General features: G+C 40.6%; 1 protein-coding gene across 2 annotated transcripts; it reads right to left on the reverse strand.

Annotated features, from left to right (window-relative positions):
- Nucleotides 1–22,047: 22,047 nt before the first annotated feature.
- On the reverse strand, nucleotides 22,048–227,042 carry GRM1 (glutamate metabotropic receptor 1). 2 transcript variants are annotated; one of them, XM_052784795.1, is made up of 10 exons: nucleotides 226,415–227,042; nucleotides 223,991–224,888; nucleotides 184,279–184,528; nucleotides 98,013–98,248; nucleotides 69,078–69,324; nucleotides 62,920–63,088; nucleotides 60,921–61,047; nucleotides 54,457–55,387; nucleotides 36,532–36,616; nucleotides 25,723–25,834 (listed from the first exon to the last, which is right to left on the reverse strand). In XM_052784795.1, the coding sequence occupies exons 2-9, from the start codon at nucleotides 224,751–224,753 to the stop codon at nucleotides 36,556–36,558; spliced, it is 2,784 nt and encodes a 927-aa protein (XP_052640755.1). In that variant the 5' UTR covers nucleotides 224,754–224,888; nucleotides 226,415–227,042; the 3' UTR covers nucleotides 25,723–25,834; nucleotides 36,532–36,555. The 2 variants fall into 2 exon arrangements, with proteins under 2 accessions (XP_052640754.1, XP_052640755.1); XM_052784794.1 differs by lacking the exon at nucleotides 36,532–36,616 and having other exon boundaries at nucleotides 22,048–25,834; nucleotides 226,415–227,041.
- Nucleotides 227,043–245,972: the final 18,930 nt, after the last annotated feature.

Here is a 245,972-nt window from a genome sequence, read left to right on the forward strand (position 1 = left end):
ATGGGACAAGGATTTGCTGCTGATGTGAGGTCAGCCATTGCTGTACTAAACAGCTCTCCATGCAGAAGTATTTGAACAGAGCATTTGACTTAATGGGATAAGTTCTAGTTTCACAGCAGTCAGGTCAAATGCTTGACAATTATTCTGAGAATGACTAATCAATTACGGTTGCTGTTTTTACAGGCTGACTTAACTCTTTTACTGCGAACTACCAAGGTTAAAGATGGATCTGGATCCTGTAGATACGTCCAGACTGAATGCTGCTCCTTTGGAGGGTAGGTCTAGCGTGAGCTACACAGTGTAGCAGTGTCAGCTGGTGCTGCAAAGAGTTATGTCACCTTACTGGATGACACTATACAACCAGACCCCCTTGGCAGATGTAACTGTGCAGAAGGAGGACAACTTTTGTCAACTCCACTTATGCTGTCTGTGTAGCTGAGGTAACCAGATCAGCAGGGAAGCTATTCTTATATGCTAAGTTTCCACTCAGGGGCTTTGCAGAAAAAGCTTTGTTCACAATTCAAAAATTTTTGGTATTGCTTCTCCCATCAAAATCTGGGTACGTGAAGCAATAAGGACTATCATGTCTAATCACATATTCACAAAGTATTGTTTGTATACATCAAGCCATCTGCTCTGATAAGCTTGTTCTGCCTATATGTCAATTCAGTGCAGCTGCCTCTGCCCTGCACATCTGGAGGGGAGCTTTGAGGAGCCAAGGCAGCAGCCCCTAGGCAGTCTGTGGGAATGGGACAGGAGTGGACTCAGTGCAGCGAGGAACTCTGAGCCTCAAGAAGGCATTTCTCAAGTGAGGCTGAGCTATACAAAGATGAGAATCAGTGATCTAGTTCAGGTCATTGCTTTTGTTCTTGGCTCTATTATTACTTAAACTTTGTGAATAAAATTGCATACGGCTTACTGTGAGAATAAATATTTGATTTTTTTTATTTTAAAATTTCTCCTGTATTCAGAGAATACAACAAAAGTATTTTGTGAAAAGAATAAGGAGACAACGTGCCACAGGCACTTGAAAGCAAAAGGGGAAGCTAAGACATGACAAGAAACAGGTACTGGATAAACAAACCTGAGATCGTCTGAAAGAGGGGAGTGGTTGAGAGGATTCAATGGAGATGCAGAGTATAATCTAAACCCTATGTACTCAGTCTTTGCACAGAGCACTGAGCTAAATAAGCTTTGGGTCATGCCCAAAGAGACAAACTGTGTACCAAGTCACCCTCATCAAAAGTTTTTGCACAGGCATTTTGATCCACTTAGTGAATAAGGTCACCCAGCAACGTCCTTTCCATTTCTGGAGTTTATTTTGCAACATACTGTGCATATCTTACTGAGAATTCACATTTTAGTCCAGAGACACTCAGGAAATTGCAGTGGACACCTTGAAGAGCTGGATCTCAGATACAGTCAACAAATACATCACTTCACAACCAAGATGTTATCAGTCTTATCCTTTCATGTATGAATAGATTAGTGTTCAAAAAGCTGTGATGGCATAGCAGAGATTGCAGAGCAGGTCCAAAGAAAATTTAGGAGCAGGACACAGCCTGTTGTTGTAACCACTGGATGATCACAAGAGTATTCAAGGCCAGGCAGCACTCATGTATCTTTAGGTAAGTATCATGTGTATATACCTTCTGGTGCTTTTTGATGTTGCTGCTCTTTGTAACATGTTTACTGCTAAATCTTGTAGGCATGAATGACACTAAGAAACTGGATTTCTTATCACTGGAAAGAATCTTAAAATGATTAAATAATAAAATATTGCTCCGAGCACAAAGAAGTCAGTTTAACATGGAAACATTCACATGCCATTGTGATTCCTGTATCTCTTAACCTAAGGGAATCACAGTTTAATAAAGTGAAGACTCTATGCAGTTTAATGAAAACCAATATGACAAAATGTTAACTGCATTAGGAAAATAAGGTCAATATAAAATAGTTTTAATCTGGAATGGCTACCTCAGAAGAGTAAAATGAAAGCTTTACTCAGTTTTAAACATACTGAGAACCTCTCTGAAAATACTTGCTCTGGAGATCAAGTTTTAGGTTCTCATCATTCATGTAATTATTACACAAGAGAGAGGCTGTTTGGTTCCACTTCAGTGATACTAAGTTTAAAGTCCAACAGCGCTTGGAGGATGGGCATTCCACTGTGCCAAGTGTGATCCCTGAGCATAGCAAGGGGGTGTCTCTCCACCAAAGAAAGAAAAAGGATTACAAAGGGTTGTAGTTCTCATTTGATAGAAGTTAAACTGAACACCAGATGATATGACTTGCAGAAAGTCAGCTATCAACAGAACAGAGTGGTAAACTGGATTTTCAATTCACTTGCAGGTTGGATGAATTGAAAAAAGTTTTCCAGAAAAACAACAACTTAAGATTAAAAAAAACCATTTTGAGTATTTTGAACATTTAGAATATTAAGTGGAAGGAAATTTAGGTAAAAGACCTTTACATCAGAAAGCCAAACCATGTAACTATCAGAATATTAAGAAAAGTGCTAACACTTACAGAATTAAGAGTTTCTTGAAAAAGATGTAAAATGCTTTGGGTTTGGGCTTGAGGTTTTTTTTTCTAATTATTTCTACTTGCTTTTTTTCTTGGAACAAGTAGCAAAATAGTTGAACCTATATGTGTTTATAACATCGATATATACTGAAATCAAATATTTTTGAAGAAAAGGCATGCTTATTTGTGAACAGGAGGTAAACTTCAGAGCTAAGAGCTGAATGTGGCACTGGTGCCGTACTGACCCCGGGGTCCAAGGCTGTCTTACAACCCTGGTCTTTCTGCAAATTCTAAGGCTTATATATGTATTACCTGATACTTGATAATATTAATTTTTAGATAGCACTGACTGAGAAGGTATTTAAGAAAAGAGTTTTAGTTGGAAACTAATTAGGTGAAACTGTAAGAAATCAAAGAAATATGTCAGTTTTGATGAAATTTTCATGAGAAAATAGTTAAGCCTATAGTAGTTTTTCTGTTCAAAATCAGGATATCCCTGATGCATAATTGTCAGGGAGCAAGTATATAGCATAATGTAATAGAATGGAGAACCTCTTGATTCAGAACAGGGCCTTAAATGAAGGTTTCTTGCATTGCTTCTTATCACAAGGTGAGTCATAGCCAAGGACTCATCTGGAAATTGATGCATGTTGTATGAAAAAAAATCAAATATTCAGTTGCTAAGTAACTAGAGATAAGAATGACAGAGGTTTCTCCTACCCATTGGTATTCGTTTTATGTGTCTTGCAGTTGTCCTGTACCAAGTCATATAGCCCATTGCATGCTATGGCTCAGAAGGAAGGAGATGGCATACATTATGTAATGAATTTCAGCATGATAGTCCTGCATGCTGAGTTTTTCAGCCAAATATCTTGTGGCGTTCATTTAACATGAGAAACATCGCTGGAGATGCTTTCTCTGAGCAGCTCCTAACACCCATTCAAGGTGAGAGCCTTGAACACACTGCAGCATCCATGTGTCTTTGGCCTTAACCTCTTGGAAAAGCAGGAGAAGCTAGAGTTACACCATAGAAACTAAAATTATCACTGGCACTGCTCCTTCTAGCTGAAAATTCCCACCTATTTAGGCAGAAGGGTATAAAAGTCTCCATGTCTTCCCTCTGGTCTTGCCTGCTTGGGTGCTCATGTGAACAGGACAGGGTGCAGATGGCTGTGCTCCCCAGGAGGACAAAGCATGGCCTAGCCTGGCCACTTGTAAATAATGCTGCCACGTACCTGCCTCCAAGTGCAATCACATTTACAGGCTTAAATTCACACCATCACACCTGGCACAGAAGCTGACTGCAATTTAGCGTTCAGGTTGAAAACTACATCATGCTGAAAAGAACCATGCTGAGTTAAAGGGCAGGGTAAAAACAGATAGAAAGGAATTGTTTTCTGCAAAATCCCCAATGAGGACTGTGGTGAGAATTTCGTCCATGCACAAGGGAAAGCAGGAGGATCTGAGAGCTGTTCTTCCTCAACAGCAGGTTGATGTAGGCTGGCAACTGCAGTCACGCCAGGCCCATGCATAGCCCATCCACCGCTGCTGGATGTTGCTGCTCTCTTGGCTGTGCCATCTCCTGTCCCTGCCACATCTGATGGATAATCTGTCACTTATGCCAGGTTTTGTTTCCTGCACCTGCCTCCCTCTTTTATCTACAATATCTCCTGAGTCCAGGAGCTTTGTATCAAGCTGGTCACAATATTTTTCCAGGACTTCAACCTCTTGGCAAACTTTGGAATCCTGTAGTGTCAACAAAAATAAATCAAAGTAACAGTCTCCATAAATTAAAAGACTTACAGACTTCTAGGACAGTAGAGAGTACCTGATCAACTAGTCTGGTCCCTACGTAGCACAGGTCATAGCACCCATTCAGTACTGAGACGAGTAACCAGTTTTGACTGACTCAGAAAGTAATCTGCTTTGCTCTTGGCATCAATTGATTCAGCAGCGTGGAAGAGCGCTGAAGTAGATACCTCCAGTAAGGAGAGAAGAAAGTTTTAAACCAGAGGACTGGAAATCTCAGAGCTTGAGTAAGCATAATCTATAGCACTTCCAGCCTTCTGTCTGTCTTTTTCCTCCAGATATCTGCCACTATCTTGGTTGTTTTGGCACCCTTGAGCTTGAAAATGTTGTGAAATTTAAAGACTATTATTCTGAATGAAAATGATGGAAATAAGATAAGGCATAGATAGTGCCTGAAACTAGGCCCGTGCCTGAAAAGAGCAGGCACTAAGCAAGCCACCATCTGCACAGCCTGAAGAATAATAACACTGAAATGCTAATCTATGGATTGGTGTTGCTATCTGCTGTGATTTCCAGCAAGCTTTCATTGAATTTTTCAATGCAGCTGATACCTATTGTCATTTATCTTCTAAAAAAGGCCGATGACTGAACAGAATTAAATTTCGGTTTTGTGCATGGCACTAAAATACACAACAAACTCGAGAGCATCATGTTCCCACCACTATTCAAGTACAGTCCTGTGCTCAGTCTAACATAGAAATTTTTGCATTTCTTTAGTTTGCCAATCTCAAACCAACCAATTTCAAGCAATAAGGAACTCCATCAGCTGGCCTCGTCAGTTTTTTTCTTATGAAAAAGAAATAAGAAGATGGCATTTCAATAATGTTTAATATGAGAACTTTTGGTGATTTTAAGAAAATAATCTTTTTCAAACACTAGACACTGCAAATAAAATATTTGCACATTGCTTTTCTTCTTTTCCTCTGCAAAGCAGTTTTCAACCAGGTCAGATTTTCTTGCCAGATCTTGCATGATCTGGCAAGGCTACTATTTGTTCCATCTACTGTAGAAGTTTTGGAAAGTAATCTGTAATGTATTTTACTCTGCACACTTTGAAATACTAGCTGCTGTGGCTTGCTTGGCATTTTTAAAACAGAGGGATAACATCCTATGTCTGGAATTACTTCTTGACATTACTGAGCAGCAGCTGATCCTTCAGTAACTTTTTTTAGCAGGACATTGATTTCCATAGGATCTGACTGGGGCTGAGTTTGTGCACCTTGTTAAGCTTCCTTTTGTGCTGCCTGTGCTGAGAGGCCTTAAGGAGAAAAACTGGTGAGACCCTCCTGCACAAGGGGAAAAGGAGGAGGGGGCCTAGAAAGGGAAAAGTGGGGAGCAACCTGGGTCAGAGCAGGTGAGGGAGCACCAGGTTGTGGCAGATGAATGAGACTGTCCAGTATGGCAGACATCATGCTGCCCTCGTTCACTGCCCAAGCATGGATGATCTGCCTGTTACCTGCCCTGGAATACTAAGAGCTAATACAGTCTGTACCAATAAATCGTTTGCACAGTCCTTTCTTGGCATGTTTTTTGGTGCATGCCTATGAGGAGTCTCCCAAGCAATTCCTGGGTGTTGGTCAAGGGCCAGCATGGGCTGGGAGCCATCCCCAAAGGCAATCCAAGTATGACTACTCTGTGTTGGAGGGTAAGGGATTTTAGCTGCAGGGGTTCAAGCTGTGCCATGCCAGTATGCTTCAGGGCCAAAGATTAGGTCTGATTCATTTTGTTTAGCATCCCTGTAGCCACTGGGGCTGCAGTGTACAGTAGCAAACATTAAGCTGCTGTGCAGAAAGCGCTCATGCACTGTGTGCTGCTGCCTGACATTTGGAACTAAGAACGGTTCTTGTCGCATATGCTGCACCTTGCAGACAGTCTGACTGCAGCCACCGTGCTCCAAACACTGCTGACCTGCTCCACGCAATGGCTGCGGTGAATATGAAGTGAATTCGAAAGGTCGTACGGTACCACATACTCTGATAGCAAATTAGCTGGAATCGGTCAAACTTGTGCACTTGGGAAGAAGCAAGATCTAACTCACATCATCTCCACAACCTTCCCGTCGTAGAGGCTTGTCGGCGAGGAGCGCTCCATAACACTGAGCCTTCTTCTCACCTGCAACGGGCTTTATCCTCACCCAAAATTTGGTGCGAACCTGAAAACTCAGCTTCCAAACTCAAGAAGAAATTGTGCTTTTGGATAACATAGGCGGAAGAAACATGATTAAGAACATTAGCATGGGCAAACTCAGACTGTGTGCTCCTCTAATAGGCTTATGAAAGCAGTTTGTGTGCAAAAGCTAATGGCCTTGTTTCTATAAAGGAAGATTGGTTTGTTATTCACCACTCTGTGCTCTTTAAATCATATTTTAAGCTATTTCTGTGCCTATGTTTGGAACTGGCTTTCAAAGAATACTGATACCATTAATAAAAATGGTAGTTCAAATGTCACTGTTAATTGTGTACTTTGATCTGTGACATTTGCATATTAATATTGCAATCTGTTGAACTGACATCAGGACAAAAGGTTTTGGCAGTTGATTTTGTTCATCTTAGATTCAAATGATTCTGTGTTTTACTAACAAACTAATGAGATCTGTGCCTTTTTCAATCCTCCTCTGAAATTAATTGTATTTTAGGTAGCAGAAGCTGATTTCTGTCTTCTTCCTCTTTTTTTTTTTTTTTTTTTAAATATCTGAACACCAAAATAGTGGAGTGGCTGAATTAAAAATTGAATGCTTGAACTGTGGTCCAAATTACAGCACAGAATTAAAGCACACTCACCTTTATGAGTCTAGCATTTAAAAGTAGAATGGTAAGAATTTTTTTTCTTTTACTGAATGAGTTTTTGAATTATTTAATATAAATGATATCAATATTTTGATAGTTCATTATTTTTAGACTAAAAAGAGAATGTAGAATGTATTTCTCTCTACTCATTATGCAGTCTGTAGACAGATCATGTGATATATGCCTCAATACCTTACCATCAGGTTCACGTGGCAATTTGGAAATACAACGAACAGTAGTTGAGGGTTCCAGCAGTTCCAAGCTAATGTGAAAGCAATAAGATCATCCATCATTTTTGTAATAGCTTCATGTTCAGTCTAGACTGACCATTTATCTTGCTCTCAATGGGTGTTCTAGCTAATACACTGTCAATAGTGTCATTATCAATCCCAATTTCCAAGTGTTTACACAAAGATCATAAACATCTTACAGTTTCTTATGTCTCATAGATTTTATCTGAATTTTACCTTCTGCTAAATCCATACAGCCTCCCTGACCCGAGCAGCAGCAGTGCAGCAATGTATATTCCAACTTGGGCTGCTGTAAAACAGCATACTGCTGCGGCAAATGGTGAAAGAGAGATGTCAGATGCCTCCTTTACTCTACAGAAAATGCGGAGAATGGAAATCATGACATCGCAGGAAGATGCAGGTCTAGCTATGAGGCTTTGCCTGCAGAGGATAAAGTAAACTCAAAGCATTGAAACTACAGCTTTCATCGGGCAGAGACAGATGCAAATTAATAGCTAAGCCACTCTAAAAAGAAACACTCCCATAGTTTCTTCATAGAAAGCGATGATAGCTCCTCAGTACTGAGCAATATTCCATGTGGACAATTTTAATTGTGCTAAAAATTCATTTTCCTCAAATTAGTCAAGATGCACAGATCTGAGCAGCTCTACTGAGAGCTATTCCCCTATGCACATTCAAATTCTGGAGAAATGTATGAAGTTTTACAATTACAGATTTTAATGGAGCAGTCAGTGGTCTACTTGGCCTGGAGGCATGGAGCATTCTCTGGCTTACTTCTCCTTTCATTTAATTTTTTAAGTTACGATGTGTCCTGTGATATAACAAAGTGGTCAAGCATCACCATGGTATTGCCAAGTGTCACCATTTCACAGACTGCTCTTAAGCTTCCCTTGAATGCGTTCTTTCACCACTCAAGGTTACAAAATCATCAAAACAGGAAGCCCCATTTTCTATTTGTATCTATTTTAATCACAGACTTTGATCCAACCTTCACCAAAAGAAACCCTGTGAGCCGTGCTAAGCTTGTATTTTAGTTTTTGTCTTCGGTCACTTGTCCAACCCTGACAGAATTCCTCCAATAATCTTCCTATGATGCTTTGCATAGAAAAACTACACCACTTAAGTATTTAGAATAATTTTGAGTACTGGGGAAAAAAAACAGTTTAAAACCCCTAGAAAATATTCTCTTTCCTTCAGCTGTCATTCCACATGCAGCTGTTGAAGTGTCCATTGTGTTCTGACAAAACGTGCCTGCCAACGCAATGATCTAGCTGGGCTAGTTTTAACAGCAACCTCCTTCACATTAGTGACTGTGCTTAACAGCAGAGGAGAGCTTAAACCTCGAGGCTCCAGTCAGAATGCTGAACTGAATATTTGTTGAATAGTCACTGAATATTCAGAATATTGTTGGCTACTAATAATGTTCAACTGCAGGAAGAATTATTCTTATATTAATCTTAAATAGCACATGCTGAAATTCAACTCTTAATCTTAAATATCATGTGCTGAAATTAAACTCTTTCTTATTTTTTCTTGGGCATTCTGTGCAAGATATTTAGCTAGATAGTGCAGACTTCCTCCCTGCCTCGCCACAACTTATGAGTGACTGAATGGCACAGACCTTTTAATGAAATATTTAATCAGGAGGAAAAGATATTGCCGCCTCAGTTCCAGGTCCTTCCCTCCTTCACTAAATCTATATTCTCTCTCCCAGGTGTAGAAGACAGCCATTTAATACATAATAAGGTGGTGTGAAGTTAATGGGCATGACCACCTGGCCACTTGCCAAGCTGCTGGGCAGTTGCATGTTCCAGCCAAAGACTGATTTTGATTAGTTACCACAATTACAGTTATACTTGCTATTTAGCTTCATGTTTACCAAGAGAAGAGCCATCCGTGCCTTTAGACAGTATCCCCTTGCCAGGTATTTATGGTATTCATTCCCTTTTTGGGGAAAAAAAAAAATGACACTGGAAACTGGGTAGTAGTAAAAGCAACAGTTGACTTCAGAACAAACTTAGCAAATAAATATTAATTAATAAATAAACTCAGAGCAAGTTTCCAGCATTATTAAAAACTAATAGCTGAAAAATAGGCTTACCTGTGTTTGCCGTCCCCCTATTAATGTGGGAGATAAGGTGTTGCAGGGTACATGGTGTCCTAATTCCAGAAAGCAGCTGGAAGAGATGTCTGCTGTGGAAGTAAGGCAGAAGACGTGCTTGGATTTGTACAGTCTTACTCTGGAAAAGTTTCTGTGGACCTCAGATACAAGGGCAAAGCAACAGTTACTGAGGGATTGCAGTCTTGTCTGTAGTCTTCATGGTTGTGCCAGTTTGAATCATTTAATATTATTTGAATAGGTTTTTAGAAATATATTGAATGTGTTTGTGTGTGTGTACACAGATAGTTTTATCTTATTGGAGACTTAATCTTTTGGCAGTCAACTCTAAAGTGCTTTGGAGTACAGCTAAGATATTACTTTCTGAAATCTTTTTGAAGTTCTTTTCTGAACTGTGAAAATACTTCTTTTTTTTCACCTAAGACTATCTTTTCTTCTTCTTCTTTTTTTTTTTTTTTTAAAGGATACTGCCAGCTTTGTCAGCCTTGCATTATATATCACCAAACTTTGTGAACAACCCCAGATGAAAAGAGGTCTGGCGTTCAATTGCATGTGTGCATTGGCATCCTATGGAGAGGACATGCTCAAGGACTCCTTGTGGATGACTGGGGTCTCTGTGTATCTCTGTGGGATAATAAAAGACTAGCTGCTTAGTGATGTTATGAGACCACAGCATCTGATAAATGACCTTTTTACAAAGGCTACTGAATGAAAGTGATTTACCTGTATCTCCCACTGACCCTGTAGACCCAATGGTAATTAATGCACTGGTCAAAATGGATTCATGCAAGAGACTGTTTTCTATCTTTCAACAACAGAAAGCTCACTTATTTGTGCAGGAATAATGAGTTCTGGATTAATGGAATCCAAAAAAAGTGCCAGGTGCCCTGTCTATAGGATAAAAGTTTGTATTTCAGGGAGGAGAAAAGAAAGGAGCAGCATCAAAGCAGGAGATACAAGCACACATTCTGTTTCTTCCTGATTACCCCCAGTACCGCTCTCTGTGCTCTTGCTAATTACATAAAATGCCTTTTTCTTTTTTTTTTTTTTGCTATTTAATTCTTTCCTATTGGTTGATATATACATATTTTTTAAGTTCAGATGTGTAAAAGAGGGGAGAGTTGGACCATTTCTAAGCTGATGAAAGGTTTAATTAAAATATTTAAAAATCCTGACCTTTTTGTCCCTTAATTTAGATAGGTTGCTAAAGCTATAAGAAAATGGCCTAAGATAACCAGATTTTACAGCATTTTCTTCTCCCTTTTTTCTTCAGTGAGATGCTTGGCTGTCTTAACAAACACAGGATAACTTTTATCCCATTTTTGAACCATAAGAATATTCGAATTTTCTTTCTTTTCAGATTGCAGATGGGAAGGCATTTTGCTTGCCATGGAGAAGTTCACTGAATTTTATTTTGGATGTGAGGAAAGAACAAGTTGGCAATACCAGTTATTTGTCATTTGTAAATGATTCATTAGGGACTATTATATCATGTTACATCTACCTGCATTAGGTAAGTAGCGCATCCTCACAAATAATGTGAATTATGAGTTAAAATATTACAGCTTTTTGGTGTCCTCATAAATCTGTCCTTTACTTTACACAAACAGGGACACCAGAGACCTGACAACCCCCCTGTGCCTTCTGGCCCCCCACCACCCACAGCAGCTCACACTCCCTTCCCCAGAAAACGGCTCATGAAACACCAGGGCCCCACTGCACACGCACAAAGTTAAACCAAAGAGAAATGGACATGGCATCACGTGAAGCAGGGCTGGATGTGCGCGGCTGCCAGTTTGTGTATATGTGAGGAGCTATGGGAAAGAAGGAGCTTTCTCAGTCTTGGCTGCATATTTTACATCCTTTGTTTTGTGTCTTGCATATTATGTCTGAGCACGCGACACTATAAAAAGCTACTGCAGAATCCTCTTTGCTAAACTGATGAAAACTGGCCTTCTAATGGGACAGAATATCAAAATTGGCACTGCCTAGCAAAGCAAGTTGCCAGATTTCTTAGATGAACTATAGCATAAGCAAAAAAATGTGATTGCCTCTCCTTTGATTAATTGTAGTGGCAACAAAAGCCCAAAATAACACCATTTATATTGTCAAGTGATTCCCAGATGAATAAGTTTTCTTTCATTTAAATAGCACACAGTCACAATAAATGTCAGGGGATAATGGATGCATCTAGATTTTCAACCATACAGACTGCTTGACAGTGGTTTAGAACTGCAAGAAATATCCTACTGAACAGAAAGAAGAACAGCAAAGGTGCTTTCCTGTACTTCTGAATTTGGCTGACAGTCTACCCCAACATGTGTAGCTGAAGACTGCAACTCTGGCAGTGCCTTAAAGCTTTACAGCATCTCCTGCTGTAAGACTGCTTGCAGCTGCTTGAGATTTTGTTGTTTGGGATGTGATTTTCCAACAGTTAACCAACCTCAAGTTTTAAAAGGTAAAATAAAGTATTTCCTTTTGTCAGTTAAAAAAAAAAAATCCAACAGTTTCTTTAACAAGCACTGAAATTCAGTCGGACTTTACTATGGGGATCAGGCCTGCAACGTGTCTACCAACAGGGTACGAGGTACTGGGCATGGAGACCGGGACCCTCTCCCCTGAGCAGGGAAGATGTAGGAGGTCAGTGGGGAAGCTGACACATCTGACACAGATCACTCCTTCCAGAGTGAGCCAGTGGCCCCAACATATGCTGCAAACTCACTGGCAAAGCGTCCCACCACCCTGTAGCACTGGACTATTGAGGGGGTGAGAACCCCTTGTTACCACTCAGTTACTGCAAGGACTATGCAGTGACTCAACACAGCCCAAGCCACGAGCAGTCACCACAAGGCTATCACTGCTCTGCTGCTGGGCACAAACCCCGGTCTGTGTTGCAGCTTGAAAAAGATGCTAAATTCTGCCTGCGGGAACACTATTAACATGCACCATCTGCAAACTTAAACTCTTAAAAAGCATAACCTTGTTTTGTTCCCTTTGTATAGACATGTGAAGACAGCTTTTAAAGATGGAAGCAAACACTGTTTTCCCATGGGCTACTTTTCTATTTAATAACAGGATGAACTTGTTTTAGGAATGAATCAGGTTCATGTGGTAAATGAAAATCATGTAGTAAATGAAGAATGGGATTGAGAGAAGGCAGAAGACTGTCTTTCATCAGCTTAAAATATTAGGCATGATTTCCAGCTTTGGGCAGTCACATGTGGTACCAAAGCTGTGATTTTATGTATGACTTCTATATAATATTATAATGTTGTGTAAATTGTGGTAGCTTGGCCAAACTGAGGACCCAGAGCTAATGGTTTGGCCCTTCTCTCTCTGAGTTTGATATACAGCTCTGTGGGACTAAGAGTGTCCTCATGTCTCATAGGAGAGTTATAAAATAAAATTAATTTGAATGATGCTTTGTAAAGAAAGCTTGCTCACCTTCCTATCAGGGAAGAACAACAAAATATTGAGAAGCTACTCCTTATCTGAGCACAGTTCATCCCCTGCACTGAAAGAGAGGGAGAGCTCCTGCAAAAGGCAGATGGTTATGTGGTGACTTAATTAAAGGCTTTGCCCTAAGGAATGTCTAACAAGAAATCAGAACTACAGATGAATAAGCAGTCTTACTTTGGGCATGTCCTATTTCAGGATGCTAGATTTGGGGCTAGATGGTACCGAGCGACATTAGTGTAGCTATTAATATTCAAGATGAGTATCAATAAATAATCATAAGGTAGAAAGAGGAGAATCACTTCTCGTTCTCCTCAGTGCCACAGATACCCACTCGTGCTACAGGATTCTTCCCTTGGAGCAACAGTTTGAAACATTTCTTCAGAAAAGCACCTAAATCCATTAGAAGTTAGATCAACAACCCAAATTTTATATATATGCTTAATGTCTGTAGCTGCCATTAATTTCAGGAGAAGATGAGAACTGAAACAGGCTATTTTTTTTTTCTTTAAATGTCAAAATAAGAACTTAGTACTTAGCTTTAGGAAAATATTTGCAAATGTTGGTGTTAGTATACGATGTGTCAGCCTCCTCACCTGCCAAATGGGGAGGACAGTGCTACATCCCACACAAACGCGCTACATTGCAGACAGACTGAATCCACAACTATTTTATGCTCTGTAAAGCTCTAGGAGAGGAGCACTCACAGCCTTCCAGAAGCCAGCCTTCGAAGAGCCCAAGGGTCTTGTACCAGGCTGAATAATGACATAAATATCAGAGGCAGAAAGGACTTGGGACTAAGCTGTTTAAGTGTGAACACAGTATTTTGTAAGGTGGCATGTCATCGGTTTAAAAAATCTTGGAGGTACTTGTGAGAGAGAATGCAGATATTCATGAGGCTTAAATCTGTCTTGAGTAACTTCACTGTTTCAGTAAACACGAGAAGGTAAGTTTCTTACTCCCTCTTATATTTTCCAATAAAAGTGCTGCTTATTGACAATAAAAAGGTGCACTCATGCTTCTTAGTTATTGGATTAAGACCGGTAACTACTTTTCCTGGATAGCTTGAGTTGATGTCGATCCATGACAATCATTAGCGACTGGATACTGTCTTATAAATATCAGGCTTCCTGCCAAGTGCAAAATTTCTCTTTTCCCCCAAGGAACCAGCTTTACACTATTTCTTTCTTTAGGGCAAACATGTTTTGCTCTTTTGTTGACAAACATTGAGCAACATATTTCTAGGAAAAGATGCAGTAGAAAGTGTAACTGCTCTACGGTTTACGCAGGGCTTCCTTCTCAAAATAAAGGAAATAGATCAAACCCAATCTTCTGTTAAAGACTATTGTTCTTTGTCTGAACCTGTTTAAATGCATATTAGCCCCTCGTGACAGTTATGAGTTGCCTGTAAGAGAGCTACCTTTTGGAAAAGTTAACAAAACTGGCCTGACTGGATGATTAGCATCAGGCATTAGCTCACTACATCAGGTGTTCAGCCTTAGGCAACACCGAAAGCCTGCATACTGCATCTTTCAATGTAGTTGCTTTAGTAGAGAAGGAAACATGACTAAGGGCCTTAGGAAAAATGCTCATTATTGGAGAATCCTCTCCCTTTTCTTCTTTAGGTCAAGCAGTACCTACCATGTGCCCAACAGCTGATCTGAGAGCGGTGACACAATTTCTATATATACCTGGCAGTCTGCAAGAGGCTTATTTTTTGCAATAGGGTAAACAAAATAATAAAATCAATATTTCAATACTTGAGTGGACCTTTCCTGGTAGGGAGTAATACAAGTTTCCTTTGAAGTATTCTACAGATGCAGTGATACTTTCAAACCTGGGTTAAAGAAGAAAAAGACTTTTTGCCACTATATCCTGTAACTTTTATATTAGAAACTGGACCCTGATTCCTCAGTCCTAGTCACTTCACATTAACCACCCTTGTGAAATTTGGGTGTTTGGGCACCACTTAGAAATTTAAAAAGAGAGTTCAGATTTCCTCAAAAGAGCAGAAGGTGGAGAAATCCTTGGCACAGGATTGGCACGCTATAAGGCTTCTCATGTCTTGATACCCTGCTAAGCATTACTCTTACCCTTTGGCTGGGCTGAGCCTAAAGCATTAAGAGGAGAATCCTGAAATAACTCGTAACATCTCAGCCATTAAGTTCAGTAGCTGATACATCTCTTAAGAATTAGTTTTTCTTGCTGAGAGATGCACTTCTTACCTGATGGGGCTTCTTTTCTTCTGTGTTTTGCTTCTGTTGTCCTTTCCAATGTGATGCACTGTGGCAGTGGGTAGAAACTCAAAGAAAATCCTCAGCTGACAAGGAAGTTGGAGCTTGGCCCATCAGGGACAAGAGATAAGGGTCTGATGGACAAAGTGCACCACTTCTGCCATCCAGCCCAGCCAGAACTCTGGATTTTCATGACTTAGCCAGGATTTCAGAGATGTCAGAGTGAAACAACTCACAGGGGCCATTCGTGCATCCTCTCTCCCTCTGTTTCTATCACTGTGCGCTGTATGTGCAACACCCACACTGTTGGGTATTGGCACTGTTGCTCTTCCTTCCCACCAGGACAGTGCCAGCAGAACAGCCGCTGCCTCCTGTGCCCTCAGGGCCAGCCATTGGTTCCAATTTCAGATTGCATTTTGCTTAGAGGCCAGATGAAGATGCATCAGCAGAGACACCTGGAGCAAGCAAACAAAACAACCGGAGTCCCGCAAACCCCTGCAGGCATCTTCCCCCGGGGAAGGAGAGAAACCACTGGGAAGAGCCAGGGCTGGAGCTCAGAAGCACCCAGAGGCGAAGACAGGCTAAGGCCGGGTGAGCTGCAGGCTGTCCCCAGCATGGCAGCAAGTCCTACGCTCACAGAGACACCCTGACTTGAGTCCCTCAGAGGATGGTGAGGGGGAACTGCCCATTCTTGCCTTTTTCAAAGCTCTCTCTCCCAAACTGGTTCCACATGCATCTTGGTTGTGTTGGTGAACAGCACCTGTGAAATCACCTGTGGTCTCAAAGAGCCTGAGAGGGCTCCGTCCGCCCCGTCTGACACCCCTGGGCTGTGTGCCCGTGCGGGGGCCTTGTCTCCTGTGCACACGGGGGACCCTCCTGAGGGATGTGCCTGGCCTCTGTAAAACAGTGTTCCCAGGGGCGCCCATCTTAACACCAAGAAGCCTTTGCACAGAAAAGTGTCTTTCTTCCCCATTTCTTCATTCAGCCTTGCTTCTTTGTGTCACAGGTGAAAAGTTATTTGTGACAAGAAGATGAGACACGTGGGTAAGGGAAAGTCCTAGCAATTGAGCTGGGGAATTGAGGTCAAAAGGTAAATATTGCTTGCTGCAGCATTTTCTGCCAACTGCGTGTTGTTCATGCTGCTGTGAAGAGAAGTGCTGGGGCTCCTGGCAGCCAGCAGAGCTCAAAGAGCTCTAAATGCAGAAGGAAAACATGTACGACGCAAATGTCTCAAAACAGTGTGCTCTGCAAGGAAGCTCGCTCGCTCCCTGGGTCCTGATCTTGCTCCTGCGCTGCACAGTGCCCAGTCTGTCATTGAAAGGGTGTGCTTCGCATTGAAGATGATGATACCTGTCTCAAAAAACCAGCAAGAAGAAGAAAAAGGCTTTGAGTGTTTTGCAAGTGGTGGTATTGCAGCTGACAACACAGCATTATGCTGGAGCTGGAACTTAAAGCCTGGGTCTTGCTGGTAAAATTAGCTCTCCTTAGACCTGCTGGCATTTCTGTCCTCCTGGGGGTTAACTGTTCTGTGGATCGTGGCCTTATTTGATGATTTATATGGGTGCAGCACCTGAGCTAGCCCCAGCTGAGGTGTCTGTTGTGCCTCCTCTTTGTGTGGTCTTTTTATTCTATGAGATTTCACAGCCTTCCAAAATCTTCCTCTAGAAAGAGATGAATTACCTCATGATCCTAAGGGATCCAGATGGTGCCACTTCCACAGCTATGCCATATATGCTGCAGAAAGAGTCTGGACAAGAATAAGCAACAGTGAAACAGCATTGAGATGGAGCTGGAAAAGAGAATAAAAGGGCTATGGAAACCCTCATGGCTTTATACAGCCCTCTCTCGTGTCCAGACCCGAAACAGAGGGAAAGACAGGCTGAGTTTTCAAAGGTGTCTAAAGGATTTCCATGCCCAGTTTTTACTTGTGTTAATTGTAAACTGGCACCCGGCTCCCCTTATGCAGATTTGAAATACCCCTGTGTAGATGAATGTCCCAAAGTCACTAAATGAATCAACAGATGAACTGGGGACAGAGCTTAGGGCCAGGCTGTGATGCACTGAGTTCATCCCCAACAGCGTGACTCCTGCCAGACTTCCATGTATGAGCACCAGCTCCATGGGTCTGTGCAAATCCTGCTGCCAGGGACAACAGGAGGGCAAAACTTTCTTATTCTGTGTTTTTTAAAGTGAACAACCATACTACCCACAGGCAAAGAGCAGGATGGAGGGGAGGACAGGCAGCATAACCACCTCTCAAAAAGGGAAATAGTACTCAGAATGAAAATCTTTCAGCACTGCTGGGGAATTACAGCCCAACAGGTGCTTCCACCCTGCAATTGTCCCAAGGTTGGTGCAAAGGCACCGCACAAAATGATTAAAATAATGAGCAGCAGCAGCAGCAAAACCAGAGATAAGCCAAAGTTCCTCCCAACAGCAAGATGGAGCTTGGAGTGGGAAATGAATCTTTAGGAAACTCAAAAGTTAATAGCACAGGTACTACACCAGCTTCTCAGAGAAAATGGCATAATTCAGGATTTAACGCTGATTCATACACATTGAGGATCTCAGCGCTTAAAGGCTTCAGTTTCTAAATTAGCATTGCACAGAGATGCACACGAAAATCCTGCCACAGTTAATAATGTTGCTAGGTATTCCAGGCATTATTTTTAAGCGCAGGCGGTGGGGGGAAACAAACCCCAAACGAAAAGAAAACCCAACCAAAATTACCAAGGTACCTGCCAAATTAAAATACAATTGAATTGTTTTGCTTAAGTGTTCAAGCAACACATATATAATACATCCCAGGAAAACACATCAGTTCTTGCCTCCATCACCAAATGAAAAGACATCTATTTGACAGTGCATTTTTAAGTTTAAAAGGCACATCAAAAAATGCCTATACCGTAAGTTTCTGAAAACATTGTTTAGATTTAGCTTCCACAAGAGCCATCACTCCCAATGGTGCTATTTAAGCATTTTGCTTTGATAATTTTGTCTGTCTATTTTCGTGTTAACTAACAAGAGTAGCTAAAGAACAAAGGGCCAACTCTTCAGGCCTGGAGCTGACGGGACTTTGTCAGAAGGGAGGTTCTAGCTGGAGTCTTTAGGGATACACTGCTGGCTCTGCAGCATAGTCCTGCCTGCCTTTCTTACAAGAGAGATAAAAGCAAGTTGTTCTCTCTCTTTTGCTCTTTCTCTTTCCCGGTGTCATTAAGGACAGGGAAGGCTACAGCAAGCCCTCTGTACTCCTCAGACCTTCCAGCGCCAGCAGCCCAGGGAGCAGCAGGCAAGATGTTCCCACCAAGCACATGTGCAGGGGCTGCATGCACACTGCAGACATTTGGCAGCATGTCTGCTGGGCATTCAGGAAAGCAATGGTTCATGACCACCCGGATTTGGGCCATAGGATTGACAGGTCTGCTTAGCTGTAGTGGGGAAGACTGGTCTCACTTCAGCCTTCATGCAGGCTGTTGGAGGGGAGCTGGGGAAACAGCTCTTGTTAAAATATTGGCTTCTTTTGAGGCTGCCCACGGCACTGCAATCCCACATCTCTAGGGGGTGCCTGCAAGGAAAATAAGCTCTCGGTGCCTTGCAAAGACACCCTGTGTAAGGAAAACAAGGAGTCAGAGGGAGCCGACCAGAGACCCATCTACCCTGAGGCAGTCCCCCAGGCACAGCACCTTTCCAGCAAGGAGGTCTCGTGGATCCCTGTTCCTGATACAGACTCAGAGCAGCACAAAGAGGTAGGAGTCCCACACACCATACCGTGGCGTGGGTGGGGGGATGGAGCTCATGCCACCTACATATTGCATGGTGTGCAATAAATAAGTGGGTGGATTGAATGTCATAGATACATACCACTCCTAAACTCTTATCTGTCTGCACTGGTATCTGTGCCAGCTGCTTCTCCACCTACCTAGAGGCCTTTTGGTTATGGAAACCCACAACTCACAATGATATTTTACTTCTCCAGAGATATACTGCTTACACCCACCTTTGAGAAGATAACAGATGCTCTTTCTTGGTATCAAACAGTGACCTCCTCTCTCAGGTGGGAAGCAGTCCTCTTTTGTGTGATTTACTGAGAACTGGAAGTTGAATTAGCAAAGGCAAAGATACTTTTCTTGTTTTCTGAGTTGCATAGGATTTACCTGTAGCACTGGAAATGGCAACCAGTCACTCCTGCTCTCATCTACCATCTCTGTTTGGGAGCTTGGAGGGTTCGCCAAAATGTGGGCCCAGGTCCAAATATGGGGCCTGTGGTAGCACCACGCACTTGGCTGCATGACATTCCTTATCTCCCCTTTTTGCTAATATCCATGTTGGAATTCTTACACAGATAAAAATAGGCCTTGATATTCGCTAGAGTCTGCTTCTCCTTCCCAGTGATTTGCAGACAGGTACTTGCCAAGTGTCTAGTGACTCATTTATTTGGGAAAAAAAACCACCACAACAATACAATCTGCAAAACCACACTTTTCCCACTCCCATGTAAGAAACATTTTTAACAGCCGCTCAGACCTTGCGTAGAACAGCTATCAGCAACCCGCTTCTCTGTTCTTCCCTAAAGAGTGATGAATACAACTCCAGGGGCACAATTTCCATTGCCTTTTGCTTCTGGTAGCCCCTTACTCTGTGCAAAGTGGATGTGACACACTAGACTAGGTCCAGAGACCCGGCTTACTGAGCAGAGCTTGGGCAGATAGGCATGGACCAGGCTGGTGGAGTTGCCAACACTCTGTCCTTGGCAGGAAGCTGGAGACTAAAGCTCAAGTATACTAAGCTGCTTTGCTGCTCTGTGGTCCTGGACCAGTCATCCATTTACTCAGTGTAAAGCTATTTTAGACGGGCCTCTTTGGCAGCTTGTGAATATTATGATCATTTAATCTGACCCCCTGCAAAGCAGAAGCCTAAGAATTCTACCCTGTGAATTCCTCACTGGTTTGAAGACTTAAAGAAAATTTGCTTAAATCTCCCAACCATCTGCTGCAGTACTCAATTATCTTGACAATTGAGATTTGCTTATTTCTAATTTAATGCTTTCATACTTGTGTCTCCCCAGCCTTGGATTTTGTTATGCCTTTTCCTAAATTAGATTGAGAGAGTGAAGCTGAAGGCATATAACTCCATTCCCTTTCCACCTGTCACATTATCTGCCCTTGAGGCTGGGGCTAAAGGACTCTAAAAAGACTCTACAGCACCATAGACTAAAACACTTTAAGAACTGCTCTGGAAATCTAGACACTAATAAAGCAGCTTTAACAGGCTGGAGCATCTGGCCTTCTACACATTTTCCTTTAGCACTTCCACCAACTGTTGTTTGCTCATATCTACTGGAGTCTGTTTATATAGATTTTGCCCAATCTGCTCTTTCTGGTAATGTTCATATTGTTCTATGTTTATGTGGAGAAATTAGAAAAAACAAAAAGAATATGAACTGAAATATTTATGTGGTCTAGCATGACTTAAACTGAAATGATCCTCACCCATGTTGGAATCTCAAAGCACAGCAATACAAAAACCGAAACTGCATCAAAAAGAAAGCAAGACTTGCTGGGCTCGTTATGCTAGTCAGACTGTTTGGAAAGTCATGCATAAAACAATTAGTACTAACCTCTTATGCGAATACTGCAATTTGAAAAAGAATTCATTTGCACAGCATATGGGTAGCTAGTTAGAGACCAGATACCAATTGTTATAATATTTCTTAGATGATTCTCAGATGTTACCATCATCCTTATTCCCACGTTCACTGTACAATGTATCCCCAAATGCCACGAGCGATGCTGGGATGTGCCGCGGGCTCAGGATAAGATGTTGCAGGCTAGGTCCCACAAACAGTAACTGGTTGCAAGAACGGTGCTGGCAGCAATGCTGCACTGGGTGCTCTGCAGGGGAGTAACTGCTGTGTTACTCCGGGGGTGTTTTTATAACTGAGTCCACTCGATCAGCAGAACCTTTACTAAGACATAGGTTACCTAGACTTTAACTGAAAAATAAAAAAAAAGAAAAAAAAAAACCCAAACCCAAAACCTCTACAAGTAAAGAGACTAACTTTTGGCACTTACCGCTGAACGTAGTGTCATTCACTGTACTCCAGCAGTGCAGTAGTTGTAGGTGGACTGACACCCCAGACATGGGCTCTTGCAAGGCCAGATCCAAACCAAGGAGCCACTAGAAACAAGCCTATTCGCAAGTGTAATGAGAAAAAGAGCTAGATTTTGTATGTTTAGTGCCACTTGGCTCTGAAAATCTCAGCAGCGCTCCAGAAAAAGCATTTACGCTCCCATCTTACTGAGCCCCGAACTGAGGCATGCACCAGTTTAGGAGTCACCCAAAAGCCCCAGTGTGTGGTGAATTGCAGAGCAGGAGTCGAGAGTCCCAGTACTTTGCTCTATACAGAGGCTGTAAAGGAAGGAGGCACAAGATGTCTGGGATGGATCAATGCCTATTGCTTATAGCTGTCAAGAAAGCATATTTGAGTTTCCCTGACGGAAGAAGCTGACATCTCACAGAGTCAAACACATGGAATACTTCCAGTAGAGGGCTGGTGTTTCCCCATGTCCTTGGGGAGCAAAATTTCCTGTCATTTCCCATTGAATTCTCGTCTACAAGATGTCAGCCCAAAGGCATACCTACAGTGCTCCTGATTTTTGTTAGGAAGCCAAAAAAATGGGGTTTGTTTTCTAAACAAAAATCTTCCAACCCTCCACCATCTCACCTACGTGCCACAATCTAATCAATACCTACCTCCATTTGAGGATCCCACCATCTCTCTCACACGATCCTGAAAAGCCCTGGAACAATTAATTACTAGACATGGCTATTTTCTATTTAGGAAGCAAAAATTAACAATCTTGGCATTCTATTTTTAAATAATAAATAGAAAATATTTATTTTACAGCATTTTCAAGATCATTTTGACAAAAAGGCAGTTTTCATCAAGCATTTGACAGACCAAAAGAAAGAACTTTTACAGGAAGCTTCATAGCTCATACAACTACATACACAAGGTGAGTTCTTGCTCTTTAGATATATTTACGTATGTGTATGTTTCCAGTTTTAACAATTACAAACTAAAAGCTAATAAATATACTGAATTTCAAGAAAACTCCTACTCATGATATAATTACACCACAGTAATAAAATCAGTGCTTAATGTGTTCAAAACAGAAAAATATGAAAACAATAGTACCTTGCCACATTGCTGTCTCCCATGTATACAAGCCTGTTAACTTTCTTTTTCTTATCTATCTCATTTCTTCAAAGACCAGCTTCCGCACACTGTCTCTGTGCTACTGACAATGTATGTTTTTGGAAACAGCACAACAAATCTTATACTAAGATTATAAGAAGATAGAATTCATTGCCAGTGTGGTGATCAGCAAAGAAAATACAGCATTTTTCTCATTGCTTTAATGAGTAAACAGCATTAAAAAAAAAGAAACAACAACCACCAAAAAATCCCCCTAAAAGCCCCAAGCAGACAAAAATCAACCAACTGACCCTCAGGTGTCTTTAGTTCGTTATAGAGACATCAATTTACTGACAAAGACATAACTGGGTCTTTGGGCAAAGTCATTTCATGCTTTCCACATCGGGACGATGATAGCAATTGGCCACTAGTCATATTGAAAGGAGCAAACTTCATGAACAGAGGATGAGGAAAAAAGGCTCTATCTGGTTTTGAGCACCAGCCAAGCCTTCCAATACCACTACTATATAATTAGAGCAAAACATTGAGATATTAATAGAAGAATTGATGATTGGCAGCAGAACTTCTTAAAATTCACATGATAAGAAAGAAAGTACAAATACGGTGATTTCAGAAAAACCCTGATAGAATATTCACAAGAAGCATGGTTAAAATCAGGTTTTGCAACTATATTAACATTAAGAGATTCCTTAAAAATATCTTTGGAAATAAAGTGTAGAACTGTGGGACACATCCTCAGCTAAATTCAACAGCACAACAAAAGTTCATAGCAGCTAAAATCCTGTCCTGTATAATACGCACATTTATAAATAGGGTAATAATAAGTATAATAAAGTTCAAGCCACAGCAATCAGACCTGGACTTTGGACATGCCAGCCATTAGGGAGCTTTGGATTAGGCCCATCTCTAGGAAACGCATGAAATATAGAGAAGGAATGAATGACAGAACTACAGCTGCCTAGAAGTGATCTTTAAGATACAATATTGTATATTAAATAGAAGTGAAAGCATATGAAAAGAACACACAACTAAACATCATAAAGAGATTAAAAGAACTGTTTGTAACAAACCCTGGGAATTTATGCACACATTAAGCACTGATGAAATTTCCTGTCTGGACATGATTTTATTTTAAATTATCTGAAGCAACAAAATAGTTTAATTACTTTTTCTGTCTCGCCTTTACACTGGCATGTGCAAGATTTCTAAACCAGACTTTTTCTTTTTGTGTTTTCTTTTTTTTTGTTAACAATGCTTGCTGCAAACATGTAAAATAACAAGTTTTCAATGCACTGGTTATTAATACCGTATGTCTACTTCATAAAATATCTGCAAAATAAAGCACCCTATTATAAGGGTAACAACTGTTTCAGCTTGTATATGAAAAAAAAAATGTGTTAGCACAGCATACAAACCTCCGAAGATCTATTGAATATTTGTAACAATGCGATATAAAACATGATTTAAACATAAAAATATTCATAGTATATACGACAATCTTCCAGTGGTAGTTATTGGACATTACGCTTCACACATACCGTACACACGCATACAGAAACACAAACGTACGCTCACTCTCTTGCTTTGCGACTGATTCTATAACCCCCAGTATAGAATTGCCTTTCTTTCAGAGTAATATTTGTTGCTCTAAGTATACAGCTATTTTCCAATGTATTTGATTCCAAAGTAACACAAAGGAATGATGTAATCACATGGTAAATATGCTGTATTATGAAAAGTTAGTCAATAAATATTGTTCTGCTACAGGAAATGTTGTGTAACAGTTTAGCCACATGGTTTGCAATGTTATACAAAAGGGCAGTTTTTCTAAGTCCTTATCGTATTACAAGTACTACAGCAAGGGCTTTCTTCAGAAACCTCTCAAGTCTTGACTTGATGATAATTCTCGCTCTGTTCACAATCAGTGTTAAAAAAAGCCCAGATCCCCCAAAAAGCAGCCTAGTATGAAGACCAAATTGTTCAGACAAAAGTCAGTGAGAGCCACGTGCTTTCACATTATCTCAGCTCCTCTCCCCCAAACATATTATGCAGTTATACCACCTATAGAAACCAGGAAAAAAATATTTATGCATATATGTCTCATATACAAGTAGCTTTGTTCCTCCGCACCAAACTCCACCCTTCCAGCTCCTCGGTGTTTTGCTTCCGTAGCAGACAGACAGCAGTCATGAGATGTGCTAATGACTTCTCCAGGTCACACTTCCCAGAGTCCTTTTCAAGCATTGCCAAGAGAGGGTGTGACTAAGTGTGATTAATTTTTTTTTCCCGTGTGTTTATTCACTTTTTTGCTATAGAAGTTGTCTCTTGGGTTTGTGCTTTGTTATGGTTTCCTATCATTTTCTCAAAGTACAATATTTTTATTTTTAACAGCTAGAGAATTTTGAGCCCTCAGAATGGATTTTTTTTTCTTTTTGTTTCCTTTTACTTATTTAAGTGCAGGATGAAGTTTTTGCCCTGTCATATGTGACTTTGTTCTCTGCTCTCTCTCCCCCCCAGCCCTGGGAGACTTGTCTCCCCAGGACCTCCTAGCGAGAAGCTGCCAAAGTCCTTCTCGTCTTGTCTCTTGCAGCATCTACAGGGTGGACGAGCTTTGCTTATAATCCCTCAGGATGACAGAGGCATAGGTCACATCTGGGGGGGTGCAGAGCACCGACTCCGAGACGGGGGAGCTGGGCACAGAGCTGCCCGAAGCCACCGAATCCCGGAAAGGGGACGGGGGCGTCAACGCCGGAGAGTCTTCCAGAGTCAGTTTGCTGGTCGCCGGCTCCTCGTCCTCCTCCTCCTCTGGGTTCTTCTCGTAGACATATCCCTGAATGAGCTTCAGCTTCTCGCTCTCCGCTTCCTCGGCGGGGGGAGAGAGGGGCTCCTCGCTGAAGGCAGCCACCTGGAGAGGCGGCAGGGGCAGCTGCTGCGGCAGGGGGGGCTGGTAGGGAGGCCGCACGCCATTCCCCGAGCCAGGCGCGGGGAGGACGGCACTGAAGTCGGGGATGCCGGTGGCAAACTTGTTGACCACTCCTTGCAGCTGGTCCATGAGAGCCTGTGGCTGCAGGGGCAGGGTCTTGGGGGGCTGCTCGGGCAAGAAGAGATGGGTCTCCTCCACCGTGGCCTGCAGAGGGGGAGTCGTCACCACCCGCCTGTGCACCACCATGGAGGGGCTGCTGGGCTGGTTGAGGCGAACGGGCTCTCTATCTTCTTCCTCCACCACATTGTACAGAGTCTTACTGCTGATGTCGGTAAAAGTCAGGCTCTTGCTTTGGCCATGGTAGCTTTTAGTGAGGGGTTTGATCACTGCTGTCTGATTGCACCCTGTCTCCTGGCTCTTCACATGCACTGAGAGTCTGTGCCACATGTGTTCCCCCTTGGGAGCTTGTCTTCCACCTGGTTCAGACCATGACACAGACTTTCCATTAGAACTATGAATAAAATAAAGATGGGTTTATTTGCATTTACATTACGCAGACATGGGCAGTATAACAAACAAGCCTACAAAAATACTGATTGCTTTGCCTCATTAATAAGCCTCCCCCCTCCAAGTTCTTCGTCTCCTCCCAGAAATATTTCAGAAGGAAACAACACTGTCTTTTAACAGCAGCAATTACTGTGATTTTCATCGAAAGGCAATTACTCCCTGCTGGTAACCCACCTTACAGCCAGCCTGGAAAGCCTAGCCTGTGGGAAAGGCTCTTGGAGGGCTGGCTGGGTTTCGAGGACTCTAGCTATGTCATTTTGTACCTAGGTTTGCTCACCCAACCTTGCTGGGGGGGGGGGGGCATAAAAAAACAAGGGGAAAAAAGTCACAGGAAGAGCTGTAATTAAGCTTGATTTACAGCTTATAGGAAATATTTCTCAACTGTTGGAAGTAAAACAACCCACAGCCTTAGCCTTTGCCACTCTGGGTAGAGAGGAATTGTTACTAACCCGTCCTTTCCTTTTTATACCCTGCCCCCCCTTTGCACTTAGGAAGAGATTAGCTATTACAGAAATGAAGGACTCCCAGGGCCTCCACCAGGTAGGAGGCAAACACACTTCTTCCCAAGCAACTATTATTTACAAACCAGGATAAAATGCTGGGATTGAAAACAGTTGGTTTGTGTGGGTGGAGGAACAAGCAGCAACATGATCATGGCAAGTCGAACCCTGCGACTCCGCATGCGGGCTGGATCCCATCAAAATGCTGGGCTGTTTGGCTGAGTGAGGACCTGAGAGTCAGGTCTGTCCCTGAGGAACCATAGTTTTTTTGCATTTCCCTGTACCTTTGCAGCAAGCAGCACTCAAAGCAGAGTGATACCTCATTAGCAGCTGGTGGGATAGGGAGCTGAGCAGTGCTTAAGAGGACCAAGGAATTGTCTAATTGCAGGTCAGGCAGTAGAGATCATTTGCAAATTATAATTCTGAGATGATTTATGTGAAGCAGCCTTATCTCAGGGTTTCATCCCTCAGGGAGCAGAAGTAAACAAAGGATTAAATTTCCGACCCTGTGATTGCAGTGCAGGTGGGAGGCAATCTGGGTGGGAGGCTGGCACAGCAGTGTTGCCTCCTGCTACTGCACACACCAGGGGAGATCGCTTCCCTTGCATACAGCCTGCAATATTGTTTGAAGTATTTTGCTTTTCTTTGCTCAGACTCCTGCGCTTTTCTTTTTGGGTGAGTAAATGATTGCCAGTTCAATTTTGTAAAAAAAAAAAATTTACTGACTTTGTCATAGCTGGAAGAAACTGGTACAACACAGACAATGTAAATCTGGCAAAATGGAAAAGAAATGTACGTGACAATGTGGTACTTTTCTGCTGAGCAGTAAATATTCCTGGAGAAAAAAAGAATTTGTGATGGATCCAAGCTGGGAAGTTCATCTCCAACTCCAGACTCCAAACGCTGGACCTGTGACTCACCACCTCTGTGGGAACTGGCTCACAAGAAAGGGCTGATCTAAAAAATTCATAACTCCCCAAAGCATGTAGCTGGCAGGACCTGGAGCTGTTTGGATGTAGAGCTTTAACCTAAAGGGAAAAAAAGCCAAGTTCCCAGCTGAAGAATGTATTATAGTGATGAATGAAAAGATAAGAATGAAGGTTTAGAAACATTCCCGTTTTGATCAAAATAAGCTGTGGTATGACATTTTTTTGAAGTGCTACAGAGATAAGCAAATGAATGTAACTGTTGGGCATGAAAGATTTTTAAAGTAATATTTTAACATACCAAGATCTACGAACTCTTCACACAGAAACACATTTCGTCTGTTTTAACTTCAAAACAAGTCTCTTCTTGTAAAGAAGAAAATGTCAAGTGCTCTCATATTATATTTTGCTGATGCTATAGCTTACAAATACTGCAAAGGTCTTTTATGAAAAAACCATTATGATTATCTGCTGTCTCTTATGCTAAGTCCACTTCTGCATCATTTACTTCTTCATATCTAGCTCTGGTGCGTCATCTCACTTTTGAATCCCTCCTCACACCATCTGTTTAGTCTCTATCTCATTTTGTTCCGAAGATTTTGTATTTTACATCAAAGGCAAGCACTGCTATTTTAAGGAACTCACTACCTCTGTCTTCAGATCTTCCTCCTATTCAGTTCATTTTCCTCCCCCTCACTCTCAAATTCTGCTCTTCTGACTTCTTTCTTCTGTAGCACCATAACGTACTTAACTGAGCCCAAGTCAATGGCTGTACTTAAATCAAACTGCACTGGGCCTGCACTACCCAAACATGAACAAATGGTTTAATCAGGAATTGTCTGTTACCGACTTGCTCTATAGGGAAAGCTGGTGCCACTGAAGCGCCTTGCCTCCGCTTGCCAAACCTTACCGCACATGACTCCGATGGCCTTGTGACAAACAGCTTTAGAGCCGCAGTGGCTCTCCGTGGGGTCAATCTGGTGATTTCCACCAGAAAATCTCTCTTTTCTATTGCTTTTCTCCTTGGTCTTTTGTTCCAGCTCTTTCCCTCAACTTGCTCTTCTTGCTGTGTCTGTGCACCATTAGCCTGTTAATGAATCACGTTTGAGACGGAGTCACAAGGCTGTCATAGAAATACCTGGGCTCTGTCTTGCTGGACAGCTGGTAGGGAGTCACACCGAGATTGACACATTCAGGCAGAACAAACAATTAACATGCAAGAAAACTGCTTGTTATCCTGGAACAAAGACCAGCCATCTTGAATAGCATTAATCAACATTTAGACAAAAAGTGAAGATGAGGCTGGAAAAGCTCAGACCTGAACTGGGTCTTAGCGAGTCAACTCACTTGTGCAAAGCAATGATGACAATCCTGACTGCATGTGCGATACATGGTCACCATTTACTAAGTGACTGACACCTTTTTTGAAGGAAGGATCCATGGGAGAAGGTGAAGATCAAAATAATCTGCCTCGTATAATGGGAGAAGGGATGATTTTTCCACACAAAGGCAGGAGAGAGCACCAAGCCAGATCACAGTTGGGGTATTGAAAACGTGATGTTCAATTGCGCAGTGCCAAGGTGGGACCAACTGGTGTTTTCTTGCTTCTATCAATAGGATGGTTACCCATTTCATGTCCATCGTGTATTTATTTCCCTTTCCTAACTTTCTTTCTCCTTTATACAATTTTCCATAGGATTTAGACTTCACGCTTACTGCCTAGAAGTGAACTTCTTGGAGTCTCAAGAGATTGTAAGGTTTGTAGTTGTGTATACCCAGTCTAACACTCCAAGTACTATTTCTTCAAAACCTTGCATCTAGCCTAAATGTTCAGACAGGTTCTTGGATATCCTATCAACACATAAGATGGGCTTGCTTTTGCTTTATAGGCAAGAACATACATTGAATTTAGCTGCTCTTTCTCAATTTTCACCACAGCTTTGTCTGGGGTTTTTGTATTTTGGGGGAGTAGACATAAGTATATTTTTTGTGTGAATTTTTATTAGTTCCACGAGCAGATCTGTCACTATTTTTGGTAATTCAAAGTGTTTTTAATACACGCATTGATCTTTACAATGTACTCTCTGCATGACTCTGGGGCAGTCATTTTCAGATACTGTCAGATTAGAGACACTTGTAAACAAGCCAGAAAACAACTTCAGACCTTAATAGTTACTTGCAGAAAGTCTTTAAAAGAACTGATTTACTCAAATCTGAGGGGTACATGTAGGACAGCTACATGTTAGATGCCATCTATAGCTTGTTAGATGGCTCACTGTTTGTTGTTAAGTATCTCCAGCTGCCCAAAATCCTGCTCCTGCTTGTGACCAGAAGTGCCCCAGACTCAAGTACAATCACAGGCCATGAACAGAGTCCTGCTTCTGCCAGTGCCTGGAGGATCTGACCTTGTTGGCTTCCTTGGAGCAATGTTGAGCCTGAGCACCCCACAACAGGTTGTTCCTCCCCACACTGCAGGGTCCTGAAGATGCCTTACTTCAGACATTGGATAGCACAGGTTTCTTTACATCTTAGAGGCTGAATGCTCCTGAGGTGGAAGATGATTGCCGCAGTGGTCTAAGGTAGTCTCGTCTGTGCAACGCTCTGATCCTTTCACAAGCAAAGTTATAGCCTGAGATCCAGAGCATAGAGAATTAGATGAACTTTCAGTCCTGTGTGCCTGAACCTCTGTCTTTTTTTGCCTTGAACATTTTATGTATCACAATCCCTGATTGATACCACATGAAATGGTTAAACAGAGTCATGTGTGCTCTGATGAAGTTAACTTTAGGAACTGACATGTTGGGAAATGGCTCCTCATCTGATGTAGTGCTTGTCACTGCCAGAGTGAAACAGCTGGAGATGCAGTCAGGTAAAGTGCTTGAGAAAGAGCCCTTCCAGTTAAAAAGGAAGGGACACTCCTTGAACTGTTAGAGTTCATGCCCTGTTCCATCCCTTTAGGGTGCCAGAGTTGCGGTGTGTTATCTTCTCCAAGTGGCCATGAGCTGAGGGAGCATCTTAAGCTTGCTGAGATGAGGAATACAGTCATTTGGGCCAGGCCTGGTGGTGTTAGACAAGATTCAGAGCACAGATTTATGATATAAGGCTGGTTTTGTTAAAGCAGCAACGGCAATTAACCAGTGGAAGAGGTTATAGGAGAAGCGATGTATGTTTCCTTTCTTTCATTGTCAGACTGATGCTTTGGCCAAACCTACCTCCTTGTAGTCACTATAGTAACCGAAATGCCACAGCTAGTAGGAAGCATTGGAATAACCTAGCAGTCCCTTCTATGCAGATAAAATCTTAGGAATGAACATTAAATGCAACCCGAGAAAGGCCTATCAACTTTGTCAGCAAAAATTAGGTCCATACCCTGAACTATCTTATCAGCAACCAGATGAGGTCAGTGCCGGGTACTGCCCAGTCAACAAATGATGCTCCCACCTTCACAGAGCAGGGCACAGTTACCAGCCCCCTGACAACTGTGCTCCAGAAAGCAGCACATGCAGGGCTGTCCCTGTGCACTTACACAGAGATGGCCAGCTTTTGGAGACAGCAGGGAAGCAGAGCAAAGGAAAGGCCCCATCCAAAAGCTGTGCATTGGACAAAACCTTTCTCAGCCCAACCAGTAGTTGCTGATGGATGCCCTCCTAGGGAAGGCAGCAGAGGAATTTCTGCTGGGCCCACAGAAAGGCAGTTAACCATCCACAAGTTTTCTACAACCCAGCAGTCACATAAGAAGTGGTAATGAGCCTGAGCAAAGCTCTGTCCCGCTGCGGTCTCACCATTCCCAGGCCCCAAGCTAACAAGCTTAAAATTTAAGGTTAGTACCTGTACTGCAGCACACTGCAGGTGCTTTGCTGGTATCCCCAAGGTCTCTTCCATCACTGTCTCCATTTCAGTAAGGCCACTGGGGCCTGAAATTTGATTAAGGGAGTGAACTGGTTTTAATCAAGGGTAGTGATAGCTCCCTGTGCTAAACATGGCCCTCTTCTTGGAGGTGCAGTGGTCAGCCCTGCCACTCATTAGCAGAGCAAGCCACGCTGGTCAGCATGTTCCTGCAAGCTTAATTTTTGTAGCATTGCTTCTAGGGACTCATCTCTTTTACTAACCCAGGTTTAACTTCTCTGTGGCTCCCCAAGAGTGAGGGAACCATCATCGGCCACAGTCCCTATCTGGTGTATGCTCAGTTTTTTGCCTGATATTATCACCTAAAAGAAAAAAAGAATCATGAACCAATTTCAGCCTCAGTCCATTTACATTATAATCTCTATCTCGGTGATAAGAGGACCTTACAACAGTTCTCACAGTGTGACTCTAATGCTTTCTCTGGTGCTGTGTAATTAGAGCAAAGTTTAACCTCCCACTTGTGTTGCTGGAAATTTAAATTACTGAACTAACTTTTCCTTGTCGCTCCCCTCCCTTTTTTTTAAGGACAAAATTGCCTTGGGCATGGGACACAATGTTCCATGTAAATTAGAGAGCTGCTTTAAATGTATGCTGGAAACTGCTACACAAAATACAGGAAAGCATAAAGCTGTCAGGCTGTCTTTCAAAGGCAGAACCTGATGAGACTTAGGGCTGTTGTGAGTGAGCACAAGCTCAAAGGTGCCTTTCCAACCCTCCATCTTGCCACTAGTTTGTCAAGTAAATCTAACCTATTCATTTCCTTCATGAGTTACTCTGCTGCAAGAGCTAAATATTACTTTGACCTGAGCTACATATAGGCTTTCTAATGGACACTGACCCTATCAATTACTGATTTTTTCTGATTTTTTTTCTTTTTTAAATTGAAATTTTAGTATTATACAGTCTGTAACAGGGATGCAGTATCTATATCTAGCCTGAGTACCCTGTGACGTGATTCTGGTTTCTATCCACAGGGTCCCCAGGTTGGGTTCAGACCCTCAGGGCAGGATGAGAAGGTGCCAGCCCCGCCGCCTCTACGCCTTGGTCACCCAGATGGGGAAAGCAGGAGCCAGGAGTGGGGTCGCACGCTTTACACTTGTGCTACTGTGGAACTGGGCTGCTGCTAGGCTCACACCTGGTCCCAGGGGCAGGGAAGTACTCCCAAATCCAACAGCTCAGATATAGCCAAATATCCCTAAATAGATAGAGTTATTCACTTTGGGACTTAACAATTACAATTATGTACCTAGGCACTTTTATACAACTGTAAATTTGGGGGGGGGGGGGTGAGAGAGATGCTCACTGCAATGCTTCAGCGTAGCTAAAGTCCTACAACTTTAGCATGTATCACAGATCATACTTACCTAGCTTAACAAAGGTGTGAGAGTATTACACTGATAATGTGTATTAAGGGTTGACTACTAGTTATAATTACTACTATAAATTTTTGGTCTCATCTGAAATATAGAAGCTATATCACAATTCAGTCATCCATCTAACTATTGTGAGAAAACTTCGGTTCACCACTGTGTTCGTTAAGAATTTTGAAAAATTATCAAATAGCTACTAATGTGTTTCTTGGAGAAAACAACTTATTCTAATAGATAATACAAAGTTCAGGATAATAAACATTTTGTCCCAAACAGCGAGCAAATTCTTCCAGTGTTCAAGAAATGAAGATCAGAAACCTGCAAATCAACGTGAAATTAAAAAGTGCTCTTACTAGTGAATAATTTTTTAATCTGTTTGTTTTGTTGTTATCAACAAGTAAACCCCACCAAATATTCAGAATTAAATCATCCTACTGGATTACCTTTGTAATTTCTTTTAAGGATTTTAAAGTTAGTGCACAGAAAAGGCATGGTGTAATTCATCATGGATCCTCTGATATCAATGGAGAAGCACATTTGTGTTATTTGAAGATGTGTCTCATGCTGCACATTTGAATAAATGTATATGACAGTACAGCCAATGACAATACCTGAACTGAAGCATTTATTCAGGCAGGCTCAAAAAGGAGCACAGCTAATAAAACCTAAAACCTGAAAATTACAAAGTTTTGAGCAAAAAGACCTGGAAAGCTTAGGAACATGGGAAGAAAATGATAGAATGAAATTAATTTAGGAAAAGTGTAGGTGGGTGCAACTAAGACAAAATAGTCTGTAGGGCTGGAAGGCTGTGAAGATCAACAATCTTCAAAAAATACTGCATCAAAAGAAATACCATGGAAAGAGATCTAGAGCTGCTGTTGAATAAGAAACACTAATTAGTGAACTTGGAATATAATAAAACATCAAAAATAGCCCAATAATTCTGTGTTCCCCACTCAAAAGCATCACACCATGGTACAGAGATTAGGAGGTCTTTCCTATGAATGCAGTTTAATAGTAATTAGGACAGTTGGAGGTTTTTCCTTGCTTTCTGTAATCCTCTGTGGTTCTGATGGAAAATGATTTGGGGCACCATGTTTTTTACCAGAAAGATATTGACAAACTGGAAGCTGTATACAGAACAGCAACAAAAAAACCCAGCAGGAACAGAGAAGAGAGTGCGTGAGAAAGCTAAAATAGCTGAATAGATTCAATTTGATTTCAAACATCTGAAAGGCATTAGCACCAATGCTGGAATGTATTTCATATAGCGTATAGATGCACAACTGAGAGCCCTAGATGAAATTACAAAAGGGACAAATTATACTGAAAATCCAGAATATTTCCTTGTCAATAACTGTATCAGAGCAGGAATAAATTCCTAATGAACTGGTAATAGCCCGTTGCTCTGGGTATCTGCTGCCAAAAAGTGTGCAGCCCTTGCAGAGGTAAAGGTCAATGAGGTCTTTCTCCCACTATAATTTGTCGGATTCTCTGGTACACTTGAGAATAAAATAAACTCCCAACAATTTAAACAGTGCTCAAAGAGCCATCAGACTTGCCTTAACATGCCAGCATTTTGAGTGCAAACTTAACCCAGTTGCCACAGGAAGCTTAGTCATGAGGCCCCTTGTTTGTAATACACAGCTCTCCCTAATATGCTGCAGTAGATAAAGCAGCTAGTAAAGCCTGTGGGTTTTCTGGGTGTATCTGAAAGTTTCCATGGTAACGAATGTGCAGCTTCAGAAGAAAAGAGCCCTGAAACTCAAAGCTGATGTTTCTGAGTTTTTTAATACGGTGATAAATTTTTATGGTTCTGTATTTTCACGATTCTGCATTTCTGACCATCTCCAGGATCATACGGAGAGTGGAGATCAACGTTAGCACAATAACCGATGCTAACTATTGTGTACATCAAAACACAGGAGAGTTTCAAGTCCCTACATCTAATTGCTTGTAACTGGAAGGTGAGGGAAACCATGGCACCCGTGGTGATTTCTAGCATTTGGGGTAGCGAAGCAGGGCTTCCTCGGGAAAATCCAGACTCACAAACTGCTGCAGTTCTGGTGACTGAGACTTAGGCATGAGGCGAGGCAGAGATGATGGGAATCTGGTGATGTGACGGACACATGCCTACTGCTCAGCCTGGGCTGCGTGGCTACAGGTAACTCAGGCTGTCGGTCGCTGATGGAGGACGTGCCCTTCCCCTGGCCATAGTGCAGCACTGCCAGGCCTCTGAAAGCATCAGCCCTGGCTGGAGGGAGAGGGAAGCCTGAGGGGCAGAGATGGGCAGAGAAGCCAAAATAGCAAGCTTCATGCTCAGCAGGTCTGAAAAGCTCCACTGCTTTTTAAAGCCTTTTTTATCTGTGCAGCTGCCACAAGCATTTGGTGTCCCATTGACCGGTTGGGGTCCCACCAGAGGTATTTCTCAGAAGCTCATGTGGATGAGGATTTTTTTTTTCCAAACTGAAAAAAAAATCCCAAGGGTTGTCATGCAAAAAGCAGGAGGTTCAGCCTTCCCTGTTCTCAGGAGTTTTGCAGCTTGTCCCTATGCTTTTTGAATATAATCTGTTGTTGCATTCGCCCTTGCCTCCTAATGGTACGCCTGTGTTGGATTCCCATTCCATCATCAGTCTTTCCAGACAGACAATTGGCCATCTGTGCCCTGGGAATCTGCAGCACTTGTTCCAGATCAGAAAAGAAGGACATATTGTTGTCAGACTGGAAGCTAACAACAAAATGTTTGTACTGTTCCTTACACTGGCTTTGTAAACTTTGCCTTTCAGGGCGGCAAATCTGGTTGCTGCACAGGCCCTGTAAAACCATCACTACTGCTCCAAATATACAATGCATTGTATGTATTTCTTCTGATCTGCAAATGAGAGGGGCAGATTTGATCAAATTAGCATCATTGCTACCTGTCCACGAATAGCATAGACTGTCAGAGACATATACAGAGCTAGAATGCTTTGTCATTGATGAGAGGAACTGAAGAGCATCTCTGGCCGTAGACAGACAGCGCTGCTTAAAATGCTGCGTCAGTGGGTCACAGGCAGCTTTCCACTCAGCCACTGCACAACCTTCCCTGGGGCAGGGAGCAGGACTGTTTCACATCTGCAGTTTATCAGATGGAAAGGAGCATAAATCTGTCCCAGGAGAAATGAGGCAAGGCCTTTCTGTTTCTGCAACAGCTAGCACGTTTTCTCCACTGGATTTGTGTTTGCTCAGGGAGGGCAGCATTTGCACTTCTTGTTTCTGAAGAGCTGAACTTTGCTATTGTTCACTGAATAGAGAATATGCAGAAACAGAACATCTTCCAGAAACTATGACAGGAAAAATTTCTCTGCTACCGTTTAAAAATACTTTAGGTCGACTGTTTGTTTCTAGCCCAGATTATGCTGGTTTTATTTACATGCGCCTGCTCATGATTTCCCTGTTCTGTAAATCCCACCAAACCAATGTTTTCTGTGTTCCCTCTACTGGCTCTGCAGCAGACGTTCACTAAAAAGGACAGTTAGCAAGAGCTGTGCACAGCAAAGGCATCTTGCTGTGAGACAGCCACTAGATTGTTGTTTAAAGCACGCAGGATAATGTCATCTCCATGCAAAACTGTAAAAAAGAAAAAAAAAATGTTGGCTAAATGGAAAAAGAAGATAAAATTAGTACCAAAAAAAGCTGTTTTTGTAAAGTTGTAGGCATTTACAAATAAAAGTGAAGGCTTTAAAAAAAAAAAAATGTAAAAGCTGCAAAAAAATTATTCAGTGTCCTCTTCATCACATCTGGGCAATCAGATTAAGGCATTGTGTGAAACAGGGGACATAAGCAAATTTCCCATCTTTAATGGCATGCACCACATTTGTCCCATCATTAGACATGATAAACCAATGAGACAGAGAAAGCAAGGGGTAAAACCACTCTTTGTCATGCAGCTTCTCTTACACATTCACTGCAGTGTGGGATTTTTCAAAGCTGCACATGTGCCGACGGACACTGGCTGGTGGGCGAGAACTCTGGCTGCCTCTTCCTGAAGATTGAAAAGAAAAAGACACCCAGTGAGTGGTTATACACATGTGCACACATGGTGGCTATACCACTCAATAGGGTGCCTGTACCTGACGTATGCCTAAGGATCACTGTGGGCTTTCCCATCTTTTCTCCTCATCACCTTGACTTCCACATAGATTTCTCCTTGGCTCCAGCAAGGTGCTGTTTAAAACAGTTTCTCATGGTGTTCATTCCTGCTTCCTCTGCTGAGCCCTGATGCACTTTGCATACCAGATGGCAAGGGCTGCTGTGCATCTAGTTGTCAGAGGGACTTCTCCCCTGGTATTCTCAACACAGGGTGAAATGATGAAAAAGGAGCATCTGCCTTTCACATCTTATTTACAAAAGCATCACCAAAAGTTTTTGTCGGTGAAGTTTTTATTATATACTCAGCTCCTGCTTTTTCCTGTGTCTCTTATTGCCCTAATCTGCTTTTCTAAATGTTTTCTTTCTTTTACTTTTGAACTCTAGCTGAGTAGTCACTAGCTTTCATTACATGTAATTTCACTGTTTGTGCTGCTTTTTTTTCCAAGAAAACATTGGCCTTATTGAGGTAGACACAAAATGAATAGTCTCCTGGATGCTCTATCTGCAATGGTAATTCAAAAAGGGATTGCAGATTGCAGTTTGGGCCATTAATATAAGACAATTTCCACTTCATTTTTCTCTTCTTCCTTACTCTATCAAGTGGATGCAAATTCTCATTTGTTTTCCCCAGTATCAATAAAAATATATACACACACGCGCGTGCTTTGACAAAAATCTCAGGTATTTTTGCACATGGAATGTATCAATGAATTTCTGCAAAAAAAATTGTCATTGTATTGCAAATAAAATGCAAATCAAAATTCAGCATTTCTTCCCATCAAACAATCATAGTGCATGCTTGCCAGACTTCTATTTACCTCAAAACAACAGATTCATGGATGGTATGTGCATGTACTACATACTCAGTACAGCTGCTCATGAGCCAAACAAAGCCATTCTTCTCACCACATACTAAAGCACTGGAGCACAGCGTGATGTACACAGAATACATGCATACCCATTTTGGAGAGGTAGATGCCTTGAGATGACTTCTGAACTATTATGAATAAAACACAAATAAGACATACTGCTGAGCAATTTTGTAAACCTAGTCACTTTGAAGTCTCTAGAATAATTAAATTCCTTACCAGGTGTAACGAGATCTCTGAGATTTGACAATTTAAAGGTGATCATAATTAGGAACTTAGCTACCATGCTCTCTCCTACACCCTGTTACAGAGATTATTAAGCTTCCGATTAAACAGAACACCCAACATTTCTACAGACCTCCAGTTTTCTTCATCTATTGAGAGAATAAAAAAGGTTTCTACTTTCTGTGCTTGCTTTGTTAAAAGTCAGAAATTAGTAGTTTATTCAGTCACAGAAGCTAATTTCACAAAACAAGTAGCAACATGCAGTTGATTATCTGAGAGAAAAATCCAGTTCTAAATGTATGTCACTCGTGCGCAGTGCTGTATGCACAATAGAGGGCACACAGCCACGGAGAACCTTGCTCAGGGACCCTGGAAAAGGTGGAAGAAGTTTTTGTTTCAGAGCACTACTTGGGACCTCAGTCTTTCTGAGTCAACAGGCTTTGCCAGCTATCATCCTTCAGCTACTGCAGTTTGCTGTCTTTTCTGGCTTGCTTGCTTAGTTGCAGCCCTTGTTTCCCCCCCAGTATTTCTTCTTATTCAGATATATCCCTGGAGTGAGTTCAGAGCATTTTGCTCTCCAACCTTTGGGCAACTGTAGGTCTTGTTATGAAATCCTTCTATGTGAAAGGAAGAAAGAAGCCCACTTCCTCAGGCAGTCCAAAATACTTACTAACATATTCAAAATACAGTGAACTCTTTTCTTACTACGGCTGCAGTTGTGCTCCTCAGCCAGAATCAAACACAGATATTACATGTAATAGAGTATGTAACCCCCAAATGCCTCTCCAGGTTTGCATTCTGTAGGATGTTGTTAAAATGCTGCCAAGCTCCATCAAAGCAGTGGTCTGCCTTTTGGTCTAGGTCAAGGGTGATCCCCATACAGTGATATACAGCATATACACTACAGAAATCAGCTCTAAATCTCAAGGTTCATGCTTCAGTAGAATTTGGGTGTGGATTTATAGTGAAATTTAGATTTATAGTGTTATGGGAAATGTAGTGCATGTGTTGATTATTCTTCAGTGAATTATTTTGCAATTATCAAATCATTGCCAACTGCATAAATAATAATAAATGATTTTGAAGCATTCAGTCTGAAGTATCTTTGTAGGCTTGCTTTGTCTTACTAGTAGTGTGTGCTAATACTGCAGAGCCCTGATTCAGAATTAGCGCCCAGATCTCTGTACCTCTCTTTTTTTCTTTTATTTTTAAGTATGACAATGTATCCTCTCTTCTTCCTCTCAGCCTTGCAGGCTGTGATGGCACTTCATGTACATTTCTCTGGCTACCAAAAAAATTAGGTAGCCTTCCCATGTTTACAACACAAGGATTAATGGGTCATTTTTGGGGCAGTCTTCTCAAGGGTAATTCCTGCTGAGTGGTTATTTGTACCCTGAGCCCAGAGGCAGGATGGATCTTTTGTGCATTCAAACAAGGAGTTGGCATACCATCATGAAAGTGTCTGAACTTCTTTCTAACGAACGCCTGGGTGCAGTAACAGGGAGTCTGGCAGAGGAAGCAGGGTGGCAGTGCAGAGGGTTCCTGAAAGAAGTGAATTAATTGCTTTACTTTATGTTCTTTGAAGCAGAAAAATGCTTCTAGCCAGTTGTTCAGAACAGGGTAGGAAACAGGTCTGTTGAAATCTGCAGTGAGGAACACAAAGGATGTGAGGGAAGAGTCACCCTTTCCCTATTTTTTCTCTTAAGTGTAAATGAATCATCCCACAAGGCAAACAGCTGTGTCAGGATTGTAGGAAAGTGTAAATTGCTATCTGTAACATTTTATATCTGAACAGCTGTGAAACTAGAAACATTCACCTTCTGCTCTGGAATTACTCTCTCTGCTCAACGAGACTCCCCAAACAGACACAAATCAAGTGAATCTGTCTGGCGTCCAAGATAACTGACACACAGGGCACTGTGTTACCTATCATCTAAAGGCACAGTCAGAGATCCTCCACTCTAGGTGTTGTCCGAGCTGTGAGAAAAGCTTTCACATTCCCCTCAGTCAAAAACATACAGAAAAGCACAGCCCCAGATTTTATACAATCTAATCTGAAGCAACTGACCGTCAATAACATTAGGAAGAAGGCAAGGCGGGGAGGAAATTCAAGAGAAGTGATGATGACATTGTGCTGATACTTACAGTGATAGCCCAGAATCATCCCCTAGTTTTTAAGAACTTATGTATAATGCCTAGCTTTAATACGAGAAAGGAGAAGCCTTGTGCCATGTGTCCTGTGGCACACTGCCATCACATCCTAGAGCAGTTCCTGCTCCAGCATTCAGACCGACGGCCCTCCGTACTCCCAAGGGATAGCTCAACAACACCACAAACTTTCTAGCCTGCTTTTCACCTCCTTGACCCTCTAGCAGTCTGTAAGGTGACTGGGGAGGTAAGCACACTTCGTACGTAGAGCCAGATCAGTAAAGTGCTCAACTAAACACTCATCCCAAATTCTCTTGCCTCTCTAAATCTAGCATCTTCCTAGGCAGAAACATGTTCATCTTCTGACGTTTGTGTCCTTGAAAGGTCAGGTTTTATGTCTAGTTGTCACAGCTGGATCAAAAGATTTCTACATAAAAAGAAGCAAGGCCATGTCCTTTTCCTGTAGGAAGAGGAGCTGAATTTTCAATACCTTTTATATGAGCCAGGATCTGATAGAAGATTTCTGTAATATATTTCATTAAGCCAAGAGATGAAGTTGGGAAGATGGACAGGTTTTCAGTACAAATTCATTTTTAAAACACAAGTCCTGAATTCCAAGCTAAGTGCGAGTTGGAAACAATGTCTCTGAGTTTTAACTTAATTATGCCAATCAACGGCGCAGTGGCAGTTTTTGGAGAGAAAGAAATCGTTAAGAGTTGTGGAGCAAAGAGCACTGCAAGTAGGAGGGAGGCTATAGGGTCATTGACCCTTGCCAGGCAGAGCAAGACATGCAGATAATTATCACCCGCGGAGGACTGAGGAGCTGGAGGGATTTCACAGCACACCCTCTCTGTCGAGGTGTGAGCATCTGCCGAAGAGGACAGAAGGGTCACGGTCACCAAGGAGAGCACAGTCCCAGTAGGATGCCTGGGAAGACTCAGCGCTGAGCTGCATGGTGGAGACAGAGCTAAGGCTGCGCTTCGGGTCACCCGGGGCCAGCAGCAGCCAGCTGTGTGCCCAGGGGAGCGCTCCAGCCCTCCCTCCGTGCCAGCACAACCCTTGCTGCAATTGCTCAATCAACTGGCAGGGAATGACAGGGACAACTAAGCTGGGTCACAGCTAAGACAGAAAAAGAAAGGGGAAAAAAAGTATTATCAGTTCCCGGCTCCAGTTCACAGCACGGCCATCCAGGCTCTTGTCCCTGCACAAGTGAAGGGACAGCGTGGGGTAAAGGAAGGCTTTGGGTGTAATTTCTGGCTTAGGGCAGCTTAAAGCATTTGTGGATTTACAGGCTATGATAGCCCAAAGTAGCCGCAGGCAAATGTCTTGGCTGTCCGGGATGGCGGCAGGAGAGATTTTTGAGATAACTTATGTAACCCTAAGGACTGAGAAACGTGTATAGCCTTACATTTCAGAGGATATGAGAAAGTAAAGGAGGAAGGACCACTAACTGACTAGGGTCACAGAGATGCCCGGGGCCACACTTTGTACCCCACGGGACCCTGCACTGCCCACACACGCGAGCTCCCAAGGACCCTCGCAGAGCTGCGGGGTTGTCCCTGCGTGCTCACACCATTAACCTGCCACCTGGGGCATGAGAGCCGGTGACACGGTGGCTGGCCCAGCCCTTGCAGCCCACGGCTGGGCTCGGCCGGGTTAATGTCACCCACACGCTTAATCTGCTCCCCGGGCATTTTTTGTAGTCGTCTGTGCTGCTGTAGCTATGCTTTCAAGCGTAGCCCCTTGTCAGTCTGCTCAAGGTAAATAATCCCTCTGTGGGGGCTTACGCAGACTTTGGGATTTGCTTTTTTATTGGTTGGTTGGTTGTTTTGGGGGTATTTTGCTGCTGGCTGTGTGGTTAGTTGGCTGGTTTGGGGGGCTTTGGGATGCAAAAAAATAAGTAATGTGGAATAAGTCCCAATTTCCAGACAATCCTTGATCTAGAAATGCAATGCTTGCAAACCAGCCAAAACAGGCCGAGCTGAACCATCTGAAATGATCTGGCTTGTGCCCTGAAAAGAAATGGCCAGAAGAGAACATAAAACAAACATTTTCCATGGAAATAGAGGAGAAGACTAACAAGAGCTTTAAGTAAGAAAACAAGAGCAGACATTCCTGGCTTTAACACACTAAGGATGAGGAAAGATTAATAGTGCTGGGCAAAGAGAAGGAGGTTATGCTAACTAGAAGGCGGCTTGCAGACGGACATTTAAACTGAGCCTGTGATTCTCTGTGGGTACCTGGGACTGATCAGACTGAAACTGCAAACACCAGCAAACCATCTACTAGTGAGGAGCTGCTAGAATCAGATCAGGGGGCACTTGTTTTGCTACAGTTTAAGATCGGCTTTGACATCTCTGGCTGTGATGCTGCAACACAGCTAAGCTAATCTAATGATTTGCTGCTGAAAGGGACAACTTTCACCCCCGTTCCCCAAACCAGGGGCAGCAGGGACATTTTCTCTGGTGCTGACATTAATGTTTATCTGACTTTGAGATCTGGCTCAAGGACAATCCAGCAGAAAATAATTCACTTTTTTCCTTTTTTTTTTTTTCTCTCTGTACAGTTAATTTTACAGGGTGGAAGAAAACCACATCCTGCATGCCACAAAAGAAGAACCACAGAGCAAAGAAGGGGAAACAGCCTAAGAAGAGATAACTGAAGCCATAAGCTACAAACGGTAAATTGTTTATAATGCAATAATAAGAAACCTGCAGCTTTTATTTTTCAAGGGGGCTTTAAAGTGACAAATTGTGTGATTACTTCTAGCCTGCACAATTGTTTACTGTTTACAGTGATGATGCCTTTTAACCCATGCTTGCCAGGTGTGGGAGGCTGAATGCCAGAGCACATATATGCTCTGAAGAATTAGCTGACTTGTTATTTCAAAAATTAAATAGTCTTTAACAACTTTAATGTGGAGGCAGGTGTTCTATTGATACAATATACTTTCCTTTTCAACCCACACTTAAAGTGGTTTCTTAGAGTCCTTTGGCATAGCAGAGAACATAACTTCTGTCGTGGGCCATGAATATTAGTGACTCTTTGACAGTGAATGTCTTCTGTGTGGACATTAAATCTGTCATAGTCTGTTCTGCAGACTTCCAGACCTGGGTCTGGAAACCCCAAACAAAGACCTGGCAATGCTGATTTTGCTCATTCAGAGTCCTTGGGCCACAGAGCTAAGAACTGGGAGAAGAGGGGAAAATGTGGTCAGATCTCTGCTCTGGGTGTGAATGGTTCTCATAGCATCTGGGACAGATGGAAAACAGTATCAGAAGACAGGTGAAAAAAGCATCAAACCATACTAGTTAAAAAAAAAAATCAAATTCAAACAGGAAGCAAAGAGGGAGATTTTAAAATTCCTCTCTTCCCTTTACAAACTCTTAAATCACCATAGACAAAAGTAAAGAGAAGAAAGTAAGTTGCTCCATTACAAACAGCTGTGGGACAGGCATCCAGACTTTGGACTGAAGAAGTTAGCCTCTGCTTTGCCACACATCATATCCAGCACCAGTCTCTGCATCTTCTTCTGTGTTCTATGAAAGTAATGTGAAGAATGGAAAAATTAGGATGGTATTAAATGTTGTAGGAGGTAGTACAGGTGTTTGTAAATGAATGTGTCTGAATTTGGGGGTATTTTAAGAAAAATGGGCTTCTGCAGGTGCCTGGCTAGTGTGCTGTGTCCTGTCCCTGTAATAACTGGAACTCAGCTGCTGCTGATTGATGGTAAGGCACAAAGGTGTGCAGGTTGTGGTCTCACAAAGGCTAGTGCAATTGGCAGTAGTTCATGCTGTTGAGGCATGTGTAAGATGAAACTGCCTGACTTCTGTTTCCAAAGTTTAGTAAAACCCCCATTGTCAAAAGTACTCCCAGCTCTGGAAGCACAAATAGTGGGCGAGCTAAACTGAGCTACTGCTAGTGAGAAATTTTTTCAAATCCTTCCTTAGGATAGGGAAGAGGTTTGGAGAACATTTCCTAATTACAGTGATGATGTAAGTCAGGATAGTCAGGTCTTTTTGCCTTGGTGACAGCTGGCATCATCCTGGCAAATTTGTTTGGAAACAAATTGCTGATCAACTGACAGAGCAATGTGCGGGCCTCTTCCCACAGAAAAAAAAAAAAAAATGTATGTACTAGTGCCATCCACCAAGGGCTTCGAAGATATTTCTCTAATGAAACATAGAGCAATAGTGGACTGAGACTACCACTGTATTATCAGGATAAAACCCTGCTCAGACAGTTTAATTGCCAACAGGGTGGAAAACCATACACGCCTACAGTCTACCTAGAGAGGTAGACCTACCAAGAGAGGTGGACCATCTTCTCTCTCTGGGAGTGTGATTCGCCTATGAGTTAAAGCTAAAAATCAGGTGGTCTGTCAGCATGTGTTTGCAGCATCTGCAGTTTGTCTTGCAGTGTTTTGTTTTGTGGGGCATCCCTGAGCAAAGGGGAGCACTCGTTGCAGGCAGGAATAAGCTCAGTGAACAAGCCAGAACGTGAGATGCCTTTCACATCGGTGAAACAAGTGACATCCAAGAGTGCTGTCCTCTTCTTGGTTTCTTATGTGCTTGTGTGTCCCTAAGCATGAAAAAGGATTGAATAAATTAGCAGTAGTTCTGCATTTCACATTAGTAACTTTGCACTGAATTGCTGGGATGAATCAAGAATATTTTTCAGACTACATCTTAATTTGAGGAAAAAAACCAAACACCTGTATTAACTGTATATAGTTCTTGTGGTGTTTTATAGCCTTATCCTTACATAGAGAATATCAGAGATCCACATGATATTCGTCAGTACCCAGACTCTTGTTCACCTCTAAATTAGCTCAAAGATGTATGAAATCACAAGGCAGCTGAGAGATCCCTGCAGAATAAACACTTGCAGAATATCCTGTGTGTTTATTCTAGCAAGTATTTGTACATGAATTATCATGTGATCATGAAATGTCACAGCTGTTTGCTTCTGCTGAGGGGACGTGAATAACTGAGGCACAGGGCTGAAACATCACACCTTTGAGGACTGGAAGGAAGTAAAATGCATTCTTGACTTAAAAAATCTTGAAGTCGCCTCTAGGACACTTGTATTTTAGTTCTTATTTCCATTTTAAAATGCTAAATTAGACAAATAAATAGCTGTAATGCATTTTAAAATGATATTTCAGACCACCCCCCTCTTAAACATGGGTCGGTGGTGTTTTTTTCCCTAAGTATGTGCTTATGAGAGTTGGAGCCTGACTTCTATATGTAATATAGGGAAATACCCAGGTTTTTAGCTCCTTATCTGGATGCAACCCTCAGCACCTATTTATTTACATGACACTCTTAAAAGGAGAAGATTTCTTCCTTATTTTTCTCACAGAGAGAATTCTGACCAAAACAACATGAGATTACAGTGCTAGGCAGATAAACTTCACTTGCTTATACCTACATGCGAAAGCAATTGTTTGTATCACTCACTGTTGAGTTGGTGTATATCTGTAGCATTCTAACTGGATCGTTATAACTACATTTCAGAATAAAAATGCAATAAATAATATATACAAATACAAAAATACAAGGAAATGTAATAAGTGATCCAGTCAAGCACGAAATTAAATTACAAGTGGTGTCCTTATTCCTGTGTTTTTATGCCAAGAAAGATATTAGCCTTTCCCAGGATTTCTGTAGTACTGCCTTTGCTTCCCTTCAGTCAGGAAGCAGAGATTGTGATACATAACTGTAAAGCACCCCTCTGATGTGATTGTGTATCTATGCATCATTGTGTTTAAGTATTGAAATTCATTATACAAAGCTGCCTGGTGCTACAGCAGTGCCTGTAAGTAAAACAATATTTTGTGATTCAGCATCTTGAGAGCAGCAAAACAAGAGAAGGAGCTGTAAAGTGAAGTTCTCTGGGAGTCCTTTGGTAAGAACCAGGCTGTATTCAGAGACCTTTCCTTGGGTTTATGTCCTGTCAAAATCCCCTGGGAGAACAGAGTTGTCAATATCCATGAAAAGAAAGTGGCAAAACTGCCCTGGACTGGGAACTTCTGAGGAAGGGAGGAAATTACATAAAACCTTACACAACAGCCCTTTCACCTAAAGGGACCATCCAAATAAAATGTGGCTCTGACTGGTGACAAAGCAGCAGAAGTCTGGATGGGAGCCCAGGGTGCAGGTACCGTGCCCTGTAAACTAATTCAGTATAAACTGGGGGTTTGTCTGAGGGGAGTTTATCCCCACTGCTCTTACTGGGAGGCCACTGCAGAAATTCATTGCTTTTCTAATTTATTTCTCTTAAATGTAGCCTCGGGCAGCCTCTGTTTGGTCACAGAAGGAAACCCGGAGGAATAAGCCTAAACTGCCAGACCTCTTGGCTTGTACTTGATGACAATCGACCCAAACATATTGTGTATCTGTCCCCGCTCCTTCTCCTCAGCTTGCCTTAGGAGTGACATGTGATTAGTTATGCATGTGCTGAGACTCCCTTTAGCTGGGATAATTTGAAAGGAAAACTTTCAGTGCCTTATGCAACCTTGCCCCTTATTTCTCATTAGAAGGAAGAAGTAAATTCTCTACCTCCAGACTGGTTATCTTGCACATATATACACAGATAGATAATTTGGTATGTACATTTGCTATGCCTGTTTTTTACATAAATATGATTTTCAGTATTCATTGAAATAACTAGAAAGAATGTAAGTGTGGAAGTGACATCTTGGAATTATTTATCACCTATTCTGTGCTATTTTGGTGCATGGGCCAGAACTACCTCATGTCTATTAAAGCAAATGCAAATTCAAGGCTATGGAGGACAATATTAGATGTAATTACATATCTCAAATTTAATGGACAACCCTGCAGCAGGGCTAGAAGAGATTGCTATTGGATTATGAAGTTTCAGACTCCCTTATTTTGTGTTTCTTTCCAATTCTTTAACACCAATTGTAAGAGTCCCTTTGGAAACATGTAACTGTCTTCTGGGAGTTTTAAATATTCACTTAAATCAATACACTGACAAGGACTGAGCAGCTTGACTGAGTTTGTTGAATTTTCTTATTTGAAATTCACATCATGTGCACGAGAGAACTGGGTAAGAGCTGTTACCTGTCACAGTGCTATGTGTCCACAAAATCATTAACGGTTTAAGCCCAATAAATAGCCCAGCAAAGCCAGCAAACGTACCAACTGCTGAGAGAGATGTTTGGCATTAAACCCGTCAACTATCCTTGTGAGCGTACAAGATGCTTTCCCCAAAATGCACTGCAACCTCAGAAAAGGGATGAGGGACTACACTGCATACAGAAGCTAGGCAAATGTGGGGAGGGCTGCGATGGGGAGATGAGTAGGGCCAGACCAGGGTGCCACCTGCCTTCCCTGTGACAGCAGTGGCACCAGGGAGCCACGCCACAGCTGCCACATCTTCATCTGCACTGCAAAGGAAGCAGACTCCTCCACGATATGCCCTGGGTGGGACGCAAGGGTGAACCGAGTGCCCTGTGGTTGTGGAGCCCCATGCTGTGACCAGCACCGTGCCTTGCAGCCCACGGTGCCGCCTCTCTACAGAGTCAGGACTGAAAACAGGGCCTGGACATCAACATTTTATTGCTAGGTTAATGGAGAGATCAGATATACAACAACAAAGAAATTATTTAAATAAACAACCTAACCTGTCCTGTATCATTGCTCCTACTAGCTTTTTTGTTTCTTTTTCATCTTTGTATTATTTCCCACTTGCAGGACCGTACAACCTTTCTGCTGTTTCAAAACCCTCTTCCATAATATGCCTTTCCGCTCTGGGATGAGCCTTGGCACAATGGCTGTGCAGGCCTAGCAGGTTTAAGGACCTTCTTGAAAGTGCCTTGGAATTTGGTATTTTCCAAGGTCCGTAATGGTAAAAATAAAGGGCTGTCTTATTGTGTATGCAATACTACCACAGGACATGAGCAATTTAACCACTGCATCAGTTTTCCAAATTGCAAAGCAAGCTAGCCCACCATTTCCTATTAGATTCAGTAATTGTCTCTATACTGGTTTGGCAATGCTGTAAGAAGATAAAACTACGCTAGACAGTAATCTGTACAACAAGCATTTAAAGATAATTCTTACGTCCTGCAGGCTAGGTGATGCAATTTAAGATCAAAGAAAATAAAATATATTGTAGGCTTCTCAGATTGGGCTCGTGTCATGAAGTGCAGGCGTTTAACAATATATTCTCTTTTATAGGAGAAGGTACAATAGTGACCAGTTATTACTAATCCTCCTTGCACTTTGCACTAAATCTTCTTATTTCAGATCTTTTGATGCGTTTCAACCAGCCAGAGTGAAATATTCCCTGTGTGGCAGTGCCAGGTTGAGATTGATTTTGTTCGATTTCACACGCTTTAGCCTGCAGAGGTGAGGACAAAAGCCATTGTTTCACTTACATTAAAAGTGTTTTCATGACTTCTGTTCGCACTTCTCTGCCCTCCCCCCTTGCCTCCATAACCCCCTGATTAAAGATAGCATATTGACTGCATGGGGTAGTAACATGAGAGCAAGAAGTGGGAATACTCCTGAGCATCTCTTCCTATGACGAGGCACTCGGGTTGGAGGCTGTAAAAGATCTGCATTTGTATCACTGCAACTGAACATGCTGAACATTTACTCTGTTTCTGGAAGCTCCAACTCTTGCCATGCTGCACTGTGCATTTGCCTCCTCCCACCACCACAAAAAACAGTGAAACAAAATGTCCTGCCTTCTGGACGTACTTATGCTAAGATTCCCCTCACTGTGTGGCTGTGGGAGGCTTTGAAAATGAATGAGCTGAGAAACCCAAAAGCCTTTTTGGACTGTGAGTCGCCAAGTGAAATGAGTCCCAGAAAAACACGGCATGTCATCACGGCTTGCTCAAGATGAAATGGTGACTCAGCAAGTCAGTTTGAAGAGAAACAGTAACTTAAGAATACCTGGAGATAATTTTTTAACTGGCAAGACAAAAAAGCAGATGGTTCCCTAAGCCTTGGTAAGGGAACAGACACGTGTTACTAGAGAGAACTGAGAAACCCGATTCCCAGTTAAAAAACTGTATGTAGGGACCCAGTACAGAGGGAGAGAGGACAAAGAACAGGAACATGCTCCTGTAAAGGAAGCAGGGAGAAGGTACTAGGGGACACAAAGTAGACACTTTTTATTGGAATAAAATAAAGCCATTTTGAGAGATCCTTGGCCCAGATGTCTGCCTGGACACTGCTTAGACCAGATGCCTGTGAGAGCAGCCGAGAGGTATGGACTGCCAAAACATATTATAAAGATAAATAAAAAGTACATGTTTGGAAATATTTAAAAACAGCCATTCATTTCTGAGGGCAGACAGCTGGAGGAAAAATAATTGAATGCAAATATATTAAAATTACAAGGGGGAAAGCAGGTGGCTTACACATTAACGTGAAGTCCTGGCCACTCAGTAGGTCTTGCTAGTTGGCCTTCCTATCAACACAGATTTTGCTACACAACTTATGTTGACAACTTAATCCTTACTTACTCTGATTCAAAATGCACTAAAATGGTGTCCAGACCTGGAGTCTCAACCATCAATTTAAAATCATTTATATGTGAAGACCGAGGCAGCCACTAAGCATCACTGCCAAACCTGGAGCTAATTACGAACTTATCCCCTGTGGTTGCCTCTGCAACACTGCTCCTTCTCATGCCACTGCAGCTCACAAGCAGCATGGGAAAAGAGGTGAGCCTTGCTGTGTGGCTCAAACTCTATTTGAAATGTGTGTGTGGACTATAGGAAAACAACACAACAGACCTGCAGGCTGCAGGGCTAGCTTCAGGCTCTTGCACATTGAGTAGGGTCCACTTGAAGCAGTGGCTGGAGAAGGTGTTTCCTGAACCCTCCTCAAGATCAGCATCTTCAATGACACTGGTTATTTTTTCTGCACATGGTACAGAAAGGAGCATTGCTTCCTCAGGGAAGCAATCGTATAGGCACGGTACAGGAGTGCTACTCTTCAAGCTGATTGACCCTCGTAGACCAAAGTAACATTTGTGGTCGAGAACAAGGCTAATGGTCACAGCAAGATCCGTATCCAAAAGTTACAATCTCACAGCTAAAAAAACACCAACAAAAAAATTAAAAAGGCTCTCCTAAAAAGTGCTGCTATGTCATCATCCTGTAACAGCCAGGATCTCATAATGTCATCAAGCAGCAAACTCTAACAATAAATGTCCCCACAAAGCTTCAATAAAAGCAGCAGATATCATTCTCTCTACATCTGTCCTGATGGAGATGTTCCATTTTTTATACATATTTAAATATTCATTTGACAAGAGGGAGAGACTGACAGTAGCTCGGTACTGAAGATACTCGCAAGGGATCTCTCAGACCCAGATTCAAGCTCTCTCACAGAATAATGCAAAGTATTTCTCAAGGGTTTGCATCAGGATTTTCTTCTCTATTCCAGGACACAATGCTGGTCAAGAACAGAGAGAAAAGAGAAGAGTTGCCCTGGGACAGTGCACAGTCCAGTTATAGGGCGTTCACCTGGGAAGTGAAGGAGGTGCTCTTAAGATAAGTGAGTGCCTTAACTAATGGCTGTTGGGGTAAAGTTTCCTCACACTTTCCCAATGTCTTCATCCTTCCATGGGAAAAAAAGAAAGTCACCCTAGCCCAGAGAGGTTCCCTACCAGCAAAGCCCAATTCTATGAAATATTTTGAGGCGCCACAATTTTCTGATGGAAAACATATTCCACTGGAAAGTTCCCAACCGGCTCTATTTAAAACAGTGCTGGCTGTAATTGCTCATAGTCTAATTCAACCAAGTAAGACGGAGTTCAAACCCTCAGGACTGCACATAACATCTTTAGAGTGCAACAGATCAGTAAAGGCAGCATGCTTTGTTATTTAAGTGAAGACCAGTGTTACTAAACAATTTATTTTCATTGAAACTCTGTTGGTAATGCAATTGGGACAGACATTTTCAAGAGGACTTTCTGACCTCTGTGTCAGCACCAGATGTAGCTGAAGGTTTTGAATTGACTAATAGATCCTGTGTTAATAGACTTCCCTGGTTAATTCTTTTGCTCTACTTTAGGAAGGAGAAAGAAAGAGTGTCTTGGTTTGCTTTAGTCCCCAAGCTATACTAGTTAAACTAACAGCACAACATTGCATGTGAGTACTTTATCAAGGCTTATATAAGTTTGACTTGCCCTTGTAAATGTAAACTAGTTTCCATTTTTAAAACTAAGTCAATTTAACTCTATATCTGCACACCAATTTAATTTAGAGGGATGCCACTTTGCTGTTTAGGAATTGGAATTCACTGGATTAGCAGAGGAGACGTTTGATACAGACAGGGAAACAGATGAAAACTGAAAAGTAGATAAAGAAAAGCAAGCTAGGAAGAGAGAGAAGAGAGAACAAGAAAATGGATGGGAAGTTGTTGTAAGACAGCTGGAAAAGAACAATTTTCAGTGAAGCACTGCTGGCCACTTACAGACAGAAAAATGTGACCATAGGGAGGGACAATCACAGAATCAAGAAGAGCAGCAACATCCTCTGGGATCTGAATTACTGAAAAACTGGCAAGTAAATCTCAGATTTTGATAGGAAATGAAAAAAACTTTGAAAATCAGCCTGGAGGCCATTCCTGCAGGCATTAAGCATGTTCCAATAGTTTCAAGTCCTGTTTCAGGAAGGACCTGACTACACATTTGAGTTATCTAGGTGCTTCAAAGGCTCCAGCAAATTCTACTTTTTCCTTCTTGGTTTCCTCAGTGACTCACACTTTTTCATCTGTGTCAGCACAATGTCCTCACAAGCTTTGCAATAGACTCTGCTAGGAGCTAAAATACCCTCCAAAGCCCTGAAATGACTTTTTGTGCTGTCTTGTGACTTTATTTCCAAAGCTGCATGTCTGTATACTATACTGCTTTCAGTTCTTCATGCCCGTGTACAGAGAGCATGCTGTCAAACCTAGCATGCCTCCACATCTGTGCTCGTTTAGGTGAAGAACATAGCAGCAACTGCACAAGAGGTTTAGGTCAGAGGTTGGGATTATGCTGTGTAAAAGATCTGGAGGCTTGACCTGAGACAAAAAAGCATATTAACTAGGTGTTGAGCTTTCGGTTAAGAAGAACACCTTAAAACTCTTTAGGGCTTTTTTGCTTCATACGACTCGCACAGGCTTAACAGAGAGGTCAAGAAAATCTTACTAAAATGATGCAACAAACAAATGGCTAAAAAGCTCAGGTAAGCCCTCTTGGTTTTTTTAAGGTGACAGTGCTGAGGGGGAAGCTCGGTTTTTGAAGAGGATGAAATATTTTCTCATATTATGAACTGTATTCTAAATATATTGCATTTGGCTCTTTTAAAGTACAATTTTTTTGGTGAAAGTAGAAGAACAGTAAGCACAACAAAGAATTAGTTACTAAGTTTCTCATGATCTAAAATCCTCAATAGTCCTTTTTTTCATGAGACATCGTCTTAAGATACCAACAGCATCAGCCAGAGACTACGCTGCACAGACACCACTCTAGTTTCTTACAGACATGTAAGACCCCATCTGACTTCCACAGAGTCAGAGGAAGGTGGATCAGGCTCCATCTTTTTATTTGCATGGAATTCAAGCTCTTGAGCTACAGAGATTTTTGGCCATTTCCCTGCATGGGGGGCTCCCAGGGCTGCCTGCCTCTCCCAGCTCCCTCTCTGTCTAGCTCAGGAGCTGGCAGTCTTATCATGGCCTCCATGGCACACTGAGATGTATATTTGGGTTACTTATGTCTCCATTCCCTTCTCTTCTGACCCACTGTCTGACAACAAAATAAAAAGTATTGAAGTAGCATAAAGGCAAAATTGAGCACAGCATGGGGTTTCTACAGTATTACCTCCATCCTTATCCCTTCCATCTCCAGGACATACGAAAACATTTCTTATGCAAACTGAATCAAAACCAACTTGAGTGACTCAGAGAAACCTACAAATCTCAAAGAGCTGGAAATGAGCTAATTTTAATTCTAGCAGGAAGCTCAGAAATATAGACTTCCCTGGTTCTTTTTTATTTTGATTTTTTTTTTAATTGGGACAAAAATAATCTAAGCTCATGTCTAGCCCTATGGTGCTTCTTTAAAGATTAAAAAGCAATAAGATAATAAAGAATGCAAATGTTCAGACAGCTGCTCACAGGGAGATGCTGTTTGAAGTAACAGTTCTCTCTTCACCTCTTGTCCTGGTTTCAGCTGGGATAGAGTTAACTGTCTTCCTAGTAGCTGGTACAGTGCTATGTTTTGAGTTCAGAGCGAAGAATGTTGATAACACTGATGTTTTCAGTTGTTGCTCAGTAGCGTTTAGACTAATGTCAAGGATTTTTCAGCTTCTCATGCCCAGCCAGTGAGAAAGCTGGAGGGGGACAAGAAGTTGGCACAGGACACAGCCAGGGCACCTGACCCAAACTGGCCAACGGTGTATTCCATACCATGGGACGTCCCATCCAGTATAGGAACGGGGAAATGGGGGGGCAGGGATTCGCCGCTCGGGGACTGGCTGGGTGTCAGTCGGCGGGTGGTGAGCAATTGCACTGCGCATCATTTGTACATTCCAATCCTTTCATTATTGCTGTTGTCATTTTATTAGTGTTATCATTATTAGTTTCTTCTTTTCTGTTCTATTAAACCGTTCTTATCTCAACCCACGGGTTTTGCTTCTTTTCCCGATTTTCTCCCCCATCCCACTGGGTGGGGGGGAGTGAGTGAGCGGCTGCGTGGTGTTTAGTTGCTGGCTGGGGTTAAACCACGACACCTCTGCTGCAGCTGGGTTGCTTTTAATTATTAGCAAGGAAAATAACAGGTTCGATATACGTGGATGCAAGTACATTTTCACCATCAGTTGACTTCTGCAACTTTCACACCAACACTGTTTTTGAGAACATGGACAAGTTTACACTAATGATGATTAAGAGTATTGCTCATAATTCTGAATATTAAATAGAGCATAGGGATAGTACAAAGGGTGCTTTTGGATCACAATCATGAGGACTGTCACAAAACACTACTTTAAAAACTAATGTTCAATCCCCAGCTTTCACACACACATCCCAGTGGCCTTAGACAAGTACATGTGATTTACAACCACTCAGACATAGATTTCTGGTCCCCTTTCCCAAAAGGCTACAATAACACCTCAGTCTGAACAAAATGCAGAGCAACTGCACGTAGGGGTGTGAGATCCCCATCACATGCACGGAGAGATGGGAGAAGCTGCAAATGGAACTTGGTTACTCTGCCACTGTCTGACCTGACCCAGAGGTACAGGGCTGCCTTTAGAGCAGGAGAGAAAATAAGAAGCAACATGTCAAAATCCACCTGAGGCTTAGATCTAAAGGATCATTTCCACCTTTTCGGCTACACATGAGATGAAAAACTGTTACATACCTTACTATTCAGCAGACTACAGTCAACCAAGAGAGGATGGCAAAGAGAGGGACATACACAGATAGATGTGTACCTGCAGTCAATCACTTACTTTGGATTTCCAGCCCCTGGCTTCTTTCTCCGGAATATGTTGAGGAAAGTGTTGGACTTGCAAGGTGCCTTGCCATCCCCGACATGCATACGCACCACATCTGAGGTGGTGAAGGCACTGCGGACGTTCCTCTCGGGCTTGGCTATGATGATGTACATCTTAGGAGTGAACATGCACCCCAGCGCCACTGTCACGCTCAGGCTCACTGCAAAACAGGTAGTGATGATCTTGTAGTTGCTCCCGAAATAGATAGGCACAAAGGCCAGCCAGATGATACAAGTGGTGTACATGGTGAATGCAATGTACTTGGCCTCATTGAAATTGGCAGGCACATTGCGAGTCTTGAAGGCATAGTACGTGCAGCTCATGATGAGGAGTCCATTGTAGCCCACAGGAGCCACGACGCCTAAGTTGCTGGTGTTGCAGATAAGGTAAACTTCCTTAATGCTAGGGTAGGAAAGGATGGGCATCGGGGGCTCCAGGATGATCAGCGTGATCACCAGTGTCAGCTGCACGCTGATCAAAATGGAGGCAATGACCACTTGGGCCCAGGCGCTCATGAAACGTGGCTTGCGGGTACAGATCTTCTTTTTGCTGCCTGCCAGGATGCGGGCAATGCGGTTGGTTTTGGTCACAAGGGCAGAATAGCACATGGCAGAGGAGAGACCCACCAGAAGGCGCTGGAGGTAGCAGGATGTCGTGGTGGGTTTAGCTATAAGGGTGAAAGGGCAGACGTAACCCAGAAAGATGCCAGCAAGGATAATGTAGCAGAGCTCCCGGCTGGAGGATTTGACAACAGGGGTGTCCCTGTAGAGCACAAAGATAAGGGTGACAAACATGGTGACCAGGATCCCCAGGCAGGAAAAGACCACAGCCACAATAGACTCTATATTGCTCCACTGGAGGTACTTTACAGGGATGGGTTCACAGCCTGCAGTGTACAGAAAAGAAACAGAGTGTTAGAAAGGTAGCTGCCTGAAGAAAGAACTTTTTTTTTTCTGGCTCCAACTATAATCCAAACATTAGTTATGCCTATGTGCCATGGATTATTAAAACATTTTACAAAGGAGCGAACTACAGCATGGAAAAGTTTGGATGAAATATGTTCAAAAAACAGCCATCAGTTTTGGGTGTCCCAAACAATTGCTCATGATGCTACAAAGGGAAATGAGATTTGGAAATTTTTGGTAATTTTTCGTGAGATACCTGCTGACAAGCCCAGCATATCAAAGGCAGAGCTGGGAACAGAACCCAGACAAACTCAGCACCCTCCCTTCATTTCAGCAGGGAAAGGACTGTTACAAATCAGAATGGGTAGCTTTTTGACTTCCACAGACTAACTTGCTTTAATCATTATCAAAATCACTATAACTTGACCCACTACATTTTTGTGAGGCTGATTTTATAAATCATAGAAATTAATTTGAGATCTATGGGCAGAAAAATGGTAATAAATCCAAAGTTGTAATGGAACTGTACCAGAGATACTGTACCTTCTTAGTATATTTTTGCATTTTTTAATCTTAACATTAGCTTATTCTCATTTTGTCAAACCCTCTGCTCATTGTTTTTCCACTAAATAATGTAATCTAATTCTTATGGAAACGTCAAACCCACAAAATACGCATACCTTCAAAAAATAACTGGAAAGGCTCTCTATAACTAGCACAGATGTGCAAACATAGGTATCAGTTAAGATGGTACTTAACTGCTCTCTTTCTACACTCGTTAAAGGAGTCTCTGGCTACCTTCCTCACTATGCTGAAGATGTAATACCAGCAATAAACTTTACAGAGAAAATAAAATCCTCTGTGTTAATAGGATGTTACGGTTGGGAAGCTGCGTTACTGAAAACCTTCATTCTGGCATTTCCTCATTTCTGTTCTTGACTTAATAGCGCCAAAATGCTTTTAACATGTTCCTGTATCCCAAGGTAAGTATCCCTGGCCTCTTCTACTTCTTGTTTCTGTCCTCCTCCAGCTTTCCTTGGACCCAGCTCACCTTTTGTGCCTTTCCCCCACCTCTCAAGTATCTTTCCTCCCAGTCCGTCACCGTCCCCATCTCAGTTTCCCTTCCAGTTCAGTTTTTCCTAGCCAGTCACCTCTCCACCCAGATGCCTCCATTACGAACACTGCTGATCCAGCTTTTCACATCCTGCACTGACTGCTCATCACCTCTGCCTGGGTTGTTGCACGTGGCTGAGAGGAGCAGGGAAAAGGTGGAGGTGTCAGCGAGCTTCTAAGAGAGGCATTTTATTCCTTTCAGTTTTGCTGCTACATCGAAGCAAGGGCCCTGATATTGTGATGAGAAAAAGTCAAGCTCAGCCCCTTCCTCCTCAGTATGGAGTATATCTGCAGAAACCAACCTCTATGAACTAAAAGCTTCTGAGGCCCATAGTTTTGCTCAATTTATATGCATCTTCCACAGGGTGACACAAATTACCAGCTGACACCTCTACCAAAATGCAAAGTCCTTCCTTCCAAATATAGGAGAAGTAAGCAGAGGTATGAATCAGGGTAGACCACTTTTACTGTAACCTCATTTTGAGAAACAGAAGAAGAAAAAATGTTTTTTGTTGAAATTAAAAAGAATCAGCCTGGGGGAAAGTCCTGACATGGAAAATTTCTGCTCAAATTTTTAATGTCTGCCAATGTCATATGAACAGAAAGAATGTCTTATAATTCTGTACTCATTGCCTCTAAGAGTACTGGGCTGACTTAACTACAGGTAATGATGTTACAGATACCAGTAACATCAAAACCAATAGAAATGATAGTATGTGCAACTGGAAGTCTTATTTTATAAAGAAAAGGAATTCTGGTTTGCTCCAAGTGGTCTGTTCAAGAGTCAGATAAGTGAGGAAACTTGTTCTCCCAACCGGTATTTTTATGGTGAAATATGAAGGAAAAGCTTTTTATTGTAAGTGGGAGCCTCTGGCCATTGGCCACGGCAGCCCTGAGTGGAAGCTGGCTCCTTCTTTGATTTAATAAAAGACTAACAATCAGAAGCTCCTGCTCATTGATGAATACATGCAAAGCTTTTCTTAAACAAGAAGCCAGTCTGTGGTTGATGGAAGGGTTAAGTTTCAGTGCGCGCTTTAAGCTTAGCAACATAAAGCCATATTCATATTATTCCATCTTAAATGATATTTTCAGAGCCTTAGCCCTGATTCAGCATGGTAGTTAAGCCTATCGGTTCCTTTAAGCTTACCCTGTGTAAGGTCTTAGAAATCTGTTTCGTTAAATCAGTGTAATTCCTGTGCACCAGCAAGACCTAAGAGCCACATATGCTACAAACATTGCAAAAAGCTGCCTGCACTGCTTATATCAGCAAACAGTTGTTGGTTGTCAGCTCCTGTGAAGGTGGGTCATTTCCCAGCTGGGAGAAAGTGGGCTAGGGAACCTTGTTGAGACTAGGGGAGGATACCCAGGAAATGGTGCACTTACAGGTTTAAAAAAACATCGCCACAAAAATCCCCATAAAACCCCACAACTACTAACCCAAACCTCAAAAAATCAGAGAACTAGTGGCCAAAGCTTTACAGTTAAAAGTTTCTAGTAAAAAGCTGTTTCGTAGCTTTCATCTACTATTTTCCCTGCACTTTAACCATGAATCATTTCCTAGAGCAGAAGTCTAATAGATTTTTTAATTATTATTTTTTTAAATTATATTCATACTGCAAGGCCAATAAGACAATTCAGGATGTTTTCTGAAGTCATTAACACATCCCAAGTAACTGATGGCCCCAAACCTTTATGATTAATTTCATAATAACTCTATAAAACTTCCTGTCCTATCTTGTTTTATAGCTTATTTAAGATGATTTATGTAAACTGGGTTTACTAGCTTGACATTCATTCTTCTTGTATTAGATTCTGATACTATAAAAGGTACCTCTTCTTGGCACAAGGCCTTAAGATACTAGGGTTTAGTGACTATTTGTCAGGTCAGGTTTTTATCATCTTTAATGAGAAATCCTTTTTGCCTGCTGACTCCACTTGACTGAACACATGTTTAGGGGAAGCAATCTAAAAAAAATTTGTACATTTAAAAATAAAATTAAAATGTCAGGAAAGGATTGCTGAGCAACAGAGACTGATTTCAAATGGAGACAATGAGCACCTTGAAAAGCATGTCTTAGGAAATGGGTTAGTATGTGCTTCACGTTTCTTAAAGGGACTAAGGATTTCAGAGCCTCCATCTGTGATGGAAAATGGGACTAAAACTGCATACATGTTTAGCATTTAAGATGTAAGGCAAAAGGAAAAACAATCTGAAATGTGAGATGTTAAAGTCTGTATCTAGATGCTATGGTGACTGGCAGGGTATGAATATAACACAAAAGCAAGCTATAAAAACACATTTGATGGGAGAAATCCTGGCAAAAAAAGAGAATTCCAAATTAACGGTACCAATGGTGACTCCTACAAAGTTCAAGAGCTAGAGTTTATCTAGCTCAATCTCCCTTTTCTAAAGGTTAGGATGGCATCAGCTTTTCTCCACAACTTTGTACTTTGTACTGCAATTCAAGTAAATGAATTGCAGCGGTTAAAAAAAGAAGTGTTTTGCTTGATAAGACAGAATGAAGAAGCTGTGCAGGAGCAGACTGCCATTTTGATGTTCTCTAGGAAATCAGTCGATGGCTATGCTGTCATTTGGCTGATGCTACTGTGATTTTAGAACAGCAGCAGTCCAGTCTCCTTGCTGAGAAGAAACACAAATCAGCAGGTCATCTACTGATTTCATTAAAAGTTAATAGATTGCAACATGCCCCTGAGATTTTTTCCAGCACTGATGCTTTTCTCAACTCTTTTCAGCAGCGCCTGTCATTTTGACATGCCCCCTTTTGAGCTATTTTGGACAGCTGGTAGCACTGAACCATATTCGCTCAAGCGCACATTGATCTCTCACTATGTTCTTGTTCTGCCTTACTGATTAAAAAGAAGTCCCTGTTTTCTTCCCTGAATAATAGATACATAGAATTCTGCGAACCTCCAAGACTAACAGAACCCAGTTTTCTATGGATATCTGCTTTAAAATTAGCAGACACTGGTGTCCTAGGAGGTGGGAGTTGAATATGAACTTTTCCAATGGTCAGAACATTTATGAAGGGTGCTGTGGATTTTCTGGTGTCTAGTAATACAAGACATTTTTCCACACTTGGGGCCGTTACAGAAGGTATTTTTCAAGAACTCCTCTTCCTACAACCCACTTACATGAAACTTGAAGGAACTGAATGATCACTGAGATTTCTGTACCCTGACAAATCTGTTTGAAGTAGGTTCAGTTGCACACCAGAGCCGGGGTGGGGTGTTGGGGTGAGAGGTATGAGATATAGACAGATACACACACATCCGACCATAGCTTATTTTCCATAAAAAACCAAGATAGACAATGGGTCAAGTTTCCCAGTTTACTGTGATTAATAATATATTTTTAGCTGGAGAAGTGGCCAGCTTTCCCTCTCAAAATAAATCTGCTGAAAGCTCATTTGGCTTCAGTGACTAGCTTAACAGTATCTCTTGGAACTATTTAATCAAGGTTTGAGTGCTTTGTCCATGTGTTAAATACTGCAGGAACTTCTAGTTGCCAGCCAGTCATATTAAAGGACAAAGATGTGATAAGTTGCACATTTGATCTTTAGCTAGGTAGTCAGATTGTTTCGTTGACTAGGAATGATGCCCTGCTGAATACTGACAGCCAAGATTTGCAGTTGCAGCCTGGGGCAGAGGTGTCGGTAGCCTTTTACAGTGATACAAAGCAAACCCCAAGGTCAAGGTGGTGCTTCTCAGTGCATTAAATCTGTTTTCTTTGGGTAATGGTTATTGCAAAGCCCAGAGCAGGTGTGGAAGTTGACCTTGATAGGTACAAAATAACAGAAAGGTGACATAGCATACAGCTCATCCAAAACATATACACAGGAGAGACCAATTCTAGCCGTTTCCCTTTCTTCTGCCAGTTTTTCTTAGGATTTTGTTGATGTTCCTCTTGGTGGCGAGTGCAGTGAGAATGATCTTTATACCAAACAAAAGTCTGGTAGTCAGTTCCTGAATGCCCTGAAATCCCAGATAAAGTATTACTAATTGCATAGTAGAATGATCAGAAAGAGTATCAAGTCAATCTGACAAGGATGCACTCAGCTCTTGTGATAATCACTGCTAAAATTGCAGGAAATGCTGCTAAATTCATTAGTAGTCTTAACAGCTTTATCAATGCTTATGTTAACTGAATGGGAGGAACAGACAGAATATGTCATTTCTTCTTGGTACAAATTTTGCCATTTTTATTGTCACTGCTGTTGAACTGAGCCAAAAGATACTTTTCACTCACCCTAAACTGCATTGGGATGTGTGTTTAAGTGTGTACCTTTAATATCTCTACATGCTGCCACCTTAATCTCCACCCCACACCGTTCTCCTTGGGCCCTGTCAAATGGGAATGCATTTGGAGGGACACGTCCCTACCTGTCAGGTCAGCATTCGGCCACCAGCCAAGCTCACAGGCTTTACACGTGAATTCATCCTGAACAAATTCATTCTCTTTGCAAGCAGTGCAAATCCAGCAGCAACTCACTTCTCCTTTCCTGATCACCTGTAAGGCAAAATACATCCTCAGCCATGATCCTCTATAAAACAATACAGAAGCCTCCCCAGCAAACAGGTACCACCTGCACTGTTTAAAATATGACAGCATTCCTGTGTACGGCACATTTCAAACAACTAGAAAACACGAATCCTGATTCTGTATCTACCCCTGCATATTAAAATTTGTGCTTAGGAGTTCAGAGATAATCTCTGGGGACAATTTTATTTTGTTTTGGGGGCAGCAGTTCTAAGTTGAAAGTACAAAACCATTTTCCCTTTGGTACAGAGGCATGGTAAGTGTTATATTTTCAATCAAACTTGAGAAGAGGTTTAATGTGAGAAATGGTTCAGGTCAGGACAAGTAGCTCAACCCACGCTTATTAACTATTGCACAGTAAAAAGCAGTAAACAAAGTCAAAGGTTCAAACAGAGTGATTCATGCACATACGTATATATAATATACAAAAGCATATGCACACACGCATAAATTCTGATTTACATTGAAGTCTCTTTGGGGCTTATTATACTAGTGTAAATAGAAATTCAAATAAGAGCAAATTAAAAAATCTACTTCTAAAAGGATGTAATGGGTCCTAGTAGAAAATAAAACCAATATGCAGTGACCAAGAGCATACTTCGGAACAGCTCTTTTGGAGACAACTGTCGCTGAAAGCTGTATCTTTCTCTGCTGTGAAGGCTGCTAAGTATAATGATCCAATGTGGAAAAGATGTTTCCCTTGTCTTGACTGCTAGTTTCATGACGTTTAGTCTGAAAGAAAGATTAAGAATAACTCCAAGCTCGTGGGGCTCCAACAAAGACTCTGTCTCTCTTTGCCAGGAAGGAGGAATCCAGCCTTGTCTCTAGGATCTGCCTATCCATCTATATGCAGAGCTAAGTGCAGTAGTGAAATACAAAATGTTTGTTTTATTGAATGCTGGCTTTGTGGGCTTTTTTGTTAACATTTCCTCCTGCAGTCTGTGGAGAGAGTCCAATAGACTTCAATGGGAGCTGAAGCTGGCATTTTGTATGCATGGTGTTTACATATACACACATACACAAACTGCACAATCTCAAAAACAGGGAAAAGACGGTTTGGAGGGTAGTAAATACCGATAATGTTTCCCCTCCAAGACTGTTGCAGTATGTCACTATGCCTTTGCCAAATCATCAATCACTTATTGCTTAGAGTAGCAATATAGAATTAAAAAGCTGCAAGTGTGCTTATTAAATGAAATTAGAAAGGGAAGTTCTGCTCTAAGGTGATTTCCCTGAGTGGGCTTCTTGCCACTTCAAACTTACTGCGTCCATACCATTTTGATAGCGGTGGAACATGTCTTTATGTCATCCAGACATGGCAGGTGGCAAATTATTTGTAACTTGATACAAGCGCTACTGTTTGGTAAACACAGAGTGATTTCACTTGTGTTTCCATACCTCCTGTTGTGAACATGAGATACAAATAGGCTTTTTGTTTGGGTTTTTTTTTCCTTTTTCTTGCAGGTGTTATTGCTGGAACAAAATACTGGATTCCCATGGGTCACGTTATTTTCAGGATCAGCCCCCAAGCGAATCACAGCCACTGAATGTTGTAGGCAATGACTAAGTGAAAATCTTGTTCTTTCTTGCATAAGGTAAAATTCAAATTCTGTCACACTAGAAGATTCTACATCACTACAAAGGACAATTTTAGAAACCATAGGCCTGTACATGGGATTGTAAGAGTAAAATGTTAATCTAGGAGTCTTTCTATACTTTTGGCTTTCCTGAAGAAAAGGAAGTCCTATACCTTGGCTTGAAAGAAGCTTGCCTGTGTTTAGGGATAAAACACTGACTGGTTATTCACATTTCTATAGCAGAAAGTAAGTGTCTGAGGCACACCTTAATCTGGCCCTTCAAGCAAGGCTCGCTGCACACTGATCGGACCATTCCACTCTTGTTCATCTGAATCCTGTAGTCGTCAATGTTCAGCACACCCTCATGCCAGGTCCCAATGAGGACATAGTCGTAGCGGTTGGGCTCTATGTACTGCAGGTTCATGATGTCATACCTGCAAGGGAAAAAAGAGAGAGTCACTCTCCTGCAACACAAAGGATGAAAGTTTACCTTGCCCTTCTCCTTCTGCCTCCATAAATATTGAAGTCATCCTTTAACACCAGGGACTAGTGTTTCATGGAAACTCCAAATACTGTAGGATTTGCAGCAGAATCATGGGAAATGACAGCTCTGATTGCCACACAATTACCGATTGCCTGCCCTGCTTACATAAAACTGTGGGTAAAACGTTGTGTGTCCAGGAAGAACTGCATGTCAAAGACAGCATGCTCTGCTAAATATGCACATGTAGGCACTGTCTGGATAGTGTGTTTTTCAGCCATTTTTCAAGATGTCTAACATTTGCTTGGTGCCTACATACAGGTTGGCTGCAGTTTAGCCCCTGCAGGGAGCTCTAAAGTAACCAGTAGAAATGCTCAAACTAACTAAACCGGTATGCCATAAGTTAACTGTAAGCACTAGTTCAACTATTTGTATTACCCAACCCAGTGAAACTGTCTGGAAAATTAACAGCTCAGGCACAAAATTTACTTCCTCGCCCTAAGCAAGTAAGAGAGATCTTCCCAAGGCTAATGTAAAGGAAGCATAAAACGCTGCTACAATAAACATTCAGCTTCCCTGCCTCCATCATTGCCTTCCATGTGCTGGGCCTGGTGTGTGCTAATTATTCTGCTCTTTCTTTAACCCACAGAACGTGGTTAGTGCAAAGCAGTGATTAAGTGTGGTGATTTCTTAGTAGGAAATAAGCAAGAATAGGAGAATGAATATTAGAGAGTGCACAGAGAGGAAGAACCACAAAAGAAGCTGGACCTACAGGCTGGCCTCTTAAGATGAGAAGGGGGAGAGCTTTGTTTAAAAAAGGACCAGAAAAAGAGGGCTGTGAACCAGAAATCAGCACTGGAGCTGAAAATCACAAAGCATCCTGTTTTCCAATCCTGGGAGTTACTGCCTTGTTTTACTCTAGTGGATTGTCTCAGTCTCCGGGGAAAAAATCTTTTGTTTATAATGAGTGTTGCTAATCTGTATGTGCATTAGGAATGAAAGGTAAGCAAAGTATGAGCCACAAATAAAACTGGGATGCTCGGTTGTGGGCAAAGAGATATATCCATTTCTTTCTTTTCCGTGGTGAGGTTCAAACATGCAAAATTTCAACTCTCTCTGCACTTCATAGAGGAAAGAGGTGCTAGAATTACTCTCTAGCCTGTTTTTTCTTAATTGAATCTTTGGGATCTCTCTAGTTAAAGATGATTTAAAGAAATGCATATTTACACCTGTATTTAGACCTCAGTCTTGCAAATATTGCATGCTCAGACAATGTTAGTGCGACTGCAGAACTTCACTGAATCACATGGGAAAAGGTACTCTTGCCACTGAGTTCAGTGGAGCTCCAAGCAGCAGGCTGCTCCATTGGTTGGCAATCGGCTACTAATTAAGGAGTTGCTTAGAAAAGGGGTAAATCTCAAATTCACTAGGAAACAATTCATTCTCATATCCCAGTTCTTGCAAAAAAAAAAAAAAAAGAACATAAAAAATGGAATACTGTTTTCAGGATTGTGAAGAATCCAGATAGCAAGAAGCAATAAGAGCTGGGCACTTTATAATGTAGACTCGACAGACAGGAATAAAATTGAGCAGGAATGTACGTGCCTCTTCCTAGCAAGAAGAACCTACTTGGATTTTAGTGTGACCTTGTATTAGACTGATAAAAAACCAGTTCCTCTGGGCTGGAAAATGAATTCAGGAAGGGGAATAAAAAATTACTAAAACCTCACATTCCCTTAATGGAATTTTTGAGCCTGCACAGATTGTTTTCATTTTTGCAAAAATATATTACAAGGCACAGAGTGGCATTAATGCAATATCAATCAAGAGTTGGCAATTTCAGGGATATGATTTTAGGTTGAAAGCCATTCTTACACTTTCTTCTAATACTGTTACCTTTTCTATCTGTTATCTGTCAAAGAATAAAGTATGCAGACTAAAAGCTCTTACACAGTCTTGCATATGACAAGTTGTAGTACAATGTTTGCAGCTTTAATATGTGGCTTGAATTTTAAGTGGAAAAACGTGGTCTAACAAATACACTTGCTATATGGAGACGTGCTTAAGTTCTTTATCCTTTCCTTCTTTTCCTTAATGAAAAATTTCTGCTTTGAGTAAGGACAAGTTCAGCACTAGAATACTTCCCCCCATGCCCTTACTCACATATGTACAACTTTAACAGTTTTGGGATGTGTCCAAACTAAAAATTATTATCCAAAAAGAAGTGGGTTTGACAAGAGTTGTGAAACTCTAAGAGAGTGAGGACCATGGACGCAGCTGGATTTCACACACACATGGCAGCATTTACAGAAGCCATGAAAACATTCTGCAGATAAGAAAATGAACCCTTCTTTTAATATAAGAGCAAGCTTCCTGATATATTGGGAAATGATGTAACCAAATAGGTGGTGTCATATGAAGAAGTTACTTCTGAGGTGAGCCAGATCATTAGCCAGCTGGTCACAGGCACATTCTTACTCTGGTTAGTCTGAGATTGCTGAAGTTACCTTCTTCCACAGCCATAATACCAGACTGGCAGTGAGGTTTGCTATCCTGGAGGGCAGAATGGAAAACAGCAATGCTGAGCAATGCTGGGATGTAACTGGCCAAAACAGCCACCCATGAAGCCAAACTCCAAACCAACCACATGTATTTAACAAAAAAATTGCTTTGTATGCAAGTTTGAAGTCTTAGCTTTATACATTTGATAATTTACTCAAAGCATTGGAGTTGATGGAGTTGCCATGTCTGAAGCTGCTGGGAATTTTGAACTAGAGAGTCTTACATGGGTCTATGTCCACGTCTAGTTAGGGTAAACCAAACTGTTAGCTTGTGGACCTCAGCATTTGTCCATACATCAGAGGGCCATTGTAGGGGCTGAAAGTTCTCCTGCCCATTGTCACATAGCGTTTTATGGTCAGGGGCCTACACAAATTGTTTGTCCTAGAGAGATAAGTTTCTTCATACCTGCCATAAACTAAAAGCAGGCAGTTACCCTAGAATAGACAAGAGGTCAAAATGGATCTGTCCCCCGTCCCTTGCACAGGCCCAGAGAAGGATGTCATGTTGACTACTGCATCCTTCACACTTTCTCCAGCCATTTCTAGGAATTCGAGTGATATGATTAATACTAAGAAAGGAAATGGGAGGTACACAATGAAAGTAAAAATTTCAGCAATTTTAACAGCATGGTCTTAATGACAGTATAGTGAGCACATACTGCTGATTTTCCAGAGCTACATCCACGTCATTTTTCCCAGAGGCAGTACAGTCAGTTAAGTGACTGCATTTGTGCCCTTCTGATAAATGCCTGCTTCACCTTTCTGGATAAAAGCTCTTCAAAGAAAAGATTCTGCACAGAAGACATAAACCTTCGAAAATGTGCTTCATGTTATCTAATCTCATTTTGATAAAAGCTTGAAACCATGAATTGAGCCTGAAATAGAAAAAGGGTTATATCTAAACAAATGGTTAAGGTTTGATGAAGCTGTAAAGGGTTTGAAATAGGAAATTATGTGTTAGGCAAACATAACTACAGGCATCTCTATCTGCTCTGCCCACCATGATTGTAACTAGGTACTTGTGAGAGTCAATTGCTCAAAGAACCTCACAGATTTTGAAAATAAAGTATGAGGAATGTTGCTGCCTTCTAAGAAGGAATATTGATTTATTGCCTCTTGTGAAGCTGATTTGTTCCCATAATATAGTAACATAATACCAAAAAACTTCTTACATATTTGCGTGACATTCTTGCACTGGCATAGAAAAGCTAAAAAACTAGGAAATTTCAGATCTGGCTCTCTTTGCTGTATTTAGGTGGTGTATGTGGTGGTTATCTTTTCATTTTGCTGCGGTACAAAAGGTCTTTTGGGTATTCATACAGTGGTACGGTCCGTTCACTCATCCACAAAGAGCTTTTCCATGTGGAGGGCTAATCTGGAGCTAAATACAATTCTGCATGGGCATAAACTACTGCTGGCATACAAAGATCTGACAGACTGTACAGATCACATTTCATATACACACCACTATTCTCTGATATGATATTGCCCATGTCATAAATGCCACAGACTGATCCAAGGATTACAGCATGAATAACAAAAAGGTTAACTGAACTTCCTTGCCCAAACTTGCTAACTCCAGCTGTGAAAATATAAATGAGGAACAACAACAAAAAAACCCTACCTAAAATAACTCATCAAATTCTAAATAGGCCAGGGAATCAAGAGAAATGAAGCTTGCTATAGACCAAAATGATGGATGGAATAAATTCTATTGTTCTGACCTACTCAGAGAAATATCCTGATGTAACCTCTCCTATATTTTGAATTCAGGAACTGTTCATTCTAATTCTATGCTTGGTACTGATAAGAGTTCTGGAAATGCTCTCAGGTGACAAGATAATAAATAAGATTTGGGCTAAAATTAGAAAATTACACCTAAACATCAAACCAAATAACTAACAGGCAGACAATGCAGCATATGCAAAGCTGGAGTAATGCTTTCACGGGGATAAACAGTGTGTAATAAACTTAAAGCTACACTAAGCAGTAATTTCTCTGTATTGTCTAAATTATATGTGCAAAGACTTGATTTATGCATTTGTGTCAATAAGTATGTATCTGACTGTAAGGGAATTGCTTCCCTCTACTTTCAAAGTCTGACCTAGCTCATCTATATCTTTGACTAAAATAATCTGAAGTATGCAACAATCAACAAGAAGACCAAACTGACTAGCTTTTTATTACCATTTAAACTTAACAAGCAGTTTAAATGTATATACCGTTTAAACATAACAAGCAATGCAAATAGCAAATGGTAAAAAACTTGGTCAGTTTTGCTAAAAAAGGCTAGTAATAGAGATGCAAGTTGCTTTAAGGCCACTTTGAAGGCATATGCCAGACTGCAAACTTTTGTTTGTTCCAGAGTACTCTCTTCGTGCAGTGTTGGCACTCAGATGCATTTATGCAATAAGCCCAAAGATGGTGTGAGAGAGTCTTTTATAATACTTTAATAACTCAGTAGGAAAACTAACTTCAGTGAAGAAACCCCTGAGTAGGTTTTGGTTAATAATGTATTGTGTACTTCAGCAGCTGAATTCAACTTATTTATAAAAAAACTAAAAAAAATAAAAAATAAATCCATCTGGAGGTGTCACACTTAAAATAGTTGCACAGAGACCACAGAACTAAGTGAAGAGGAAAAGATTTCTGTCAGCTGGCTCCCATAAGACAAACAAAGGTAACATCCAAGTCCACAAAGTTGCTGTCTCACCCATGGCTTGGGTACGCGCTGTGTCTGCTGGGGAGGGGTAGGCAGTAGCAGCTACCACAGTTGGAATTTACCAGACCACAAATGAGTGAAACACAGTACCTTCCGGCAAAAAAAAATTTAAATATTATTTGTCCTTCTCTACTCAGACCTATCTTTAAACTTTGGGACAGCCGATCTTATTTGGAGTGAAGCAAGTTGAGGAGAGCACACAGGAGTTCACCAAGCAGAACTAAATAGTCTCTGGCAAGGATGCAGCAGAGCTGCAGCTGGAAAAGGATGTGCTCTACAGCCCTACCTTTAAACACTTAACAAGCAAATGCTTCATTAAATTCCAATCACTTGTATTAGGCTCTATACATATTAAAACCCTGGTGCTGAACCCCAGTGATACCTCAGGTTTGTCCTCTCCTGAAACTCTAGAAATTTTACAGGCTGTACTGTAGTTCCTGTCTCAATACACACCGTAGCTACCAATATATCACGTGTTACCAGTGTTATTCCTGGCTATTGGTAAGACTAATCCAGATAACTCCATTCATGTCTCACAGTAGGCAAGCTATATGCTATATGTTTCAGCAAAACAGCCAAAGAAATCTCCATCACCAAATCCAGCAACATTCCCCCTTCCAACATCTGGTTTAATTAATTGAGATGAAACATCTCTTTACCTTCCAGGGGCATCTCCCTTTTCATCAAACCAAACTTCTTCTCCAGAAACACCAATGAACGAGGATTTGAGAAGGAACTCCAAGAGCTTGCTGCCATCAATTGGCTTCATAGCATCACACAGCCCAACATGTCCAGGGCAAAGGGAATGATGCATATTTTGTAGCCCATAAGCCATAGCATATATAGCATTAATGACAAATCCCATTTTACTGTCCTGCACGTAATTTTCTTCTAGGCTCTCATTGCCTACAACAGGAAGAAAAAAGCGTTGTTATATACAAAGGTGAAATAACATGAAAATACGAAAAAACAATGAGATATAAAAAAGGGATGTTATTATTTCTCTTATAAAGCTTTAGAAGCATAAACAAGGTACCAGCCAGGGATTTTAATTAAAAAAAAAAGCAAAAAAACCACCAAACCAAACCACTTGTTTTTTTCCCCAGAAATCTTTAATTCATTGAAAGTGAAATGCCTTGTGAGAAAGCACCAGTTTAATCAAATTGTCAGCTTTAATTTGTTCTTTTTGGAATTTTTACTTGTCATTCCACAACGTTATTTATGCTAAGAAGGGTTAAACAGCCCAGCATCAGAATGATACATTTCAGCTAGAACAATTTTTAAAAGCAATTTGCTTGTAAATTTGACTTTTTGTCACATTTGAAGATCTTTTTTTTTTTGAAATCTCATGTTTTTGAGGGCTAAGATAGCAATGTCCCTTTCAGTGTTAATAAGCAAACAACCTAAATCAGCACCGCTTCTCAAGTTATCAGAAATAATCATTTTAACTAAAAGTAGTAGTAGATATGCCAATTTGGGATTGCTACAGAAAGCCAAACAAAGTTTGTAAAACTAAAAGACTTTTTATGTAACTGCAGCATGAGCAGACACCGAAATCTTTGTCCATTGATTAGAAACAATGGGGCAGCGGAGGTTTTCCCCACACGTAGGTTTTAGCTCCCATCTGACATGCAGGCACTACCAGAGGGTGCCATTTGCGGTTGCATTTCACATCAGACCCCACCGGGTCCTGGGCCGTTCCCCCGCTCCCCGTCATGAGCTGCTGAACACTGTCAGCGCCGACCCCGAGTCACAGCAGACCTGTGCTGCCAGGGTCCCGAGGGAGCTGGAGGTAAGAAACCTCCCCGTTTTGTTTCTTTCCCCCTGAGTCATTCTATCGCAATATGCTCCAAACCGCAAGATGCTTTTATCTGTAAACCTCCCACGTTACTCGGTGTTTAACAGGCATTTGCAATCCCGTCTCTGTTACTTTCTCTAAGTAACACCTTGTCTACGCTAGAGAAGTAGGATGTGTGAGAGACTAGGTGTTAACTGACACTTCTCAAATCCAGGTTGGAGAAGATAGTTGTCATTTTAATATGAAGAAAAGAGGAGAATCTACAACTTCACTGAAACTTTCAAGTAAAAAAATAGTTCCTTACCCTAATATAGATATCGTATGGCTTTCAAATCAAATCAAATCATGAAGACTATCCTTATATTTATCTTTAGAAAAGGCTCTCATTTGGCCAGTCTTCTCAGCTTGTTTGCCCTACAACTCAGAAAGGTCAACTAGGGATTCATTAGGATAGCGGAGATCTCAAAGGCAGGTATGTCTACGTTTCTTTCTCTGGGTCTTCCTCGCACAGGACACTCACTGCAACTGGGCAAGAAAGTCTTGCTTCAGCAACTGTTTTCCAGATGAGCTGAACATAGCTAGCAGTTGTGACGGTAAGTTAAAAAAGCATTGTGAAAATAGCATAATCTGACTGAATGAGTTCATGTGCTCCTCTCACTGCCACACATTCAGCACCAGCACCACCAAGCAAGGAGCAGCTAGAGAAATATTTCCCAGAGGCAACATATCTGCTACTTGCTTTGCAGGAGAAAGTTCATAGCTCCCATTCAAATCACGTGAAGCCAATGCTATTTAGATCCATGTTCAGAAACACAGAAAGAATAGAAACCTCATATGTAAGCTGACAGAATATTTACCCAGGGAAGCAAGGAGTACACCACTATACGTACCCTTGCTTATGTACTGCTTATAGTACGTACAGCATGGTCTAGACATTTGTTGCCTAAACATGTTAATGTGTGGTCTGTATATGCTATCTCTAGGTGTGTTTTATCTGCTGATTAGTCCCTTAGGATTAACACACTGTGAATTTATCACTGATTCTGCTTTCTTGTAGATAGAAAATGAATGTGTTCTCCATCCCTATGTGAAAGAGAGGCGGAAAGCCCCTGAGCTCAGCACAGCAGTCCCCTCTTTCTTGTGAAGCTTCTAGGCAGCAAGTCATGGAATAGATCATAAAATGACTGATAGTGCACAGCACTCACTATCAACTGTTTTCTACCTGAGAGTTTATCTCAGATACCTCCTTAATATCTCAATTAGTTAAAAAAAAAAAGGAACGTAAACATCAGTGACACTTGCAGGAGATAATGATAGCATCCATATGCATTTCCTGAGGCAAGCATTCATGTGGCTGCCGGAGGTAGAAAACTAAATGTAACAGAACTTGCAAATGTCTAAAAAGAGGCCATTTCCCTCAAGTATGTATTAAGTCAGCAAAGCATGCATTTGGTTTCTCATATTTCAATGTAATATACATACCTCCAAAGATAATAAATATTTGATGGTGGGAGGATTTGCTTTTGACTAATTAGGAGTGAACATCTAGCTTACATTAAGGCTCCAAGCATATAGTTCCACACTGCAGAGGTGACGGCCTTAACGTCACCTATAGAAATAATTGTAGTGGAAAGCAACATGTGAAGCATCATATGGTGATGAATTATCTACAGATCAGTAATATAAACATCCCTATATGTATATTTTCCAGTAAATCCAGTGTGAGAAGTCATGCTTTACCTAAACTTAACTTCCTGCAGTCAAAATCCATTTTATTTCATTTTCATCATTATAACTTATCGATATACTTATGCATTTAAGCTTGTAAAAATTCACTTACGACAATCAGTAAGAAATGTGTGCTGCTTTTAAAATAAATGAAATCATGTTCAGCCAGAGACAAAACAGAGGCAATCAATGTTCAGATAAGTTTTCATAGGACAGCTTTTCAATAAATGTAAGAACTATATTATGTTGTTATGGGGCTTCTCTGTAAAGTTGTATTTTTCCTCAGTAGGTCTTTGAAACGTAAAAAAGAACAAAGCAAAACTCTGGACTGTGAAACTTTTATTCTTGCTTCCTCTCTCACCCTTTGGAAAAAATACCTTTGATCTACAATGAGTAATTTGAACATTAGGGTTTATTAACATTAAAAATAGAAAAGTATTTTGTTAGCTTTCTTACTTTTTTTTTTTTTATTTTAGGGACCTTAGCTTTCACTAAGCAAAGGAAAATTGTAAGTCATGTGAGCACTGGATTAATTGCAGTCACTCAAATTAGGCCATTACTTTTTTGAATGACCTTGAAGATTTCAGGTGTCCTAAATTTCATACTTACTTATTTTTGTGTTGGATGCAATGCAAATCTTCCTTTAATAATTTTGTTTTAACAGTTCCTCAATAGTCTGGGTCATTTTTCTCTTATCACAGTTTTGGTTTTAGTCTTTGCTCCTGTCAGTCAATCTTAAAGCTTAAAACAAAAAACTGAACAAAAAAAACCCAGACACCACACCCTGGCTGAGACACACAACTGAGAAATGCTCCCAACACTGCTAAAAGTAATACCTAAGTGGAAGGGGAAGGAAGAGAAGACAAACCAAAATTTCATGAAACTCACTGTAAGTTTTTCCTTTTACTGTAAAGTGCCTCACATCTAACTAATATGAGCTTCAGCTCAGTACTGAGAAGGACCTGAATGTAAAGCAACCATGAATTTAGTCTAGTGCCTTTGCTGTGACATTGGTGTGGGGCTAACAGTGCTCTCGAGAGCAGAGTGGGTACTTGTGCAAATCCCACTTAACAAACTGAAATTAAGAAAAACTATACTATCAGACTTATGGCTAAAAATGAGTTAACTTTCATGTATAAAGATAGGAAAAGTCTATGTTAATATTCAAGAAGAAATTACGCACAAAGGATTACTCATTTGCAGTCCTTAGGCTAGGGCAGGAAGGAATTTGGGATGGAAAGAAATATAAAAACATTTTGGTTGAGGAATCTGATCAATACCTAGCCAGTTGGTAAATTTTGAACAAACACACACATTTGATAAAGAACACAGTCTGTTCACAGATGACTCTTGATTAGAATAAAAAGCCAAAATCTGTTGAATAAAATTGTTATAAATGATAATATTTCACCTCGAATAGGCAGATAGTTTTATGGTTTGTTACTAACTGTCATCTGCTGAATATTCAAGGTCACATAAAAAGAGACGTTGTTGTCTTGGTCCAGTTAGCAACTATTATGAGAGCTATCATCTTTTCTGGTGGTCCTGACAGAGGTCTGAAGGTCTTAGAAATTGTATATGCTGCCGCCTTTAGTTGTAGCAGTTAGAAATTGTATATACTGCCTTCTTTAGTTGTAGCAGTCCTTCCCAGGATTGATATGCTTTGCGGGTAGGCCATATGAGATTTTAGCTGTTGCGAGTTACAACATGGTGATGGTTACATTCAATATGAGTGTTCATTTAAGCAAAAAAAATTATTTTGGAACCACAATCGGGGCTAAATTTTGCTGGGAAGATGAAATAAAAGAAATCTCCCATACTTGGGCTGTGTGTGTAACAACTTGGCACAAAGTCGTGCCAAGATGTAAAGAGGGCTCCCCCAACAAAACGCCAGGTGGCAGAACATGGGTTACGCCATGAACTGGTAGAGCAGTACCCAGGCTTGCAGCAAATGCCCATATGCATTGGAGAAATCATGGAGGCAGATTTCTTATGCTCTCCTTCAGTCCCAACGTGCACTGCCTTAACCACAGGGTGGTCAAACACTGGAACAGGCTTCCTAGAGCGGTGGTTGATGCTCCAAGCTTGTTATGTTTAAGAGGCATTTAGACAATGACCTTAATAACATGTTTTAACTTTTGGTCAGCCCTGAAGCGGTCAGGCAGTTGGACTAGATAGTCATTGTAGGTCCCTTCCAACTGAACTGAATTTAAAAAAACCCCAACAAAACAAAAGAACCCCCAATGACTCTGAGCAAACGTGCCCATCTTGTTCTGTACAAGTTTGTGTAGAGATGTGCTAGTGATGTAGCATGTCCTTGGAAAACAACGGAAGTCACAATATCTTGCAGCGTCTCACATTAGAGAAGACCTGACAAACTTTGACCACAACAAATTTGTGTCATAGGATCTTGCAAGGAGCAGGGCAGGCGGCCAACAAGATGAACTGATCAGTCATTTAAAATCTGGGTCCCTAAAGGTAAGAGCTAAAGATTATATTGGCAACTAAATGACACAGGAAATGTGATGAACAGACTTGTGATTTTAGTGGAATTGTAGGATATTTGGCTTCTTCGAAAAATTATAGTACTTTTATTTGGATGCTTAACTATCTAATTATGGTTTTATCTTTGGACACATAGGAAAGAAAATGCAATCAATGCTACATTTCTCTTGTCACCAATTCCTTGAAATAATTTTTTTTCTATTTAGTAATGGGTAATCCTCTGACTAACCATGCCAAACTAAGATGTTGTGAAATTATTTTTGCAAAGGATTTCATTTGGTTAAACTCATTTGCCGTTATTGGTTCAGATATTTTACAAATACTGCCAGTTCACTCCCTCTTAAGTTCTATTTATAACATCTCTTACATTATCTAACAATAAAGATAACAGCAAAATTATTTAACAAATTTCACTTTAAGGCACTGCAAAATGAATAACACAGATTATAATGTCTCTAAATGTAATTATTATAATAATGGTGTGTTCAAAACTTGCACACTAACTAGCTTTTTCTCTTCATATTACCTTCTTAATAACAAATGCATTCTGTTCATTAATATTGTATGGCTGAATGAAATCCTCACCTCTTGATGGTATAAAGAGGACTTCTGTTCATGCCACTGCGCCCATTATGTCCAAATGTAAGTCACAGGCAACAAGTCAGATTAGTAAAAGTCAGTTATTCTATATGAAAACATCCAAACACCCATCTTTTGCAGCCCACAATCAAATATACAGCTACAAGAATTTCTCAAGTTGTGTTCTGAAGTGAAGTTCCAGAAGTAACTGCCTGTTTTCCAGGCAATTCCAGCTGTAGCTGACTGCCTATGAGGGAAAGGCCAGAAAATGCTACCTGCTGACCAGAACAAGCAATTGTGGATCAGGGCTGCAGGCTTCACTTCTCGTGGGCTGTCTCAATGACCTTGCTGTCTCTATGTGCAAGCTAATGTGACCACAAACAATTTGTGGAAAAATGGTTTAATTTTTGTGCATTTTACCGAGCCAAAAGAGGGTCAGAAAAAAGAGGCGTTGTTTCAATCTCAATTAAAAAATGATTTGTAATTGTCATGAGACAGAATGATAGGCTGAAAAATTTGTCACAGACCATGATAAATGCTTCATTCAACCTACAACAAATAACCCCATCATGGTAAATTATTGTTTCTTGTATGGCTTCTGCTCCCAGGAAACCAGTTATTATACTGTTTTCAAACAAAAGCGGACCATATGTGTAATGGTTACCCCTTCACTTCCTACTTTGACGTCTGCATCTTTGCAGCAGGGAGGCGAGCTCAAGAGGCACCTAATACAGGGAAAGAGAGGATAGTAGAAGAGTTATCAAAAAGACACAGGGTAACTCAATTCCCATTGTATGTGAACTATTTGACCGGATGAAGCTCCACTACTTGTCAGGTAAGGGTGAGGAAGGATGTATTATTTAAGAAACGGGATCTTCCCTTGAACATCATGTCACCAGTCTATAGAAAATAATACAGCACTCTATACAATTGCAAGTGGCTCTGCCCTTTGGCAAGAAGAGAGGAAGCAGAGCTTTCACTGGAGCAGCTAAAAGGAAGGAATATCTTACAATATGCAGGTTCTACACCAGATTTCAAAACATGCTGATAAACATTTGACATCTTACAGTACTCATGAAGCAATAAATGGAGTTCACAGGGTTGCAGACTTCATTTTCAGGATGTCATTAAATCAGAAAGGTTTCGCTTCCATTCTTCAAATGGTTTTTATTTCCCCAAGCAAAGAGATTCAATTCCTGCAATTATATTTGATGTATTTTTCCCTGAAAAGCTAGGATACAATTACAGTTACCAGTTGAGATACCCTGCTATTTTCTTTCTGAGCATGGGGAAATCTATGGGTCTCCCAGATACTACTGCTTTGTTACATCTAGTGAAAGCTGCTTTTTAATTAGGATTAGTGTACTTCTATTCTTGTATAAAACTACAGAGAGAAGTGAAAGCCATTCAAAAGGTGGTCATTCAGCAGAAGCTCCTCAAAAATTTGCACTAGAATTCTCTAAGGCACTGACAGGATGCTGACTGCAACAATATTTGTATGCAATGGGTTATTTATTTTCACTAGCAAAGTTGGTGAAATAACTAATGAACTTCCTTCTCCTGGAATAAAGTTGATGTTGAATTTAAAAGGGGTTGGGGTTTTTTTTACTTACTTTTACCACCATATCTTTCACAGATGTCAACTCAATGGCTCAAGGAAACCAAAACATGAATTCAGCCATCAAGGCACAGGTTCTCCTTCATTTCAGATGTCTAATACCTAAACTTTAGAAGATTAGTCCCCTTTTTAGATACACCACCAGTGTCTTCAGTTTCATTGTCTGTTTTTGTGAGGATGCCACAGTACTCTTCAGTGTTTGAAAAGAAGTGTCTTCCTTTTGTCTCTCCCTGTGTGTCAGAAGCAGTCGGCAAAGATTTTAATTAAATTTACTTTCCTGGTTCTCCATACCATGTTATGTAAGCACATTAGGGCTTTAAGAGCTTAGTGTCAAAGACTCTAGAATGAGGCTGGCATATACAAATATAACAGTGCCACAGTGAAGCTGAAATATTATGAGGAGAAATGACTGCACAAGCTGCTGACTCACTCATTAATCAGATGCAGGGGCAGTCTCAGACTCCCTAAGCGCTGGGCAGGAGAAAGGGGACTGAGCAGTGCTGCCAGCCCTGCGCCAAGTCTGAACTCGCAGGTTCAGCCCATCCACCACACGACTTGGGAGCAAACCAAAAGGAAACTGATCTCTCTACCTGCTCCTCTATTTCCCAGTCTGCAAGCTTTGCTTAGCAGACACAAGAGTTTGAAGTTCGCTTCCCCTCCTTGCCCTTTCTGCCTCTCCCCATGGACATTCAGACTCTCGCAAAACTATATGACTCCAGGAAAAGCAGATTTAAGATGTAAGCACCAAGTGACAATGCACATAACTCATGCTCACGCTGCGTGAGATGACAAAGCTGTGTGCGAATGTGCCTGTGCCCAAGAGAGCAGAGAGAGCTTTCCCCTTACATCTCCTTTCCAGTGACGCGAGGGAGCTAAGCAGGGGATGAGAAGACTGTCATTTCCCAAAGGCTGGCTGCAGCTTCAAGTGAATGCAAAGATGGGGCATGCCTGATGTCTGTACGTGACAGTGCTGGGGCAAGCAGGCAGCGCACGCCTGGGTGAGATATTACATATTCACAAACACTCCCAGCTGATGTGCAATGCTGCAGCCCCTCTCTACCTTTGGAAGAGGCTAGAGGGAAGCTGGAGGCCTTTGCAGCAGCTGGCAGCGTGGCTTTGCCAGCACTGCGTCACCGGAGTGGGAGGCAGGTGAGCACAAAACAGGCCTGCGGTGGAGAAAGAGGTCCTTTTCCCCTTCTCCATACATCTGCATCGCTTGCTCCCTCTCTTGTGTTGGCTAGCAGTAAAAGAAAGGACTCGAAGGGAAATACAATGCACCATTTAAGGGCCATGCTAACAGCACAGCTGGCTGCATGCCAGCCACCCCAGGAGAGGGCTGTGTCTTCCTTCACTAGGCTGCTCCTGGCAAGGTGTAGCTCTGTACCATCACAGGTTTGCAATCTACACAGTTGTTCCTATGCAATTATAATTCCTATCAGTGAGAACTGAAAGAAACCGGTCACAGAGTTGAAAAGTTGCAAGAATACGTGTCCACAGAAAGTAGTTATAGCAATAGGAAAAAGAGCAGGAAACTGGATAACAAGCACAGAACTTCCTCTACAAGTTAGTGTATACGGCACATGGTGTTAAATGCAGGTCTGGAGAGATCCACTTATAGCAGATGGCTTGACAGAAGCTCACCAGCCTAATAAAGCTCCTGTACAGAATGACAGTATGGCCTGAAGCCTTTGTGTTTCTTTCCAATGGGCTAAAATTCTTCATAAGGAATTTTACTTAGGAAAAAACCTAGGGTTTGTGGCCGTATAAGGATGATTTGCTGAGATACCTTCTCCTCTAAACAAGTCTGCAAGCTGGTATTTGAAACCTCTGCTGCACATATCCACTGCTATAAGCTGTTAAAAGCTTGGCAGGAAATTTTAGCATTGCTTCTTTTTGTTCCTAGCTTTTAGTGGAATGTTCATGATAAAATAGTTCTGAAGTGGAGACTGTTTTTTAATGAAATAGAAACTGAAGGATATACAGATTATAGCTCAGCATAGGGTAAAAAGCCCAGCCCCCTTCAAAACAAAAAGAAAGATCCACACTCGTGATATTTGTATGTGTTCCTGCGATGCAATCAGCTTGAGAAATACAATTCACAGAATGTCCAACAGTGAAGGAACATAACCAAAAATTGACAAGAAGGTTAAGTTTTAGGGTTATTGATTACCTCATTTTGGCTATTATCTTAATTCTTGTCCTTTGGAATTAATAGACTGGAAAACAACAGAAGAAAATAACTGTCCCTATTTGAGATAAATCAATTTCTGTATCTTGGACTCCCAGGCAAACACAGTTCAGTATCAGTTCAAATGGTTTGAAATGAAACGTGACTTTGTATTTATCTGCCATCCTTTTCGTGGCTGCATTCATGCACCAAACTGGGACTATACTTACAACTACCATAATGCACATAAAATTAGGAACATTCATTATTATGCACATTCTAATGAAGTTGTTTGGAATTAACTCCCTCATGAAGCAAGTAAGCTGTAAAGATATTTAACCTACTTGATGATCATAAAAGAAATCAATAATTAGCCCTTCTAGCTTATGGAAATTCATCCCCAAATAAAATACTGTGATCACCTCTTGGAAGACTCATGGAACTGACTGCGAATCTGGCACAGAATGACAGTGGCTTGTTAGTACCTACAGTCAAATATCCAAATGTAATAATCAAGGCTAGAAATCTATAAACTTTGCCTGTGATTCTGAACTTGAGGAATCCATCAAGTCGGAAGCAGCTTAGGCTTAAAAAAATCTACTCTAATTGAGATGGTTAGGACATAACATTAAATGACATGTTCATTCTCGAAACAGGCAACAAAGAAGATAATCTGAAGTGATTCCAATGCCTTTCTCAGAGACAGAGAGTAATTATTGAGAGCTTGACAAATAATTATTATGATTAATTTGTTTTTCTTAAAAGCTGGACTGTGTACAAACTGCCTGCAAAATGACCACAACATGTTCTATTATTTATTTGAAATTATTATTTAACTTCTGCAGCAAGACATTATTTCTTAGCTCCTATTTTAATTAGAAATGAATATTTCATCTTATAAACAGGAATAAAATGTCAGCTGTTTTTTCTGTTCCTTGATTGAATGGTTTGTACATGTAATTAGCAGACACTGATTTCAAATCCTAATACAGCATTCAAAATCCATCTTATTATTTCATTAGCTGACTAAAATTTAATGCTGACAAAGACATTTGAACGGTCAATCTCAGCATTTGCATTTAAAGGACATAGGCAATAACAGTTATTTTAATGGAAGATTCACAAACAGGATGAATGGAATGGAGGGCTTTTGCCCTGACTGATCCTGGTCAGAGGCCACACTCTGATCTGGCTTCATGATCCCCCAGTCCCAATTTATTCTTAGACTTTAATTCTTTCTTTTTTTTTTAAATTATTTTCTCTTTTTTTCTTCTGTCCCCTTTCCTGGGAATGACAACAGGGAATTCAATTTATTACTCTTACTGTGTGTCCTGTAGCTTCTTCTGTCACTCCCAGTCCAACAATAAACTATCTCTGAGCCTGTCTCTCAGACTCTGCAGGGTCCTACAAGTGCCCGTGCTCCCAAAGCCTCAGTCACCGTTTTAATGCAATTGGTTATTATCGCAGAGATCTTGGATGTGCCTGCTTGTCTTGCTTTCTTTACAGCCTTCCTCCAGTGCCATCCTGGATCCTGACCCAGTCTCTCTAAGGACAGGATTCCACAGAGCCCATTTTCTACATGACCTGAACTCCTGTGGAGAAACAATTAAAAAGAAAGAAAACCCAATCTTCAGTCTTCCCCACTCCCTCAGGTAACTACATAACCTTGCTGCCTTATTCACACACTCCATTAAAGACAGATTTAGAATGACTATTCTTAACAGATCTGTTATTTGGAACAAGTCTAGCAGATAATACGTTGCTGCTACTCTTACGTGAGACAGGAACGAATACACTTTAAATCAAATTCATTTATGAATGTAAAGAAATATTTGCAGAGTTTTATGTTATTTGGTTTGCTTTAATTGTGCTTTTCACTCTTAATAAAAAAAAAAAAAAAAAGCTGAGTCAGATACCCTTACAGATATCCTATTATAACACACAATGATGGAAAAATGAAAAGTACAGGAAATAGGACTGATTAAATTTCAAGTGTCATGCTTTTCATATGAAGCCTAAGACTTTATCTGAAAGAAAGAGACAGAACTCAGTAATTGCACTGCAGCTTTCAGAACATTAACCACCTTAGATACTTAAATTAGGAACCTGAATACATATTCAGGCACCTAATTAACTGACTTGATTAATACCTGAACTTCTCTAGTTGCTGTTGACTTCCATGGGAATTATGGGAGATCAGTACCCTTAAAAATGAGGCCAGTTTATCTAGGTCTCACAGCATGCACTTCAGGAGCCTAATTTTGGGTATCTTCATCAGGCAATGCTGGTTCAGAGTTGAAAATAAACAACCTTCATATTAACCACAGAATGCATTGCCACTGAATGGGGCAAAGAAGTTTACAGAAATCTAGTCCCAGTGCATGTTAAATATTCGGCACCAGTACAACACCCAAAACTATTAGTCAGGGTCTTTAGATCAGAGTGGAAAAATAGGATGAAAAGAACAAAATACACATATTCATTAGCCTATCTTCTCTGGACATCTGTGCTCTTATCTGGCATGGGGACAGCAAATGGAATGAATCACATAAGCTCTTTTCCATCCATTGATCTACACCTGTAAACATTTAAGTACTAGCTCATGGTTGTCAGTATACAGGCATGAGATCTTGAGGACTTCAAAGATATGACTCAATATCCATGTTAACATCAGACCAAGTACTCCCCTCGTGGTAAGATACGAGCCCATAGCTGGCAGGCACAGACTAGCTGGCCTAACTGGTCTTTTTCTATTTTAAATTCCAGTGGTTCTGTACAAGTCTGAAGAATAGCCAGGAAGGATATCTAATATTTAACATGCTTTAAAACACTATTGATTTAAAATGGGTTTCAGAATTCTTGCATGACAGCATACCACCCATCAGACAGTACTATAGGTTTTCTTTTTCTTTTATTGTTATTCTAAAAGAACAAACCACTTTTCTCAACTTCTGTTCTTACTGTTAAGGTGGTGTTAAGAACACCAGCATTAGTTGCCCAAGTATAACTCAATATGAACACCAATGTGTCTCATTTCTACAGAATATAGCTCCCTCCAAATTTCTCCTTTTCCAAGTTTACTGTTGGTTTTGCATTGGGTTTTGTTGGTTTGTTTTTTTTTTAAATAGACCATATCGTCACACAAGAAACCTTCTGTCTGAAGGGATAGCCTCCTAGAAGCACACAGCTGCATGCCGATGGGGTGGATTTCACGTGCAACATGAGTAATCCCTGCGCGCCCAGACTACACAGCAACCCTGCAGCCATGCAGTTGCTCTCTGAGACTCCCCTTGCTTCCCGGGATCAAAGGAAGCTTCTCTGGAGCTGAGGAGCAAAGCAGCCTCTGCCACCCTAACTAGTGCCTAGTTGGACCATGTTATAATTTAACAGAGCACACTCACGGGTTTTGGTTTAAATTAAGCGTAGTTTTCAAATGATTGTTAGGAGGATCCAAATGTTCTCTTGTAACCCTTGCAATGTGCAATACTTTAATCGCAAATACACAGATCACAAAGATCTACTTCATTTTCCCCTTAACTGGACATATGCCCAGAGCCGTGTTCAAGTACAGTATCGCAAAAAAGATTCATTCTAAAGCTAAGCTAAGATTAGAAGCTTCTAAGTGATGTCTGCATGAGAACAATGCATTGCTGATTAGCAGCAAACTAGAGCTAAGCAAATCAGAAGATAAAATAAGTAGCCCTAATCTTTATTCACACATTCAATTCAATAGAAAAACAGAAGCAGGATTCTTTCAGATCTGAAAGAATTTCAAAAGCATTCATTTTAGCACACCTCCTTTTTTCCTGGGTGTAGCCAAATGTGGCAATGTAGAAAAAAAAGGCTATCCAGCCCAGCCAAACCCAAATTACTGAAGTACTTGCCATCTCACAAGTAAATGGGCCCTTGTGATGTGAATTTTTAGGCAAAATAAACCTGGAAAAACAGGCAGAGTAAACTGGCCTTTGCAGAAAGTAGACAGGACGCTGCATAGCATGATGTGTAGAGTGCTATTGCTTTGAAGTGAACAGCCCTGATCTTCCACCTCTATAGAGCTGAGCCTGAATCCAGAGCTAAATTAAAGGTTCAAACTTGCAAGTTCCTCCAAAACTGCTTTCTATTATATGACTCTCAAAAATCTGAGCTGAAGAAAACCTTTGGAAATCATCTTGTCTCACACCTTGCTGTGCTGCAGTGGCCCTCTCTGGCTCAGCCAGCAGCCCAGCCTAGCTGCAGTAGCTGCTTTCATTATTTTTCCTTATTTCCCTCCACACTAGCAGACTCCTGTGCTCCCCCAGACCTCCCAGTATGAGCGGGAAAACAGAAGTTTATTCTGGCAGCGCTACTCTTTGGAGCACACACCTTCCATCAGATTATTCTCCTTATGGATACCAATGCAGCTTATTCTGAGTAGGAAAGTTTGTGATTTGTACGGTTCAATTTTACTACTCAGGCTACTAATTTATTGTTCTTTACGCCACTGCTTGCCCAAGCTCTATTAAGAGGAACCTATTTATTTTAAGAACTCTATTGGCTATTTTTCAGAAAATATCCTTGTGCACAAAGCATATCTTTGGGCTGCAGCTAGACTTGTGTGAGTGTATGGGTTTGCGCCTACACACGTTAGCCTCTACTGTATCTCCTTTTCACTTGTATTTATTGGGTAATGCTGCCAGTAACGACAACCAGTAAAATTGCAAGCTGAGTTTAAAAACTTTCCACCTACAGGTAAATGAGGAAAGGGAAGTGTCCTGGTTTCAGCTGGGATAGAGTTAACTGTCTTCCTAGTAGCTGGTACAGTGCTATGTTTTGAGTTCAGTATGTGAAGAATGTTGATAACACTGATGTTTTCAGTTGTTGCTCAGTAGTGTTTAGACTAATGTCAAGGATTTTTCAGCTTCTCATGCCCAGCCAGTGAGAAAGCTGGAGGGGCACAAGAAGTTGGCACAGGACACAGCCAGGGCACCTGACCCAAACTGGCCAACGGTGTATTCCATACCATGGGACGTCCCATCCAGTTTAGGAACGGGGAAGTGGGGGGGGGCAGGGATTCACCGCTCGGGGACTGGCTGGGTGTCGGTCAGCGGGTGGTGAGCAATTGCACTGCGCATCATTTGTACATTCCAATCCTTTGATTATTGCTGTTGTCATTTTATTAGTGTTATCATTATCATTATTAGTTTCTTCTTTTCTGTTCTATTAAACCGTTCTTATCTCAACCCACGGGTTTTGCTTCTTTTCCCGATTTTCTCCCCCATCCCACTGAGTGGGGGGGAGTGAGTGAGCGGCTGCGTGGTGTTTAGTTGCTGGCTGGGGTTAAACCACGACAGGAAGATATGAGCTAATAAAAGACCAGAAGGGCTGACAGAAGGCAGTTGGCCCTGTTTTCAGATCAGTTACTTGTGTCATTTCATCTGGTTTACTCACTGATTTGGTTAAATACTTATATGTAGGCTAATTGTTCTGATGCGTGACTTGCACAAACAATTCATTTCTAGGAACAAGTAAATTAATTTTAATTGTGTGCTTTTGTCCTCGCCACACTCCTGACACAAGTTGAAAGCACCTGTGACAGTCTCAGCAGTCGTTCTGCAGGCACAGGAGACAGGAGCCCCGAGGAGGTACAAGTGAGCATGATTCACGTGTCCTGTTCCTTTGCAGCACCATCAGTTTACTTGTGTAATGGAGAAGGCTGAATGTCACACGACCCATGTGGCGGAAGTTTGTACGGAGCGCACCATCGTCCTATGCCAACTCACTGGCAATAATGACCTGGAAAGACGAAGAGGCACCGACAGTGGATGAAGTGGCTCGCCAACTCCGTCAATACGAAGAGAATCTCTCCTCCTCCCTACAAGCCTGCATTTCGGCTGTGGAGAAGCTGTCCGAGGATTTCCAGCAATTCAAAGAGGAGATGTCCTGTTGCCCACCTGTAAGGACCAATGTCTCAGCTATTAGGAGTGAGCGCTCCTCTGCCCAAGAGAAAGAATATAGAAGGTACACACCGCGAGGTGCCCTGTGGTTTTACTTATGTGATCATGGAGAGGACATGAGGAAATGGGATGGAAAACCTACCTCGGTCCTAAATGCACGGGTACGTGAGCTGCGAGGAAAAAACACCACAAAAGGGGATTCTACCAGGAAAAATGCCGCTCCGGTTTCCAAACAGAGTAGAAGGGCTGATCTTATTTCTGATCCTCTTGAAGGGACTTCTGAGCCAATTTTACGAGAAGTGAATACTGGATACTCTGACCAGAATTAGAGGGGCCCTGCCTCCAGCCAGGTGGAGGAAAGGGATAACCGGGTCTATTGGACTGTGTGGATTCGATGGCCTGGCACGTTAGACCCACAGGAGTATAAGGCTCTAGTAGACACCGGCGCACAGTGTACTTTAATGCCATCAAGTTATGAAGGGGCAGAACCCATTTCTATTTCTGGTGTGACAGGGGGATCCCAAGAGTTAACTGTATTGGAAGCTGAAGTAAGCCTAACTGGGAATGAATGGCAGAAACACCCCATTGTGACTGGTCCAGAGGCTCCGTGCATCCTTGGCATAGACTATCTCAGGAGAGGGTATTTTAAGGACCCAAAGGGGTATCGATGGGCTTTTGGTATAGCTGCCTTGGAGACGGAGGGCACGGAACAGCTGTCTACCCTGCCTGGTCTCTCTCAAGACCCTTCGATTGTGGGGTTGCTGAGGGTTGAAGAACAACAAGTACCAATTGCTACCACGACGGTGCACCGGCGGCAATATCGCACCAACCGAGACTCTCTGATTCCCATCCACAAGTTGATTCGCCAACTGGAGAGCCAAGGAGTGATCAGCAAAACTCGCTCACCTTTTAATAGTCCCATATGGCCCGTGCGAAAGTCTAATGGGGAGTGGAGACTAACAGTTGACTATCGCGGCCTGAATGAAGTTACGCCACCGCTGAGTGCTGCCGTTCCAGATATGCTAGAACTTCAATACGAACTAGAGTCAAAGGCAGCCAAGTCGTATGCTACAATTGACATTGCTAATGCGTTTTTCTCAATCCCTCTGGCAGCAGAGTGTCGTCCACAATTTGCCTTTACTTGGAGGGGTGTCCAGTACACTTGGAATCGACTGCCCCAGGGGTGGAAACACAGCCCCACCATTTGCCATGGACTAATCCAGACTGCACTGGAAAAAGGTGAAGCTCCGGAACACCTGCAATACATTGATGACATCATCGTATGGGGCAACACGGCAGAAGAAGTCTTTGAGAAAGGGAAGAAAATAATCCAAATCCTTCTGAAAGCCGGTTTTGCCATAAAAGAAGGTAAGGTCAAGGGACCTGCACGGGAGATCCAGTTTTTAGGAATAAAATGGCAAGATGGGCGTCGTCAGATCCCAATGGATGTGATTAACAAAATAGCAGCTATGTCTCCACCAACTAATAAAAAGGAAACACAGGCCTTCTTAGGTGTCATGGGGTTTTGGAGAATGCATATTCCAAATTACAGTCTGATTGTAAGCCCTCTCTATCAAGTGACCCGAAAGAAGAATGATTTTCAATGGGGCCCTGAGCAACAACAAGCCTTTGAACAAATTAAACGGGAGATTGTTCACGCAGTAGCCCTTGGACCAGTCCGGACAGGACAAGATGTTAAAAATGTGCTCTATACTGCAGCTGGGGAGAATGGCCCTACCTGGAGCCTCTGGCAGAAAGCACCTGGGGAGACCCGAGGCCGACCCCTGGGGTTTTGGAGTCGGGGATACAGAGGATCCGAGGCTCGCTATACTCCAACTGAAAAGGAGATATTGGCAGCATATGAAGGAGTTCAAGCTGCCTCAGAAGTTGTTGGTACTGAAACACAGCTCCTCTTAGCACCCCGACTGCCAGTGCTGGGCTGGATGTTCAAAGGGAGGGTCTCCTCTACACATCACGCGACTGATGCCACGTGGAGTAAGTGGATTGCACTGATCACACAACGGGCTCGCATAGGAAACCCCAGTCGCCCAGGAATTTTGGAAGTGATCACGGACTGGCCAGAAGGCAAAGATTTTGGAATGTCGCCAGAGGAGGAGGTGGCACGTGCTGAAGAGGCCCCGCTGTATAATAAACTGCCAGAAAATGAGAGGCAATATGCCCTGTTCACTGACGGATCCTGTCGCATCGTGGGAAAGCATCGGAGGTGGAAAGCTGCCGTATGGAGTCCTACACGACAAGTTGCAGAAACTGCTGAAGGAGAAGGTGAATCGAGTCAGTTTGCAGAGGTGAAAGCCATCCAGCTAGCATTAGATATTGCTGAAAGAGAAAAGTGGCCAGTGCTCTATCTCTATACTGACTCATGGATGGTGGCAAATGCCCTGTGGGGCTGGCTACAGCAATGGAAGCAGAGCAACTGGCAGCGCAGAGGTAAACCCATCTGGGCTGCCGCACTGTGGCAAGATATTGCATCCCGGCTAGAGAATCTGGTTGTAAAAGTACGTCACGTAGATGCTCACATACCCAAGAGTCGGGCCACTGAAGAACATCAAAACAACCAACAGGTGGATCAGGCTGCCAAGATTGAAGTGGCTCAGGTGGACCTGGACTGGCAACATAAGGGTGAGCTATTTATGGCTCGGTGGGCCCATGATGCTTCAGGCCATCAGGGAAGAGATGCAACATATAGATGGGCTCGTGACCGAGGGGTGGACTTGACCATGGACACTATTGCACAGGTTATCCATGAATGTGAAACATGTGCTGCAATTAAGCAAGCAAAGCGGTTAAAGCCCCTGTGGTATGGAGGGCGATGGCTGAAATATAAATATGGAGAAGCCTGGCAGATTGACTATATCACACTCCCACAAACTCGCCAAGGCAAGCGCTATGTGCGCACGATGGTGGAAGCAACCACTGGATGGCTGGAAACATATTCTGTGCCCCATGCCACCGCCCGGAACACTATCCTGGGCCTAGAAAAGCAAGTCTTGTGGCGACATGGCACCCCAGAACGAATTGAGTCAGACAACGGGACTCATTTCCGAAACAACCTCATAGACACCTGGGCCAAAGAGCATGGCATTGAGTGGGTGTATCATATCCCCTATCATGCACCAGCCTCTGGGAAAATTGAGCGATACAATGGACTGTTAAAGACTACATTGAGAGCAATGGGGGGTGGAACTTTCAAACATTGGGATACACATTTAGCAAAAGCCACCTGGTTAGTCAACACCAGAGGATCTGCCAATCGGGGTGGCCCTGCCCAGTCGGAATTTTTACATACTGTAGAAGGGGATAAAGTCCCTGTAGTGCACATAAAAAATATGTTAGGGAAGACAGTCTGGGTTACTCCTGCCTCAGGCAAAGGTAAACCCATTCGTGGGATTGCTTTTGCTCAAGGGCCTGGGTGCACTTGGTGGGTGATGCGAAAAGATGGGGAAGTCCGATGTGTGCCTCAAGGGGATTTAATTTTAGGTGAGAACAGCCAGAATTAAACTGTATATTAGTTGCTATATAACCCTGCTACTGTATATTATCCTTACTATAATTATGTGCTATATCCATAGTACTATAGTAAGAATCACTTAGATCAAGCAAGAAAAGAACTGTGATAAAACTGAGCAAAGCGCAGTAGTGATGGAACCAGAACTGACTCCAGCATGCAATAATCCAACGGTGCACACCATCCTCCTGCTGCGCCAAATGTCACCTGCTTGTCACACTGCACTGAAGCCCAATTCTGCTCTACCGACTGAGAGGACTTTGCACCATCCCTCCTGCCCAGAAAGACTGGTATGACAGATGGAGCCCAGAGTCGGAAACTAAATGAACTCAATGAACATTTTATGAACATGACCCATGAACTAAAGGAATGATATCTCTGTGTGTGTATACATATATATATATATCATTGCTCATATGTCTTAAAGGGATGGAAAAGTGATGATTGATCAGGATGTAACTAAAGGTATGGGAACTGTGCATGACGTCAATGGTATAGAATAAGGGGTGGATACTGTCCTGGTTTCAGCTGGGATAGAGTTAACTGTCTTCCTAGTAGCTGGTACAGTGCTATGTTTTGAGTTCAGAGCGAAGAATGTTGATAACACTGATGTTTTCAGTTGTTGCTCAGTAGTGTTTAGACTAATGTCAAGGATTTCTCAGCTTCTCATGCCCAGCCAGTGAGAAAGCTGGAGGGGCACAAGAAGTTGGCACAGGACACAGCCAGGGCACCTGACCCAAACTGGCCAACGGTGTATTCCATACCATGTGACGTCCCATCCAGTACAGAAACGGGGAAGTGGGGGGGCAGGGATTCGCCGCTCGGGGGACTGGCTGGGTGTCGGTCGGCGGGTGGTGAGCAATTGCACTGCGTATCATTTGTACATTCCAATCCTTTCATTATTGCTGTTGTCATTTTATTAGTGTTATCATTATCATTATTAGTTTCTTCTTTTCTGTTCTATTAAACCGTTCTTATCTCAACCCACGGGTTTTGCTTCTTCTCCCGATTTTCTCCCCCATCCCACTGGGTGGGGGGGAGTGAGTGAGCGGCTGTGTGGTGTTTAGTTGCTGGCTGGGGTTAAACCACGACACTACCCAAGGATTGTTTTAATCCCAGAAGTGGAAACTTTGACTGTTAAAACCCACAGTGGAAAAATGTAGGTGTAAATATTAGATTCAGAAAACTTTTTTCATATCCTGCTGTAAGATGTATATGTTCTGCAAATTGTCTTCTATGCTGTTTACAAAGGTATACGTATACTGCTTCTTTCCTTTATTTGATGATGATCTCATCTTTTCATGGATCCCAAAAGAAGAAAAATATTTATTGTTATTGTATTTTGATTGACAGCCTGGTTTAAAAGTATTTTTGGAAATATAAAATATTAGATAAATGTAGCTGTTTTCTTCCAAACACAGAAATAAGAAGCTAGAAGCAAATGAACAAAAAACCCCTGGCCATAGATAATGTCTTATCTGAATAATTCATGTGGTTTATCACAGACAAGCACATTATTAATCTTCCTCTTCTTTAAGCCTTAAAAGCTGTCTGTAACCTTGCCTGGGAAATAAAATGAGACTACAGCTCTCTTATCTGCTGCAAAAAACCTTGACTAAAAAGTGTAGCAACTAGAGTTCTTTCAGACAAGTTGTCCCTAATAGGCTTCATTCTAGGTGCCCACGAAATTGAGATCAGTTTTGATCACTACTGTGGGATGAATCCTAGGGTATCCTGCCTCATACTGAAGACAAAGAGAGTGACACAGGACTCGGCTCCTTCCCTACCGCAGGTACCTTGTGTATATAATGGCAGGGTTAGGGAGGGTGAGTCACAGGATACATAAGGTACAATAACTTGATTCTTCCTTCAAAAGCTTATGAATGTGTCTCCTACATACCACACAGGTGATTTATAAGCAGTGACTGACCTGGCAGAGTGTGCGCTCAGGCTATTTTCTTATAATTAACTTTTCTGACCTATTGTAGTGAAAGTAGTTCCTACTATAGGAGCTTCTGCTGATGCAAAGTCTCATGGGACAGGTGGTCCATGGGGGAACTTTGCAGATGTTGAGATTAAAGGAACATTCTCAGAGAAGCACCTATGAGCACCTCTGACACAGCAGAATGATCCCTAATAATGTCTGCTGGATCTAATTTGTCCAACTCGCAACATAACCTGAAACACTCTGAAAACCACTGAGATCAACTTTCACTGGAAATACATTCACCCTTTCAGCAAACTGTAGAAAAAAACAAGTACATGTCCTGGAGTACTTTGTCCACTGATAGGAGAAAATGAGGGCCCCATGTTATCTCATATAAATTCCTCAAAACTAAGGTGGGTCTTGAGAAAAAATCCTTGATTAAGAGAAGCTCTGAACTACATTACTGGTGGACTGGATGTAGTCTGAAAGATGCATTAGCCAAGTACAAAACTGTCTGAGGATGGCAACAGGTCAGCCATCAGTCTTCTATCTTCCTATCTGGTGCAATAAGTGCAATCAAGGAGAACTTCACAGACAAATACAGGAAAACAAACATCATGACAGGCATGAGTAGAGGCTCTGTAGATCTTCTAAAAAGACGGTATTATCCTATGTGAGAAAAAAAACCCCAACCTTACTAAAACTATAAGGACTCTGTCTATGTCTGGATGAGATAAAACCAGTTACTTTTTAATGAGTGGGTGATAATAGTGGCAAACACTTAGGGATGCTTTTCAGAGAAATCTTAACTAGAGGCAATCAAGTCAAGCTGGCTCCAGAAGCACTTGTTGAAATGATTGGATTTAGTAGCTTGGGTATAAAGTCCCATAGACATAACTATACTACTCTTGTACTTCAACTGTTATGCTCGTGTAACACTGCACCGCTCTTTGCATGTGTTGCTGTGTGGGTCTCCAATATCTAAAACATCTCTACACCATGCTCCACTTCTCTTTCAGATTATGACTATACAAGCAAAGTGGATGATTCAAGATCTTTACAGTGACAAAATAATCTATGTTCCCTGCAGGCTTTTTTCTCAAGAAGTATGACTCTGCATTATTCATACCAAAGCATAAATGCCTTTTCTGCAGTATTTAGTCTTCCTCACAAGCTCTTTTCTGCTATCATTATTATGTTCTGCCCATGATTTGACATGCTATGAAGATTTATGGTGGACATCCAGAACTACTTAGGTGTGATAAAAGCTTATATCCTCTTTCTGAGCAAGTCTGCTGATGCAGAAAGAAGATGGGAAAAGATACAACTTCTCAGGACCAAATTTGATGCAAGAATATGGTGGCCGTACAGATCCTTGGCAGGAACGAAGGCAAGTAGCATCCTGGGTTGTATTGATAGCACAGCCGGTGACTGTGGCATATGATTACCTCCCCACTACCACCACCCTTTAATTTGCACTCATCAGGCTGCATCTAGAATATTGCATACAGTTTGTGAACCCCCAATACAGAAAGACACTGATAACCTGGAGCACATTCAGCAGAGGGCCATCAAGATGATCCGGAGCTGCAGTCTTTGCCCCTTGAGGACAGGCTGAAGGACTTGGACTTGTTCAGCCTGGAGAAGAGATGGCTGCAGGGGAACCTTACAACAGGCCCTCATACCTACGGAGTGGTTATCAAAAAGAGACAAGCAGGTTCTCCATGGTGAAGCATGGTGGGAGGATAAGAGACGATGGGCATAACTTGAAACAAAAGAAATTCAGACTGGATATGAGGCAAAACTTTTTCACATTCAAGCAGTGGAACAGGTTGCCCAGAGACACTGTACGACCTTCATCCTTGGAGGTTTTCAAGGCCCCAGTGAATAAAGCCCTGAGCAACCTGGTCTGAACTCATAGCTTACCCTGCTTTGAGCAGGGGGTTGGACTACAGTCCTCCTGAGCTGCCTTCCAGACTGAGTGAATCTGTGATTCTGTGACTCTGGCTGCACTCAGACTGATTGTAGTTCTCTTGGACCGAGACAGGAATTAGCAGATAAAGCAATCCTTATGGCATGACCATGGTATGAGTAAGCATCCTACAGGGAACTTGGACTGTGACCTCCTTTGGAACAACAAAAAAATATCTACATTTCTTGTTCTTGTCTGCCACAAATACGTTCACTGACAAATAATCCTTCTCCTCAAAGACCAATTGAATCGATGAATGAATCATGAATTGCCCACTTTGTTCCACTTCACTCTGTTGAAAAATGTCTGTGCTGATTGCCTGCCAATGTATTTTGTTGTCCCAGCAGATGAACTGCTGTGAGCATAATGTGATGTTTGCATCAGTTCCATAACCAATTTCATAACTGTCTCTTGGGTAGTACTAGGGGAGTAGTCATCCCACCCAGTTTACATAAACTACAGCCATTGTATTATCTGCCAGGAAGTGAATAAGGCATTCTGTAAAAGAGCAGTTAGACCTCCGTACAAGTATTTGCACTACACTGAGTTCCTCACCATTTCTGTGTGAGTGACTTGCATTTAATTCTGGCCTATGTGGGCTCACCAAGTCCAACAGAGAAATATTTGTCACTGTAGTTTTGTGAGGAAAAAAAAACAACCAACACTTCCATTTGGGCTATTTCTATCAGATCAGGGAGGAGAAAACATCCTACAGAACTGTTGGAAGGGTATCTGAACTCTGTTGCCTGACATACACAGTCTATCACCTAACCTTGCTGTCATTGTGTAATCTTCGTACAATCTCCAAAATGTGAAAAAGGCTGAGTTGTCTGATGAACTGAGACAAGTTATGACTGTTGCTTGGGGCAATGCCTGAGGTTGTGTGCTAAGGGAACTTAGTGTCAGGTCCATCCTGAGTTAGATAGCCTCTTAGTACCTCAAATTCAGAAACAAACAGCTTTTTTCTGTTAGTGTTAAAATGGTCTGCTCTGTTCTGACTTTTCATCTGAAGGGCATGAAGAATGGCGTGAAGTTCTGAACCTCATGAGGAGTCAGGGGTCCATGCAGAGTTGCAGGACACGCTTTGTTTCCTAAAGAATGTAGCTACTACATGGAAAACATTGGAAGTACCTTAGTGGCACGGACAGTTTAAGAACTCTGTACTGGAAGTGGTTTTGGCCTGCTAGATATCAAGGAAACTACAGGAGAATGGTCATATACAAATACCTCTTTTCTACTGTGGTGCGTTGACCTTGGCGGGCTGGCAGGTGCCCACCAAGCTGCTCTCTCACTCCGCCTCCTCAGCAGGACAGGGGACGGAAAATAAAATTAAAACTCATGGGTCAAGATAAAGGGAGACTAATATGGAAAAGCAAAGGCCATGCATGGAAGCACAGGAGAACAAAAAGATTTATTCTCTACCCCCATCAGCAGGCAATGTCCAGCCACTTCCTGGGAAGTAGGGCCTCAGTATGTAGTGGTTGCTTTGAAAGACAAACGCCTTAATAACAAACACCCTCCCTCCTCCTCCTTTCTCTTAGCTTTTCTTACTGAGCACGACATCATACGGTATGGAAACTTTGGTCAGTTTGGGTCAGCTATGTCCCCTCCCAGCTTCTTGCCCACTCCCAGCCTACTGGCATTTGGGGGGGCAGGGGTGGTGGTGGTTGTGGAGAGAGCCTCAGTGCTGTGCAAGCGCTGCTCAGCAGTGGCCAAAACACTGGTGTGTTATCAACACCTTTCTAGCCACAAATACAAAGCACAGCACTACGAGGGCTGCTATGAAAAAAGTTAACTTCATCCCAGCCAGATCCAATATATCTGCATATAAGAAAACTTCTAGATTTGAATCCTATTGTGTTGAGGAAGAATATCTCCTATAGCAGAGAGAGAGAGAAAGGGGGAGGGGGGAGAGAGAGGGATAGGGAGAGAGGCATTCCCTTATGAGAGGCATTTGGCTACATTAGCAAAGAATGAGTCAAAAATAGCTCCCACTCATTTGGCTACCACCCAAGTGGGAAAAGTTGTTTAATTTTTGCAAGAAGGGATGATCCAAAAGAGCAGTCCCTGGAAAACTCTCAATGATTGTCTTCTCTTCCCAAGAATTTGTGCTACTACCATATAGCCCTAGTACCTCCAGATAAGCTATTCTGAAAATGCAGACAATTGTTATGCATCCCACAGACTTCACAGAGTAGAACGCACCTGGACTTGCTTCCTTCCAGTAGTGCCTAGACCAGATAGACTTTTTTCCCCAAAAATATGCACATACATTCAGAGCTCAGTGTAACATGAGAATTCCTGAAGGACAGCATCAGTCTTCTCAGGGACTGAATGAGGGAATTCAAGCAGTAATTCCTGTCATCAGAGAAGGGGGATTTCTAGGAACTGGTTTTCCCTTGCTTCATAGAGAGCCTGCAATCCTAAGCAAGTGCTGACTCAACAGTAGCAGGGTGTGAGAAATTGCAGCTGTAATTGCTTGAGGAGAAGTCCTTGCCTATCCATGAATGCTGAAAATTGAACTTCACATTCCAGTGGCAATTCTGAATAAATCACTCAGTAAAGTGATTAGGTTGCATATGAGAAAATTATACTGGGCAGGCAGTAATTGAAGATTTTCAAATACAAACTTTGTAATTAGATTCCTTTTCAAAATGGATAGGTCCAAGTATTCCAAATCTTTTTTAGTAAGGTAGTCAGAGAACAACACTGCCTTCTCTTTTTTTGTTTCTGGCTGCTCCTAGGCAACCCACTGCTGGGTAAATACAAATACACTAGGCTCCCCTAAATATCACAAGTATTTTTGTCCTGGGCTTTCTTTTTTATTAGTTTCCTGAGATGTTAATGCTCCACGCACGGAAGATGAACATGAGCAGTCTACTGACTTTGAATCAATTTCTGTCTATGCAAAAGTACGGGTGTACTTTGTTGTCAGTAAGGACTACCAGTGCACTTCTGGAACACAGAACAGATCAGGACCCAGAGATAGTCACAATGCACGCTAATAATGTGCATGGACTCCTGGAACCACAGGGGACTCTGTTTTTTCCATAATGCAGGACCCCACGTACCTTGTTACAGGAATATAGATGGAATACTGTGAGGTAAGAGTGAAAGCTCTTAGATATAATGGAGTTAAGGCGCTTGATACAAGTATTGAATACTGAAAATTTTCCTGGGGTGATGCAGTAGTAGCAGCAGTACTTAAATTTGTAGCACCACAAAGAAGTCAGAACTTCGTCTATTGGCACTTTTAGTGGATTTCAAATATTAATGCTTATTATTTATTGAGCAGCATGGATTCTCTCCTTCAAATTGGTGCATGGACATACTTTGTGGAGGAGGGAAGAGGCAATTCAGACTCCTTTTTTTACAGAGAGTTTGTGAAAAGGGCTGTCTCCAAACCTGTGAGAAGTAAAGGCGGCGGTTTCTTGGCACTGTCAGACTAGACCTGCTTGGAGAGAAAGGCTCCACTAGCAAGTTTTGAAGCTACTAGTATTTGAAGTGACATTCTTAACCCTGCAGAAAGGTCAGATAAAGATATGTGTGCAGAAAGCTTGGTGGTGCCAGATAGTCACCAGTCAGCTCTGCACAGTTTTAAAGAAAAATAAATACAGTATTTTATTGCCCCTAGACTCACTGGGGACATGTAGGTCTCTTGATTCTGTAGGTATGCCATTATTGGGAATAGATACCTTGTGATACTTCCCTTTGGTGATCTGAGACATTTGGGAACTTCTTAGTTGTGTATGATAAGCCTGAGGGTTATCAGTGGTTCACCACCGAATTTAAGAGCTGATTGCTTTTCAGCAAAGCTTAAAAAGTATCGCACATTTTGAGGCTTCATGCAAAAAAACCTTACAGCTTTTTACAGGAGGGAAAGATGTTTGAGTGCCTGAATTGTGACTATTAAGTGTCAGAGTCTACCAATGTAGAGAAATATTTTTGTGTTTCACTAGCATTATCAGAATGTAGTAGTTCCTGTCTCTGATACCTGACACCTTGAGAAGCACAGAACACCAGGGCAGGCATGTAACAGTACCTCTGCGGCACCCTCTCCAATGTCCAGTGGCTTCAACCCTGGGATGTCCTGAGCCAGTTTGGGGTGGTTTGGTTTGGTTTTTTTCCCACAAGACAGCCTTTATTGTTTTTCTTCCATTAATTTGTTTAACAGCTTTTTGGCTCAAGTACAATTTTAGAGTCTACAGCAACCACTGTCTCAAAACGCATCTACACATTCTGTGCAGAAGTAGCCCATCTTGGCTGTTTTGAACTCGCCACCTGGTATTTGCCTTTGATCCAGCAGATGAAGAATGACTATGCTGGTTCAGACTAAAGTTTTTAGTTTCATAACCAAACAGAGGCTGGATAACAAGCTACCCATGTTTACAACAGCTGCTGAGATTCCTCAGAAATGAGACCTTTTTATAGAGTATGAGCAAGAAATGTATTCATGTGAACGGAATGAAGAAAACAATGCAATTTTAAGCTTCTTTTCTTAAGAAAGCAAGCTATGCATTTGCACTGTGCATCCATCATTCAACTTCTCCTTAGTAATATCTGCCCTTGTTGACCTATATTAACTCCTTTGTCTGAGCTGAAGCACTCGCAAAACCAATTAAATATAGATACCATAAATCAACATTTTGGTAGAGTCCAAAGTTAATGACTCCTTTAAGGAAAAAATGTCAGTATAACCTCAACATTTATTTAGCCCATCTGGCTTGTCATTAGCCCCTCAGCACCCAGATGGGCCACCTGTCCCAGTCAGCACATCAGGCCAGCTGTGAGTCAGTGACAGTATCTGGCGATGTGTCTCAGCTGTTAATAAGAGAACTGCAGGAGGAAACAACAGGTAACGTGGAAACTGTTTTTAAGAAGGGTTACTGATGGAGAAGGGACGAACTGGAAACGCTACGGGAATTCAGTTCAGGGAGCACATGCAGACCAACTGAGGTTACTGCTACAGGTTGGAGGAGGTAGAGATGTAAAGAACAGGACAGAAATCCATAGGAAGCCAGGCTTCATTAGTTTTGTTTCTAATGGAGTAACTTCCTTACTATCAGAGTATACCTTTTTGACTAGAAATGAAATATTTACAAACTACAAAAAAAAATTTGCAAAAGTTATTCAGCAAGTATTTTACAGAAAAGTGATCACCTCTTACTCAATTTACTAATAAATTTAATTTTACTAAAACATTTTAGTTTATTTTCTCAGATTCTGCCATGGAAGAGAAAACCTGTTTATGTACAGATACACTTCTCTTGCTATGAGTTGAGAGTTACTTCTATCTGTAGGACAGCATGTTTTTTGTACAAGTACTACATAGAGGAAACAAATTATTAAAGTTTTAATGGGTGAAGAAAAGAAAGGGTGAAGGAGATGACCGGTCAATTTTAAGACTCATAAATTTTCTTTAAAATTTGGTTTTTGCCATAATATTTTCTGTGAATTTCCTGATTACTCAGCTGATCAGAAAAGCTGACTTTGAGAAAAGAAGTTTAAATTTGTTCCTATTTTTGTTAAAATGTAATGGTTACTTATTTTTCACAAGCCATATTACAAATTTGGACACAATTGTCAACCTCAGCATAGCCCTAAAACATGAAAAGGCAACAAGTCACTCTATAACAGAACAGAACTAAATTGAGAGGAGACTGTGCAACCAGTGCCAGACATACTCCTGCCAGAGCTAGGATTTATATCTGTACAATTTGGGGTTGGCACTTTTCACCAGTGATTTATAGATTTAAAAAAAAAAAAAAAAAAGACCAAAAACCCCAAAGACAAATTTTTGCCAGAGCACAGATTCAAACAGGAAAATAGTTAACAGGTTACCAGTGCAGTTCTTCTGGAAGCTGGGATTCTCTAGTGGATGCCCCGGGATGCGGCACTGAAATCTGTGCTGCCAGAACTCAGGAAACCAGGGGTTGCGGGTGTTGGTGTCCAGACGCAGCTTCAGATAGTAGTCATCAAATGACAAGACCTCTGGAGACTGCAGTTTGATAGTGATGCCTCCGTTTGCTTCAGGCTCATAACCTTCAATGACTTCATCTCTGTCTGCCCAACCATCACTGAAAAGAGGCAGAAAAGCACTTATTACACAAAGACAGGAAGCTTGTTTTGAAAAATCAACCAGCCAAAGGCAGGCCAACACCCTTGGAAGCAAGTGATTAAGGGGGAATCTAAAGGTACATCTAAAATTCAGGCAAAGAGGGAAAGAAGAAAGCACAGTGATGGAGACTTGTAATGAGCAGTCTGACTGATTTCAGGCAGAGTCCTCATTAACTCATTTGGAATGATGAGGATTTATCCTTGTCCCTCTGGAAAGGGTTTTTGGGCATAGCTTCTGGTGTGATGCCTTTACGACTGAAGAGATTCTGCCTTATTTAGGCTGTCCTGTAAGGGATGGAAACTGAAAGAATCAATATCGATGCAAAGGAAACTGAGCCAGGATCCTGGGTGTTTTGCAGAAGAGATCTCAGCATGCATGGATCTTACAGCTAGAAGAGTAATTCACATCAAACAAAGTGAGAAATGCATTGTGTTGGAAGAGAATGGAATAAGAATACTCAATAAAGTTGACCAAACTAAAAAGAAAACCACATGCTATTCTTGCACTGCATGGGATTTGTGATAACATGCTTTTTTTTTTCCCTCCTCCTCCTTTTTTTTTTTTTTTTAAGCAAACGATGGCTTTCTATTTTATTCCTCTGCTTATTCATGTAAGAGATACTTTTAAAAACCTGAAGATAAAACCCTTTCTTGACAACATTATTTCATGGAAAGTTTATTTTAACAGGTTTGAACAAAGTCCATTGGGCTTAGCATCTGAGTTTTAGTTTATTTCTTTTAACAAGAAGTCCATCGATTTAGTGTCATTCTCCAGTTCTTATTAGGGTCCCCTAAGAACAGTGCTATTACAGTCTAATTTAAGTGCAAATGTAAGTCGGAGCCATTGCATAATTTTAATATGCTGGGCATGTCATGAGAGAAATAGATTATTCTGGCACCTCAGATCTAGCTCTATCCACTCACAATCAAATCAGCGGCACTGCTGCTGTGAAAAGCAGACAGATGAAGCACTTCCAGTGGCAAAGAGCTCAAGAGGAAAAATGTGATTGACCACTAAGAGAGAAGTCTGTTTCACACAAAAGAGGCTTGCATCCTGCGCTCCAGACAGACTGAAAGACAATCCTTGTTAGGAGCCTCTTACACACAGCCTTCAGAAGAGCTCTGGGGTGCAGACCATACCAGCTGAGGGCATAGATGTGAGACGGCAGAGATGTGCCTGGGACTCCACAATGGAAAATAGACCAGATATGAAGTAGCAAGCTCTGCCACAGTTCTAGTCAAACAGGTGTAAAGCAACTATGCATTGGGCACATGTGAGTCTTTGGTCCCCAGCCACCAGGCTGAACAGCTGCATGGTTCAGCTGACATTCATGTTAACTGCTGCATCTGTGCTGTAGGCACCCGGAAAAAAATGGCAGGTCTCCATGGAAATACAGAAAAGTCTATGTACTGAATATTTTCTCTATGGGACACACAACCCAAGCCTCCATTACAGGAAGTTATATAAGACATGGGATATCTGGCAGCCCACTGAGTGAGCGATCAACAGTTTCCTTTCAACCTGGGCCTGGGGACTTAAAAAGTTATACTTCAAGATGGCACTACATGGCACCGTCAAGCCAGGATTTCTTCTCTGTTTCCCCCTTTGCCAATGCCTTGCAGTAGAACTGCCCAAAATTTCTGAGCCCACAAACCACTGACCCGTATCTTCATACGGCCAAGCAGCATGAGATACGCGTGTGTGCGTGCTGCACCTCACGTGCGGTACGAGAGCAGAGAGCAGGGGGAGGCACAGGGAGCAGGTCACGAGAGGGAGACAGTGATGGCTGAAGAGTCCCCACTGTGGAACAGGGCTGGGCACCATGTGGTATCCCAAAGTTGCTCTCTCTGCCAGGCTGAACCCAGCAGCATCTGCTGGGTCACTTCTTCCTACAGCCAGCGATGCGGGTTACCCAGCTCCTGCCCTTGTACCAATCTAGCCCGAATGATAAGCACGTGGCACAGCCTTGGCCTGACAGCTGCACTTGAATTGCCACAGGAGCACACAGCTTTCAAAAGCCACAATTTGTCCATCCCTGCTCCCTGCCCCACTAGACTGCCTTGAGTTTTGGAGAGCAAAAGAAGCCACAGCTCATCCCCTCTGCATCCCCCCCTCCTCACTTGTCCGTACGCTGAGGGCAACTAGGAAAACATACCATGCACCCCGACTGCCTCACAACAGACCATGGTCTAGATAACCCTACAGAGGTAAAACCAGGAGAACAAACTTTCTGGATTTCAGATGGTTCAAGCTGTAAACTAGCACCAGAGGGGAGAAGACGACACAATATTTATTTCTTCTTATGTGGGAGAAAAACAAGCAAGAGGTCACTCTTACAGCATAAGTAATTGAGTCCTAATTGCATGATTACTTCATTATTTGTCACAATGTTTATGGCTTGCAAACTGTAGACTCAAGCAGAAACATTAGTGAGTCGAAAAGATTAAGTAAATCTGGCCATTTTTTACAAGACTTTCTAGAAAGGAGGTAGTTCCTCTACTGCTTGGATTCCTACCAGCCAAACACTAGAGTGATTTATTTCCCCTCCCCTGTAAGTTTAGCTTGGAAAATTGCCACATTCACTCTGAAGGCAAAGCAGAGCAACTCTGCAAAGGCAAGAGAAAGTGTATTTCAAGTTCTCTGAGGGCAGCTGACGGAAAAGTTCCCCTAAAGTGGAACCCAGATTGTCACACCTAAAGTTTCTTTGTCTTTTTCTGGCCCCAAATGTTTTTTTGTTCTCTCTTCAACTCCTCAAATTGTTAAATCTGTCTGATAAGTTTAGTGTGCAGCAAAACGTGAAGAAAAGGCACTGGAATCAGAGAAAAAATTCATATGTGTTGAAGTTCATATAGGAGCTTTGCTCTACTTTCAGTAAAGTCAAGGAAGCAAACCAGAGTCTTAGGGGACCCCTGCCATCCTGGCGGCTGCAGGCTGGCTGTGATGGAAGGTGCCCTAAGGGGGCCAGGCAGCCCTACCGGCATCCATGGGAGGATTATCAGAGACCTAAGATCTTGTTATAATCTCTGCCTATATTCCTTTTTACTGCATGTATGTGTGTGTGTATATATATATATTAAAAAAAAAAAAAAAAAAAAAAAGGATTGTTTAGGAACTGTGCATCCTTAGTGCCGTATGAATAAATGGATAGTGTTCCAAAAGACAATGCTAAAAAAATTTGCATTTCTAATGCTGGGCAACAGCATGATACTGAAGTCCAGATGACTGTGCATGTCAGTGACAATCACAAGACCAATAGCTGATTCAACCGAAAAATGAAATCTCATTAAAAAAAGGCAGCGCATACTATTCTTTTGTTGTCAGAATCGAGTACTTTCCACCTACTTTCCTTCTTTTAATCCTGCTGAGTAGCAAGTAGCACCACACGTAGCACTTTTTGCAAAACCATCTTTCTGTGTGCCTTTACTGAAGATTTCAGGAGGTGGCCCAATATCCATCACCCAAACTGCCTTCCCTGATGAGTGTCCATTGTAAGCTTTGTGTGACTCTGGCCTTGAAACATGCCAGGTATCTTGTGCAACAATTGATCTGAAGCTCTGTGAGGGGGGTTAAAGCATGAAGACAGAAACAGTAAGGGACAAGGGTGCGGGTGTCAAACCAGCAACCACTCTGTTCGCTCTTAGGAGAGAAAGAACCAACTGCTTTTGTTATGGGTTTGTGGTGGTTATCACAATCAAAATGGTCACTGATATTCTGCAAGCTACTCTTGGTCTAAGTCCCAGTCTGATGGCTGACATTCATGATGCCAAATCCAAATTTCAGCTTTCAGTCACAAACAAAAATCAAGCAGAAAGGGAAAAAGCCCAGAGCTACCCCACCTAGCTTCAGAATTCCTATTTCCCATTATCACAGGCTGAGTTTGAAGAAACAAAGCTATTTTTTCTTAACCAGTTTATTATTATGCTAATGTGTCACAATGGACATTTCTGAGTTGTGGCCTCAGCATCTTAGCCTCTCTGTATTTTCTGAATTGCAGACACATATAATGCCGGTGACTGAAATACCAGGAGAAATGTAATAGATTTCCAATTTCCTCTCCTCTTCCAAACATGAACACTGTCAGCTGCTTTTCACAAGGGCTGATGAGACAACCAGCAATCAGGCTTTCTATTTTCATCTCCTCAGGACTTAACTCTTAAACTATGCAGCAGCAGCTCTGCTTCCCCACACCGCACTCAGAGCATTACTATTCCAGATGCTTTTTCCAAATAAGCAAACATGCAAAAAGAAAACATGCTGTTGTTCATGAAGACTACTTGCCCTGTGATTACTGTAGGAGAAAGTATCCTTTCACAGGTAAACAAAACGAAACATGCTTGGCAGTCATGGACACTGACTGACAATTTGATTCCTGCACCCTTACAAGGCTTGGTCTGATGGCCCAAAGCTGTAGGGGGCAACTGATTTAGACTCCTCTGTCTGAAGGGCTGCATCATTAGCAGCTTTGTCAACTCCCTTTGCATTAGCTAAGGTAATGTTTTCTTAAGAAGTTTGCATTCATGATAAGGTGGGGGGGCGGTTTATGCTGTATTGGCCAAGTCATAAAATAGATAAAAGAAATTAAGAGCAAAAAGCCCTTTAAAATGCTAAGTGAATTATTTTTGCAATAATCCTTCTGTCTATGGCAGGCATTCTCATCATTATAAAACCAAATAAATCAATCATATTAAAATAATTTCCATCTCTCTTTTTTGTTTGTACAGGTTCTTTTCCTGTGCTAGTGGATATTTTTATCCACTTTGAAAACAATGTTATATGTAGCTATACCAATGTAAATTGGAAACACTAGTTTCAAACTTTCAAGCTTCACAGACACTTTCTGCAGATATCCCGCTCAGGTAGGGTAGCAGGGCCCCAGGTGACCATAACTGTCACGCAAAAGGATCAGAGTCTACATTCTTGCCTTTCTCTCCTTTCAACAAAACTAAAGCACATGTCAATATAATTTCCTTGTCACATCAATATACATTCCCACAGAGCACGTTCCTGAATGCCTTTTTATCATTGCTCTCAAGGCTGTCAGCTGGCCTGCTGTTACGATAAAGTTCTAATAGATTTAAATATGAGGACAGCACCACGAAAAGAATTCAACATTCAGTAAAGTGCCGTGCCATTTTGTTGTATATGTCAATATCTTTATTTTTAAGGACAATTATTATATGCTGGATTATATAAATAAAAAGCTGGACATTTTACTTGGAAAGTGCTTTTTACAAAATCATCTTTCTGTGTGGTGGTCAGACACTGCTTTAGAGGCATTTCAAAATGCTGTAAACCCCTAAATAGAGATAAGTGGAGTTTAAATAATTTGTTATTTCATTCTGATAAATGCCAATGCCCTGGATTTCCAGAGCTGGTCAGACCCGGAAGCCTGCAAATTCAATTTTCTCTTTTTATGAAAGTCTTCTCTTACAGAGCCCCACCAGAAAATCCAGCACAGATTCTCCTGCCTGCATGCTGGAGTTGTACAACTTAGCTTATTGTGAAGGAGGATGACCTATTCTCTGGCAATAGGGAACTCTACCAAAGATATTCAGTGTCTGTGTAACACATGCCTCAAAAAGAAGATGCCACGTAAAGAAAATTGAAACTGTCCAATATTCACAAGTCAGCAACTGGCAAAGTGACTTTCCTCCTTAGGCTTATGCATTAGCAGTCAATCCCAGTGATCACCAATGTCAGCTGAAAGGTGCTGATTGTTACTGTTAATGAGCATTATTTCAAACATGAGAAAAAAAGGCCATTTTTGCACTCATTTGTTCTGCAAGTGCTACATACTTGCATTGAAAGGTGGGAGAGCTTTCCTCAGTTGCCAAACCAGGAATTCTGAAAAAGCATAGTTTTACTTTTACATGCGTGGCAAGTCCTGGCAATCTTCAGAGATTAGTCCCATGGCTACAGAGAAGCCTGTATCTCACTGCTGGCAAGACCAAGCTGAAAGGCTGTATACTGTCACACTAAAACCTGAAGCTTGCTGACTACTGACCTCCTTAAAACCAGAAGAATCAAATTGACTAAATTTTGGCAGCTGAAAGAAAAAAAAGGAGGTTTCTAGGCCAGCAGTTTTGCTCCTGCAGGCATAGATGGAGGTAGGCAGGAGTCATCACCTTCCCAAGCTGCCTGTCTTTTGCAGCAGGCATCACAAGGTACTATGAGATTTGTACCTGTTCCCTTTCCCCACAAACTGTGTGGGGCTCAAATGTACCTTGAATTCCAGCCTTTAGATTTCTCCTAGATGTTGACCTTCACAGGTCAGTCCTGACTCAAATCAGCTGAAAGCATCATGGGAATATCAGCTGTGCAAAATGGAAGCAGGAGAAGAAAACCACAGAAACTCCGCCCAGGAGGGCAATGGAAAATAAGAGGGAGAGAAAAGATTGCTGCCTTGACAGTTGTCCCTGTCCTGTGCATGACGTCAATGGTATAGAATAAGGGGTGGATACTGTCCTGGTTTCAGCTGGGATAGAGTTAACTGTCTTCCTAGTAGCTGGTACAGTGCTATGTTTTGAGTTCAGTATGCGAAGAATGTTGATAACACTGATGTTTTCAGTTTTTGCTCAGTAGTGTTTAGACTAAAGTCAAGGATTTTTCAGCTTCTCATGCCCAGCCAGTGAGAAAGCTGGAGGGGCACAAGAAGTTGGCACAGGACACAGCCAGGGCACCTGACCCAAACTGGCCAACGGGGTATTCCATACCATGGGACATCCCATCTAGTATAGGAACTGGGAAGTGGGGGGGGAATCACCGCTCGGGGACTGGCTGGGTGTCGGTCGGCGGGTGGTGAGCAATTGCACTGCGCATCATTTGTACGTTCCAATCCTTTAATTATTACTGTTGTCATTTTATTAGTGTTATCATTATCATTATTAGTTTCTTCTTTTCTGTTCTCTTAAACCGTTCTTATCTCAACCCACGGGTTTTGCTTCTTTTCCTGATTTTCTCCCCCATTCCACTGGGTGGGGGGGAGTGAGTGAGCAGCTGCGTGGTGTTTAGTTGCTGGCTGGGGTTAAACCACAACAGTCCTGTCCCCTCATCCTCAAAAAGGAGGTACAAGAGGAGCATTTGGTGCCAGACCATGCAGTTACTGACTTTAGACTCGTAACTCACACAGCGCTACTATGCCACTGTGGGTTGTAATGCTGTCATGCACTACAGATTGTCAGACCTGGTCCGGACTTGGGCTGGACATCTCTACAGACCACCAGCATAACTCAGAAAGAGACCGGTATGATTTATCAGTCAACCCTGCTCCCTTCGAGACAGCTACATGTACCTGTCATGGTTTGAACATTAACGTCCTACAGAAGGTGCTATTTTCTGAGAGAAATTGAAAGGCAAAGTTTAAAAATAATTCCCAAAGCCACTTTCTGCAAGCGCTTTGTCATATTTCTTAGTAAATTTTCTGGTCTTGACAGGTCCTGTTTCACAACATTGCATATGCAATTTTTCATTTCCCATCCACATTTACTGAAGGTGCACAGTCACAGTAGCACATCAGCTGTTGCATTTTATGCAAGCACAAATTGTTGGTAAGGGCTTCCAATTTTTATTTAGTGAATCAGTGGATTTTTTTGAATGAGTGACACTCTGCGAACCTAAGTTGATAAATAATAGGTCGTTATGTTTCAAATCATTATCATTCACTTTTGTGTGAATTTTCAGAGTTTTTGCACCATTCATTTAAAAAATGTAGATTATAACCTCATGGACCATGATGGATTGTATTTTGCAAATACGTATTTAGGAAAGTTTTAATTATCGTATGTGGTGCATATATTTGCATGCAATTTACATAATGTAATTTAACTGCCTATCATGCAGGCGTGATCTTGGGGAGTCTTTACTGTGAAGATTCTTGACACGGTTGGCATGTGCAGCTTTTTGTAAATGTAGTTGCTGCTTTCACACAGGAAAGATTTTACCGTTCTCAAGGGTGCACAATGGTGCATATCTTGGAAAATCAGCAACCATACATTCTCTAAGGCAATAGCTGAATTTTTCAAAAGCTGTAAACATGCCTTCACCCCAGACTGTCAAGAGGATTGAAGCCTTGCTCTGCTTATTTGAAATTTACAACATGAGGCATCATGAAACTGCAATATCTTTTTCAAATGAAAGCACATGTGTAGGGAGGAGGAGACTACCAAATTTTAAACACCACCCACAAATAGGAAGCCTTAATCTTAACATTGTGCCTCATATAAGGTGCTCCTGTGCTCCAATACGTGTGGCCAAATCCAAGATTTTTAACATCTTACTAATACACCCAAATCTGAAAATAGAGAGGTTTATCTTTGCTTCTCTGTACCAGTTCCTGGGGATTTTTTTTTATCCCCTTGCTGCTGCTGTGCTGCAAATTACGTGCACAAAGACTCCACTGAAGAATGAACATGGACAGTAAGAGGTAGCTCTTGCCACAGAGAACTCAACTGTAGTCCCTTTTCAGGGAGGATAGTTAGAAAGAAATGTTCTTGTTAAGACTTCCACCCTCTCTGGAAGTCTTAGAGTCTGAGGTCTTTTCTGTGCAACCATGCAAAGGCAGAAAGGGGAATAGAGTGCTTCCTATCTCTGCTCCAGCCAACTACAAACTGCTCAAGTCTCAGGGCCCGATCTGAAGGACTGGAAAGAGAGATATCATATGGAGGGGAGACAGGCTAGAAATACAGAAAGGTACATACAGGAAAGAGAACAGGTAAAGACACAGCTCTCTGCTCCCTGCCACTCCAGCAGAGCTTGCTGGATGCTTGCATGTGAATTTGTGGTGCTTCCTAAAAGATTCATTCATAGGTGTCTTCCTTAACCAGAAGCAGAAAACAGAGAAGCACATTTCCTTTCTTCTCTCCTTGCATTGTTTGTTGAGGTGCTGAGGAACAGGAAAAGAGAGAAATGTCTTAGAATCACGTTTCCATCTCCGTTTTCATGCAAACTGTGCTGAGCTCAAAAATACCTTGAGTACCAGCCTTTAGATTTCTCCAAGATGTTGACTTTCATAGGATAGTCCAGAATTTTCCTTCAGTGGATATATTCTTATATGATTCCTTCAAGCCATCCCTTACTGTAGCCATCTCATATGATAATGCTTAAGACCTATTTGCACCAAGCTTATAGGCCTTTTTTCAAAGGAAATCAAATTTCAAATATGCAGATCTAAAGAGGACATCCTACATCTTGCATCAAGATGCTATTACTGGTTTGCATATATCCTATTTCCATACCTGTACAAGGTTTCTGGAATGCTATTTCCACACTCATGCTTGAAAACTGAACCTTTACACACATATTTATGCAGGAAATGCTTATTGCTTTGATAGCCCTTCAGTGAAACCGTGTCTGCAGAGGAACTGGTAGCCATAGATAAGAGCCCTCTATCCATTCCATACCAAAGCATGCTAACATGGGCTTCAAAACATCAGATTGAATAAAATGGAAGACAAAAGGTGAAATATGATTAAACCCACGATAAAAATCACAAAACTTGTGAAGCTATCAAAGTTAACATATATTAGATGAATATTTCCATAAACAGCTGTTTCTGCCAAAGCTATTTTAAATTTGGCCATATCTGCCATTCTTTCTTTTTCACTTTCTGTGGATACTTGAACATTCAGATTACTATGAATGTTTATAAGATAATTTCCACTCAAATATTCATAAATTGTTCATTTGAAATTAGGTATTGACATGGAAAATACCCAATTCATACTATGCTAGTGAGTCACCTAAGCACCTAAACCTTTCCAGTGAGAGAATCAAGTAATATTTTAAGGCTTTCATAGAATAAATAAAATCATTAGACTTCAGTAACCGACTAACACAGCATTTCATTGTGTCTGCAATGAACAGGTCCTGAACCACTTTCAAACCAAGAAATCAATGAAGAATTTGAATAATGAATTCACCTGAAAATTAAGCAATCTTTTCACAAACAGTTGCTGAACATTAAAGTAGGCGTAATGCCTTGAATATTTTTTTAATCCACTTTGTTCAAGCAGGACTGTTACACTTGACAAAAGCAACTGTTATAGAGCAATTTAAAAAGATATAAAAGTATTATTGATTTACTCTTCTGCACTTATGGCTCTCAAAGTCATAAATGTTTATTCATGTAGCTACACAGATATGAAATAAGAAATCTAAGTACAATCATCTGCCTGCCTAAACCAAACTGTTCAACATCACCCAACTAACCTCTATGCCTTAAGAAAATCTGATCAGGTATCTTGCTCAGAGGAACCACTGAAATGCACCATCTTGTTTAAATGCCACTGATTAAAGACTAGATTATAAGTTTATCATTCAGATTATTCAAGTGTTACTCCTTCTAGGTATCGTGCTGGCATCACCGAGAGCGCTAGGATGGCAGGTACTCACTGATGTAAGGAAAATGTCCACACAGGCTCCTGCTAGCATGCAGCAGCTGAATGGTATTACACTGCATCCCATAGTAACCTCATTTTGTGGCATCTGAGGCATGGAATAGCCGTAGTGAGCTGCATACTTAAATACAGAGTTTGCATGCAGCAATACCTGCCTACTAGCCTATCTAGGAATTAGAAAAAACACCTATTGAATCTTTTTTTTCTATTAAAAAATTGACTAATATGCAGACTTATCCAAGTGTTTGAGAGAACAACGTAAGTGAAGATTTTCTAGAAGCGATAGGTTTCATTCTAAATTATGCTAATCAGAAAGGTATGTTGAAGATATGAAAAAAGGATAAAACTCACTAATCTGTTATAAACATTAATAAAAATTGTGAACAGATGTACATTTAGAAAAAGAGTGAGTTGCCAAAATCTTGCTCAGACTACATTTATTTTTATAGGTACTTGAAACATGCTTAAAATTGCAGGAGTAAAATAGTTCCATATACTTTTTATATGGTCAGGCCAACCTATAACTAAGTAAACGTACCATTGAATAAACTACGGACATTTCCTTAGACTAAATAAGAATACAAAAATGCAACAAAGTCACAACTGAGAAGGCCTCCATTCTTCAAAGTGTCTAAATTACCAAACCACCAAATTAATGCACAACATAATTAGATTAATTTCAAAATGGATGAAACACAGGATTATTCTTTGTTCATTCTGTACTGAAAATTGAGGGGGCAGCTGTTTTCTTTCTAGATCCCAAGTTGTACTTGAACTGGAAGACTTCTTCCAGGCAATAGGTATAGATATCATTTCTGGTACCAGATGTTTTCCTGATGGAAACTCCTCTTAATGCTTATCTTTCCCAAGAAAGGATGGAGGCTTTGCTTCTGATGTAGAGGCTATGCTTTTACCCTTTATTTATGTAGTCATGGAATAATTTCGGTTGGAAGGGAGCCCTGGAGATCTTATAGCTCAGCAAGCTATATGGTCCATGCAATCTCTCCTCAAGTAATTTGGCTCATTCCTGTCATCTTCTTCGGGTCATTAGAGAAAGTACAAGTCATGTAACTAGTGAGACAACAAATCTGCTATTGTAACTTAAGCTTTATGCTCTTATTTAGGAAGCCAAAACTTCTTTTATATTTTATTAATCTATTGTCCCCAGAACAATCAAAGTGTTCCTAGGATGGAATTTTATTAATTAGTGATGATGTCACAACTAACTAATGGAAAACTGAAGTAAGCTTTTTAAAAATAGAACCTGATTTTGTCCAGCTCTTGCACAAGGGCACAATCGTGAAAGAGTGTGTAAGCTGCCTTTCCTCTTACATGACACAGTGAGAAAGAAATATTTTTCCTTTTCCATTCATGAATCCAGCCAGAGAAGAATGGGTATGGACTCACATAAAATAGATAATTGTTACTTTGCTTCATGCAGTAGCAGGAGACATGCAAAGAAAATCCAAAAGGCACTGTGCAGAAACTTCCCTTGAGTAAAACTGCTGCATTTCTGGGCAAGGAAATGCAGAAGAGTAAAAACCATATAGCACTAACTAAAGCCCGCTGTCAGGGTGCTGCAAGAGCCAGCTGCTCCCTGAGGGCTGGGGAGCCGGGAGCCAAAGGGGACCCCAGAGCAGGGCAGGGCAGAACCTTGCCAGCTGGGGCTCAGTCTGACTGTGCCCGAGCCAGGCGAGCTGGGGAGAGTCAGAGGTCGTGGCCACGTTCAGCCAAGAGTTGAGGTCACTGGGCAGAGCATCTGATGGCATTCATCAAAGAGCTGACTGACGCCACAGCAGAAGCATCCCTTCTGTTCTCAGCTTTTTTTTTTTTTTTGAGTGATTTTAAAAATCTCTTAAATAGAGACAGGAAACATTGCTTTCTTAATGTTTCTGTTCCACAAATACAATTGCTATAGTCACCTCAAGCATGTAACACATGTGCAGACAGAAGAGAGAATGAACCTCATGACAAGAAACTGGACCAATCGCCATTTCCTGATGATCAGAAAGAAAAGGAAATGCAAAGCCATGGAGAAGTTGACAAGTTCCCAGCATTGTTATTTCCTTTTATTCTATGGCTGAATGATATGTGAAAGGTTAAGAATCCATCTCAAAGAAACTAAATCTAGTCTACCTCTATCGACAAAATCTGAATGCAAATTTTTAAATCCATGTTTATACATAAGAACCGGAAAAAACAGTTCTTTCTGGAGAAGCATTCAAAATAAAAAATACTTTCTTGTATTCATCCATTGAAATACCAACAAAACCTACAGACCTCAAGGTAAGTCACATGCACATTTATAAAAAAAAAACAAACAAAAAGCAGAACAGTGGAAAAAATAAAGGAAAATAGCTTTTCAATAAAAATACTGTTGGGGGACAAATGTAAGAACAGCAGTCTGAATCTTCGAATAATTTGGATACAACGACTGTTAATCACAAAAGGATAGAAGAGATGAGGGAAGAAAAATGGGAAAGGACAGAGCCAGATAAAGAGCTCTATAGATTTAGTGTATTCTGATCTGCAAGCTGTAAATAAAAGAAGATTGCACAGTTGGTACTACCTGAGGAGAAACCTGAAATGTGATTAAAAGTCAAACAGGCACAGTGCTTTCAGCTGCTTCCTGCTGTCTTAGAACAGAAAATTGTTTGAGTTTTCCAGGGTGCCTTTTACCTTCCACTGATGGCCACCTGTGCTTAGTCCTCCACCTTCCTCTACTTGATTCCTGGTGCATTAAATCTCCTTATTTCCTGCCCCACTGAGAACTAATACCTGAGTAGGCTTAATGTACCCATGCAAAAGGAGCGGACACAGAGGACAGTCTTACAGTAGCCTGAGCTTTGAGGGAGCAGCTATTCTACGTGGAGCAAATCACTTATCTTTAGTGAATACCATAGGATTGATTCTGAATCCTCTAACTGTGTTCTGGTAACACTTACTTGTCCAAGGGATACAACAAAAAAAATAAATGAGATTGCTCAGCATTAGTAAATATTGGTCAGTTAGAGAAAGGAAGGAATATAAGGACAATATTAAGGTCACTTTCATCATGGGTCATCACCTTTTTGGAAGGTCCATGGCAGGCAGAGCACACAACTGTTGGGAAAGAATGTGGATGTGAAGATATTTTGAGAGTTTTTAAGTAAGAAGAGTGTATAAATATATAAATGCAGATATATAAATACACTGGAGATACCATAATTTCCCAAGTAACGTTATAACTAATGGAGAAGGGGGAGAAGGGAGGTGAAGTAGTAAATTACTACAGGACAGTCAATGCTATTTGAAATATAAATAGTTCATAATCTATCCAACATGTATTAATCCTATTTCCAGTTGTAAGAGAGGGAAAAATATTTAACCCAACGCCCCATTTGACAACATTTAGGAAACAATGCTGATGGAAAGAACAGGAAAAAAAATTTTTTTTTTACATTATCTTTATGAAATGCAGCATTATGTCTTTACTTAAAATGGAGCAAAAATATAGCTTTTCAGCAAATTAACCCTTAGTTAAAAATCAGACTTTGTTTACTAATTAATTAGAAATCATCATGCATTTTTAAAATTTGTGCAGTGAACTTCACTCTGCAGTTGTTATTGGGGGAAGAGGTAGGAGGTAGCAGAGCGGTGCAGGTATGAAACCTGTGTATCATCTATGTAGTAACCACAGATAGAATCCAATGGGGAATTCACATGAACGGGAATGAACTCTATTTGCCAATCAGTTTTCATCCTGTGACACTTGCCATCTAAGTCTCCTATGCTGTGAAATAGGGCCGCTTACTGTCTCCTGTAAAGTGACTCCGACTATGGCTAAGCAACCCCTTGTCACCCCACCCTTTTCTCCTTCCCATCTGCTTGTCTGTTATTTCCCCAATTATTCTTCCTTTCTACACTGCATGACCTCCACCATTTCACCCTGTCTAGCTAATGGGACTTCATTTGATGAAAGCCTCTAGATATTGCCATGATTTAAATGATAGAGAAACATAAAACTCCTTGCCAATTACATGAAGAAAAGGACATTTTTTATCAGCTACTATTTTTTGTACGAGAGACAGTATCTCCACATCCACAGCCAGCGATTGCACATTGGAAATTACATTTTAATCCCTTCTGAAATACAATAAAGTAGAAGGATGCCACATCAGTTAAAAAGAATTAGCTGTGAAAGACCGGCATTGTATTAATGGGAACTACATAGTTTTGGCAGAGGAAGAACAGAACTGTCCCTGGAAGACTGATCCAGTACAAAGAATGAGATCACTACAACAAAGTTATTTATTACCTTTGCTGCATTAACATCAAGTTTAATTGTACTACAAGACACATGAAATCCAATATGGTATAAATGCATGACTGTGTTCTGAATAATAATTTTAAAAAAGTAAATACATCTGTTTAACAAAATTAGAACTTGATCCAGTATTGGTCAAGGAGATGCTTGAAATGCCTAAAATGTAAGTGCTAAAACATCATAACACTTTCACCAGGAACTCAATTATGACTTGGAAACTGTATTTTTGTACAGACAATAGAAGGGAAACTGGAACTATGTCATGATGATGGAACTAAAATATCACTCCCAAAAAAGACAGCCTTCTGTCATATTATAGTCATGTATATAAATTATATATGTGTGCCATGTAATTCTGCCAGCCAAGAAAACGGGAAGGAAGGATAGGATTTTGGGGACAAAAAGTAATGCAATTAGCAGACAATGAAAGTAATATTTGCTAGCTCAGTTTTTATTACCTTTGTGGGGAAGTCTTTACCTCAGGACTCAAAATCCACAGACATCAATGAATTCCAGCTTAGGACCATGTTTTCTAATATCCAAAGAGAGGAGAGGCATGCCTTTGTTATGTGCCTGTCTAATCAATGGCCAGAAATAGCAAGGATTATTTTTCAGGGAAGGTTTGACAGAGAAGTGTCTGATGGGAATTGGTTTAATAAGATAACCTTTTAAAATGGTATATTCAAGAAATCCTTAGAGAAGCACATACCAGTGTTAAATTGACAGCCTTCTCTGTAGAAATCTTTTGTCTCTTAAAAGAAAATAAAAATAAAAGTAATGAAGTTCAGTAGGGACAGATTCATTTTTCTCTTTTTAGAGTCTAATTAACCAGGCTTGGTTTTTTTGTTGTATTGAAACATAAGCTCATTTAAAGCCAATGAGCCCATTCAACAATAATGGAAAGAGATACTGCTGCTCCTTTCTCCTGTCCAACACCACCATTACCACGCACTATCTCATCAACATTAGCCAACCAATATTAGTCCACACTGGTCATCAGCCTCTTTGCAAAGAACTTTCTATTTTCTCATTTATTAAAAGTAAAAACAAGTTCAGGAAAAATTACTCCTTTTTACTGCCTCAGAAACTGAGGTGAGGAAAGCTACCCATCGTACAACAGTAACTTCTTCTGTGTCTATCCTAACGCATAGTACTGAAAGACATGATTCTTCAACCTCATAAGTCTTGCAGTGTTGAAGTGTGTATTGTCGGCTCTTCACATCTTATTCAAGTAGATTGTCCCTGTGATTTTTACATTACCAATAACCGAAATATTTGATGAGCACAAACTATAAAATTGCAAGACGTTTGCAAAGTAAGAGATATTACAATATACAATATTTTCAGAGACTTTTTAGAGTCTTCATGGCTTACATATTTCATTCTTTGAAGCTTTCTTTGGAATTGTAAGAGCTAAACAATTATTTTATATTAAATGGAAATGAAGATTCTTATACTGATGCATGCCTTCAGGAACTGGAACTGAATAGAAATACAAAATAATCCACAAATCACCAAAAAAAAAGCCGCTCTGCTCCTCTCACCAAGGACAGAGAAGCATACTTAAGCTAAGTGCAGACACAACACTAGGGCTACGAGAAACCACAGTGTTTCATTCCACAGTTTGCTCAAGTTAATTTCCCGGAAAATCTATTCACAAATAGCAGAAAATATTCATGCTGCTCTGTACCGCACTGACAATATAAAGTCATTTGAAATTCGTTTTAGCTGTGCATCTTCATAGTATAAAGTGCCGTGAGTTCTTAGACTGGTCCTACAGACTCATCACAGTTTTGCAGCCCAGAAAGACAGGACACCAGCGTCTCCTTAGCGTGTTACTAAAGCCCTAATTATTCAATTTTTTAAAGAACACTCCTTTGGGGCACGCATCTGAAACAACCACTTCTGTCCTGGCATTACAGAAAGATAACAGCTTCCAATATCCCAAGAATGTCTGGGACAAAGAGTAACCTTTTTTATTTTCTGAAGCTGAAAAGAAAGAAAAATACTTTATTTTTCTTGGGTTAAAAAAAAAACAACATCTTTGGAGCCAAGAGTGCATCTGAGACCTGACATCTAAAAATTATGGAGGAAAATAAAAGGAGATGGAAATACTATTAGTGATTGTTTTTACTCTTCAAAACACTGGGACTCACTCAGTGCTTCATGATGGAAAGTTTATGCTGAAAAATTGTTAACTTTGAATGTCACATTTACATAGAAATACACCCAGGATTCTTCTCATCCCCCCGTCTTTTCGTGGACTTGTCAGAATCTTATACTCAATCTTCTACTCCCCTTAATGGTCTCCCTCAGTATATTTTTAAATTGTAATTTATTTACATGCAAACATAAATTTGAATCTTTCTTTTTGCTGCCTAACAGTTTACATCTTTGACATTATTTGTCTAGCTGTTCATTTCTACATTGGATTTCTTTCTCTTATATCAGCAGCTACATTTGCAATGTCCTTCAATACTTTTTAAATGTCTGTGTGCCTCATCTTTATTTCTTGAGACAGATTTAAACAGCAGCTAGTGTAGTCATTTTAAACTTCTTATTTTCTATCTTTATTCATGAGTTTACTTCCTTCCTGCTATTTATTTTTTTTTCATTGTATTTGTGCAAGCTTCTCCAATTTCTCTTAACACACCAGCTATTGCCTTCTATATGTGCTCTAATTTCCTTTCTTTGCACATTGTTCTTGTTTGGCTTACTGTCATACCCTTCCATTTGGCAGAAAACAAGAATGCTCAAATAGCCAGGCTGAACAAATCATATTCTTCATTATGCACAGCATCTTATTGATATGCATCTCTTATATACATTTTGAAATAATTGCTCTTGTAATTTATACTGTGAGTTCCTAGGAGGAAAAAACCTCTCTTTGGAATTTCAGTATTTAATTTGAAATAATGCAAATCAGAAGCAGCACTTCTAATACGCATTTGATTTAATCTTCAGGCATATGTATATTACTTAGTACTTGAGGGGATGGGAATCCTGAGCATACAACAGTGTAGGAGCATTGTATGCTTTAAGTAAATAATTCTGTAAATACCTCCTTGGCCTTGAGAAGACCTAACAATTTTTGTACTGCTATTTCTGTAAATGTTTTTGTATGTGTTTGAATACATATTTCTATGCAGCTGTACTCAATTAAAAAAACCTGAAAACTGGTTACCTCCTTACTGTAGTCATTTCTTTCAGAACAGCCCCTATGTTCCCCAGCTACACAGAGATCCAACCGCTCAGCCCAGCTCTGCTCCTGTTAGCTCACCCAGTACCTGCCTTGGACTTGGAAGGAAAAGTCACCAAGCCTCCATGAGTGCCAGCACACATGCTGCCGTGCCTCCTCTGTGTTCAAATGGATTTGCTCTTGCATGGGCAATGGAAAGAGGAACTACAGGACATTACTGCTGGCAGTGTATCTCCAACACACAACATGCCCCAGCCAAAGCTGCAGACATTAACCCGGCTCATTTCTCGTCCCTGTCAACTCAAAATGTACATTAAACTCTTACCATGCATGCGGAGAGGTCTGGGTTTATAGGGAAAGGGGTAGTGGAAGATGAAAAAGGTCTGAACTGAACTTCCCTGTCTGGGCATTTTGGCATCCCTGGTTGCACAGGGAAACTGGGAGATCACTGCTTTCAATGCTTGGGGTTTGTGAATCCAGGTCTTTGCTAGTGTTAAATGGCCTCGAAAAATGAAACAGCTGGCTTTGAAGATTTCCTCTTCAGAACTTTGATCACAGAGCTAAAAAAAATCCATTAGGACAGTGCTGTGCTCAGGAGGAAACCCAGACCCTCTCACTCACAGCCCATTTCTCTTTCCTGAGAGAGACAGAAAGTAAGCTGTGGGGTTTTGTGGGGCTGTAGATCACCTGGCCTGTCTACAGCATTTAGGCAGTGAAGCTCAGAGATGAAGAGAAAGGGAGAGAAGGTCAGTGGGTAGTGGCAGGGGAGACAGTCTTGGGCAAAGAGATTACCCAAATAAAGTCCATTCCTGTTTACCTTATCTCTAGCTAAGAGTTTGTGCCCTTGTGCATGCCTGGCTGTGGACAGCACAGTTCCTTTACAAACGACAACAAAAAAAAGAGTACATCTGGCTGTTCTGCCCTCTTTTGTGAGGCTGGCAAGGCATGTCAGACCCAAGTAAGCAGCAGCCATGTGGTAGCTACTGAAAGGTCTTTTAGGACATGCAGGCCCAAGGCACTGGTTATATCGGCATCCTGGGACTGACCCATGCCATCTCCAGCTCTGATGACGTTGGCTGCTAGGCAGATGTGCGTGTAGCAGGAGGCTAAATCAGTGGAACTCCAATATATTATAGGCTTGGTCTACAGTGTCTTGTCAGTGAGTCTTTTGGCACATATGCTGGTTATCTGGTATGGCTTTTGTCTGGGTTGTCCTTAAGTGTGTGGTCACAAGGCTTCCCTGTGACATTCCTGTTACTTCTCAAATTTGCACTTGCTCCCAAGATCTGAGTAAGTAACCTTGAAGTTGCTTGTAAGGACTTTGTAACGGGACAGCATCTGTGGGCCAGTTTGTAACAGCAGAATATGAGGGGGACTCCAAACTACTGAATCAGCAACCAAAATACATAGTGGAAAGTCCAGTAGAATTGAGACCTTATATCAGGAAGCTAAAGTAAGGGACTGTGTGGTCTTGAATTAAAAGTAAAAATGAAACTGATTCAATTGTTAAAATCAGTGGGAACAAATATTTTGGCCCAAACTCAATTTTTAATTTAAAACATGCTGCAGCCAAGCATGAGATGCAGAGGCTGTATGTTGTGAAAGAGCCCTGAAAGGGTAATGCAGAACACCAGCTGTCCTTAACGGTACGTGTACATTGGCCATAGATCCTGTTCATTTAGAAATCTCTAAGCCAGAAATAGAGACAGAAACTCCAAGAGAAACCTGACCCTTTAGTTAATAAGTGATGAGAAAGATTAGAAAAGGCCACTGAGTATGTACTACTAACATTGAAAGAAAATCTGCATTACTGTTGGTGTTTAGATCTAAGAAAACTGAACAGATTGTTAAAAAAAATATTTCCTCCATGAAGTGACACATGTTAATCTTTCAACTAATTTAAATGTATCTGCCTTGCTCTTAGAAATCTTTCCAGATAAGAGAAGTTCAAGGCAAGCCACTGTCAATGCACTATGCAGGATGTAGTATTTTCACAGGCTTCCTTTGGCTTAAAATATACTCCTGAGAATTTCCATTACTTGGAGGAACTGAATCTATTGAAATGTATATTGATGATGTTCTGGCTTATAAGAAAACAGCAACAAAACATCACAGAAGACTAAAAAGTGCATTTAACAGGACTATGAAATAAGACCTAAATTATACAACAAATGTGAAGCTTGAGGTTCCAGAAAATGTTTGAAAGAACAGCTAAAGAAGATGGTACAAACAAGGCAGTCAACTCCAAGCTATTGCAGACTTCAAAGATCAAAAGACAAAGGGGTGTGCAAAGTGGGATAGATGGTAAAATCTGTGGGAAAATTCGTGCTGAAGTTTACAGTCTTTATTAGTAGCTATCAAGTACTTATAAAGAAGAGCACACAAGGGTACTCAAGCTCGGACAGAGACTTTCAAAGCTTACAGGATTAATAAAGTTCCTCCCTTCAAGTGTTTTGATACCAGTACACAGACCTAGGCATTTTCAGATGCTTTGGAAAACAGCTGAAGGATGGGATGCTTGCAGAATAGGCTGAATAGTGGGCACTTAGCAAATCAGAATGTCCCTGCACATTAGCGGAGAAGAAGAGAGTAGGTGAATGTAGTTTAACATATTCAGTTATAGAAAATGGACGACAGCAGGAAGTAGTCACATAATATTTATGCCCACAAGCAAAGGTGGCACTGGTTAAATATAACTGCAAAATAAAGCGGTTTTTTTCAGTTGCAATTACAATATTTGAGAATATAGCATAAACTAGGAAACATAGTGATAGAGACACTCTCAAGATGAATTTTCAAAAATAATAGAGTATTGCACATGGGAATAGTAACAAAAAGTCCATCTCGGAAACTATACTTTTGGATTATTATTTGTGTTACCACAAGGCTACATAAAGAAATGTGTATCAAAATTTTTCATAGGAAGAATTAAATCTGTATTTGCCAGACATGCCCTAGAAATTGTTATGTCTGATCATGGTCTACCACCTGACAGGCAGAACATTTGCAGAGGATTATGGATTTCAACATGTAACGTATCACGTTCCATACATCCTAAACTGAATGGTCTGGTGGAAAATGACATTGAGACAGATAAAATGTTATTCACAAGAAACTCTAGAACAGATGTATGCTTACGGCTGATGAATGTGTGAGCACCATCTCTAGAATGGTCTATCACTAGCTGAAATTCTGTTTAACACAAAAATCAAGATCAGACTTCCTAGGTTAGTCAAAAATACAATGGAAGACAAACCTGATTCTGAATGTAAAATGATACAGTCATAGTATGACATGAGTTCTAGGCTATTAAAGTTATATCTGGAGGTGCAGACTATATGCATAATGGCATTTGGTGGATGCAAAGGGGCAGTGACTTGGGAAACTGTGCTTTGTTCATCTTATACAAACTTGGGAACATATTCTTATGGGAAGCTTGAAACCATTACAATGCTTTTCTGAAAAAAAAAAAAAAAAAAAAAAGAAAAAAAAAGGCGGGGGGGAGGTGGGCAGCAGGGAGAGGAGACAGAAACTACTTTTCCCTGAAAGCAAACTGGAAGCAGGGTTGTACACAGACCTGCTAGAGGATTGCAGAATGGTGGAAAATGGGTCAATGTCTGAAGTGCTCTTAAAAGACCAACAAGAATATGTAGAGCAGTACTAAAATAGTTTAGTGTTTTTCTTATGACTCCGGTAAAACAAACTTTAGGGTGAGATCAGTTTCTGTTTCTAAAAAAAAAGGGAAACATGAGGAATTTATATACTGGCCCTTTGAGAGTAAAATAACAAAGAACAAACTGTACGGCCTGAGACTGTTAAATCGAAACCGTGAGTTCTGAGCAGAAAGCATATTAGAGTTGGAAGAGAGCAAATCTGGATCCCCCTCTTTTTATACTATGTATAGTAAAATTTCATAGGAAAGAATAACTCTGATAATGGAGAGGTGACAAAGACAAGTTTCATCAATTATGAGCTGGCTTTTAGTTGCCAACTGCCAGCTGATCCCAATTTATCCCTGTAAGTGCCTCTTTTCTTCTCTGGTCCAGCACAAGGAGAAAGTTTAAACACTCCCATATGACTTTTCTTTGGGATGAAGCACACATCTGGGATGTTCACACAAAATTGAAAATGGGAGAGATATTTAAGAACTCATTTCTTGCTGCTTCCCAGTGATTAGTCACTCCTTGCCTGCTAAGCAGTGTGCTTGGCTTCGTCTTATGAATATAGCACATCCAAACACCAACAGTGAAGATGCTTGCCAGCATGGGCCAAATACGTAGTATAAGCATATAATTTTGCATACAGCTATAGCTGCAGAGCCACTTGGACCTTGGTTGCAAGTAGATGCCTTGCTCCCCAACAGCTAGAATGATTGTATCCACACTGGTAATCTCCCCAGCACCAGTGTACAGCAAAGTTTCATTGGGCACCTCAACCAAGCTACACTGATGTGACATTATTGGCAGGGATCAAGTAGCTGTGGAAGTGCAAAACTGGTTGGATTCAAACAATTCTGCAATAATTATACAGTTGGTTCTCATTCAAAAATGCTGGGAGATGAAAAATTCCCATGATCTGTGCAACTATTTTAACTCCGTATCCAACATGTAAGCTGAATCCTCACCTCACTGAGACTAGAGTCACTCAGGAGCAGCTGAAACTAATGGAGTTACAGAACAATGTATTAAAAGAAATTGTATCAGGGCCTCACCTACAAAATTGGGTTTGTTTTAAATTTCGACTTTCCAAAGTTCCTTGAGATGAAGATGAAACAATATACCAGGATGGCATTAGCCCCTAGCATTCATTTGCACTTGGCATTAACCTGCTGTCTAGTCTGTCTCTGCTCAGGACAGCCAAGAGGTAGCACGGTACAGCAAGTTGGTATTCAAAGACACTAAACAGACTACAGGGCCGGATTATGATGGCAACTGCTAGTGTGCTCTTTGGGCTTTATCAGGCATTTAAAACTCCTTTCCCATAAGCATGACATCTCCTTTGTGGAGAATATATGCTTAGGTTATCTAGGGGATACTGTGTTAACGCAAACAAGTGTAGAAGAGCAGAGACACAACCATACTCTCTTGAGAAAATGACTATCCCCATCCTGAAGAACTACATCAGTTCTTGAAATAGAAAAGAGAAAAAACAAGATGATAAAACCAGCAAGGCCTCACAATATGGAAGTGTGTGTAATCTTAAAAAGCCAAAAGAAGAATCCAGGCCAGTGTTACTTGTGGCATCATGAAAAATAGCAGCCAGGCATACAAAAAGGGAGAGAGGGAAAAAAAGCTTTATTGGGCAGTGTCAGGATGAGTAAATGTCAAAAAAACACCCAGTCTTCATAAAAGATCAGTGATAAAAATACCATCTCATGAAGGTTGAAAATAGCAGAATAACCTTACAGGAATAAGTGTCCCACTTTTCTGAATGTGACCTGTAGGATGACTTACTAAAATCTTAGCATAGGAAGCTGAAGATTAGAAAGACAGCATTTAGTTATAAGTGAGTATGTACCAGACTAAGGATCTTAAAATACATGACTGAAGAAAGTCACAGAATAAGTCATAATCCACTTAAGCTTCAGATGTGAAAGGACAGCAGCAACAGGTAGAATATCTATAATGTAATGCTCTATTTAAAGATAGATGACATATATAGTTGTCGTGGTTTAACCCCAGCCAGCAACTAAACACCACGCAGCCGCTCACTCACTCCCCCCCCACCCAGCGGGATGGGGGAGAAAATCGGGAAAAGAAGCAAAACCCAGCTGAAACCAGGACAATAGTAAATTAAGAGAAAGTAACTCTCTTCCAGCATTTTTGTTCCCTTATGAAATAGAATTCAATGGTAGTTTGGCCCACTTAAAAAGATCCAGTAAAGGTTGTAGCAGCATATGAAAGGGAGCAAATAAAAAAAGACAAGCCTACTAGTGGATTAAAACCAAATTAATATCATTTCATGAATTCCATAGCTGTAGTTCTAGCCCGTTCATAGATGTACATATTTCTTCTACTCCTAGTTTTTTATTTTCCTCTAGAGTGAGCCAACCTAGTCAGCTAATACTCAGCCCTGTTCCCTCCTTCCACTGGATATTCCAAAGCCTGTGGAGTTTCTATCTGAAAGAGCTGGCCTAATCCACTTCTGCTGCTTTTCAAGGGACAGTGCTGACTTCACTGTCTCAGAGGTGTCTATGTTCCTATCAGAAAACCCAAATTGCTTCCTGGAGGCTGGCAGAAGTTTGAAAAGACTCACCAAATTCCTAATTATTGTGTTACGGAAGCAGAGCCTCGCATTTTTAACCTGAAGATGACCACAGATTATAACCAACTGATGACTAAATCTGGAATTAAGGAATTTAAGCCACAGTTACATTATGTCTTCTCAGCAGGAATTCTAGGGGAAGGAATGTAAAACACATCTTATGAGAGGAAAGAAAATTACAATGTGTAATGATCTACTGTGCCCTGCCCAGACCCAGGAAGCATTACATCAGATTATGAAGTACTGCATATGTACTTAATCTAGCCACTGAAATGTGAAATTGAATATAAAGCATGCTTGAGAAGAACTTCCTAACAGAAACATTAAAACAGTCTGGAGTAAGTACCGAATGTGTGCATGTTACTGGTTATATATGTTTAGCTAAATGAATTTAACACACATGAGCACCCACACAATTTTTTCCAAGATGCTGGGGCACCATATGATTATTCATTTATTCATCTTTAAATGGAACTAAATTCCCAGAAAGCAAATATATGAGATCTTGCTAGAGACAGCTTTAGTGTTCCTTCTACTCTCTCACTTCATTTCTTCCAGGATACACTCTCACACTGGACCCTTTTCTGAAAAGCTGTAGTAACCACTTTGCTGAGTGATGTTGGGAATCACTGTGAGTTTCAAGACTGCACTAATTTATAGTCAAGGATAAAGCCCTGTCTGACAGCCCAAAGGACCAAGCAGAATGCAGCTGATATGCATAACAGTTCACTAAAATCTCTGGTAGCTATACAATAAAAACCAACCACTGTGAAAGACAGTAAGAACAGAGTTTGAAAGTTCAGTTATACGAGTATTTCCTTGGGTTAAAGTCTATTGAAAGAATGCAAACCTTGTAATCTGGGTCTCAAAATCTTATCAGAGGAAACTGAACTTTCCAGAACCTATTCCTCTAAGTTTGATTGCAAATACAGCAAAATGAGCGCTCTTTTCTGACATGTTCAGATTATAAACAGAATTGCAGAGACATGCAAATAATGCATCAGTTAAACTTACTAACCATTTCCAACTTGAGAAGGACAAAGGTGTGTAACAGGTATTTAAGCTGAACTATTTTACCAATCCCTACTCAAAAATCAATAGCAAAATATATTCTAAATTGCTTTTTTAGAAAAAACAGCTCTCCAGATCCAATATGCTATCACAGCACAGCTGAGAAACAGTTACTTCTGCAAAAAACAACACAGAGCAAGCATGTACAGGTCTAAGGTGATGAAATCCAGTCAGCTATTTGGAGCACAACTACTAGAGGCCTGTTTCTAGTATTAGTAAGCTTTTACAGTCAATACAAGTTTCCATAAGAAGCCAAGGTAAAGATTTTAAAACCCTGCTAATGTGTTAAGACAGCCAAGTACCACTAAGATTTTCAGACACTGTCATTTTGTATAAACGGAGTTTTGTAAACAACATGATCACAAAGACCCTGTACAGACCTTTAAAAAAACAGAGGTGTTAACTAACTCACAGCATCATTTTTAACAACCAGGGATCTCACTTTGCAACTCTTGGTATCACAGAGAATAGTAAAACAGAACTAGTAGATCCAAGGTTAGCAAAATATGATTAGTTCAGTAACATGTGAAGAGGAAATCATGCATAGAGGGAAATGCCAGAGGAAATGCCTCACATATATTCAGAGACGAGTAACGTTATTTCTGTTTTAATGTTATAAAAATATGGGACACCCATAGCTTAACACAATGAAAGCTTGCCATTCAAATCCATCATAATAAAACCTTGATGTGACAGAGCTAGAGACATTGTGACACTAATGTTATTTTTAATGTTGCATAGCTGAATCTTCTGATAGCATCACACAGAAGTAAAGGAGAAGAAGGACGTACCAATATTCAACCTTCTTGGCAAGTTGCAAAGTAGAGCAGGGATCTCAGAACTTGAGATGCATCCAACCTATTTCAAGCCCATGAAACACAAAGGATGTAAATACACCATAATAACACTGGATTATAAAAATAATAGTCTACAGCCATATAAAGAAATATCACAAGCAATGGAAAACAAGTAATTTTCCATCATGTTAAGTACTGAGGGAAAGAAGAATCCAAGGAAAAACAATCTTGTCCTTTTCATACCATAACAATGTATTTTCAATTTACAGAAAAAAATCCCACACCTTTTATGCTTCAGGTCATTTGATGCTCTTTTTTGTCTTTGATGGTCATTTCAATAAGGGTTTGTGAAAAAAGTCTTCCCTGTTCAGTATGCTTGCCTGGGTATGTGTGCCTGGGGATTTCATGCAATGTGGTGTGTGTGTAGATACGCAGTAGCCAGTATGTATAAAGATAGCTAACGAGTGAAATATAAAAGTATAACAACATTTGCTGAATTTATCAAGCTGTAATCACAGCAAAGTTCTTGTGATTACACACTTCAAAGGGCTTCCTGTCTGCACCTCCTAACAGGTTCACCAGATCACATGCGCATCACTACTGGGATTAGGAACCAAGCTTTATTTAACCCTTACTTTTTATTCACACTCTCATTTCTGACACTTCTCTCCTAAAGGAGTTCATTTTCTCTCTGAATCAGTCACCAGTAATCTTTCCCAGTCAGCGAGGTCTCATTTTGAGCAGCCTTAAATGAAAAATCTGGCAAACTCTCCAGATAAGGAAATTGAATAGAAATTAGTAAATAAACCAACCAACCCATCCAGACTTACCATGAGAAAACCCTACTGAACCACCCACCATTGAAGAATACAGATTGCTTGAATTATTTCACACTTGTTAATCCCACTAGTAACAGCTTCCAGAAAATCCTTTCGCCCAGCTAGCACATCCCAAACATTTACTATGTCTTGGGCTGATGTCTCTGCTTATTACTAAAATTGCATGTTAGTTCCTAAGGTAAGATTTTGTTTACAGTAATTTGTAACTTGGAAAAATACCTGTGTGGATGGAAATTCTCTTTGCCTGCTGTTTACCTCAGGCTCTCCTTTTTATTTATATTTTTTCAAAAGTCATCCAGAACAGTTTTGTAATTTCTACTATAATGGCTGCAGAAGAAGATAGTTTCACCTTTGCAAAAATTCTCTGATGACCTTCTTCTGAAAAGCTCTTGCAAACTCCACCTTGAAATTTGTGAGGGGGTACAATATTTTTGTTAGACAGTTGCCTGAAATCCACCTACAGTCAATGCTCATGAAGTCTCTCTGTTGGGCAGGGGCCAGGGGAGGGCTCTTGTCCAATCCCCTGCTCAAAACAGGGTCAGCTCTGAGGTCAGACCAGGCTGAACTGAGACATAAGAGAAAGACAGTAAAGTACAGACTAATTTAGGTGTCCAACTGGGACACCTAAGACCCAATCTTTCAGACTACCTAGATTTTTTTTTTTTTTTTAAATCTGTTCTGTATGTGTTTTCCATCGATTTTTATTACAATTGAATGCATTCAGCACTTTTGCAAATCACATTCCAAGGCTTCAAAGCCTGGCCACCTGCTAAAATCTTATTCTAAATGACTCGGTCAGCATCACACAGAAATGTGATGGAAGTGTGATGCTGTGGCAGAGATAGGGATTTTTAAAAAAAATTTATCGTAAATGGTGGCATTGAACTGTCTTAAGCAACAGACTCTCCCTTCTTGTCCTACTGTCCTCTGTTTTGTTTACTACATCTGTGATATTTCAGCATGCCCCCAAGCAGAGTTATTCCAAACAGCAGTTGCCTTTTGACACAGCCTTGCCCATACCCAGGGGAGGTCTGGAGCACGTACTGAATAAGGCAGTGTCTTACACAAAAAGAACCTTGTGGTTAAGTAATTAAATAGTGCTTCACTGCATTCTTAACTTCTAAGCGATTTACTTCATAACTTTAGGAATAAACTTTTGAAGTAGTTCTCTGTGTGTGCATCTGTGTGCATGCGCACATGCGCATCATGGATGTCCTCTTCTTCCTGTTATTTCCATTTTCTTAAAGAAAGTATTTCCCAGCAACCCCTTGTAATAGAGTATAATAAGGTGTATGTTATCTCCTCTTGTGAAACCATATCAGGCAAGAAATAAATTAAGGATTTGAACACAGCTTTGATGATTCATGCATCTTTCTATTCCTGCACGGTTACTTTCCAGATCCTTTTTGTGCTTTCATTATTTTTACATTGATAAGTAAGGATCCTCATAACAAGAAATCAGGCCAAGTATATGCAGGCCAGCATAAATAAGTATATGACATTGAATATGTAGATTTTGTCCCATATTCCATGGGGAATCCATTTGATCTGTAAATATAATCATTTGGTGAACAACATGAGTTTTGACAGTTCAGAAAATTAAAATAGAAAGCCCATATACTATGAAAATGTCTATCAGGATAAAATAATAATCTCTTTTCTTTGCTCAAGTTTTTGCATGAATGAAATGCCTCCAGAGGTGCTGACAGGTACTGATATGCTTGGGGGAAGGTGTAGGTGGTAGTTAATCCCTACCTTGATGGATAGCATCTGCCCGCTGGCCAGCAAGGAGCATGCGTTGGGTTTGGTTTTGCTTTGTTTTTATTATTCACTGGGCAGACAGATTGCTCCATGCTAGCATTATTAACTAAGTATTCTTATGTGTAAGTACATTAATTTGGTCTTATGTAACATGTTGTCATATATTGCCTCCTAAGGATTCTTTCCAGCCTTGAATACACTGCCTGCCTAACACCCACGCATGGTCCTCTAGAAAGACAAGTCCTACCTAAATGGAGGTTTTCTTGGTGTCTAGTAGTGCCCTCTATGCATCACGTCACTGAAACAAAATCCCTTATCTGCCATTATGAGGTGAATATTTATTGCTCCTTGTTATCTAAGGGCACCTACTATTCTCAGCTCTAATCATCTTTTTCATTTCGTTGCTCATACCATGAGACGCCTTCAAAACTCTCAACACTACAGTGTGGAAGAAAAGTTCAGTGCTGACTGCCATGGATGACGAGAAAGAGTAAGCTTGGAAAACATAAGTGAAATGAAATGGGAAGACAGTGCTATGCAGAAGTAAAATGCAGGACTTAAGCTCAGGAGATTTAGTTTCATGTTCCAAGTTAGACATCAAAATTCTCAAGAAAGCATAATTTTTTTTTTTCCTGAAAATCTACTCAGTTTAGGAAAACATTGGTTCTAATTATCCATGTGAATAATACAGTGGAAAGAAAGTATTGTTTGGGGTATAGCAATTAGGAAAAGAATAGTGTCAGGTTTTATTTGTTTTCTTCTTTTGACTTGCTTTTCATTGTTGAATTTCGATTCTCATTAATAAGTTAAACAACCATTTTCTTCAAAGTGCAGTAAGAGAGAAAAAAGAAACACCATTTCAATCTCTTATGTAGGTTACAGTCTTTTTTATCAGCTTAAGAGTGGATAATGCAATAGGGGCCTATCTCATTCAGATCAAATCTGACTACCACGGATGGTAATGAGCAGATTCTTTTCAATAGCATGTATACATTGGAACAGTCCATGAGATTAGGAAGTTTGCTTTCAGATTTTTCTATACAGCATCTGCTGATGCCTTACCACCATTTTCTGCTGCTTTATTTGTCCTTAATGAGTAATATTTTTTATGAGTAAAATGTTTGCTTTAGTAAATGACTGCAAAATAGATATTATACTTAGGCTGATAAATTTGCATTATAATTTTGCAAACTCATACCAAATAATTAATAAGTAGCAATGTCCAGAAATATATTTCCATTTCTCTGTATTGACTACTTCAGGCTGTTTGCCTGACTTTGTTGCTATGTAATTCCACCTCCTCAGCACAAATTTAAAGCTGCTGGTCTTGACTCATAGTGATATTGTGAGAAGAAAATCAAATTCCAGCTGCTTTCATCAATACAGGGGTATTTAAGGAAGGGATCCAACAGGAAATTACAGCTGATAAATAAACACCTTTGGCATACTGTTTATGGCTATGATAAAGAAACTGATTCCCAGGTGAGATGTGTAAGTGAAGTCATTAAAAAAACCACAGAATTTATTGCTTTTTTTCTTGTTTGTTATCAAAGTTAAAAAAATCCAAGCACTTTCTGCCTGCTCAATGGTGACTATATCAGCTTCCAGGCATGATAATCAGCTTCAGAATGTCTTTAACTTTTTCTCAAGCAAAAATATTGACACTATCTGACAGTACATTTAATACCTAACAGTGACAACATGCTTTTTTTAATTTATTTTATTTTAGGAAATATTTGAAGCAGATAAAAGTCAGGACGGATATGATTATCAGGCTGAAATGCTTACATACCACTCAGAACAGAGCTTATGATCTTTTTTTCTCACACTGACCTTTCCTTTTTCTTACGGTAACAGCCACAAACCAGCTCTTGCTAACAAGAGTAACAAAATCCATTAATTTGAATAGCCTATCATCTAGCAAATAGGATTCCTCCTATGTTTATCATTTAGTCTGTAGGGATGGATTTTCAAAATAACACATGGAAAGCAAAGAGAAATTAAGCTATTGTACCACCATTAAAATCAGCAGGAGTCAAAGAGCTAATACCTTGAGCACTGCTTTGAAAACATCAGGCTGAGAATCAATTGACTGGGCAGTACTGGTATCTGGCAAAGGATCTAGATTTCAAGGTTATTGAGACAGCATGAGTTCTCGCAACAGTAAGTTACAATGGGTAAAAATCAGAGATCATCCAGTGCAATAGCCATCCCACAAAACTAGCTTTCAGGACAATCCCCAATATATGAACTCTTTCCTTTGTGAACTGCCCTCGCCACTCAGCAATCAAACAGCTAAAACACATAGCACTGTTATAGTCTCTGCAGTGGTCTTTGTGAGCCAGAATCAATTTATCAAATGGGATAAGTGTACAAAATTGTCTAGCTGATGAAAATGATTTCTGGATAATACCAGTACAGAGAGATATTTATTGCTAGTTATTCCTTTCTTTATCCAGGGAAAGAATAAATTGAAAATGAAGTCCCAGGAACCATTACAGAGTGATTTCCAAGGAGGACTTACCCTTGCAAACTTTCATTATGTGAAAAACTGCACGTTACTTTTTGTGCATGAGAGAGAGAAGCCTGCAGCAATCTGCATGTGGTTGAATTTGGACACGTTGAAAACTGAGATGGTCCTACAGTTGTAAGGAGATTGCTTCTCCCTTGGAATACTCTCATTGTATATGCTGGCAAACACTATAATGCGTGAGGAATATACAACAGTGAGCAATAATGAAGCTCTAAAGCACCTACAAAATACACCTTGCACAAGGCTTGAAAGTGCTATATACCAAAAAATAAATGATGCATCTGGGTGAAGTTCTGCAATATAAGGAGAATAGTTATGCCCGGTCTGCCTGCCCCACAGAGAACTTAGTCTTTCCATTAGCTGTTTTAACACATTCATCATAGAAATGCTGGAATCTATAAAATATGTGGCTTAAACAGCCATTTTCTAGACTTTTCTCACAGACAGATAATTAGATATCTCTCTTGGACAGATGTTCTCCCCTAATTTATACAAGTCATGAATTTTTTAAATTGACTAGCAACAACCCATATTTGAGGAAATCTCAAGTGGACAGTAGCATCTAATCAGTAGAAAATGCTAAAGAGTATGAAGATATGGGACTGGATTCAAAATCCACATAGTTTTTCTATTGATTTGAGAGAGGTCTGGATAAGCCTGAGAAACCAGAAGCAACCTAGGACTCATGAATAGAAAGTGACATTCAGATTACACAGCTGCTGGTAAAGTGCATGGAATGAAGTAAAAGAAATCAACAGCAAGGAAAGTTGGAAAGAAAGGTAGAAAAAACAATCTACCAAAACTATAGTTTAAAAAGTAGATGTATTTATATCACGTTCCCTCTTCTAACAACCATTGAATGCAAAAACGAAAACTGAATACTAAAACCAAAAAGATACCTCTGCTGAATCATGGTATGCCACAACTGCGACTGGTATCCTACCCTACACCAACAAGTTTAAAAGTTGGAAAATATTAGTATATCTATATTTTTCTAAGGAATTCTGTTGCAGAATTGGCTCCAAGTATAGTTATTTATTACTACAGGAAATTTTGAACACATTTCCAACCATGAATATTAAGACACCTTTGCATTTAATTGAGGAGTTTTGAAGATGAATACTTGTTACTTCTGATGTTGGTCTAATCCTGCAAAAAACCTCCAGATAGACCTTTATGGCCCTGCAGAGACTCGCTGATTTCAGTGGTTTCTCTACAGACCTATTCAATAGATCACTATTACATAACAAGTTCAGGCCTGTGCTCAGCACAATGTTTAAGAGCACACCTAAATCCATACTTACTCATCAGAGCACTCAACTTCAGGCATGTACTCAAGCCCCTCCAGAATCAATATGACTTAAATACTTTACTGACTATGGGTAGATATTTCAGTCGGGACATTGGCTATATATGCCAGCACATCTCATTTCTCTTCTGTAGCTAGGAATATGGAATATTTATTGTGACTCATACTACTATTAAACTGTTGGATTTGGTTAAAAAATTGTCAGGTTATATTTGGCCTAATACATTTATATTTTTACCTTCCAAAAAGTTTGTCAGAAACATAAGTCTAATACAGCATTTCTGTGATGTTTTTCACAGGACTTCAGTATGACAAAGTTTGCTATTGCATTGCTGTGTTGGACAGATTTGCTAGAAACAAATGAAAAGATGACCCATCTGTTTTCACTGTCTGCTTTAAAAGAAACACCAGCTCTCAAAATTAATTCAGACAAATGTACATGGAAATAATTTTAAAAATTGAATAAATTTAAAAGAGGATTTTTTAAGCTGATTCAATAGTGACTTTCTCTGGTTTTAAGCTAGAATAACTGTTCTGAGAACAACAGAATACCTGGGGCTGAAAATAGAATACAATTAGGACTATTAATTTGAAAGCATTTCCTATGACTAACTAAATACTGAATTTAAAAAGGTGATACCTCTTATTTTAATTTTTCATATAAGCACTTTTGAAAAGGTTGCTAGAAAAAAGTTACCCACAGAATATCTTTAAAATAAGATATATGCCTCCAAATCTAGAGGTTGAAAGAAGATGATATTATTTCTATTGGTAAGGGAAGTGGAAGATACATAAAATACCACAAAATTTATTTTGTGGTTTATAATATTTTTAATGCAATTGGTTTGCAGCCAGAGGATAACGATGCTGCATCAGTTTGCAAAATAGAAAGACCTTCGAAAAGACAGATCAAGAAATTCAAGAACGTCTCAAAACAAATAATCCACAAACCACTAAAAATGAAGGAGTCTGAGTTTAATATGATTCTGTTACAAATGGAATAAAACTGCAGTGCAAAGTAAAACAACCGTCCTTTCTTCAGAATAAATGTCAAAAGCAGTTATATTCCTTTATGTAATCAGATAGCTGAAGTCTCTACAAAGATCAGTTGCATCAGTCACAGCACAAACCAAAAAACCAGTTTCATCTCTTTTCACACTACAAACTTTCCAGTGAAACAGTTGCCAGACTCCTAAAATCCATGTCAGCATTACAAAATCTCCTTTTAGTTCTGTAACACTTCATTTAGAATTGTTAGCTTTTTGATAGTGTTTTGATGGTGTGTCAGGTGTAGGAATAGTTGCAGTAGTAAATAATACACAGAACTAGAAGTTCCCTGATACTGCTACAACACCCTAACATAGTATTTGGAACAGTTGAAATAGCTGGGAAAAAAACCATTTCAAAGTGGCTAAGGCCCATAACTAGTTAAAGCAGATTGAAGGTTCTCATCTTCTGGTGTCTCCTGCTTGTGGTGTAACAAACCGGCATCACAGTCACACCTGAGCAAGACAAGGGCTCTGTACAATAAGCGCTTGCCAGCAGCCAGAAGGAAACCCCAGCCGCGTCACATCATACATTGCTGTGTGGATATCTGCAATTGCTGTTTCCCCTTCCACAGAACAGATGGGTAACTTTGCATGAAATGCGTACAAAATATTGTTGTAATGTTGACAAAACTTTTTTTTTAGGTTAATAGTTTGCATGTGCACATCAGGACAGTGAGCTTCAATGTTTGCAAAACAAGGAACAGCATGCAGACTTTGCAAAAGACACAGTCCCTATGATTACCCTCTTACCCCTGCAAGCTTGAACAGAGTTAATTATCAGCTTTGCAGTTTGCAGGTACAGCTAAAAAGTCATTAAGAAACCAGATTTTCTAGCCAATATTATACTCACAGCAGAAGGGAAATCCTTAGTTTATCTTAAATAACATTAATAGCAAAAGTGAAGCAGTTCAAAGTTCAGGCTCTGTTCTCCAAAGCAGTATGTAGGTGTTTACAAGCACCACTGAGGGCAGCAGGAATCCTCCAGTGCTTATGGCAGCCTTACCAGGATTGTAGAAAATGTAACTGGGATAAAATCAGTCTCAATGGCTGAAAAATTAGATAATTACATTTGATTTAATCTGTGGATATGGAGCTTTGTCTTTTTGAGGGTTATTTTAAACATAAAACAGGCAACACTGAAAGTCTTAAAAAAAAAAACAAACCCAAACTACATACTTTATTCTGAGCTTTCTGTGAATGCATCACTATAGAACACTTAGTGCTATAGACACAGAAGAAATATGTTTTTTAAAAGTAATAATAATTTGTCTTAACACTATGTGACAACTTCTCAGAAGACTTTTTTTTTTTAACTGTTGACATAACACATAGGAAGAAACTAAACAATTGATAGAAGAAATTGAGAGGCTGTCCATACTTCCAAACATTTGCATTAGCAAGACTGTATAGTTGTTAAAGGTGCCGTTCAACGGTTTTTGACAAACTAATCACTGAGTTGTCCTCTCTACCGCCCAGTTGTGCTATATAAGGTTAACCAAGCACTGGCACAGGTTGCCCAGGGAGGTTCTGGAGCCTCCATCCTTGGAAATACTCAAAAGCTGTCTGGACCTGGTCCTGGTCAACCAGCTCTAGGTGGCCTTACTTGAGCAGGGGGGTTGGACCAGATGACCTCCAGAGGTCCCTTTCAACCTCACCCACTCTGTGATTCTGTGCTAACTCTGAATTTGTCTTTTCTATTCCCTTTTTTATCTATGAATATTCCACTAAACTTTTCAGAAAAGTTCTTGGACAAAGAAACCTATTGAAGCAATACAAATTTGGGTTTTGGTTACTATTTCATGTTCTCCTTTTTCCACTGAGCAGAAAGCAGCCTAAGCCTACAGATACTATGAAGAATGTGGGACTCTCAGTCTCTTAAATTGCTTTTGCACTGCTGACACCAGGAGGCATGCTAGCACAGTGCTTTCTGGGTGCTCCAAGGGAGCTTGCCAACAGATTGCAGTGTGAGCTCAAATATTTTATCAGGCTCACATCTGGATCCATCTCCATTGTTATTTGTCATGTGTAGGAGAAGTAATTTGGAGAAGGCATCAATGACAGGCTTAAGGGCTTTGTGCGAAATGCAGCTCACCTTGAAGTGACTGCAAAAACAATAGTCTTCATACCCCTTGACAGAAACACAAGTAGGCACCAAGACAGCAATGTGCTTTTGCTTCTTGTATTTTACAGATAAAAACCTGTCTTAAAAGAAGGGTAATGAGCTACATCCATCTGGTCCCTCTGGCCCAAGGTATTGTTAATCTTAAAATATGGCAAATGGAGTCCGTGAGCCCCTCAGCTTCAGTACTGACCCATGTGGCAAAAGCAATCCAACAAAGAACTAAAATCTGTGCAGTTCTGTGTGCCTTCCTCTTGTGGAAAAAGAGAGCAGGGGGGACGGATGATAAAACGAAATTAAGAAAGGATATGTTCAGCAAAGAATATTGCTGACATCAATAGAGAACACTCAGCAGCCAAAGGAAACAAGACCCTTTTAGTCCTCTACAATCTTTGTATTTCATTGTCTTCTTTCTGGTAGTCTGAAGACTCAAGGCCTTGAAAACCATCATCTTTGAATAGCTCACTGCTAAGTCAGTCCAGAATGGCTAAGAACTTGCCAGGAACTGTAATAAACTCCCTCCAACTGAAATGTATTTCTAGGATGCAATAGCCAGTTTTAGTCGTACACAGAAGCCCTATACAGCATTTTAAAAGAGAAAACAAAGAAGGGAAATTACACTCAATAACAAAATTTCAAAGGCATGCTATATAGTTACACAAAATGTCACAATTCATGTAGAGGGTTCAAAGGACACTCTATGGGCTCTGTACAGGCTTATTTTACTCTGCATGGAATAGCAGAGAAATGGTAGATCAGAGCATAAATCGGGACACTTAAAGCTCCATGTGAACTACAGGATCCTAGAGTGCCTTCACGCTCCAGGGCTCAGGTGAATGTCGTGCTCGTGTCCAGCTCTGTAGTAAAGACAAGGCCTAGAATGGTCCTTAACAGCTATCCTTAGTCCTTCTGCTCTGCCGTTTGGAAAAGCAAAACCACATATACTAACATTTGTTGCTCATATTCTGGTGTCTCCATGATGCACAGAGTTGAATCACCACAATTACAAGACTGGATACAGGAATTTTGCATGTACACGCACATCTATTTCACAACAGTTTCTGTGTTGGAGTACACGAGTTCCCTTGGCAATGCCATAGTTGGACACTTCTCTCACATTATTCACATCTCATCTATTCATATTTCCATCTAGAGCTCTGCTAAAAAACTTCACATGCCAAAAACCATGCAAAACAGTGGGAGCAGCAGTTCCCTCCCACAGATGGCTCCCAGCCAGCTCCCTTGTAGCACCCTAGAGCATGCAAGGTGCTCAGATTGGCTGTTGGGGAAAAATGTGTGACCCAGAGATACAAGCTGAAACGCTGTGAGCTGCTTGCAGTCTACAAGCACTTACACCTCCCAGGAAAAGTCATGATTCACAGTGTTTCTTGGGGATTGGTATGCAATTTTTATCTTCTGTGCATTTGACTGGCAAAATATCAACAGTTTTACTGCTTCCACTCTCAAACTTGTGGTAAGCAAGTGAATTTAGGGTGAAAAAATAATCCTCCTTCGTTGACCTGAATGCGTTGTTCCACAACATTAACAGGTTGCTCCACTCCAAATATCACTGTAAAAGAGACACTCTGTGGTACCAGCAATGTGTTGAGCCCTAGAACGGCTGGTCTTCTGTATCTCTGTTATTTCAACTTTATTTTATTTGGGGGGCTGGAATGGGAGGGTTCATTGCTGTTCAGAGCTTAGTGCACATGCGGCAGCCCACCAAACCTGTCAATGTAGGTTGCTTGGCAACTGCTTTTAAAGAGTGTTATTTGCTCTCAGAGAGACAAGCTGTTATTTCTTTCCTTTTAAAACAAAAACATAAAAGAAGAAAAAAATTGGACCAAAAAAAGGAAAAAGGTAATTACTTCACCAGCTAATAGTGTAAATGGCTCCATCATACACACACAGTGGTGATGTGCAAGGTCTTCCTTGTTACCACCATATGATTTCCAACAGAGAACCTGCAGCAAAGAAGTTGTTTTCTACCAGAAGTGCAGTCAAGTGGAACTGACATCTCATACCAACTCAGAAAAATAAATTACATGCAAGACAATGTATCTCACAGTGGGGGGGGGGGGGGGGGGGAGGAAGAGCTGTTAGAGACCAAGGTCAAACCAGCTGAAGATTTTCTTTAAAAGAGCTTGCCAGCAGCCGCTGCGGGAAAAGCTGTAACTCCCCCCCACGTACCCCTGCCCAGCTGTTTAATCCCCAGTTTAGAAAAGACTGGGAAGGGGTGGTGTGCCCAGCACCGCTCTAACACCCGGCCCACAGAGCTCACAGCGCAGCCACAGAGCAGAAGTTGGCCATTCCATCCCCAAGTGCCTGCCCCCAGCCGCCCCCCCCCGTGGCCTGGGCAGGCCCAGCACGGGTGCTCTCTACAGCAGCATTGCAAGGGACAGGATCACTGAGCTCCCAGAAGAGCATATCCCCCCCATCTGGAAAGTTTTCACACCTTCTCACACATTCTTTGTATCCACTTCTTATTTACACATCTGTTTCTACACAGTAAAAATATCTCAAGTGTAAGCAGAGTATAAAGCATTTTTTCTCCTTCCCTCCTCCAAGCATCACTGAGGAGATAGCACTAGCCCTGCCACAGCAGACACAGACAGTATACAAGTAATGCATTTAAAGGAGTGGCAGCTACCAGTTGTACATCAAATCCCAGTATCCACCTATGTTGTCTGCCTCAAGCCATAGCCTGACAGCAGTAGCAGTTCCTGGCTTGATTTAAAGTGTACTAGATGAATAACTCTGTTTTCTGGTTTCTCATTAAAATAACCCAAAGACTATACATGGGGTTTGGCATATGCAGTATTCTAGAAATAGAGGAAAGATACTAAAACGCAAGCATACTTTAAAATACTTCTATTAAAATGATCTTTCATCTCTATTCATTTTTAGTCATCTTTGGCCTTTTCTATAAAAATTAATTCCTTGGAGGTCACATAGCTTCTTACTTTTGCGAGCAATAACTGACAAGGATGTGTCCTAATTGTACTCAACATCAAGAAGAAAAATTTTAAAGCAAAAAAATATTTTTAGAAATATCATAAAACTTAAGATGATTTTTTGAGTAAAACATTACTTGTTTCTGGATCTCCTTACCAAAAGCTAAATGTTGGATGCAGAAGAGGACTTGGGTAACATTACAAAGATGCCTGTATATGATTAGGACACCTACTTGGTATAGGAAGACTTATATTTGGAACATCACCCCTCCCAGTTCAGAGCAGGAATCTGAAGTGATGTTTAGGATGCTGCCATGTACCAAAGGAAATTTCATTACCATGCTATTTGGGATTCTTTTTCTTTTTTTAACTCACACTGTTTATAATGTTCAGCTGAACATTACAAGTAAATGCTCACTGAATAAACGAGATTTGCTGTAAAGCCTGGTAATCATGGCTGGACACCAGGCTCCCTTGCAATGACTTTTTTTTTAGGTGTTTATACAAAGTGGAACAATCTCAGCAGGAGAAGGTGAAAGGCTGGGCCATTCCATTGCCTGTAAGATACAACGTCTAGGTTCTTCCATTGCCAAATTTCATCCCCAGCAGGAGCAAAATGTCCTAGTACAAGAGCAGTGGAAAACTTCTGTTCACATCCTTCCTCTAACATGTGTAGAAGTACTCTGGTTAACCCTAGATGACTGAGTTGATGACTGGATTATAAGCAGTCTTATCAGTTCATCCTAACAAGCTTTGTTAATGGTATCTAACTCCCCAAACACTTTATTCAACCTGAAATTATCAATCAAATTTATCTCACCAAACTTAAATCAAACCTAAATTCATTTTGGGTTGACTGAAACTGCTCTTTCCTGTGCATTATTTACTGCTTATAATTTGCTGAACCCTAGAGGACACTGATAGTGGTACATCTCTCACATTTATGGTTTGCACCAGGCCTAACACCATCACTATTTCGACAACTGAAAAGTGAATTGTAAGTCACTGGTGTCAGTGTTGCTAGTACTACTGTTGTAACTGCACCTTTTCGACCATTTAGTAGGAACTCTGACGACTGCTCGGTTTGTGGAGATTGAACTTCTTTCTTGGTGGCAAAAAACATTGTGGCACATTACTGGGTTTGAAAAGACCCTGCTATTGCATCATACTTCCATCACTGCTGCGTCGCTGCTGGAGAATTTGTGAAACCTGAATCTTTGTCCTATCCCTTGTGCTCAGATTATGCCCAACAAAACACCTGAAGCCCAGAAAAACAAACTAGCAATGACTGCTCCAGACAAAGATGTCACATGTCCGTAGGTTCCACCGCTTCCATCTGCCCCCCTTTTCCTCCTTAGCAAGTAAATGACATCTTAAAACTGCCTTAGCTGAATTCTGCAAGGCTTAGTTTTGCTCAGACAATAAGCATCATTTTGCATCATAGCAGCACTAATATCAGCTATTACTTTGCTGTGCAAAAAGACAGATAGCTTGCAGAAAACAGGCACACTGAAGGGACTGTAAAGTGATTCAAATAATGTATTTGAAGATTTGTTTGATATGCACAGTTTGGCTTGCAACTTGGCATGACAAAATGTGCGGTTTATAAAACAAACACTTATTTCTCTTGCAGGTAAATCTATGCAGGGCAGAGGTCTAACTCAAACTACAGACACTAACATTTCAAATGAAAGTGCTTAAGGTAGACATATGTCCTCAACTGCCTTCAACTCAAGGATATCTATGTATATATATATTTTGTCTACTCTGAGCAAGTAAGAGTCAGCTGTCTGAATGTCTCTGCAGAACAAATGAAAAGGAGGAGAATTGCTGATAAAAATTAATTTGTATGTTTGAGTAAATGTCCTGGTTTCAGCTGGGATAGAGTTAACTGTCTTCCTAGTAGCTGGTACAGTGCTATGTTTTGAGTTCAGTATGCGAAGAATGTTGATAACACTGATGTTTTCAGTTGTTGCTCAGTAGTGTTTAGACTAATGTCAAGGATTTTTCAGCTTCTCATGCCCAGCCAGTGAGAAAGCTGGAGGGGCACAAGAAGTTGGCACAGGACACAGCCAGGGCACCTGACCCAAACTGGCCAACGGGGTATTCCATACCATGTGACGTCCCATCCAGTATAGGAACGGGGAAGTGGGGGCAGGGATATCGCCGCTCAGGGGGACTGGCTGGGTGTCAGTCGGCGGGTGGTGAGCAATTGCACTGCGCATCATTTGTACATTCCAATCCTTTGATTATTGCTGTTGTCATTTTATTAGTGTTATCATTATAATTATTAGTTTCTTCTTTTCTGTTCTATTAAACCGTTCTTATCTCAACCCACGGGTTTTGCTTCTTTTCCCGATTTTCTCCCCCATCCCACTGGGTGGGGGGGAGTGAGTGAGCAGCTGCGTGGTGTTTAGTTGCTGGCCGGGGTTAAACCACGACAGTAAATACATTGGAAAGTTTTAAAGTTGCAGGCTACAGCTCTTAAATATATGAGCAAGAAGATGGAATATGCAGCAGCTTAATATTCTTCTAATACTGATAGATGACTAGAGGTTAACAGTAATCAGGTTTCTGTCAAAAATACTGCACAGACAGTGAAAGTTCCCAAGTCAAAACACAACTACTAGCTCAGCTAGTCTTCTGAAAGATTAAGTCACTTGAAACCACTGTATGACTAGAGTTAGAAGATTTCATTTAACCTACCCGGAAAGCTTTGTGCACAGTGAATTTTAGTATCTGCTATCTAGCTAAAAAAAATAAAGTAATAATGGAGACATAGGTATAAGTCAATACAGAGGCCAAGACTCATCAATTAGGCCTGTCTGAATACTTTGCATCATCAAGTATACCAATTGTGTTGCACCAGAGAAAATCTGTATTCAAGAGATGGACCTATATCTCTTTCAAGTCCAAAGCTGAGCCACTGCAGCACAGGTCAGTTTGACTGTATGTGGATTTATCTTTTTTTTTTTTTTTAATTTTCCTGCATAATAATGCAATTCTAACTGTAACACCTTAAACATTTTACAGTTTCTTTGATGGTCACCAAAACAGAGCCTAATTCCCATATATTATATTCTCAAACCATATTTTGAGATGACATTTTAAGATAAAATTTGCTTCTGCAGAGGGGAACCAAGATGCACTCATCTCAGAAAATGGATTATGTGAAATGTCTTTTCTGATCTGGTTCCAACAGTGAAAGAAGAAACATTTTCTGATATACATTAAAAATAGTACTTAAATGAATGGTCCTAGAGATTTGTCTCCTCATTTTGTATGAAAAATGTAAAGAATGTCCAACAGCACTACCAAAGAGAAACTCATGTAAAATATGTAATTTAATTCCAGAAGGGTGGGATCTTTCTTTTTTTTTTTTGGCTTGTCATTCAGAAATTGTTTTCTATAACTCTCTCTACAGAAAAATGTTTCATGTGACTACAAGAGATAACAGCAAAGGTAGACGCATGGAGTTATATAGCTGTGATCCTACACGATTTTGTCATCACCCTGCCAGTGAAAGCCAGCAGTAGGATCACTAGAAAAGCTTTTTACAGCCACTGTTAACAGTGCAGAATCTGTAATCATAGCAGCCAACTTTTAATTTGTTGGGGTGTTCTGTAAGAACTTAATGACTGTGCCAGACTTTAGGAAAATGTAGCGGCGCATACACATCAGGCAACTGAGCAGCTGGCTGGCTGCCAAGCCTCTAAACACAGCAGTGCTAAAAGTTGCAAGGGCATTTCAATTCAATTTTGTCTTAATCTAAAGCAATATGCAAGGGAGATGGATGACGGCCTGTGGTGAGAAGTAATGAACTGTTTTTCCTTCTGTGCAAGTCATAACTGACTCCAATAAAGCCAGCAATGTTCCATCAGTGTGGTCCTAGTGTCAGTCAATCAGGTATCAGGCACCTTAGTCCCCAGACTAAAGTTTTTCGCCATAAAACTCTCAGTAACTTTAGGAAAAGTATAATACATGCAGTGGTTACTTTTCCAGAAAGCAACTTATATTTCAGACTGCAATGATTGCCATAATCAGCTTGAACAAGTGAGAGCTTTTTCCCAGAGCTGGAATTAGAGTAAATATGCATCTCCTTAGACTGCTCAGCCCTTTATAGCACACGTGCGTTGTAATAAGGGCCAGATTCAGAGCACTGATAGCAGTCATTCAAATTTTGTACTGCAGAGGAAAAGAAAAAAGGAAAGAAAACATCACTGGAGTGATTTTGAGTCCTAAAGTTAGTCACTGTATGTAGTCAAGAGAGGTGTAAACATCTCTGTTGGGCAGCTGAAGGCTCCCTTGGTGCATCCTGAGCCAGTAGACCAGGAACAGACAACCTGGTCTTCTCAGAGGGCACCTGCTTCAGGCCTCTCCAGGCAGGCAGGAGGCACTTGGACAGCAGAATCTGATTAAGCAGGGACATCATCCTCCTTTGCATGCTAACCTACTGGTAAAGCTGTTCACGCAGGCAGTGACAGAAACCTGCGTTCATGTTCTTTCTCAGTCTAAGAGATTTGAAAGGCCCATATTCCTTCCCAGGTGTGTCTCAAGCCACGGGTGAAGCCAACGGGCACTCTCAATTTCAGTAGCCTCAGCTAGACTAAAGTGTGGCAAAGAAGCTAAAAAGGAGAGCATGCAGTGGAGTCCATTTTTGTAGCCTGGAATGAGGCTACAAAGTGAGGGGAAAGACATCTAGCTTTCACTCAGTTTCCTGGATTGCTTATGCAAATTACATAGCTTCTTTTTTTTAAATTAAGAATGAAACAAACAAGGAAATTCTTAATTAAAACTAGTCAGCACTGAACTTTCCAATTGCATATTCACTATAGCAGAGCAAGAAAATCAGAAAAATTATAGAACTCTGTATACCATGAGAGTTCAAGCACATTTTTAGAAGGTAGAAAATGTGTCTGGATACAAGATTTTTGTTTTAGTCTCAGAACTGATTCAACAACAACAAAAAAATTACAAAACATTAGTCACTCAAGCTTCCATAACATAAAAGTGTAAATGGGGGTTTTTTTTGCATTCTCATTGGGCAGTGTTTTAAGTCTGCTTACAAACTACGATCACCTTTCAAGTGACATCTCCAATCAACATTTGGGGCTTCCACAGTTCTAAGGATTGCAGGTAAACTGTAACAGTAAAATTATAAAATACTGTCTTTGACATTAAAATATGACCTCAATATGCACTACATGTCAGCTCCAAAACATTAACATTTATATAAAATTATTAATTACCTGCAGCTAACTTAGCCTTCTTACAATCGGAGGCACATCTGTAAGCAAACACATTCTGCACTACTTCAGCAATTCCATCCGAGGCTCTAAATAAAGTACTTGTGTTTTAATACCGTTTTGACTTTTGGATAACATTGACTTTAAATTAGAGAATTTCAGTGAAGTACCATCCCTGAGTGTAAGCTGGCAGTTGAATTTGTTATCTTTCCAGTAAAAGCCTATACTGAACATAAGTTTGTACTTCAGTTTAAGTAAAAAAGGTAGTAAACAAGCATTATCTGTTGATAATGGAAAAATACATGTACTGAAAAAAGATGCTTGAGTCAACGCAATGCATAAGTTATGATCTAAAGTAGGTATGGTTTCAAAATACTGACAATCATTTTCTGCTGATATCAAAATCCTTTGATTTGAGGGGTAAAGGTGGGGGAAGAAGGCTGACTGAAGCCTGAGCTCATCAGACCCTTTGAGATGGGGCCAGCGCCCTTACGTTTGTCTTGGAAATAGAAACCGAAAGAAGCTGTTTCCAGCCTCCCAGGCTAGCATTTCGTCAGACCACAGAAGGATGCTGGCATGGCAGCACTGCCTCCACAATGGAGGGGACTTCTAACCACTGGACCAGACTGGGTAACATGCCTGAAAAGAAGTTTCTCTCACTGCTGTCTCTTTTGTGGGTGCCTGTTCTTTTCTACAGCCCTCCTTTCCAGATCAGAAACTTTCAGCAGTTTTCTGGCATGAAACAAGCTATATGAACCCTCTCCACCCTTCCCATAGTAAAGGGGACAACAGATTGAGCAAAAGCACCTAGATTAGGAAAGTATCTTTAAAGGAATTTAAATCAAAATTAATACTTGGCAAAGCACAGGCCTTTGATCAACCTGAAGCATCTTTCACAGAAAACAGTTGCTGCTCATTTTCAGTTCCTGCCTAGAATAAAGGGTTGCTGAATTGCTTAGAGAAACAGAATTTCTCCTCTTTCAGATCCCCATTGTAAAGCTAATTGCTGGAAATGCTGTTAGGTGATACAGCAAGGACAGTACTAGTTTTTCTTAACTGTGTCTGTTGCCTTTTCAGGATGAGCCGTCCAAGAACATCCTGCTTCTGCTTCTCTTTTCCAGGATTTCTGTTGACAGCAGCATTTACATGAGAATACAGAACAGGCACTGACTGACACTGTGTTGAGGCTCATATAACTATCAAATTATATTAGATTAGAGTAAGTGTCATTGATATACAGGAACATAACACACACACTAAAGCTTCTGCACTAACCAGTTTGAATATGTACTGAAAACTATTTAAAGACAGTATAACAGTCTGTTCAAAAGTAGGGATGTTTTGTTTTGTTTGTATATTGTAGAGAAATGGAAACTATCATTTATTTAAACTATTATGACAGGTGACATCTTATCAGGTTTGTCCCATCTCACATTTCTGATGGAGACGGGTTTGAGAATATGCTGAATAATGTATTCCAGAGATGAGGATGATATTTCTCACTCTGTGTTATTATAACCTGTGAACAAATACACCTATGCATATGAACACTATGATGTGAGTGAAATTTGAAAACAATGGATCAACTACTAATAAAAATCTTTTTTTTTTTTTTTTACTAATTATAGTCAAGATGTTGTATGGCTGAATCTCAAACCTGTAAGATATACAGGAATGATCTGCAAATCTTACAGCAACAGACAATTCCTATTTCTGGCCAGGCTAAGAACATTATGTAAAATTCAGGAAGCAGTGGGAGGAAGACTTGTCCAATACTCTGCATGGATATAAAAGGAGCTGGAACAATACACATACAGCCTACCAATTAGAAACCATTTGATCCAAAGGTGGTGGCTGAGACACTTATGGAGAGTGGAGGCACAGATACTGATAGTATTCTTTGCTTGGGAAGGTGGATGAAGTCACTCAGCAAATGACATTATAAAGTTGTTTCCAGCTGATAATGAAGAATTGTTTGAGATTGCAGAGATATAAATTTGGTTCCAAGCATTCATGAATTGATACAGAGCACTATCATAACACAAAGGATGGAATGAGAGCTGCCGCTCTCATTGAATGAGCCTCAATCAACTGAGGGAGCAGATAGGTATATTGGTAAGATAATGTAATGTATAAAAGTGTGAAAAGTGCCATTTACTGATAGAGACAGGCACAACCTTCTGGTGCTGTAGAAAATGGTAAAAATCCCACAACTCTTCAATAACAAAAATTGAGCAGAAGTTGTAGATAAATGGCATGTGTCAAATATGGAAATACAAAGAGCAATGCAGGTATGAAGGGATAAAACTCTAAAAAAAACATAAAGGAACAAGAAGATTATACAGGTCCATACAAAGGAAGATTAAGTCCATTATTTAAACAGCAAATGAGAACAAATAAATGACACAACACCTAATACTCTTCTGACCTCTGTCTTCTGTAAAGGATTAATCAGTGCTAACCACAATTTTAACAAAAGGAAACAAGAAAAGTCGGTGCCAAGGAAAGAGTAGCTTTTGGAACTGTAAGATAAACTATGAATATCCCTGTTACAAGGTGTGATGAAATTTACTCTTGAGTACTAAGGAATGGACAGAGGCAGCCCCTGCACTGTTAACAGTTGTCTTGAAGACCCCATGAAAGAACACAGGAAGTCTCAGGGAACCAAAGGACAAACACGGTGCCTATTTTGAAAAGGAGGGGGGAAAAGGAGAATTTAGGGATTTACAGAACTGTCAGACTGACTTGTAACCCCCAAAAGACACTTGAACAAATTATTAAATGGCCCATTTATAAGCACAAAGAGATAAAGTGATCAGAACAGACTGCATATTTGTTAAGAACAGAAGTTCTTCAACCAATTCAATTTCATACTTTGTCAGGTTAGATATATTAGTAGATTAGAATGAAATACCCAATGTAAGATATATTCACTTTAATTATGCTTTTGGCAGTCTCCTATGTGAGACTTATGAATGCCAATTACAAAATATCATCCAGTTAACATTATCGTACAGACTACATAAAATTAATTCAAATAGTGTTTCTGCTGTGGAGGGATCCAAAGATGTTTGCTGAGAATTCTGTGATATTCCTTTTAATTATTATTATCATTATTTATTTTAATTTAGACTGGAAAAGAGAAAATAGGTTTGGAATTTATGGCTATCCCAAATTGAGAAGGATTGCACACACACTGGAAAGCAGAATCAGAACCCAAAGTAATCTTGAAAAAAATAAAAATCAGCTTACTAACAGCTGAAAGTAGCATCCCCAGGGAGAAATCGAAAGTCAAGGTAATAATCTCGGGGGAAAAGGTATTGCAAAGGCAGCTGGTGAATATTAAATGAATAACTGAAAAGATGACAACGATATCAAATGATAGGGTAAAACTTTCTGGGACACATTAATTGACATCTTGTATGTAAGACACCACAAATAATTACTGCAGTCTACTTGCTACTTCCGAATCTCTAACCAAAGTACTCATCCAGTCATGACCATAATGTTAAGAAGTGTCAAAGTTTCTAGCATTCTGGGGCAAAGCAAGAGAAAAAAAATATAATTTATGACCTATGAGCAAAGGTTAAAGGTAATGGTTTACTTAATCTCTTGAAAACTAAGGGTTAGGGAGATACATTAGCAATGTCCAGTATGTAAAATCTGCTAGTAAAAGCATAGTGCAGAATTTTGTTCCATATCCAGAGGAGTAAGGAGAAGTAGTCAGCTTAAATACTGCGATATAGATTAGGTACTAGGAAAATCCTTTTAAATAAGTGTTGCAAAAAAATGGAGCAAATTAACTTGGGAAGTCATGGAATTTCTTTAACTGGAGATTTCTAAGCACCATCTGATAATAAGTCAGAGATCACTTTATAAGTGCAAAAGAAAGGACTGGATGATCCGTCTTATCCATTTCAGCACCATATATCAGCTGTTTCAAGGACGAGATCTCCTTTGCCATTTTGCTTTTCTGTTTCTGGCTTAAGCTAATGTGAGGAAATGCATGAATAAATATGAATAATAATCCTATAATTGTTATGTACACTTTCTCGCAGACAAGGATTCATTCTGGGCTCAGTTGTGATGAATATAGCATCCATGAAACTGAGGTGTCCAACATTTTCATTGTGAAAAGACAACAAAAATGACACCTGTCTCCTTAATTCAGAAACTTATAATTCAGAAGCACTTAAGAGTAATAAGTCAAAAAATTGTTGTTGCCCTTTAATCTCTTCCCTTTTGAGTAATGAGACTGTAAGGTAAAAGAACATAATTGTGCAACAAGTTCAGCTGGTCATAGCAAAAGAGAAAAATAATTTAAATTTGGACTTATTTCATTTTGAAAAGAGTGAAGGCTCACCACCTACGTTATTCAGCATTTCCTAAAATTGCTCTGCCAGAGATTTACCAATTGTATAAGTTCTTAAATATTAAGCAACCCTATGGAAGATTAGGGATGATTTTTAGAAAGATTCAATCAATGAACTTCAGTAAGTCTATAAATATATATTTATATATATATTCAGAGGCCATTGCATTTTAATATTTTGACACATTTTTAGAACGACATATGGTTGTGGTTAACTTTCATTTTGCATTATATTCAGGATACTTGATATAGCAGAAATCAGTCTTACTGCATCGTACACAAACATTCAGGAAATATTTACAGAACAACTGAAAATTATAACATGCTTCAACTTTCAAAACCTTTTTTCTTCAGTTAAAGAAGGCTTCGATGCTAGAAGTATTGTTAGGAGTTAAAATCCAATGAAATTATTTTAGACATTAGAGCTCTGAGAGTAACAGAACTTACACAAGTGTTGTAGTTTTAAATGTAATAGACTTCAGAGCACAGACTTACAGAGCAACTTTGTTACTTTGATCCTCTCACTTGAAGTCAGCACAGTTTTTTTTCCCCTCTTTTGGGGGTTTTTGTTTCTTTGTTTTTAAATCAGGCTGCTCCATGGCTCATTATTTGATGTTCCTTTGATTAAAATCTCAGGGATTACCCCAAGAATAATGATAAACAGTTTACTGAGCATGATGTAAGGAGGACAGAGTTCTGTGTAAGTCAAAAAATAGTGTTAATCATCATATCCACTAACAATCCCGAAGAGAAGGCTAATGAAAATTGAAGATGGTAACAAACAGAAGTCATGCATGATACAAACTGAACTAGAGTTATTAAAACATGAATAGAAAACAGCAGTGCAAAAATGAAGTTGGTAATCTATTTTGAAAAGAAAAAAAAGGATTTGAAAGGGATACAGCATTCCAAAACTTAACAGCAACTTCAGAACTAGAAAGATCAGGAAAGAAGAAATAAGAGGTGAAACTGGAAACGCAGTACAAGTAAAGTCCACCATTACCAGTGGGAGTTTCACCATTGACTATAACAAGCTTGTGACAACAAACAAATCAGTGGATTAATGCACTTTATACAGAAAGATGTCACATTACCAGAGCAGGCAGAAAATTGAAGAATCTCCTACTTCAGCTCTCACTATATCCATCCCCGGATCTGTGGCATTTAACCTTATCACCAGAAAGACCAAAGAACTGGAGAACAATGGGGAGAAGCAGAGGGGCAGAAGGAAACCAACAAACCTACACTGGATTAATTACAAGAAAATAATAAATAATTGCATATGAACAGCTAGACTAAGAGATAGCTATAGTCATGTGGAAAGGCTCAAGAACAAACCAAATATATAAGCATAAAATACACTAAACAGATACAGTAGTTAAAAAATGTGGTGATATCAAACAGTAGAAAGGAACTGGCAAAAAGAAAGCCTGATATGTGTACCACACACATCTGACAGTTCAGTCCACTTGGCTGTGGAACAGCTCAAAGAAAATGGCAGAAACAAGCAATCCCATTGCTTGCAATACTTCAAGGTTTGGCAGATGCAGAAAATGTACTGTGAGGAACATTTCTTTGCCCTACTAGGAAGAGAGACTACATGATTTATGGAGTTTTTTCAGCTCTAAATTCTATGATAAAACATACAGCCCCTGAAAGCGCAACAAAGCTATACCATTCTTTAATGAAAATACTCTAACCTTTGAAATGGTAACTGTCTTTTAAACTTACAGGGGACCTTATAAGCTTTTTTCTCATAGGAGAACAGTTAGCCATGCTTATTATGAGACATACAATTATTGAATTAATGAGAAGGAATGTCATATAAATAAATGTTAAGGAAGTATTTCATGACCTCCGTTTCTCAGTCACCAGAAGGAAGGCAACTTCTTATAACTAATGGTAATGTAGACTTTGAAAACCTAAAGTGCTAGATAACATTTAGAAGTATTATTGTTGCCTAGTCTGTGTTGGTAGCAACCAAATATGAAGAGAATCCATACATCCCAGCCTTTTGGAAGATATGAAAACAATATTGATTTAGGACGAGAGGAAATGGCCTCAAGCTGCGGCAGGGGAGGTTTAGGTTGGATATTAGGAAAAATTTCTTAACTGAAAGGGTTGTCAGGTATTGGAACAGGCTGCCCAGGGAAGTGGTTGAGTCACCACCCAGGTATTCAAAAAAGCACGTAGACAAGGCACTTCAGGACATGGTTTAGTGGGCATGGTTGGTGGTTGGACTTGATGATCTTGAAGGTCTTTTCCAACCTAAATGATTCTATGATTGGTAGTTGACATTTCCTAGGCCTGGTGAGCACTTAAATTCTCCTTGGAGTGAATGATTGGAGGGAGAAATTATCTCAGCATCTTCAGGAGCTCCAAAGAACTTCCCAACAGAATCTGGCTGCTTTGAGAAATACTGATACTTAGCATGTGAATAAGCAAAGAGAGAAAAAAAACCAGAATTCAACTAGTTTCCCTGAAAAAAAAAAGTTTCATAGCTATTGTAACGTATCATATAGCTATCATTCTTTGGATAACTTTTTGCATTATCAGTTTTGGGGGTTTTTTTGAAACATCCTTGATCCTTGCTTCTCTCTTGTCCAGTTGTAAACATAGTAGATGCATATTGCCTTTTCACACCTTTCTCTGTAGTTTTTGATCAAAACGGCATTCATCCTCATTTCTACTATAAACCGTTCCAAAACGTTGTAAGCTGTGAGCTTTCACTTTATATGGTTAATCATTCTAAATCAAGAGAATTTCTGGAATAAGTAGGAATTAAAGGATCTCAATGGTAGTTATGCATTACCAGAGGCATAATTATTAGCTTTTTTTGATTCAGGAATATATGGGAAATGTCACATATTATGGACGTTTGATGTGCGTGGCTTCTCATTACTTTAGATTTTTACCACAGAGCAGAATAAGAAAGTGTACCTGAAAAAAAATCTTCAGGCAATACAGTCCACAAGAATACAATAGTATAACAATATTGCTGCAAGTGTTTTAACCCAAATTACTGAAATACTCATTATCTGAAGCAATTAACATAAGCAGAATCATTCCCAAATTACCAACTAGGTTAACTGTGCTCCAAGTTAGAACAACAACGTATCTGACCACACACAGAGAAAATTCTGGCAGAGGTCAACAAGTCCAATCTCTAGATGACCTATTTGTCTTCAGAGTGGAGCAGATTTGCGAGCTGTTCACTGTGTCAATGAAAATTTCTAAATAAGCACAGAAAAATTCTCATTTGAATTTGTGCTCTGACTCATAAAACCTTTAAACTGGAATTTCTAGTATAACATACCTCTCGAAGAGAGACAAAGACTCATCCTGAGCATAGATATGAGCAGTGAGGGAGAACATATATCAGTATCTCCCCTGATATCCCATGGAGACAAATGCATAAAGCATCTGCTAAAAGACAGACAATAGCTTTAGCTGAAACTGTAAAACCAATACAGGCAATTTATGCTTTGGCTGTCTAATACTGAAGACGTAACGAGCTTCATCCTGAAGCTCACTGTTCTCCTAACAGCTAGCTCTGATGCTTAGCCAGAGAAATGTTTGTTTAACTTGCTGAAACAATAATGAGGAACAAATTAGAGTGTCAGTGCTAGGAATGATATGTCTCTTTATTTTCAGCTTAAGGTAAGAACAAGTGTAATGGATTTCATCTAGGGAAAACACCCAGTTTCAAATAAAAACTCTGTGAAAGGAGGTAGAAGACATGAGACAATGGATGAAACACTAATGACATTCCTTTCAGAGGTTTGGTCAGGGACATGCTGTAGGGAGCAGTTCTTATGACTTTGAAAGACTAAAGGTCACCATTTAGATTTTGAAGACACAAGGTGCCTAGTACTTCAACACTTGTTTGCTGCCCCAGTCCCCAATCTATGTTCATTTTCACCTCTCCCCTTAATTTTGCTGCTTACACAACATTCCTAAGGATTCAGTTCACATCTGCTCACAGAACTCAAGTCCTGATCCAACTGCTGCTTAACTTTTCCTTTGCCCTGCTCAAAACTGTTCAACGTAACCTCACTAGTTGGTTGATTTAATCATGTTAGAGCCAGTTCCTCTACACTGCAGACAATTTTTTCTGACTGTCCCTCATCATATTAGCTAGCTCTTCCCCCACCAACAGACTCAGTACCCTGCTTTCCCACAGCATATTCTCTGCTTTTCTCCCCAGGGCTCACTCTACCTATCCTTCTGCAAGTATGTTATCTTTGCCACTCATGCATGTTCACAAAAGCCCACCTACAGCTTGACAAGTGCACAGAACAAATCACAGCATTCTCAGGATACAGGAAAAAGACAACTCTCTCACTGCTATGACTTTCATAAGCAAACTGTAATTTTACAGCTATAACATCTTCTCAGTGTGTCATCTGCATTCTTCTGGTTACCTTCTATATTATAGCATTTTTTTCTTTTTTAATAAGCCCTTTACATCAAAGATCACATCGTTATATTCACACCTTGCTGTTCGTGCTTGTATTCTCTTCCCCAGACTAATGCAATAATGGGAATGTTGAGGTAGCCATAAAAAAAAGTTCTGAATCACAATGTTAGGGTGTAGAGGGCAGTAGTTGTTGCATTCAATATTAAGAGAAAGAAACCAAGGCAGGACTAGATCAGGCAGCTAGGAAACCAAGGCAGGGCTAGAGAAAGACACTGAAAAGCCAAGCTAGAGAAAACACCTAGAAGTAGAACAGAAGCAAAGAGCTGTGGAGATGAGGCAAGTGCAAAGCAGAGATTGAAGGCAAGAATAAAGAAAAAGCAAGATCAGGAAGTTAAGGCCAAAATTGAAAGCAAGAAAGAAGGAAGACTGGGCAGACACCTTGCAGTGGTCAGAGGAAAGCCTGTGTACCAAACCCATCACAGCTTGTCAGAAGCTCCTTCTTTGGGAGAGTCAACAGAAATACAAAAAACACAACTGAGGAGTTCACATTTCTCCTTCCCCCACCATGAAAGAAACAAGAGTTCTTTGAATGATAGAGAAGGAAAGTCTGTCCAAACAGGAGCCACATATCTCTTCAAATACAGTCACCAAGCAGGCTAACAGTACTACTGATTAATTAGCATATTAATTTTCTAGACATTAATACACAAACAAAAGGGCAGACCTGGAAGAGTCAAGCAGACTTTGATCATAAACACCAAGATTTTTCTTAACAGACTTACAGAAAGAGCTGAGAAAAAGATGGTAATTTTTGAGATACAGGAAAAGTGTAGGTATACGGCAGTGAACAACAACTACCAGAAGGACTGAAACTTTGCTTTAGTCTCTGCTTGAAAATGGAGGCCTGCAGATATCCAACCCAGTGGAAATCATATCAGACAGCAAGATACAACTAATGATGAAACCCATAATTTGGGGGGAGAAGGACATATTCCTACCAGAAGTGTTATGCAGCTTTTCTATACAAACTCAGCAGAAAAACATTCAATCATCTTGATAATAAATTAATAAAGCATGATAAACCTTGTTCTAAATTTTGACTGACTCTTTGAACTTATCCATTGATTTATGGAGAATAATTAAAGGAAAACAACAGTTCTACCTCCCATAAGAAAACAACTCCTTCCAAAATTTAGAGATAAACAGAGTCCTTTCTTTCAAGGGCAGCTGGCAGAGAAGACTATCAAGCAGCAACCATTGTATCCAGTGTTGGGCTTGCACATCATTCAGAGAGTTCCACTCTACAGAGCCATCCATGTGCCAATGACTCAGTTTCAGTGATTTTTTTTTTCAGCAAAAGAAATACAAATATCTCCCAGAATTTACTTGTAGCACCAAAGAAAGTTTTTTTAAAGTTGACTACAAACATCAACAATATTTTCAGTAATTATGTACATTGTACATGCTTGAAAAGAACAGAGTTTGGCAACAAAGACATTTTCCCCTCTTTCAAATCATTACATGTAGTTACTATTTTGACCAGGCAGGTATAAGTCCTTTTCTTCTTTGTAGTAAATTGTTAAAGAAGGTGGGAACATTATTCATACTAGCAATTAGATGATTCAATGTTTGTTTGTAACCAGTATTTGCAATAAGGTGATATGCATTTTAGCTGGTTGAGTAATGACATCATTACTGGCCCATTGCAGTTGCTATAGAAACACAACTGGATTTTTCACAGGCCAGGCAACAGAAAACCTTTAGCGATCTCATTGTTTGTAGTTTTGACAAACAGCTTGTCAGCCAAAGTGTAAACTCCTAATACCTTCTACCTTCTAGAGAAGAGAAGTATTAGAGAGTCAGTTATCTATATCCCAAGAAGAGTAGATTTGATAAGATCACTACTAAATTATCATTTTTTCCTGCAGTTCAACCCGTATAAACGGATCATGACACCAACTAGGGAAGGACTTAGGAGAGTACTCTTACATGCAGGCATCCTCACACTGACTTAAATGAGAAAGTCCAAGTCATGGTTTTTATACCTCTCCATTGCATTTATGTTTAGATGTTACTGGCTGCATGCATACTTTCCCATTGCTTACAAAACCAAAACAAAACCCCAAGCCAACAAGCCAGCATACAGATGGACATACTCCTGTTTAAATCTCACATGAAAGTGAAAATACCTGAGAGACCCCTGTGGGTTTGACTCTGCCACTACAGCCTAAATTTCTGTAAAGCTCACACTGCATATTCTCTGGGGCTATACTCCCTGAGCACACCACATTTTTTGAGTATGCAACATTTGATATTTGCAGTTCAGGAGAGAAGACACAATAAAGAAACTGCAAGACCTGCGTTGGTACCTTTTAAGATATGTTCATAAATGAAAGCACACTTCTATGCTTGCATGGTTCAGTATAGAAATTGTCATCACAGGTGTGAGAGAAGGCAATTATACAGAGGATTTCAGAATTTAGTTTTGAGCTATGTAGGTTTGAAACTTAGAAACACAAAAGTTCTCTGTGAAAAAACATTTTGAAAATTTCTCTTTTGAGGAAAATAATGTTATACAAAATTATTTCATTTTGGTTTAGTATTTTGTAGTAAATAATTACTTAAATTTTTAAAGTTGTTTTGAAAAGAGAAACTAAGACTCCATGATTTCATAGAAGGTCTAAAAGTATCATTTCACCGCTGTCAATTTCTCCAAAAATCTTTCAGAACACTTTCATTAAAACCAACGTAAGTTAAATGCCACATATTGTACTGGATGCTACACAAACTCAAAATAGATATACTGGTTGAGATTCAGTCTTACAGTATGAAACCTTAATTTATGCGTGTACATGGATGCATGTTTACTTACATGCCTATATGTGAGCTAGGTGTCAAAGTTGCCATTACAGTCAAAGACAGTTTAATCAAATGCAGGCAACAGACTAGAGAGTGCTTCAGATGGCCAGGCAGCATGTGTCTGCTTTAGGGAGACTGGACTGTTTTTTATGTTGTGTTGACTTGCTCTCCAGTAACTATAGTGGGATCTTGGTCATGACATACACATAGACACCTAAACTAAGACCCTTCAGTTTAGACGTCTTAATCAGTAGATACATCTCAACCATACATCTGAAAAACAGGGTTTAATCATTCCATGTTAAAATAACATAATAAAGGGGGCAGTTGTAAAGGCAGTAGGAGCAAACACAGGTGCTATGCTTGGGTATTATTGCTCCCTTACACAGTAATGCATTATGTTTGCATCTGGAAAAGCAAAACTTTGGTTTGAGTATATGAAACTCCAGGTGACTGCTCATACACAAAAGTCTGTAAAAGGAGGGCCTTGGTGTGGCCTCCTACAAAGGAGTAAACTTAATGACAGGGGTGACTTTACTGGGCAAAGTGCCTAACTTGACTGTGCTCTTAAAGAAATTTGTTATGCAATGAATGAGCCACTGTAGAGCCTTCCTGTTCTCACACCCTCCTCTAACAGCTCTGACCAGCTTAGTTCAACCTCAAGTATATTCATTTACCTCCACAGCTCAATTCAGTTTAAGAACAAACAACAGTAGAAAATCAAGCACTATGCACTTCAAACTTTTATGCTGTGACAATTTTCAAACTCACTATTTTCCTAGAACAAGTATTAAACACATTTGGCAAGTGCGTATTTCTTTTCTGAGGAAGGAATACAGTTCCAATGCAGACATTGGCTTCTGCCTGTTCCAGAAATGGATCCTAAACCCAAAGGAAACATTCAGTAGCTACAAGCAGCAACCAACCTAGCACATCTGCACTCTATTTAGCTCAGAAATGTCAAAAGGAAAGGCTACATTTCCTTTTATATTACCAGGTTTAAACACTCAGGTTTGAGACTGAACAAGCAGCACCACATTTCTTTAATCACTGATCTACTAGAAAGCAGTTTATCAGTATTTTCCAATGAAAAAATGTATTACAGTATGATTTGCATGCATGTGTGTAGTCCTTAATGGTTTATTAAGGACTAGCAAGCTTTAAGCCATTTTGCAAAATGAATCAAGTAATTATTTCCCTTGCTTAAGGAGATTATATATGAATTTTTATTCAAATTAATGCAAAGAAAAATATCCTATATTCTATTGGTTATGTGTTATTCTTGCACTGGTGAACAATTACATGCATGTTTCTACTGAAGTCATCATGCCAACTTCAGTAATGAAGTGTTCAGCTAGATGAGTAAGAGATACTGTGCAATTTAATTTTTTTTTTTTACATTAATACAAATAAAGCCTGTTGGTTAATATTCTATCAGACTTTCCTACGATGAAAATTAACAATATAAGCCATTTTGCTTAGACACCAAAGGTGAGAAATTTTGTCAAATGGAAAACATTTTTGGAAGTGCTTACCAAAGAAGGATTTAGAGAAAATGCCAACTCATATGTGATGGCAGTGATGCCACCCTGTGTATCCATGCATTTACTATGGCATTCAAGCAATGCAACCTCCCAAATTGAATAGCACAGAATGGCTTAGCAGAACACGGTGAAAAATAATTCACACTCTCTTCAAAATCCTTTTGCAAAACATGCTTCCTCTCTAGTTTAATTAAAACCACCCAAATCCCAATATTTCCTTTTTTATTTGTTCACATGATTTATTTAACACTGAAATCTTTTATTTATACAGGGTTGTGCAGGTAATTTATTTATAACAGAGGTTATTTAACTGAACCAGCAGTGAATTGTGCATGAGATCACCTGTGTCCATAGAGAGCTCAACTGAAGTCACCCAGATCCCACCCAAATGCAATGAATCTTTGAGCTGTGACCTCAATCATGGCACTTAGCTTTTCCTTTTAAAAGAGGGTTAAAAGAGGATTCAGACACAGAGGGTGCCACCAGTTATGCCACATTCACCATAGCCCATTTGTTGTTTCCAAGTTACAGATTTGTTAATTCCCATCACTTACACTAAAAAATTTATGGACAAAAGGAACACACCTTATATGCAAACCCAAGAATTTATTGTCAGTTTAATTAGTCTTAACAGCCTGATCCATTATTTTTAATCTAGTCACAATGATACTAACATTTTATTACATACATAATATAGTGTAAAATGTAGTATTATGTATTACTTATATATAATTATATACAGTTTAAGTTACACATATCCAAACTTTCATGCCTGCCTTTGATGTTTTGCCCACCTTCCCTTCTTAAGATCAAAAGCTTGGGGGGGTGGGGAGAAAAGAATTTTAGTCTTCAGTATCCACAGAATTTTTCCAGGAGGAAAGTGATGCTAATGGTTTCTTCCTCCTCACTCAGAGTAATTTTTAAGTTTGCTAACATGCTCTACACCTTGCTCTTTCTTCATTGGTCAGCAAGTCCACATTACAAGTAAATTCACTGTGTATATATATATTTTTTTTTTAGTGTTCTTTTTTATGCCTGTGTCCTCGTTTAACTCAGCAGGCAGCTAAACACCACGTAGCCACTTGCTCACTCACCAGTAGATGGGGAAAAGAATCATAAAAAAAAGTAAGATTTGTGGGTTGAGATAAAGACAGTTTAATAGGACAGAAAAGGAAGGGAAAATAATAATAATAATAATAATGATAAAACAATTAAAATATACAAAACAAGTGATGCACAATGCAATTGCTCACCACCCACCAACCGATACCCAGCCAGTTCCTGAGCAGCAGCCCCCTGGTTTATATACTGAGCGTGACATCACATGGTATGGAACTTCCCTTTGGCCAGTTTGGGTCAGCTCTCTTGGCTGTGTTCCCTCCCAGTTTCTTGTGCCACCCAGCCTACTCACTGTCAGGACAGTATGAGAAGCTGAAAAGTCCTTGACTTAGTGTAAACGCTACTTAGCAACAACTAAAACATCAGTGTGTTATCAACATTATTCTCATCCTAAATCCAAAGCACAGCACTATCCCAGCCAAAACCAGGACAGCCTGAAAGAGGTTTTACCAGGCTCCGAAGGTTGCATTCCTTTGCTGGCCACTAGTGAGTTGCTTATAGCCCTGAAGCCTCCAGTATCAAACTATGCCTGTGCTTTTAAGACCTCTACTGTCACCCCATGCCTTTACTGCTCTGTGCTGCAGTTTATTCTAGACTTACAGGTAGTTCATTCCACACAAAATAACCACTTTTTATTATCTAGTAGTGGCAGAAATAACAATAAGCATCACAACCACACAATTGTAGAGAGCTAAACAAAAGCTAAACAAAGTAGGTAATAGTCACCTGGTAATTAGGTAACTGGTGCTGCAAGCTAAAAGACGTCTCCAGGAAGACCAAGACAAAGCCTCACAGAAAGCACGTGGCCTGTTACAAGCAATAACACCACCAGATTTACTGGGCTACAGCGTTACATATGTCATCTGAAAGGAGAAAGATAAACTTAGCTGGTGGTTTCTAGGATAGAAAAAAATTCAGCGACAGATTTCTGCAGCAAAAGTAGATCTGGAATCTACCTCTGAACACTGTATGTGAGATAAAGCTGACAGAATAACATGCTTGAAGTCTACTGAAGTTGAGTTATGCATGCATGTAAGATCAAGGAAATGAGGTAAGAGTCATGCCTACTTAGTGATATACACACAAGGATATATTTGTATGCCTCATTGTCTATATTATACTTCAGAGTAGCAAGCTGTACATGTATAATATTTACAAACACACACCAGCCTTTCCCTAACCCTTTCTGGCCCATCTGCTCAGCTGAACAATCCAACACACCAAATCCCAAAGGAAATGTCTAAAAAAGGATTTTGAACACTGGCTTCAGAAATCTCAGACGACTTACTCTTCTAACCTTCTATTTGGTCCTATATAGTCACCACAAACCCAAAACAATTCATTTCACTGCAAGATGTCACTTGAAAGATGTAAAATTTTTCATCCTACAGTGTGACAGGCAAGATCTACAATTTTTCATGCAAGGCTTTTCTTATCTTGATCACTATATGTTGTTGACATCATCATGTGACTTCTTCAGTATATGAGTACTTACTTCCTGCTGTTTGCATCCCCTTCCATCTATGTCCATCTCTATTTTCATTGTTTACATATGAAATTTTAAAATGAGCCCATACTAGGCTGGGTCTGTGATTAAAATATTTATGAATGCTGCACAGGTGCTATGGGAACCAAAAAGGGAAGCTGTGATTTGTGTATCCACCAGGTTGCTAAGCAAAGCAGCATCTTTTCCATTACAGGCTGCATGACTGCAGAAAAGCTTTAGGGAAGATGCAACCCCTATAGAAAGGAAACCCACAGGTCATCAAGTACAAATAACTTAGAATAAGTTACATGAAAGCATTCTGTTAAATTCAGGGGAAGCCTGGTTTAAAAAAAAAAAAAAAAGAGAGAATCCACTGCCAAAGGCTCCAAATTATTATATTAAATTGTTCTGTATTCATACTATGTGAAAGAATCAGTTCATTTTCACATTGTGGTATCGTCCTTTATAATACAGGATTTCACAGAAGGTGATCTTATGAAAAGTGAATAGGAAGCCAAAAATATTGAAAGGAAAAGTCCCTCACATCCAAGACAGTCATGTCTAGCACATTTGAACTTTCAAACAAACTGTTGGTATGTTTGGTATGAACAAAAAATATTCATAGTTCAAAGACAGAATTGATAGCGTGGGATATATTGTGTATTCACAAAGTTGCGTGTATTCACATTCAAAAACACATTTTGAAGCCTCTGTTGTTTGATTAGTTTTAAGGGCAGATGTTCCTTGGTATATATTTTCCAAACCCAATAGATCCAATAAAATTCTTCCAAGAAATTATTGTAAATTATTACCACTCCCACAAAAGCAGTAAGAAAAACAGTTTTCTGACCAGTCCCACATAAGTTGCTCATGTTTATGAACAGAATTTGCATATTGTTTTTGCTTCTCTATTTGGCCCAGTTTCTGAAATTTCACTGCAGGGGATTCTGACATTAAAGTAACAAATTATCAGATACAACACAAACACAGATACCTTGTAGATGCAAATATATAATTTTAAGTATCAAACAAGAGTGGTATTTACAAAAACCAGCCCTCACCTCAAATTAGCATCAGTTATAGCCTGACATGCAAAATCTTTTTGATAAGACAAAGCAAAAGGCTCATCTAGATGTTCTCTGAGATACATGACACACGAGGGACTCATCTCCTTCATATTCCATTCATCTATCTAGCTTACTCATTCACATCTTGAACATGCTGAACTACAAGACGTCAAAAATGTCATCAAGGTATCATTTAGCCCTCTCACATTGAAGAACACTGAGCATTTATTGCTTATATCTGTACCAAGAGCACATACTGACAGATGCTTAGGAAGTTGTGCTCATTTTCACCATACAAAATTAAAAAGTGCATCTCTCTGATGCACTCCACATGATGATCTTAGTGAACAACAGTCATCAGTCCTGAGCAGAGGGCATCCAGCACCCTACTTAGCTGAAACTACACTGCCCCATTTTTAAGGATAGTCCAAAAGGCTGGTGCCATCTCAGTCACTATCTTTTCTTCTTGATGCATGAGAGCAGTTATAAGCATAAAATACAAAATCCAATATCTCAGTTCTGCTAAGAGAGAACATGGCTAGACGGTTAAATCTGTGAGGTGCATCTATCATGTCCCTGTAATGCTGGTAAAAGGAATCCAAAATTGTCATCTACCTGGTGTTGCTCTTAGCATATGCTAATCAAGCTACTTTTAGTGAAACCATTATCAGTGCCATGAAAGATAACCTCATGTTCATCACACATCACCATTCACTGTCCAGCTCATTTTCATTCAATGTAAAGATGTCTGTCTTCACCAATACATTACTAAAGCACATTAGATCAAGCAGTCAATGTGAATTTGCTTTGTAGCCTACTCTAGTAATGGAAACACTCCAAGAAAACTGGCAAAAGATGTAGTTTGTGGTACTTGGCGAGATAATGCAGTATGTGAAGGCAACACATCTTCAGAGAAAACAAACAAATCAACAACACGCATTTCATTACTTTCAGAATTCATTAGCTCAAAGGAATTTCATTCCAATTCCTGTACAGGCTCAATACAGCAGTGTGTTTATGTGTTCCAGCAAGTTTTCTGGTAGATTCTGCTTTAAGCATCAGTTGAAACTACACTCTGCAATTTAGCTAAATCCTTAACTCTGACACAAGACCTCTTGTTTTATTAAATCATGTCTTAACCTTATTATGCCATAGTGGGTAGGTACCATTTCTGAGCAGTCAGCAAGTCTCATTTATTGTGGCCAAGATCATATTTTCTATTTTGAACCAAATCATCCACCTGTCACCTCACTTTGGCCAAGGCTGTTACTGTATTTGACTTCACTTTGTGTCAGTCTATGTCCAGCAATGAATCTCCTTCAGATTTAACAGGCCTTGCTAAGGTCTTTAAATACTAACTGTAAAAAGAAAGAAATCTCCAACTTTAAGAGTTAAAAGTGTTTCCAACCAAGATCAGTATCTACTTTTTTTGAGTGCAAATGTAGTGCTGGAAAGCTGAAGGAATAGTAAACACCATTTGCAATGCTAATTGTCTTACATTAAAGAACAATATCACTTTTATCTTTTCTTATATCCTCATTACACCGGAATTCACTGCATTTATTCAGATCATGCAGTAACAAACTCTTTTCCTAATGCGTATTCAGTACTAAGTCATTTACACTCATTTATTTCAGTAACAAATTAATTCCAGAAGCACCACAACTAACAAAGCACTGATTCCCTATCTAGTTGATTTCTGCATTTCTACATAGCCCCCAGTGAATAACCACAGAGCTTTTTTAACTTTTAGCTTTTTTAACTTTTCTTTGACCCTAGACTCAACAGAAGTACATGTGGCCCCATCCATGTTGACTGCCTGGCCAGGGAAGAGGTGCTGCTTGGTGAGCCAGGAGGCAGAAGAGGTAACTTCAGCTCTCACTGAGCTAAGGGCCACTGCTTTGGGGTTTACCCTCTGCACAGATGCTGATTGTGGTAAGGCCGGTAGGAACTTTAATCCTGAAGAACCTTACTTGTCTGCCAAATCTCTTTGAAATTGGCCAGGAGGCTCAATACTTATTCTAGGCTGCCTGGTACGCAGGCAGATGGCCTGATCATACAGGCTGTTTTTTCCTGTAGAGACTAGGGTAAGAAAAAGAGTGAATTTCAGCTGAATTCATTCCGTTTCACATTCATTTTTAGAACTAAAATTTTAATGACTAAGTATTCAGATGCTCATCTCTTCGGGATCTGGCTTTGCCAGTAGAAAGTGTGATTGTCCATAAAGAAAAAGTTATGCTACATTATTAATGAATATACTCCAAAGTTTTTCTTTTTTTTCTTTTTTCTTGTGAAGGGGAATTGTGTGTTAAGTTTAAGGGCATTCCAGCAAGACTATGAAATAAGAACTTCAGCAAGCTTATAAATACAATCATTCTTGCTAATGACATGTCCCAGATTCTTAAGCTTCCCCAGGACACAGTCAACTGCTTCTTTTATTATTATTATTCTTTTTTATTTTTAAGGACAAATGGATGCTAGATGTCTATTTTTCTATTTGCATCTCTCTCACTATTATCCAGAATTATAGCCTTTTACAGAATTATTTTACATAGTATTTCTTATTACTGACTGATGGTACATTTCTTGCCAATACCAGATGCTTACTTCAATTTAGAACCAAGTTGTATATCTATATTTTGTCCTCTCTCCCCATTTTTTTTCCTTTGATAACAGAGATTTTTTTTTTTAATTTAACCAAAACATATACTTAATGGGAAACCCTTAAACATTGATGTAAGAGACAAATAATCTTAGTGCTTTCAAATAATTTCTTAAAAAAACCCCAAACAAACAATATCTGTAAGAACTGGATAGTTTATAGAACTAGTTATGAGACATGAAGACTTCTATCAGTATTCAGGTCCAGCCTTACTACTGAAAGTGGAAACTTATTGAATAGATCACCATACCAATGAGTGACTGTTATTGAATGTTTATTGATGTGAATCTGGTTCCTTGTGAAACAAAAGTAGTGCCATTGGAACACGGGAGGCCAAAAGCAGTTGTCCTCTTTCACTGGGAGCATTATGTTGTTGGGTGTTACACTGTATCTGTTCGGTCTGTAAAGGACATAGATTTCTGCTGTTTTCCCTCTAGTATGCTATGTGAAAACTAACTTCACTTTTTTTCCAAAAATAATTTAAAAACTGATTAATATATTCCAGTTAGATAGCACACATTTATCCCCTGTGATCTTCCTTATATAACCAAAGTATCATTTGACTTTCAGGATGTTTTTACTTCAGGACAACGGCGGGAAATATACAGACACAATCAGTATTCCTAGATAACACCTGAATACACAGACATCTAATCTATAAAAACAACAGCAAAGCATTAACACATTAATTCTCACAACAATCCTGCAGACAAACAAAGAAATGAAAGCATTACTATGCCCATTTCACAGGCTGCAAAAAGACCAGGCACTTGCAGGAGTGGTTTGCTCAGGGCCAAAAATTAGAAATAATAATGATAAATCAGCATTTTCCTCCTATCAAGCTTTAGCTAAAGGTGACCATCTCCCTTCTCTAAGCTGAAAACAATATACAGTCCCCAGCCTGCACTCAGAAAAATTAGTCAGAGAGAAACAGCAATACAATCCTAAAACCTTTGAGAAAAAATAGGCCAATAATGTAGCCCATAGCCTGATACAGCTAGAGTCACTGAAAATTACTGCTTCAAAAGGTGCTGGTAAAAAAACAAAGAACAGGTGTCTGTGCTGATGGGAATACGGATGTAATCCAGCACTTGTTTCTGTTCTCTCAGCAACCCTTACTCCATGATTATTGGTGTCCAATCTTAATGACTCTAAATCTTCTGAAAGTCAGCTGTGCTAGAAATGTCAAGCAGTGATTCAAAAAACACTCACTATTAATGCAGCAGCAGCTGACCACAAACACAAAATTCAGAATTCAGACAGTTTGTCTCTGGACTTGGTCTTATCTGAAATAATAGAAACCACATTTGCCACAGTCTTTCAATCTTTTAAGCAAGTAGAAGCCACTGAGTGTGAACACACCCAAAAAAACAGTCTCTAAGGTATGTGTATCCTGATGTATTAAGAGATTTAAAAAACAAAAGTAATTTGATTGCATGTGTTCTTGATTACATATGTAAGTGCTCTACACTGCCATAAATGAAACACTTGCCAGACTGCAAGGCATAAAGATTCTTTTTCATGAGGCAAACATGCCTTTAGCTAGGCCTGATCATTGCCAGCAGTTGTTCCTGAATTGTGGCCAGCAAAGTATGGTAAATAGTCCTTGCCTTGCCATAACCTACCATAACAGCTCTGCAACTGTATCCCCAGCACAGCACTACAATCCCTCCCTCACTACATACGCTGCCACGCCAAACACATTCTCTGGGCTCAGCAAGCCTTGCATCAGGTTCTGCTTCTACATGATAGCTTAGTGAAAAGGGAGTGTTAGGGAACAACTGATGTGGAATAATCACAACTGCAGAAGGAACTGATAGTTATCTGAACCTCTGTGCTTGAGACTCTGACAGGCTCGCTCCGTTATTAGAACATGTTAATTAGCATACACACTCTGATTTTCTCTCTGTTACTCTTCTTGGCACATAGACAAAAAAGTTGAAAATAAGTGTTAATTCACCTTATAAATTAACACATACACAATGGGGAAGCGTTGTTTGACTATTATCAGTTTGTCTAACTTCATAACACTTAAAAAACCAAACCCTAGCCTCATGGCTACGTGAAATTATCAGCCAGTAAGAGTCTTGTATCAATTATCACAGTCGTAATGTGTTGATGAACAGAGGTTTTTCGTTTTGATGCAACTATGGAGTGCCAGCTGCTAATCAAGTAAGTGCGTAGCAAGATTTTCTTACTTGCATTGAATTCCAACAGAGATGGGAGGTGTCTGACAAAAGACAAACCAAGAAGGAAGACAATGGAAGAAAGGAAATTCTTGCTGATCAGAAGGCCTAAGCTAAGCACATAGAGAAAAACCTATCCCTAGAGATGCCGAGCAGTTCTGCCCTCTCCTGCACAGCTAAAATCCCGACCAGCGTGACATTGGTTAAACGGAAAGAGAAGGAAGGAGAAGTGATGGCTTTCCTTTTCAAGTGGAAGACAATGATTCAGAAGTATTTGTGAGCCAGCCATATGTGCCTACCAAATGTATCTTTCGGCTCTGACAGTGCATCAAAGGGGAAGGTGCATTGTGCCCTGCAGAGAATTCCAACACAAGGGCAGGGAGACCTTGCCTGGGGGATGTGGGACCTGGGCAGGCTCTCTCTGGCCAACCACCTCAGCCACTGATATTTAAAATGACATCAGCAGATTTTATGCAAATGGCAGCCTGAAATACACAGTTGTACACAGAGAGTCTTTCTATGCCAAAAAAAAAAAGAAAACAAAGGGAAATGTTCAATGTTTTCCAGATTTTGATTGGTGAAATTATAACATTAGGGGACCCTTCGGAAACAGTTGCTGCTAACTACAGAGAGATGACGACACTGATAATATGCTATCCTTGCTGTAGATATCACCCTTTGTTCCTCAAAATACAGGGTTGCTATTTACACGTTTGTTGCACCCAAGGTTCAGTTTCTCCTGTAAGTCAGCACAGAAGATTACTTAACTACATACTTTTATGACAGAAAATCACTGATTCGCATCTGCCTGTGTATCAAAATATATCCGCCTTTGATCTAGCTATATTAATTGCATCAAGTATGCATAGTCTGTATGCTGGTGTAAATGAAAAGTACATCATCTAATTTTCTAATACAAACAAGAGATTCAGGAAATTAGTCATATTTTAAATTGAAATGTTAGGACACTGTTCTGCTTAATAATTTGCAATGTGTATTCATACCACAACTGATTGTCAACATGAAGCCAAATTACATTTCTATTACCACAAATATGAAACCAGTCCTTAACTTCAACATAGATAAAAACCTAATCATAAATCCAGGTCCTGTTGTCTCTCTAAAATTGCCACAAGATTACTTCTGACATTCATTCCCTTTGAGAAACTTCAAATTCTAAATTTTAGAAGCCAGTATAAAATGCCTAAGACTTTTCAAGAAAATTGAATTGGAGGAAAGTTTAATATACCACATCAGCAACAGGTTCTAACTCTGCAGGCTTGCAAGCTTCAGGAGCCCTCTAGCTTTTAACATAAGAGAAGTCAGTTGTTCTGTGGCACTCAACAGAAACCACAAACCAAAAAGGAGTCCGGAAGTATCAAAGCAGTTGCCTAAAGCCCCAGAGACACATCAATTTCTCAAGAGATCCCCCTCTTGAGCTTCTGTGATGACAGAAAAGCCACCAACACTTGTTGGCCCTAGCTATGAACCATAGCTTCCTGGATCACTGCCCTTGGGCCAGTAGTCCCCACCTCAACAGCGTCAAGAAAGAAACTCACTGGAGACAACTTCAGGCTTTGCTTTGCCTACAAGTCCCGTCTTGAACTTTTTTCAGGGATTGTCAAGTACAGCTTCATCTCCTAGAGACTCTTATGTCTTTGGAAATAAAATATTCCCATCTCAACTAAATTTAAAGTTATCCAGAACAAAAATGTCTCAACATCACAAATCTACCTTCTGTTTATGTACGAGTAAAGAGCTTGTGTGCTACTACTAACAAAGAAGATATGTAAATTATACAAGTTCATCTTTTCCAACATTAAAATTATTTTGTGAAGGGTCAAGAAAATGTAGAGAGTATGAAGTATAAGACTGGAGAAATGACAAGGAAGCACGTGCTAAATGGCCACCTTCCAACTTCTGAAGGTTTCGCTGGGTATTCTATTGACACAAATTTATATACTGGCTAATAAATATTTTCGTGTGTAGACATACACTTCTCTCAAACCATCATCAGCTTTTTTGGCCACAAGATATACTCTGGAAATAAGAGAAACTGTGAAAGTTCAATGAATATACCCTTCAGAAAGATGAGTTCTTAAAACATGAGACAAAAAAGAATTTAAATAAAACCTTAAACATAGCATAGAGTGAGCTATTAACAATGAGATACAACAGCCCCTTATGACAAGAAGATCGCATGTCAGCAGTATGGAACGTGATTATACAGACAATATAAGAAAAAGATTAGACCAAAATCAAATTCTGTCTTGAAAATCACAAATGGACAGCCTACTTATTACAAAGAAATGTTACCTCAATTACCTGAATTCAGAAACAAAATTACAAATAAAATCTTGATCCACCGGGAGACAGGGACCAAGGTACAAATGCAGGTTCAAAGCCTGAAGAATACTGTCTCCAGAAACCTCTTAACATTTTATCACTGATACATAAAATTGTGTCGCTCTCCTCCACAACTACTGCATAGCATGAATACTTAATTTATGTATTCAAGGATAACTAACAAACATATTGTATAGAATACAATGATGTTAGATACAGATGCTTACAAATACATTACCGGCTTTTTCATCAAGCTGATTTTCTGACCTTCATGACTGATAAGTCTCAGCTTATTTCTTGTTTCTGAATCTTCTTCCCTTCTGTGTTTTCCAGTCATCTCAACTGGCAGGATTAAAGCCAAGCTAAAGATATATTGGCTATAACTTTACTCATTCTTTGCTACCCTACTAAATGTCATCCTGTGCTTCTTAAACTTTAATATAATCTTATTGCTTACATTTCATACTAGTAATAACCTATTTTGTAGTCCAGAATATAAGGTTAAATTATAAGTGTATACTTTCTATAATGACCACACGACCGCTAGTTACCTTTGCCTTTTGAAGTCCTTTCAAGTAATCAACATTAAACCCAAGATCATGTGTGTTCTCTATAATGCTTAAGTTAGATCACTATAGAAGTCCCACATTTTTGTGTGACAGTAACCAGGCAGACATTTACCAAAATGTTATTTTGTGGATCTTTAACCCTACACTTAAGAGTATTGCTGAACAGGAGCAACAGCAACTCCTTGACTTTGCAAGGTCAAGTCAAATAAGTTACTGAGGAGTAGCCCTTTTCTTCACTCTCACTGTGTTTAAAATCTGTTAACAGTGGATCCTATATGAGACACCATGGGGTTCACAATGAGTGGCTTCTCTGCAAATGGCTGTTGCCAAAACAAACACATTTTTTTAAACCTGGGACCAATCTGCTTCTCCTGTTTTCCAAACACTCAATTTGTGGTAGCTGTGGTAAGCAGCTGAGTGATCTCATCTGTTCCCAAAGGAGCTCCATTTCTATGGATGGTCACTACTTTTCTGTTATGCAGCTAGAGGATTGGGGTGTAAATTCACAATTAGATGTGGGGATAACAGTAAACAAAATAACCAGCCAGCCAGGTTAGCATGTTGTCAAAACTGAGGGACAGTATTAACTTAAATTCTTTACTTATTATGAGGATCTGGTAATAGGAAAATCTTTACCTTTTGCTATCATACATCAAGTATAACAGCTGTGAAGACATAAATGTCAAATATTGGAATAATCATTAAAAGCCAGAGCCTAATTCAAGTTCAGATTTAAGAATTCTTTTTTTTCCTTAGATTCAATATTTTTGAAATAAGTATTTCCAATGTCACTGGTGTCTCCACTGCCCAGAACAGTATCCCTCAGCATTTCATTCCAATTTAAAGAAAAAAAAACTTAACAACATAGAAGATAATTTATATGATGTACAAGCTGGTTTGAAATTACTAGAAATGGAATCAGTTTTCATTTAAAGGAACTACAATTCAAAATTCAGTTAATGCCTTCAAAGGGCCATGACTAGTTTCATAGTACCAGAACATCCAGGAAAGAAGTGTTCTATACCCTATTTCATGCCAGATACAGTCTGACTTCAGCTAAACATCACTAGGCTAAGACAGCAAGAATTATCAATGATCTCTATGGGTATTTGTACCACAGTGCCTGTAATCACCTCAGAACTGAACTGTCAATCAACAGGAAGGTTTAAGTGTGCAGGGTACAGGTTCAGTAAGCCAGAATTTGTGAAGTGGAGTGATGCTAGGGAGGAAAAAAAGGCAGCTTTTTTTTTTTGACACAGAGGCAAAATACAAGAATCTGAGAAAAAACAATAAGTTAGTGAAGGGGAATTAAATCAGTAAGCATAATGTGAAAATGACCAAGTCAAGAAAGGAGATGTGCACATGCACACACACATGCTTATGGCCAATACAGTAAGAAAAGGGGAGCATGAGGAGATTCAGGAAAATGAAAGACTGGACATGACATTTAAGTGGGAAGGTGTGCAAGCCCATTTATAGAACCCCTAACAAGTTCTCTTTGCTGCCTTTTTTAAACAAATCTATGCAGAATAAGAACATTGTCCCTGCCCCGGCCCATACAACCCAACAAGAAATGTGAGGACAGAAGTGGGAAGCCCACATGGGAGGAACCACCATATCTCCCAGAAGAAAAAAGGTTTTTTTATTTTGTTTATCCAAGATAAACAAAACTACACCAAAAGGTGACCTCTAGCTCTCATCTACTTTACCAGAGACCCTTCTGTTACCAAGGGGTAAGAGAAATGAGGTCATTGCCTCTTCACTGACAAAATTCCCTCCTTCCTCAGCAACAGAACTGATGCTGTCAGCACAGGATCCTTTTCTGCCCTGAAAGGCAAAAGTGTTTCACAGAAAACCTGTTTCTGCCCTGAAAGGCAGAAGTATTTCACAGAAAACCTGTTTCTTTCTCTCTATATAAATGTTTTCAAAGCTCCATGTCTGATGCTTGAATCAGAGGTCTGGATTTCTCTTGCATGACTTTGGATATGTGTTGCCCCTGTAGCCAGTGGAGCAGGGAGACATAGGGGTGGACAGACAGACAGGTCCCTTCAGAAGGCAACTTATCCATCTCTAGAGAGCTCAGGGTGACTGCTCTTCTTGCTCAGGTACTGCAGGAAAAACCTAACCTCTAACAGGAGGACTGTGAGCCTGAACAACCTCCTCTCTGGCTGTCTTCTCCTCTTGCTGGTAGAGCATTGTATGTATCATGGAGCTTTTCTGTTGCAATGCATGTTTGCAGCTGCTTGCTAGGGAGTTATTTGTTTAGGCAGTGTTCATTCTGTGTTCTCCCATCAATACTCATAAAAATATATGCATGAGAAGACAACACTTAAGTCACATACCTCATACTCTACATCCTAAGGCCAGTCTCAGACAGAAGCATTGTATTTTGCACAGAACTGCTTCACACCATTACAGAAAACTCCCTTTTGCCATTTTGACCAAGGCATTGACCACAGTTTTGACCCCAAGACCTCAGGTGTCTTGTAGATATTTGTCAAAGATCACCAAGTTCCTTAAGGATAAAGGGAAAGCTGAACCTTGAGTAAGGATTTTGAAGCCAAGTCACTATTCTATGGGGAGCCAATACAAACAGATGATGGATTTCATATGCTCAGGGTATCTCATGCTGCTGAGAAAGCATGTTGCAGTGTCCCATAGTCCTAAGGACTTGAGTGTATATAAGTATTATATTGTGTTTGTGTAGTTCAGAGGAAAAAAATTGGAGGTTTGTACTACTATCATTATCCATGAGAACAGAATGGAGTCTCAGACTACTGAAAATGGTGGGAGATTTTGATTTGTGGAGTCACTATCAGCAAGGATTTCAAAAGCAGTACTAAAACTACAAAGAAATGGATGAATACATCTGCTGGAAATTACATTTGTGGGGACATCAAAGCTATTCACCATCTTGGAAAGCACAGAGGGTTAAATATTATGACAATTTATTTTGACATTCTCTAGAAGAAATAGTTTCAATATTTTCAAAATAGGAACATTCTGACTTTGTTTTGAAATACCATATTTGTTCTGAAATCTACAACATTGCTCTGGATTTAACAAAAACCTTTCAGGTTGGCAAAGAATAAAATTTTTCTTCCTGCTGAGAAAAGAAAACAAACTATTAAAGTCATTAAAAGTTGTTTCAGCTTGTTATAAGCATTGCTTCCAGAATGTTTGGTTCAGCCACTAAACTTTCAAAAAGATGACAAATTTTATCATTCTTATACCTCCTTGAAAAGAGAGCGGGAAAAAAAGCAACTGGAGATGCATACCTTTCAAAGACCTTAGTTCTGAGGTTTGTTTCGCCTTGACTACTACCCACTGCAGCATAAATTGAGTTCCTATGTTGTAAACCCAAGATAAGCAGATACATATCACCTACAGCACTGTACAGCTGTTTCTCCCTCTGTATATTTACCCCATCATTTAGCTCCCCATATACTCCATAATGGTCAATAGACCCTGGCTCCTTCAAGAGGGATGTAAATCACTACCTTATGGGGGGGATTTCAGTTACATAGCAAGGCTCCTTCTGCTTCTCAGTCTGAAAATTTGTGGCAGTTTCATTTAAATTAATGACAGAGCTTTATATTAAGTTATATACAACATGGAATAATGCAGTCAATACAACAGTTGATGTCTTGTTTTTATGTTAAATTAAATTTATTCTTACAGTCTCCACTATTTCAGCTTTCACTGTGCTGCAGACTTAGGCATTAACAATGTATGAAGTTTATTTTAGAGGCTGCCAGAGCAGAGAGCTGGAGAATCTGGACAGGTAAGGGGCAGGTACATGAAGCTCTGAATGCCTGGGGACACAAAAAGTGATTTGGGGTTAACAGGAAAAGTAAATTTGAATTCGGTAAAATGTCTGGCAGTGAAACAGCAACTCTTAGACCGTAAAGCCTAGTTCTGCAGTGGAAACTGCAATCTCAGAGTCATAGATTACACAGAGCTCTGAATATTACAAGTGGCTTACAAAAAGAGTTTTCTCTAATCCAAGGGCTCTGGCTTAAGGAAAACTTAAGTTTTTAAAAGATCGAGGACTAGATTCTGTACTTCAACTATCATTGGCTCAAGCCAGGAGGAGGAGCACAACTTGAAGTAGGTCTCCATCACTTTGCTGTATCTGGTTTTGGAGCTCTGTCAGAGAAACTGAAGCTTTACTCAATGTGCCCATACAGTCTGAAAGAACCACAGCACTTTGATACAGCCACTCTCCCCTCCAGGCTGCAGACAACTTCTTTCCACAGTCATCAGGACAAGTGGTACAGCTACTCATGCTGATCCTGAACACCTCCACTTAAGCAGTGAGGCCATAGTCCCCATGCAATGTCAAAATGGGGCTTTAGTAAGTACATATAATTTATCCCAATACCACAGCAAGTCTCTTTTTAAAACAGAAAAAATCCCCCCTTCTGCTTCGTGTTTGGTCTTCCCTGTACATGCTTTCCTAAGTAATTTTTGTTCAGTTCTAAAATATTATTACTATTTGCATGAGTTGCAGTAGGGAACAGCAAACCCAGCCATGACCCAACGTCCCTCCTCTGTGTATGACACTGCACAGACCTAAAAGATTGTCCCTTCCCCAAAGCATCTGTAGTCTTCAGAACCTTAAAAACAGTGCATTTAGTTAGAAAGAGGCATGAGGACAAACATGATGTTATGTCTAATATAAATGATGAAAATGAATCCAGGTGGACTCCTGTTCCCTTTTCCATTCGGAAGGGTTGATTCAATTAAAAGCCAGCAAATGTAAAGTACACAGAAGACATCCTCTTATATTCAGACTAATGTGTGGAACTCACAGACACCACTGACTTTTTGTGGAATTAAATAGCTTAGGAAGCTTTAAACAAGAATCAGACATTAACAAACAAGCACAACATCTGTAATTTCCATACCAAGGATGAAAATTACAAGGAACATCAATCATTTGGCTTGAAACAAATCAGCCAGTCAGCAGATACTCCCAGGAGATATTTTTCTTCACAGAGGAAAAAAAAAAAAACCAGAAGATCTTCATTTGAATCGCAAGCACTGGATGTTCACCACTGACAGAAACACAATCCTAGAACACACAGACATTTTTCTGTTTTAACAGGTAACCACTTTGTATCAGAAGGTTATTCTCATTTCACACTCACTTTAACAGCACTGTTGTCCAGAGGGTTATTCATGATTCACAGCACCATGAAAACAGAATTCAGCCCTTGGTGTTTTACTGGAAAGCTTCAGTATCAACAGAAGCACTCTTGTATAGAATCCTGATGGGCTAGCAGTCCACCACTTTCTCCAGTTTGGAGTCATGATTCTGCTTCCATTCCTTTTGTGCAATTTATAGAGACTCAGCTTGTTTCATATATCTTAACACATCTCAATCTGGATTAGAATAAATAGTCATTGCCTGAAACCAAAACTCGATCACTCACCATCTCTTTCTTACATACAGACTCTTATAACTCATCCTCTCACACTTTCCCATTCTATTTGCCTTCTTCCTACAATGTATGTTTTCTTTCTCACATTTTAGCACCACCTCTTCTCCTTTCTTAGCCTTTTACCTTTCCTGCTTAGTTCTGCCTCCATCTCTCTGTAACTGCAACTCTTACCCTGCTGGAGTAGCAGGTTGTGCAATTACTTGAGTTAAGTCTTTCCATGTGAGTTTTTCCACAAATATAATGGCAAACAGAAAAAATAAATCAGTCAGACAACAGAGGTATCAAGAGACATTGTGTTCTATCATCCTCTATTTCTATTCTCATGTTTACCAGAGAGATGGTGGCAAGTTTCTTGTGAAGACTTTAACTCTCCATCCCCACTCTGGGTTCATTTAACATACATCATAATCACACTGCTGAGAAATTCATTTGCAATGCATGCAGGATAACGCATCTAATTCTGTACTCTAGGTGTTCCATTGTAAATCAGTCTGGGCACTGGCCTTAGCAGTGGTACTTTCAATAGACTTCAGCATCTGGTTTGTTTGCTTACAGTATGTTACCTCTCGGTAAGTACTCACATTTACTCAGTTTGCAACTCTGAAAATGATCAACTGCCAGTCTTCAAAGTCAGAACATGTGCCTAGTTTTTCTCTTTATACCACTGCCTATCCTCAGAATTTAGTTTTAAAATTGATGATAACATGCAAGACCAGATTCAAGTCAATTACCTTTACAGTATTTCAGGTCTGTAAAGGCAATAGTGGTTAATATGAATTTCAGGTCTGTAGAGGCAATAGTGGTTAATGTGATAAAAAATACAGTATGAAGCATTTGTTAACAGCAATAGTGATGCAAAGTCCCATCAAGAACAGTTGAAAACAATAAAACTGCCACTCTTACACAGCTGCATAGCTACTTTTGAGGTGGGGGGTCATCTTTTTTTTTTTTTTGACAGCTATCGCACATCCACAAACAAAAAGAGGATACATCATTCCTAAATTGTTAGGTTTATTTAATTATGGCTTTGGGTGACACTTCCAAAAAAGGGTGTAGAAAGCCAATCTGCCTAACATAATAGGAGCAAATAGATAAGGTAGAAGAGTTATGAAATAAACCTGTTCCTCAAGTATCTCTGTAATATGAGTAGGTTTTTCAAGAGCACGTTTTGCTTATCTCCATTTCTGATTAAGAAAATGCTAAAACTCCTTCTGACTTCACAGAAAGGAAGTTATGCCAACGGTGCGGACTCTTTACTACAAAAAAATAAAAGCCCCGTAATAGTGGCAGGTGCTAAAGAGTTCAGTATGTTAATTGGCAAGAAAGTCTTGAGATTCAAGTAAATGGGAACAGGAAGACCAAGAAAGGATGGATAAAGATGCAAGGAACAAAATGCAGCATGCAAGGAACAACTAAAGAATGCAACTAGTCTATGACAATAAGGAGGTAGATAAAAGTGTATATTCAGAGATGCATTAGAGGAAGAGTAGAGAAAATTTAGAGATATCCCACTAGAAATAGCAACTTACAATGACTCAACCTGCTATGAGAAATCAGCAGAAACCATAACTGGAGTCACATTCAGGTTGTCATTTCTGCATACAGAAGTGCTTAAGTCTGACCTATTATGCAGCTTTCCTAATCCTCATGTTAACACGCAAGAGCTGATATTCAGCATCTTCTTAGCAATGCCTTCTTTGGATTGAAACCAAAGAATTTGGTTTTATTCTGTGAAGCAGAAAAATAACATGTTCCATTTCTACTAAACTAAACAACCGTAATATATTTTTCTTTCTAACTCTGATTTGTATTGCATCCCTCCAGCCTTTGAGGAAAAGAGGGCCAGGAGGAAAAAACTTAAACTTACTCCCCACAGAACAAATAAATACAGCCAAATCACCAGCATGGAAAATAACTGTGCGAGTCCTAGGTACCAAAGCTTACCCACAAATATCTCACAGTGAATAATGCATATGGTTTAAAGTCAGTTAAAATAAGTGCCAGGTCAGTTATCAGGCAGCAGTGAATTTGCAAGGCTTTGAAACAAAATTTTTTGATTCTTTGTCTCTGAGGTACAAATAACTGAACTAAGATGCAGATAGTAGTGACTGATGTGAAATGTGGGCAAGAGCTGGCCGGTTCTGCAGTCTTTTAGTCCTACATCAAAACAGACTGGTGGTGCAGAAGAGGCAATAGTAACATGGAGGAGCCAGCTCTGACTTTGCAAAACAAGTTCTTAACATCATGTCAGGTCCTAAAGCACTACTATGCTTCAGAAATGAAAGGATTTGTCTTGGCTGAAAACTTCAGCAGAAAAGCAATAGACTAAGGATCTACCACCATGGGCCAGTTGCATTGATTCCAGTTTAATTTCAGCTTAAAAACATTATTTATTTGGCTGCCAGATTACAACCTTTGCATGACCTAAAACTTCCCCATCGTACATTCATACAGATGCTTCAGGGCTAGCCTCCCTTCAGATGAATTCAGCTCCCCAGACTGCTGAATGCTGGGCACATTTACCAGCCTTGGAAAGGTACCAGGGGTTCTCCAGCAAGGCCATTAGGTTGAGGGCATTTATAAAAGGAAAGGGAAAAACGTATGAAAATCAAGTAGTATATGGAAATATATGGTCTTTCCCCACAACATTGTAGCCTGCTCTTTATTTTACCTTCTCTGGTCAATGAGCCAGAGGCTTAAACAAACAGTAAATTGCTGCACTGAAAATGCAGCCAGCTGATTATTCACAGGAACTCTAAAGCTTTTCAGTCACTGCTTTCCAGGATTCAGTAGAAAGGTGTTTAAATTGCAACCTAAATTATTTTTTCCTTGATGTGCTTGTCCCTGTCAAAATATGTGTTTGTATGAACGCAGGTCAGGCAATTCTGATTACCTTCAGTCAACAATTTACCCCTAATGGCAACATTTTCTAGTAGTTCAAGGACTGGAACTGTTATTAACAGTGATGATATATATTTCTACACTGGAGCAGGAAAAACTACTTTTATACCAAGACTTGGCAGGAAACATGAAAAAAATTATTCTTAAATAATAATGAATAAAGTATTCCAGAAAAGGTTCACCTCTAGTTTCTGTTTTTCTTGGAAAAAAAAAAAAAAAAGGTGATTAATTTGCTGTTTAGGATTAAGAAATTAATCCTGAAAAAAGTTATGGAGCTTTATATTTTGAGGGAGAGTTTTGCTCATGTTTTTACTAGAACTGCATTAAGTTACATTTCTGTTTGAGCACTGAAAAGCACCAGAAGTAAACTGCAGAAATTCCAGAGTTGACAGTATTTGGGCCTTATTTTAACTGTTGTCAGTAGAAATATGAACTGCTTTGTTTCCTGACCATTTATAAAGAATCCTAGCCTCACACAGACAGGCCTGAAAAAGCCTGGCCCTAAGTAAATTATGCAAAGACCCTTGAAGTAGCATCATTCAATATGATTCACTCACATAAAAGCACAGCATATTCTTCCAGCTGAGCAGCAGCCATCCAGCTACTGGTTTCTACAGAGGCATGATAAAACATATGCCACCTAATAAATAATCCATCAACAACACATAGCAGTATGTAATAACTCAATGATTCTAATGTCCATATTAATCCATAAACGAGCAGACATTGAATTGTTGCACTTTTTCAGTGTTGGAAGACTTTGCAGAAAAATTAAAGGTAAATTATTTGTCAAGGTTGTTCCTTCCTTGCATTCTGTTGGACATTACTAGCTTAGATAACTCTCTGCACAGAATCCACACCAAGACAATTTGAAAACACTGAACCAAATCTTAGCTTTCCTTTGCTAAGTAAGCAGCATAAACTGCCTTAGAATCATGGAAGTTTTTACCAGAAATCCAGAGAAACAAGAGGGTTTTGTCCCCACAAGTTTTACCATCATGAGATTTAAGTGTCACATTTTGTATTGCACTTCAAGATACTTAGCTGTATGCTTTTGTCTCCTCTCCTATTCTAGTGACTTAAGCAAGTGAAAGATAGCATTACTTTGCCTTGATAATCAATTGCACTACACATTCAGAAACAGGAAAAGCCCAGTCCCTTTTCTCCTCTCAATACAGTCAACATTTATGAAAAAAGTTACATTAATGACTACCATCAAAAAGTGTACATTGCCTTCAAATTGGTTTTCACATGTCCTGTTTGTTAAATCAGCAACCTTTCATATCACTTTAAAAAGCTGTATAGGTATTTACTTTATTAAAATATCTTAACTTACACATTTGTATTGTAGTAATCAATACTGCTTCCACTTTAATTAGTCTTACATGTGTATTCAGTTTTTGGTAAAGTGTTGTATTTATTTTTTGTAATGTTTATATTAACAATCCATACAAAGACATCTATTCTTCTGAATAATAGCCTGGATATTGTTTTTCTTTCAAACTCCTGTATAGAATTCAAAAGTGATCTATGACCATTGTCCAAGAACAAAAGATACTCAAAGCTTCATCTAATCTAAATATCATCTTCTGTGAATTATTTCTTACCACAGATAGTCTGCAAGCACTCAAGTACAGTTTAAACATACCATTTCATATCTGCATGGCCTACAACCTTAAATGCCTATAAACTCAATCCTTTCAGGCAGTCTTTGGATACATAGGCATGTAAGGACAGACAATTCTAAAGATCATATGGGAAAATCAACCTGGAAAGATTGTGATGAAGGGTTTGGGCTTTTTCCTACATCTTCAAGCTATTGGACCTAGTATTTCATGTCTGTCAGTATGGAACCTCTCTTGGACAATCTGGAACAGGAATTCACACAGACTGTTGGAATACAGTCTTATGCTTGTTAGTGATGTGATCTGTTTCCTCTAAAGTAGATTCACTTTAGCAAGCACCATACTGGAAAATTACACGTTAAAGTCTTCTGTGAAGAACTAGGAATAACATAAAGAGACCATGGCTGAAATTTACTATTTTGTACCTGGTTTTAGTGCCTAAAGCAGACACTGTCTCATTTTGAATTACAGAAAAAAAAGGGGGGGTTAATAAAATTGAGTAACATTTACAAAAGCACCAATATCTCACCTACAATTTTTGAAAACATCATCCTCATAAAAAACATCGAGTGTATCCATAGAAATGTCTAAGGGTTAATACATGTTTTTGAAACTAATTGTGGATGTCCATGTGAAAAGAATAGGTTTGATTATATCCAAAACCTAGTTTTGCTCAGGTCACATAGAAGAGAGAAGGAAGTGAAAAGACAAAAAAAACATTTTAAAAATTGTCCACTGTAATACTTAAATCCCATTTTACCATCAAAAACAATAGGAACATTTCTTGTATTTTCTTGTCTCTAAATAAGTGAACATTGTTCCTGTTGTTAAGATCAGCACAGAAGTGCTCTCTAAAATCGCAGCTAAGTAAACCTTAATCTTATATCTAATTCATCACTGTCAACAAGCAATAGCCATGGAAAGGCTATTCATGAGCTCTAAATGCAAACTACAGAGAAACTCAAATCAAATGCAGTTCTGCTCTAATATACACCTATTTAATTGGCACTTGACATGTAATCCCATTTTAACATGGATTAACATTATTTTAGGTTAGAGAGTAAACAAAACATGCTTGTTCGTGGTCGTCTTTTATCATGTAATGCTGTTTTCATCCACATTGATTATAAATTCCCATCATAGTTAACAGGTGCTAGACTGCAACTACAAATTGAACCACAAATAAGGAATACAAATTTGTAGAGACTGACATGTGCTGAGGTTCCAGACTTCAAAATTAGCAATTGATCCTATTACCAACCTTGATAATGTTCAGGAAATGGGCTGATGTTGCCAGGTGGAACCACCTTCTTTGACAATATTTTGCTTAACAGCCAACTTCAGTTACGCTTTGAAAGTATTTGAACATTGATCATAAATGATTTCAGCATTTCACGGGATCTACCTGAATTTTAATCCAGCAATTTGAATCCAAACCCAGCTAAAACTCTGATTACATCTAAACATCTATTTAAATAGAGTATTCCACTAACTTGGAGCCTCAACAACAACAGACCCATTAGTAACAGTCATTCTGAGCGTCTTTGGCCACGGAGGTACCAGACAGATAAAACAGTCCCCTTCCTGCTGTAAACAGCATGAAAAGTAAACCTTTTGCTGCTTAAATGACTATCTTCCTATTTGTCAGCATGCCACTTGTGTTGTCAACTTTACCTTAGGCTTTCAAGCCACTATGAGTTTTATCACTCAGACTACCCTCAAAAAACAGCACATGATATGCTAGTTAGTGGTTTGGGTTCTACCATATCCATTTGGCAATGCTTGATTACTACCAGTTTTTTTAACACCACATTTCTACTCATAACAAGTTGGCGTAAAACACTATCATGAGCAACACTGTGTGACATCTACTGTTTTTGCAAGATTTACAAGGCTCAAACCTATCCTATATAATCTAGGCTAGCACAAGGCAGATTTTTTCCCCATTGACAACGTACTGTTTGCTCTTACCAAGTTCTTTGTAATCTCTTATGTACTTAAAAATAGCTAATCATATTTTTTGGAAATGGAGTTAAACACATTGGCCCTGCAGAGCACTTCATCTCCTTTGGGAGAATGTGGACATTTCTCATTGATTTTTCATAAACATGGGGCAGCCCCTGTGGTAAATGAAGACACTGTGCATTGGAGACAGAGTACAGCATCTTTCTTTGAGCTAGTCTAACTTAAAAGAACAGCAACATCCTTTGATGGTCATCTTTACAAAAAACATCCCAATTAGCAGCAGAATGTTCTCAGTCAATTTGTAGGTAATGCATGAGCCACTGGCACCAAGGACTCAACTGAGAGAAAGAGGCAAGCAGTCTTTTAACCAGATATGGAAGGTGGTATTTGTGATAGTCTTATTTATGAAAATTATGATGTCAGAACTGAATGAAAGAGAAAGAAAAATACCTGTCACCATGCTGTTGGCAGTGCAACCTATGGTATCTGTGGTGGGTTAACCTTGGTCAACAGCCAAATGCCCACCCAGCCACTTGCCAACTACTCCCACCCAACAGGACAGGGGTAGAAAATAGGATGAAAACTCCCACAGGTCAAAATAAAGACAGGGAAATTGCTTAACAGTTACCATCACAGGCAACATCAACTTGGGGCAAATTAATTGAATTTATTGCCAGTTAAAATAGATTTGGGTAGTGAGAAACAAAGACACAAATTAAAACACCACCTTTCTCGGCAGTGGTCTACTTCTCTCAAAAAATTTACAAGATCACCCCTGAGGAGAAACCTTGCTTTCACACTCAACAAGAGCCACCTCCAGAGGTTTTGCATTGTTGCTTCTCTTCCAATTTCTTTGTCTATTCCCTGGTCCCTAGCGAGGTATCCCAGCTTCTGGGCTTCCTTACCTTCTAATTCCTGCCTGTCAGCCTCAGTATCCCAGCATCTGAGCAACCACGCAGCAATCCATTTGCCTAGCTGGCAGACACAGTCTTTCCACATATCTCAAAGTTCACTCAGGGACCAGGTGATTTCTGTCTATAGAGTGACTTCTGTCACCTCCTTCTCCTGTTTCCTTGCTGAAGGACCAGCTTCCTGATCACTCCTCCTCCTCTCTTACTAATTGATGCTATGGACCTGTCAATTTCTGCTTCCAGTCTTTCTTTTTGACTACTGGGGTGATTACTGTAGATAGGGTTTGTGTGCCTGTCTTAACCATGGTGTCCTCGGATGTAAAGGCCCTCCCTCCTCTGCTCTGATGGAGCTGAACAGAGGCTCAGTAGTCACAGTGCAAGGAACTGATGGGTCTCGTTCAGGTAGGCGAGATGATTCTGTCAACTGATGCACCAATTTATTGGTATTACATGCCTGTTCAGGCATAAAATCCCAGGTTTTGGAAGGTGATAACTGCCCAAGGCACCTGCTCAAATCCTCCCCCACACCCTGCCATCCAGGAACTCACCGCATCAGGGCACATTTCTCTGTCAACTCACCAACAAGTTGTTTACTCTTACACCTGGACAAAAATCAGGTTCCACATATCCAGCAATGTCAGATAATAGGACCAAACAGCTTACATTGACAATGCCTTGTCAATATTTTAGAAAGTGTGAAGTTAAATGCCCAAAACACCATTATTAATATTGGCTTATGAAGGGAAGGCAGTGCGGAAAAATTTCATCACACTATGCATCCTGAACACTCTGTCACCCTATGCTAAAGGGGTTTTATTAGATATAGAAAAAGAACTGATTTGCCCTCTGTCATGCACTGGGTTCAAAGCAGAGAATCCAACCATATCTTCACTGCCAAGTGTCCAAACTTTCAGGAGAGGTCACCCTGCCAACACTTAAAATTCATAGTTCTACAACAGCCCATAGAGCAATATTAATGGACACCATAAAACATGGGAAAGCCTACAGAACTAAAGCAGTACATAGTCCATTACCAAGTGTTATATTGAAAAACAGCATGTGCACCAATATATCCCTTCCTTCCTAAAGTTCCTCATACATTTACACAAACCATTGTGCATAGGAGCTTGAGAGATCATCAAATTGCAAAAGAGCATTTTCATTTCCAACTATTTATCTAACAAGTCTCTTCTCCAATGATCTCAGAGTAACTCTTAAAATTGGGGATTTTGTTTGCGTCTTTCATTTGCTTTGCATTAACCACACAGATGCTGGAAAATCAGTTACATGCCTTGTCTTGATTCATCATACCAGGGGATATACAGGAGATTCATCAATCTTGCAGCATTCTCACAAAACCTAATTGATGTTTATTAAGTAATATAAAACCCAGGGGCCTGCATAAACATGATTAGACACATGATGTTGAGCATCTTTCCACATAATCTCTTCACATCAAAACTAATTTCTGCTAAAAGAGCTATCACCTGAATTCCCTTAAGAGTAGTGTTTATTTTCTTAGCATAATTTTTGCCTCCAATACTATTCCAATCATTGTTTTTATACAAAGCCATGATCAATTTTTGCCTTCTCCTTTCCCTTTGATTATCAGCCACTTTTTAAAGCTTTATCATCCTTAATTGCATAGCTTAATAAATTTTCTGAAATCTCCACTACATTTGGACACCATATCGATTTCCGAACATGTGCCATTCTCCCTTAGGCAGGAGTGTAACCTCTTCTCCTGTCCTGTCTTAATCCCATCTTCCCTCCAGATTCAGAAATAGGAGTTCCCTTTCTTCTCACTAATACAACAGACTCCCAGTAGCAAAGGAGGCTGAACTTCTAGTTAGATCTCCAGTCTCAATTTGGGACCACTTGCTTGAATATGACACAAGCAAGGTCCTAACTCCATGCCTGAGAAGGGTCAGCCCATCCCAAAAGAGTCCCCAGTATATGACGAGCCAGTCCTGGCTCAATGTAACCCCCTATAATTCCCAATGTATCATTCCCAGATTAAACTGAAGTCAGATTTAGTCCCCAGCTCTCTGATATCTTCAATTTAGTTAAGCTGAGCTGTTCCTGTCTGCTTTGATCAATAGCAATATTGAAGGTATAGCAGGAAGAGAGCTATTTAGCCAGGTGTCCCTTTGTAAAATCTTCTTCTTCACAGTGAGTCAGAGCAGAGTATGGGGTTGATACAGTGTGGCTGATAATAAACCTGTGGGTAAATTAAAGGTTTTGTTTAGCTCATTATTGCAAAAAAACTTGATTTCACATTCACTCCCACTTCCCTCAAAAGAATGTTCTTAAAAGGCTTTTGGTTTTTTGCTTAGCTGGGTACTTGAATAAAAAAGACTAAACAGCATGTCAGAATGATGTTAATGTGTGCCTTAGTTCCTGTTTGTATATAGATGACCAAATTCATAGCACTGCAGTTTCGCTGCAACTTACTTGTGAATAAGTTTGCTAGATTTGCCATTTTTTAAAATCACTTAATTAGGACAATTCAAAGAAAATGTCTTTTCTAGTTCTGCAAGCACATATAAAACATGTGCAAGCCCTATAATATTTTTTATTTCAACCAGCTGTTGGGCACAATCCAGACTATGCCAAGCAATAGCCAGCCTGTTTTACAATTGGAACAGCCCACCCAGCCCTAAAAAAAGGAGTCGCCCATACTCAACTACCAGCGTAAAAGAAGGGTATGGGAAAGCCTACCTGAAAAACGCATTGTGATTTCCAAAGAAATTCCATTATTAGCATTTAATAGGTGAGAATTTCTGACAAAAAGCTCAGAGGGACACTGTTGGGCAGATTCTGAGACAAACAATTGAACTAAACAGAGTAGCATAATGCTTGGTAAAGGCTTGTAGTCAAAATTTCAAGCTGAAATGTTCCACACATCCATGGAGTAGGGGGATCAAGTAAACGGCCTAATAGGAAACTAAGGTTTGTACCACCAAAGTACCTAGGTTTGGTGCTTAATGTAGGAGACTGATTTCCTTTGGCTCTTTGTCTGGACAGTGTCAAGAGGGAGCACCAAAATCAGGTGAACAGTAAGACACCACTACAGAGTGACAACAATACATGAAGAAAGCACAGTATTGCCTAAAGCTGGAGGGCTTTTACAGAGACCAGGGGTGCTGTCACTCAGACTAATTTTGTTATAGTTAGTTTCTTCTATTCACTGAAAAAACATACTTAAGACACATCAGTCCTGAAACATTCCATTATTCATTTCAAAAGATACATATTGAATGATGCAGATGAACAAGCACATGCACAAACCTAGAATATAATACCATTTTCAATACCATCTTACTCTGTTTTGTTTTAATGTTGATGGTTTTCCAAATGTGTTATATCTTACCTACACAAACTTCTAGAGATACAGTCTCTGCTCCAAATAGATTGCAATCAAAGACTGCAACAAAAATAAACAATGAAGGGAGAGACATTGATTGCTTTCAGATTATTACTTAGGCCAGATCAGCTAACTGACTTATAGAAATCATAATTGTGGGGGTTTAGGAGCAATACAGTCAGGGAGAGACCAATATTATAGCACAGGGCAAAAAGAGAGCATCCTAGTCATGAGAGTGACAGACACAAAGACTTTAGGGAAAGAAAGGGACACAAAAGTCTGATAGATCAGAATGACAGCAGAATAAAAAGGCAACAGAAGCTAAATAGGTATGGAGACAACCATCAAGGCCTTGAAGGAATGATGTTTAAATAATAGATAAGAAAGAAACAAAGAGTAAACAGAAGGTTAAAAAAAAGACATTATCAATCTAACAGAGAACACAGAAAGTGTCAGCCCTCATCATTTGAGCAAGATTCATTGAAACAGAAAACCAGACAGAAAGACACTGTAAAATCAAGGTGAAAGTCAAAGAAACCTCAAAATAAGAACTATCACAAAAATGGCAATGTGGATAGACTATATGTGATAGAACTAAAATGACCATATTTCAGTGAATTTCTACAAATATAAATTCTAGAAAAATAAAGCAACCGTTCTCATTTTTATAAAGACAGCCTTTGCCTGTTCAATACAGGTCTGCATTGTTACTCCGGTGATACAAAACCACACATACATACTGACTTGGCCATCAGCAAGTCTGATGTTTTAAAAAACAAGTTTGTGTAATACCAGCACCCTAGTTTCCAACAGCAAAGATCAGAACAAAGCGTACAACTGAGAATGCCAGGTTGTAGTTATAAGACTGTAAAAAAGTTCAAGTAATCAAAACCATTCAATAATTTGGGGCTTCAAATTATCAGGAGACATCTTTAGTGGAACACAGGAAATTTTGTCACATGTCACACTTCCAGATCACATTCTGAAACCAAAATTCTTCACTCCCTACTTTGGTTCTAAAAATCTGTGTAGGAAACATTCCCCTAGAGTGAGCAGAAGCACAAAAGCACTAATGTCATATATCCATATAAAAGAGTTAGCAATTAACATTTACTTCAGCAAAAGTTAACACCACCATAACCCTTTCCTGAGATCTGCTCTACCATCTTGTCACTTCTTTTCATTCATTAGACAAGTAAATATGGAAATTACAGGTAGCCTGGGTTGCATGGTTCTGAAATGAAAGGACTGTATGCAGGACAAGAGGGAGAGGACAGGTAAAGAAATCACACTGAGCCTTACCTTCCAATTAGCAGGAACTCCCCAAGCACTCCCAGACGCCTCATAGCAATGAGGATCCCCCTCACCGTCATTCCCTCGCAGAAACAAACCACCACTCTAGCCTTGGGTAACCTTTCTCGCAGCTTGCGGAGCAGGCGATCAAAGCTCTTTTCCCCAGCATTACTGTAGATCTTGTCAGAGTGAGCAATGCAGAGACCCTCTTGGGCAGCCAGCTCTTTGAAGGCTTCCATTCCACTTTCCCCATAATTTCCTGTTTTAAAAAAAAGTTCATATTATATAGTGCATTTAACCAATTAAGGGGGGCTGTGATGGAAAAGGGATAGTTTTCCTCACAAAAATCAACTAGCATTAGCAGAAGGAAAAGCAAAGGAGATCCGCCAAAGCGAATATACTCAGAGTTCAGCGGAGCAGCAAGATATCCATGTATCTGACCTGGAGACTGCAAGTTTCTTTTCTTACATTGATTTACCAGTGGATATTAAAGGCAAACAAGGGATGGATAGGTTGAAAAGGGGACAAAACCAGCTCAGACATTAAGTTTTATTAATATTTCTATGGCAAAAATCACAGTTGTGCTTGTCCAGGAAAACAGTCACAGTAAAGAAAAAAAGGATTTTATTCCAAGCTGTTCTGGTACCACATGCAGTTCACGCTCATAAAATTGAATGAAAGATGCATGTAAATGTAACACACACTGATCTGGTAGCATTTTGAAAGCCACTTACACTAATTTGACTGACCAGTGTTCATGACAGTTAAAATTTAGGCTTGATGTTTCTCTTGGAATAGCAGACTTTCTATCTGTAAGAATTTCAGAAATAACTCTTCCTAATACAGAAATATTTGAACTTCATGGTCCAGACAATATCAAAGCTGATTCTCAAATTCCCTTCACTTTTCTATTTATACATTTAGGAAGCCAAGTCAAGAGCTTTACAAAACTCAGACTGCCTTCAGCTATGGAGACAGGTGAAATCTCAAGTTTTCTTTGAATATTTTATGCCTGCCAGAGCACAGTATTTATGATGAACATCAATCAGGCAAGAGGAGCAGATGGATTACAGAAAAAACCCATCTATTAGCTGCAACAAGAAATGGTTCAAAAAGAGAAGCATTAATTTTATGCTATCCATCCCATAACATTTGCTTAATTTATTGAGGGAATATCAGATATGCTGATCACTTCTAGACCCAGACCTTTTCAAGCAAGGGGTGACTGAAGAAGTCCATCTTCCCCCTTTGCAGCAATAGTTTGAAATAGCAAATTGCAAAGAGGAAGACTTCTGAATCAGCCTAACTTCCTCCACAGAAAAAAATCACAATTCAAAAGGTGTAGCCACCAGAGAGAAAATTCAGCAAGAGACAGTTCAGGCATTCTTTATAAATCCAGTAGAAATAAGTGCATTTTTCCAGAAACAGGGATCATTTGCCGCAGATGAGACACAATATGCAGACACACCATGACAGTCATAGTCATACTAGGATGCAGCCAAACCTGCCAGGTCTAGTGTCAAACAAAACTCAAGTTCCCCAGCCTTTTGCACTGAACCACCATAGTTTCTCATGAATTTGCAGCACAACAGAATGGCCTCTTTTCAAGTCTGTGACTTGAAACCAGATACAGCAAGCAGGTCAGTCTGCTTTTTTATCTGCAGGCCAGACATGCTTCAGAGCAGGAGCAATGCCATGGCTCTGCACAGCTGTGGGGAAGGGAGGAGAGAGGAAGAGCTGTGCCTGGTGGGAACACACCACCAAGCAGCCCCATCCCATGACTCTGTACTTGGGTAAGCGATGTGGCTTCGTGTAGGGCTTCTCATATGCTGAGGACACAGGTGGACACCTTTCCATGTATTTATAGGCCATAACCTGCAGTCACCAAGGGACTTACCCCAGGACCTGAGGCTGGGCAGTTTGAGCCATACTGCTTTTATGACTTGCCTCAGGTCCCAGACTGACCTGGGAAGGAAAGGAACCTTTGCTTTGGCAGGAAATTAGCATATATTTCCCAATTTCATGTGGAACTTTGTGCAACATAGACTCCTTTGAAACCAGTAGGATTATTCTTAAAGTCTTACCTAAGGTGAGCCAAGGGACTAAACTGAATCTTTTCAGATGTTTAGGCAATGCATATTAGAAAATTAATATAGTAATTTTCCTACCTAAATATTAAGGTAGTATGGATTTTTCTCATATATCAGTACAGCAATAACTTTGCTGTAATTCAAGTTAATGTTTTCAAGAAATGAAATATTAAATCCACTTGAAATGGTTTTTCTCAGCTTTAATTTTGACAGAATAACAATTCTCAAACATAGCCACACCTGTACTAACAGTGCAACAACCTACCAAAATATAGGCTAAGAGGAAGTAAGATTGTTGCCTATAAATTCAGTACATGTGATAAACAGCCTAGAAGGAAAAAAAGCTAATTAAGATCAAGAACAACATTGACACAAGACGAAATAAGCAAAAAAACCAAGACAGAAACAATCAAAAGCTGAAAATGAAAGCTTTCTAACCCTCATACGAAAGTAGTGGAATAGCAGCACAAAGAAATCTGATGTTAGACTGGACCTTGCTCAGCTCACAAGAGCATTATACAACATAGATGTCTGCAACAGCCAGAGATGAAACCTGATGACCCAGGAGATCCTCTCAAAGTCTGTTTGCCATGCTCCCAAAGCAAGACAGCCTGCTGCACACCTTCCCACTCCAGGGGAAATGATCAGGGAGAAAAATGAATGTGACAGATGTAGATACATTGTTCAATGCACTCAGCTACCAGGATGTGCACAATGTAGGAGCATATATAGAAAAGAAAACACTGATTAATTCTGTGCAACAGCCAAGAACATATCATAGAATCATAGAATCACTTGGTGGGTACATGCATTTCAATCCACACACATGCAACAGCTGAGAGAGGAAACATCTAATGAAAGAAATCTGTGAAAGGTAGTCTATGAAGAGTTACAACAGGGCCATGGCCTGAGGACCAGTTTTCCTTTGAAAGAGACATTGAAGAAAAGATCCAATCTTATCTGCAACTGCCTTTTGTTACCAGGATCAGCTGTGAAAAGCAAAAGTATTATTGTGAGGCTACAAACAACTGAGTTTCATTCTGACATGTGCCCCAAACTAGGTGAGCCAGTAACATACTTTGAGCCCTACAATACCTTGCTAATTTTTAACTTTTTTTTTTGTTCAACTTGTACCCTATTCAGAGAACAAGATATTTTCCTTATACATTTCAAGCAGAGTCTGTACAGCAGTATAAAAGTAAATTCTAACCCTAGCATGGCTTCAACTTTACTAAGAGGATTTTCATGACACTCTTCTCAGTGCCCAAGAGCTTTGCTTCACCACTGTAAAAATCCGAGATAAGGCCATTCCTGAGAGGGATGCACATATCTGAAGATGCTGGCAAGAGCTACACGTAGTGGGAATTATTCTCACTCATTGCATTCCATGCATTAAATATCTTAACAAAAACATTAAGATGCTGTAGTAGTAAAAATCAAAGATGTTATCTTGATCAACAGAAGACAGAGAAAAGAAGAAAGTACTAAAAATTTAGCCTCATAAATTGCTCCGGTGAGACAGTATTACATTTGTGCCACAACTACACTGAAAGTAACACTGTTTGCTTGTATTAACACTTGAGCAATACGGGGAACAGAACCCATGAGCTCCATTTAAAAGGTTTATACTCTACTTTTTATTATAGCTGCTTGGTAAATTTGCCCCCATTCTCTTTGTCAAGAGAACTATTTATTTTTCATTTATGAAATGGAGCAGAAATGTAGCCTCAGCAATGAGATGCTTATAAGAATCCTGGAGATCATCATCTTAAGGGATGCACAGAGCAGCTGTGTGGGTCTTCCCAAGCCACATGAAAGTGCTGTGTTTTCAGGGGGCTTATAACAAAAAACAAAACAATGTGTCCTGCATAAATCAGTGTTTGATTTCATTCAAGGATTATTTGTGGGGGAGTGTAAGGAAATATGAACCATTCATATTTGTGCTGCAGACATTACCTTGAAATATAGGCTAGCACCAGTTTAAAAAGAATCTTAAAGAGAAAGAAAACAATAATGCTGAAGGGGAAGACTGAGACTGTTCTCTCTCACTCTGCTTTCAGTGTCAATACGAAATAACTACTTTTTTAGAGACCCCTTTAGAGACATACCTACAAAAAACAGCAACAAAAACTCACAGCAAAGGACTGTGCCTGGAAGAATGTTCCAATGCACTTAAATTACAAAAGTCAGGGAGCAAGAGATACTTCACCTATCTGGGCCATGAGCAATACCCTTTCGGTGAGGTCACCTATACCTTATCATTAGAGGTTTATTTGCTGCATTTATTCCTCTAAACAGCAGCAGCAACCACAATCTAGATGAAAGGTGAACACAAAACCCCATACACCCTGCAAAGACACAGCAAAGGAAGCACATCAGTAAGACAACTACAAAGTCTAGCTTCACTGCAGGGTACTACAGAGACAAGTCACATCGCAGGAAGGTCCCACTTTTCACAAATAAAAAGTGAGAAACTATTCCCTGTCCTCTTCTTACCTCTCTCAGCATTATGATCATAGAATCATAGAATCATTTTGGTTGGAAAAGACCTTCAAGATCATCGAGTCCAACCATTAACCATGCCCCCTAAACCATGCCCTGGAGTACCCTGTCCACTCGCTTTTTGAATACCTCCAGGGATGGTGACTCAACCACTTCCCTGGGCAGCCCATTCCAATGTTTGACAACCCTCTCAGTAAAAAAATTTTTCCTAATATCTAACCTAAATCTCCCTTGCCTCAACTTGAGGCCATTTCTTCTTGTCCTATCACCAGCCACCTGACAGAAGAGACCAGCACCCACCTCACTACAACCCCCTTTCAGGTAGTTGTAGAGAGCGATAAGGTCTCCCCTCAGCCTCCTCTTTTCTAGACTGAACAACCCCAGATCCTTCAGCCGCTCCTCATAAAACTTGTGCTCCAGGCCCCTCACCAACTTGGTTGCCCACCTCTGGACACGCTCAAGCAGCTCAATGTCTTTCCTGTAGTGAGGGGCCCAAAACTGAACACAGTACTCGAGGTGCGGCCTCACCAGCGCCGAGTACAGGGGAACAACCACCTCCCTGCTCCTGCTGGCCACACTGTTTCTGATACAGGCTAGGATGCGATTGGCCTTCTTGGCCACCTGGGCACACTGCTGTCATGTTCAGCCAGCTGTCAACCAGCACCCCCAGGTCTTTTTTTTGCCGGGCAGCTTTCCAGCCACTCTTCCCCAAGCCTGTAGCGCTGCATGGGGTTGCCGTGACCGAAGTGCAGGACCCGGCACTTGGCCTTGTTGAACTTCATACGATTGGCCTCGGCCCATCGATCCAGCCTGTCCAGATCTCTCTGTAGAGCCTCCCTACCCTCAAGCAGATCGACCCTGCCTCCCAACTTGGTGTCGTCTGCAAACTTGCTGAGGGTGCACTCAATCCCCTCATCCAAATCATCAATAAAGATATTAAACAGAACAGGGCCCAACACCAAGCACTGGGGAACACCACTTGTGACCTGCCGCCAACTGGATTTCACCCCATTCACCACTACCCTCTGGGCTCGGCCATCCAGCCAGTTTTTCACCCAGTGAATAGTGCACTTATCCAGGCCACGAGACGCCAGCTTCTCAAGGAGTATGCCATGAGAGACAGTGTCAAAGGCCTTGCTGAAGTCTAGGAAAATAACATCGACAGCCTTTCCCTCATCCACTAGGCGGGTCACCTGGTCATAGAAGGAGATCAGGTTGGTCAAGCAGAACCTGCCTTTCGTAAACCCATGCTGACTGGGCCTGAACCCCCTCTTATCCTGGAGCTGCCATGTGAGTGCTTTCAAAACAAACCATTCCATAATCTTTCCCGGTACTGAGGTCAGGCTGACAGGCCTGTAGTTCTGTTTGTTCACCTCTCCCAAGCTTGTAGATACATTGCTGGAGGTATGAAGTTTGTTTCAGTGGTCAGTATTAACTATAAAACATCTCTTTTCCTCAGCTAATTAACTGCTTTTTAGCAGGAAGAAAATAAGAGGAGAACAAGAGCACTGCATGATATATCAGCAAGAAATAACTACTCAAAGGCTTCTCTACTGCAAAGGCAGATTATTTGTGAAGAGGAAAGCAAGGACATCTGATTATTAATTTACTTCCTGATATGTTGCAATAACTAATTTGTAAAAACTAGTGATAATATCAAATATGACAGTAATCAGATATGCACAGTTGTCAAATACAAGCCTAGGAAGACTGGAAGGTTTTGGACCACTGAATGGAAAAAAAAAAGAAAAAAGGCAAAAACAAGTGCCAGTTTTCTCTCCTATAACATCCTGTGTTTCCCTGTGCCACAAGGACATCTTTGAATGGGGTCAGTTAATAAGAAAATGATCAAGTTCTCTCATTTTAAATGTATTTCTTATCAGTTGAACCCTATTAAAAAAACCATGTGCATACTCATAATCCATTGCAAACTAAAATTAAAAAGTTCAACCATCAGATTTAAACTAGTATGTTAGTAACAGGTTGGGAACACATACATAATCAGCTAATGTGTCTCAGATGACAAGCAGTCACTTTCTAAACCATAATAATTCAGCCACTTATACCCATTTGTCCACACCTTTGACTGGGAGAGTCAAAAATAAAAGACAAAGTCTACATTTATTCCCTGAATGTATCAGACTGACAAAAATGAAAAGTTGTAGAAATGGATCTGCCCACGTGTGCTGTTTTGGTCTATCCCAAGCATAAGTACTACACTCATAGAAAGCAGCTCAGTTGGCACACAGCTTCCAGGACCACTGAACTGCCACCATCCCTCCTCTGCCAGACTTCTCTGTCACCATGGAAGGGGCAAAGATCAAACACATCCATGTTTCCCTACAGTATCTCTTTCAAGGCTAAAATCACACTGATGTCAGGAGGGGCTGCATTTTACCAGTTATCAGTTATTCCAAACAGGAACTGTGTTTCTTTTTCAGTAAGCCCTCTTCACTTAATGTCCACTTTGCCACCTAAAGCCCTTTACCACACAGTTTCTTTTCAGAGTTGTCATGGTTTAACCCCAGCCAGCAACTAAGCACCACAGAGGCCCTCACTCACTTCCCCCCTTCCTCCTCCCCCCCCCCTTAGCAACAACTGAAAACATCAGTGTGTTATCAACATTCTTCTCTACTGAATCCAAAACACAACACTATACCAGCTACTAGAAAGAAAATTAACTCTACCCCAGCCAAAACCAGTACAAGAGTTCAGATGCTTTCTCAACATAATTTTCTTTCTTCACTGAGTATATCTCACCTCAAGTGTTTTTAAGGGACAACTTCAAAACAGGCAAGTTAGGCTATGAGAGCACTTCACAAACCCTAAAGGACTGACCACTTTACAATAAGAAAAATTCTGCATGAATGTGGGCTCCAGTTCTGTTATCAGTCAGGACAAAATAGTGGAGAAAATACCAAAAGAAAAAAATTCACTAGACCTAAAATCCCAGTCTAACTGCAAAGCCTAAAAGGAAAACTCTGCCTCTTATTTTATTCTAAGTACTTTGCAGATAAATGAGAAAAAAAATTGCTTTACAAAGAATGCTGAAGTAGCTATTCCTATTTCTTTAAGTACAAAGGCTTTAAAGAAGAGAGAAACAAGTCCTACCAACACTGACCCATAAGGACAGTTTAATACAGGTTGAACATCACAGATACTCACTACAGATATTCCTCTCCTGGAGACTGGCTGGATTGTCCACTGCTCCCTGTCGCTTGGATCAAGTCCAGCCACCTAGCTCCTCAGTTCTGAAGTTGCTTTTAGCCTGCTACCACCCATAGGTATCACAGACCTCCTTACCACACCCAGTTTGTCTCCCAGGCCAATTCATGGCTCTGTGGAAGTCAGCATTTCCCTAGCTATTTTTCTTTGACATTGCTGGAGAGACTTTGCATTGGGTGGAGGCCTCATTGTCCTTTAACTATGGAGAGAGCAACTCATTATTAGAAATTCAAATAGCACTGTAAACACCCTGTCGTCTTTTAAACTCTCTTAGCAAAGTTTTCTGGGTTCACCAGAGATTTCCAAGCAACTGCACTATAGCCTTACAAAAGGCCAGAAGGGTGTGTTAAATGAATGAACTGAGTTATCTTTGGTACACTACAGACCTCTGCCATCTGTGCTTACAGCCTATTTTCTTCAGAACTTAAGTCCCTTCTAGAAATGCAGAAAGTGAGCTGTTGAGACCAGACTAGTCTTTGCATTTTCTGAAGTCAAGTCAAACTGAGTACAAGGGAGAAAATAAAAACAGAAAATGAAAGGGTAAATTTAGATGACTGTTATAGCCATTAAACAATACACTACTCCTACCATAATTCAACTTTTCAGAGAAATGAAACTATATTTCAAACAAGAAAATCCACATGATTTTATTAAATGCTAGGTTTCTTTTTTCCATTAATTGCAAAGTACTTACGTTTTGCCAACAGCTCACCATAGTGATGTATTATCTCAGCAAAGACAACCCAAACCAAAGTAAAACTCTGTTACCGAATAAAGTGGTTCTATTTAAGCCTTCATGCTGAATGAGGCAGGTGCATCATCTTAAACAACTAATTGATATTCTTGTCAGCAATACAAGCACAGGTGAAGTCAGTCCTGAAGTAATGAGATTATTAGTGCTAAATGACACTTCCCTAATAAGAGATACGCTAAAATGTGGTCTTATGCCAATATTTTTTTTTTCCTAAATGTATTCAAAGACTACACCCAGTGCTTATTTATTATGTGTCTAACAAGGAGCTTTAGAGTTTTATATTCTAATGGAACTATTTCAGTTCCAAACCTGGCTGATATACAGTACTTGTAACAAATTTACTTGCTGAACTTAGTCTTTCTGTTCATGACTTACCAGTAAGGAGCTTCCAGTTTTCTTCAGAATGTGTTAAAAATAATCTAGTGATGCCTAACATTAACTGTTGGTTAGTTCTGTTGGTTGGCATTGGTTGAACAAAGGGTCACAGATTTTTTTAAGTTTCTTGATGAGGCTGGAGAAAGTAAACATAAGAATAAAGTTTCAACACTATTTTTTTTAAGCTTTATGTGAATATTACAGTTAGTAAAATCATTTACAAAAATAGTTATAGAAAGAATACCCAGAAGGGACATCAAAGTAGGAGAACAATATTCTCTTTTTTTTAATATGAGCAGACATTTCAAAAAGAAGGAATTAGGTATATGCTCAGTGCTGCTCATGCTTTGGCAATTATGCAATTAGGTTAGCTCACATTTCAAGCACAAGATTTAAAACATTGATGCCAACCTTGAGCAATCAAAAATCACGCACACGAGTACCCTACTATGAATAAAGGTTTGAACACAATGGAATAAATGGAAATTTAAAAACATTTTTCTACTGGTTATCTGGTTTCTGAACCTGAGGGCACAGAGTGCTCGGTTTCTGACCTTTTCCCATAATTTTGACAGTTAAAAATGGCTATTTTATTTTTGTGAACCAAGATACTCACAATCATATGTTTTCATGGGTGTGCTGATTTTAGCTTGGGCAGAGTTAATTTACTTCACAGTAGCTAGTACGGGACTATGTTTTGGATTTGTGCTGGAAACAGTGTTGATAATACAGGGAAATTTTAGTTACTGCTGAGCAGTGCTTACACAGAGTCAAGGCCTTTTCTGCTTCTCTCACCACCCCACCAGTGAGCAGGCTGGGGGGGGGCACAAGGAGTTGGGAGGGGACACAGCTGGGACAGCTGACCCCGACTGACCCAAGGGGTATTCCAGACCATATGACATCATGCTCAGCATAGAAAGCTGGGGGAAGAAGGAGGAAGGGGGGACATTTGGAGTGATGGTGTTTGTCTTCCCAAGTCACCATTATGCGTGATGGAGCCCTGCTTTCCTGGAGATGGCTGAACACCTGCCTGCCCATGGGAAGTGGGGAGTGAATTCCCTGTTTTGCTTTGCTTGCATGCACGGCTTTTCCTTTACTTATTATTAAGCTATCTTTATCTCAACCCACAAGTTTTCTCACTTTTAGTCTTCTGCTTCTCTCCCCCATCCCACAGGGCAGGGAGTGAGCGAGCAGCTGCGTGGAGCTTAGTTGCTGGCTGGGGTTAAACCACGACAGTTCTTTTTCATGCCCAATGTGGAGCTCGAAGCGTTCAAGATAACAACAGATTTGATTGGAATGTGCTAGATGATTGAATTTATAGCTGTTATTGCTGTTTAGCTCTTAATCGGCAGGCTTCTGTGCTTGCCATGGGGCTTGCTTGCTTTACTGCGTATTGGAGTCTAGTGCTCATTAGTGGCTGCTTTTTGCTTTCACTGCTTGCTGTACTGCTTATCATCTTACTCTGCTGTGCCTGGGAACATTTTGATAACAGCAACAGCGATGCGCCTGGGCTGGCAGATGGCCAGGGCATCGCTGGTGTTTCTGTGCTGCTGTGCTGGACAGGCTGGAACTCCAGTGTGAACTCGAGTCAAAGGCACTCTGACAGGTGGATGAGTCCATGCACGAGCAGGACACCCTGAAGCATCTGTGGATGTGGATAAGCCCACGCCAGAGCAGGTATATCTTGACGTGGCTGTGGCTGTGGTTATGTCTGTGCCACAGCAGATATACCTCTGAAGGGATTGTGGCCCAAGGATAAGTCCTTGCTGTAGAAGTACACCTTGAAGCATCGGTGGCTGTGCATGAGGTCATGCTGGAGCATCTCAAAGCGTGTGGCCATGGATAAGCCCACGACAGAGCAGGTACGCCCCTGGAGGGACTGCAGCCATGGGTAAGGCCACACTGGAGCAGATGCACCTGAAAGCAAAGCAACTGTGGCTGTGGATAAGTCTATGCCGCAGCAGGTATATCCCTGAAGAGACTGTAGCTCATAGATAAGGCTTCACTTGGAGCAGGTACTTCCCTAAAGGACTGCGGTCTGTGGATAAGTCCAAGCTGGAGCAGAGGCAAAGGGATGAATTCATTGCAATATTAAACCCTATGGTCTGGTCCAAAGGGACCAGGGGTGGAGATTGCAATGGAAATACCTTTAAATTGTTGTAACCCACGATTTGAGTTGCATTTTATAGGAATTACTATAGCAGGAAACACCTGAACCAATGGAGGACAAGCCTTACAAGAAACAGTGCAGTGACCCGACCTGAGCTGGCTTTGATGCCCAGTTACTCTACACAACACACCACCTCTCCTGTCCTGAGTGACCACCATAACAGATGGAGCCCAAAGTCATGGACTAAATTAACTCAGGGGACACTTTGTGGAATTTGTGTACATTTATGGACATTTTACAGACATTTCACAGGCGTGGTCCATAGACTAAGGGAATGATATCTGTGTATTATATCAAAGGATGGGAAGGATGGTGGTGGGTAATAAGGATGTATTGGGTAGTGTGGGACATGAGCATGATGTAAATGGTATGGAATAAGGGGTGGAGAATGTGCTGGTTTTGGCTTGGGTAGAGTTAATGTACTTCATAGTAGCTAGTATGGGACTATGTTTTGGATTTATGCTGGAAACGCTGTCAATAATACAGAGATTTTTTGGTATTGCTGAAAAGTGCTTACACAGAGTCAAGGCCTTTCCTGCTTCTCATACTACCCCACCAGTGAGGAGGCTTTTGCTTTACTTATTAAACTGTCTTGATCTCAACCCACAGATTTTCTCACTTTTACTCTTCCAAATTCTCTCCCCTATCCCACCAGGGGGGAGTGAACGAGCAGCTGTGTGGTGCTCATTTGCTAGCTAGGGTTAAACCACGACAATGGGCTGGAACTTAGAGGGCCAAACATCATGAGATACTCCATAAAGAGTCAGCAGAACTATGAACACTTCCTGATAACCTACATTATCAGTGGCTTTAAGAAGTATTTGGAAAGTATGTTAAAAATGAGGTTACTTCTTGAAGAGTATTTTCTAATCATTTTGTCATTGAAGAGAAGTTAGTACTCAGACCTATTCACACTGAAGTCCTTGATTTCAGTGGCTACACTGTCAAACATTTGTTAATTTTTAAGAGGGCCAAATGAACTCTAAATTTTATTCCTTACTGTCTGTTAACAAGCATCATTGAAACAAATATCCCCAAAGCTACTGAGATGAACTATAACCCCAGAGCTAAACATTCATGGCCTTTAGGGCAATTTTGGCCTATATACAATTTTTAGACACCAACACTTTCTGTTTATGTGAGCCACAGCTCTAGATGTGAATTATATCAGGTTTGGAATAACATCTAAGTAGTCAGTCTTCTGTCTAAAAAACTATACCTAATCATAGCTTATCCATCACCAGAGAAACAGTTCATCTAAATGGAATAAACTTCTGTGTTTTGTTGCAAACGAGAAGAGAGACTTTTTGATGTATGCTTCATCAAATCCCTGGATATTGTAATCTTATTATTCAGAAGCAAATTATGTGATTTTAGAAAGAATTGTGTTTTAATTTAAATATGTTTAAGAAAGAGAGTGGCTGCTTTGCCTTCCAGGTCCATTAAAGATTGTGATGAAAATAATTTCCTAATATTATCTGAACTTTCTACCCTCACTCACAGCCTACTTTTGATTTTGATTATTATGATCGATCATGTGTAATCAATTATATCATCACAGCTGAAAGAAACCCAGAATAACATATTAAACAATTCTGCCTCTTGGGTTGATACAAGAAGAAAGCAAGCAAGCCAGAAAGGTTTAGATGCTGAGTCTGAAAGCTAAAGATAAGAAGCAAAACCAGAACCTTAAGAACAAGACCTAGGAAAAGAGAACTGGAATGCATAAGCAAAAATAAAATTTATCTAAACAGAAGTGTTTCATTTCTACAGAATCAACATTTTCAAAAAGATTGAATTTAACTTTATAAATATTTTTTCAGTAACACCCCCCCTTCAAAAAGCATTTAGTCAAAATATTTCCAATCACCCCTAAGCTGAAGTCCCAGTTCTGCAAACACTGTCACAGATGGTGACTTGAATACTCACAGTGACGCTTTAAAAGACTTACAGCAAAAAAGTTAAATACATAACACAAGTGTTTGTAGGATTTGAGACTGACAGAAATGAATTTAAAGCAAAAAAAATCAAATCCTAATTTTGAATGGCGCTCTCAACAATAAAGTTGAGGTGAGATATTCATGCCACCATTTCCATTTGAGTTCATAACCTCAAGGATTAACACAATATAAACGTTTGAATTACACAACATTAAAAGGCATATCTCATGCTGATTGGTGAAACATTTGAAAGACCTTTCCACACAGGCTAGTATAGTATCTGCAGATGAAAAGGTGACTTAATGGTGAGAATCCAGGCAGAGCTAGTACAGGAAATGAATGTAAAAGCTGGATTATCACAAGCAAAGAACAAATTATTAGTTTACTTTGTGTAGCTCCCACAGAGGTAATATAAGAGAGTGAACTTTAGAAGGGCAGACTTGTGAGATGATAGAAAAAACTGGATAAATGCAAGTAGGACAAAGGGATGAGCCCGAAAACATGAGATACTGTGGAACACTTAAAAATACTGCTTGTGAATTAAGAGTAAAATGAAGAGTTCATCTTCTCTTCTCTGAATTGCCATTGAGCTACAGAAGCACAAACTGGGACTGAGCATAGGTATTGAGTTAGCCAAGCCCCAAAAGAACAAATTGTCACAGCTGCCACAAAACTATTTCACAAAACAGATAACAGCCGTTACCTGACCTCACAAGCCCAGAGCGACTGACTCCGTCTGCCAGCGCGCTGCATGCCGACCAAGAAGCGCAGCAGTTCTGCATCCCTACAGCTTTGCCAGGCTGCACCCCAGGGATGATGCCTCGGACAGCCCGAGTCCTCCCACACCCACACCTGCACCCGCACCCAGGAGCACTCCCAGAGCACCTCCCGCGCTCTCTGGACCGACGCGGGGAGGCCTTAGGGGCGAGAGGCCCTTGCAGCACTCCTGATGCGGTTCTTCATGCATCGTGCATCCTTGGGGAGATCTATGCAATGCTGCTATGCAGACCTGTAAAATGGCTTGTTGGAGGAAGAAAAGAAAGGCCCTTTGCTGGGTTAAGAAACAGAAAAAAAGACAATTCATGGAGAAAGAGAAAAGATTGGTTTTCTTCCCAGACACTGCAGTTTTACTTTCTCCATGCCCACAGCCCTGTGGCTTACAGATAGCTCCTGAGGAATGACATCTGCGTACTCACAAGTTGTACGGCCATCCAGAAGGTCCCAGCAGCCTCCTGTCCCCAGCTCAAAACAATCCGAACCCCAGCATGTCATCCCAGCATGGCTTCAGCTGCTCGGTCCTCGAATAAACGCTCCTGGAAAGACGTGCTGGGGGAAGGGAACAGCCCGCTGCCGAAGGCCCACGAAATAACCACAGCCCCCCGCAAACACTGGGGAAGACAGGCACAGCCCCGCTTGCTCCAACTACCTCGTCTTTTCCCAAATTGCACCTGTGAGGGCCAAAGCACTCAGAGAAACCGGGCACCAGTGAAGCAGGCAAGCGACAGGCCCTGGAGACAGGGCAGAGCTGGCAGAGCAGGGGTGCAGGCCCCGCAAGGCAGGAGCTGGTGCCCTGGCAGCTGGGCTGCCCTGGCTCCCCGAGGCAGCTGATGGCAGGGCAGACATCTCTGCCAGGCCACGTCTGGTTTATCGATATGGGAAATCAGGTTGGGAGGGAAAGGGCGGGGAGAGGGAGAGCACAGGGAGGCGGGTGACCCCGCATGGCAGGGTGGCAGGTGGGAAATGGGAGGAGAGGCGCCTAGGCCGTGCATGTATCGAGCACATCCAAATACAGCAGCGACTGAGGGTGAGGCAGCTATGCTTATACACTTTGCCGCGTACAAGCTCTCCAGGAACATTGTAATTAACTGCTGTCAAAGCAGGCTGTGAGATGGCAGACTGCGAGGCAGATTTGGGTGGCCCACCAGCCTCAGCTTTGGGACTTTGCTGGCAGCACAGAAGCAAGGCTTTCAGCCTCGACAGCAGCTGACGGGCGGCATCGACGTGGCTGGCTCTGATCTCACGGCTGTGGGAGCCAGGAAAAATCCATCTGCAGCTGTGCAGATGTGATCTTCATGGCAAAAACATTATGGGGGACTCCTTAGACAGCCTGTGCGGTTGCTCCAGCGCTGTGAGACAGAGCAGCCCCTCCACGTGCCAGGGTTTTTGATGACGGTTTCCATCAAGGGTTTGGAGGAGTGATGGGGCTTTTCAGGGAGTTCTATGTTTCTGCCTTGACTGAATCAATAAATGACTACATACATGTCTCTGGATCTTGTGACAGCAAGTGTGGTAGATCCGCACACTAAAATACTCCATATTTTTCTCTCCAAGAACAAGAAGATCTAGTTTTGACAAAGGGGAGTGTAGCAGTTCAATAGATGTATTTCTACAACTGGGAGTGTTAGAAAATCAGTCCCTGAAGTCCTGACTGGGCACCACGGGGGTATGATCCAAAAGCACAAGACACTACAAATTCCATTTTGGCATTGTATAACCTAGCGTCACTAACATGCCTCTGGTATGAAATAACATAATGTTATGTGACAAGATGTAAGCAACACAGAGTGAGAAGATACTGAATCCTTCAGACACATAGAATGTTTTCAGGCCAGATATCATCTGCTTCTTGTATCTAATCCAAATACAATCGACTGAATTGGTGCTGATACGAAAACACGTGAGATCCAAAAATAAACAAATTTTCAGTTTCTAATTATACTGGACAATTTAATTTCTTTCTTTTTTTCTTTCTTTTTTTTTTGGCAGATGGGCTGAAAAGTTCATTTTCTCTTTTAATTAATTTAATTGCCATTAAGATTCAGAAGCACAAATTGGTATTAAGCATAGGTTAATTTGGCCAAGTGTTAAAAGAACAAAATAAAACAGCGAGGCCATTTATGACAGCAAGCTCATAAAAAGGTCATGAAAGTGTTAAATAGCTGGAGAGGTGAAATGGGTCTTAGAGAAAAAGATCAGCAGTGCAGAGGTCACTGCAAATTCTGCATATCACTGAGGTCTCACATAAAATCCTCTCTCCAACAAAACAGTTGTTCTGTTGTTCTGGCAGTTAAGTGAAGACCTGGTAGTCCTTTGTACAAGTCCCACATAAGCTCCTCTCCTCCATAGTAAGTAAGATATTTAAGTTAGATTTGATGATTGTTTAGTACAGAACCAAGATTTCATCAAGAGAACATAGAAAACCTTGATGCTTACCATGCTGTTGTAGAAAGAAGCTAATGATTCTTCTTAAGACATAACTAAGAGATATACCTGTCACATACCACTTTGGATGGCACTGATATGTCCCTTTTATTAATTTGAAATGTTTTCTTTCTTAGCACTATTTTTCATGCAACTGAATAGTTTGTTTGTATGGTTTGCATGCACTTGCCTATTTGAGAAGTTCATCATGATGCAGTGATCTTACAAGGAACCTTGAAGTAAATGAAATTTGCCTTAGCCTATTTTGAAGACCCCTCTCCTATTAGACGCTATGATTATATCAGATTAAACCAGTGATGTTTCTGCATGTGATTGTCTATAGAAACAAACCCACAGCTGCTTGGAATAGGGAAGTTCAGGGCATCTTTGAGTCTGCACTACATGAGAGCAGAGATGCTCAGGGACTGGATAAATCCCACCTACATGCTAGGGGAATTAGCACAGAAAGTGTTTAGCTGTTTCATTATCAGCAGGATTTCTGTTTCTAAAATGCTGCTATATTTTTCACCATCCTGCTAGTGATAAATAAAATCATACACAAAGCGTTGTCACAGATTTCAGCATATTTCCCTTATGGATTCAGCTCAAACCCCTCTAGGATGCTTAGGAGATAAGAAGCTCCCTCATGTATGCAATATGCACAACTTCCGTGAGCAATGCAAAGCAATTCATTCCAAGCTGTTACTCTCCCATATGGACAGAGAGCGAACGGTACCCGCCAAGGACTGCCTCGCCCTGACTCTATTCTGTTAATGCGATGGCCTCTCTTCTGCTGTCACTGCAGCCCCACCCAAGGGGAGGTGGTTGTGGTTTTGATGCATCTGGGAGGGTGAATACAAATGCAGGAGGCTGCTCTTGAAATGTCAGCCTGCTGACAGGAATTGCTGGCACAACTGTGAGCAAGCTCATTCTTACAATATCTTTGGCAACAAAGAACCTCAAAATCGTGGACAGAATTTGTATGAACATACATATCTCTTGGACATTTGTTAGACTTTTCTATGGTCCTCCCTCCTTCATAAGAACAGTTAGGTTTTGTATTTTATGTGTATGAGATTTTGTGTCTAAGATTAGTTTTATCCTTAAAAACATATCCCACATTGCTATGGTATTTTCAAAGGAACTACAATCTTATATACATCTCTCTACGTTTTACTATAATCAGAAAAGCATATAGTTATGCATATTAACATGTTATGAGAAGGAGATGCTTTAGACAGACCTCAATTTTCAGCTTTGATAACCTGACTATTTATATGCTGTTGGAAAGCACACTAAATGACACAGAGGGCCAAAATCTCTCTTTTGAGGATGAGGATTTCACTGATTGAATCAGGAGTTACATGCATACAAAAGTGCAAAACCAGGCATTTCGAGCTTGTATTTTTGACATTTTTTAAAATGCTATTGCAAATTTATGCAGAGAAAGGCCAAGGGATGAAAGTTGTGTAAGTCTGGAGACATTAATAAATATCAGCAAGACTTGGTTTTGAACTTTTGCCTTTTTTGGTTCCAACATTCCTCTATATATTCTTTGGGTATTCGCTGTCTATAGAGTGGCAAGGAGACTGCGTTGCCAACATAGTTACAGCAGTACAGAGGGGCCATGTTTCAAAGCAAAAATGCATAGTTGACAAGGCATGCTTATAGGCTTTTGGGAGCCTAGAAGATAAACTGATTATCTCTTCTAAGATAAATTTATTTAAAAAAAACCTTCAGTGTACAGAGTGGGAAAATGTAAAAGCAGTATTAAAAAAACAGAAATCATTACTGAATTCTGAAGGACCATCAAGTACATCTTATTAGTGAGTGAAACAGCCAAGGCAAGGTTACCAAGGAATCAGAAAGAAGATTTTACAAGAAGATTTTAAAGTCTGCTAAAGGTCAGTTGAAGTGAAAGGTAATATCATTGTATTCTTTTTTCTGACCCCAGAAAAGGCTTTATTTTGGCTGATGACTATTGGTATAGTATTTTATTTTTGCATAAGGATTTCTATTTTTAGCTAAGTAGTTTGCCTGCCCTAATCTTAGGTCAGTGCTTTTTGAGAAATTGCAAGCTCTTATTAGCTTGAAACCAAACTTTTAAATGGTGCCCCTTTAAAAAAAATCTGAAATTATCTGGACTGAATTTCTATTAATTTTATTTTTAAAAAACAGAGGCTCAAGCAAATGATTGCTGAAAAAATTGAGGGTTGCAGGCTTATACAATGCCTCTGAGAATTCTTACATTATAGAATGGCAATATTTCCAAACTGCCTTCTTGCATCTTCCTTAGCTTACAAAGAGGGCATGTCAAACGAATAAGACATGCTAAAAACAAAATGAAGAGATTAGAAAGCAAACAAAACAGGATCTGATAAAAAATGTAAATTGCTAGACTCTGCTAGAGGTAAATTTAATTTCTTATTTAAAGATCATATTTAAAGATAGCATTTTTAAGACATCGTCTGACAGCTTACTGCAATTATTAGAAAAGGAAAAACAGGCAAACTGTTTATTTACTGAATTAATATACAGGAACCTTCTGAAATAATTTATTGCATAGTGGTGTGCAGCGAACCAAACTGTATCTGTTGATTCTTTTTGTCTTCTCTGTTCTCTGCTCCTCAAGATTATTCATCATACAGTTGTGGGCAATAAAACACTCAGAAAGACAACTGAGTAGCTAGGTTCTTGGTGGCACTGGGGCCATGTTTGGTGGCATACTGCTAATACACCTGCCCAGGGAGAATCACCTCTCATCATGGAAGCATTCATTGGCCTCTGAAGTAGTGCAGTGGCTTTGTGGCTTTTTTTGCCCTGTACTGCTTGCTAAAAGTAGCTGTTGTTGATGCTTTCCTTGGAATCACTTTCACTCAGTGAGTGTTAGAGAAGCCTCATCATAACATCTAAAGAAAAGCTCAGGAACAGCAGAACCTTTATCGGGACTTAAATCCAGTTGTGATGAGTTTCACTTGGCACTTCTCAGCCACAGATTAAAGTCTATCTCAATAACCAGCAAACAAACATCATGACTATATCTGAAATACCTCTGTAATATTTTGTTGGAACATGACTGCCAGCCTTGCTTTCAACCCTACATCCCAAGGACAGCTGTAAGTGAAGTTTTACAAGAAAGTAACTTGCAAGAGTTCCCCCCATAGCACTCCATCTTCCATTAATTCTCATCAACAGTTATAATAAAATGTTTGCGTTTCCAAAGAAAAAAAACCAACTTGAGATAGAAAAGGCTGTTAACAAAGTCACGCTTCAAAATGTCACCTCACACATTGCCTGGGAAAAGAGGTTAGATACTACAGTTTTCCTTGGCAATGTTAATCAGATTAATTACTTCATCTGGCTTACAATCTAAGTAGCTAATGGTTTTGCCATTTTTGTAGGTAGGCATCTACCTATAACAGAAAGTATTGATGGTCAAAGATAAACAAGTTTAAGAAAAAAAAATCCAAATCCGAATTATCTATTACACTGACATCATAGTGCTAGGAAAAAAAAAATTGAAACATCACTTCCTGAATTGCATCCACTTTAGTCACATTTTGTTATAGATGTCAACCCTGTCAGAATATCATCTGTCAAAACGAATTAGTGGAAAATTTAGTACTTCACTCTTAATGAAGAATAAGATTGTAATGGCATTTCAATTTTCCTTCATCCTCTTGTTACCACTTGATAAACGCTCTCTCACAGCACTGCTGCTCTTCTGACATGATGCACCCTAATCTAACAAATCTAAAGAAAGTGAAAGGCAGAAGGCTTTCTGGTTTCCTAACATTTCTTGAGATCTCTGCAAGCTATTTTCATCTTGAAGACTTAATCTGAGTGGATTAGTTGTTTTTTTCTCCCCTCCTAAATGTTTTATTTTGAGTGGATATCTGTATTAGCAGAGATTAATGAACACAAAACGGTATGTCAATGAAAAACATCCGAAGCACTTCCATATGTTCAGGTATGTGTATACAACAAGAAGGGGATGAACTATTTTGTCTCTTACCTATGGGGTGCTGTGAAAACATTTTATTTAATCACAAATGACCGTTTTTTCTTTCTTTCTCATAGAGTTGAGATTCGTCACAATGTTACGTTGGGAATAGACACTTCCCCTGAGATATCTGCTGTACCTACTATCCTTGAGAAAATATGGCTTTCTTCAATGCAAAACCCAACCGCAGGCACAGCTAAAGGCACAACAATGACTCAAGTGGCCCAAATATTGACTGGGCAACCTTTCTGAGCAACACCATCAGAGATTTGCCATCTTCTGAACACACACAGCAACAGCCATCTGCTGTGCAGGGAGCGCCGTCACTGGAGCTGACTCCAAGTTTGTCAAAAGCATGAGCAGAAGGGAGGAGGGGCCCTGAGATGCAGGGCTGGGTGAAAGCTCTGGAGCAGCAGGTTGGTTGTTCCTGGCAGTTCCTGAGATGTGGAGGCTGGGAGCCCCTGACCGCTACTCTCGGGAGCTGTCACTCCCACAGCAGCAGCAGCTACTGTCTTATATGTCATCTCTTGCCCTTTATGACACCAACCAGCCCTGCCTGCCAGACTGAGCACAGAAAAACTGGGCAGCAGAGCTGCGCCTTCCTCTGTGTCTGCCTCTCCCAGTAAGCCCTCCCAGCCACGTTCTTTGCTTAGATCTGAACTGCCCTTCCTGTCTTGGAAAAAAGGAAATTATGCCATTTGGCTACAGTCAGTGGTATGGGAGTCCAAAAGGAACAGAGAAATGTTAGAAGCTGGGAACTCCAGAAAAGAAAAGAAAGAAAGAAAAGGATACTGATAAAGGATAGTGACGATGGGTCAGTGCTGGAGGGGATTCTGCAGAACAGGAAGAAGCATTTAGTAAGTTTTTATGTTCTGTATTTTGGGAAAGAGACAGATAATGTATACATACCAGAAGATGATGACGGTGTTGATGGTGATGAGGAATGGTAATTTCCCTTCCCAACTCAGAAGGAAATCAAGTGGCAGCTCCAAAAGGCAGGCATTTTAAAATGGATGTGTTCAGATAACTTCTGACAGAAGTTGCTGACGAGCTCTCTGAACTACTAGAAATTCTTTTCAATAGCTGTCCGAAGTTGTAAAGTGCCAGAGGACTGCAACACAGGCAGTGTTGTGCAATACTTTAAAAGGGTAAGTAAGTGAGTTAACCTGAGTAATCACAGGTCTGTCAGCCTGACATCCATTTTGGACAAAATAACTCAGGAGCTGACATGGAACTTGAGTAGGAAAAAAATTAAGGGAGTGGAGCAATATAACGGGTGCCAATCATTATGTGTATGTGGAAACTAGATCTTTCAAATTCAGTTATCCAAAATATCTTTTACCAATGAATTTACAAGCTTGGTTATTAAAAGTAATAATGTCAATGTAATACAGTTAGATTTCCACAGGACATTGACCTTCATTTTGCATGACATTTTGGCTATGAACCTGGAATGATAAGAATCAGCGTTGCATACATAAAATAGATTAAATTCTGGCTGGTAGGTTCAACATATACTTGCAGTGAAGGAACACTCATTGAATGGGTTTCTCTTTATTGTGTCCCATAAGGATCTGTCCTTAGATTTTACTAGTTAACATTAATCAGTGACCTGAAAAAACAAAAATACAAAAGCATTACCAATAACATTTGCAAATGACAGAAAGACTGGGAGACAAGTTACTAATGCAGCATGATCTAGGTAATTCAGTAAACTGGGCATAGACAAAGAAATATGCAGTTAAATACACACATAACTTTAAACTATCAGGAACTAAAAACAGGGCACATACAGGATGTTGGACTCCATCATGGGATGCAATTACTGGCTTGGGGATTACAATAGATAAGCACTGAAGGTAATGTTGTGGCTAAAAAAATAATAGAATTGGGTTTTAGTTATGTAAATAAGTGTGATACTGTAGTAACAGAGAGATCATACTACCTTAATTCTATTTCACAGCATTATGACTGCTTCTGCAGTAATACAAGACATTGGAAAACTGGTGAAGCTTCAAAGAGTAGCCATCAAGATCATGAAAGACAGGAAGATGTGACTTAAAGTGAGCTATCCAAGGGCTCAATCTCCTTCTTGGATAAAAAACCCCTCCAAAGCAACAATGAAAAGCAAAGCATTAAGCAGCTTTTAATTGTAGGAGGAATGAAATTCTAGAACAACATTCCAAGAGAACTATTGGTATTAAGGAACTTACCAGGCTGGATTTTAAAATGGGTTAAGTGTACACATACAATTATACAATGTAGGGAGTCCATGAAGAAGGTGCTTGAAGAATTGTGTGATTTTGAGTTGGACTGTATCTTGGGAAACTTCTGCTCAAGTGGCACCAAAGCTGGACCTCTGCCTCTACTCTGCATTGCTAAAATATGTTTCCTTTTTCAAAACAGTTTAAGTTCTCATAAAGTCACAGCTTCTAGAACACTTGGGAATATCTTAAAAATGAAGACACTTTCAAACTTAAGTGTAGCACGTATCATTTGTCAGTAACATCTCCCTATAACTTGTCAGCACAGTTGGTCACACACATATCCAGGCTACTTAAGCATGAAGCATCCAACCTGGGAACTGTCCATTAGAATGCTCTAGGCTGTAAATCTAGATTAAATAATATTACACTTCTAAGTACTTGACTAGCTACAGTTTGAAATGCTAATGCCTTTATCTCTAACGTATTAGTTGTGAAAGCTTCAGTATGCCGACATTACAAACTCAATGAGGCCTCTGCAGATGTAAAAGTTCAGGCAAGCAGTTCAGCATTTAGAGCGCTTATCAGAGCAGTAGGCAATATGGCTTCAATTTCAACATGAGAGGGTAAGAAAATACATCTTTCACACAGAAAGGCAACTTAATCACTGAAATATGGTGTTTCTTGAGCTGGGCTCTACTGGATCTGGCTGCAATGGAGTTAACTTTCTTCATAGCAGCCTGTATGGGGCTGTGCTTTGGATTTGTGGCTAAAACAGTGTTGATAACACACCAGTGTTTTGGTTATTGCTGAACAGTGCTTGCACAGCACCAAGGCTTTCTCTTTTTCCCACTCTGCCCCCTCCTTCCCCCACAGTGAGTAGGCTGGGGATGGGCAAGAAACTGGATGGGGACACAACCAGGACAGCTGACCCAAACTGACCAGGTGGTTACTCCATACTATATGACAATGTGATCAGCAATAAAAACTGAGGTAGAAGGGGATTTGGGCTTCAAGGGCATCATGGTTTGGAGACTGACCGGGCATAGGTCTGCCCGTCAGATGTGGTGAGCAATTTCCTTTGTTTCACTTGGGGTTTTTTTCCCCCTTCTTGCATCTATTAAGCTGTCTTTATCTCAACACACAAGTTTTCTCACTCTTGTTCTTCCTATTTTCTCTCCTCATCCCATTGGTACAGAGTAGGGAGGAGTGAGCAAGTGGCTGGGTGCGTGGGTGGCTGCTGGCCAGGGTCAACCCACCACTTGGAACAATGAACACGTAAAAAGTTCTTGCAAAATACAGCAGTGTAACATTTGATAGTAATGCTTCACAAAATGGTATTCCCATCCTCTCGGAGGAAAAGTTGATCCAGAATCTCTTCCAGTTAGTGTGATCAGTGAGATAACATGTAAAATAAGAATCACCATCATGTTTCCCTCCTTGGCTTTTACTAGGAGTGCCCCAGAATAAAACATTTTTTGAATGTTGAAGTAATTTATTTTCAGTTGTCCAAAGCACTTTTTTCCATAACACATAAATGAATCACCTATTTCTACAGCTGAGCTGTAGCCAATCACCATTTCAAGGTGAGTTAGGACTAAGGTAAAACATCCCCATTTTTTTTTTTTGTTTTCTTCATATAACTGTGAAACTTATTTGGATCCCTCTTGTCTACTGGATCTATTCCTAATTAGCAGTGAAGCAGAACTCCTTGATGTATGAAGAACTTAAATGCCCTGAATAAAATCAAAGCTGCAGAAATCAAGATTAAGACATCTGTGCTTGCAGGTGTGCATCATCCCCACCCTCTTGTTCATTAAAATATATGCCTTTCCCTATTGGTGCTCCTGATTACAGTATGGAGAACATCCTTTTCCCTTTATTCTAAATAACAATGGCCTTTGTCACCACACAGATAATTAGTAGCAGCATAAAGCCAAGTTTCCCTGAAACTGAAATTCAAATGTACATTACCATGAAGGAATTCTTTATAAAGATTTACATTTTTAGAATGTATCCCTGAAATCTTTCTATATAAAAATAAGGCAAACTGAAGAAACATTGTTTCTGTTAGTTAGATATACAGGCTTTCCCTCAGCTCCCCTGTTTTATAAGCCTCTTTCTTCATATATGTGTGCATTTTCCTCATATGCATGTACATTTGCATTGAAATTGTGTAATAATTACACCCAAAACTTCTTCCTACAGAAACCAGTGGCAAATCTTCCACTGACATCAATGGAACCATGTTGAAAGTGAATTCTATATTTAGATTAAGATAACTTACAATAATAAAAGGCTGATTATGATCTAATTGTAATGACTACAAAGCCTTTTTCAAATTCTTTGCCTGTCTGAAAATTAAGCTTGCAGGTCAGCTCAGACAGGCTTTTTTTTTTTTTTCAGTCTAAAGAAAATGTAATTCCCAGTGATGGAGGGCATGATCATCAATTCTGTATGGTCCAGAGATGCTTACCCCTGGTTGTTCAAATTCCTAAAATATGGTGGCTAATGGTAAAAACATGAAAAGAACAGTACTGAAGAAGAGTGATTTGGCAATAAGAGTGTGCTTTTCCAGAAGGCAATACCTTCTGCAAACAATAAATAGCCAATTGAGGCTTTTAGAAACTGTTCTAGGTATTAATATAGATTCTGAGATACAGGCCTGGGAGAGGAAGCTGTGGGAAAGACTAGGAGAACTTGGTACAGAAAGGTACGGGCTGTGATTATTAGGGGATGGGATGATGAGACCCAGAGTTAGAGGCAGAACCGGTTAGAAGATTCCTATAGGATGTTTCCCCTTTTGGAAGGTGCTGATTCAGTGAAATCAAATGATTCCACAACAATCTTTTCATTTCAACAAATGTCTCCCCAAAAGAAGGCAGCCCAGTGCTGTTTCGTGGCAGCTCTCAGTCACCTTCTGTGTTCTGCTGGCTAGACAATGAAACCTGCCTACTAAGCAATGAAGCATACATAGTGCTTATTCTGAATATGAGCTGTAATTTGTAATTTTTTTTATATTTCTGTTTCACAAAATATTGTGTATTCTGAAATTTAAGTTAGTATTTGTTAAAGGCTAGACAATTTAAGATATCTTCCTTGGAAGTTAAGGTTTGTACTAGTATAAGGAGGCTGGCAACACCAAAAAGCCAGCAGCCTTTTACATGAGAAGTCTTTGTGTGATGGAGACACAGAAGTAGTTCTTTTCTTTCTCTGCTTTCTGTGTTATTTTCCTGCATGTATTATGATTAAAGAGCTGTCTGAGCTTGTGAATTTAAGCACACACAAATCAGCATTCTAAAAGTATCCATGAAAAAAGAGAGAGCAAAAAAAATCCAGGTGACATTTAGCCTAGTGTAATCCAGTTTCTAGCAAATGAGTTAGAAAAGCAAGACAAATAAAATACTTAAAAATAAATCCTATATCTTACATGGGCAAATACAATGACATTTCAGCATTCAGTTAGCTGCTGACTTACCTTGATCTTCTATTTACGAAGTTAGAAAAGATAGCCAGCTAATCAGTTAGTTCAGCATGCCACTTTAAATTAAGACAGCAGCAACTAACATTTTCCTGTCTCTTTAAAGCAGCACATCCAAAATCCTGCCCTTTTTCTCCAGCGGGCTGCAGCCCTTCTTCAGTCAACCCACTCATCAGTTTTCATAATCCTCTGATATGCACAGTTTTAAGGCTGTTTGTTTTCCTCCTAGCCTAACCCACTACACAGACCTTTACAAGACTTATAAATGTTAGTTTTATCGGTAGAAAGCCTGTCTTTAATGTGAGATAAGCACATCGTGCCTAATCTTGCAAGGCACTGGACACTGCTGTGATGTGAGCAATCCCCAGAAACTGTGCCCTGTAAGTGTATGGTTAATTCTTGTCCTCCATAATTCAAGTGCTTAAAGTTAAACTTGTGTTCACATGCCTTTTGGCATCAAGCAAGAGTATTCTGCACCTTAAAGGATCTTTCCATAGAGTCAGATGTATGGCTACATTTCAGTCAATAGCTCCCATTGACTTCAATAAAGCCAAATCATAGGTCTGAATATAAATACAGATGTATTGCCAGAATTTTAAAGAGCATTTTATTATTCATATGTCCTCAGGATATGAACTATAAAAAGCAGTGATGTGACTTTGGGTATTTGTGGTACCAGCATATTTCTGCTTCACACTTCACAGGCAACAACACAGCTATGACAAAAGTGGAATACATTATTTCACATATATTTGGACTCAGTAGAAAAGGCACAAGTATGTGTGACAGGGACAATGAGTTTTCAAACATGACTATGCTCTAAAATGCCTTGTAAGAGGACATTAAAATGTTCATTGCATGAAGGGATAGCATCTATAACGCGCTGGTTGTGTTCTGAAACAACCAGAAAATATCAATGCCCATATTTTCTCTGTTAATATTAAAACAAATATTCACGAAATTCACCACTGAATTCCTTTCTAGAAAAACTGCTGGGTAAAAATGTTAATTACCCTAGCTACCAACTTCTTCTTTTCTTTAATAGTGGGGGGTTTTATTTATTTTGCATGGGCCATCAGATGAATTATATCATTTTAGGTACAAAGAAGTATTCTAATTAATGAGACCATAGAAAAAATGTCACTGCATCCTTTTAGAGAACTTGCTGTTTTCTTCAGTCGCAGGGTCCAACATTTATGTCACAAGTAAGAGAATAAGTTCAGTATAAAATCCACACGAAACCAAAAATTTCCCCCAAGCAAACAAAAATCATAGGAACTAAAGGGCTCTGTAATCTAATGGTAAAATGCATAACAAGCACCAGCTGTGGGTAAGGGAACAAATACTGACTTAAAATAACTCATGTAAACTGTAACAGCGGACGGGATGTGACTGAGGGGATTATTTCATCCTGAATTTCTCTTCCTCTACAATGAGTATCAACAGCACAGGATACTTCAAATTTTCCAAGGCAGCTGAGCAGCTGAGCAAACACATGAATGTGAAGCTACTCTTTAAATTATAATTTTGCCTGCCTGCTTACATAGTCAAAACTATCCATAAATGAATAAGATCTAACGCCAGAAAGAACTGTCAGCTCTTCATATCTGACTACCTCTATAATGCCAGCCCATACATTCACTCCAGATCCCACCACACTGTGTCCAGTGACTTGCATTTTGAATAAAACTGTTCTGGCACACCTACTGCAAATTTTGATTACGCAACATCAAAAGTCTGAAAACATATCACTTTCCTCAGTCATTTGTCCCAGTGGTTAAGCACCATAACAAGCAAAAACGTTTGTCTTTTTTCTCATTGGATTTTGTTGGCTTACCAGCAATTGGTGCTTGTTGTGCATTTAACCATTAGGATACAGAGCGCTGTAGTTCCTACTGGTTTTGTTTGCTTGGAGGAAAAAAACCATTTTTTGATAAATCAAGCTGTATCTCTTTTTGACAAACCAGATAGACTAAGCTGGTTTAGATTCCTGCTATAAGGCATTTTTTTTCAGCCCTCGAATCATTTAGAGTTTTATCCCTATCTCTTTTCAATATTTTTAATTTCTTTGTAAAATGTTTACAACAGAACTGAACAAAGAATAGCAAAGTTAATACTAATAATCCTTAGACTGAGCTAAAGTTCCCACTCTCTGAAGGATGACATTAGCTTTTTGTGGTTTGGGCTGAGGTTTTTTTTGATGAAGCTCATCTATAACTATACAGTATACTTAGGACTTCTTTCAGGGACACAATTCCCCCAGTAAGTTGCACATGTGCTTTATTCCTCTATTTATGGTTGACATTTGACTGTATTAGCAGGCATTTTCTTAGACTGGGCCTAGCTTACCGAGAGATCTGAATCTTCCGTTTTCTCCCCATTAATTGCCGTTTCACAAATCTGCATATCTTGTCAGCCATTATGCTTTGTATATCATTGATGAAGACAGTAGAGGCATTATACCCTTTGTCAAGCTCTGTGCAATGCAGTAGACATAACCTTATTTGAAGGTCACTCTTTACTTGCTGAGGTCAGTGTGCTGAGTTTTAATTTATGCGACGTCTGTTTTCCTGACATCGCACAGGGCTTTTTTAATAAAAATGTCCTGTAAAACTAATTCAGTGCCTTATAGAAATCCAAGATATTTCATCCACACTGTTATCTGTAGCTACCAAGTTTGCACTTTCATCAGGGAATGAAATCAGATTTGTTTGAGAAGACCTATTTTCCATAGAGTCACACTGATTGGTTTTAATTTAATCACAATTTTTTGTCAGTTGAATCCTGAATCATCATCTTATTATTTTTCTGGGGATTGCTGTCTTGGTAGTCAGAGCTGCCCAGCATGGCTCATTTGTCTTTTGTGTTTGGATTTTTGACATAACACTGTCCATTTTTGGCTGTTCCATAATATATTGAAATCAGTATTCATTGCCTCACTCAACTTCGTAACACCAGTTTTGCACATTACTGTCCTTATGCTGCAGACTCAGACTTTTACTACATCCTTATCCTACCCTTTTGCAGGATGTCAACATTGGAGGACACCATTGCAGGCATGGTTAGGGGCATGTGTTTAACAGAATATTGGCCATCTCTTTCTGAGATAGGTGACAAATCCAGAAGGAGCTTCTGGAAAACCTTCCCGTCATTCTTGTAATCTCACCTGCAGGTTAGCACCATGTGGGAAGGAGGAGGAATTCGGGCTCTGGGTGAGTGGCACTGGCACCGTGTCACTTAGTAGGCACAGACTGAGCTGTCAGGTGTTGGAGTCCTGGTCAAACTTGACAGTGGACAAAGAATGGTTTAGTCGGGCAGGTGTCCACGTGAAAGAGGAAGGCTAAGCCTATTTACAAGCGAATGCAGTGACACCCGAGGACCACAACTGGAGTGCCTTGAGGGGGAAGGGAACAAGAAAGGACTAAGTGATACCCAGACTGCCAGGGCTGCTGCCTGGCTCATTCCCCCTTCTCAAAACGTTGAACGCTTTTGGTCCAGCAGAGCAACTGTCCCAGTTCAGCACTTTGCTTCATATAGCTGTAGAGTTTTTAATCTGATCCTGAATACGAGTTTATCCTTCCAGGGCAATATGGCCTGGCAAATAAGGGCATCCTCTGAGATAATGCTGTCGGCCCAGTGCTGTAACCCATTCTGAAAGTTCAGTAGGAGTGGATTTTAACTTTCCAGTCTCTCAAATCATCCTACCTGTTTTAGCAATGCTGATAGTATAGCATTCCTTTACAGCACTGTCAATATTCTGTTTCACATATTTGCTGCTCAGGCAAGAGACTGAGATTTACGCATGTGGAGCTTGCAGTCAGAGAAATACATTCTCGCTAGGAGGATCACCATCTTTCAATATCCAGCATGATGATCTACATGCCAAATTTCCATTTGCTAAAGCTTCTCCGCAGCACCATGTGGGTAAGAAAGGCTTACATAAAGAAGCATGAAAGGTTTGCTCACTTCCTGACAATTAATTACAAATTTGTCTTTTAAATTCTGCTCCACACAGGAGGAGACACTTAATGTTCAGTGGAGCCTGGCCAGACATTTTAAGAAAGTATTTATGAACACTTATTCAGATTTCAAATAGCTGTCACTTCAGCAATATTCATGCCTGGTTCTTATTGCTGTTTGCCAGGATGAGTTTTGTTTGAATAAATGTTTGGGAAATTACTAGCTTGTACAAATCCATCTGTATCCACAGATGAATAAGGATGAAAGCTGCTGGTCAAACAACTGCAAATTGTGACTGCATTTAAGAAAATGAAAGTTTGCTCCTCAAACAATTTGCAAAGAGAAACAAGAGTTAAATTCACTGGGGAATTTGTATGGGAAGAAGTGAACTAGATTCAGCCTTCTTCTAGTTGGAAGGAAAAACTTATGTATCTGAATATCCTCTAATATCTATGCAAATCCAACAAACACAGTTTGCCTTCACACAATTTTACACTACTTTCAATTAACTATGAGATCCTTCTAGCTGTGGGGATTCACAAGCCCTGTGGATTTTTAATGCTTTCTGTGGAATGTCAGCTCCACAGCCTGAAAAGATAACATCTGACAGCCATGCTGAGCCCCGTTCAGGATCCATTGGACTCAACAGAGGACCACCAACTAACTTCAACGAGCATAGGATCAAGAGCCTTACAGCTACACTTGCTCTCTGCACCAGCACGGGACGTGACCTTCTCTGCTTTGTCTACCAGAACTGCCAAACGCCTATCCTTACAACATTTCTATCAAATTTTAAAGGGACTTGTAAATCATTGCTGGCTGTTAATATAGTTCAAATATACTTTAAGAAATTCATTTGTTTAAAAACATTCAAGAGAGAATACAAATGGAAATTGGTCAAACCATGGTGTTGTATGACAAACAATATGACTTTAGTAAACTGAAATATCTGTTACACTGGTTTTTGATAGACACAAGCCATTTAGGCAGTGGCACATCACAAGAGGAAAGGACAGCTTGTGATGCACAGTACTTTTCATTAAAAAGCAGCCCACATGTCACAAAACGCTATTAACACACCCTGGCTCTGTATGTAGTACTGCCAGACTGTAGGTTAGATAATGAAAAACGAAGGCAAATCTTACATACAGTTTATTGATTTCTTTTTCATGTGTGTTACTCATCTGCTCATTGAAATCACAAAAAAAGAAGCATTGAGCAGTATACAAGGCCTTATTAAGACCTTAACTACCCAAAAAATAGTCTGTAATTGTGACTGTACTTTAGTCATATGTGGACAGAAAAAGCTGCACGTGAAATAAAAAATTGGTAACAGCAATATTTAACTTAAAACAAAATAAATTATATAAAAATGAGAAAGATAATTTCAAGGACATTAAAAGGAGCAGCCAAAAGAGTGAAATACTAACAAATTACATGGAGACTACTCAGAAATATATGAGAGGCTGAAAGCCAAACCTCCAAAAGGATCAAAAAACCCAGCATGATAAAGCAGAAAAGTAAATTTCCTAAAGCTATTAAAATAAAACAAAACGCAATAAAATAAAATTAAAAAAAAAAAAAACAAATACTTTAAAAAGTCTAAGTTGTGTCCTAATGAGGGAAAGAGAACAGAGTATACCTCGACAAATGAAATACAAAACCACAAAAAACCAAGTTGGAACAATTTTGAGACATAAAGGCATAGCATCTAATAACCCACCATTCTTCAAAAATTCAAGAAATGGGACACTTGCCTGATATTCAGTGATAACCAGTTATGTAAAAAGAGCACTCGGGGAAAAAAACCATAACAGAAAAGTTAAATTAATTCTCTCAGTCTGCACTGCCTGTGAAGGCTGATAGGATGGTTCTCATACAAAGGTCATACCTTATGTAGGATAAGACTGAACCATTGTCTCAGAGCATCAATAGAATATATTTTAGAACAAATCCATAAGATGGACTTTAACAAATTGCCAATAGTGGCTAATTTTCTGTTGTAGTTGGCATGTTACCACCAGTTGAACTGGTCTTAGTACCAAAACAGATGGAAGCAGTAAAGTGGAAAAAGTAGTTTTATATTTTCACATATCAGTTTTCATTTTTAACAGAATTTATAGAGAGTACAGAGGCATAGAAGGTAATCCAATGAACAACAGACATGACATTTCTGCAGACTTAAGATATTTCTGCACAAAGATAATTGGTAGGAACCATGACAAAAATAGTATTAATGCACAAATAAATAAATATGCCATATTAGGGAAGAACCAACATAGCTTTTGCACTGAAAATACATACCTCAGAAGTTTATTAGACTTTGTTGGAGCAGGTAATCATATGAATGATACAATCACTATAGAGTACTTGGAATTTAAGAAAGCTTTTGATAAGGTCCCTTGTTAAAGGCTCTGACAGAAATAGAGGTAATACAGGGTAAGACAGAAGGTCCCGGATTAATAATTGGCTAACAGATAGGAACCAAAGTGTAGGAAATAAATTTTGTCGAAATAAATTTTGTGTTAATAAATGAAGAGTAACACACATGAAGAAAACCCCGTGCATGATGGCCTCTGAAGTAGTCTTTACCATTTAAGAAAAAGGTTTTGTGGTAATTTTAAAGCATTTTCTGACAACATCCATTCAGTGCATGGTGGTAGCTAAAAAGGTAAGGGACTACTGGAAGTTAATTAGGAGAGGTCTGCAAGCAATACTGAAATTGCTACTTCACCAGTGAGTTTAACCATGGTGTACCCCTACCCTGAATACTGAATATAGCTCTGTTTCCCCACGTTTCATATTGGAATTGGAAGTACAGAATAATGATCAGGATTAACAAATGATAAGTTTTGTATGAATGTATGAAGGTAATGCAGTCATCAAGGAATAGTTTTAAGTAAGTAACAGGAAACACTTGTTCACACAACATACAATTAAGTTATAGAATTCATTGTTATGATACTATGGAGACTGAAGTATAAACAGATTGGGGATTAAGGGATTAGACAATTCATAAAGGAAAGGTCCATTGGCAGCTGGTAGCCCTAGTATTTGGGAAGTTGCTACATACTGGAGCTGTGAAGGTATGCTCTGTACATGCCCTGCTCCTCCTTCTCGTAATATTCAGCCCACTGTTGAAGGACCAGTACAGCAGTTTTAATATTTCTTTAATTTTTCTTTCCTTTCCTCACCAAAGACAGTTTATTTTTCACATAGAACAATTACTATGAAGAGCCTTTATATATACACCGTTCTTAGGCATACTTCTTACACGCCCTTTGTCTACAGTGTGAGGTATTCTAATTGGAACAGCGTCTTAAAAAATGGCCCTCATCCTGTAAGTGTTTCTTCACTGGTAAAGAACTAAGTTTGACATCAACTCAGTTGACTTCAGTGACTTTATGTTGCTCTAGGGTCCATGAACAGCCACTTGTGGGCGCTCCTTTGTACTGGATGGGAACTGGGGCTGCAGCCCAATGGGCAGCAATGGCTGCAATGGCTTCAAAGATCACAAGACTCCTGCCACCTCTCTCAACAGCCATCTTTGTGCTGCGTTGATAGGCAAACCAGATCTAGACATTGTTCCTTAAGCCATACATTAATAGTAACAATAATAATAGCAATATTAGTGTTTGGGAAAAGATCCAGTCTGCAAAATTAGCCAGCAGTATCGAGCTGGTTACCCACTGGATAGCATTCATTTGTTGCACACCTCTCTCCACCCCTCTCTAGTGATATCCCTTAGCATCCCTTAGATACCCATAGGTGAAGGGATGGTTTCTTTAGGTGAAACACTATTGTAGTTCATGTGCAGTCAGCTCCTGGCCCTCCCGTTCAGACTGCCAACACAGGTGTTAATTACTGCCATCTCTGACGGTGGCTTGTGCTGCAAACACCTGCCACCCAGAAAATATACTGAAATCCCCACCTCGTTTCACATGGGTCAGTGAGCACCAGTTAGTAATGACTTTGATTGGTATTTCTCTGGGTTATGTGTGGCAGGTGCAATGCTTCTGGTCTCCCACTACAGTTACCAGCTCACTGATGGATCAGACCCCTGAAGAATCTTTCTCAATGGGTGACAATACTTCTAGTTATATGAATTCATTTCACATAGCTTTTGGTTTTCTGTCCGAGAAACCTAAGCACAAGCACCTTCATATTATGAACCATATGGTCAAAGGAATATTTTAGAGCCATTTTCACATAGCTTTATGAGAAAGCTGAGTTCATTTAACTTTTTTAATACAGTCTTCAGTGAGACAAGAATCCTGCAGGAGTTTACAAGGATCATGGGACACATGAATCTGAAAGCAAAGGCATAATGCAGAAAAAATAGAAGTAAAGCACAAATGAACCCATGGTGCTGACTGATAAATATGAACTCTAGCAATATTGCTGAGAAGGCAGGCACAGGAGTTAGATGAGTCTTTTGAGTTGATTTAACTCATGCAGCTGCCAGTTGTGTAGTTGAAAAGCCAGATTATTTGTGAATTTAGGCATACTGCAAAGCAATATATTTTCAAGAAGGAATTTCTCTTGATCTCTAAGGCGTTTGTCACCCACAATAGTTTTGCCAACTTCAATCAACACAAATGATTCTCTCAGCACCTTCTAATAAATACAGTTAATGCGTCCAATGCAAGGGAATAGTCTAGTCCCTAGCTGTTTTCAAATTAATTTCTGTCCTCCTTGGGACATATCTCTCTCCTTTTTTCCCTATTACAAAGCCTCTGAAGATGGTTAGTGAAGTTAGTTAAATGGAGAAAAAAATAGATTGGAATATGCATTTATGAACACACATCTCAGGCACAATTCACAACACTTCATGAGGTTAACCTTTAAGAACATTTTTGTAACTGTTGGTACCTATAGAAATAGGTAACTACTACAACTCTGAAATTTCAAACATTTGGAGTTGTTTTTCTCTGCTGCCTGGTCATAATTTTGTCAGAAAGTATCAATCATTGAATGACACCATGGAATTAATAATATAACATTGTTAGAAACAGCTGTAGGAACACCTTGTGAGACATTAAACACAATTGTATGAAAATTATTCCTTTGAGCTATTTGATGGATATTGCCCCACGTATCTTTAAACAGAAGTATTATTTTCTAGCACCTCTAAAGCTACTTCAGTGAGTTCTACTGAAAGAAATTATTTCCTGTGAAATTTGCAATAAAGTGCAAAATTCACTTCCTTCCATCCTCTTTCCAACATATATAACCATGCTTACGAGTTTCCTGTACGGTACAACAACAGAGAGTGGGCGGCAGTTGGGTTATCGAAAATCATTGTGAAGATAATCTACCTACTTTGATCTGAAAGTCTTAACAGTTGTGTCATCTGTTCATCATAGTTCATTTTAAGCCTTATATTCAAGAAAAAGAAACAGTCTGGCAATACAAATCTGACAAAATTGATCAAGACCAGAAACATCACAGTGCTCTCAGTAAAATTAATCTATAAACAATCAAAATTTGGTGGAATTTACTTAATCATTCCATTTCCAAAGTTGTTTCTCCAAAGTCTGCATGTTAATCTGTTGGAATGGAAATTTTGTTTATAAGGGGTATTTGTACACTAAAGTGTAAGAATGGTCCACAAATCACAAACAGCACTCAAACAGAGCTGTTCTGCACACTCAGATTTTGTTTTCACAGAATAAAAAATCTCACATACATTTTATAAGGCTACATGCACGCAACAATTTAAATGAAAAGCCAAGCACAGACATTAAGTATTTCTATTCACTTATTCAGAAGTGATATATTTGGAAGATGGGGTGATAAAAAGGCTTCTTACACCTTCATCTCTCCTGCTTCGTGTATAAGAGGAACAGCTAAAAGCGAGGGATTTGGCGGAGACTCTGTGCTGACCACTAGCCAGGGTGCAGGCATCTGATGGGTTTGGAAGTTGGAGTAACCTACAGCAACCTCACAACCGCTCTGCATTTTCCGGAGACAACCATATTAACTTCTGCGCCTTCAGCATCAAAACAGCGCAGAGGTGCTGCCTGCTATCTCCGCTCAGCATTTCTTGCCTTGTCTTAGAGGCAGCCCAGGCGAGGAAGAAAGTGTCGCCTGTAATTCTTCACAGTTTTACCAAATAACCAATGGCTGCCTGGTAAGTTGAGAATACCTGACTCTGAGGTTATCTCACCAAAGACCAGAACATCTCACTTAGAAAGTAACCCTTAGCAAGTGTAGTTCCTTCTGCTCTTATCACACTCGGGATTGTGCCCAACTTAACACATTTGCTTTTGATGCCTTTGATTTCCATAGGCAGCCTTGGCTTGTAGTCAGAATCCCCCTTATGTGCATTTCTAGATAGGAATGACTTCCAAGCCTAAGAGCTGAGATGTACACACGCCAAGAACTCCAACACTGAATTACCTTTGAAGAATCCTTAAAAAAATAATAGCCTTGAAAACACCTTGCAGCTACTATACAGTCACACAGCCTTCTGCCAGCAGATGCACAGATTTCTCACGTCGTTTAATGACTGCTGCCCACTCTGGAAAAAAATGCACTCTCATGATGTGCAACTACGCTCAACTGAGATACATAATAAAATAACATAGTAACTTGCCTTTCTTTGTTCTTGAATGTGGAGCTTTATGTGTCAATTTTAATCTAAAAGGAGCAATGTGCTCTGTGGGCCTTTGGAAACAGATTTTTTTCACCAAGTGAGAAGTTTCTTCCCCAAGTGCAATGTTTATACATCCTAATAAACAACTGTGCAAAAAAAACCCACCCCAAAGTAAGTGAGGCATACCTCCATGCAGCTTCGTGTACTAGTGTGTAGAGATTGTATATAGTTAAATGTCGTCAACACTAATTAACACTAATTATTGTATTAACACGTGAAGAATAAACTTTCACATCAAATGCAAAGTAGGATATTGGGGACTACTTAAAGACATCATGCTACAGATTGGGTGACTTTATTATCCTCATTCTCACAGCAAGCATAGGCTTCATGTTAAGAAACATGAGCACCAAACTGTGTGGTATTTACTTCTGATTTTCATTAAAGATATAACTGTGTAGCCCGGTATTGTTTGGGGCATTCAAATAACTCCAGCTCAAGTATAGGAGTAGAAGAAGGGTAAACAGAGGAGTTGGATAGTTCAGACTGTCTGAGAAAGGGCTCATCACCTCTGGGCAATTTCTGTGACCCTGAGGAGCAGGGCTGGCTGACACAGGTAGGCAGGCAGCTCAGTGGTCTCATTGCATCCTCTTGTGGTTGGGTGGCTACAAGAGCTGAGGATTGTCCATCGTCATGAGAATGAGGGGTCAGGCAGGAACTAAGCAGCTTTTCTGCTCTCAAGAGGTGACCGGACTGGATCTGGAGCACTCAGAAGGTCAAGCAACTAACTCCTTCACAGTGTCAACCTGTGCATTTCCTAGAAACATGCCCGTTCCTCACAGTCCCTGCTGAAGTGATTCTCCGAGACAGGATATCCTAGAATTCCTCCCAGCACACTTTGCAGCCCACCACAAAGACAGCGTAGAGACCTATGAGTAAGTGTGGAGGAGGAATGTTTCTAACTACACTTTATCCCCGTATTTCCAAACATAGCATGGATGGAGCAGCTCCTGTTCACGCAGACTATTATTCAGAGTGGCTTTGTGTTGTCTGCGAAGAATGATCCCACCTTTAACAAACCAACAAGCAGATCTCTTACGGTGAATGCATGGCATTTGAAACAACAGAAATGTAACCATTTGCCCCAAAGTTCATGAATACGAATTTCACTTTAAATAGAAAAAAAAAAAAAGGTCTTTGGATTCCACCCAACAACAATTAGGATGGGGTTAATAACTTGTCTTTCTGGAAAGAAACACAGAAGTTGAAGCTTGCTACATATTTCCAGTGGAATTTGTAGCTTGAATCTAACAATAAGGTATGGCAGATACAGATTAATAATGATTTTTAAAAAGCAAATATGAATCTTGAGCTGCATAATCTGCAAAAATCCTAGTGACGTTTCCTAAGAGGAGACTGTTGCCTTGGGGGGTAGAACTGATCTACTATTTTGAAAAGTATCACTTCAAAGTCTATAAAAATATCTTGCAACAAGCATCAGTCAGTAACATATTCATAAAAAAAGATATTTAATTGAAATTTCTTACAAGCAATGACTGAAATTACTACTTAAATGATCTTTTAAAAATGAATGAACAAATAACCTTCATAAGCTGCTGTCTTTTCCAAAAGAGGTAAGTTCCACTAATGTTAATGAGAGTTACATCTACAGAGTGAGAGGGAGTGAGGAAGCAGGTCCCTTGAGGCACCTCCTCAGGCACTGTGAGTTAGCATAGCTCCCCAAAGTGCCTTGAAGGGAGAGACGGCGATTTACATGAACAAAGAATTTATCCCTTTCATGTTTATTTTTCACCCTGGCCTTCCACAAGATCTAATCGTATCTGTCAGCGATAGGAAATCTTAATAGCTCATGGTCAACTCTTGCTAGCAGTTCCTTTTCTCATCTGAACAGGGCATAAATGAACTGCAAATGTCAGGTCATTGCTTCCTGCTCTTGCTTCTTCCCCCCACCAAATTGCAGCACTTCCATGTTTTAGGTGTCCAGTTTAAACCAATTCACCTTTGAATGCTGTATATGCAACTTTTCTCAGGGATTCATTTATTTATCCATCATAATATATATTCTTAACTCTTTTTACTTAGTCATCTCTGTGAGAATGAAAGGTGTGGAGTCAGCTCAGTAACCAGAGGGAATCATAAATCAAATCCATACAAGAGATACAGTCAGATAAACAGAATAGCTGCAAAACTATAGCAATAATGTGGTCAGGTTTGCAATTTTGTACTTAAAAATCCCATTTTGAGGACTGTAAGTGGACTATAGGAATGTCACAATAATAGGTCACAAGAGTTTGCTTTCTATCAAATGCAACTACTGCTGTCATTTGTGTTGGTCCGCCTAGCCTGGCTATAAACCAAAGTCTCCTTTTTAAAATACCCTTACTTTTGATATTTTACTTTGATATTTAAAATTAATAAAACCTGTTGACTATGAACAGATTGTACATAGCAATATTTTTTACTATTGCTCAAGCTGCATGAAAACACGCTTGCCCAGACCTGCTGACAGACTAGCCACTGCCCTTTCTTTCTCATGGGACATGGCTTTGCAGGGGCTACTTGGACTGCAGAGGGATTTTCAGGTTTCTTTTTTCTGTGTTCGCAGTCCCAGAAAATGAGTTCACATGCAGCAAAGCCAGCAGCTAACACAGGAGTCCCTGCCGAGCCATGACTGCATTTTGCTCAGGCAGAAATGCCAAACTTCCCGTGATGGTAGCAGTGAAGCCTACAAGTAAGACCTGCTCATCAGCCCCACAGACAACCTCCAGACTCCACCAGGGTACAGCCAGGGCTGCTATCAGCTCCAGACCTAGATGCTCACATCCATTATCTTTTATTTAGAGATACACGAACTGGTCTGCATGTGAAGGACAGGGAACAGGATTGCCAGGATGATGCCTGATTTCTCACAGGTTTTCCTGTGCTGCTGAAACCCCTCCTGTTGCCCGCAGCCACAGCGCCTGGGGTTGGGGGGGGCTCCTCCACGCTGGGGAAAACTGCATGCCCCCCCCAACACTTTCCCCCATTCACCTTACAGTCTCCCTGGGTGGGAGCAGCCAGCACTCTCTCAGGGAGAAGCCAGCTCCCCCGGGGTCCTGGCAGGTAACCCAGCCCCAGCACGTACTTGCGGAGCCCCCACGGAGGGTGTGGGGCAGCTGGGGGCTCCCGGGGGAGGCAGTGGGCTGCCTCATACCTACCTTCTGTGTGGACGGCGGAGACGTAGGTCCAGTTGTAGCGCTTGACGATGTCGAGCATGGCCCTGGCTTGCAGCGTGTCGGAGGGGACCACCCTGAGGAAGTATTTGTACAGTGTTTTGTCGCTCAGGTCAATGCTGGTGGCAGAGTAAGCGATTTGGGGGATGTCGAAGAGCTGGAGCAGATTTTGGACTTGGATAGCAACCGAGCTGGAGCCAGGGCCAATGACCCCCGCAATGGGCTTTTTCACTCGGGTCTGGGGCTGGGACTGCGAGTCAGAAACACAGCGGGTGCCTCCATCCCTATCATCCCTGATGGAGATGAGGGAGTCCCGTATGAACTCGATGCTCTGCTCCAGGGCCACTGAGGAGTGCCAGCAGGAGTCTCGGATCTCGCTGCCCAGAGTGATGTTAGGTAGCAGGACCGGGTCAGCGTTAATTTTATCCAAAGTATGAAACATGGCTTCGACTCTCTGGATACCGTATTGCTCCCGGACTTCCCCACACTTCCTCTCGGGCACTTTCTCAGCTGGTGGCTGGTGATGGACAGAGAAGAGGGCCCCGATGATGACATCCCCATCCATCCGAGCCACTGACCGCTGTGAGGAGGCTGTGGAGAGAAGCACCTTCCGCCCAGTGCTCCTGGGCAGCACATCCATCTCCAGGAGCAGAGCAGGGAAAAAGACCAGCAGCACACCAATCATTTTGTTGCACGATGTCATCCAGACCCAGGTTACTAATTTCATGGGCTCCTCTTGCCTGCACATGGTTTAAGGACATGTAGGAAATGGCATCTGCTTCGCCCCACCAGCACCCAAGTTGCTCCAAATACCACCACAGCAAAGTCTTACAGCATCGCTCTTGAAGGTGCCAAGGCAGCCGTAATCCTAGTGACATTTAACCTGGTGGCATAGAAACAGGGGATAAAACAGGTTAATCGGGAAATCAATGTCAAACCAGAGCTCGATAAAGCAATCCTGGACAGTTTGAGATGACTGCTTTCACAAATGCCCAGGGCAATTTGCTTTGCTAAGCCTCTAGAAAGGAAGTTTCAAGGGGGATTAAAATATGTATTTATTTGCCTTGACATACTATCACGCATACTCACATATGTTAAGCTTATATGATCCTTTTCCTATCTGCTTTTCAAGCCAAGGCAGCTGTTTCCCGCACCTTCAGCCAGCACACACCTCCCCTCCGTCCCCAGGAAGTTTTCAAAGTTTAGCATATCGGAGAAGCGTCCTAGCCTGGCCGCAGCAGCCCCAGCCCTGAAAGCAGGGTGACAAGTGCTTCTCTTCTTGCGTTCTGACTACCTGAAGGCATCTTTCTCAGCTGAGGAATCTTCTTTCCCAATACAGAAAGGGGGTGAAAAGAGACAGCGAGCAATCTGCCCTGCCAGCCATGGGAAATGTCATTTAAAGGTCAGCGAAGGGAGGAAGAAAGGAACCACTTCACTGTTTAGATTAACTTTTCCATATGTAGTGGGCAAAACTGTAATTCAGCCAGGGACACACACATGCAAGCGGGAGAAAAAATACATATTAGTTACTAAGGCAACCGCGGGCAAAGTCCTGATGTGCCTTACCGGCACGCCAGCCTTGCATGCAAGCTTCGGGCCGGGGGGGAAGGCGGCGAGCCCGGCGGCTGGCCTGGGAGGCTTGAAACGCCGTGCTGGAACCGGGGGTGGGCGGCGCGGCTGCCACCGCCGCCGCCCGGGAGGTCAGGAGAGCGGCCGGGCCGGGCCGGGTCCCTGTTGCGCGGCGGCGCCGTCAGCACCCTGGACAGCGCCCGGGACAGCGCCCGGGACAGCGCCCGGGACAGCGCCCGGCAGCCGGGGCCACCGCCGCAGCGCGGGTCCCTGCCCCGGGACCGTTGTCCCTTTGCCCCGCTGTCCCCCCCCGTGCCGTCGTCCCCCTGCCCCGCTGGCCCCCTGTCCCGGTACCCCGCTTGCTCCGGTGCCCCCGTCTCCCGTTGTCCCGGCCCCTCCAGCGAGCACCGCTGGGCGCTTGCCCCAAACTTCTGCCCTCCGCCCGGCGCTGCTGCCGCGGTCTCCCTGCACGCACACTTGCACACACGCACACACACACACAAACACGCTCCCCGAGGCACGGAGACCGGCGGCGGCACGCACCGCCCCGGACCGGCCGCCTCTCCCCGTCCCTCCACGGCTGCCGGGGCCGGTGGCGCGGCGGGGCCGCCCGCCGAGCGGCGCGGAGGGCTGGAGGCGGTCAGGGCGAAGGCGACGCTCCGAGGAGAGCCGCCGTCCTGGCCGTGCGTCCACCCAGGCAGGCACAGCCGCCTGAAGTAGGCTCCCCCGGGCAGCCCCGGAGCCGGTCTCCCGAGTGCCTTTTGTCTGCCCCGCTTGCCCCGCCGGCAGCCCCACGGCCGGGACCCGCCGTCCGTTTGGAGGGTTACCCCTGAGACGTACCTGGCCGGGTGAGGCAGCGGCTCCCTGCCCGCTCGGAGCAGGCATTGCCGGCTCTCCGGCCGGCCCGAGCTGGCGCGCTGGCGGCGGGGCGACGGCTGTGGGCTGGGCGCTGGTGCCCTCTGTCTTCAGCACCGCTCCACCGCAAGGAAAAAAACAGGTCATCCCGGGCTCATCCATTATCTCATAGCGAAGGATCAGTCATTTTCTCCCCCCTCCTTAATTTCTTGGGCTATTGTCTTGCAAGCGAGCAAGGAAGCATCACCTGGAGCACGCTGCGGCTGCAGGGGAGGTGGTTGCTCTCACCTCCCGCGGCTCTTAATTCATCATCTTCTTGCCACAATTAGCAAGAGCGAGAGCAAAAGCAAGAGACTGCTGCTCAAAAGGGACCCAGACCACGCTCGGGAGACCCGAGGGACTGGAATGTGCCGGTCTGCCTCACGGGGAGGGTTTCGCTATTAAAATAAATATTTATATTATTTAAAAAAAAAAAACAAAAAAACAAATACCGCAGCAAGATAAATCACCTGTAAGGATAAAGGCATTGAGATTACAGTTTTCAGGTCAAGATGAATCTAAATGAAGCACGTGAGAGGCATGTCAGATTAAAATAATACCAGACTGAATAAGCATAATTCAGACGACCTGCTTGCATCTCTAACACAGGTCTCGGGTGTTTTACTTGACTGTATGAAAGTTAAAGTTAGATTACCTCCCCACTGGGAACTCTATAGATATTTGCCCTACTTCTGAAAGAAAGAGGCAAGGACAAACATTTAACTATTGCTCCTTCAGAGAAGGGTTTGCAGGGAATGCTGCCTCAGGCGTGTCTTCTCCCTCTGTCAATATTTGTGCTTTTTTCACTGTCACACAGCTAGTTATTTGCCTGCGTTTTGTGTTTATCCACAAAGCATGTTCATTATGGAAGACCCAGCCCAGGGGCTTGCTGGTGCTCAATTTCCCTGCAGGTCATGTTTCCTGAAGAGGGAGACGGGGCCCAAGGGTCTGCCTGTCCTCTGCCTCCGGGCATGAAGCTCCCCCAGAGCCCTGCAGACCCAGCTCGAGGCAGCTCTGCCAGCACCAGACCTGGAGGGGCATCCCGATGTGCACATGAAGGAGGAACAAATTCCCCTTCATGCATGCTTTAATAATTAAACTTTAGTCTCTGCCCTTGACACAACCAACCTGCAACATGGCAGCAAATGATTCCAATGGTTAAGTGAAAAGTTTGCTCCACTGGCTCTGGCAGAGGAAGTGTTTGCAAATGCTCCTCCCAACATTTAATACCCTGTAGCCTTCATCCCCTCCAACCTGGCACTTGCAAAGAGAGCAGGTCTTTCTGCTGAGTCTCATGCATGGCTATCACACAGACTTGTTCTCCCTCCTGTGATGGTCTGAGTTTTGCTGAGACTGGAGAGCAGGTCACCAGGTCCTGATGCCCAGCCATGGCTTCAACTGTTGCCTCTCCAATCCCTGCAGCACCAGGTGGGAGCAGGTGAGAGCTGGCAGAGGTCTGGGACTCATAAGAAGACACCTGGGACATCAGGAGGCTTTTGGAAGGGCTAGGGCAAGGGGGCACTGGGACTGCAGGGGCTTCAAACTTTCCCAGTGGTCATGGGGGTAACAAAGGCTTCCCCCATGGGGAAGTATCACCCTGTGACCCTGCTGTCCTTGTCCCCCCAAAGAGGCCAGAGTCATCCCACTGCCTTCTGCCCATCTCCTACACATCCTGATCCTGCCCCTGACCACAGATCTAAAGCTTCACCCCTCAGAAACAGCCCATGACACAGTCCTACTGCCTTCCCAAATTTCTTAACACATGGGGTACCTTTATCATCTGGTAACCATCCTTGGGGCACTGCACGGGACTGCATTTTTTGCAGAGATATGAGCTGCCATCAGACAAGCAGAAGATCAGGGCAAGAACAGAGCAGGGGCTGGAGCCCCAGTGTTTGCTTTCCATGGGAAATTAGCTGGTGTCAAACATCCTTCCTTCCTGAAACAGAGGAAAAGTGAACAATTTTCAGTCTCCCATGAAACACAATTTAAAAATCACTTGGAGGTTGATTGAAATATTCTATTTTGATGGCATCAAAAGTGTTTTGTTCTGTTTTCCGTTTAAACATTTTATACAGTGTAGCACAGTGTATCATTATTTTTACTTCAGATGAAATCAATCATCAGCTTAAAATGGAAGCTCTGTTCCAGTATTTCTTCAAAAGTTTTTTTAATTTTATTTTTTGCTACAACAGGCATGCTCCAGCTAAATGTTTCTATTTCACCAAAATGACCTCTTTCAACACAAAATCTTCTATGGGAAAAGTTCTGGTCAGCTGTAATGAGAGAGGCCAGTGTACTGTAGAGAACAGTTTGAAAGGGAGGGTGGTTTGGAATAGCAAAGACTGAAGCTTGGAAACCTGGTTTACTGAGATCCCACTTTTGGTTTCCCAAACATGGCTTCTCCCTCCTCTACTTCCTACCAAGAGAGAAAAGTCAGATTGACTGTCTAGTTGTACAGACTCTCCAGCTAAATTATTGGGGAGATTTAAAGCTATTTGCAAGGATCAATGCTGCTAAAATTATACAATTTTATTCTGCCTTGGAAACAAGTAGAAAGCTCATGTGTTCCTGTCTGAAGTCAGTTAAAACATATACCAGCTATTTTAAAAATTATCAATAGTTCTTTCTATTCCAATCGCTCAGCTGTTTTCCTCTCATGATTTACAAAAGCCACCTACTATATATAAACAGTGTGCATGCAAAACATGCATAGGTAGCCCTCTGTAGTAGATATTGAAAAGTTTGGTCATGAACGAGGATTTAGAGTCATCTCATCATCTAGCAGGGCTCGTTCAGTCAAAACAGGGATTTTAATCTTCCTAACATATTCAACATATTTTCTCCTTTTCTCTTAGCAAAGCAAATGTTTCTCACAGGTTTTCATTTAAAATATGTGCCAGCTACAACATCATTCTCACCCTCATTCTTATATTTAATCTCTTAAGTCATTCTGTCTGTTAAGAAACAAACTAACAGCATTTTTAAGTTTTGATTACTTACTCTTGCTGCAACTGCTAGGAAATGAACATTAATGGATCAATGTTGGTATATATAGAGCTTCATAAAGGTCTGACTGCTCAGCTGTTCCTTGTACTAGTAGATCCAATAAAATTAAATAGGATTAACCCATGAAATTTAGACCTCACTTCTGCGATACTTAGAAACTAGCAATAGCTTCTACACAAAGCTATGATTATATGGGGTTACTCTCCTCTGCTCTTTTTTTTGACAGGCATAGACATCCTTTGACCACAAGGATACCCAGAAATTTGAAAGCTTCCATTGCTAATCATCAAAAAGCCTCTTGTCCCCTGTCTGAAGTCACAGCATCTTGAGCATATTTTACAGGCTTAGGAGATTTCACATCCTTTTAAAATAACCAAAATCCCTCCTCAGAGATTTAGTCAGGAGGGAACTGTCTGCTTGGTTATGATTTCAAATGTATTTCAAATAAGTGTGAGATCCAAATCAATGCAAAATTCAGCTTTTGGGGATGTCTTGCAAATTTTTGATACTCTCTAAGGAGTATAGACTCCACGAAGTGATGAACAGACTACATTTATTCAGCTGTTCAGCAGTTTCCATCTCTGGCTAGCAGAGCTGTTAATAAGCTAAGATTAATTCTTTCTACATTTTAAAATAAGTAACTGATTGTTTTTATAACACCATATTAAAAAACTCTCAGCGGAAGTGCTTTGTGCCAGCTGTTAAGGAAAGAGACTGGAAGAGCATGCTGCAGAAGAGAAAGGGCCTGGCCCCTCCTCAAGGGAAACTCATCTCACAAATGGTTTCTTTGCCACAAACCCATGCTGCCCAAGCAATGACATGCAATAGCCAAAAGCACCTGGTTTCTCTTCATTGCAGAAAGGGCACATGTATCAAAGCACGGAGGTTTCCCGGGCACCCGCTCTTGTGAAACCCAATGACAAATTTGGTGCTCTGATGGCCATGGAGATGCTCCCAAAGAGTGTGTGACAAGTCAGCTGAATGTCTCCTTTGCTAAACAACATGACTATTCGGTCCTGGATAATGTTTCCAACCATTCCTGTATTTATTTATTTCTTAACTGCAAAAACGTACTTAGGGTGCCCTCTAGGCTAAAATGCTACACAATATTTACAACATGCTCTTACACGCACCAATTCCACCCAGCTCGATTAATTTTGATAAAACTCTCTTGCCCTGAAATCCCTTGATTTCCCTGAAATCATCCCTTAAGAAGCAACCTGAGTAAATACATAAATCTGTGCTGGGCCTTGCATACCAACAAGCTTACACTACATCAGGCCAAAGAGAAAAGTGCATTTCAAAGTCAGAGGCCCACAATTTCTGAGCTTCAGACTCTCAGTTTAAAATCCACAGACTTCTAATTTATTTCGGAAATGTCGGTCTGAATCACTCTGTCTGAACTTGCCAGACAGGGACTTAAGTGTGAAGAAAGAGACGGTATCTTGGATATATGGGATTTAATACAGATTAACTAGAGAGGTCTCCTTAATTAGATTGTAACTAACAAACAGGACAAGGAATTAAACTAGAAGTCACTGTACCCTATGGAGAAAGATTTGGTACTCCGTTTGTGGGAAATATGGCAGCTAAAGCATCTGCTAGCCAGAATTTTCTAGTGATTTTCAAGGACAGCTCTGCGTAAAGCCATGATCATGGCAGGAAGCCAGTCTGGTACCACAGAACACTGCTAACACCTACAGATGGAAGGGAAGTCCTTGCTGTGTAGATGAGGGGAAGGTATTCCTGCTCCCTCCCACCATCTCGGCTTTCAGGCTGGAGCTGTGGGTCAGTAAGCCCTTACGCTGCAAATTTCAATTACAAAAAGAACAAGTAACTCCGAAAGATTGAAAGTCTACTCTCAGACTGTACTAGGAAACAACATCTCTGCACTGCTCAGAGGGAAACCTGCAAGCACCTAGTCATTTCTGAAATTTCCCCAATGACTACAGTTAGCAGTGAAGAAAACATCTCTGTATTTCCTGGCCATTATTTGTATCCTTCATTTCACCACATATTCCCCTTCTAGATATTTTGTAAAACAAAAAGAAGAAAAAAAGTCATATTAAAAATCACAAACATCAGAGATGGAAAAGGCTAGCGGTCTTTCCAAAATGGGAATATTTTACACATGACTAAAGAATCAATGGAGGTTTTACAAATATCAGTTTAGCAATCAAACATGCATAACAAATATCTGGCACATTTTAAAGTTTTCCAATGCTCAAAAAAAAAGCCCAAATTAATGGATCAGAAGAGTAACCTATGCTGAATACCCCAGAATGTTACTTTTCCCATTTACAGTCTATTGCTGTTTATGTAACACTGTATACAGGATACTTTATCAGCTTCCATAAATACCTATTTTTGAAGTCTACAATAGCAAATAAAGAATAGAAGAATGGAATACCTTAAAGATTAGTAGGATTTTGTGGTGACCTTTAACTGAAATGATCTCGTTTTCTACCTTGCACCTTCTTTATGCGTTTTCATTTGTTCAGGATGGATCGAAAGGATGCCTTAAAATCACTGCCATGAGATTGGTTGGTTTTTATTCACTTTGCTCTCACTATACATGGGTGTAAATTAATTCAGAGGTGTCAAGTAGGGGAACTTCAGGCCTATTGTTCTAGTTTCACAATCATTATTTTGATTATTTTTCTAAGTGTAGGTAATGTGACAGAATAGCACATCATTGTGTGGTTAATAAAATATTGGAAGACGCATGTTTTAAAGGGGTTTAGAAGAACAGATACATCTCAAAGTGGAGCTGTGGTTTGAGATACATTGAGCTGCAAAGATGTGCATGAGAGAATTCAAAGGGATTGAGGTGCCATGGCTTTGTCCTCTTTCAGATGTTATTGGTCTTGCCTGGATTATATAGTGTATAAGCACTACGGACTGAGCAAAGTGAGCGAACGGGTGCATAAAATGAAGGAAACCTGGTCTACATTCATATTATGCTGAATAAGAGATAAAGAGGTATCAGCAATGCTCTGTATCCTGTAAATAGCTGTAGAAAAACACTCCACACTGAAAAAGGAAAAAGGGAGTAGATAGGAATTTTTATAACACCGCTTACATATTTCTAGCTGTGCAGTTCACAAACTTTTCATGCTTTCTTCTGAACCCAATGGTTTAGTCAAGGAAATGTGACATAAAATACTAGGTAATACTGTGTTTATTCTTAATACATAGCTATTAGATAAAGCAAGACATACAGAATAAGAATCTGATGCTCAGAAATGGCACAAGGATATGGTGTACAAATTTTGCTCCTCTATTTGCAAGTGGCTTGATGTATTTGCTCAAAAACTTGATACACAAAAGAACCACACCTACAAAATAAGAGGCTAGTTCAGAGCATTCAAAACAATAGTTCTCATCAAGTGTTTGCACATGTTCTGATGTCTTCTGTACTATAAGAACAAGAACAGTATCGGAGTATAGAATCATAGAATCATTTAGGTTGGAAAAGACCTTCAAGATCATCTAGTCCAACCATCAACCATACCCACTAAACTACGTCCTGAAGTGTCTTGTCTACGTGCTTTTTGAATACCTCCAGGGATGGTGACTCAACTACTCCCCTGGGTAGCCTGTTCCAATGCCTGTCAACCCTTTCTGTAAAGAAATTTTTCCTAATATCCAACCTAAAGCTCCCCTGCCGCAACTTGAGGCCATTTCCTCCGTCCTATCTCCAGCCACCTGACAGAAGAGACCAGCACCCACCTCACTACAACCTCCTTTCACATAGTTGTAGAGAGCCATAAGGTCTCCCCTCAGCCTCCTTTTCTCCAGACTAAACAACCCCAGTTCCCTCAGCCACTCCTCATAAGACTTGTGCTCCAGGCCCCTCACCAACTTGGTTGCCACCTCTGGACACACTCCAGCACCTCAATGTCTTTCCTGTAGTGAGGGGCCCAAAACTGAACACAGTACTCGAGGTGCGGCCTCACCAGCGCCGAGTACAGGGGAACAACCACCTCCCTGCTCCTGCTGGCCACACTATTTCTGATGCAGGCCAGGATGCCGTTGGCCTTCTTGGCCACCTGGGCACACTGCTGGCTCATATTCAGCTGGCTGTCAACCAGCACCCCCAGGTCTTTCTCCGCTGGGCAGCTTTCCAGCCACTCTTCCCCAAGCCTGCATGGTGGTGTTGTGACAGACGTGCAGGACCCAGCACTTGGCCTTGTTGAACCTCATACAATTGGCCTCGGCCCATCGATCCAGCCTGTCCAGATCCCTCTGTAGAGCCTTCCAACCCTCAAGCAGATCAACCCTCCCTCCCAATTTGGTGTCCTCTGCAAACCTGCTGAAGGTGCACTCGATCCCCTCATCCAGATCATTGATAAAGATATTAAACAGAACAGGGCCCAATACTGAGCCCTGGGGAACACCACTTAGCGAGTACATATGTTTCTTTTAAGTACTTCTTTTATTTATAGTTCTCATGAGGAATTGCCTTGATAACTGAATTTGCGCACAGACTTTATCATTTTGACTTTCTATCCAGGCAAAGCATTTCTGGAAGCATTTCATTACTTCAGGATCTATTAGAGTCATTGTTATAACTCTCTTTCCTCTCAGTTCCCTGACGGTATGCTGCTGTGGTTTTGGTGACACATTAATTGCTTTCCCTGTGTGATTTCCTTCTGGTGAAGTGGCTGCACTGTCTCACTGGCCCACTGCCATTGCAGGGACGCCGAGACCTTGATCCTCACCTGGGGTGCCTTGCTTCTCAGCCACTAGCTATAACTGGCTGGTCCTTAGGGTGTTTCAAATCCCAGTTCCTCCAGAATCAGACTTTCTTACTCTTGTCCAGCTATGCAACTCGACTTGACTGGATTTATCACAAGAATTGTCTTTATTAAGACAGGAAAACAAACATCAAGCATAACACCACCACTGGGGATGAAATGGCTGAGGTCCAGCTGATCCAGCAGCCTGAATTCATTGACTGCGAATGCTGGTCCCCAGTAAGTATATTCAAATGCTTCCTATCTTGCATTTCCATCAGCTATTTGTCTTTTGCCACCCATTCTCTAACTAGGCAATACTTCATTTATACTTCCAGTCCACGTAGGATTAATGGCTCATGTTTGGTTCATGCATTAGATCACAGAGCTTCAGACATCATACTTGGATGTTTGCTCCTCTGCATATCTTCCTTATATGTTGTTAATAGTTTTTTGGCTCTTGCTGAGCAAAACATAGTTATAAGACACTAACAGATCCTGATTTTCTATAAACATTGGAGTAACAATGTTCTGAAATACCAGACCCTCTCATATGTTTTGCACTGGACATTAAGAAAAAGGCTGCACCTAAAAAGATCAGTTTCTTTAAAAAATCTTACTTACTATCTGTAGCCATGGGGTTGAACTGAAAATGATCAAAAAGGAAGGCCAGAAGCAGTGAACAAAACCCAAAGAGAAGAACCTCACATGGTCTTAATTAGTTATCTAAGGAAATAAAGCCAGTGTGTTTACTGCGCCTACTGCCTCCACAGCGCCCCCGACAAAATACCAAAAACTATTCAGTCTGCAACTGGGGAAAAGAAAAACACTGAAATTTGAGAAAGTCTTGAAGATAAATACATTTGTTCAAGTTTTTGAAGGTCAGTAGTTGACTAGAAGAAGTAGACCTACATAAATACCCACCCTGGGAGAGTGAAACAACCAGCAGTGGCAACCAGGCGCCCAGCCAGCACAGCTCTGGGCCAGTCGCAGAACGGTGTGTCCCTGCCCTGGGGAGCTACAGCTCCAGGTACTCAAGAGAGGCAATTTTCAGAGGCGGAGGATGGAGCGATCATTAGGCAGACTGATGATATGTGCATGATTACTAGGGCTGGGTAGGAGAGTGGGGTCCTCATGGAGCCACTAATCCCCTCAGGTGTGTAAATCGCATGTACAGATTATTAATTGTAACTCACAAGGTGATTCTTGAAACTTGGTTAGCAATGAATGGATGAAGGGACAGGAAGAATACATGGCTGATATGCTCTGTCATCATACTCTAAATAAAGCACATAGGCAATCAACACTTGCTTCACTATATTAAGGGAACTCACTTAAGGGAAAATTTCTAAATAGCAGTTAGTTGTATTCTTTAGAGAATATCTGCGTATTCACGATGATGAGTTTAAAACAAAGTGTCCTTGTGGTTTTCAAATTATCTGTACAAGCCTGTTGTGTAAGCACATACTAAATTCATGGCATAGCCTTTTATTTTTATTCTAGAGGACATTTTCTTGATAACTATAGCATGTGCTTGTTTTTATACCATATGCTTGTTTTTGGTTTTGTTTTCCTTTTTCTTGGCAACAGATTCTAAAAAGACTCTTTTTCATCATCATTGAACTTTTTCTTTAGCTGCAAACCATAAGTCCCCAATAAATTACCCCAAACCAGCTCAACTGATTTGACAGCTGCTGTCACTACAGTAATAAGCAGCTATTGATTTCCATATCTTTATTTAAATTCAACAGACACTTGTTAGTGCTGCATATAAACATCTTAATTCCTTTTATGTTTCTGATTTCTAAATGGTACCTGCACTTAGATTGTCTTCTTTGCCTTGTGTTCAAATCTCAGGAAACTGGCTTTTTCAAATCTATTATTAGATCTCTCAGCCTAATTGAACATCTTATGTCCTAGCTGGTTTTTATTTTTCTCTAAATTCCAACCACTGTCAACAGAGGAAGCAAATCTGCACATCGTTCTTTCTTCTTACTTTCCTTTACCGGACAATGTAGTATGCACCGCTCAAGTCATTTATACAACATTTTCACCCAATTTTCTAAATAATTCTAAAATTTGAATGTTCAACCTAGATCTGCATGAAAAGTTTCCGCGTTTGCTTTCATTTTGTGGCTACGTGAAAACAGACTGACGACACACATGTGGAACATAATCCAAAGAGTATTTGGACATATGCTTAACTTCACTTTCATTTAACACAGCTTTAAGTTTGTGCCCTCCCAGTTTTCTTTTTCGAAACTGAAGAGGGTAAGGAGAGGAATTCGGGGGTATGTGGTGAGAAGACTGCCTTTAGCTTCAGTTGTCTAGTTCATTTTTCATTTTGTTTATTCATTTCTAATTCAGTAAAAGCCTCATGAATAAATAAATAAATAAAGGTCTGCCCAGCAAACATTCAGAGGAACTACTATTCCATGAAGGGAGCACCACGCACGTTTTCCATGCATCACAGCTATGCTTTCCACCCATGTATACACTTTCTAGTTCAAGACCCCCACAGCTGAGGAGAGAGGCATCCTGGTTGTAAGGAAGACCTGATGCAGCAAGACCAGATTTCATGCTGGCTCCTTGAGGTTTCAGGGTATGTATAAGAGTGTGGAAGACCTCTAAGGGGTGTTAGAAAAGAGTGTCCTAACATTTCACAGTTGTAAATAGTACTTTTTAGGATGCTGAGATTAAACTGTCTTACTTCTTTGCCCATTTTAACTGTCTTGGTTGGAGATATGAAATGTGGGTGAGAGGAAGCTGTTATTCAGTTTGGTGCTATTTTTAATTTTATAGTGTAGATAATGTATTCAGAAACCTTTTCTTTGAAGGCAATCTGCGTTCAGTGCTGTTAAAGAGTATCACATCTTTATATAGTTTATGGGATAATTTTGATTAGATGCAGTTCTTACTCTGTGGACAGAAGCATATAATACCTATAATAATTATGGTAACTATATCAGAAGTTGGCTATTCAGGAGAAAGCTATTTGTTTAGCATATAATACTTTAGGGCTTTGAGATAGGGAAGTGTCTCCATTTGAAGAATAAACAATAAAGAACACTTTAGAGCAGATTGTCCTTTATGTTACTTTACATCACACGTACCTTAATGATCACTCAGATTGAAGTTATCATCTTGCTCCTAACAACATTAGCTTCACCAGAATCCCTCAGAAATGCAAGGCACGAATGGGGAGGAATCAGCTTGGCTCTTCAGGGAACCACCTTGCTTGTGCAGAAGCAGATGTGGAAGGCACGTATTGCCTGGGAAAGGTGGCACCGAAAAGTCAAACCACACCAAACTCTCATCAGGCACACCAAACCCAAGCCCGAAAAACTTCAGCTGGGCCCAGTCAGGCAGAACTGGAAGATGTGACTGCCTGGACAAGACCCTTCTAGGAAAGCTCTCAAGTTGCAAGAAGCTGGGACAAAAAATCTGTGAGGGTTTGCTTGGTGCAGACACTACCCCTTTTTTCCCATCTCAAACAACGGTGTTTATTTGGCTTAAGAACAAGGAGCAAAATTTTGAAACAACACCAGCAGCTCCAGATAATTCTTCCAGAGTTAGCAAGGTAGCAAAGCAAAACAAAACTCGGCATTCAGGGTTAAATCACTTCCAGTGGGTAACTTATAAATAACAGTCTGTGGCTGGTTCTCTGAAAATAACCTAGCCTTTCTTGTGTTACCAGAGCTGTGTATCTTCAGGTCTCCTGACACCACGCTCATTAACAATGCACTGACCAGTGGGGAATCTCGCCTGACCCTTCTCTCTTCGTTGGACCCCACCAGCAGCTGTGCAAAGCACTGCCACTTTTCTAAGCATTTGGGTTAAAACTGGATATCATGGGTATTTCCCACCAGGTTAATCTTTTCTGGAAGACTTCTTGACAAATGCCATTTTCAAGTACAGGAGAAAGGAAAAACCATCCTTGGCCTGTGGTAGAAGCATCCTTGTTGCTCTGCTTGTGGAGCAGAAATCGTTGGGTTCCCAGGGGGCCGGTGGCAGCCGGGGGGGGGGGGGGGGGGAAGGGGGAGTGTCCATGGGTGTCCATCGGGGCAGGGCCTGGCAGGGACAGTCAGGGCTGATGGTGCCCCCAGGGCCCTGACAGAAATACACTGACTCATGCTTTGGGCAGGAGCCAGAACTGTTGCAATTTGGGATAAGCCATAAACAAGATGCTTATCAAGCCGAAAGATAAGCATCCCTTGTTTTGCTGATATCTCTACACACAACATCTATTGTTACTTATATCCTATAACATCTTAATCATTTATCCCTTTCCATCTGTGCTGCAGACCCAGGACTTCATCTACTAGGAACATCTGCAAGTCCGTAAGCATCCTAGGAGAATATTTTTTGCAACGTTTTTGTATTCTGTTCCTATTACCTAGAGAAGCAAACTGAAGTTAATGAAAAGTAATACTTTGTTGGAAAACAAGAAAAGATTTATTTTGTTCTGACCCTATTACCTTCTCTCACAATCATTTTTCAAATAAAAGCCTCTTCTCCCATGTCTTTGCACCTCCCAATTACCTCCATAATTAAAAAGGTTTATTTTTGCTCAAACAGGGTTGCGAGATGTAATATTTCATTGTTTTATTGTGTGACAAGGTGGGTTTTTTTCCCTGAGACTGTGTTCAGTGAGGCACAGTCATTTCTGCTGATTCATTTCCCCAGCCAAAGAAGGTGGATGCTACCAGCCCCAGCTAAGAAGCATGACCAGTCCTGTGGTACACAGATGGGACACAATGTAGGAAAATGCCTTAGAACCAAACAAGTCAAAAAGAAAACCCCTCAGAGCATTGAAAGCAGGAGGGAGATCGGATTGAAGCATGGTTTATTATTGAAATTTATGTACAGACTTCGTAACCGTAATGCTACACAACAGATTATGCAGCTATCCTGGTGAGAGTACAGTAGACATGGAATTATTTTTTGTTATTGTTTTACAGCTAGAACATAATACATGCAGCTGGGTTTGGTTGCATGGGAAAAGGTAAAGTAGACACTAATGAAAAGAAAGTATCTACAGATATTGGAAATTAAAGAAAAATATTAAAATTCAATTAAAAATTTGTGTAATTGGTAAAGGTGACTATGTATAGAAGTACCAAAATAAAGTACTTAAATTGCTTGCACCACTTGTGTTGGTTATAAACCAGGAACTGCTCCTTTACTCGGGCCATTCCATCAGTCCCCACTAGGTTGGGCTCCCTGTGGTACCATGTAGAAGAACAAAACCAAACACGCATTTGGGGCCTCAAACCAACTTCTCATTGTTCATCAATTATTGCATTTCTAAGTTTTAGGCCAAAGACATGCAAAAACATAGTGTGATTAATAAAAGTATAGGTTTATGCATTATTGGAAGTACAATGACATTAATATCCAGACAAAATATTCTTTCTCATTAGTTAAGGTTGCTGCCTTAGTGAGTTAATGCCCCAGGCCAAAACAAAAGGTCAGCTCAGGGATACTTCAGGCTCCTCTCTACTAGAGACTTGCTCGAGGCATCCACAGTGCCCCAGATGGCTGGGGGTCTACAGGCTTCTGGTCTCTGAACACTTCTCCCTGAACAGCAGCATCAGCCTCGTACTACCACACTGGGGCCTCTCCTACCACAGATTTACTGTGCCTTTCAGAGGAAAGTTACAAGGGACCAGATCCCATGGCATTAGCAGCACAAAGCAGCCAGTTCTGCTGTCCAGCCGAGAACCGCCTCGCTGCAATTCCTTTGTGCTGTAGTGCCGTGTAGTATCCCACTACTTCATACGCTGCAGATGGAAATATCCCTATGTCTTCTACCAGCAATGCTGTCTGGCACTAACAACATCCAGATAAGGTGTAACTACCCTGAAGCACCGGGTAGTTCGCTGACAGCTTTGTGATCTCCTCAGCTGTTTCATGCCCTGTGCCATCCGTGATTCAGCACTGCCTGCTCCGAATCAGAACAAATGCTGGGCGATGCAGAGTACACGTCCTAACCCCATGCAAAACCAGGTGCTTTTTCTGAGTCAGTGTAATAATCCAGGCAGGCTCGAAGGTGAATTTTGGACAGATAACTAAATATAACAATTTGCTAAAGAGAATGATTATTAATCTTCTGCCATGAAGCTACATCAGTCTTTACGAACTAATTTTAACCTCAAACCTTGTTAAATTTGAAGAAAACATCTTCGGAGGCAGATTTTCATCTGTGTTAAATAAATACATTGGTTTGTGGCTTGAGTACTGCAGATCTTTCTGTACTTTTTATTTTATAACTCAAGGAAATAACAACCCTGACGAAGTTCATATTTTCTTTGACAGAAAATACAGAGACTGCTTCTCACTTCTTTATGCGGAAAGTGGCTGAAAGAAAATTGTCCCAGAAGACTGCACATTTTTGTTTCAATTTCACTTTGAATTGCCTTTTTATCCATAGTGCAGACCACAGATAAGACCTTTGCACAAAGAATTTTTGATTGACTTAATTTTTGTAATAGTCAGCTATGAAATGAAATCTTCTCTTGCCAGAGTGTGAAAATAAAGATTTTTCACCACCAAGAAAAGTATCTCTAACAGATAATATCCAAAATATCTCTCTGTTGTGCCCTTCAGCTCTCCTCCAAACCTCTCTGCCATGTATTATTTTATAAACATCTATCTTTTGAGCCTAAATTTCCAAATGTTTTTAGTGATTTTATAATAAACATTTTATTTACTTACTTCCAGTTTTATTAGAGGACTCGCTTTTTCTCAGGAACTGCAAACTTTTCCTTTATGCATTTTTGCTTTGTAAAAAAAAAAGGCTCAGAAAAGCAATATTAAAGCAATGAAAACACCTTATTTAGGTATATATTTAAATAACTCCAAGAACTGGATTCCAAATCCTACATACTAACTCTAGACGATGTCCTAGATGCAATGACATGGTTATTTTTTTTTTCTGCCCTATATTTAGATAGTCTTTTTAACTGTCCTTTCCTCTTGGAAAAAGGGAGATGGGCTTAACTCCCACCAGTGACTGATCAGCTGCTACTGTCAGTCCTGAGGTCAGGTGTATCACCTGGTTTTCACAAAACCAGCACGTAGCTCGGCTGAGCGGCAGATGGACAAGGGTGTATAAGAATTGTGCATACACGTGAGCTGAGACAGATGGCCTGAAGAGTGTTATTCCATGGGGTGCAGACAGATTCCTACCAGGAGATGCTGTGTTAGGAGGCAGAAGGGCACAAGTGATATACTGAACTTCGCTGTTTTGAAGAAACAGAAGTGAAGCCCTGAAGAAGTGAAAAAAGAGAGGCTTGCCATCCCGTGGCTCCATGGTATTGTTCCCTGTGTGCCGGAGAGTTAGCCTACTGGCTTACATGATTGCTTTTGGCACACAAAAATACTCTGCTCTTTGCAGGTCTCTGAAAAATATTTTAATCTTCTACTCCTTTGCCTGAAGCAGTATTATGCACTGTGGATGGTAGCAATTATATGACACCACCTGAAAAGTCCCACTATGATAGCTGAAATATTTTAGAACGCCAAACACTAAGGAAGTTGGGTAGAGTTGAACCTATGAACACGATTTCCTGTGAGGGCACAGAATGCTGCCCATGAGTTTATTAATCTGGAATAGACTGGAGCCATATTATGCCTCCACTGGGGTCCATCTGTTTATTTCTATCATATGGTGATTTTTATCTATAGAACTCAAAAGGTTTTTCCTACTAGTTAACTAACCAATTAACACAGTGAGTGGTTTTCTACCTAGCTTGCTGAGGCACACAGATGCTCAGTTAGCTCTTCAGCATAACATACAATCATTGTAGTGCAGGCAATATAGCCTATCTGCCCTCAGATTTATTCTTTTGCTGCAACCATCCACATTTCCTGCCACCAGAACCAATCTGGAGACAAATACAATTTTGATTTTCTTTAGAAAACTTCCGCTTGCCTTTGCAACTACAATATTCTTGGAAAGGACTCTAAAACATCATGACTGACACACTGTTTTCTCTGCTCCATCCTCCCTCAAAAAAGAAACCTTTTGCAAAGTAGCAGGTCTCCTGCTTTTATTTGCTTACTCTTTCTGGGATTTAGGAGTTGCTATTGAGAGCAAAAGGGAATTTTTATCCATAGGCAAGGGAGGTCATGTTCTCAAGTGTGGTCAAAAAAACCACACGGTCTCGTTTTATGTCATATTCTCTTCTCCTTATACTGTTCCTTCCTATTTTGTTAAATGGCAATTATCTTCTTTCATGCATTCAAGTTCTTTAGAACGGGAGGGAAATTACTAGGTACTAATCACTAGGATCCTTAGTCATTAGCTGCTGAATAGAAACGGGCATTCTTCCACCTGCTCTTGACCCTTATTTCAAAATAGAGCTCATTTATCCTGAGAACTAAGGACGATATTTCCTACAGAATGGGGGTGAGAGAAAAAGAGAGGCTCAGAGAGAAATCATTATGCAGAACAGGCACCCTCCTGGTGCCATTGTATTTTCCCCTCTTCTGAAAGCAGAAAGGTTCCCTTCTTGCTTACTAATTTTTATGACATCCAGATGAGAAAATAAAGTTCACTTTCAGAAGTGCTTTACATTAGAAGTTTTAAAAACCCACCATCACTACCGAAGAGAGCACAAATCCCAACCCTGGAGAGGAAATCATTAAATAGAAGACATGCACAATATAGAAATACAGAAGTTCACTAAAAGACAAGGACAAGAGGTTCACAGCCCTTAGCCTGTGAACAGAGCTTGCTGAAGCATGGATTGTTGTCTGCTATCTCTATATGGATTCTTGAAGTGTATGTTGTTGGAGGGGTTTCTAATAATGGGTAAGTGATTTGACTACCATCTGTCATGTGTTTTTCTTTCATTCTTTTCCCACAGGAGAATATGTGATGTAATGTTTTGGTTCAGTCACTTTTGTCTATTCTTTTTTGTGCTGCCATATAGTTGTATTGGAGAAGTCTGAGTCAAAGAAGTGCTCTTGGGGCTTTTAGTGGGAAAGGGGTAATGTTTTGATGGTCACCAGTTCCTGGGGAAGCTAGGATAAGGGCTAGGTAAGATACTTACTGCTAGAACATTACATCTGTGTTTTTCAGTTTGAAGGAGATTGGGAAAATTTCTCTGGATGCTTCATCAGCTACTTACTAGATTCAGAAGTGGATGAAGCCTGTGCCAGAAGTTTACCGCTCCTTCAGAAATTCAGAATATTCACTCTTACAAAGAGCTTTTGGAGGGCTCACAATTCTGAACTGGAAAACTGCGAGTTTTTGTCAGAGTAGATCTATCATATTTAAGCATGATTTACAGATTTATAATGAAGTAGGATACACAACATTCCTCGCCAGCTTTATTGCTAGTTGTAGATCCCAGGACATTAATAAAGCTGTTTCTTATTACTAACCTTAGGATCAGATTTGACAGCAATTATGCATCCTTATAGGAAGCCTTTTAGGCTACACCTGCGTAGCCTCTATCAGGCATGCCAGTGGATATGGGCTAGTTCCCGGACAAATGGCACAGCCTGTATTGTACCTAAGGCCTTTTGGAAGGAGCTGTGCCCAGTCTGCATTTAAGTAGGACTGACCTTCAGCGTGACAAGAATCTGGAAACCTTTTGTGTTTCTCTCTGTTTCACTCATGTCTGTGATGACCCCTCCATACCCTTTATAAGGGCACAGGCCTGACATACCTTGAGTCTCTCATTGCAATAACTGGACAGTCATGCAAGCCACTGGTGCTAGTATTCCTGGGGAAGCTTAACATCAGAGGCCCGTCTTCGGAGCCATCCAAACCCAAAATAAAAAGGCAAGCGATCTGCAATGGACTAGGTGAAGTCTATATTCCCAAGTACCTTTGGTTAGAGACTGCAGGCAAAGGGGGTTGCTCCACTTGGCAGAATTCCCTTTTCTTTCCCATTTCCCATTGCTGGTAGAGCCCAGACTTCATCAAGTGGAGGACGATGAGCCGCAGTCACTGGTGGGAGTTTCTCACAGCATCATGTTGTCAACAGCAGGTGCAGGACATTTGCATGAGGGGTCCCACGTGGGGGGAATCCACGCTGTCCCAGACTGAAAGCATACCACTTTTATGACTCCCTCACCTCAGTAACCATGACGGGAGCTGTTGTCCTCTGGCTGCCCTGACTCCTGTCATCGAGAGTGCCAGGTCAGGATGGGAAAATCTGATGTTCACATCTTGCAACGTGAACCTGGATGTCATCCCTTTAAAGGGAGCTGCCTACCCAGGCATATGGCTGCATGCCAGGAGGTGGGAGTGAAGCATGGTAGCTTCATGAATTCCTAGAGAAGCACATAACTTCGACTGCTCACTATCTTACTGATTGAGTCAACAGCTAAATCCCAAAAGGCATATCCAGAAATAAAAGGCCTCCATTAAAAAAAAAAAAAAAAAAAAAAGGAGGAGGATCTTTTAACAAGACCTTCTCATTAGGAGGAAGACACAAAGCCTCTCAAGGGAACTCCGAGCCACTGGCATGGCAGTGCAGGCTGTAACGCACAAACTCGGTGTGCCAGGACACAGCACACCCAGCAGCATGGATCACTGGGGGTGGTGGGATCATAGCATGGGGGCGGGTGGGGAGCTGCCCCCAGGGTGATCCAGGTCTGGCCTTAAGCTTTTCGAACCTACAGGACCTTCTTCCTACTTTGAGCAAAACTAGCTCTTTTGCCACCTCCCCAATGATTTCTTCATACGGTTGCCAGAAAACTTGCTAGCAGTAAACTGTGCTTGCAGCATCAGCAAATACTCACCAGCACCAGCATCCTCGGGCCACCACCAGCCCTGAATGTCCCTGCCCGGCCCCCCTGGGCTCCCCCACGGCCCAGGACCCCACATCAGCCCCCGGGGCCGTCAGCCCCTGCCCCAGCAATGCCGCAGCAGGGCCGGTCTCCAGCTCCCCACCGAGCTGCAGACCCAGGAACCTCGCCATAAAACAGGTTTGCTCATTCTTCATCCCCTCAGTTGCTATTATTCCAGTTACCAATGTACACTAGAGTGTCTTCCCTTTTGTCTCTGTTCTGCAGTAATTTGCTGTTGTTAACGTAGCACCAAGTGATGATTTTAAAGTGAATTTTCATATAGGAATGCCAAATGCTCACATAGCAGACAAAACATTGTGAATTAAAACAGCCAAACCACCACGGCATGAGGGCCAACACTCTGAAGGCTCCCTTCGCTACTGAACACTACAGTTTTGCGCAGCCCCACTGAACCCACAGGGGTCTTACCCTTCTGAAAGGGCTGAAAACGGTGGAAAATCAAAGACAAGTAAAGATTAATATTAACAAATGGTTGAGAGGAGTGCTATAAGAAAACAACCCCCACCTTCTTATTGTAAATGGCTTTCCGATTTGTGTATTTACATCTTTTTTAAGTCCCCAAGTGTGGATCTGTGTATTTCACAAGAAGATAAACGTTTTCCTATTTTTTATTGAAGTGGTATTTGTGGTTAAAAATTCATTGGACTAATTGCGCCTTTTTGCAGTGCTAATTACCTAGAAATCTACTCTTTATATCACTCTTGTCACATGACTTAAGCGATCTTTGTGTGCCTCTCTTTTCTCCTAACAGTGTTTCACTGCATGGATTGCATCAAGGTTTCCACCACCACCACTGCTTTCAGAAATCATTTCTCAGTGTCACCTTTTTCCCCGTGTGTGATCAGCCACGGAAACAAGACGGCACCCCCTCTGCTCTGTGACAGTTTCTAAACCCCATCCACTTTTTAAAGCAATGACGCAAGCAC

Source organism: Harpia harpyja, chromosome 4 (genome assembly GCF_026419915.1).
Source record: "Harpia harpyja isolate bHarHar1 chromosome 4, bHarHar1 primary haplotype, whole genome shotgun sequence".
In the NCBI taxonomy this organism is placed as follows: domain Eukaryota; kingdom Metazoa; phylum Chordata; class Aves; order Accipitriformes; family Accipitridae; genus Harpia; species Harpia harpyja.

Excerpts from the sequence above, each read along its gene's own strand:
- GRM1 (XM_052784794.1), bottom strand. The coding sequence starts at position 224,753 with ATGTGCAGGCAAGAGGAGCCCATGAAATTAGTAACCTGGGTCTGGATG. Across the intron at positions 98,249-184,278 it reads GAGTTCCTGCTAATTGGAAG|TGATGGTTGGGCAGACAGAG; the intron begins GTAAGGCTCAGT and ends GCCTCTTTTCAG. Across the intron at positions 61,048-62,919 it reads GCTTGAAGGGCCAGATTAAG|GTGATCAGGAAAGGAGAAGT; the intron begins GTGTGCCTCAGA and ends TTTGCCTTACAG.